The sequence below is a fragment of the Archocentrus centrarchus genome (assembly GCF_007364275.1).
Source record: "Archocentrus centrarchus isolate MPI-CPG fArcCen1 chromosome 18 unlocalized genomic scaffold, fArcCen1 scaffold_23_ctg1, whole genome shotgun sequence".
Lineage (NCBI taxonomy): Eukaryota > Metazoa > Chordata > Actinopteri > Cichliformes > Cichlidae > Archocentrus > Archocentrus centrarchus.
In genome coordinates this window covers 8,325,356-8,613,713 of record NW_022060145.1, presented here as the reverse complement: position 1 = coordinate 8,613,713, position 288,358 = coordinate 8,325,356, and the positions used below count along the sequence as shown (strand labels likewise).

The 288,358-nt window shown below is 40.6% G+C and overlaps 4 protein-coding genes across 4 annotated transcripts; 1 reads left to right on the top strand and 3 right to left on the bottom strand.

Moving 5' to 3' along the window:
* The first annotated feature begins 21,906 nt into the window (after positions 1-21,906).
* Positions 21,907-25,487, top strand: LOC115775045 (uncharacterized). Its single transcript, XM_030722488.1, has 3 exons — positions 21,907-21,975; positions 22,212-22,344; positions 23,653-25,487. Exon 3 carries the CDS (start codon positions 24,303-24,305, stop codon positions 25,485-25,487), a length of 1,185 nt encoding a protein of 394 aa, XP_030578348.1. The 5' UTR covers positions 21,907-21,975; positions 22,212-22,344; positions 23,653-24,302.
* A 1,099-nt stretch (positions 25,488-26,586) lies between these two features.
* Positions 26,587-28,078, bottom strand: LOC115775044 (uncharacterized). The gene is made up of 2 exons (XM_030722487.1): positions 27,635-28,078; positions 26,587-27,408 (listed from the first exon to the last, which is right to left on the bottom strand). Exons 1-2 carry the CDS (start codon positions 28,076-28,078, stop codon positions 27,082-27,084), a joined length of 771 nt encoding a protein of 256 aa, XP_030578347.1. The 3' UTR covers positions 26,587-27,081.
* Positions 28,079-63,289: 35,211 nt separating this feature from the next.
* Positions 63,290-68,287, bottom strand: caap1 (caspase activity and apoptosis inhibitor 1). Its single transcript, XM_030722721.1, has 6 exons — positions 68,099-68,287; positions 67,115-67,306; positions 64,417-64,501; positions 64,270-64,327; positions 64,098-64,165; positions 63,290-63,977 (listed from the first exon to the last, which is right to left on the bottom strand). Exons 1-6 carry the CDS (start codon positions 68,201-68,203, stop codon positions 63,526-63,528), a joined length of 960 nt encoding a protein of 319 aa, XP_030578581.1. The 5' UTR covers positions 68,204-68,287; the 3' UTR covers positions 63,290-63,525.
* A 45,988-nt stretch (positions 68,288-114,275) lies between these two features.
* LOC115775067 (phospholipid-transporting ATPase ABCA1) lies at positions 114,276-287,696 on the bottom strand. The gene is given in 53 exon segments (XM_030722513.1): positions 114,276-114,531; positions 121,357-121,600; positions 133,306-133,398; positions 135,707-135,810; positions 137,246-137,380; positions 138,362-138,503; positions 141,875-141,981; positions 143,333-143,395; positions 151,749-151,869; positions 152,275-152,404; positions 155,980-156,103; positions 162,286-162,430; positions 166,458-166,573; positions 167,698-167,875; positions 174,019-174,188; positions 178,234-178,308; positions 182,890-182,995; positions 184,617-184,711; positions 195,098-195,287; positions 195,876-195,974; positions 201,935-202,062; positions 207,393-207,532; positions 208,055-208,078; positions 208,244-208,351; positions 211,692-211,740; positions 214,192-214,397; positions 216,962-217,037; positions 218,207-218,427; positions 223,916-224,053; positions 224,718-224,857; positions 225,518-225,649; positions 227,217-227,388; positions 227,866-227,982; positions 228,296-228,500; positions 232,265-232,486; positions 236,931-237,153; positions 245,144-245,320; positions 247,626-247,831; positions 250,558-250,752; positions 253,466-253,582; positions 254,277-254,416; positions 266,324-266,345; positions 266,347-266,405; positions 266,408-266,519; positions 266,645-266,724; positions 268,329-268,335; positions 270,685-270,882; positions 271,641-271,759; positions 273,713-273,840; positions 274,611-274,752; positions 274,897-274,990; positions 279,592-279,721; positions 287,568-287,696. Coding segments are annotated over 52 exon segments (6,729 nt in total). The 5' UTR covers positions 279,658-279,721; positions 287,568-287,696; the 3' UTR covers positions 114,276-114,402.
* Between the last annotated feature and the right edge of the window lie 662 nt (positions 287,697-288,358).

Sequence of the window (288,358 nt, the reverse complement as noted above, 5' to 3'; positions counted from 1 at the left end):
ATAGATTTCTAATTAAAAGCTAATTGAGCATAAATCAGGGAATTGTCTCGCATTGGAAACGACCAAAGGTAACCATCGAATTGTTCATATATCTGCACATTTTGCAGGTCGGGCTGTAATAGGAGTTCACTGGCTGCCTGCAGCTGTGACTCACCGCATCCCCGCGTAGATATTTTTCTACAGTGTGACATATGCTATCTGGGGTGTCAGCTGAAATGAGAGGACGGCTGAAATGCAAAGCCATTTCCTGCTTGTTCTATTGTGAGCCTCAGCCATGTTGCTCGCCTATTGTATAGCTTCTTCCAAGTTATCTGTCAGGCCTGGCGAGCACCCTATTATTTTCTGCCATTTGACTGTCCCCTCTGCCACAGTGCAACACTTCTGTCGGGCCATGTGATCAATCTGATTCTTTTGACACCCAGCGAACGGTATCTAGCTATCTGTAATGGCGGTAATGTTTTCTGTCACAAAATGGTCCTGGGAAAAAAGAGAGTGTGGGAGAGGGAGAGAAAGCTATAGTGAGAATAAGAGACTGAGTAAGAGGAAGAGAAGATAACAGAGAAAGGCAGACAACCTTTTGGAGAAATATCATAGTCAAGTCTTTACCTAAAGTCAGAGCCACTTTTTTTTTTTTATTGTTGTTGCTGCGTCTCCCTTATATCTGCAGTCTCTTCTCATGTTTTAAGCCTGTGAGTAAGACAGAAATCCAATCACAGCCTCACTGTGTGTGTGCACAACACAGCAAAACAACATTATTTGAGAAGCTGTTAGTCCAAAGTGCTTTATTCCTATTGATTCTTTGAAAACTTTGAGAAAAGAATCAGCGGAGGCAAACAGAAAGGCATTATAATTCCAGCGCTCCTTCTTACTTGTTGTCTTTCAAGGTGACACTGCGCCCCACTATTACGCTACACATGGCTTCACTGTCACTCCAGACTGACAAAGCTGTAAAGTGCCTCCTTAGCCCGTTGTGCTTTTCAATGTCACGGAGAAAAGCCAGCGCTGAAGTCGACCTCAGTCGTCTCCAGTTTACAGAAACCCAGTGTCAAGTTGGACTGTAAGAACACAAAAGGTGCTAGTGAAAAGCTTAGAGTTTAAAGATGAAAAATCCACACCATGATCACGACTTAAGCCGTCTTCAAACAAGATTACTGTTACCTCGAGATCGAATCATTGCGCATGATCACGACTATGATCTAAATGTGCGAATCCATATTTTGTATTCTGCTTCTTTCCTACACTGGAGTTATGGATACTGTGTTGGCAATTATAAGTGAAAGTTTGGGAAGCATTTGGATGGAAATTCAGGAGGGCTCATGTCACTACACAGTAAAGAGACCTATTCAAACCCATCACAGGAGTGAAAAAGCAAAGAATGACGGGATGGATAACATGCAAAGCGATATTTGGTGAGGAATGTTTTGCTGGCTTCCAACAGAGTCGGTTATTTTGTGACAGCCTATTAATATTAATGTTACGTCTCCAGCTGGCAATGTCAGTAAATGAGTTCAACTGAAGCAGTTTGCTCATCCTATGTGAATGTCTTGGATAAAAAAGTGGGTGAATAATTTCTAAATCACATAAGGACCACTAGTAATACTGGGCTGGGACAGTTTTTAAAAGATAATTTTTGATTCACCTTTTCGGAGTCTATGGATGCTAACTTACCATAATTACCATAATATTGTGTACTCGTAAAATTTGTTTTCACATGGACAGGGGCATACACTCACAGCCACCTCATTAGGTACATCTTTCTAGTACCAGGTTGGACCCCCTTTTGCCTTTAGAAGTGCTTTAATTCCTCATAGTACAGATTCAACAAGGTGCTGAAAACATTCCTCAGAGATTTTGGTCCATGTTGACTTGACAGGATCACACAGCTGCTGCAGATTTGTCAGCTGCACATCTAGTTTCATCTAGTTTCACCACAGCCCAAAGCTGCTCTACTGGACCAGTTTAAAACCAGTTTAAAATGATTTGAGCTTTGTGGCATGGTGTGTTATCTTGCTGGATGCAGCCATCCAAAGATGTGTACACTGTGCTCATAAAGGGATGAACATGGTCAGCAGCAATACTCAGGTAGGCTGTGGTGTTTAAATGATGCTCAGTTGGTACTAAAGGGCCCAAAGTGTGCAAATAAAACATCTGCCCGCACTGCTACACCATCACCAGCCTGAACCTTTGATACAAGGCCGGATGGATCGATGTGCTCAGGTTGTTTACGCCAAATTCTGACCCAGATTCTATGAGTCCATGTGAATTGTAGCTTCCGTTTCTTTTTTTTTTTACCTGACAGGAATGGCACAGTGTGCTGTTTGTGTCCTGCTGTAACCCACCTGCTTCAAGGTTCAGTGTGTTGTGCATTGAGCGATGCTCTTCTGCATACCTCGGTTCTAACAGGTGGTTATTTGACTTATTTTGCTTCCTAACAGCTCAAAGCAGTCTGGCCATTTTCATCTGGGCTTCTGGCATCAACAAGGCATTTTCACTCAGAGAATTGCTGCTAATTGGATATTTTTTTAAACTGGGAACACACTAGGGCAGGGAAACATAGGAGCTATGGAACATAGGAACAGGGATGTAGATGGGAACATGAACCCGACGCAAGTGGACAGAATGAAAACAGCTGGGGAGAATGAGACAAGGCTGAACTAAATCATAAGAGACGACACAAAGGAGGTAAACTAGAAGCAAAGCATAAGAGACAAGACACTGACTAAATAAAACAGGAAACACTGAACATGGAGACACAGAGGGAGAACTAAACTAAAGCACTAGGAACTGAGAACACAATGAAATATGTTTAAAACATGAGTATACAACAAACAATATAAACACAAGGCAAACCAAGAATCTCAGTATAATTAAATTAAAAAAAAAAAAACAACTCAGAGTTCAAAACTCAAAAACACTGGGCAACTAGACCCAGGACCATTACAGTAGAAATGTGGGAAAATCCCAAAAGGTCAGCAGTTTGTGAAATATTCAGAGCAGCCCAGCTGTCACCATCAACCATGGGAAAAAAATGATCACTTCAGTCACTTTTCTTCCTCATTTTGATGCTCAGTTTGAACTTCAGTAGCCCATCTTGTCTAAATGCCTAAATGCATTACATTTCTACCATGCGATTGGCTGATTAGATATTTGCATTAACAAGCAGTTGGACAGGTATACCTAACAAAGTGGCGAGTGTGTGTATGTTTGCTGTGCAGCGCCACGTAATTGATTCAGTGGCTGTCAGGCGTTTATTTCTGTGGAGCCTTCAGTTACAGTTGTAGCTGTAATTAGTTTTTGCTTGTATTGGAAATTCTGTATTCAGCACCTATCACAAAAGCATCAGCTGGAAGAGAAATGAGTCCACAGTAAAGAAGCTAAAGTAATAAATGTTGTAACATACCTGATAATGCCAGTCTACCTCAGCAAAGGACGTGGAACTACCTTGCAAGCTTGCTAGCTCCCTATTACATCACACCAGCTATTGTGTTGTTTCTGTTGCAGTATAGGAATATAAGAACCTGCAGAAATGTATGACAATATTTTTTTTGTTTTGTTTTGTTTTAATTGGAACTTGTCAGTTGGAAACGCCATTATCCTCAGAAGAGAAGCCATCAAGGAATATTATCACCACTGAAAGTTAAAGGAACACAATGTGCTGGTGTATCAAAGTTTTTTTTCGGAGGGGTGGGGACTTATATATGTATATCATGTAAAATGACTGAAACATTACACTTTGACTTCTTTACTTTGTCTGTAGCAGCAGCTCATCTCCGATGCGTTTTAGTGAAATTGAATAAATAGTAAATAAATGTCATATGTCTTGATCTTAATTTAAACAAGATTATTTATTTTTGTTAAACTGTAGCTGTGGACTTTGAGGGGACTTTACCTTCACAATTGAGTGCAGCTGTTGTTGCAGAAGAGGACTGCTACTTCTGTTGTGCGAGCCAGAATTTACAGACTGCAAAACAGGTAAAAAATAGGTGTTTCTGGTAATCACTGTTGTCTGGATAGGGATCAGTCCAACAAGGACTGTCCATTGGTCCATCTTTTCGTTGAATTTGTTGACAATAAAAAATGTATAAAAATAATTCCAAAAGTTACACATGTAACTGTATTGTTACCGCAACTGTGGGTGGTGTCCTCTTGCACCTTTGGTAGCATAACTTTCTACCTATGCACAGAATATGATGGGAAGCAATGGGGATGTAAAACTTTTAAGACCTTTTCAGAGGGACAGGGCTACTGCTACTCTCTTAGCCGCACTAAAATTTTCCACGTAGGTGAATGCAACAGCATTGCAGCCACCAATTTGGTCCCCTTCCATGTTTTTGTTGTTTTCATGCCTCATATTCTGTCATGAACTGTAGTGTGTGGAGAAGGATACAAGTACAGTACACGATAAAATAAAACAACAGCAAGCCATTTATTACATGCTAACAAAATCCACAAAAAACAGAATTTAACTGAAGGACACTCAATAGATCGCATACCTTGCCCACCCCAAGTATTCTATGTGCTGATACTATGCTAGATACTACCCAGTGTTGTCATACTCCATTAGGTTCAGCTATATTTTGGTGTTAGTTGCATGTCACTGGCGTTTTTTCTTACTCTACAGTAGTGAATTATTTTTTGACCCTATAATTTTCAGCATTCTGGATCATTAGATATAGAATCCTCTTTTGATCATGAACAAACTTTGCTATATGACAGAACTTATGGTCATGTAGCACCCTAATTCTTTTGAGAGGATTCTGACTTATCCTCATAAGGATAGATGCAAATATGTGAATATTGTCCCCTATGTCACAATGGCAAAGAATCCAGGATCCAGATCGTGATCTGGCTCATCACCAAAATGTGATTAATTGTTCCTTGTACCAACGCCAATGCCTCCAGAAATTTCACCAAAATCCATTCATCATTTTCTGAGTTATCCTGCTAACAGACAGACACACAGACCAATGTGGCCAAAAACATTACCTCCCTCCACCGATTGGTGGGCGAGGTAATGATGCATAGAGATCATGGAGAAACAGGAAGCAAATAAATAGCACAATGGAGACGACAGACAGAAAACCTGACAAAGAGGGAGACAGGTCTATTTATACACCCTAGGCTGATTAGGGAAGCGGAGACGGTAGGGTAATAAGACACAGATGCAAGCAATCACACACAGATGACGACAATCAGGAAGATCAGGGAGAGACAAACACAACTGAAACTAACACAGGACACCAAAAGAAAACAAACCTTCAAAGTAAAAAGTAACCAAAAGACAAAGACTCGTTTTAACATAAAGGCAGAGACAAACGAACACTGGGTGACAAAGAAATAAAACTGAAGGATGAGACAAAGGAAGGAACATTTAGGGAAACACAGAAAACCAAACACGTAAAAAATAACAAACTCAAAACAGAAACTAAAGCAAACTACTGAAGACCAAGGATTCACAGCTATTACTAGATCACAACTCCATTAAACCTAGACAGGAACCAGAATTCCAAGAATGCAATAAAACTAGAACTCAACATTCTAGCAGAGATGCACTGATCGCAAAGCACTTTATTTTCAGTTGCTTAAGTGAGAGAAGGTCCTGTAACTTAGTGCAGAGTTTTGTTTGTATGTGCTTTCAATTATAGTTCCGACTAAGAAAGTCTGAACTGGCAAAAGTCGATATGGGAAGGTCAGACTTCGAAAAAAATCTGAAATCAGCCAAGAAAATTGCCGTTGGTGCATCTCTGCATACTAAGATAACAACGAAATCAAGAACCAAAACAGGATTGGAAAGAAGAAACTTTTAATAAAGACAACCCTTTAGGCAGGACGAAAAAAATCACTAGGAATCACTTTATTAGAGTATTAAAGTATTCAAATTTCAACCTACCAAATAAGAATCAGCTTCAAACTGGTGATAAAACCTAAACAGAAACCCAAACTCTAATCTATTCTCAAAGAATTCAAAACCTCCAAACAACAAAAACCCTAGGACCAAGACAACTACAGTTACCTCATTTTGGTAGAGTTTGACTTCAGAGCTGTGATGAAATTATTCATTTTGTGGGTCAGACAAATCTCACACAGCAATGTAAACAGAAAGGGCTGGTTGGGAGATGTTCCTGTAAAGTTTGTGTCTGGGCTGATTTTCCTGCAGTCAAAAGGTGGCCATTTGTAACTCTCGATTTCATTCCACTACAAATAATTTCTTTGTATACTCTGACTTAACTATGAATACTATGATGGCAGAGGCACTAAAAAAGCACCAACTGTGAAAAACTACAACAGGTAGACTGCAAGCTCTGCACAGCATCAGCACAGCACCAATCACGTAGGCGCGTTCACTGAAAGACAAGAATATTAACGTGAAACTATCATTTAACTTACATAGAGCTCTGGAATTACATCTGCATAACACATAACTCTATGTGGAAGGAATAGCAAGCGTGTGAGTTTATTGTTTTGTTTACTACAGTGCAGAAAAAGAAATGGCCACCTTGCCCATTGAGGCTATAAGAATTCAATCTGAACAAAGTGTGCAGTCTAAAAAGAAAAGAGATTAATGTTCCAGCATGAGAGGAAATTTCTGGGCTGCATTCAATTTACAGAAGCAAATAAGAAAGCTGAAAATAATCAAGAGACAGAGAAATTTCTGAAATCCAGCTGATAACGATGCACAAACCAAAGCACGTCAATCATTTTAAGATTAATGTGTGTGTGTGTGTGTGTATATATATATATATATATATATATATATATATATATAGTCTAGCAACAGTGACCTCATTCGCACAATGTAATGCTAAAGAGAAATCCAGTAAATGCCTTCCAAAGTTTGTCTTATGTCCCCAAAATTCCACCTCTCTCCCTCTTTCACAATGACAGACGTTAAACATTATATCCAAATTGGATCTGGGAGATGCAAGCGTACTCTGCATCTGCTCTGAGGGACGTATACACTGAGGCGGCTGATCGTTTGAGAAGGCACTGAAAATTGTGCTGTCATGGTAGAAAATGCTGAGAGATTAATATGGGTGCATTTCACTGCCATCATCTCGCTTTCATTATCAAGTAACAAGCGCTGGAGAGAAAAAAAAAAACTGCTTCACTGCTCAACCTGAGATGTGAGTGTGACATTATGTTGACAATTCAGTGTGTGGGTACTGTTCAGACAGATACAGGCATATCAATGCAAGCCATTACTGTCTTTAGTAGATTGGCTTAGCTTTGTGCTGAGGTGTAATTGCGCAGCTGTCTGGCATTAGTCCTGCCGAACAAATTGGTTTGGATAAGACTGCTTTCCAAATGTACCAATAAGGATGCTTTATGATGCACAGTGGTTTGGTTTGCTTTGCTTTTAGCTTGTGACAATGACTATTTTTGCCTTAGCTTGCAAATATTTATCATACTATTGTAAACTGGCAGTTATGAAAAGCTTAATATATTAAAGGTCAGAATGTGTGGGCTGCCTATCAGTCTTGTTTGTCAAGCCGACTGTCAAGTTGAAGAACTGTGGTGGACACAGAGAAGTCTGTCAATATGTATGATGTTGACTTTACATCCAAGTTAGCTCTTACACTGTTTATGCTAATGTCTACTGAAATGTGGAACGCGACAGGGGTAATGTATTTCTGATCATAGCTCTGTTGTGGGGATTCACATGAAGTGCAATTTCAGTTATCTCCTTATAAACATGATCAGGTTACATGATTGGGGGGGTGGCATGTTCCCAGTAAGTGATAATCTTACTGTAGTATATGTTTGGAATCAATATCCCTTTTCTCTCACAACTCCGGACAAGATAGAGAGAATGTGGACTGGGCCTTCACACATGTGGTATGGATGACGGGAGATGGGTTGTGAGTAGTCCACATACTCCACAGACTTTTTATTAGGTAGGTGTCAGGAAAAAATTCATTCAGTATTTCACTGCCACATGCAGCTTCTCCAGGTAATATCTGCTCTCCGTGCATGAAAACTGCCTATATCATAGCTAATGAAAGCTAATCAGGGTGTTAAAAAGCCTTTAATTGCTAAACAAGACATCTGGAATGTGCTGCTTGCATTGTAATAGTGCGACAATGTTGTACAACAACTGTCATATAAATTTATACCTTTTCCCAGTCCTGGCAGCAATGGTGGCAACACTGATTCATTTGAAAATGTATCAAAGACTTTGGTTCAGAGAATAAGCCACATATTACTTAAATGTGTTATGCTCTCAGTCCCCTTTTTGATGTATTTACATTCTGTACTATAAAGCTGTATTTTTTTATTGACAGTTATAAAATCTGACATTCATAACCTTGACTTTAACTGCCTGTTAAAGCACAAAGGATTCATAGGAAAGTTATGTTGCATGTAATTGAGTTGATGTTAACTTTGATAACTGTTAACTCCTTACTTTGTAGTATTCAGTTACTGCCAATATATTTACACAGAACTCCTTATTGCTACTTTTTATCTTTAAAGATAAGCATATGCCAAATGCATTATATATGCAATCAGTGAAAGTTTTAAGCCTAATCTTAAAAATAGAGAGGGTGTCTGTCTCCTGAATCCATGCTGGAAGCTGGTTCCACAGAAGAGGCGCCTGAAAGCTGAAGGCTCTGCGCAAAAGTGCTGTTGTTTTAGAGACCTGATGGACATTGATGATGAGAAATATGACAATTATATTTTCAAAAGTGACACATGAATGTCCAAATGTATGGGCGGCCTTTGAAATTTTAGTCTATATGCATGAAAAAGGACTGACTGGAATTAACAGCGGTGAAAGGCTAAAGCTGTCCATATTGGCATAGTTGTAGCTCAATACAGCCACAGCTCTGGTTAAGACTTACCAGTGCATGGCGTATTAAAAAACAAAGAAAAAGGACACTATGCATAGAGCTCCAAGCCTTTTTTATTTTGTGCGAGGCTGTGTAAACATATCAGTTTTGTAGCAGAAATCGAACATGTTAACATGTGAACAGTCTGTTTTCAACATCTAGGCAAGAAACATCGTAAAGCAATGGGAAAGCCATGCAATAATATGAATTATTTCATATATATATATATATATATATATATATATATATATATATATATATATATATATATATATGCTATATATATGTATGTGAAATTCAGTAAATCATTTTTAACACCTGAGAGCTATTCTATGGTCAGTCCTGTATCTGAGATTGTTTTTTCCAGCAAAAGGAGGAGAATTAGCCACAATCTTCCATTCCAGCTTATTAATCAAAGACCCAGACCAAGTTTTAATTCTTTTGAAAGCCTGACTCTTAGTCTTGTCCACCCTAATTGTGAAATTCAATTCAAAATTATTTGTTATTGTCTATCGTCTACCTGGTCTTTACTCAGAGTTTCTGTCTGATTTCTCAGACTTTTTATCTGATTTAGTGCTCAGTTCAGATAAAATAATTATAGTGGGTGATTTTAACATCCATGTAGATGCTGAAAATGACAGTCTGAACACTGCATTTAATCTATTATTAGATTCAATTGGCTTCTCTCAAAATGTAAAGGAGCCCACCCACTACTTTAATCATACTCTGGATCTTGTCCTAACATATGGCATAGAAACTGAAGACTTAACAGTATTCCCTGAAAGCCCCCTCCTGTCTGATCATTTCTTAGTAACATTTACATTTACTTTAATGGATTACACAGCAGTGGGGAATAAGTTTTATTACAGTAGAAGTCTTTCTGAAAGTGCTGTAACTAAGTTTAAGGATATAATTCCTTCATTATTATGTTCTTCAGTGCCAACACAGTGCAGAGCAGCTACCTAAACTCTGCTCCCAGTGAGGTCGATTATCTCGTCAATAGTTTTACATCCTCACTACGTACAACTTTGGATACTGTGGCTCCTCTGAAAAGGAAAGCTTCAAATCAGAAGTGCCTGACTCAGTGGTATAATTCACAAACGCACAGCTTAAAGCAGATAACCCGAAAGCTGGAGAGGGAATGGCGTCTCACTAATTTAGTAGATCTTCAGTTAGCCTGGAAAAAGAGTTTGTTGCTCTATAAAAAAGCCCTCCGTAAAGCTAGGATATCTTACTATTCATCATTAATTGAAGAAAATAAGAACAACCCCAGGTTTTTTTTTCAGCACTGTAGCCAGGCTGACAAAGAGTCAGAGCTCTGTAGAGCCGAGTATTCCTTTCACGTTAACTAGTAGTGACTTTGTAGATTTCTTTACAAATAAAATTTTAACCATTAGAGAAAGAAATATTCTAAACCATCTCAAAGATTTATCTTCATGTTCGGCTGCTTTCAGCACTGCTGGTATTTGTTCAGACTCTCTCGCTCCAGTTGATCTTTTGGAGTTAACTTCAACAGTTACTTCCTCCAAACCATCAACATGTTATTAGATCCCATTCAAAAAAGTCTTTCCAGTTATTGATGACAATTTCCAACCTTCCTTTTCTCTCAAAGATTCATGAAAGAGTAGTTGTAAAACAGCTACAGTAACTGATCATCTGCAGAGGAACGGTTCTGTGCTAGGACCAATTTTATTTACATTATACATGCTTCCCTTAGGCAGTATTATTAGAAAGTGTTGCATTACATTTTCATTGTTATGCAGATGATACTCAACTTTATCTATCCATGAAGCCAGATGAAACGAAATACAGGAATTTATGTCTTCAAGACATTAAGGCCTGGATGACCTCTAATTTCCTGCTTCTAAATTCAGATAAAACTGAAGTTCTTGTGCTCGGCCCCACAAATCTTAGAACCAGAGACTTACTCTGGATGGCATTACTTTGGCCTCCAGTAAAACTGTGAGAAATCTTGGAGTCATTTTTGACTGGGACACATCCTTCAATGCACATATTACACAAACATGTAGGACTGCTTTTCTGCATTTGTGCAATATTTCTAAAATTAGAAACATCCTGTCTCAGAGTGATGCTGAAAAGCTAATTCATGCATTTATTATTTCTGGGCTGGATTATTGTAATTCATTATTATCAGGCTGTCCTAAAAGCTCCCTGAAAAGCATTCAGCTGATCTAAAATGCTGCAGCTAGAGTACTGACAGGGACTAGAAAGAGAGAGCAGATTTCTCCCATATTGGCTTCTCTTCATTGGCTCCCTGTTAAATCTAGAATAGAATTTAAAATTCTTCTCCTTACATACAAGGTCTTGAATAATCAGGCTGCATCTTATCTCAAAGACGTTGTAGTACCATATCACCCCAATAGAGCACTTCGCTCTCAGACTGCTGGCTTACTTGTGGTTCCTAGGATACTTAAGAGTAGAATGGGAGGCAGAGCCTTCAGCTTTCAGGCGCCTCTTCTGTGGAACCAGCTTCCAGCATGGATTCGGGAGACAGACACCCTCTCTATTTTTAAGATTAGGCTTAAAACTTTCCTTTTTGATCAAGCTTTTTAACCAGAAGCTTGATCAAGTGACCGTGAACCATCCCTTAGTTATGCTGCTATAGGCCTAGGCTGCTGGGGGGTTCCTATGATGCACTGAGTGTTTTTTTCATTCATCTCTTTTTACTCTTTTTATACCCCACCCTGCATTTAATCATTAGTTATTATTAATCTCTGGCTCTCTTCCACAGCATGTCTTTTGTCCTGTCTCTCTCCCCTCAACCCCAACCAGTTGTGGCAGATGACTGCCCCTCCCTGAGCCTGGTTCTGCCCGAGGTTTGTTCCTGTTAAAAGGGAGTTTTTCCTTTCAATTGTCGCCAAATGCTTGCTCATTGGGGGTCGTTTTGACTGTTGGGTTTTCTCTGTAATTATTGTAGGGTTTTTACCTTAAAGCGTTTTGAGGCAACTGTTGTGATTTGGCGCCATATAAATAAAATTGGATTGAATTGAATTTAAGCTCCCAGGGAATAAACCACTTTGATTAAAGTAACAAGGCAATTCTTCCTTCAGTGTTACGACTAGGTCATATTTAGGTCATATCTATCTGCAATAGGCTGGAGACATGCCAAGGGTGTAACCTCCCTCTCACCCTATTACAGCTGGGACAGGCGTCAGCACCCCCCCAAACTGGATAATTGGAAGAGAATGGATGGATGGATGGATGGATGGATGGATGGATGGATGGACGGACCACTAGTGAGTAGCCTATAATTTTCATTCATGCTACTGATAGCCTTTTTTTGTGTGTGTAGCAATATCTTAACTCTGGGCATAAAAAAAAGAAGATTTCAAGACTAAAATTTGTCAGTAGTCAGCATTAATGTGCTCAATAGAAAAATGAGGGGAAAAGATCAAATGGGTTTCTATGATGGCTTCAAGTCAGCAGTCTTTTAACAAATCAAAACATGATTAATCTCTCCCATAAAATCTGTGGAACGGAGCAACGTTCTTATGAATGGACCTTCAAACTCCTCAAGAGATGATTAATCAATGTCTGCTGGAGACAGAATTTCTTTTCTAAGGGAAAAGTGTGACTTTTGTCAGCACTGACTCTAATGAGTTCCCCTGTAGAATTGCAAATTACAATTAAGTTTTTTCTGTTTTTTTTTCTGCCTTTGTACTCATCATCAGCCCATGAGACACATACTGTCAAATACGATTATAAAACACAATATAAACTGTACTTAGTAACCCAGTGTCAGACCTCATATCTCAAAGGAAATACAGAAAGAAAGCCTGGGGGGGGGGGGGGTTTGGGGGGGGGGGGGGGGGGGGATTGGGGGGGTGACTGAAAAAATATATTGTTTGATTACTTAACTGAAACAGTCATAGGTCTTAAAGGTGTTTTGCAATCATTTTTATTTGCAAGGTTCAGATGGGTGAACGAGACCAATTTAAGGATTTTTGCAATACAATTAAATTATCTTTCAGTAAATCTACGCCTACTTACATAGTTTTACAACTAAGCGTTCTAGTTGATGTAGTTTTTATCAAAATGACCATAAAATAAAACCAGCTGTATTATTCTTATACTGTATCAGAAAATATCCTCGATATCTGTGAGTTCTCAGATAAGCTCTTACCCCACTGGACCAGGCAGTCTCAAACCGGTTAGGGGAGCAACGTGAAATGTAAATTCAAAATTTTACTTTCAAAGTAGCTTTGAGCATTAAGGAATAGCAAACCGCTCCTATGAAAGTTTCATTCCAACCCCTTTGACGGTAATCCCTTTCTCATCACTCCTTTGAACGTGTTTGGTGCAGTTAAAAGAGGAACAATCGATAATGAACTGAATCTGGCCACATTAGGGCCCCCATCTGGGATATAAATGTTCTCTTCCTGTGAAAATCCATAACATCATGGGTGAAATGCAATGACAGAGCTAAAGAGAGAATATGTTCTCAATGCACTGGGCTTTTTTTTTTTTTTTTTTTACAAACTGAAAACAATACAGCACTCCCATCCATTTAGGAATCCATTGGCGTCCATCCACTGAGCCCTGCATTGTTCTTCTGTCAGTGTCGTCCACATGTAGAACTGTCTCAGGAAGATGATTGAAATTTAACTGCGTTTTTCCTCAAACTCAAATGCCACAGTATAAATTAACTTAATAACACTACATTATAACACAAAAGGCATGCTCTCCTTTGCAGTGTTCATTTGTGCTCTTCGTCCATTGTTGAATCTGGGCACGTACGCCCTATTCCCTCACCTGTTTCCCACAGGGTCATATTCCACCTCAGTTAATTGAGTAATTAAATATTTTTATATCCATGCTGGCGTGAGTAGGGACAGCCATATAAATACTGTAATAACAGGGCTGACTTTTTGCTATGAAGGTCAAGCTTGTTGCACAGACTTCTGTCTGCCCCTTAAATATTTCATTACTTCAAAATGAAAAATAGCACCCCCAATTCAAACATACCTGCAAGTCATTCAAAGAGGCTTTCAGATGCAGTATTTACAATATAAGCAGGGCAGATCTTATTTTTTTTTGTTTACCTTTTTTCCCCATCATGTCACGATTATCTTATTTGTGTTCCTCTATTATTCTTAGAAACAGAGATGTGATTCACCATCAGCAGTGACTGAAATGACTGGAATCATATTACAGGTATACCTAACCAGTCCACTCTGATTAGGAAAACAGGACACAAGGTAAAAAATTATGCATGCATTGCATGGCAGCAACTAATGATTGTATTCACCGTAGCTGAATCTGCAAATACGTTTTTAATTAAGAAATGGTTTTGTATGGTGAAATATTTTTTTTTTAAAAATGCCAACACAATGTCACCAAGGTGACATCTCCAATTTAGAAAAGAAAATACTGTGTAAAATACTGAGATAATAAGCAAAATATTTAATATGAGAAGTTGCATTTCTGGCTCTTTGGCTGAAAACTACTTGATTAAAATAAATCAGTTATTATGGAATATAAATGGGCTGATGTCTAGAAGCATATCTGCATTTGAATGTGCTACCTGAGCAGAGCAAACCTGCATTCTTGCCACATCTGTGCAAATCAGTACAGTTGGACATCATGTGGACATTATACTGTGGATCTGGCAGGTTAAAGATGAGTGAACGATGCGACTGCATCAGACATTTCCAATCTCACCAGCAACGTCGGCGGGTAAGTGTGTGTGTGTATATATACTTAACATTCTGATGTTGCATGAGAAAAAAGTGAAAGTAGCCACATGATAAATCACAGTATCAAAAATACATGTTTTTAAAGCCAAAACATAAACATTTAATGTAAATTTCTTTTGGTGTTCTGACCAATCAGCAGCTTCACAGGCTGTCCCCCTGAGCCATGTTGCTTGCATAGCTGACAATTTGAAATGAAGAATGCAATATCACTGCAAACATCAACCTGCAAAAAAAAGTCTTTTCTCATCGTCATTGCACACTAGGCTAAACGCGTGGCCCCTCTTCCTTCCTGCAGATAAAAATTCCCCTTTGATTCAGTAAGTAAAAAACAAATTAATTAGTGGACAATTAAAGGCAAGGTCCAATGTCAGACACCGATCCATCCCTTGGCACTGCCGTGCAGCCACTTACAAGCATGCTAAGGTTAACCTAGGATAACATTGATCAGCCTCCCTCTTTGCAGGGTGCCAGGCCCCTGCTGTCCAATCACCATCAAAAAGCTCACCTCTTCGCCATTTGAGCATGCACAGTGAAGACCCTAATGTTAAACATTAATTATTCCACAGACCAGGACTAATTTGACTAATCAGCAATTATGGGACCCAAGGACGCAGTCACTTGAGTGGCAAATGCCAATATCCACTCTGCTGGTGGGGGCAAAGGGAGGGGTGGCTATGGATCAACAAGCCAATATGGAAGAACGGATCCATCATTTTGTCAGCCATTGTCCAGAGGGCGTACTGTGTGTTTTTCCAATGAGGAGCAGCGACAGCACTGGTGGGGAGGGTCAATGAGCTACGCCTCCCTGGTGAATGTGCAGCCATGCTAACAAGTGACTGTTAAAGCTTTTAATTACAAAAAGAGCAGCAGGCAGAGGTGAGGGAGGTGTGTGACACTCTTAGCATCAGCATTACCGCTGTACAAAATGCTGTGGTGTCGGTAATGGTGCTCTAGCAGTGGTCTGAATTTTAATCAATCGTTTGAAAAGGCAAAATGAATCAAAGGCCACATGTAGCCATCATCATATTATAATACTCTTAAAAAACCCCGCTATCAAAGCAGTCCAGACTCATCCGAATGACTGTTATTAAAGACACTGGACCAAAGGGTCTGTGAACTCATCTTCAAACAGATTGTGTACATGTTGAACCCTATTGAATCAAAGTGGAAAAGAAAAACATAAAGTGGCCATATTTCAATGGTGCATAAATTATAACCCTCTTTCCTAAAAATGCACTCAATTCCATTCCAGCTTCCCACGCTATACAAGCGTAGCATTTACAGAGAGCTTTTAACCGATTGCATTATTTAAAAAGCCACCCCAACGCACAAAAGCAATTTGGTAGAATAGCAGCCGTAAAATATAGCTTTCAGTATTCAGTCGTGGGCACAAATGGTTTGTCTTTCATCACCACTTTTTTCCTGTGACTGCTTCTGTCCTCTTGTCAGACACGGCACCCACCGCCCCCACCCTGTTGCAGAGAGCATCATAAACGTTACTGCTGCACTCCAGTACAATTGATCTCCCATCAGGTATACTTGAACCCTCCAACCCCACCCAATTCACAGAGCATTTTCAAGGGCTCTTTTTGAATTCTCTCATTTGATTTTTAGCAGTGCCTTTACAGGAAGCCGTGGATGTACAAAGACACCACAAATGTCCAAACTTTCAAAAGGTCAAAGACAAGAATGCCCTGGGTATTAAAAGGGCTGGAAACAGCATTTCACCATTTCTCTTTTGATTACTGTAAAGAAAAATCCAGATAAACAGGGAAAAGAGATTTCTTTGGGTTCTAGCTCATCTGGTTAAAAGCTGAGAAAAAAAAAGGGGGGGGGGCATGCAGCTAATTAAAATGCTGAGACTGTGTAACCTTCAGAGTTTCTATGTTTAAGCATGGTTTCTTGCTCCACCAGAAAGTGGTAAATTAAATCAGGTCTGAACAGTGACACGCCGTGAGAGACAAGTTCAATATGTATGATTTATCTACTTAGACAAATGAAATCACTGTCAGCTTATTCTTGCGAAAAAGGTTTCGATGTCTCCTCCTTGGGAGCAAATGCAATTTGAATCAAATTTGATTTTGTCAGAAAGTTTTTTTTCCTCCTTCCCCTCATGTCCCATGGGAATGGCTTTAAAGGGTGAACTGGCAGTTTGTTTTCATACTGGATGACACAAAGTGCCCTTCCACTGGTATTATCATAGTACAGTAAAAGAGATGTACTCAGTAACATTAGCCTCATATATATCACACACCAGTATTTATATGAAAACTGCAAGTTAAAATTATTGCCAGTGTTCATATTGAAGTTTTTGGAATTGAATTATTTCCAAGACATATTTACCTTGCTCATCAAGTGCCTTGCACAGTTTCATTACTGCTGTGCATAAGAGAAAATTAGATCACTTTGTCATGGAATATTGATTAATTTAAGATGATATATATATATATATATATATATATATATATATATATATATATATATATATATATATATATATATATATATATATATATCATCTTAAATTAATCAATATTCCATGACAAAGTATATATGTACTGATAAATTAACCAGTTGATGTGGAAAATGGAGGTCAGGGTGGATGGACAGGTCAACAAAACAACTGGACAGAGATTGCTTCCTGCCTGCTGCTGACAGAAAGTGTGTTTATTTTACTTTTTAAAGCTATCTGAATAACTCTGACAGTACGTTAATGTCCAGTCACACTGCAGTAAAAATGGGATGGCGACCTTCTTGTGAGTAGGAAAAATCAGTGGTTGTCCAGTGATTTTGCTGTCTGAGACTGATTGCAAATAGTTGCAGCAACCAACTGTTCACTGGCGCATGCAACACCCTCAGCCTCTGGTGATGGCACAGGGCACCGTGTGGGAGGCCGCCTGTCTTCGAATAAATCACGATCCAACTCGGATTGGTGAAGGTTTGCAATGGGGGACTTGACTCAACTGGTTGCCGATTTGTGTTCTGGTTATTTTCCTATGTAAAAGCAGGGTTGCAGAGCACCTGTATTATTTAGTGGTTAAATTGCCACCCTGCAGCAACTACATCACTATATGTGGCTGGATTTTGAAAGTAAGTAGTTAATGTGACTTTCTGGGATTTAGATGGCAACAGATTTGATGATTTATCACAGTCAGTTGCTATATTATCCCCAACAGATTGCATCTAATTGCCAACTTCATCCCATTCAATTGCAAACTGATAGCAGACTGATTCCATCTTTTTACTGTTTTATTGCCATCTTGATGCACCAAAGTCACTTTGAAGACAGCAAGTAGTTGCAGACCTGGTCGCCTATTTAAAGCAACTATTTCAAAGTCTTGCCACAGTCTTCAACAACTGTTTTTGCCAGTGTGACTGTAGCATAACTGAGCAATTATTATTGCAACCATAATGACAAAGGTCTACAACTAATTGAGCGACCGCCATAGAAGTGTTGCCGTGTCACCCTGTTAGTAGTGCTACTGATTTAACATCCAGATATTTACCCAGTTCTGCATAATCCTTATGTTTAATGGAACCACTTCACTCTATTACCATATGTAAGAGTGCCTGGTAAACTTTGCCTTTTCTGCAATAAGCAAGAGGAGCATATGTTTGAGAAATGCTGACGGTGGAGGTGTTTAAAGCATCCTACGCCTTCTAGTTTCCAAATTATACAACTGTCAAATACTTTGGTTCCAACCAGCCTCTTTCAAGTAGGAAACTTGAAAGCTTCTTGGATGCAGTTGACAATGTGCACGGTGATACAGTTCTGACTGAAGCAAACGGTCTTTGAAATGTGCAATCTTGGGGTGGTTTGTTGATATCTCTCCTGCCATCTCCTATGGATACCGAGCGCTTAAAATTATTTACTGACCTTTTCTTCACATGTTCCATTATATAACCATTTATCCAGCTGCACTGGAGATGCCTAAAAAAAGAAGAGGAGCGCTAACAGATGTAATGACTGAATTTAAGTGCATTTCCCATTTACCTCAGCTTGCCCAGCCTATTTAGGTCCCCGTGGTCTCATCATTTCCTGAATAGCATTCTCAGGGGGCAGCACGACTCTGAATGATAACAATGACAAATGTGCTTATTTTCATTCGGCAATCACATCACCTCCAAATCCATAGTCATTTTCTCCAAAAAGGATATCCACATTAGCTAACTGGGTGATTTATGAACTTGTCCACAAAGCTTTAAACACAGAAACTACAAAGGGGAGGTTGGATAATCTCCATTATATCACTTAGTGGAACTCTTAAGTGAGGTGCCCATGTACTTTTCAAAGCAATGACACACTAGATAATGAGCATTAGGTAAATTACATGCAAAACCTCATCTCCAGAATAACAGCAAAGAAACCCTATCTAAATACAATATCTCTGAGCATTAAACACGTTAATATGTAGTTTGACTGCACTTCTGAATGATAAGTGCAGCCTTTAAAAAATATTTTGGCAAAGGGATGAGAGCTCTGCAATAGCCTTGGTAGTTTCCATTTATGAACTACAAAGCTATTTGAATGCAATCACATGCACAATGCTGGAGAAATAAGCATGTTTTAAACATGAATAGAAGGGAAACATATTCATATTGGAGCTATTGGTTAAATTATTCTTTATGAATGTCCTGTCAGAATTTTAATTTAGCCTTCACCAATGTCAACGAGGTTTTAAAAGGAAAAAAAAAAGATGAAAAAAGTCCGGCAGTAACAGTTTTGATGTAAACAAAGGCAGTTTTAAAATAGCCGAAGACCTCATGAACTCAAACTGTGTTCAAACACAAAGGTTAACAAGTAAGGAAGTGATTACTAGTGAACCACGAGAGAAATGTTACGCATGAGGAGCTTGAACTGATGCAGATGCTGAGAATATTATTCGCCATCATATCAGCGCTCAAAAGACCAGACAAAGTATTGACACATATACAAATGAAGCATAAACCCAATGTCTGAGGCTCAGCAGTGGGGCTAAAAAACCCGGGACTGCGCCATGGTGGATGGTGCCAGGAAAATGCAGCATCTACAGCCACTGTGTGCTCATACAATCCCAGGGTCCAATAAAATCTTACGTTTAGGAGAAAGGGAAAGTTCAAACCAGTTTTTTTTTTTTTAGAGAGAAAACTGTAATGCACCTAAAAGTATAAATGTATTTCATGACTAAGGCATTATTAAATTAATAAATCGCATTAATAAATAGCTATAGTTATACAACTTTCTATTGTCACAGACTTTATAGTTTCAACTGCTTTTTTTTTAACGCATTTCAACTGTTTGACATCCAAACCAAGTATGAGTAAAACACCTTCGGCTCAAATGGCAGTTTCATGTAATGTCAGAGTCAATGACCAAAGTTATTATAGTGACAGTATTTAGGAAGCATCTGATGCCATGAGAGTGGGTTGAAACTGGAATAAATGCAGGCTATAATATTGCTATGTGACAGATATTAAATAGTATAAATAAGCTAACTGTAATCACTTTATACCTCATATGTAGGCCAACCATTGTAAAAAGTTTGTTCTGTAATCCTCATGATCTTACATAGTGTTTCAGATTTTTAATTTCTCTCACATATAAATATAGGCCTCACAAATCCTGAATTTTGTGGTCTCTATCAATCTATGTAACATTTACATTTAAACGAGCCATTAGCCACTTTCACAAAAGCAACCCTGTTATTACTGCCTCATTATTAAAGGGGAGGGTGTGGAAAAACACTAAACCTCTTTTTTTCAGGATATTTGTTTTTGGCTTTTTGGTTTTTGATGTTGTTTCTAATGCAGCGATTTACATTAATGGCTTGAAAAATCAAGTAAATGCTTTAATTGCACTTAATGTTGTTTCAGACATCCAGCACATACAGAGATGTAAAAAAAAAAAACAAACAAAACAGAAATACATTTATGTTTGTTTAATGATGCCAAATTCAATATAACTTGTAAAGCCCGCCGATGCTTTCATGATTCCTGACAAAACAAGAACTGACCACAGTGTATCCAACCGGGTTTTTCCTATTTTTTTTTTGGTTATGTGGCTAATGGCTAATTCCTCATTTATTTTGTTGTTCTACTTGTTCATACTGCAAATTTACTGTTGCTCTATTCCACACACAAAACATCATTTGCATTTCTGTCCATCCTGAAACAGCGAGCTCTTCTCTGTTGCGCTCCCTGGGATTTGGTCCACATTTTCCTCATTAAAAGTTCTTTTGGGGACTTTTTCATTATTCAACTCAATGGCCTAAAGACAGAATTTATTCTATGTACAGATTGCAAGGCACCCTAAAGCAAATGTAGCTGCTTCTCGGTGATAAAGTGGGATTCTTGGGTTAGACTAGGTTCTTCTTTGTGTCCACTTTGTTATCCTATTTTGAGAAGGCTCAGGATGAGAGGGGTATGAAGTTCGGGGATATATATACAGCCAGTCTACCTGTTGGAAGTAGTAAGGTCCAGATCTCACCTGTAAGGACCAGCTGGCTAAACGGAGAACTCTGGACTAAAGATAAGGAAAAGTGTGACCTTAATCCCCTAAATGGAGCTTCTAATGGCCACAGGAAGTCAAAAGAAGGAGTGTGTTAGCCAGTCTCCCCATACCCACTACTCTACTCCCCCAACAATATCATTACACTGTTGTTCCATTTTTCACGAGGCTTTTTTAAAAAGTGTTGATGAAAAAAACAAAAAAATGTTGTTAACAAAACATATTGAGAATGCTCCCAATAATGACCATTAGGGATATAATTGGGGATATAACTTACAGTTGACTGTATTTTTTACAAGTGACAAGAAATGATATCCAGCAGGTCTAAAAGCCTCACTTTTAAAAAGCAACACAAGCTAAGATGGGCATGAGTGAGGAGGGGAATCCTCTGAAAAAACCCTTTTATGATTCTTTCATTGGCAAAAGAGTACACTTCTGTTTTGAGTAACATTTAATACTTTGTCACAGTTTAGTGGCTACCGCTGGAAAATTAAGCTAATTTGGCAGTGCCCAAAAACTGCAGTAGACTGTCATATAAAACACCTGGGCAGAAAAAATTCTTTTAGTCTCTATAGCCTATTTTTTTCCCATCATGACAACGGAACAAGGTACGAAGGAGTATTAGGGCCACATTGAAAAAAAAAATTTAATTGTGCATTTCGAGAATAAAGTCAAAATTTCGAGAATAAAGTCGTAATTTCGAGAAAAAAAGTCAAAATACTATTTCGATAATAAAGTCAAAATTTCGATAATAAAGTCGTAATTTCGAGAAAAAAAGTCAAAATACTATTTCGAGAATAAAGTCAAAATTTCGAGAATAAAGTCGAAATTTCGAGAAAAAAGTCAAAACGTCAAGACGTCGTATTACATCCCACAGGCCATGAAATTAAGTGAGGAAAGTGACCACTACCTGCCAGAGTGTGAACATTAATGAAGAGAGAAGGTAAGTGAAGTGTTCATGTTGTATTGTTGACTGATAGCCACACGCGGTATGTAAATCTTGAGTACAATGCTATTCCTCCGCTCATAATCTCCCACATAAAAAGTGACAAGCAGCCAAAATCTACTGGCCAAGCTAGCTAAAATTGCAAGATGCTATCACAGACGGTACACTTTGTTTTTATTAGTTGTCATCATCTTAAACTAATTGCTTATGTTAACATCCTGTGACTCTTTTAGATCTGTTTAAAGGACCATACTCTGGAAGAGAACCGCTTCTCTGAAACTGACAAAAATGGCAATCACCGTGACAGATTTCCTACGTGATCGGGGGGTTCCAGAAGAAGCACTCACACTAATCGAGGAGCAAAAGGTGCGATGTGACAGAGACACAGACAGGGTAGCCAACTATAACCTGCAAGTGAATCATGGTATTCTCTGAGAATGCAACCGGGGAAAAGTGTATGCTATAATAACTTAAGATGCAGAGGCCCCGCAAATTAGGTCATTTCAATATAACAGCCAGTTTTCATTTGCATTTTTAGGGATTTTATATTCAGGCTTTTCTTCCACTACCACTTGTAAATGCTCCACTGTAAAAAATGTCAATCTATTATTTATGATATGACAATGATATACAACAGAGGTGAATGAAAGACTATACAGATATATCCATACATTGTTGGACTGGGATAGTTTGGTGACTGTTTTTCTTCAATATTGACTTGGTTGCGAAATGATAGAAATAGGACACACCTAGTTAACTACTTACTAGTTTAAATACATCAATCCTTCCATTTTCTGCTTATCTTGTTGCTGTCATTCTTTCAGCTGCTCCCTTGTTCATAACGGGTTGCCACAGCAAATGGAAATACATATTTTATCTTTAAGATTTTTACACCAGATGCCCTCCCTGACACAACTATTCCTGGGATGTTAATATACCATTAATGGATTTAATGCAAGTTATTGCATTTTAATATTTAATTTAGCCATATAAGATGATAGTTTGTGGTTCTAAATTTAGTGGGCTATTTTTGTTGTTTGAATGAATTTGAATGTTTGAACTTTAAATTTAAATTCATTTGAATAATTTTGTTGGTATATTTCTACAAATTACATTTATTTTGAGGGCAGAAAGGTGGTGTGGTGGTTAGAACTGTTGTCTCATAGTGAGACGGTCTGGGTTCGAGTCCACCTTGGCAAACCTTTTTGCGTGGAGTTTGTGTGGGTGTTCTTCAGTTTTCTTTCACAGGCCAAAGACATGCACTTAGTGGGGTTAGGGTTCTATTTAGGATTTTAAATTGCCCATAGGTGTGAATGGTTGTCTCTCTCTCTCTCTCTCTCTCTCTCTCTCTCGCTCTCTCTCTCTCTGTGTTAGCCCTGCTACAGGCTGGCAACCTGTACAGGGTGTACCCTGCCTTCTGCTCTAAGATAAGCTGAAGAAAATGGGTGGATGGACATTTACATTTAATTTACTTATCTCCCAAAGTCACAAATTGCACACAAAGGTTAGGCTACATTCATAACATACAAATCATTTGCTATATAATCAACCATTTAGTATAATGACCTGAGTAAGATGCCATGAGTTTGTTCAAATGAATTTGCAGATTCTTTCCAAAGTTTTCTGCATACATATGACAAATGATCCTTATCGTGGTTTTCCTATTCTTCACAGATCGACAGGGATGTCATCTTGCTTATGGACGATTCAGCTTTGGCTAACTACATTCCCTCATATGGAGACAGAATTGCTCTTTTTAATTTTTGCAAAAATCAGAAACCTGTCTCAAAGCGAAAAATGGGCCTTTTTTAAAAGCTCAGAGAAAAAATGAAACTAAGAAAGGAAACCAAACAAAGTGAAGAGGAGCCTAAAACCTCTAAATCCAACTCTAGACGAAGAGTCATTAGACGGACTGTTGAGATAGGTTGGATACACCAAGACAATACTGAAATCAAACAGGTTAGAGCAAAGCAAGGAGGAGGGACCAGAAAAGTTGTTATGAACATCAGTGGTGGATATAATGACATCCTGAAAGAAGGGAAAAGTCTTTTTTTCCCAAATGGTGTTTCAAGTAAAGGCCATGAATCAGACTTCACATTTGATGTTTGGGATTTTCAGCAAAATTCCTTATCTGGTGACATCTCAATTGGCACAATATATGACACCATCAAACTTCCCATGCTGCGTTTCTACATTGCCACAAAGCAACAATCAGTTGTAGATGTTTCTTCTACTGAATCAGAACACACTGATGTTAATTCTAACTTTGATGGCCAGGATGACATTATTGAATTTTCTGACAGCCAGTCCTTTTCTTCGGCACCATGGTGGCTTCAGAGGTCCATTTTATCTTACCAGAGATATTATCAGATGATGCAGTTGTTCTTCACGACTATGTAACACTGGGAGAAAATCCACATAATATCTCTGACCCAGAAATTACATTTGGCCCAAATCCAGAAGATGATTTTGATAATGCTGACACACTGATTTATCAGCCTGAAACACCTGACCATTCACCTCAAACAAAAATGCTAACCATACACCACGCAAATTGTTTCAATGATATGATTGAAGCATTTTCTGACCCAGACACTCTGACTACACAACTGACAGTGAGGCGACTACTTCCAGATAATTCTGAGGAAGCTGGTAGTGGCTCAGGGGTACTCAGAGATATCTTTAGTGCCTTTTGGCAAGAATTCTATGATCGTTGCACTCTTGGTACATCGGTGAAAGTGCCCTTCATCAGACATGATTTCAAGGCTGACACCTGGAAAGCTATTGGCAGAATTTTCTTGAGAGGATACCAAGATTGCCACTACCTTCCCATCAAGCTTGCATCCCCTTTTGTTGAGGAGATGTTATTTGGAGTAGTGTACAGTGACCTGACAGAAGTCTTTCTTCAGTTTGTAAGCTGCCAGGAGCGAGAGATCCTCAGACAGGCTTTACAGGACTTCTCTTCCATTGAAGCTGATGACCTTCTTGAGGTCCTTGACAACTATGAGTGCAGAAGAAGAGCCTCAGCAGAAAATCTACAATCAATTTTGATTGAAATTTCACACAAAGAACTTGTGCAAAAGCCAATGTTTGTAATTGATTGTTGGAGGGATATTGCAAAACCACAAATCAGTCTGCATTATGAGAAGCTAAGGAAGATGTACGATGACCTTAAACCCACATCTAAAAAGGTGACAAGGCTGTTAAAGTTTCCAGGTGATATGACAGCAAAGCAAAAAGAGGTTGAGCATCATCTCAAAAGGTATATCAGAGAACTCAATGAAGAAAAACTAGGGAAGTTTCTGAGATTCTGCACAGGTTCTGATTTGATTGTGTCAGACAGTGTCACTGTGGAGTTTACAGTAATGTCTGATTTTACAAGACGTCCAATAGGACGAACATGTGGCATGTTCCTACAGCTACCTGATAGCTACGAAAATTTCCCTGACTTTCGTGCTGAATTCAATGAAATTCTTGAAAGCAACATTTGGGTGATGGATATTGTGTAGCATTATTATGTGGCCCCTTAGCCATAATTCTGGCTATGCTGTTGCCAGGCTAATAAGTTTAAAATGGTGAAAAAGATCACAGCCTTAGTTAACCGATAGAAACACCTACAACTGTTTATTTCCTTTTCTTAGGTGTACTTTGTCTTCAAGTCTCATCTGTTCTGTCCGGTTATACTAGTGGCCTATACTGGACTTTTCTGATATCTGTTTTTACAGGGCCACTTCAAGTACATTTCTCACAAGCTGGGTTCTAAGCTATCAGCAACTGCATATCTGTTTTAAAAGGTGCTGAATTGGAAATGACATGTCTTTGTGTGTAGATTTTATTACAAAATTGTAATAAGTGATTCATATAAAATAAATGTAAATAACAGACAGTTAGGACCTTATTGATACTTTTCAAATCTTCACTGACAAAATATTGTTGGATTGAATCTGCACTTGATATGGTAGGTGAGCATCATATTTTATTTAAAGTTATTGTAAAATAAAACCAACATGTGCAGACTCTTGTGAATAGACACGTTTACATCTGTTCTAAGCAGCTACAGCAAGCTAATGTGAATACCAATTACATCCTCCAAGGGATTCCTATGCTTTTCAATTGGCTAATCAATATTTGTGAATGTGCACATGTAAGATTTCCTGTTCATGTGACATTTCCCATTGTTACATCTTCAGGGTTTTATGTTGCTTAGTATGTTCATAATTTAGACAATGTATTTTTTCTTCATATAGTCACTGAACTGCATTGAACTGCTGCTGCAAAAATGTATTTCAGTTTTGTGCTTTAGGATATGGTTTCCCAAGTACACACAGGACAACTGTGATGAAGCCACAAGTTTTACATGATTGATCTGTAACTGCACAAATCATATTAATTCTGGGAGTATGCCATGCTATTTTTTTTAATTTTTTTTGTCATTTTAAAGTAATGGAAATTGTTATTTCTTTTTATGTTATCTTAATTTTCTTTACAAATGCACCAAAGAATGTTCATAATTTGATGTTTTTAAAAGTGCACCAGTTTCATTTCTGTATGATCTGTTTAACAATCAGTTAAGTTAATAATCAAGACTTAATAGCTAGTTGATAGCACAAAAAGTTAGTGAAATAAAGAGTTTTCTATTTAAAGATTTTGTGTCTAGTGACTGGCACCTGAGTAATTTTGCAGGAAATTAAGTGCACATTGCATCCTCTACAATACAATCTTTTAATACTCCAGCATGTTGTGCCATTGTTACAGACAATATTCTTGTAGACTGTTATGGTAACCTTCATGTTGAGTCAGTCCTTGACAGTTTAACACAAATTAAATTGAAGAATAAAAGCATAATTAACCCACCACAAATTATTTCAGCCTTCATATATACATCGCTCCTTCACAGCAAACACTGATTAAGGTAGTCAGAGGGGAAAAAAGGAATACTTTCATTGTGAAAATAAAGTTTTACAAGTAGGCCCATGTTATGGGTAGAAATAGCTTTTATACTCTGTTAAATTGTCCACATTTAGAGGACTTCATGGTTTCAGTACCAGGCTTCTGAAATCTGACAGCTCACACCAATTAACGTCCTTAGAGGACTATCCTGCCTTAAATATTTAGCAGTATTTCATTTCTTAGTAACAAGTACAATTCAGCAGCAGAAAATGCATCTCTTGGAGCATCCCATCCTTTTTCCTGCATTAGAAGACAGCAGAGATCAAATACAGTTTCATCACAGGGGTACTGGCTTTTGGGGGTGCACTCCTCCTTACATAGGGCCAGCTCCTCCAAATCAATAGTCTTAAGACAGTCTTCAGCGCCATGCATCTCTGGAAGTGTGTACATCAAAACAGGACGGCCTCCAGTCACCCCGTGACCCGCCTTTGGCCTTATTTTGTGGGAATTCCAGGTTGTCACGACTTCATTAAGTTCGTCCTGAATAAAAAGATAACGAAAACATCATACTGAAGCTTTTAATTTTTCTGTTGCTGCTGTTGCGCGCATAGTCCTAATAAAAATAGTCAGGTGTGCGAATTTTTTGAGAATTATGCGCTCCAATACCAAATATTAATATTCCAAATATGCTCTAATTAAAACAATGCTGACTTTATGATGGAAGATGTGGATAACGAAAGCAAGGGTAATGAGCTCGGAAACGTACCTGAACAAGGTTTAGGAAGCAGAACTGAATTAAGCTTTTATCCAAAAAATCACCGGAGAAATGCCCATCATCTTGGAGAGTTTGGAAAAGATTGATCCAAAACTGTGCACTTTGTTTTCTCAAGATTCCCCACCAAAACTCAATACGCTGGTTTGCGGTGCTGCGCCCATAGACAAAACTTCGGTCTCTTGCAAAACTGTCAGTGTGGTTCCTTCGCAAAAAGACAAGCATGTTTTCAACATGTCCATTTTCTGTCCCCCTGTCAGCGCGCAGACGCTCCGGACATCCTCCCAAGCGCGCAATAGATGTGATGAAGTAATCAGCAATCACCTTTGGGTCGTTGTTTGTTCTGTAGGCTTCCATCCACACAACATAGCGACTAAAACCATCAATGCAGCCATTGATGCCAATGCCATAGGGCTTCAGTTTATCGTACGAATCCATGTGCCACAGAGGATTTGGGCCTTTATTACGGTAATGCCTGCGTCTCAGACGGCGCGCCCGCCTGAGCTCCACACCTTCAGGATCAAACAACTTGATCAGCTGCCTTATTGTGTCTTGTGATGCAACATACCCCCTCTGTAATGCACGAAGGTGTAACCACCGATATCCTTGCATCTGTCCGTTGCCAGCTATTTCATTTTGCACAAATCCGGACAATTCTTCCAAATCTGTGTGATTTTTCCTTCTGACTAGACACAGATTTCTGCACCATCTCTTCAACGTCCTTATACTTATAACTACACCGTGTTTATGCGCTAAAAGAGAAAGAATTTCCTTATTACTAAAACCGATTTTGAAATATAGTTTCACTAACTCATCCACGCAAGGCATACTGGAGAGGGTATAGCAGACGTCGCGTGGCAGCTGTTTGACTTGACACGACTTTATTCTCGAAATTTCGACTTTATTCTCGAAATAGTATTTTGACTTTTTTCTCGAAATTAGGACTTTATTCTCGAAATTTTGACTTTATTCTCGAAATAGTATTTTGACTTTTTTTCTCGAAATTACGACTTTATTCTTGAAATTTTGACTTTATTCTCGAAATGCACATTTTAATTTTTTTTTTCAATGTGGCCCTAATACTCCGTCGTATCAAGGAGAGGTTATTTTTACTCACCAGTTTTATTGCATTAAGGCTAAATTTTATTAGAGTTAGGGGTCTGGCTGCTTTGACTGACAAGTGGATGCTGACACTGGCAGATTTGAAGCCATGTTTGAAGCAGTTTGGTACAGTTTTGGTAGAATTAGCCACAATTTGTTGCACATTTAATTGTATAGAGAAGAAGTCTTTGCTCTAGTTTTTTTTTTTTTTAGTGAAATTATCTTATTAATGTTACTAAGAATGTATCTGCGTCTATGCAATGCACTGATATAGTCAATGCCTGCAGCGAGCATTGGCTAATAACTTGGCACTCCACTTGTCGTCCAAATATTGTCACTTTTGGCTTAAAAAAAAAAAAAAAACATGGCAGCTGCCAAAATGCTTAAATCTAGGAATTAAAATGGGACTTCAGAAACCCGATTTCAGATGACATCACTGTGGATAAGTCAAATGATAGTTTTTTAGTATCTTTAAGACAAATAACATACATGTGTTTTTGCTAAAGCCTCTTATAAAATACTCTCTTGCTTTTCTTGCCCTGTTGGACTATGAAGAGTGTAGATGGAAGAAAGTGTTGACACATCATCTTCTCGGGGGTCACTAGTGTTGCAACAAGGACCATAACTGGATTCCACCTATAGACACTGCTAATTGTGTTTTAATGAGGATCACCCACCGGTTAAGCCCAAGTCAATGCAATGCCTTAATGGTCTTTAGCTGTAAATGACTATTTTACACAGTGCTCCCTGATCTAATAGTTTCAGTAGGATGGCATGGTAAATGTCTTCCACAATGGTCAAATGTTTGATTTATTTATTTATTTTTAATTACGGATGTTTTCTGATCTTAACATTCTGTTAAGTTTTACGTTTATGGACATTTTCAAAAGAAAGATGTGTTAAATTTTGGTAAGCAATGTGAGGGGGAACAGTGGCCACAAGAAATGCTGCAGAACTATAATAGCACAACAATACTAGACATTTTATTTCCAACAAAATAGAAATATATGTTATCATCATTGCGGGGGTTTTGTGTCAAGAAACCATAAATATAAGCATTTTTATATGTTGACCCTGAGCTTTCTGTTTTTGTGTAAGCCCAGTTCATAGCCACTGGTTCTCATTTTCCAAGCGTTTCACCATGGCACCACTGGAGAGAAAGTTTGTATAAACTGGTCTTATGTGAGAAATGGGGAGGTCTGTCTTACACTGACCACACACCAAAGGACAACTGGTTTGACAAAACAACAGTAAATACTGTAGCACTTGGAATAATTCAACCAAAAATGGGAAATAGTATTTTTCCTTTTTGCATTTGAATAGTTTTTAGATGTCCAAGAAACATCATTAATTCCAAAGAAAAATCACTGGCTGTTTTCCTACCCATACAGATTGCCAATCAAGATTTACACTATTTGTACAAAAGTACTGGGCCATCTGCACATCACACCTACAGGAGCTGCTTGGCCATGGAAACCCATGCCATGAAGCTCCCAGCACACAGTGTTTGTACTGATGTTAATGCCAGAGGAAGTTTGGAACTTACACTACTACTATGAGCCTCAAGACTCGGTGACCCTGCTCGGTAACTTTACGGGGTCAGCGACTTCATAGCTGAGCTGCTGTGGTTCCTAAACACTTGCACTGCAATACTACTTACAGCTAATCGTGGGGTATCTCGGAGAGAAGAAGACAAAATTTCACAAATTAACTTGTTGCAGTGTTGGCATCCTGTTACAGTACAGTACAGTTACAGCAAATCACGTGAGCTCTCTAGAACGACCCATTCTTTCACAAATGTTTGTAAAGGCAGAGTGCGTGGCTAGGTGCTTGATTTTATACACCTGTGGTGGACAGTGGTGGACAGTAACGAAGTACAGATACTTCGTTACTGTACTTAACTAGATTTTTCAGGTATCGGTACTTTACTTGAGTATTTATTTTTCTGACAACTTTTTACTTTTACTTACTACATTTTTACACAAGTATCTGTACTTTCTACTTCTTACATTTTCAAAACAAGCTCGTTACTTTAGGTTTAATGCGTCTGAGAAACATTTGCATTTCCAGTCAGTGCCGGAGCCGGATTGTAAGTGTTTTTTCTTGGAAGTCGCAACAACAGGGTGGGAGGGAGGGAACAGACACTCCACACGGTAGAGGGAGAGGCTCCTGCAATGCTCGCTCGGAGACCGGAAAGAGCTAGAGGAAGTTGCGCTTTACATAGAGGCTGCACGCTGGAACAGTGAGGAAAATAAATGACAGAAAACGTAGAGGATTGTCTGCAGTTTGTCACACAGTGTGTCTACTAGCTAAAAGAACAGCTGCTGTATTTTAAGGGACAGCAAAGAATGACCAATAACTTCACTCAGATGGAGAAAGATGTAAAAATGTCCTCCAAGGAGCTACTTTTACTTTCTTACTTTGAGTAGATTTCAGAGCCTGTACTTATTTACTTTTACTTGAGTACAGAAGTTGAACCAGTACTTCAACTTTTACCAGAGTAGTTTTTAACACAAGTACTTGTACTTCTACTTAAGTACAGAATGTCTGTACTTTGGCCACCACTGCTTGTGGCAATGGGACTGAAAACACCTGAATTCAAAGATTAAGATTAATGATTACTTTTGTCCATATAATGTATCTTACACCCCTCTGTGGTGCATTGCCTTAAACTACAAAAATCCACTTTGAACAAAGTACACAAGATACACATAAGGAGCCCACAGTGCAGCTGTCATTGCACGTCAGCAGAAAGTTTGGGTATGAAAACACAGAAACTGTGAATCTCTGAAAAGTCCAACTTTAAAACAGCCTTTAAACTGCTCAGGGAAAAAAATAAAGAATTCCTTTAAGGCTGTTGCCTAATGTGTGCAATGGCTTATTTGTAGATAATTAAAGTTACTTGACAACAATTAAGAACAATTAAATCTGTAATGGGCAGGTAGTGAATAATCTGCCTGCTGTGGTACCCTGAAATCTCCATTCAGTACTCAGTCCATAATTACGATTTACATCAGATTAATAATTGCAATAAGCTTGCAGTGCATGGAAGGCTGAATGTTGAATGCTGAACTAAGGTGATACTTCATTATCTATTCATTAGTCATCAGTTAGCATTACAGTATAATTAATACACTGTTTGTGCCTGACAGGCAGTATTATGAGAAAATATCACACCAGTTCAACATTTCTCTAGGCCTTTGCTCCCCGGATTCAGCAAACTGTGAAACATTTGAGGACTTGCAAACAAGTATGACATTTTCACCCTGAGGGACGGCTTACATTAAATATTAGCACTGACAGGTGTAGATTTCTCATGCCAACAAATCATCTGGGGAAGTATTCTCCTACATTCTTAGGAGTAAAGGCTGTAGCCAAGATGTCTGCTTTAGTTGTGTACAAGTCACCAGACGAGACACAATCAATTCTTCCAAAAAAACAACAAAAAAAAAAGATCCCAGAAAGATTCATGATTACTTGGAAATCATGACCAAAATGACTGCAGTAAATGGAGTATTAGTCAACAGGCAAAAAAGAAGGTGCCAGTGACCTTTCCAAATGCAAAATTAATGTTTATTTAGTTTGTACAGGTCAACAGGGATGAAAGAAAATCAACATTTAAGTTGTGAATCTGTAGAAATTCAGGGCCCATTAAAAACAGGACCACACAAATCAAATGCCCATTAGCACAAAATGACCATGATTCTAAGAAGGGCTTTGGAAATGTTTATCACTACAACACTGAAAAAACTAAATCTGTAAAAAAAAAAAATTTAATTAAATTAAAAAAAAATACAGTATAATGTCCCATTTTAAAATGAAGGAACATTTTCACATTTTTAATGAACTTTTTTCCGTATTTTTTACCCACACATTGAATTTTACTATTTATCATTTTATGGAAATTCCCATAAACTTCTGTTTAAAAAAAAAAAAGAGAGAAAGAAAAGAAAAAAAGATTAATGTACTGGGAAAAAAAATGCCAGGACAATTTCTGTTTATTTTTTCTTTACAGTGTAACAAATATTACATCATTATTCATTCTTAATGACAAAGCTTTATCATTTTGGCCACTACATATTTGTTTTGGATCTCTGCTCTAATTAGTTTGCTTCTCTGCTCTATTGTTAATCTGTCGCTTTTTATTACCGCCTATCTTTAACGTACATAAAGCGGTGCCAGAGGCATGTCAATATTGCAGCTAATTCATTGGCTGCTAGCAGTTGTTGAAAAAAAAAAATGGATTACCTCACACGCTGGTCAAATTTTTATATTGCTGGGAAGAAAATAGGTGGAGCAGATAGAGGAAATTGAAGGTCTTTTGATAGGCAGGAGATGGTTGAGGCCATACTGCGCAGAAGCTGATGCGAAAAACAAAATAGGTACGTCAAAATAAGCATGACATGTAAGGTTAGTGATAATATTGTTTCACACCACAATGTTCTTTTGCCAATTTCACTGCAGTAATTTCAGGAGGCAGAATAAGTTAAACAATTAAATTCATCCTGTCTTCAAAAAAGTAATTTCCTTAGAGAGCAGTATGAATTTTGGGAGGTCAAGGCATCAACTCGTCTGCAGGTTCCCAGCTGCCTCGGGGAAACGCACACGTGATCTTCAAAGTCCACTGAACAATGCATCCACTGTTGGAGACATTTAAAAAAACATTTTAAAACTATTTATTCATGATAAAAATGTTAATAGGGTTTTTTTTTTAAAGTAAATTATTGCCTTGTTTTAAAGGGTGTTTGGTACATTTTAGACATTAGTCTGCATTTGCTGCATCAGAACAACTGGTATATCAAATATTTGAAAGGCAGAAAAATAAGCTTCTCTGTCTTTTTTTTCCCATAAAGGCTAAAAATTAAATTTAGAGCAAACAGGAAGATTATAAGTTTTTGAAAAGCATTTTAAAGGCACCGCTAATATATGTAAATCAATGCTCCCCTGCTCCTTTGTGTATCAGAAAGGACAGGCTGTGTGGCTACAAAGTTAAGAGCAGGCATCATTATGAACTGCTACACTGCCCCCTGTTGGCAATGCACAGATGTGCACAATAAGATTGTGAATAAAAGAAAGCCAGTAATTTTATATGACATGTCTTCACAACTGAATGTCGCCATGACCTTGAACTGCTAATGTCCCTGTGGAAAATAGGATTATGTCAAGTCAAAAGAAAAAGAGAGGTGTTAAGCCACATTGCTGCAGCACTACAATGCACCACGTACCATTATCCAGGCCTTTATCATGTCAGCATCCATTGCATCTCAATTTTAAGTCAGCTGTTGATTAAGAGGCTACCAGGACCTCACTTAAAATCATCAAGACCAATTTTCTGGTTTTGCTGTTTTGGTATAATTACAGGATCGCTGAAAGTATGCAATTTCAAATTAATTTTGTAGTACTGCGAAAAAAAAAAAAAAGCTTACTGTCCAAGTAAAGTGGATAAATCAAACCAATAGCCTTGAAACGCTCCTGGTCAGTCACAATGGGAGATGGAGGAAGGGATGTTAGGAGTGAAAGCCCACACATTGGAAAATGAACTGCTGTCTTTCAGACCAAAATCCCACATGATGGGGAAGCAGTGAAGTGGCACTGCACTGTGACAGCGCCTTGTTAGTGACTTTAGCTTAAGAACTACTACTGCATTGGCTCCTTCTGAGAATGGAGAGTGCTGGGAAAATGAATAAAAAGAGAAATAGGGTGGGGTAGCAGAGAAAGTAGTTGTACTGGGGGGTGGTGGGGGTGAAGGAAGAGTGTGAAAAGAGAGATACATGCATGGCCATGGATCACCGGTCCTCTCTAGTTCAAGGAAAGTTCATCGGAACTCTTGCTCGAATTCATGTCATCTGTTTAGCTGTTCATTGGTCCCTCGGGCACATCTCTCTGCCTTTACAGTCTGTTCAACTTGACAAAAGGGCAGGAGGCTTATCAAATCTCCAGCAGCCAGGAACAGGTTCCCAGCCAAATTACACATTTCAAATGAAATTCACAATACCAATTATGCATCTCTCCCAGTATGGACAAAGCAGTTTCAGATTCTCACTGGCAAATATAGGCACATGACGGTTTGGATCTTCTGAAGGAAAAACAACCAATAATTTGGCAGACAGTAATAGTAGTCTAATTACAAACAGTGCCTGTGACAGTGAGTGAGTCGGCATGCAGAAGGGTATGAAAAATTACTCCTTCTGTCTTTGTCCAGATGACTGAAAAGCAATGGGAATAAATAGGAGAGTCATATGTAATTGCTGCAACAAATGCCAAAGTGGCAAATGGCTGTTGTCAAATGGAGACAGCTTTATGCATGTAAACAGGGGAATTAAGCAGGGGACAGCTTACAAGCTTGACTCCACTGTGAAAAGGTGTCAAGCTGCAAGAAAAAGTTTGTGAACCCTTTGAGTTTCTGCAGTGATTACTCTTAAATTAGGTAGGGAGCTTCATCTTTGTCATAATTATACTATCTATCTATCTATCTATCTATCTATCTATCTATCTATCTATCTATCTATCTAGCTAGCTAGCTAGCTTCCTTTAACCCCTGAATTGCACTGCTGTCTGGGGCCGATTGCAGGTAATTGCAGAGACCACTTTAAGTCATGAGGCCATTTCACAGGTCATCTGGCGACCTGTCTCAGTCAACTTGGACTGACTGGCAAAGGTTTGCAATTAATCGTAATGCAATGTGTGGATGCAGACAGATTACCATCATGCTGTAATGAGTCAGAATCAAAGCAACTTGTCTGCTCCATCAAATAATGAAACACACAAATCTGAGTTACTAAGGTTTGTGGCAGGCAATTTACTGTAAATTGCGCTGAATTTAATACAAAAAAAGCACATCTTATTCTGCGCCTGTATATGTGTGATAGTTGCTGTTAGGAGTGTTGATTTATTTGAAATGATAGGGGAGACGATTGTGTAATTGGCATAATTGGAAAGAAGTAATATTACCCTACAGTAGATTGCTTTGATGTTGGATTTTTCTGCTTTCCTGCAGAGCGTCATCTTCAACGCATCACCCTTTTTTTCTTTTCCCTTTCTTTTTATTAACCCACATCCTCAGATCTCCATATATATGGGAAAGGAGGCATCTTGTTCCATTTACTGAGATCAGCAACAGACTTTTGGAGAACTTGATCGCAAGTTCACTGCACACAGTCACAATAACTTTGGTCGCACTGCGATCTACAACTACTGCTTTCTCTAGTGGGACAGACTCAACATGTTAGCTCAGGTGAGACTGACATTAAGAGCCCCTGAAATTACACATTGTTAAACACTGATTCAAGGCCTCACTGTTATTCTTGATGCTTAGGTGCTCTGAAGGGTAGGATTAAGGGAAGTGTGGTTCAGTTGTCGGTATAAAGAGTATATGGATCCCCTCTACTGATGACAACTCAATGACTGTGCTTTTAATGTTAAAGTGGAATTAGATAATGTTACTGTAAGTGCATAAGACAAGGAAAATGAGAGGTATTATCTGCTAAATGTTAAATAAACAAACATTTGTTGTACTGTAGGTCACAAGCTTCAAAAAACATCTAAGTACAGAAGATTTTACAGCATAACTTACATTGGATGACCATGCTGGCACACTAAACAGGAGGTATGACCCTAAATTCCCTGTGAATGTATTTAAACCTGCCTCCTCTGATAGCACAGTCATACCCACAAGCAGACCTCTTCTTGCTTGCCAGAAATACTAACTAATGTTTTTGCATAACTAGCACCAACTGGTTGTCTTTCTCTCCCCAGAATAATCTCTACTGAGCTCTAATTAGTCCACTTCTAAAAAAAAAAAAAAAAATCAGTACCAGCAATTCAGTAAATATAACAAGATACAAGCTGAAAAAAAAATGAGTGATGTAAGCCAGTAGAGGAAGACAGGAAATAAGCCAGCACTCCAATCACACTGGAATAATCCTTTATGGGAATTTCTGGAGCGCAGAGTGCAGTGCAGATTTCCGCCTCCTTCATCACTCAAATAACTGGAGGTTTTCCTTCCTGAGGGATGCTTCAAACTTCCCACTACATACACAGTTCAGTGCTTGTATGACATTACAAGGAAGAATGAAGCTGCTCTGAAGGCAAAAGGTGGCCTTATTTCTTACTGAGGAAATAATATTCGTGCAGCATATTGCCTCATGTTTCCATTACCCCCCCCCCCCCCCCCCACACACACACACACACCTGCTGTATTTCAATATCTCAGTATGATATCCTCATGCATCTGGGGCTGAGTGAAACTACAAAAACAAACAGAGCTGATCTGTTATTCCAGTGCTGAAGAAGTGTGACTGTTAAAGGCAAATTACATTTCTATCTTGTCGATAGCACGGTGCGGCAAAGCCTCGAGTCTCTCAAGACGTACACTGGCACAGTGTACAGCACTCGGACGCAGACACACACACACACACGCACGCACACAAACACACAAACAGCCATTAAATATACCTCGTAGTTGAGACAAATGAAAAAGGAAGGCTCTTAAAATTAGAATCCGCGTTTGTTTTCCTATTCTGCTTAAAGCATGCTTCAATGTGATTAAAACAACAGTGACTGCAAAAAAGCCCGGGATAATAAACCGAGAGGTTGTGTGCATGTATCATAATGCTTCATTTAGGCACTAATTCAAATTGAAACACAATATAGGCTCATAACAGTGACATGATTTGCTCATGCTTATTTTCAGCAGTGGCTTTGCTTCGAGCTGAGAAGCTCTTAATTTGAGGGGCTGGTTTACATATTGGAAATATAAAAATGCTATTTTGTTATTAGCAAATGCCAAACATGAAGAAATGTGAAAATGCTTCCTTTCCACGCATGATTAAAAAGGTATTAATATTTCTCCGTTAGTTATGTTATCACATCTGGGAAAACATAATCAAAGTTAGATTTACTTGTAGCTTACACTGAGGAACTTGAAAATTACATTTTAGACTGCAGTTTATGTTCTTATTTTGCTTTTTAAGCACTGGCATGTAGTTCATAACTTTCTAACCATGCTACCCTAAAAAGCTAAACTTGGGATTGTCTTTAACAGGACATTTGTGTGGACAAAGAAATCCTTCATATTACTATTTAAGTTTAGTCACTACCAGCAGTCTGCCAAAATATTCTGAAGGTCTACTTTTAAGCTTTTTTTTTTCACCTGTAATTAGTCGAAGTTTCACACTTACTCACATGATGACGCCTGAGTAAACAATATTTACTGATGAAGTGTGTGAACAGTAATTAATTTCACATTAGCTGAAGGTAGTCTGCCTCCAAATGGGGCCTGAGATACAGTCTGTCACTTCAAACCACTGGTAAAAACATTTCAGATGTAACACAATGCAAGGCCAAATTTAAGCAGCTTCCAATAAAATTAGCTCCACTGTAATAATTTGGATTTCAAGATTAAAAATGTAAAAAAAAAAAAAAAAAAAAAAGGGCAAGCATCTGCAGCAGTTGAATAGTCCACAAGGTTACTTTCAGTGTCTTCTCCTAATCAGTTTTCCTTGACCCTGACAGAAAGCACCACAAGGTCAAAGAAAGCTGCGGGTCATATAGAAGAGAACAACTGGTGAAAAGCTGGATTTAAAAAAAAAAAAATCAAAACAAAATACTTGTTACATTGAGTTGCTTATCTTAGTGTACTTATCTTATATTTGCTTTCCTTTACAAAGACCATGTAGCATAACTCCTGTCTTTATATTGGACTTTCTGTGCCATAAGTAGAAATAGTTACTGATAATCCTGAAGTCTGGCAATACAGCAACTTTAGAACTGAGGCCATAAATCGTGCAACTAAAGTAAATTTTAAATTGACTTTGATCATTTTTATATAGCTCATATTTTACAATCCTAATTCCAAAAAAAGGTACACAGTGTAAAATGTAAATAAAAACACAATGTAATGATTTGCAAAACACATATTTTATTCCCCACAGAGCATGGAAAACATGTTAAATGTTTAAATTGAGACATTTAATTCTTCCTTGTATAATAATAATAATATTATCAATAATATCTCATGTTGAATTTAATGGCAGAATCATGCATAATCATATATAAAATACAATTCAATCCAATTTTATTTATATAGCACCTAATCACAACAACAGATGCCTCAAGGTGCTTTATATTGTAAGGTAAAGACCCTACAATAATGCAGAGAAAACCCCAACCCCCTGTGAGCAAGCACTCGGTGACAGTGGGAAGGAAAAACTCCCTTTTAACAGGAAGAAACCTCCAGCAGAACCAGGCTCAGGGAGGGGCAGCCATCTGTGAGGGGAGGGGGACGGGACAAAGACTAATACTGTCAAAAGATTCTGAGAATCTGGAAAAATCTCTGTGCAGAAGGGACAAGGCAGAAAATTGGTTTTGGATGCCTGTGATCTTCAAGCCCTCACTGCATTAAAAACAGGCACGTTACTGAAAGCACTGCATGGGCTCAGGAACACTTCAAAAATCACTGTCTGTGAGCACAGTTCACCGTGCCATCCACACATGCAGGTTGAAGCTCATCGTGCAAAGAAATCACGTGTGAACATGATCCAGAAATGCTGACGTCTTCTCTGATCCAAAACTCGTTTAAAATAGACTGAAGCAAAGTGGAAAACCGTTCTGTGGTCAGATGAATCGCAATTCAAAATTCTTTTTGGAAAACATGGGCGGCACGTCCTCTAGACTAAAGAGGAGAGGGACTATCCAGCTTGTATCCAGCTTGTTATTAGCACTCAGTTCAAAAGCCGGCCTCTCTGATGGTATGGGGGGTGCATTAAGTGCCTATGGAATTGACAGCTTGCACATCTGGAAGGGCACCAGATGTGAAAACATTTGGAGCATCATGAAATTAAAAATATGGTAAACAAGACCCAGGATTGCTGAGCAGCTAGAATCCTCTATCAGACACCAATGGGACAACATTCCTCTCCCAAAAAGTCCAGCAGCTGGTCACCTCAGTTCCCAGATGTTTATGGACTGTTGTTAAAAGAAAAGGGGACACTGCACAGTGGTAAAAATGGCCGTGTCTCAGCTTAAACATTCAATCTCTTTTCTATGTCCTATGCCGAATAAACAATGGCTTTATGAGATTTGCAAATCGTTGAATTTTGTTTACATTTGACAACTGTTATGGCCCAAGTCATAATTTTGTGTATTTTATTCGCTCCTCCTTTCCTGAGGGTGGTGCTGTTCATTTTCTGTGTTTTTGATTATGTAAGCTCCAGGCAGCAGCCAACCACTGGTTGGAGACTGAAGGTGCTGTCCATAGATTGCGACCTGTTGAGACCGGCTGGGCCCTGTCTACTTCCTGTTTCCAACCAGATTGTGATGTGTGTATAGTGTTTAGTGTTGTGTAGTGTAGCCAGATGAAGCCTCACAAAGCTTTTCTGTCCAACTGGTTAAAATTGACTTTATTCATTTTATATTGGGAAACAATATAATATTTTTTCCACTGTGCTTGAACTTAGGCGGATTCTCTTTTTGGAAATAACCTTCCCGGCTTTGGAGAAAACCCTTTCATGTGATACTGAGGAAGCAGGGTGCACAAGTGTCTTACAGCAAACCTGTATAGGCTTGGATACATGCACCTCTGCCTCGATGATACCCACGGATAAGGTGTTGTTGTACCCCAGCTGTCATAGCAGAATAAGCTGTTTGGCATTAGCAGAGAAGATTTGGCAAGTTTTTCATGGGCACATCCCACATACTCCACTCTGCTGCTCAACCCACAAATGCATTTTCCTTACAAATGTGGCTCCATTTAAGGGGAAATAAACAGGCTTTTAGAAAAATACAAGATAATCTATTGTTGACTGATTTTCAGCATTCATTTTAGGTAATATTTTTTTAAGCTGTTACAGCATTTTGTAACCAAACCTCTGCAAAGCCTCCAATGCAGGACAGAAGTTTGGAGACTCTAATCTTAATAGCTTGTTGTTCATTGGAGCCAATAACTGTTGATATGCTTGATAATGCCTGATAAGATTAAACACTGGGTATGTCTGCTGATTTTAGTCCCTGACTCATATTGTGTAATTATTCTGAAATATTAACTGTTTAACCCTCTCTTATGTTGTGCTGTTTAATCCCCTTTAAACAGAGTGTCTTTGTTTACATTGTGTAGGTGTTACTGGAACACTAATGCCTATAAATGCACCTTCCATATATTAAATATGTGTATTTATTCTGAGTGAAGTGACTGGTGAGCATAGATGTTTCCCTGTAAATGGGGGTGGGGGGGGGTGGGGGGTGGGGGGTGCAAGTAAATGAAAATCCAAGTTACTGCTAAACACCCTTTGAACATTAAAAGCATTTTCAAACAAAACAGCATGTAAAGCACAGGTGAACAAAAAAAATCATCATATATTCACCAAGCCGCACTGTAAATACACATTACAAAAAACGTTATCAGCAACTGCATTAGGCACTACAAAAATGCCAGGCAGCCAACACCCCAGCTTGCTTGCTATTCTGTTTGGGTTGCCACATGCCTCCTTTTATTGCCCAATTCATGGCAGCCCATAAAAGCCATTATGGAGCAGTTTAAAGTGACATGTGATGTGAACAAGAAGCAGCGATGCCATTATCACCATCTAGGGGCAAGCTGGGGTGCCAAGTCCAGCTGGTGCCCACAGCCCCCCCCAGCAGTGCCCCCATGGCGACTGAGCATCCACAGAGTAAGACAAGGGTCTCTCAGCAGTCCTGGAATACCATTTGAACATCATCAGGATTTAATGAGGTAACAGTGCATTGTATCAAAAGCTAGTAGGGGGTCGACCGCTGCCTTCCACTCTCCTCTCATTAAAACACTTTTAATGGGCTCTGAGGAGGTCCAACCTTCTGTAACTGGCTTAACGCTTGTTCAGGTTGTCAAGGAAAATTATTTTTGTTTAAGGATGAACTTGCCATTCAGCGCTGAAATATTGATTTAAGAAAACTTCAAGGGAATTGCTGGCTGGCGCTGTGTAATGGCACAGTGTCTATGGAGCGGATGGCTTTCAGAGACTCAAAGACATCACAAAGAAAGCAGACTCGACTTTAAATTTAGTGACTTTGACGTTAGGTGAGAAGTAACACTAGAAATGGTTGGAAAGAATGTACTGATAATTACCGATTGACACCCCGTCATCGGTACTCGGGAAAGTTACACATGCAACACGTAGAGAAGTTTTAACAAAAAACAAACGATTGTCACAAAACTGAATTCTGTTAGAGACATTGTGACTTTAGTAGGCAGGGCTTTGCTGGCAAACCTCATTTTCTTACACTAGCAGCATGTTTAGTAAACAGATCAATACAATTTTAATCTATAATATACAACCGTATGCCCCAGAGGCAGCTTTTCATGTTTGTGTTCATTATGTGCTCTCCACTTCTCAAGTTCACGCCTCAAAAGCGAGCCTCGAGCCAGCCGAGACAAATATTCTCCATTCAATGTGACAGTTTGTGGAAATCAAGCAGGCGCAGGCATCAGAACTCCGGCTGCAGTGATTTCTAAAGAACGACTAATTGCATCATTAGACGCGTTAAAATGGCTTTGCATTTCTGAAAAGGGCAACCTATAGAACAAAATGTAATGTGCAAGCTTGTGTGTCATACTAATGTGACAATGGAAGAGATAGCTCTTTAAATTAAAGACTGGGCCAACTAATATGTTAATTAGTATGACAGTAATTGTGTATTTACTCAGTAAATGGGTGCAGATGCTTAAACAGAGATAATAGGCCAATATGTTTTTGAGGTGGTGTGATTAACATAAAATTAGCTTTTTATCCCCCCCCATTAAGGTATGGTCGCTATGGTCATTATCAAGCTTTATAGCATGGCCGTGGCAGTGATTCAATTCGTGAAGTTCAATATTAGAGCAAGAAATTAAAGAGTGGGAATGAAAACCTCACTAATCCCCTTAACTCAGGTGTATCACGGTCGCAGCACCAAAGGACACCTTGTGCATCTCTGAGAGGAGATTGGCTTTAAAATAACAACGCCCCGAGAATGAGAACAGACTGGACATACAGATGGGCACAAATAGTACATACATACAGTACACTTCTACCGTTACTCTCTTCTAAAGGTAGCATGTGCAATGTGGTGTCGCATTGTTCCTCTGATCTGCACTTGATAGAAGGAAGAAATGTAAAGAAAGTGCAATGCTCAGAGAAACTGCAAAACACCCAAGAGCTACATTTCAGACTCTGCAGGCCTCGGTCAGCATGTTAAATATTAAATGAATGAATGAATGAATGAATGAATGAAGTTTTATTGCCATGTGGATGAACAAGTTCACACATTGGAAATTGCAGTTACAGAACACCATCCAAATACACAAACACAACACACATAGGGGGATATGTGTCCTTGGGTCATGCAGCCGTTTCTTACGGCGCTACCTTTGGCAGGAGGAGAAAACAACACATCATGGGGAAGTTAGGTTAAAAAAAAAAGTCATCTGGTACAGTGCTCAAAAAGAGCACTATACCAGGGTCCAAAAAAACCACCTTAGCAAAGCATTTGCACATGTAAAGCAAGGACAGCGGCGGTAGGTGAGGTCAGGGCAGGAGGGGATGCAGAAGGAGACGAGAGGTGGGGGCATTGTGGAGCCAGATGCCAGGTTCCAGCCAAAACAGTTTGCTGATAGTGGTGGAATTTCATCAGCGGCCGTGATACACCAGACCCAGCTTCACAAATCACAACGCGGAGTGGGGGGGAGAGCAGCCGCACACAGTGCCCTGGAGAGAGATATGGTTGCCAACCCAAGGCCGGCAGGGGAGCCGGATTCCTGATAACAGAAGTTGTTTTGGAACAGGCTGCTTGTTTTTCCAACAGCCTTCAGTCTTACTGGGAAACCATTCAAAAATCCAATATTCCAAATTAGTTGATTGCCGTCCTCACTGTGCAGAACCGAACTATATCTCCTGATCTAACCCCTCTCGCCTGCGAGCTCGCTAATCTTGCGGCTCAGGTCCACCAGGCTTTGAGTCTGAGTTTGTACGGCTCTGCTCAGCCCTTCCACCTGGATCGGCAGCCTCTGCAGATGTCGAACCGCCGTCCAGATTTTCTTAATTTGCCAGTAAAGCAGGTATCCACCGAGCCCAAACAGAGAAGATACTGCTACCAAAAAGCCGAATATGTAGGCGTCTTCCACGTCTTCCACTCCAAGGGCCGAGAAGCACACAGGTCTCCACGAGCTCCAAGAGTCGATGACGTATCCAACCGGGTCTGTTCCACTCGGACACGCAGGCTCCCCTGTCCCGGATCTCATAGTGGAAAAAATTCGATCAATGATGGAGAATGCCCAGTTTGCCAGATCCATGGTTCAATCTTGTTCTTATTCGGACAGTGTGTAAAAAGACGCTCTCACAGCAAGCAGCAAGCGGAGAGATGGGGAGGGCAGGGAGAGAGAGATAGTGCGACCGTCTCCGACAAGAGCAGGAAGAAAAGAAAAGTTCATGACAGCATAATTCAAAAAAGACTAAAGAAGTGTGGCTTGTTTGGAAGGGTTGCCAGGAACAAGCCTCTGTGCTTTGGACAGACGAGACCAAAGTGGAAATGTTTGGCCATAATGCATGGCACCGCATTCAGCACGGTGATGGAGGGGTGATGATTTAGGCTTGTTTTGCAGCCACAGGACCCGGGCACCTTGCAGTCACTGAGTTGATCGTGAACTCCTTTGTATACCAAAGTATTATAAATTCGAATATAAGGCCATCTGTCTGACAGCTAAAGCTCCTAAACTCCTCTGCAATGATGTGATAGATTAATGAATCACCCGCTTTGGATGTTATCTGTCTATTAAATGGCTGTTATTAGGAGTTATCACTCTGATAAGTATGTTCAGACCGGCCCTCCTGCATCCACTAGCTGTTATCAACAATTAGATGGGTGGATCGGTGCTGAGTCGCTGCTGAGAGGGTCTACAATGAATCCAGATCCACTTCACACTGGGACAGGGTTTCGTGCTTGGCAGGTAACTACCAAAATATGTGGTTTTAGCCAGTTTAAACATTATTTTGTCATTAACAGAAACAGCCGTTGTAAAGAATAAGTGTTCAAACGTGAGTATTTTTATGCTAGTGTAGCCTGGAAATTGTTTGTTACTGCTGTTGTTACTTTAAGTGGTGAAGCGGGTGGATTACTTCAAGTTACGACTGCTAAAGTTGCTTCTACAAGCTGTTGAATCATGGGGTGCAGTTAGTTTTGCACAGGTCTGCATAGTGTCATGTGAAAAATTTCTTTTTCACGGTTGTATTTTGCTGCAGACAAGGGGAAATGCGTTATTTAAAGGGTTAATTACTGTTGTGTTTGTAAGCTTCTAAATGAATTGCTTTATGCTTACCATTCGACCCCTGGATGCAACGATTTGTGCTACCATTTCAATTTTTGTCACTCTAAAATGTCCAAGAGGATGACTGCCATACGGTGATTACGGTGACAGTAAAGGACACTTGAACCACTGCACTGTGCACTGAGAGTTTTCAGTGCATGCTGACATTCAAAGAGCCTTGTCAAAAAAAGTCAGAAACAAAGTTTCTTTAAATAAATGCACATTTATCATGTGTTGTGCTCAGTGAAATTGAGAGGCAAACCTGAAATCCCTGAATGATTTTCGCACAGAAGCACTTTCTTTGATGCGAGGGGAAGCTATAACTCTTCAAAACAGCAGTTATCCCTGGCAATCTATAAACATACATCATCCGGTAACAACACATTCATCACAGAAGGGTAAGAAAAAGAGCTGAGGAAGGGAAGGTTTGCGTAATACCTCTGATTAAATCTCTGGAAAGTGGCACAAAAGTTACATTCTCAAGCAAAATCATTTGTTCTTGGCAAATTAGTGTGGGCAGGTGCTATTATTCTCGCATGAACTCTTTGGCTTTGGGAAAGAAATTCATCTTTTCAGAAACAGGAGAGAGCAAATCACTGTGAAGTTATTCAATCACTACCTAGTGATTCAAGTGAAATTACCTTTTCGCTTTGCACGCACCTACGAAGGCTTCAGTGTGGATGGCATTTAGAACAATGATAGTGACTGTCAAAAAGAAGCCGTCCTGGTTCACAGCACCCAGGGCCTGAAGGGGGAAAAAAAAAAAAAAAAAATTACTGGACTCACTGTAACTGCACAATTTCACTTTGAAGCTTCATTTACCCCTCAGATGAATCACTTATTGCTCCCATTGCAAAGGCAAAATACCATTGCCTAAGCTTCTTCCTTTAAACTTGTCAAATTTCCTCTAACAACACCTCAGTGTGTTTAACTGACCCTTGCTTGCAAAACCACGACTGAATGCTGCTGCAATATGAATAAATAAGCAAACATACGCTCATCTTGTGCCACCTCACACGGCGTACAGTTCTGAACTCAATTTCACGCTCCACTGCCTTCTCAGACAATTTAGACAGGCTGATGCCAACAGCAGAAAGTGAAGAGACAATGCATTTATTTATCGACTTTTTGGCAGAAGGGGGGATTTGTCAGGCTGCTCGTGAGTGTCAGAGGAGCCAGCGGACGTCTGTGTGTGTGTGCATGTGTGCGCACGCGACCGTGTTCCTATATATATGACACACTGGAGGGGAGCAAGAAATGTGATTCAGCCCCAGAAAGACACAGAAAGAGCATATGAGAGCGCGGGAGAGAGGAAGGGCGAGACAACAGGCACATCCAGGGGAATTGTTTTCTTAGTCACTCATCCAGTGTTTGTCCCAGCACTCCTGCAATGTGTGTGAGAACGACAGAAAATGTTTCGTGTGCGCAGAGACGTTGACTCCATGGTGAGAAAGCTGAAAAATTAAAATGTCTTAAGTGGACACAACTAGAAGAGCTGTCATAATTACTCATGTGTTTCTTATGTATCTGATGTAGTAGTATATATGATAGTAAAAAAGTCTACACTGCACACAGGGATCCTTTAGAGTCATTGCTGAAGAAGCAAAATGACTAAATAAATAACATTTTATGACCCTTTTCATTGTTTGTAAAAGCTATATTTGTGTATCCGGATCAAATACCGATCAAATGTTAATAGACAAATAGTGAGATGCTTCTTACTGCAACAAATGAGGATGATGTGTGTTTTTTCAGCTGACATATGAATAAAAATATCCATTATATGAAATTTCCCATGTTAAATTCAAGTAGCCTGCAAATCCAGAATCTAGATGGGATCCAGATGGTGTTCAGTTTCGCACTACCTCTTAGCCCTCCGCAACTGTGTATGAAATATCAGATGGACCTGACAGACTTTGAAGGATATATTTGGTGGTTGCAGGTTTCCCAGCGGCCCCTTCATGGTTCCCATTGGCCTGTGGGATTTCAAGGTACTTATAGCTGTCCCCAATGTCGGCAATGTTGCCTTCTGGTAGTGCAATCCCCTCAGTTCTGATTACTTTTCCTCTCTTAGTTACCATCTGACTACACTGCTCCAGTTCGAATGACATTCCGATGTCATTGCGGTAACGCTTTCTTTTAAGGCCCGCCCTTAGGCCGTAACTATTCTGTAAGTAAATTTTAGTTATGTGGAATTCCGCCATAATTATTTTTAATTCCGCTGTAATTATTTTTAATTCCGCTGTAATTATTTTTAATTCCGCCGTAATTATTTTTAATTCCGCCGTAGTAAAAATAATTACGGCGGAATTCCACATATTCCAAATTTACTTACAGGATAGTTACGGCCTAAGGGCAGGCCTTAAAAGAAAGCGTTACCATCATTGCTGTAGATCCTACTGGTATGGATCAGTGAACCAATATCTCGTTCACTCCTGGCACACAGCTTGATGTCATCCATGTAGAGGAGGTGGCTGATGTTTGCTCCATTCTGTAGTCGGCATCCGTAGCCAGTCTTGTTGATGATATGGCTGAGGGGATTCAGGCCTATGCAGAACAGCAGTGAGGACAGGGCATCTCCTTGGTAAATCCCGCACTTGATGGTGACTTGTGCAATTGGCTTGAAGTTGGCCTCTAGTGTTGTTCTCCACATACCCATTGAGTTCTTGATGAAGGCTCTTAGGGTCCTGTTGATCTTGTACAGTTTTAGGCATTCCAGGATCCATGTGTGCGGCATTGATCATAGGCTTTCTTGTAGTCAATCCAGGCAGTGCACAGGTTGGTCAGTCTGGTCTTACAGTCTTGAGTGACTGCTCTATCTACCAGTAGCTGGTGTTTTGCTCCCCTGGTCTCTCTGATTATTCCTTTCTGGGCGCCGCTCATGTATTGAGCCATGTGCCTGCTCATCTTAGCTGCTATGATGCCTAACAGGAGTTTCCATGTTGTACTGAGGCAGGTTATGGGCCGGCAGTTGGATAGGACTGATCCCTTATGGGGATCCTTGGGAGAGGGCCTAAGAAAGATTCTTTTATTTTTTGTTTTACCTTGACTCAATTATGGCAAAAAATTAGGTGATCTGGGGGTCACTGGCCATTTGTTTGTCACTGGCCATTTTTCGTCCTAATTCGGTATGAATGTTAACAGACAAATATACCCCAAAAAATGCCCCATTCCCAATCCTGATCACAGCATTAAGTGATGTCACAAAGTTCAAATTGACATGGACCTGAGGTGTCAGGTTTTAACTGAAAGCCAGTGTATAACAGGCATAACATGTGAAAGATGTGAGCATTTATCTTCTGATTTTGGAAACGTAGGATTGAGTGTCTTATTAGTGGCCTGGGATAATTAACTCTTACTAATACCTTTCTCCATATTCTGATGTCATCTCAATGTCATACTGACCACATAAATATTTCTTAATGCGCATCTAGTGTCACTGCCGGGGCAATCTGCTGAAACAACTTGATTCAAACATTGTCGCTACAGTATGCTAGCTAACTACAGCACCCGGACTAGTACACAGAAACACTGGAAATCACTTTTTGGCACAACACTGGCAAATGTTTGGCAAAAAACTTGGTAACTGTTTTAATATTGACTGAGAAAAAGCTTGATTTGGGTGTCTGCTATCTGCTGTATTTTACTTGTGTAAGCACAAGTCACATTTAAAAGAAGTGCTTAAAACCGCTCCCATCTTTGAGGAAATACAGGCTTCATAAGTGCTGATTGCACGGAGAATGCCGAGCACCCACGTTCAATTTACGCTGATTTGATATAAGAACTTAAAGTTTAGCGCTCAACCGGATCGATTAAAGTGACTGTGGTTGGTTATTTCGCTGTCAGTCCCCTGCTCCAAATCCCAACCACCAATCAGAGCATCACCATAGATGAACCTGGTCAGTGAGGTTATTTTCAGCCCTGTGGCAACATAAAACACATCTAAGGTCCACAATGGGGTAATAATGCTGAATAGTGTGGCTTGAATGAGCTGTCACAAGAATGTTCAATGAAATCGGAACCAGGATGTAATCGTGGACAAATTCATCAGGAGGACACCTGCAATGAGACACATTGCCCTCATGAAGAAAGGTGAGTGATAACATATCCAACTTTTAATAGGTTATTTAACTTTGTGGGCCTGTGTGTTGCTTGGCTGAATTAACTGCGTGGACCTCTGTGTGTGTAACTTCTTTTTCCTGTTAATGCAACCTGTAGTAGCATCTCAGACACGGGGCTGTTGGATTTGTGCTGTCCTGTGCACTCGATATGATTTATGCTAGCCTTTTTTTTTTTTTACAAAAAATCTGCTGGCATTTAATACTGCTTTCACATAACGTGTTGTTTCATCAGTTACATTTTTCATGTCGATCATATCTGTTGGCTTCTGAAAATGACTGGAGTGGTCCACTGGGTGGGTGGGGTGACATAAAAAGAGCAGCAACTGGCAGAAACATAAATCATCCTATCAACCTATGCTAGGCTTATTTTAATAATCATAGCAGGTGTTATACTGACTTGAGGTCAAGATAGTGAGTTTTTTTTTAGTTTTTTTATTTTAGCATGAGAGCTGGGACACCACACTAGAAATGTTAAATGCCTACAACAGCCCCTTGGCTAAAGTACTCAGAAATACAACATTCTTTAAATCTGAATCAGTGCAAGGCTAAGCTTTCTCTCAGTTTGTTGGAGTTACCCAGTTTGCATCTACATTTTTTGCAGTTCAGTTTCTATTGAATGTAGTAAAGTTAGCCTTCACTTTAAAACATCTGGCCCCGTCAGTCGTGACTGGAGAGCATACAGTGTAATCACAAAAATAACTGCTCGACGGGGTCAGCTTCATCAGTATTATGGGGCGGTTAGGAGTTTCAAAATGTCAACTATGCATAAATACTTAAAGCAGCACCTTTTGTCCAGGCACTTTCAATGCTTCAATTTGACAAGTCGGGAATTGGTACCAATTTAATACAGGTTCTTAATAGCTGTCCCTACTAGGGGCTAAAGATATGGTATCATAAAATCATGGCCTCCGCTACTTTAAGTTTCACCATGCAAAACACTACCTGTTGCAAATTAAACAAAATTTTTAATGCTAAATTGCCCTTTAGTGCTAATATTCCCACATGTGGTATAAAGTTTTTATCAAAACAAAAAAAGAAAAACTGCATTGCCTTTTTGCCTCATCTTGTCAGAGTTTATTTGTAGAGTCTAGAAGAAAGCAGCACAGGCTTCTCTTAAAACAGATCAGTGGCACGCACTTTGCAAAATGACGTCAAGAACAAAACCTCTAAGCTGGCAGGAGAAAAATAGAGTGCCTTACTAAAGAAGAATTTCTGCCCGGAAATTATTCAAAGCACAGCCGTGTGTAAAATATCCAAGTGCTCCCCAAGTAGAACTGTGGGTTCAGGTCCACTGAGCAGTTTCTTATCACAAAGACTTTTGGTAATTGACTCAGACATATCAAATAAACTTTGTACAAAAATTCACAAGTAAGCAGGTATGACATTCTAATAGGCTTCTTCATTAAGCCTTCCGGCAGGGGGTAATGTGTTTGAAATTAATGTGACATTTTCAACTCCAAAGAGTTTCAGTCTTCAGTTATTTCTGCACATCTAATAATCGCTGTGAATGTAATTTATGCGCAGTTGTGATCTAATACAAAGCCGTGTTTCCTAAGCTGCTGGAATCTGACATCTAACACTGAACAACACACACATGCATGTCCGCATCAGTGCTTGGAAGAGAGCAGCGGAGTGCCGGTGGGGCATTAACAGGTATCTGATTCAAGCAGAGGTTTTTCAATACAAGAGGAGCCACCGGGTCAAATAATCTGCGGTTGCCTCTTTGTGAAACTACTGTGTGAGGAATTATGCGTGATATTTCCAATTAGCTTGAGGATTTCCAGCTATTCACTACAAGCAAGTGCAAGATTTTCTCCAGCATGTTAGTTTGAATAAAAAAAACCAAAAAACCAAAAAAAAAAACAGATGCCGAGGCAGAAGCTGTCACATTTTTCGGATAAGTGGAAGAAAATGGATGGAACAGAGTTGTGAAAAAGTATTTCTCCCCCTTTTGATTTCTTAGGGGTTTTTTTGCACACTGATCACACTTGCATGTTTGAAATCATCAAATATAGACAAAGACAACCCAGGTAAATACAAGATCTAGTTTTTAAATTGATTAAAAATGATGATTTCACTTATTAAGAGAAAAAAAATCAAACCTACCGGGCCCTGTGTGAAAATATAATTGCCCCCTAAACCTAAAACCTGGTTGTGCCCCCCTTGGCAGCAGGAACTGCGTTCGGCGTTCAGTCAAGCAACTAGGCCGAAACCTTCATATTGTTTTGTTATTTTAGTCTTTCAAAGGATTTGCTTGTGTGTTTCAGATCATTATAATGCTGCATAACCCAAGTGCTCTTGAGCTTTCAAGGCACGAACTGATGGGTGGCCATCCTCCTTCAGGATTTTCTGGTAGAGCAGAATTTATGTTTCCATCAATTAGGCGTCCAGGTCCTGAAGCAGCAAAGCAGCCCCAGACCATCACACTACCACCACCATGTTGGTCCTTTTTATGAAATGCTGTGTTAGATTTATGCCAGATGTAACAGGACTCAAACCTTCTAAAAAAAGTTCAGCTTTTCAGCTTCTCGTCAGTTCTCAGAATATTTTCCCCAAAGTCTTGGGGTTCATCAAGATATTCTTTTGGCAAATGTGAGAAGAGCCATTGTGTTCTTTTTCGTCAGCAGTGGTTTTCTCCTTGGAACTCTCCCATGGGTGCCATTTTTGTCCAGTCTCTTTCTTATTGTTGAATCATGAGCTTAGCTGAGGCGAGCGAGACCTGCAGTTCTTTAGATGTTGTTCGGGGTTCTTCTGTTACCTCCTGGATGAGTTGTCGATGCGCTCTTGGAGTGATTTTGGTAGGCCAGCCACTCCTGGGAAGGTTCACCACTGTTCCAAGTTTTCTCCATTTATGGAAAATGGCTCTCACCGTGGTTCACTGGTGTCCCAAAGCATTAGAAATGGCTTTGTAAACTTTCTCCAAACTCATAGATGCCAATTACGTTTTTTACAGAATGGAAGGGCCTGCATGAAGTCCTGATCTCAACCCTACTGAACACCTGTGGGCTCAGCTTGGGTGTGCTGTTTATGCCAGAGTGACCAACACAACCACACTGGCTGATTTTTGACAACTGTTGGTAGAAGAATGGGATGCCATCCCACAGCAGTGTGTGACCAAGCTGGTGACCTGCATGAGGAGGATGTGCCAGGCTGCTGTGACTGTGTATGGTTCTTCCACATGCTACTGAGGCCCCCCGTTTGTTAAATGAATAAGATGTTAAATTGCCAACGTGTTTGTTTCTTCAGACTTCAATCATCCAATCCAATAAATGAAACCAAACAAGATTCAATAGCAGAATAAGCTGTTTGGCATTGGCAGAGAAGATTTGGTAAGTTTGTCATGGGTGCAACCCACATACTCCACCCTGCTGCTCAACCCACAAATGTATTTTCCTTACAAATGTAGCACCATTTAACAAGAAATAAACAGGCTTTCCAACATTATAAGATTCATTGCCAAGAAGCATTGTTACAACAAATAAATAACCAACCAAACACAAATTTCCTTACTTTTTGTGTTCTTATATATGTTGCTACAAGTTTGAAAACTGTACTTTTGGAAATCTTAAATTAAAGCACTGTTCTATCTGTGTCTACTTTGTTCTTGAACAGTTACTTAAACTGTCTGTCCAAGTGCGATACATGAAATTACAAAAATCATAGCAATGAATATAGAACATATCGTAGTGTGGTGTAAAAAAAACAAAAAAACACCACAAGTGAGCAAAAGACTTTGCAAAAGAAGATGAACATTGTCTCTTTTCTCTGCAAAATGAAGGGGTTAGTCTTCCCCAGTTGAGTTTTATCCAACACTCTGCTCTATTATCATCATTTCCCAGTAAGCAGAAGCTCCCCAGATACTCCCCAGAGAGCGGCATTGAGCTGTACTAGTGCCTTTGCCATGTTACCATGGAAACATTTCCGTGGCATAGCCCATTACAGAAACAGTCACTTACACATCACTTCAGAAAAGCTTTCGGGGGAAGATTTCAACCCCAGCAGAAAACAAAACAAAAAAAAACAAAAAAACACTGCGAATGTCTTTTTGCTCAAAGTTTAAACCTGAATTGTACATTATCTGTGCAAGAGTATGTGGCACACTGTGTTATAGAGCTTTATTTTGCTCTGCGCAGCACTGAATGCTGATAGTTTTTCCACGAAAAAGGAATCGCGTGGCTGGGGAAAGGGGTTTTGGGAGGGAGCAAATGCAGCTGGCCACAACTCCAAAGAAAATTCTCCCAGGCATCCGGAAATGTTAAAAACAATTACACTGCGCCCGGCTTTTAATACAGAATGAGACTGCACCACATAATAAAATGTACTGCTGTAATTATCTCTAAACTGCTGACTCATTTCATCAAGCATAAATTGAAAATAAGAAACAGCCCCCCTAGCAGCCCCTTGCCTCAGCGTCTGTGTCCTCCATCACCTAAATGAGGACTTTGATGAGGTTAAGTAAAACAGTAGCCCCTGCCCGATTGTTCCACATATTCAGTTGTGGGGAGCCAATTTTCTGGAGGCCTGCTTGTTTTTGATTAAGTCATGTTTTATTATGCCATCTCTGCACTCGTGTAATGAGTCTGGTGTAAGGATGATAAAGCTTTGATGAAACCTCCATGGCCGTTATGACTGCCCTGCTATCCAAAAAAAAAAAAAAAAAAGAAAGAAAGAAAGAAAAAAGCCTTTGGTGAATGCTGAGTCTAACGCTCAGCGGCAGGATGCTGTTTGTTTACCTTGAGGGAGCAGGGGAAACACAGATAGGGTGGGCATCTTTCTGGCTCCAGCTCTAAATACCAAACCTACTCACACCAAACATGTACTGCATCACAGCTCGCATGTCTTAAGCCCCAGTCATCACTCATATCCAGAACACTGATTGCTCTTTTATGACATGTCATTATATCTGTGACTAATGAGTCACCTAGGAGGAGGTTGAGGTGAGGCTATCAATATTGAGGAGCGCGATAATAGCTGGACCTTTGCTGTGAATATAGGATGACTCATGATGGATCTTTTGGCTTTAAAATGTTGATTTTTGAAGTGACTCATCACTTCCGTTATGACCTTTAATTGCACAAAGTAGTAGTCAATTCATCTTTGCAGGAAAAATAGCGTAAAAGCTCTATTGCGAAGTCTTGAGGGTCTGTGCTTGCCCGCTCCTGATTAGTTTGGGTCGGACCAGATTAAACTGATTGGCAAAGGCTGATTAATGTTAGAATCGCTTCAAACTCACCTTGATTAATTCCAGAGAAATCATTATTAGTGCGCTGAAGTATTTAACTTCTGACAAATAAATCGTTAATTTTCCGAGCTCAAAACAAGGGACACATCGCAAATTCATTTGACAGTGACATTTTTGCTTATCAACAGCGCACCGAATGGTTGTTTTCATATTTGTTATAAATACGTTTGCCAACATCATTTCATTATTTCCTGAGGGTATTGTGAAGTCAACGTGCCGCTTCAGGCAGGCTGTGTGGGTCCAGAGGAGCTGGAGCTGGTCCAGGAGCTTTGGGTAAGCAGGTAAACAGCCACCGCTCTTCCTCCTCCCAGCAAGTCAACGTCGTTTACCAATCGACCCAGTAACACCTGCTCCTGATGAGGTACGTACCAGGAATGACATTTTAACATCTGTCACTGAATCCCTGATTGAATCTGTGCTTGCTTTAGCATTACAGGGATGATGAACTCACTTTCAAAGGCACAACTTGAGATTCATTAACTAAGGCAAGCACCATGGCCATGGCAATGAAGGGCACACTGATTGTATGGTAACTATTACACCACAGTCACAGCCAAATGTTGGAAATTGAAGGGCTGGATTGAACGAAAGCTTTAGTGGGACTTGGTTGTCTGTGATATGCTTGCACGAAAACATATGTGCAGGAATATTAATGCTATTGTATGCTGTTGCTGTTGGATTTGATCTGTTATATGTATTTTGTATCATGTGTTGTGATGCTGCATGTGTCTTGTGGTGTGTATATATATATATATATATATATTATATATATATATATATATATATATATATATATATATATTATATGCTCTCCTTTTAAGCCAACTTTGTTATGATTGGCTGCATCTTGTAAACAGAAGGTTTGCACAGCAGGTGGGTGGGGTTGCTGTGCATGAAATGACCATATTGGGCATGTCCCCCTTCACTGACGTCACACAGATCCAAGAATAGAAAAAGCTAATTCTGGAGCTTTTTTGTGCACAGAAAACAAAAACCTCATTATTTTGAAATGTTGGTCATCTATGACAGAACATATGAAACATATAAATTCTCTTACTGTTCTGGAAAGAAAGGGAAAAGATTAAAGATTTGATGAGGATGTGGCTAAAACTTGATTTATGGGAATTCATTTGATTCAAAGGTGACAGAGATGCAACTGCATGCAATACTCTACACAGCATGTGGCCCATGAGTGAAAAGCTATGCGTAGGTTGAATGCTAATTGGTTGAAACCTTGTCCTGAACAGGAAATGGGAATGAAAAAAATGCAGAAGCATGAAAATAAAGACCAAAGTAGCCTGAAGAGAAGACGCACCGACAGTGGCTGCAGTGGACAGTTCTTACTGTTTTTAACCCTCAGTGTTACTCCAGCACAAGTCATCACTTCTGACTTCACGGCACTGGCAAAACTGCTAACCAACAACAGCACAAGCATAACCAACCCCTCTATGTAGCATCTACACAGTATGCTAGGAGGTAGAATGGGTCATTCACTCATCGAAAGGTCGGTGGTTTGAGTGTCCTTGGGCAAGATACTGAACCACAATTGCGCCCAGGATCTGCAGATGGGTGAATGTGGCTTGTGAAATACTTTGAGTGGTCGAAAAAGACTAAAAAGAACTGCACTATGAAAGTTAATTTACCATTTTGATGTGCATCTGGCCTATAGCTTTACCCAAGAGAACCACTCACTGCCATATGGTTAAAATTCACCATAAGGCTGCTGAACAAAAGCACAGAACATGATGGAAACCCTGATGGAAAGACAGACTCACCAAGCAATATACTCCTCTCTTGACATTCCTTTTGACAATTACTTATGTAATACAATTGCTTGCCAGCTGGTGGTGGGAAGCAATTTGACAGTTTTATCACAACGTTGACAAAAGTAATTTACTTGGCTCTGTCCTGTGCTGCTTCTGTGGGAGATAAATCATCCAAATATAAATAAATAAAATTGCACCCCACCAGGATTTGACAGTTCACTGTCTTCCAACCCCGGCACAAATGGCGCAGTCGTCACCTAGCATCATAAAAAAGTGTGAGTTACCAGGGCTGTGCTGTGATCCATCATCTGTCCGGGGGACACTTTGGTGGTCCACTGCTGTTCACAGGACAGCTGAGACCATAACCATGCAGCTGCTTAAATCTCAGCATCACAGAGAGTGTGATTACTTTAAGGAAACTGGATACAGAAGAGTGTTAGTGTGTTTGCACATCTCCGGGTCTTTGAAGACCTTTAAATTTTTTGCCACAGTAAGTTAGGATCAGTGCGCGGCAGTTTCTTAATAATATATGTTGGAAGGACTAGCACGCAGGATTTTGACAACTTCATCCCAGCAAGACTGTACTCACAAAAGATCCTGGCTAACACCCAGAAGATGTGATAATGCAACAATGTTAAAGGCAGTACACTGGTGGGGAAAAAATGTTGCTTTTATAAAGTGCCTTTCACTGGATACTATTTAGATTGAAATTACTCTAATTGCAGAATTGCCAGGGTTTTTTTGACAAGGATCTATTATAAAGATACAATAAATTCAATAATATAACCTTCGATAACGATTAACCGTACAGACTGATATGGCAGCGTATAATTTTTTTACATTCCTTTGTCAAAGTTGAACATTTGCAAATGATTACGGCAACAATTATTTTCAGTGGCTGTGATGGCACACATTTTTCCCCACAAAATCTATTCTCTCTTAATAGTAATTGTGCTCAAATGAGCGTCAGGGTGTTTGGAGTTATCGATGCAGAAAGAGAAATTTTGTCGCTGCACGTCGGGTGCGAACGCCGTTAATTCTCAAATGAGTGCTAAATCTACTACGGATAAGGCATGCAGCCTGCATACACAATTCAGCGGGAATCATTTATGTTTGCTGATTGAAGACTAACCGTAGTTTACAAGAGCATTTAAAACCCACACACTTACAAAGTCACTAAACTGGCCCCGTCAAAGAAGTGAAATGTTAACTTGAGTCCATCAACCGCAATATTTCTGCGAGAGGGGACGGATACCCCGAGGACTGAGCTTGTTGGTCGTGTCGCGGCTGCTGTCGCAGTGGGGCTTGGCTTTGATGTAATATTGCGATATTTCATTTGATTATGCTGATTCGATTGTGCGAGGTCATCCATCCTGCCTGATGTCTCTCAATATCCTTCAAAAGCATTTTGCTTTATTGGCTTGCTGGTCTACCCGGCAGAATTTCAATGGTTGTTTGATGGTATTAATGCACCATTTGAATGCAGACTCCAGAGTTGGGGGGGGGGGGGGGACCCATGTGGAGAAAGCATGCATGGAATCTGAAAGTCAGATGTCAGAGGAGTCAGTGAAGGAGAAACATTTTCTCCAAATGCAGATGCAACACTGGAGCGGAATATCAAATGTTCAAATCTCTTTCCGGGATTTTGGAGTGTGACTAAAAAAGGGAGCTCTTTTTTTCCCAAATAGTGCCAAACTCACAATAACCCACTTCACTTTTTTTTTTCAAAGAAAGAAAGAAAAAGGTTCTGCCAAGCTTATATTTCTTTGAGAAAAAGCCAAGTGTTTATGCACACAAACAAAGTGAATAGTGAACAGATGTGCAGCACACCTGTGATCAAACAACTTCTTTTCCATTCATTGACAGCGGATACAAAAAGGATCAGAAGGAGGCACTTTTCCAGGGCCGATTTCACTCTGGAGTATAACCATTCAAATTACATAAATCTGGAAATCTCAAAGCCCGACAATGAACAGAGCTTCGTGAAAGATTGCATTGCATACACAAAGTCAAAGACAGTACACACTGTCAGTTCTAGGCACCAAGTCATATAAGGACATCATCATTTTTTTTTCCTGATAGTCCTTAGCAGAACTTAAAATGAGGTAAATACACATGATATATATTACACTGAGTAATTATTTATTTCTCAAAAACTAAGCTAAAATATTGAAGCAGTGTGTGAAAACCTAAGTACACTCTATGATTCAGTAGCTTGCAGAACCACCGAACAGAAATAACTCTAAGCAATCACTTCCAGTGCAACTTTATCAGCCTCTCATATTGTTGAGAAATGTCTTCTTTACAAAGTTGCTTCAGTTCACTGAGGTGTTGATGCACAGCTCTCTTAGAGTCCCACCACAGCATTTTAATGAGGTTGAGGTCCGAACTTTGGCCCAGTGCAGCACCTTCTACTTCTTCTTTTCATTTTCAGACGTTCTGTTGTTTTCCTGCTGTGCTCAGGATCATTGTCCTGTTGCAGTACCCAGTTTTAGCCAAGCTTTAGCTGTCAGACAGATGATCTTACATTGACTCTAGAATACTTTGGTATCCAGAGGGGTTTGTGGTCAACTCAATGACTGCAAAGTGTCCAGTTGCTGTGGCTGCAAAACGAGCCCAAGCATTTGTGCTGATGTGCTGCTTTTGGTTGTCTCCATACATGGTGCTGTGCATTATGGCCTCTTCACTCTTGTCTGTCCAAAGGACATTTTTCCATAGTACTGTCTCTATTAAGTGTACATTTTTAACTGCATCTGTACTTTAACTGTATCTGATTAGAAGTTTCACACATATCTCCTCTGCTTTAAGGAAAAAAAAAAATGTTTTGTCTGCAACTTGAAGAAAATGAAATGTGTCCGATGAGTCATTGCTTGGGGAAATCAATTCATTTAGTTTACAGAGGTGCTAAGTTATTTATTGCCTGTCAGCATGAGCTGTTAGTTCAATTTAATTTCTAGCTGTAGAAAAGCGCAGACACGGTACAGAGGAAATTTGAAGAGAATTATTTTATTTATGCAAACAGGATGCACCCCTAAAAAAAAAAAAAAAATGACATCAACATTTTTCAGTCCAAGCCCCCCCCCCCCCCCCCCCCCCCCCCAGGCACACCATATTTCCCTGTGGTACCACAGTAACATCTACAGTTTTATATTGGCCTGACAGGTTGCATTAAGCAACATACTCATCCTTTGACTGCTACGTTTTAAACAATTCCCGGCGGCCAATAAAGATATATGAGAGTATAAAAATTAAGAGGAATATTGCAAATGAAGACAGAAAAATTCTAATAATGAAAAGAAACCAGAGAAGTTCATCAAACGAAACAAGAGGTAGGACTGAGTTTTTTTTTTTGTTTTTTTGACTAGCCAGCAGCAGTGACAGTGAATGTTTCAAGGGTGCACAAACAAAACTGTTAGCTTAAAAAAAATAAAGGCAGCTTTGCTGCAGAGTCTTACCACGGTTTTTTTTTGTTTTGTTTTTTTTTTTTTTAAAAACTATGATGCCAAAAGAAAGCCTGTGCCTGTAAGTCTGCAGTGGAAAATTTTTAAAACTCTACACAGTGTGGAGCCTTCAGTTTTAGCCTATTTTACAGCAGCTGCACCTAAAACCAACCTGTCCTTGCCAGGATACTGTGATTAGCAGGTACATGCAACTCCAAGTTTTTATCTTGCAGGCACATCCTAGTATCTCACACCATTAATATGAAGGTTCTCAGCACTACATTTCCCACAAATGCAGCAAAAACACTGTGGATAGCCTGCTTTAATAGCTGCAACTCACCCGAAACCTTTAAGACAAAATGAAAATTCGCTCAGACTCACCAAAATTGGGCAACAGAAGAATAATGGCACCAAAACCACAAATTCCTTTGACACTGTAAACCAGGTCAAAGGAAATTGGTCAAAATTGGTCACAGCTTCATTCTTCTTCTATGTTTCTTTGAGCAGGTTCCTCCATGTTCACAATTTTTAGGCTACTGGACACTTAATTAGATACACTTGTTCCGTTCAGCTGCTCATTAACTCAAATATCTAATCAACCAATCACATGGCAGCAACTCAATGCATTTAGGCACATAGACATGGTCAAGGTGACCTGCTGAAGTGCAAACCGAGCATCAGAATGGGAAAGAAAGATTTAAGTGACTTTGAACGTGACGTGGTTGGTGCCAAAAAGAAAGAAAATATCCAGTGAGCGGCAGTTTTCTGTGTGAGAATGTCTTGTTGATGCCAGAGGTCAGAGGAGAAAGGCCAGACTGCTTTAAGCTAATAGGAAGGCGACAGTAACTCAAATAACCACCCGTTACAACCAAAGTATGCAGAAGAGCATCATTCTGATAGCAGCAGAAGACCACTTATGTCAGCGATGAACAGGAAACTGAGGCTCCAGTTCACACAGACACACCAAAACTGGACAACAGAGGACTGGAAAAACATTGCCTACATTTCTGTCCAGCATTCAGATGGCAGCGTCAGAATTTGGGGTTAACAAAATGAAACCATGCATCCATCCTGACGTGTATCAACAGTTCACCCTGGTTGTGGTGTAATGGTGTGGGGGATATTTTTTCTTGACACACTTTGGCTTACTAAGTACCAACTGAGCATTGCTTAAATGACACAGCCTTTCTGAGTATTGCTGCTGACCATGTCCATCCCTTTATGACCGCAGTGCACTTCTGATGGCTGCTTCCAGCAGGATAACACACCATGTCACAAAGCTCACACCATCTCAAACCGGTTTCATGAATATCACAATGAATTCAGAGTAAATGGCCCCCTCAGTCAACAGATCTCAATCTGATGGAGCATCTTTGGAATGTGGTGGAATGGGAATGGCGCTATCACGTCAGTATGGACCAAAATCTGTATGTTTCCAGCACCTTGTTGAAGCTGTGCTGTGAAAAATTAAAGCAGTTCTGAAGTGAAAAGTTGCTCCAACCCAGTACTAGCAAGGTGTACCTAATAAAGTGACCATTTTCCAGCTTATTAAACCTCGCTGCAGTTTTCACACTGTAAAGACAGCCAGTAGGATAAACTGGATTCATTGGTGGGCTGTTTCTGGACTCCCTTCTTTGGCACCCCTGATCTGAATGCTTGTGCAGCCACTGAGCCTCTCACACCTGAGGCTGGGGCTTATCCATTTATTAATTAATACTGAAGCCAGTAGTGAGATCCCGATTCCTAAAGTTGCTGAACATCCCTCCCCTAGGCTGCACATTTCTTTTGTTATTTGACATTTCCAGCATTGTGCGCTCAGATTACTTCCCTTCATCCTTGTGCATTTTCTGCTTCTTTTGGTGTTTGCAGCAAAGTCCTCTCCATGTTTGCATTTCCACTACTGTGTGTGTGTGTGTTTTGGCCACTGGACCCGTAACCATGTCTTAACTCCCCAAATGTGGCGCCCTTTAAAAGGAGCGCGTACAGACGACAAAGTGAAAATTTGCCACAATAAAATTCTCTCACTTTAGGGAGTCTGAGAGAATTTGATTTTGCAGTACAGCAGCAGAAGAGTGATAATGTCTTTGAGAGAAAGAAACCAGCATTTCTTGACCACTGAGAAGTTTTCTTTTTTTTTCTTTTTTCTAAGCAAACTTGCTACATCATATAAAACAAATTATTTAGCAAAGTCTTCCAGGACATCTGGCACATAAAATACATTAGCTCTATTGGTTCTCCTGATCTAGACTCTCTAACATCTTTGAGGAGACACCAACTCAGCTCTGAGACCGCTCTAAATGAATCTGAGGTTTGAGGATCAACGATGATTGACTGAATCATCAGTGAGCATCGCTACCCAGAATCTTGGTCCAAACAACGAAGCAAATGAGAGATGCGGCGGGCTCGACGCTTTCCACGTGACCTTGAGTTTGACTTTGATAATAGCGCCATTGGCGGAGCCATCGTGCTTCAATATTTTAACACGGTTCATTAGGTTCATTCGAATTCAGAAAGCAGTCCTTCAACAAAACGGTATCATCTCACCTCCATCAATCCATTTTCCAGCCTACTCATTTTTGAGGTCTGCTTAAAAAGCCATTTAATCGCACACACCAAATCGTAATTGGCATTCTAATAACAGTAAATGACGCTGACAAATACTCACCAATCATAGACACTACAAGCACTTTACAATCTTTGTATTCCCCCCCTTTTTTTTTTAAAAAAAAAACTAAAGTGGACATTTTCCTCTTCACATCATCAGTGAGCACGAAGATACCTGCACATAAATGCAGAGAATGACACGTTTAACCCTCCCACCCTCACCTCTTCCATGAAACAACCCTTTTAAATGCAAATACCCTGGAGGCAACGGGCTTCTTATCGCGCATTTCATTGTCTCCTTCGGGGTAGTGGGGTAGAGAGCTGTTTTTCCTCTTCATCTGCAGATAATTGTGCACACACGCATGCATGCAGCAACCATACAGTTTATACTGGAGCAAAGCAGCTTTAGAATAAATGTATACAGCAAAGAAACTGCTCTGTTAAGACTAAAAGATGCTATTAATTCCAGCAAATAGACAAAGTACAAGACGCAGAATTTAATTTAAAGTTATTGTGGTGGGGAAACTGGCAGGTGCTTTATTTTGATGTATAGGAGTGGGCAGCTGTCTAATCATATCACAGATTAATTTCATTTCTGAGCCGATGGGTACTTTATGACCACATGAAGGCTTTTTGGTTCCTTATCAAGCAGCTATCCGGTTAAAAAGCGAGCAAAGTATAGCACGATTTTGTATTCCTATGCGTGCTTTCAGCGTAACGAGTCAAACAGGTGTTCAGTGAAGAAAAGCTTCAGGTGTCTACATGACAATACAGCACCGCGACCACCTGCTCATCTGCCTTGCAAATTTTTGTCTACATGTGAGGTAACGCACTTTTCTGATCCTCTCACATCCTCTAAGACTGACTACAGGACAGCTGCATTTCTAAGTGACCTCATTATTAAGAAGACCTGACTCTGACTGTGCCCGAGACCATTTTGACTGTAATGTGAGCCGATAAATATACCCTTGCTGTCCTCTCACATGTCAGAGATAGCCCTGTACTTTGACAGAGTAACACTGCCATCTAGTGCTCAACGGGAGAAACACACTTGGAAAAGCGATTTCCATCCCATGCATGCCTGCAGATTGTTTAATGCAAAAATTAAACACAATGTAAAATCATTCCAATGTGGAGCAAAAACACATTACAGTTTGAGCTGTACACTCTTCAAACAAGATGGCAATAATGCTCACAAGACGTGAAACTCTGTTATTTAACCACAGACGAGAGTTCGTTGGTAAACGGAGCTGTTTTAAGAGCATAAACCATTTAACAAAAACGTGAAATAAAAACACACTACGAGTTTGTTAATACAGAAGCCTTTTTCCCATTACTTGCTTTCATTAGAGCTTTTATGGCCCTTGCTCTCATTTCCAACTCGAGTAGCTCCAGTTGCTGAATCGATGGCTTACAAACTGCCGGGGAACCGCTCGAAACCGGTCCGGCGCCATCTGCAGACTGCAGCGGTGCGGTCTGTTCTTTAGCTGAGTCTTTGCTGGAAGCGGAGGAGAAAGCCAAGATCTCACTCACGCTTTTGTCTATGTCGCTCTGAATGTCTTTCTTCGGCTCCGGATTTGCCGGCTCAGGGTCTGCAGCCGGGTCAGAGCACTGCTCACCACCGTCTCCCTCTTTCACCGCCACATCTGCAGCTTTAACAGTCTGCTCCTCTTTGGGCCCCTCTATGTCGCTGTCATAAGTGTCTGCATTTATGCTGAGGACGTCGCTCTCCTCACCAGAGCCGCCACCCTCTGCAAAGAACATTACAGTCATTTAAAATGTAAAAGCTCCTTTTAGAGCCTCCTTCTGTCTTTGAAGTCTTTGACTGAATGCCTCAGGGATGTTCTTTGCAGTCATTACATATTAATCACCTTGCTTTGGGTCTTCACTTTTTGCTGTTTCCTTCAGGCATGATGTAGAGTCTACGTTACTGTCTTGCCTTGGCGGGGGAAAAAAATAAACACGTGAAATAAGAACATAATCACAATGTGCTTTTTTTCTCTGAAACTGTGCTCATAGAAAGTTAGTAACCATTTCACTCACTGGCTTTCCAGAGACTCCTCAGAGTTTTCATTGCCATTTCCAGTTGTCACCTCATCCCCTTGACACAACCAACACATTTAAGTGAAATAAAATATTTTGCATAAAGTTGCAAAATGATTTATTAAAAAAAAAAAAAAAAAGTCTTACCTGCTAAGATCTGAATAAGATTTTTCTCTGAGATGGACTCCAGCTGCTCCCAACACAGCGTTTTGATTTCCTCTAAACTGCATTCCTGTGAACAATAACGTGTTTAAAAGGCATCTTTAATAGCCTACCAGGCCTATGGCCTTAGCCCCCCCATCTATATGAGAACTATCCATCCATCCTCTTCCGCTTATCCTTTTCAGGGTCGTGGGGGGGCTGCAGCCTATCCCAGCTGTCATAAAGCGAGAGGCAGGGTACACCCTGTACAGTTCGCCAGCCTGTTGCATTGCTAACACAGAGAGATGGACAACTATTCACCTCTTTTTATTTTAAATTTCTGTAAGCCTTCAGAGGTAACACTGATTAAAAATGAAAATCAAAACCAACAATTAAAACCGCAAGCGGTGATATCGGGCCCTCGCACTCCGCGCGCGTCGACCTGTGGCGCTCGTCGACCCGTGCCGCACTCGGAGGTTTTGTGATCGTGATGGGTCTCTAGAAAGTTGAATTCTTTTATAGGAAAAGGTATCTTTTGCTCTCGGCATAGACGCAATGGAATATTTGGGGGTGTGGTCACGGCTCCAGCATGCAAAATAGGGCATGGGTCTGATTGACTTTTTTGATGGGCTGTTTGTCTAGATGATGTGGAGCCAATTTGGTCTCACTGGGTGAAATGCCCTAGGAGGAGTTCATTCAAATAGCAGGCCTGAAAATGGCAAAAATTGACACGTTCAATTGAAGATGCTGGACTTCCTGTAGGGTTTGGAGTATGGCTCCAAGAGACTTTTTTGTATGTCTTAGGATGTTACATGAGTGTGCAAAATTTCAGAGCTGTAGATAAAATGTAACTCAGGGGCTAGCTAAAAAACATGGTATATTATGATATTTAAAGCTGCCAGTAGGGGGCGCTCTAACGTTTATGGACTTTATGCATATCAATGTGTTCAGGGCAGGAGGCTTATCAAATTGATGAGGATTTTGTAAGGAATGGTGAAAGATATTTCATGTATTTCAGAGCAAAACTAATTCTGTGGACGGTCATACAAATTTTCATTTGCTTCTGTAGGGGGCGCTATTGCGCCTACAGTCTTGAATCTGTAGTTATGGATTCAGCCTGGGTGTGTACATGAGTGATTAAATTTTCAGCCTGATCAGACAAAGCATGTGCGAACAAGTGCACAAACAATTTTGGTGGTGAGGGAGAAAAACAAAGGCCAAATTTAATGGCCTGGTGTGACAAGGCCGTTTAATATTTTGTAAAGATTTCCACAATATTTGATGGGCTACTTGTGTAGATGATCTGGAGCCAATTTGGTGTCAGTGGGTGAAATGCCCTAGGACGAGTTCGTTCAAATAGCAGGCGTGGAAATCGCAAAAATTGACACCTTCAATTGAAGATGGCCGACTTCCTGTAGGGTTTGGGGTATGGGTCCAAGAGACTTTTTTGTACGTCTTAGTATGTTACATGAGCCTGTACATTTTCATACATGTAGATAAAACGTAGCTCCGGGGCTACTCAAAAAACATGCTATTTTAAGATATTCCGAGCTGCCACTAGGCGGCGCTCTAACGTTTATGGACTTTATGCATATGAATGTGTTCAGGGCAGCATGCTTATCACACCACTGAAGTTTGAGCCAGATTGGGCAAGTTGGCTTAGAGTTACAGCCATTTTTGTGTTCATGGCGAATCATCGAACTTTGCCGTCCCATAAGGGTCACGCCCTTTTGTCAAAAAGTCACAGTTTTGAAAACACAGTAAGTCCAACTTCTTAAGGCTTTCCAGGTGAAATTTGAGATGGTTCTGCTAAACCACCTTGGAGCGGGACCTCCAAGTGTAAAATATGACATTTCCTGTTCCCACTAGGTGGCGCTGCGACTGATATTAAATATTGTCATATGTATGTGTTCAGGGGGGCACCCTCATCCTACTGGAGAAGTTTGATGCACATTGGATCATGTAGGTATGAATGAGAGGCAATCAAAATTTCATGGCGAATGATCAAAGTTCAAAGGGGCATAAGGACCCCTCCCCCTTGGCAAAAACTCACCATTTTCAAGATTTAGATTCCCCTGGGGGTGTAGGTTAGACAAACCAAATATGAAGATGATAACGTCTAAAACCTCTGAGTTATTAGAAAAAGTGTGAGGGCTGCAAATCGCCAAATTTGCATAATTAATTCAAAATGGCGGACTTCCTGTTGGGTTTAGGGCATGGCTCCCAGAGGATTTTTTGTGCGCCTGGACATGATATACATGTGTATGAAGTTTCATTCATGTACGTGAAACACAGCGGTGGGGCTCCAGTTTAGGGGGCGCTAGCGAGCCATTTGGGCGCGCCCTTGCCCGAGCCCATTAAAATACTTAAATTTTCACCAGGTGTGACGCATGTGCAAAGTTTCATGAGTTTTTGAATATGATAAAGCCCCCAAAAAGCCAATTCATTTGCCTGAATAATAAAAAAAAAAAAAAAAAAAAAAAAAAAAATAATAATAATAAATAATAAACGAAGCAATTACAATAGGGCCTTCGCACAGTTCGTGCTCGGGCCCTAAATATGCAATGCAGGTGACCCATTCAGTCCATCAAACTCTGCTCCACAGACTTCATATAAACGACAAGTGTAGCTCCTGTGATCAGAGTCATAATTAGATGTTGAGTTTTCAGATAACTGACACTGAAACCAAACTCGAACAAATCACCTTGAGCTCATCAGGAAGCATCTTCCGTAGCTTCTTCTCCCCAAGCACGTGGAAGCACTGCTCCAGCATCTCCCGCTTGTCACCAACGTAGGCCGTGATGGGCTGGAAGGTCAGGCTGAGGTCCAGTCCTCCTTCCTCAATGTCACTACCAATCTTGTCAAGCTCAGGATCAGCGAGTTCATCCTTGTAGTCCTTTAAACGGGGATGAAAAGCATGCAGCTGCATTCATGTGCGCCAAATATGATCTAAAGGTATTTCTCCATGATTTAAAAAACTAATAATTTGTGACTAATAATAATAATAATAATTAATAATTTTGTTTTCAGTCTCTTATGTTTTTTGTTTTTTTTTACTTAAAAAGAGAAAATACACTCAGCACCAAGAATGCTTAACAAATAATAAAAAACTGAAACCAGGAACATAAAAAACTGTTTACATAAAAACTGAGCATTATAATTCAGCCAAGGCCAAGTTTTTCTACCGTGTAGTGGGCTACATTCATTTTGTTGGACCTGAGTAACTGAAGGAAAAAAAAATGTTAATTACGCTAAAAACATTTTAAAATGCACAAATTAGACCCCCCTTTTTTTTTAAAAAATAAAAATTATATTTACACATTATAATGAATAACGAGAGTAAACAGTTAAATGTCTCCGACTTAAAAACAATAAAACATTATTAATAACCCCCGAATAACGAAACGCATTCAGCAGCGCAGTGCTCCTTTAATATTAAACTGAAGTTGTTGTAATGCTGCAAATGAAATGTTAATAACAAAAACACAATAACCAAATGGACACTCGAGAGTCACAAAACAGCAAATCCGCGTCAACAGCGACCTTTCCAAGCATCTAAAGCTAATAAGTGATTTTTAAAACCAAGCTTAGACTCCATGCCGGACTAATTTACCCTACATTTACCCTAAACTCATCCCGGGACTCCTGAGGACCGGAGGTTAGCGCGGCAGCAGCTCCGCAGTCTCACCTCCAGACTGGACCCCGCACTCCTGCGTTTACCGCTGTCGTGCCGCTCTTCAGACTGAGAGTGCTTCCTTTTCTTTTCCCCGGTGCTTGATTTCTTTTTGAACATTTTAAAACTACTTAAATCAGTCCTCCAACCTCGTTGCTTAAAACTGCGGGAGCACCTGAAGCTAAAGAGCCTGTGAAATACGTCATAAACAAGCGACAACTTCTTCTTTTTTTGGTGACAGGTCGGCTCAACTGTTACATTATCGCCACCTAAGGGACAGGAGTGGTTCCAACCATAGACATATTTATTTACAGGCATATATGTCCATGGTTCCAACTCGTTGGTCTCACCCACTTGGGTTTTACAGGAAGTGATGCCATTTAACTCAGAGTGGTTTCCTTGCCATGCGCTTGAGAATTGATTTGAAAAGTGGAATAGGGTGCTTTGAAAATTTACTGCACTCCTCAAACACACAGTACTGGGAGAAAGTCTCGAGCCACCCCTCATTTCTTCATATTTTGCTTGGAAAATGGGAGATTAAAACTTGCAAACACGCATATGTTGAAAGTCAATATTTGATATGAACATCTTTATTCCTCAACACAGCCTGAACTCTCTGAGGCAGCTTTCTTCTCATTTCTTTAAGCAGTCTTCAGGAATAGTTCTCCAGGCTTCTTGAAGGACATTCAAAGCTCTTCTTTGGATGTTGGCTGCCTTTTGTTCTGTTCTCTGTCAAGATGATTCCACACTGCTTCAGTAATGTTGAGGTCCAGGCTCTGGGGAGGCCAATCCATGACTGATAGAGTTCCACTGTGTGTTTTTCTATCCAGGTATGCTATTACTGCACTGACAGTATGTTAGAGACAAGACTTTTGCACAGTGCTGCAGGTTCCAATTCTGGCCCAAACTAAAGAAACACATACAGAACTAAAAATCAAAATTAGCTCTTAGTACGCTGTCTTTGTACTAGTTTCAATGAAATTCAAGGTTTCAGTGTTTTGAAAGTGATTCTGTTTACTTTTATGCAGCATCCTGAGTTTTGGGGAAATCAAGTTTATCATCCTTTCCTACTGCTCAATCACGAAATGATCGCTGTAACATTATTGTGTAAATAATTAGCAGGTTCAGTCCATCAGTTTCTAGCAGCTTTTCCTCCGGGCACGGCAACAAAGCCTGTTGGCTCGCTGCTACGCCACATCCAACGTCTTTTCTGTGACCTCTCAAACTGCTGATGGACGTGCACATACATTTAAACTGTATCCCGTCATCATTTTACACTTCAAAGCTTGCTCGGATTCCCAGTGACAGTCAAATCACACGTCCTCTTCCTATATCTCACCCAGTCGTGCCATCTCTCGTTCTCCATCTGCTTCACCGTGTCATCAAACGCTGCATATCGGATTCATTACGGCAAAGCCTTCAAACCCGCTGCCTCCACCCATCTATGTCTTTGAAGTGTTCGAGCACGATCATCACTGGTAATGTAGCTACTTCTGTTTTTGCAGAGGTAGCATAATCATGATAGATTATTGCAGAAAGCCTCCACTAACAATAATCAGAAACAAAGGGACATATTTGAAGTTCTGCTCACAGAAACGTGCAGCAAATTCTATTTAACGAAGGCTGAATTAGGCAGCCTGCATGCACATGCTGCTTAATATCATTTACTGAACCCCCTTCACTTCGCTTAAAGAATATGCTCACATTAGCTTCTGTCTGGAGCAAAATTACATTAACTTTAGCCAATAAACAACTCTGCTGGTCTTTCCAGCATGCCCCCCCCCCCCCCCCCCCCCCCTTATTTCCATCCAGGTAGCCAAGCATTTCATTTGGCCGGCCTGCAACACAAGTTTCAAGGTGGTGACGACACAAGCAAGCTGTAAATCACTCTAATTGGCTTCCCGCCTCTGCCTGAAATAAGGCGGGAGCCAATACCGTGGCTGCCCGGCGCTCTGCGGCGACAGCTGTCTCCACATAATGCAGGTTGTTATCCTGATGCCATCCACCGAATTATGCAGTGGATGCAGTGGGAGGTGCGCATCGATCACAATCACGTCACAGTGTGTTTTCTTTGCAACATCTGCTCCCATGTGTCTGGATATCACCTCATTAAAAGGGCAACGATGGAGCTGGCACTGTGCAGGGGGGCACTGCTTTTGGGGAGCCATGAAAAGGATTGGGGGAAAAAAAAAAACAACAACTCTGACGACTACAGCCAAAGCGCGTCCATCAAAAATGATGTGGCTTTATGATGGTCCTAACTCCGTCTTCAGAGGAGCAAGAGGAAGACGAATACGCATTCAAGGCTCTGCTGTCTAATGAGGAATTTCAGCTAATTGAGATGTACGGGCATTAGTTGAAAGCTTTTTGCTCTTTCTCATATGGTTTGGCTACATGATAAATCATAGAAATAAAGAAGCATTCTTCAGTCATTGGAAGAAGCAAGATTAAAAAGCTTTGAGAGCTGAGAAAGTTCCATATCAGTGGAAAGAAAAGCAAAAAAAAAAAACCAAGAACACTGAATGGGAAACTAAATGGAAACTACTGCACATCGTAGCAGGGAAATCTGGCCTACCTTGTTCTCAGACAGTTTAAATAATTTTACAGCATAGCTCACATGCATAACGCTCTTTGCCAGCACTTGAACAGCAGTACAATTAGTCACATGTGGTTAAGTTTACACGTGCACGATAATGCTGCTTTTGCCTAACGGAAGCAAGAACAGGTTTAGGAACAATTTCATTGTCTTTTCGATGGCTCGAACATTGCGATGTCTGCAAACAAGCCTTTCAAAGCAGTTATTATCCTCAAATTTAAAAAAGTGTCTTCGTTTAACTTGGAGCTTATTTGTCGGCTTATTAATTTCACTACATCAGGAGTATGAACACCTTCCTCGAAGCCACGTACGAGCAAACACACAACCCTCCAATCAACACCTGCCATCGACAAGTCAACACTTATTGACAGTGGGATTATTTTTAGCGAAGAATAACAACTTCCCTGCCAACTGTGATACATGGTCCAACTGTGCGTTTCTACCCAATCCAACTGACACGTACCAGAGACTGAGACAGAGCTTTAGATAAAGCTGTGCTTTGTGTTTTTGCCAAATGTTCTCCAAACGGGAAAGAATGCAGTTTGATCGCTGTACGGTCAGAAGAGTTTGTTTAGTACAGGTGTGTGGTTTTATTTGGGACTATAAGGGATGAGGTAAATGCCAAGCCCAAGAAGGGCTGCAGGATCTGGTGTCTTCCCTATAAGCTAAAGTCATTACCAGAGCCAAACACACAGTAATAAAGTCACTATGATCAAAAAAAATAAAGCCAAACAGAACTGAACTGCTGCTGCTGCATGGTTCAGGAGGCAGAGGAGAAGCCAGCCGGCTTCCTGCCCTCTCTTTATTGGTTTTCAGTCCATCAGCCTAGACCAGCTACACCTTAGGGGAGAGCACAAAACACAGTGAGTCACGACTCCGTATCTAAGAGTCGTTGGAGTCGACTGAGAGGCTATTGACACTGACCCACCCTGATATTGTGTCGCTGGTCCAAAGATCTCACTAAAGAGATAACGGCCTAAAAGTGAAGGCGTGATGGCGAGGGCGGTAATCTGCTGAATGAAGAGTCACAACAGCTCTGCAGCCAGACGGCCATGACGGCACTATCTTATTTTACCCTGGTTTAAATCAGGCTCCGGTAAGAATGGGTGATGCTTACACTCACCAGCCACCTTATTAGGTACACCTGTTCAGCTGTTCATTAAAAATATCTGGCAGCAAACGCACACTCACATGGCAGCAGCTCAGTGCATTTAGGCTCGTAGACGTGGTCGAGACGACCCGCTGAAGTTCAAGCATCAGAATGGGGGAAGAAAGGTGATGCAAGTGACTTTGAAGGTGGCGTGGTTGTTGGTGTCACACAGGCCGGTCTGAGTGTTTCAGAAACTGATGATCTGCTGGGAGTTTCCCCACACAGCCATCTCTGCCGTTACAGAGAATGGTCCCAAAAATGGAACTATACTATCACAAATTCACTTTAAATATTGCTCTTTGCTTGCATTCATGGGGGACGATGTACTACAATGTAACTATTGTGTAAAGATAAACTTGAAGATTACATTAGGAGCCTGTGGCACGCACTGACTAAATATTTACATTCAGCAGCTTTGGGAAACGAGCTATAGCAGCACATAAACCAGTGAATAATGGCTCTAAAGAACTAATCACTTTATGTTTGGCTCTGGATCAGACTACAACAGCTCTCCTGCCTCCCTCATTTGGCATGTTGTTAACTCAAATATCAATTGTTCACACTTAAGCAGCAGTCTTTTTCCTCGGTGCTGCAAGGCAGCTTGTTAGAGGACAGCAAAAACAAACCGCCATGCACACAGTTGTCGCCTTGAGTAATGAAAGCCAGCGATGTCTATAAAAATCTATTCATTGCCTCTCATTGACATCTAGGGGCAGTGTAGCTCATCAAGAACAGCAGTCGCTGCGGAGTGAAGTTGATTTGAATTACGGGCAAAATAGGAAATGAGAATCACTCTTACAGTGTTGCCTTTTGGCATGTATGAGTCAGTGTAGACTGTAACGGAGACCTCTTAAATATTCATGAGCCTGCTGAGGTTTGAATTAGTCATGTTGAAGTGCAACAAGTTTACAGCCTTGCTGAAGAAAGACAAATACCATAAGTAGAAGCTTAAAAGAGATGATCATGATTAACATGATGTGAGAAAAGATTGCCTGGAGAGGTTGTAGGACTGTGAGGACTGTGAAACCAAGGACACCACACGCTGATTGCCTAATGAACTGTGACTGACAAGTCATTATCCAGTGAGCGCATCCTGGAAAATCCTCCTTGCTTATGAAGTTACAAAAGGCAATTAAGTCTCAGGAAAGTGTTTCCCCGAGGTCATGGAGTGAGGGAATTGAGGACCTTTGTCCCCCCCATGGACTTCTGTCCATCCGGAAGACTCCAGAGGAGTCGCCGCCTGCTGGCCATTAAAAAGAATGCAGTTTAAAGGTTCTTGGGAGTTGTTTCAACACTTCAGAGCCAGAAGCTCTTTTATACTGTCTGCATTCTTAATGAAAGTCTAAACAAATATTATGTAAGCTGGCAAAACACACACATGGTCCACTTACTCAATTAATCAGGATAGTTCACGCAGGTCACGTGGCCGTCATCGGGCACGTTGCACCTCCTGGACTTCGTGGCTGTGCTTAAAAGGTTGCGGGAACCAAGTGAAACTGTTAAAAGACTAAGAATGAAAAAAGGAAGTGGACCTGGGGTGGACACAGTCAGCCATCTGTTGTATTTAGATGTATACTCCTTAGGGTTTTAATAACATCAGTCCCCCTTTTTAATATAACTATGTTGGCAAATAAGTCCAGATTTCTATGTTGGGTTCTGAGCAGATTCACCGGAGACAATGATGCCTGGCAGGGTCAGAATTGCAGGGTTAATGCAAGAGATGACTTTATTAAATAAAGCGAATGTCAATGTGTTCATAACAAGCAACACAATAATAATGAGAAGAAGTTAGTTTCAGCTGCCTCCTTGTTCACAGGGGGGCACCACAACAGGTGGCGTCGCATGTTTGATTTGGCAGAGACACCAGCTGCCCTTCCTGACACAACGATAAAGGGGTTGAGAGGGTGATGAGTTGCAGCCAACAATGACTGCAGGCCCACCTTGCAGTCAGAGAGTCTGCCATGAGCTCTTCTGTATACCAAAGTATTCTAGATTCATTCTCTAGAAGGCCACCAGTCCAACAGCTAAAGCTCTGCCAAAAGTGGGTCATGAAACAGGGCAGCGATCCCAGGCACAGCAGCAAATCAAGCGAATCAAGGTGTTGCAACGGCCCAGTCACAGCCCAGACCTCGAACTGATTGAAATGCAGTTGGATGCCCACAAACCTCAATGAACTGCAGTAATTCTGTAAAGAAAAGCGGGCCACAATCTTTTACAATGACACAATGACTTCAAGTTATTGCTGCTAACAGTGGTTTTTAAAAGCTTTTGAATTTAGACACTGCTTCTGCATTTTGGCTTACTTTTTGTTAAATAATGACCCGGTGTGATATCTCATGTGTTATTTCTCTGCTGATTTTACCTCATTTTAAGCATTTATAATGTCGTGATATGTAAAGCCTTATAATTGACAGGGGCTGTGCTTTCTTTTTGCCATGACTGCATTTCCATCAAAATTAGCTTGCCAGAACCTATAACACACTAACTTAACTGGGGATGATTTTTATTAAGTTTTTTTTTCTCCTGAGAACTGGAGTCAATTTACACTTCACTCCTCCAGACAAATAGTCAAGAGAATATCATCTTAAATCTACACTGCACCCAAGGAAAATAATTTTTTTTTTTTTTTTTTAAAAAGAGGCTTTTTTTCACAGCCAGTGTGCATTTCATATAAACCAGTCAAGTGATGTCTGTCATACTCATATTTCAGCTGTCACCGCAGTAGTTTTTTCTGCTGGGATAAGCCTCCCGCTACTTATGCTACGTATAAGCCTCGAAATTGTTTAGTAAATAACAACATGAAAAGTGCATTTCTTCACAGGACAGGCGGGGAGATAACGCAATGGATGAGGGATGAAAACGACACTGACATGTCTCATCTTCACGCGCTCATGTGGGAGCAGCTTAGGAATAAGCAACATGTGAGGGAGTGTGTGGGAAAAAGGGGCTGAGGAGATATCGGGAACTCATCCCATCTGCACTCCTGCTGAGAAAGAGCAATGAACTTTGAAGTTTCTTTGGAGCGCAACCAGCAGCTCACTTGCAAAGTTCCCAAGAGCTGTGCGTTCGAGTTAGAGTGAGTGAACAAGCAGGCGCAGATAGCCTGTCGGGTTTAGCGGGGTGAGATGAGGACCGGGCGCAGGGTGGGATTTGGCCTTCCTCTCTCCTTTGATTCAGTAATTGAGGGCTAAGACTGGGAGGGAAACTGACAGCCTTTTGGCCCTCGAGGGCCGACCCCTAGCCTCCCAGAATCCTCGGGCACTCGTTCATTCCCAGATCACTCAGCATAGGTTCAGCACATACATTTCTTATTTAATACAGAACAGAAACAGAGAGGTGAGGCAATTGGTATCTGCCGTTGTCTCAGACAATCCCTACCAGCTTACCAGGAACAAGGCTGGCTGTAGAAATAGGAGGCTGTAGGACAGAAACATTCATTAAAAGTAAATGGTGTGCCTTTTAATCTTAGCAGTTCTACAAAGCGTGCCGTGATGGGCTTCTCATTCACCCAGTTACGCAGCAATGGCAAGGACACTGCGGCATGTGGAGGAGCCAAGAATCGAACTGCTGAAAATTGTAGACAAAATGACCTCAGTGTTAGCAAGATGACATTTTACCATGATATTATTTATTACAACTGCAAAATTTTGTAGCAATCGAACACATATTGAGACGTTTTTAGTCAGGAGAAAAGTGACTGGCCAACCACACGACTATGTTTCAGGTGGATCCAGCTTTCACTAAGAGAGAGGGGTCCACACAGGTGCTTTATTTACAAAAGACAAAGCAGGAAGCAGTAAATCAGTAGTGTGGTTTATGCTTGGATGGGTGAGCAGAGGGTGTGTGTCCATTAGCCCAGGAGTCTGTGTGCCATGTGGAGGAGAAGAGAGAGAGAAGTGACCAGGTCCTTGTATACTCTAGGCCACAGGCTTCATGCCCCCACCCCCAGCAAGACAGAGTCTCCAAGGCAGACTCTGACCAGCTGATTGCAACCAGTCATTCCTTCAGTCATTAAGACTCACAAAATGTGTTTACTACAAGAGTTAGGGTCAGGCTTAGTTACCATTTACAGCCATTCAAATGCTCGGTAACTCTCATCTGAGCAACTTCATACCTAAAAAGCATATTTAAGAGAATGGAAGCTGGAAACACCACAAGATGGTGAAAAAAAAAACATATAGCATATGGAGAGCTCAGCTCTAGACAGGACATCAGTGATTACATTCTCTGAAGCTTTTAGATGACAGCTGTCCAGATGTTAAGGATATAAAAACAATCACCATCTCATCAAGTGCTGATTTGGGTTCTGTAAAGAATACAAAAAAGTGAGAGCACTGTGGTCAGTATATACTACAAGAGGACTCCCACTACTGCCAAAATTCACTACAAAGTGTTTCAGCGTCCAAATTAAAGTGATTGCCTCTTTCTCCACAATGCAATAGTTCAAGTGGCATGAATGAAACTCGCAGGAGAAGTAGCTTACTGGCACGCACAATACCAACCGCATCCCAGTTGTATCAATACTCTTCCAGCACCCACGTTGCTAGCGTCTACTTTCAGCTGGAAAGGATCTCCCAGATGGGGAGCAGCAAGCGCTGGAGCAGAGGAAAGAAGACCCTTGACACCCTCAAAGGCTTTGTGACAGCAATCTGACCAGTGAAACTTGATCTTTGGACCTAACAGTTCAGTCAAAAGGGGAGAAACATGCACAAAACCTACGATAAATAATGCCCTGCTACTCGAAGAAATCCTAGTAATCAAGTTCTTTCTCATCAGTAGCCTTCACTTTGGCTCTTACGGGATGCACCTGCCCCTTTCTGACCACCTTACCTAAGTAAGTCACCATGGCTTTAGCAGTCTTACACTTGGTCAGGTTCACAGTAGGGTTTGCCCAGACCAGAAGCTCAAACAAAGTTTGGATGCATTTAAGATTAAGCTGTCAGGTGCCACTATATATCACTACATCATCTAAATACACAAGCACACCTATCCAATCCAGAAACCACTCGATTCATTAGGTGCCAGCGGGAGCATTTCTCAACCCGAAACGGCATCACTCTGTGTGGATACCAACCAGACGGTGTCACGGCTCCATTTTCACACGTGAACTCTGAAGTTCTTACATATTGTTCTTAAAGGAGAAGATGTCTTCAGATGTTCTCACTACTAGAACAAATCTTTTTGGTTTAGGCACGGGCAGTAACCTGTAGGAGGCAGAACACATGATGAACATTTGTTAGCTGGGAATTCACTGGATTGCTACATGCACTGTTCTCCCACTGGCTTTGTTGTATATCAACATGTGTGCTGCAGCGCATATGTTAAAAGAGTTCAACAGCTCGGCATAGCATTTTATTATCAAAGCAAACAGCTATATTACTATGACAACATTACATAATTTCATAGAGCATAAATTTTAACTCTTTGTCAGACTTGGACATATTTATGACTTATTTCAGAAGATTTCATTTCTATAGTGCACCATTTGTGTGGCTTAGAATAGCGAACAAACAATACTTTTCTCTTTTTTTCCAACAGTGAAGCTCACAGAGTGAAACTATACAATATGAAATGCTCTCAGTGTGCCACGAGTAATAGCACAACATTCATGGCCTACATCTGTTAAAAGCCCCACACACTCATAGTCATTCTACACATTCAGTGGAAGGCAAAAATGGAAAGAAGTTTAATAAATCATAAGGTAGCTTTGAAGGGACCGGTCTTTGCAACAACCTCTAAGCATGACTGACAGCAGCCAAGCCTGACATATTAGCACCATTTCCAACTGTCAGAAAGATATTTACAGTCACATAATCCCTGGGCTTATCCATGACTAATTTCTCTCTCGCCCTTTATCTCCTAAAGACTCTGAGAGGGAATTGAAATCAGGTCAGATAAAAATATATAGAAATATAATATAAAAATATATACTCAAGGTGCATACTTTTTTTTTTTTTAAAGCAGTTGCAAACAATTAGAAATCGCAGCACGCAGCACAAACCTCTTATCAGTATGTCCACTGAGGGAACGGCTGCCACGGGCTGATGCTCGCTGTTATTTCCATAGATGGCGCTGTTTCATCGCAGAGGAGGGAGAAAGGCTCTTTGCTGCCCAGAAACAATGATGCAGCAGCAGCAGCAGCAGCAGACCTCAGTTCAACATGAGTATGATGTCATGCTGTCACAAGCATCGACCCGAAATCCAGCAGTCCAAGATGCACGCTGTTTAAACGAATTTAAAATGGACGAAAATGCAATGTGTGCTGGATTCATTTTTTTTGAGCAAAATTATTCAATTATATAGTTTTTTTTTGTTGTTGTTGTTGTTGTTATTTTCCCCCCACTTGGGGATGCTTTTGTGTTAGTATTGTTGATGTAGTGCATATACATTTATAAGAAATCATTTCTTGTACCTATCAGAACAGCTTTGTGAGCATGAGAGAACAATTATTATGATCCCCCAAGGTTCAGCAGACTGAAGGAGTGGGAGTGACTAGTCAGGAGCCTGAAAAGTGTCTGGACATAAATGCCTTTTGTGAGCCTCAAGTGCATATTAAAGCCCCTTTGTGCTGAATATTAACTCCATCATATTGTTCTCAATTTAATTTTGATTGGGCAGGATGGCTGTAGAACAATTTTAATAATGATGTAATTAATTTATTGTATGTATTGACTGTCTGTGATTGAGTCTGATTGAGTGAGAGCTTGACGCAAATGGGGAACCTCAGGGAGGACTGCTGCACTGCTCAAATCAAAGAGGATTTTAGCTGATTGTGCAGCATGATTGTGACTAAAATGTTTAGTAGCCTCACTAACTGGGAACAGCCAGCTTGTTATCAAATTAATAGATATTGGTAAAAAAAAAAAAAAAAAAAAATCAGCATTTTATGCCATTCACGTTGTGCTGTTAGACTCAGCCCAGCAGATGAGTGACCTAACCCAGAGTCCTTCTAGCCTGCTTAGAGCTCCTGTGGCCACCAGAAGGCCCCCAAGGGCCCTTGAAATGTCCCACAAGAGAGGGAGAATAAAACCCATGAGAGTGAACTGCATGAAGAGGTATCTTTCTTCTCCAAATTGTATGTCAGCAAATAACAGTAGCTGAAGTTGCAAGATTCAGAAACCTAAAGGGGTGGGGGGGGGTTAAGAATTTGAAAGCAAACAGTGTCTTTCTGCAGCCGTCCATCTCTGTTCTAAACCCCCACCACCACCACACACGAGCACATACAGCTGCTTCTTGCAACACACAGTAAAAGTGGGTCGATGTTGCCATTCAGCCCCACGGGGATTAAACCCAGCTTTCCCAGGTGAAAACCCCTTGGTCTAACCTGATGCACTACTATTCACCATATAGACTGTAACATTTTTTTTATCAAACTACTCATTTGGTCTGGTCTGAAGAGTACAGACCTGGTCTTTTGGGACCTGATGAAGTCCCCTGCCTGAAAACAGGGTTCAGAGGAGACGCAGGAGTCTCATTAACACTCAGTGCGAGGGTAAAACATAATAAAAAAGTATGAGCAAATGTTATGGCAGGTTAATTATAATTAGTATAGGTGTGAGTGAAGTAGTTAGCACTGTTGCCTCACAGCAAGAGGGCTCCTGGTTTGATGCTGCTGCCATCTGGGATCTTTTCTGTGAGGAGTTTGCTTATCTTCGCCGTGCCCGCATGTCGGTTCTCTCCGGGTTCTTTCCTCAGTTTAAAGGCATGATTGTTGAGTTAGTGACTCTAAATTGACCACAGATGTGAATGTGAGCCTCTCCGTGTTAGCCCAGACTGGCGACCTGTCCAGGGCGTACCACACCTCCAGCTCCCTTACAACCCAGCACTGGATAAGCAGTTAAGAAGATGGTTGGACAGAATGAGTATAGTTCCTACAAAGGCTAATGTGCACAAAAAAAACAATGCATGGAGATGTTTATAACTTTGTTTATCAAATAGAGGAAAAGATAATCATCTGAGAAGGTAAAATAAGTTGACAGAGGCTCACCTTCAGGATCAAGGTATCCTTCTTTTGGAGATGACAGCAGCAGGAAGCTCTGTTTCATCTCTGGGAACTTTAAGTTTTAGAAATGTGAAGGAGTTTGCACACTGAGCAAGAATTAACAGGATATGGAAAGGTTATAAATGCAAACACACGCACACACATTGTACTGCAGTATCAAATAGGTACTGTAGGACCTGGGAATTTTCTTGCATATGGTTTGCAGTACTGCGCTGTCACTCAGCTTCCCTTCAGCTCTTTGATTGGAGGAACAAAAAAAGCCTCCAGTGAGCAGACTGATGACTGATTATGCATGACAATAATGTTTCAAAAGCATCACGCCTACTAAATATGACAAAGCAACGCACTGGGTGTGGGCTGCTGCAACCCCCAAACTACTTTCAACAATACATCATTGACGCTTTAACTACTGATGTTCTCCTGTCACTAGTCCACTGTGTACCCTCATCATCCATCACCAGTTCCTACCTGTCTCCTCTCTTTTTTCCCTCACACCTGTACTCTTTACAAATGAGCTCCCAGGATGCAGTCTGTCTGTTCCACCGATTTCAGCCACTGTATACTATTCTTTAAGAGTTCCCTCGGACAAAGCAGCTCTATATCTGAGCCCAGTGGACAGATCGATAGCTGGAAAGGACATAAAATACTGATCATGAATCTGCGTTGTTGGTAAAATGAAAGGCTTAACAAAGGGCAATTGGCTTCTGCTGGTCTTGAAACACCCCATATTCATTTCATTCATATTGCCCTACAACATTTTCCCAGCAGGATTGCAGATTAGACATTTGCACATCCATCTGAGGAAAAACAGGTATTGACAAACAGCCAGATGAAAATTCGCATGCCGGGAGATCAAAAGGGTAAAAAGTAAAGGTTATTAAGACTGTATGTATGTAAGATGTAACCTTTTGTTTTTGAGCCAGTCATACTTTGGATTGACTAGACTGACCAATCTGGAGATCTAGGAGGCTGACGCTGAGGTGTGAAAATGTTCCCTGGCACGGACCCTGGCACTGTGGTGTTTGAATGCATGTTTTTTTTCACACACAAAATGGTAATGGTTCCCAAAATTGAGGGTATATGCTCATATAGTAGATAGTGAGTTCAGGGTTAGAGAGAGAGAAAAAAAAAAAACAGATTTTCATAAAGAAAAGATGGCTGAGCTATTTCTAGTAATTCAGGCCCATAATAATATAGTGTCTGCACTGAAGTGCTAGATTTAATGACAGAGCTAATAAAATATAGTGTGGTTACAACAGATAATATGTTTAATTTTACTGAGTGGTAGAAGAAGAAAATGATAACGTCTCACACATCCTTTGTATATAGTAGGCAGTGGATCAATCCACTGTGATGTACACGGGGGGCGGGTTTGCCAGTGGTTGCACTGACACAACTTCAGGGGGCCAACATCGTACCCTCGTGTCTTTTGTTCCAGAGTTTGATGTTGCATTTCTGTACGCTGATGAAAAACAACACATTCAACACTTTCACACAATGTCCTGTCCTTGTCCTGTGTGGTTCTGCTGGTCGTTTCTTCCTGTTATAAGAGAGTTTTTTCTTCCCACTGTTGTCAAGTGCTTGCTCATGGAGGGTTGTGTTAGTGTCGGGGTTTCTTTCTAATATTGTAGGGTCTTTACCTTACAATATAAAGTGCCTTGAGGCGATTGTTACTGAATTGAGTGAAAATCAGAGCTATAGCAACTGTTTAAATCGACATGCACTTCAAAAGTAAAACTAGATGTCACTTCTCTATAGAAACTTTAAGTAGCCAATGTGCTACCGTGATACCTTTTTGGTTTGGTAATTTTTGACAGTGCCTCGTAAAGTCAGTACCTCTAATCAACAGCCGGCTCCTCTCTGAATCATCTTTGGTTCATTTGACTCTGCAAATGAGTCTGATTTCAGCTCACACTGCGGAAAATAACTACAATACTTCTCCAAAGCATCAAAATGCTGGATGATGGATTAACAATTACAGACATTAGGTCTGCTTTAAGAAACAAACTCACTCGACTTGACAGAATTTGACAGCTTCACGAGTTATTTTTTTGCTTGGGATTAAAAATCAATGCACAGCCTCGTTATGTTTTTCAGCGTCATCCAAAAGTGAATTAAATTGATCGACGCAGATACGTATCAACAAAATGTAGTTTTAGAGTTTCCAAAGGCAGCGTTTTCTTGCAGCTGCTTGATTTAGTTAACCCCAGCTGATCTTAAGTCTTTGTTTTTACATTTCAGCTCACTCTGTATCTACAGCAAGGGTTATGAATTTGTTCCTGCATCTCATGCAATAGGAAGGGGCCTCTTCACAGACAGAGCCAGACTGATGGGGGGCTTATTCTCATTTGCTTATGCATGACCGCTGTGTAGAATTACACCATTACAACTTGTATACTGTATTGGCATTTTTATAAGTGGTGTTATTCTTGGTGGTGTGGGAGGGCCAGACTCTAGTCTCTAGTGCCAGTGGCCACGCAATGGGAGGGTTGGGGAGTCTCACAGCATATACAAAAACATGTGAATCCAAAGAGAGATGTAAAATCTGTAACTTGAGCCCTCATTGTTTGGGACTACAAGTCTGAACAAAAGAAAAGCGAGCTACAGCACAATTTTTTTTTAGTGTTTTACCAGATGTGCTGGTTTGCAGGTGCATTACATTTGATAAAGAATCCATTTATCTGAATCACCTTGGCAGTGAAAACGGCAGCCTGTGTCTGACCAGTTTTTAATTCAGGTCACAAAAAAGCCAATATAAGTCATTAACTACTGTACTCTATATTACCACCAGCTTAGCAGCTGGGTGTGGCATCACCCCCTTGACACAGTGGATCAGGGCTTTGATGGAGCAACCTGACCTATAGCCCCGTGTCCTACACTGCTTGGCACGACCTGCTCATTAGCAGGTTCAAGGGTCCAAACCTGCCATCTGTCCCCGAGCTAAGGTTCAGAGGGGCCCCCACTGTGCCCCATTGCACTCTCGTAGCCCTCCCAGCAGAGATGCCAAGCAGCAGAAGGTGACATTCCAACTTTCTGCCTCTCTCTCTCTCTCTCTCTCCCTTCGAGTCAACTTCAGGTAAGGTTTATTCTAAGAAAGCTTGGATCCAAGTGAGGCGCCACTCTGCCAACAATAACTACAAAAAGAGGTGGGGAGAGTATTGTGCGTTTGTTTACAATGTGAAAACGCAGCGGGGGAGAGTGTCTGTGTGAGAGTCTCAATTCAGCTGCATCTGGCTTTGAACGTCTCCCCGTGCGCTTGTGTGCATACTCACACTCCCTGCAAACATTTGCTTATACCCACTGGCAGTCTGACGAGAATGGGCAGAAATAAACCGACCCCCCCCCCCCCCCCCCCTTCCTCTGGAAGACATTTTTTTTAAGTGGAGGGGCACTGATACTTGATAGAGATGTGCAATGACAATGTTCACTCCTCTCCTTTAAAAGTCACATCGGTACAAAGAAGGGGGAGCAGTATGGAAGGAGGAGGATCAAGAGTGAGGGATGGGAGACAGTGCTGCATCTCTCATGTCAGTGCCTGAAGTCTGACTAGTGCCGACGCTCACTGTCACCCAGACTGAAATTAGGATGAGCTTTGACAGCTATAAATCAGGGTCGAGGCAACCGCGACTGATTATAAATGAATTCCACCATTTAATCTCTTTCAATCTCTATTCTTTGCAGGTGCATCTTTTATCCACTGGTCTTAAACCGAAAAGAGATTTAATGAAGAATGCAGGTGTCATTATGATGATGCTCATATTAAACATGGTCATAGCTGAAATATGGAGATCAGGGTGTGTAATCCCTGTGAATCAAAAGCTCAGGCTTCATACTGCTTTAAATGCACTATTACACAGTTTTTTTTCTACTCTTGGGTTTGTGTGATGTCAATGTGAGCACAGAAGCCCCGCCCACCTGCTGGTCAAACCTTCTGGTTATGAGGAGCAGCCAATCACAATAAAGCTAGCTTAAAGGAAGTGCTAAGGGTGCTAAAATACTTCAGTTCAGACAAATGATAAATACAAATGATGTTGAACTGTGAATCATGCAAAGCTAGGAGATTCCAAGATTAAATATAGATATAAATACAGAGCTGGAAAAGAGTGTAATCGGTTCCCTTTAAGAGAAGGTAAACAGCAACAGGATTTTGATTTACTGCCCTGATATTTGCAGGGTACAGCCCTGCATGACTGTGAAATCATAGATGCATAGATGTACCAACACATAACCCACCATCGTTAAAAAAGAAAAAAAAAATGTTTTGCAAAAAGATGTTTTGCAGCTTCAAGAGTTTTAATCTTCACAGAGAAAGGAAAATGCATCTCTTTTGATCTCACTGATTTGTTTTTAAGTTGAAAAATAGAATCAAAATTGTATTATTTGTTTCTAAAGCCCTCCATGGTTTTGTATAAATTACATTATATCACATATTTGCCATATTCTGCCTCCAGGTCACTCAGTTCATCAACTTGACACATCCTCTCAGCCCCCTGACTTTATCTTGAAACCAAAGGTGAGCAGCCATGCTCTGTCACATGCTATAGAATAATCTCCCATCCCACATAAAATCATGCCCCACCCCACAACTGACCATATCCAATCAATTTTGTAAACATATTTTTCTTTGGTTTTAGTTCAGTCTCTTGGCTACTGTACTCAACAAATATGACTTCAGTCCTTGTGACGCCGCAGTCTTACTTCTGACCTGAACCACTAGGGGCCAGTAACAGAACATCTGATCAAGATGTGTGCAGCGTTTCGACAATGTCAGTATGTACCTTGACACTGCTCACAGTTGGACAGTTCAACAGAAACATGCTATTTCCAAAGTGATTTACTGGGATACACAAAAGCACCCTGACAGCAAGGACTGTTTTGTTCATGGGTAATAAGTATAATTCATTCTCCAATTCGGTTCATAATCTCATAATAAAAAAATCATAGTGTCTGCCTTAATATTTATGATATACTGTGCTGTGGGGGTAAAAACAGCCTTCCTCTCAGGTTTCCCAGCTAGGCCTGATGATATGAAGGGATTATTGCAGCGAGGATGGAAGAGAAGAAATAAACCGCAGCATTAATGTTGTGTTGCAAATGACTTCACCTTTGATGCCTCTCCGGTGAGCATTCAACACAGCCACCTCTTTGTCTCTCTCTCTCTCTCTCTCCTGTTTTTTTTTTCTCTGGTGACAAACTCCAGCCTATATGTGAAGTTTCTATAGCAACCCTGTTGCCAGCCAGCATGATTTCATCAGTTAATTTCCCCATAGGCTGTCTGACAAAGTGAGAAAAACAAAAAAGACTTTGGGCATCAGGTTGGCTTTGCGGGGGTGAGGTCTGCTTCTCAAGCTCCACTTCTGCTCAGTGTTTAATTTGCTAAATGACTGTCACTGCTGAACTGTAACCATTGGGAACCAATCAGAGTGCGAGATAACTGTTTTCGATCAGCTTAATGACCTCAAATTCAGAGCGCTGACACTCGCTGTCACCGGCCGGCGTTCCTTTTTTTTTGTGTTTACTTTTAAATATCACAGCAGTGAAAGCAATCGCAGCAAGGATGGAAAATGTGTGTTGAGACTCCTGAAGGCAGCGATGCCCCATCCGTCACCTCTTCCCGGGAAGCGCACAGAGAGAGTGCTGCGAACAGTCAACAGGAAAAGCCAGGTGTTTGAGTGCACAGGACAGAGCACAACCTGCCTTGTTAATGTCTCCCTGACAGTGGGAGATGCCTAATGTGGGTGGAACACTCACAGCCTCGGCTTTGATGGGCATTCAAGGGGGCCGCTCACACGGCTGGAAATCCGGCAGCTTTTAGGCTCTCACTGTGGCCCTAGAGGTCTTTGGAAATGTCAATCATGTGCCCTTGGACCCACCTGCTGGGACCAGGGCTTTGCTTCACCTAGCCCTGCAATTCTCTTGCAATCAAAAGACTTCAGTGGCCCACTTCATCGAGTTGGCAATACGAGCTGCCTTGAAACTCTTCTTCAAGTAACCATAATTTAGAGAACCTTGAACACTGGCCTACTTGATGAAGTCACCAACCCAGCAAAATTATAGTTAAAAAAAAAGTTAACTTTCAAGAGTACTATGTGCTAATTCTTCTACCTATTGAAGGAAAAGTTCAGTCTGTGGGGAAATATGCAAATTGCTTTCATGCAGAGCGTGAAATAAGCAGATTGATAAACCTCATATCTTTCTGTTAATAAGATGCTGCAGCGATGTAATAAATAGCTTATCATAAAGACTATGAGCAGGTGAAAACATTAAATATGGCTCTTTGTATGCCAGCATTCTATAATGTTATATATCAGCTTTGTTTAACTGTTTGCTTACAAACCCCCACAAGTTGCACTTTTGTGGGTGGCCGTGTGTTGGACTTATTCTGGGCCGTGAGCAGCGAGCTCCTGCCATCATCACCTGGTCACCGCTTTCAGTAGAAACAATACTAGTCAGCAGTAAAATGAAATTTCTTCACCTTTTTAAAGAACCAGTACAGAGGTGTCCCCTATTTCTAGCCTTGCTAAGCTAAGCTAACTGTGGCTGTCACTGCACATAAAAGCAAAATTCCTTTCCAGAAATAAGCTGATTGCTACAACTACACAAGAAGATACAGCAATGGAACAGTTAGCTTAGCATGAAGACTGGAAATAGCAGGAAACAGACTGATGTCTGCCAGCGTTCGCTAGCTCGGTCACTCATAGTTGTTTCATCCTTAAAAGCTACAAACTGTAGTTTAATGGGGGCCTGCATGTTGGACTACTTCTGGACCATGAGCAGCAACTTTCTGGTGGCCAACTATTCTTATCCACGCTTTTCTACATAACTAACAATAGTGAGCGATAAACTGAGATTTCCAGTTGTCGTTTTGCATCATTTTCATCATTAAGTCAATTTTCTGTTATACTTTGAACACAATCAGGCAACCACTCTTTATGTCAACATAAGCTAACTCTTTAATAGAAATAAAATATTATGAAACTATTAGGTGAATACAGGAAACTATTGTTCAAAGCTTGCATCCAAACTTGTTTAAGCCTTTTAAATTTTCTTTTGGATGTTAATTTTTTAGAAAAGCTATTTTACTCAGCTTCTCACAGGAGACTGGCCAGACTGCTTCAAGCTGATAGGCAGGCAACAGTAACTCAAATAACCTTTGTTACAATCAGGGCATGCAGAAGCTGAAGTGTATGGGCTATAGAAGCAGAAGACCACACCAGGTCACACTCCTGTCAGCAAAGGAAACTGAGGCTACGATTCACACGTGTGCACCAAAACTGGCTAACGGAAGATTGGAAAAACGTTGCCTGCTCTGATGAGTCTCAGTTTCTGCTATAACATTCACATGGTTCTGCATCAGGATTTGGGGTAAACAACATGAAAGCATGGATCCATCCTGCCTTGTATCAATGGCTCAGTTTGTTGGTGGTGTAATGATGTGAAGGATATTTTCTTGGCACACTTTGGGCCCTTTAGCACCAACTGAGCATCATTTAAACACCACAGCCTACCTGTTGTTTCTGACCATGTACGCCCCTGTAAGGTCATCTTCTGAAGGCTGCTTCCAGCAGGATAACACACCATGTCACAAACCTCAAATCATCTCAAACTGGGTTCTTGAACATGATAATGAGCTCCCTGTGCTCAAATGGCCTCCACATTCACCAGATCTCAAGCCAGTAGAGCACCTTTGGGATGTATTGGAATGAGAAATTCCCATCATGGATGTCCAGCCAACAAATCTGCAGCACCTGTGTGATGCTATCATGTCAATATGAACCAAAAAAATCTTGGAGGAATGTTTCCAGCATCTTGTTGAATGTGTGCCACAAAGAATTAAGGCAGCTCTGAAAGAAAAAGGGGGTCCAACCACAGACACTCACTAAAGTGTCTGGTGAGTGTCTGTGATAAAATGATCACTGAGATATTCCAGATTGATGAATTAGAAATCCTTGTGGTGACAAATGTGTTACAGTGAAGCTCTGACACTGAAGCAAAAAGGCTACAGTTAAGCAAAACACATTTTTAAGGGCTTTTAAACAAAATTGCTTTCAATGTGTCCTCGCATATGTAACCATAGTCAGGCTGAAATGTATTTCTATTTTCCTCACTGTTAATAGAATACTGCATTTGAAACCACCTTGGAAATTATTACAATATTTTTAAGGTACTGAGCAAAAAAAAAGCCCTCATACACCCACACACATTTAAAAGAAAATGCTTTTAAAGCCTCTCTCATAAACTAAACTTACAAACATTGTAATACTTGGGAAAAGTGGCTGCCAGGTTGAAATGGTCTAGTAATCCAAATCCAAATGCAGACCAATATTTGCTGTGTTATTGATTTTGCCCTGCTCTTTATTTTTATGAGCTTTCCAATTTTCCTGTAAGTTGACAAGAAGAAACATTTATTTGGTTGCGTATAATCACTGAAGCAGCTATTTGTTTCCCCACATATAACCTAAAGTAATCTGATTTATTACATCTCAGTCATTTTATCTATGGCTGCAAACACCAGTCTGGCACTTGTCATAGCAGATACGACCTAATAAGTTCAGGTAAGAGCAGCCAGACGCTCAGGTAGATATTGATTTGCAGTTCTAATAAACAGCTGCATGTTTGTCCAAAAGTTACTGCTTGGCACACTGAAAGCTGGAAATACAAGGATCCAGTATTAGAAATAAAACTTTGAGAAATGAATGTTTAACCAGGGGCATGTTCTGTAAGTAATACAAAAAAAATGTTTGTCAGGTCCTGCCCGAGGAATCTGGACGAGCCAGCGAGAGCTCGCGCAAGTGAAATGTGAACTTTTAGCTGACATTAACAAAGTTTGTTTTTCAAAAGTTTGATTCATTAGAGACCCCCCCACCACCACCTTTCTCCAAGCATGATCAATTATACTAAAAAAACTCATTTTTAGAGCAACCAACTTTTTCCACAAAAAACTGAGTAGGAAACTTCAGCGATGCCACACAGTCTCACTTTCTATCCCTTTATTTGGGCGATGATAATTTAGCCTCCTTGTGAGCTGCTGCTGGCATTTTTGTCCTTGAGTCCTTGAGTCAGAGGAGAAACAGCTGCCATGGTGGAAAATTACTTGTGAAAAATTAGGAGCATGGATTTGAAGAACAAGAAAAAGCCCTTATACACAATGATGTTATTTTATCCCAGAAAAGGGAAACAAGAAGAAAATGTTTTTCTATGAAACGCGTGAAAGAGACTGAGAAGTCAAATAATGCTGCTGTACCAAGATTCAGCACTGAGGTTGTGGGTTGATCTATTTATGCTGTCCACCTATTTATTAATGTAAGAACCCTTTATGATGCACTAGCTGCTGTCAGAAACACCAATTAGTAAAAGCTGTACCTCATAAAGAGGTTAAGATTGCCATTCGTCTTCTAGGTTGGAACTGTTTCCAAAGTCCAATAAAAGTCTGCTGTATTTTAAGGTATGTGCCTTCACATTTCAAAGTCCTCTCTCCTTTGCCTGCAAAGGGCCTAATATAATCATATCGAGCTGTGACAGCACTTCAAACCAAGCAGAACAGACTAGACTAAAATGGCATCAATAATATTGCAGGGGGAGAAAAAAAAATGGGAGCAGAAAAGCTTCTTAAACTTTTACATAAAAAAAAAAAAATCCAAACAATTCAATCAACAGTCTCATTCAGATGGGTCGGTCACGCCAGGTAAAAGCTTTGACATTGTCAGCAGCTCATCAGAAGAGAACCGGTGCGGCCGTGACACCGTCATCTCCGTCTTTTCGATTGCGCACAGACCTGCCACTCAGCGCGCCCGCCACCTGTCAATCACTCATTTCACCCACATATTAATGACCCTCATTATGGAGCATGACCATATGGCACGACGCTCTGTGTGTGTGTGTGTGTGTGTGTGTGTGTGTGTGTGTGTGTGTGTGTGTGTGTGTGTGTGTGTGTGTGTGTGTGTGGAAGCGCGCTTGCCGGCATTGCCGCGTCTGCTCCGCCGCCCTGAAAGCAGATTGCACCGGGGGAGGGGGGGTGAGGCCAAGTTCTTGGTCACCTCCCTTAGAATCTCATTGCTGTGTTTACGTTGACAGAGGAAATATGGCTGTGCAACTGGGGGGGCAACCATAATGGAGTCTTTGCATCTGCTTCAGAATGTCATCCAAGTTGTCCCCTTCTGTCCAGCAACAGCAGGAGAGTGAGCAGCGTGTGCGTGAGAGAGAGGCTGCAGAAGACCAACTGGAAGCTTCTGAGTGATACTGAGGGTGTAAGTCAATGTAAAGCTGGCACTCTTTGAATATTAAAGGTGTACCTCTTCATGAATGTTATTTCTGGTTGGCTCTGCCATCAGAAAATAAACCCACTGAAGGTAAGGATCAAAACCACAGCATGGATAATGATTTGGAGATGGGTCAGCGACGTAGAGATCTATATATCTTTTGGGTATATCTGCAATTACCAAAACTAACTGCTTTGTAGTGTAACTCACTGTCAAAGAGCCCAATAATAATAATAAAGGTTTTCCTGGGAAATAACTCAAATAAGCTTTTGTAAAACAAACCTCCAGACATGTCCACAGCAGCCCTAATTACAGGAGTAGATAAATGATTCAGAAAACATGGCTATTTGTGTTCTTGCAGGAGAGTACGATGAGCAGATTAATACCACTCTCGTGCCTGTGTGATCAGTATGAAGCAGTAGCCAGTGGGCGATAGCTAGGCTATATCCAAAGTTAGAAAAAAAATGTGTCTACACGTACCTATGAGGCAGTGTAATTAACAGGATGTGTTTCCTTTGTGGTTTTCAGGGTGTCACATAGTTTGCAGACTCTCAACTGGTTGCCTGCTAACCAAATGTGACAAAATTGAGGAAGTCACTGGAGACGACAGTCTTTAAGCTAAGCTCCACTAATTGTCTCCGGGCTCCAGTTCAGCACCTGCTGCAGAAACACGGGTGTGGTATCAGTCCACTCGTCTAATTCAAGAAAGCGATTCAACATAAACGTTCCCTCAAACCCAAAAGCACTTTGGATTCTGGCCATCAGAGCAAGATTCCTATTGCAGTTCAGACAATGGAGGCTGAATGATGTCAGGCACAGCTAAACTTCTATATTATGTTGTAACTTTTATGTCTCTGACATTTTATGTCAGTCTGTAGCAAATAGAGCTGGAGTAGCCACCATGTTTGTGCTATCACTGAATAACCTCTAAGCATATGCTGCTGTAATTCAAATGGCCTGAGAGGGAACAAAACCCCGGCACCTCCTCTGGGCTCTGTTTGCAGGCTTTGGGAAATGTAGTCTATGAAGAGACACTTTTTAGATCTTTTCAGTTCAGAAGTGTCAAAGTCTGTTAAAACAGCAAGAGACAGTCTACTGGGTTCATGATAGTGGCTTTCAAATGAGAAAGTGGGGTTCGGATCCATTGTGAACCAAAAAATCAGCATTGGCTTATCATTAGAGAGAGTGGATGTGGACCTTGAGTATGCCTGAGTGTGCGCGTGTGCAGGGAAAGTGTCAAAAAGAGAAAATCCACAGCTTGCACAGTGCGAGGCTCCACTTTTACCTTTTTATTACACCGCAAAAGATGTGATGTTTCGAGGACACCTGCTCTTTGTGAGAGTAAACAGTTTTCCCCGGGGTTGTGAAGCCCTGCTGGAGGCGTGTCTACTTAAGGTTCCAGCTGGCTCCCTGGTTGGCACACCTGCTTCTCGCCACCAATCGCTCACCTGCAGTATTTAAGGACCCGCTCATCCACCCACTCTATCCTGGCAGGTCATTACAGAAGTGGTAGCATTTCGAGGTTGAGGTTCCTTGCTTTGCGGTTAGTTGCCAGTACTTACCTGCAGTTTTGCCGGCCTTGCCTGGCTTCACACCACCTCAGCCTTGACCAACAGCTCTTAGATAGGTAGATACCTTCTTGTCCAGTCTTAGAGTTTATTAAAAATCCCTGCACAGAGCCTTTGCTGTATGCATTTTGCACTTTTGCGTGCGCCAATTCTTGTTGAACTCATGACCCGTAGTTGCATATTCTGCCACTTTTTCTTTTCTAGAGTCCCATCTAATTGCAGCTTTAAGTGGCACAAGCGTGAAAGGACCACATAGAGTATCTAATCAGTATTTCTGGACAATGACAGCAATTATGAGGAACATAATTTTTTGGGGGGGGCTAATAACTGCAGGCTTTTGAAAAAGCACAGAAAAAATGATTTCCTGGTAATGTTTTGCTTTTCAGTGAATTTCTGCTTCCTTGAATAATCATGGTATAAAATGGAAAGCGCTCTAATGAAGCAGGATTCAGGCCCACTGCGGCCTCACATAATGACTCCATTGGTAAGGCTGCTCGCTCTCAAGGAGCTTTTGCTTTGCCATACCTATTTTTCATCTCTGTGTCTTGTAATGACCCCCATCTGTCTCCTTTTATCCATCTAATGCTGCTTTCTCATGGTGATTTGTGCAAACTGTTGCTCATTTTTCACTGAAATCTTTTTTAAAAAGTACTTATTTTAACTGCATTTTCTGATGATTATTTTAAATAGTTTTTTTTATGAGACAGTCTATTTGTTCCCCGATTGCACTATTTCTAATGAGACTCATATTCATGCATCTTCAAAGGCATTTTAAAATGAAAGAAATATGAGAAATTAACATTTACATCAGACAAAGCTTATTTGAACCACCTAATGAGGAATCAGGTTATGATTACTGTTGACTTGCACCTCGTGATGCCACCAGAGTGTTTTATTTATAGACCACAGCATGAATGTTACACATTTCTCCTCTCTGTCTCTCTTCAGTTGGCCCTGTCCTCAGAGACAACTCCGTGCAGAGGAGCATCGCCTCCTCTTCTCTACTGTCAATGTATTCCAGTGATGTGGGATGCCAAGTGGGCTGGAGCACAGCAATCAAAGCTGGTAGAAACACAAACAGCCAGCTGCAAAGCCGTTACCAAACAAACGCACCCGCTGCAAACCTCTCTCTTTCCCTCAGAGCCGAGAGCCATTGTGCGCAGTTACAGGTGATCCATTTGACAAGCAAAGTGGTTTGATTAACTGTCTAACGAGCGAGGTTAAGATAAGAACATGCACAGGTTGCAACACTCAGCGAATGAGTCTAAAAATGTGGACGGGGTTGATAACAAATTACAGGACTCCGAGAAGCAATTATCAGTGATAATTTGAGAAAAGCAATTTGTCGATGTTGCTGCTTTGCTTCATTTTTTTTTTGTGTGTGTGTGTGTGTGTGTGTGTGTGTGTGGGCCCAGCAGAAGAAATTGTTAAGCGTTTTGGTTGCAAAAATCAACACACCAGAATGAGAGAGTCGAGGTCTTCTATAGAGACTTCAGCTCATAGTCCTGTAAGAGGCACCGTACACAAAAACATGAAACATAAACACAATGACAAGACACAAAATTGAAGATGTTTTGACAGTGCTTCATTTCACCCAAGAAAGCATGAAAGGTGATGCCATCAAACTCCATCACAATCAGGTGGCAGAGAGAGCATTTACTGCTTCATTATTGTTGGATCGAAAGCATTTTCTTTACTTCTGCTCCTGGAAAGCTGAAAAAGAAACTGAAAACACACATCAGTTAATTTTCTTTTACCTACAGGCATGTACGAAACCTCTATAAATAAATCAGTCACTCAAGCGCAAGGCGTCGAGAACAAAAACATTATGCTTGTCACTCCAGTTGATGCTGGGATTTGGGGCACGGAGCTGAAGTCAGTCACTTGGGCGTCTTTTTCTCGGGCCTCCTGTTTCATCGCAGGCTTCAGATGCAGTATGACGACTCGAGGCGGCGAAGAGATTAGACGTCCTGAATCCTAAAAAGCCCACACTTGCCCAGAGTTGCTGACTTGTGGGCTCTGCAGTAGGGTTAGAGCAGGCCTTTGCCAAAATTCATCTAGTCTTCAGATTCTCTCATGCGAGTATTTGGTGTGGGCTCTGTGTGGACTTCCACTGAGTCTGCTAGACTGTAGTCTGTACTAGTGAGATTTCTCACAGTTCACTGGTCTGCTGATATGATCATAAAGGACATCAGGTGATAAAGCCTTGTTCTTGCCTTTGAAATAAGGTCTGTTAACAAGGTCTTCAAGCCCTGCTGATAATGGCAGGAACCTAATAACATCCATCTGGTGCTGAACTCTCAAGATGACAATCAAAATGTCTGGGAAGTTGCTATTAATTCATTTTGACAGCTCTGGATTACAATTTCATTATAATTTGCTTTCTTTCCTTTGAATTGTGTATAACCTCTTGAAGGCTCGCTTATGGCCAGAGCAGCGAATCCTGAACAGAAATTCGTGGAAAACTCTGAATGATCCCATCCATGCCTCCAAAGAGCCAGCCAGCAGCACGAATGGAAAACAATCTTGTTGTTGCACTGATGCCACTGATAATTAGTTTTAATTGTTTGCTGGCAGGGAAATCTTCTCATCATAGTACACTTGAAGATCAGTGGGCTTGTGTTTGTTTTTGTTTTTTTCTTGGATTATAGCTCCGCCCACCTCCTGTTCAAATCTGCAAAGTGCAGCCAATCAGAAGAAAGTTGGTTTAAAGGTAGTGGATGAACATAGGGGGCTTGTATCCGCTAAACAAGGATTATTTTGCCCTGTGAGTTATGCAAAGTGACTCAACTGAGAGTAAAATTATGTAACTGGAAATGAGCATGGGAGGTGGGCTCTTTTTGAAATCTAACGGCTCTCTTCTCAGTCATTTGCGGGCTTCCTTGTGTTGTCCTGAAATAACTGCTCGGAGGTGTTTAAATAGAGAGCTGGCTTGTTTCTAGAAGGACTTGTTATGGGTTTGTTTAGCCACCTCAACTGAGCAGCCGTGCAAACTTCAGACAGTCTGCTGGGCTCAGTCAGCACGTCTGAAGTTTGGACTTTAGAATTCAGCGCTAGAACCACCACGGTACAGAAATCCCGAAGAGCACATAGCAGCAAGTCGAAATGTGCTCTTTGAGTCAAGCTGTTAAGCTCCTGCTGATCGATCGGCCTTGCCTTTTACCCGCACTGTACACTTACAGACCGACAGATATGGACCTACATGCAAGCAAACATGCCAGAATGATGCAGCAATATATGGAACTGTACCAAGACCACACATTAGGATATAGTGGCTGTATTTACTTATTTCCTCTCTACTTCTGTAACTGCACAAACTGCTTGTGTCACATACTTACTTCCCCTTTCCTGTTTCAGTGAAGGACAAGAAATGTGTTGGCTAGAAGGGCATGAACGAGTTACTACTTCAAAAAAAAAAAAAAAAAGAGCAGTGAGAAATACAGACTGAAGTACAGAGCAATAATTTCTGTTCAGCAAACTACACTTGAATGTTTTGCTCTTTTTCTATTAAGATATTAGAGCTGCCTTCTTTCAGATGTTGCCTTTGGTGATCTCATAAGAAAGCCAGGATTATTTGCCCTGCTGCTGCAGCATTTTGAAGGTCAGCCATTTTGCACGTCCTTACCAGTTTTTCCCTGATGCAGCAAAGTATAGTGATGGTAAACATATGTATCTCTTTCTTTTTTAGCCGACTGCGCTTATCAGTGGGAGTGCAGCGTGCTGATACTGTGAGTTTCCAAGCTGTGGCACCCCATTCGGATCTGCCTTTAAACAGTTGGCCCTCTGTCTCGCCTACTTTGTATTCCAATGACGGTAAGGTCAAACCTCATTTGATGTAAGAGGGGGCGAGAAAATGTATTGGAGAAAAAGAAACCTTTTTGCTTGTGGAAAATTTGGGAGTTTGTGTAGCCGTGGGCCTCGGCAACAGGCTGTCTCTGGAAGAGACTCGAGACCAAAGGGATGGCTGGGTGGCTCTTCAAGTGCGGCCCTGAATTGCTCCATCAAAATAAAGACCTGGGTGAGTCATCCTGTGCTCAGTCAAGCTTTGCTGATCAGTATGCACCCACAGGCAGATGTGTGTGGTGCATTAATAAGTTCTTTCCCTGCTTTCTTCTTAACTACCTCTGCACTGAATAGCAATTCACTTTAAAATCAAACTTTTTTTTTTTTCTTCTTATGCGGTTCTGCCTAGGGTGTCAGCACCACCAAGAATTGTTCTGTTTAAATAAACACAGATCACAGCCTTCAAATAATCAGTTTTTTTTTCCTTGCTGTTTATTTTACTATAGATGTTCATGTTTCCATATCCATCTACTGTTTGATAACAGTGCCATAGCTACAGAATCAAGCATCTGCTTGTGCTCCCAGAACAAGCCCGGGTGTAGCTGCTGGGTCATAAAACCCTGTCAGAGTGAATAATGAGGCGGTCTCCCAGGCCGAGTCTGTGCCAGACCAGGTAGGTGACGTGCTGAGGGCAAAGCATGCTGGGAGCCGTGCGGTTCTGCCGACAGCCCGGGCAGCACTTTGTCATCTGCTGAAGTTGGCTCGTGTGCACACTGAAGGGTTCGAGCTGTCAGCGAATCGGGGGAAGCCGAACCTCTTCGTGATGTCGGATAAACACTGGGAGTGGCGAAGTAGCATGCCCGGCTGCAAAACAGATTGGAAAGCGCTAGGAGGCATTAGGAGGAGAGAAAGAGGGAGAAGAGAAACAGAAGGGCATGAGAGAGTCTGGGCCGTGAACTCTCCTTCGGTTTGCTTTCCCCACTGTTTTACTCCCCCTTCCTTTCCTCCAGCAACCTTGTTGGAAAAAGCTGAGCCTCTTCACCAGCCCATTAGACAGTGAGGTTTTGAAGTGGCAAGAGGCAGTGAGAGCCTGCTCGTTAGTTCGCCTCTATTGTCAACGAGAACACTGTTGCCTTTTCAAGCAAGTGCATCACTTTTCCGACAAGGTTACAAACAAAGTCACGACCGCTGTTGAGACTTCAAGGCCCTCCTTAATGGACAAGACAACACAATAAAACAAACCAAACAAGATGACGGAGGAGGAAACTGAGAGCAAGAACAGACAGAAATATATCAAAAACTATTCATTCTCAAAATAGTACTCACATTTACACACATGCCTCATTGAAAGGGAATAACTAATTTAAAAAAAAAAAAAAAAAAAAAAAACATGATTTGTTTTGACTCATCCAACAGCCTAACCCTCCAACCTTTTGGGCCTCACAGGCTATAGAAACTCTCTTTAATTTGTTGCTGAGTCCTGGTTCAATTCAAGAACCTTCAACCCCTCACACTGCTCCCCCAAAAAAGTGAACTAAATGAAGACAATTCAAACTGGGCATCTATAAAACATGCTTACACTGTTTACCGCATGGGGGTCTGCCCGGCCCTGGGAGCTGAAGGAAGGCCTCAGTGAGGACTGCTGCAACCAGTCCTCACTGAGGCCTTCCCCAAACCACACCCTCAGATCCGTGCTTGTCAAATCCAATAGAGGATGTGGTCCCTGCTAGTGAAATGCATGTGTGTGAAAAATTAAGTACACCCTTTCTGCTTCTATATGAATTGAGAGGGTAAGTAGCAGCCAGGTGCTGCTAACCAATTGTACTTGATTAAGTGATCATCAGCAGCGTTGGCAATTTGGTGGTCTGGAGCATACAGGTGCGTGTTAACACAGTACCGCAGTCTTCTCAGGAGCGGACATCACCCCAAGGTCATACCATGCAATGCTCAGAGAAACCCAAGAGCTACAGCCCATCTCAGACTCTACGGGCCTCAGTTAGTATGTTAAATTTTAAAGTTCCTGACAGAATAATTAGAACAAGACTGAACACGTATGGCTTGTTTGGATGGGCTTCCAGCAGAAAGCCTCTTCTGTCAAAAAAAACAAAAAAACATGGCAGCATGGCTTAGGTTTGCAAAATTGCATCTGACCAAACCACAAGGCTTCTGGAACAATATCCTTTTGATGCGACTAAAGTGGAGATGTTTGGCTTTAATGCACAGCACTACATTTGGTGAAAACCAAACATATGATATCAGCAAAAGCACCACAGTGGTGATGATTAGGTCTTGTTTTGCAGCTACAGGACCTGGGCACCTTGCAGTCATCGAGTCAGCCATGAGCTCCTCTGCCTACCAAAGTATTCTAGAGTCAAATGTGAAGCTATCTGTCTGACAGCTAAAGCTTGGCCCTGACTGGGTCACGCAACAGGACAGTGATCACTAACAAAGCTACAACAGAATGGCTGAAAAAGTAAAGAATCAAAGTGTGGCAGTGGCCCAGTCAAAGTTCAGACTTCAATCCAACTGAAATACTGTGTCGTGACCTTAAGAGAGCTGTAAATGAAACCTGAATGAACTGAAGCAGTGTTGTAAAAAAAAAAGAGTGAACCAAAATTCTTCCACAATGATGTGAGACGGTGATAAAGTCATACAGAAAATGATTATTTCAAGTTATTGCTGCTAACGGTGCTTCTACGAGCTACTAAATCATGAGGTGTACATTTCCACAGGACTGCAGAGTCCTGTGGAAATGTTCTGTGACTGCACATTTAGAATCAGCCTCAAGATTAAAACCGCTGACAGGTGAACATTGATTATGTCTTTACAATGCAAGGGTCTCCTGAGAAACCTCAGGTCCTGGCGTATGGATGTTAGTTAGACCTGCACCACCCACATAAACACTGTTGCAGTCCAAGCACACACCCCAGTAGCAATAGTACTCTCTGAAAGCCCCCACCAGCAGGACATTGCACCCTGCTGCACTGCTGAAGCTATGGCTCAAGGACACAACAGCCCAAAGTCACGGGATGACCAGGACAAGTGGAGTCCACAGAGGACTACACGGACCCACTGCCTACAACCAAACACTGGATGACACAGGATACTCTTATTATATCCTATGTCCATGCCATAACAGGTTAGAGCTTTTTTTGGCACAAACATGGGCTGCGTGATAAGAGAGAGGTGGTTTCATTGTTGTGGCTAATCTTTTCATGTATACCTGAATTATGTGAGCATCCTACTAACGATCTAACAAATCTCTGTACGTCTGTCCACCTGTTCTTTACCTGTCTCAGCAACTGTTCTTCTAATCTACTTCAGACTTGCCAAGTGTACTGCTGGAGATTCCAGTTTGAGGTTGTTTGGATATGTTTCTTATCATCTGGCTTATAGTTGTTTTCACAGCTTCCAGCTGCAGAAAAATGCCAATTGTTGTTACAAAATAGCCTGGGTTACATTCTCTCTGAATGGGCACTGCACGAGTTTTTCCAATTTAAGCGCTTAACCCTTAAAAGGCCACGCCAAGAAGAAAGAAAAAAAAAACAACAACAATGGAAAATGTTTTTCTTTGTATTTTTTTTATTCATTGGAGGAAACAAAAACAATACTCTTTATTTATTCATTTTTTTCAAACAACCCCATAGTTTTTTAAGGCCTCTACCAAAAGATTGGGATTGCCCTTTTCAGAATACATAACCAGATTAATGAAAATCAAATAAAATTCTTGGACTGTCTTAAATCTTCTCTGCAAAAGCCATAATCCTTCCTCATATGTGTGTTAGCGCAACTGAACCACCTGCAACAGCAGGTTTTTGGGCATTAGATTCCCTTTATTTATATATTGGCGGTACTTTGCAAAGTAATGGTGGTGTACATTCAAGTCGAGGAACATATTGTAATTCTGGGATTTATACCTTTACAGACCCTTTGGACTGAGGTTGCACCATTCCAGTCTGTCACGCTTGAAGAGGCAGATGTCTACGTGTGCTAACACATTTGGTACTGGTTGTGAGGGTCTTGGGATGTATCGCTGCTTGTGAAAAGTATCACTGAGAGGATGACGATGATCCTCAGTCAGCTTTAGATGCTGGCATGTCGACTTGCTTCACATTGTGGGCCACTGCAATCAAACCCTTTTCAAAGATACTGGTTCTTGTTCAGTAGGGCACAGTCTCACTTACAGACAATCCATTCAGGGTAAGCTGCCATCGCCTTGACCTGACTGGAGTCTTGTACATGTGTACCAGCATGCCAAAAAGATCAGTACCTCTTACACGTTGACTGAAAGCACGAATGAGTGATGGGCAAAATACATCTATCTTTGAGTGGACCTCTTTCCTCCACTGTTTGACAGTCGAAAGACGCACAATCCCACAGGTATCAGATGGCACAGCCTTGCCCCATGAAAAGTTTTAGAGTCCATCTGTTGTTTGTTAAACAGATACACGATACACTGTTACACTGCTTATGTCTAATATATGCCAGTTAGTAGAATTACCATAATCATAATACAGCTGCATATTTTTTTCCTAGATATTTCATGTATTTTCAGTCTTTTGAAAGATCTCATATTTTTTTTTTCCTCAAGTATAAGATCAGTAACCCTTATATGTCGACTGTAGGCATGAATGAGTGATGAGCAGAACACATCTATCTTTGCATGGAAAGAAAGAAAAACCCAAAATGACAAACCATACACTGTTACAAAGCTTGTAATATGTCAGCATACAAATAGATGCCAGTTAGTAGAATTACCCATTATGGTAATACATCTGCATATTTTTTCTACACGTTTAGCATATTTAAAACTTTTTTTTTTTTTAAAGAGCTCATTTTTTCCCCTTAAGTAAATGATATAAGATCAAATACGATGTTAATAACAATAAATATTAATTAGTTTATCTCATCAAAATTATAAATAGATCATCTTAGCATATTAACATCTAAGCCCTAGATGACAATTCAACCATTTGGTTTTAGATGGCAAATATCTAAAGCTTATAATGATACTTACAAGATTATTATAAAATTATTTTAGCATTAATTTCATTTAATACAGTTAAATATATAAATGCCAACAAATGATAAGAAGGACTTTTCTTTTCTTTGTAAATAAGCATTTTCACTAGGCACCAGCTTCAGGTCACAACTTTACAATAAAGGGATGAATCAACTTTTTGGTAGAGCATGTTTTTAGAAAATTGACTTGTGTTTAGTTTTGCTTGTTAGTTAGAGTCGGCTCACCTATTCTCCCCAGCTGTCTCCACTCCCCCTAATTACCTTATGTGTGTGTATTTAAGCCCTCGTTTTTGTTTTTTTCTCAGTTCTTTGTCAAGTCCTCCCTCCTGGTTGTGTGCTCCCTTGCACTGTATTTTAGCCTCTGAATTTTGTATTCCTGGCTTTAGTTCTGCTTTGTTATATTTTGGTTGTTTGGAATAATGTTCAGCATTAAAGTTACCTTTAAGTCGAAAACCCGTCTCCTGCTTCCTGCATGTGTCCACGCTCGGCCTGCCACACAGCCGGTCCACATTTCTAGCATTCTTTTGTTTTTGCTAACTTCCTGTGAGGGAACCAACTGAAAGTGGCTTCCACGTAATGACAGATCAACATCAGTGGATTTTTTTGCGAATGACAGATTGACAGCAAGTGGTAGAGCTGGCTCAATCAGGTTAAGTTCATTTCAGAGCCTCTTTCAGAGCGATTTAAGGACTCAAAATGTGTTTTATCAAATCACCAAAACATTAAAGGGTTAAAAGTTACATTATCTTAGAAAGCACAGCATAGCCAACGAACAGATGGTTAGCATACTGTGTTGAGATCCATTTTAATTTCATTAAAAAAAAAAAGTTTCCTCAATATGTCTAGAGTTGTTCCAAATTGGTAGTAAATAAGCATAATTTTTGTCAGCAAGCAGGTGGGTTTTCATGTGAAACAGACTGGAAAATGCAGCCATTTTGCCTCACAAAATGTCACATAACATGCTCAGTGTTTGATGAGTAACAGAAAAAGCTTTCACCATCAGCTACTCTTGGGTAAATGGAATATAGCATGTGACGGCAACAAGTTTTTATTATCTAAGTAAAACAGCCTTGACATCCACTCCTTCTTACACTGTATGCGTGGTGCATTTAATGTCGGCCTGAAGTGAAACTTGCAGGTAAAAAGCCGTAAAATCCATTGCTGAAATATATTTGTCGGGTGTTCGTTGTTGCAAAAGAGAAATTAATTTATGTATCACATCTGATTGTTTGTCCTTACAGTGTCTGTGGATGATTAATTTTTCATTGATATAATTGTGGAAGTGTATAATCCAATCAGCCTCCCTCTACCTTGAAAAACATAATTTGTATAAACTAAGCAAGTCCAAAGGACACATGATGTAATGAATTGTGAAGGAAAGGACTTCTTCACTGATTGCAAAGGTGACTTAAAGAAAGCTAAATTATTAAAATGGCCATAATCAGTCAGTGCATCTGACACTCTGAACCCCACCCACCACCTTCAATAAACACGAGCAGCAGCGTGAGCGCAGTGGCCGGACAGGAAAAAGAATAGCTGGAAGGCGGTGAGAAATGTCTCTGACTTTACAGCCGTGTAGTAGCATTCATCGCTGCAGGAGATCCTAAATGAACACCAATCAAAAAAGAATAGAGGCCCACAGAGTGAGCTCGAACCCTCATCATCCCCCAGCAGGAAGCCCCAGAGAGGTGTGTGGCTGTTAAAAAAAAAAAAGAGTGAAAGAAAAAAGGCATATGGTGTAGGCTGAATAGCCCTTAGACTAAAAGTGCCACAATTTCTGCAGCATTCCTGCCTTGTTAAAGATTCGATTAAACTGAATCCTCATCATCATCATCATCACAGCCCCCCTGGACCTCAGCATGAGCCGCCACAAGGGTCACTCAGCTACACATAGACACCGAACAAAGTTCTAAACTTGCTCAGAATAGTCAAAAGCAGCGCTGCTTGCAAAAAAAATGCTGAATACTCTGTCAGTGTAACTACTACACTTCAGAGGGGAATACAGAGATTAACGACATAACCCTAACTTAATAAATCCCAGAAATATCCATGACTAACTCTCAGCTGTAACAGCTACTATAAAGAATAATCAGGGATAAATCATTTAGAAGCTAAACTGTATCTAAAAAAAAAAAAAATACACCAGGACAAGATGATATTTTTCACGCTCTAAAATGAAGCAGCTGACAAGATGGAGAGTTTGTATAGAAGTGGAAGAGGAGAGAAGAAGCTTTTACACAATGAAGCACAAGAAAAGGTGACACTTTGCACCAACTGCAGACAGAAACAACCTCTGCTGGGGTCTATTGTATGAAGAATAAACAGCCACCAGTCTGGACAAAGAAATACAATGGCTGCTGCAGAGGCTTGAGCCCAAGAAACACTTAACTCCAGTTTTCTCTTTTCTTGCCGTGGGATTCTGAAACTTGCTTCCACAGCCTTCACAAACACGGAGCCTTGGATGTGGTACATGTGAGGCGTTCATTCATCTCTGTTTCTATCAAGTTCAAGTGGTATTTAAAACATTAATAGATGCGTTCAGCAGCCATGACAGTGTGACACTCTGTCAGAAGATACAACACAAGACCCTGAAGCTGCTAAATCAAATTCAACCATTACAATTGTGTTATAAACACCAAATACTTTCTCTACACATCCAAATGTCTTCTCTGCAAAAAAAAAAAAAAAAAAACAACCAAAAAACAGTTGCTTTCACTATGCTGTACCTCAGCTTATCAGTAGTTGTCCTTCTTATCAAGACTTTTCATTTACGGTGCAGAGAAAATAAATGATGGCAGAACGATTGAATGTTTGACTTGGATTGCCGGCTGAATTTGCAACACTGCTGGCAGGCAACAAAAGGCTTTTTTTTTTTTTTTTTCAGTCTTTCTGCAAATGTCAAGTTTGGAAAACAGACTCCAGTCTACCGTAGTAGTGCATAAATGAGTGGGCCAGTTGTGCCCTTGCTGAAAAGCTATTTACTCTGGCATTGTGTATCCACAAAGTTCTGCATTCAGATACATTTTTTTGGATAGCTAAGTGTACCTTGGCAGTATACAGTATAAGCTGATTACTAAGAATCACATTATGTTAGAAAAGGCATATTTTTAGTGATATTACTGCAACTGTGTGATATTTGATATTTTTGTCAGGACCACTGTAGTTAAAAGAAGATTGCCATTTCCATCTGTGGTATTTATATTTGGCAGTATGACTATGTTCTGGGTGCAGGAGCAGGAACTCGACACAGAACAGAGCAGGCGTCGGTGACAACACGTGACAGCAATTTAGTCAGTGAAAAGTGTAAAAGGAGGAGCTGTGGTGGAGGTGGGTTGCAAAGCCACTTGCAGATGCGCAGCAGCAGGAAGGCTTATCAACTTAAATAGCTGAGTCCAAATATTGTTAGCATCTTGGCTGTTGCCGTGTTGGATTTTTGAAGCCAGACGTTACCTTTTAAGGGCGAAAGCGTTATCAGGTAAGTCAAGTCAAGTCAAGTTTATTTATAAAGCACATTTAAAACAACGACGTTGACCAAAGTGCTGTACAAGATCTGTAACCCCAAGGACTATACTAAATAAAAATAAAAATATATAAATAAATAAATAAAATAATAAAATAAAAGTAAATAAATAAAAACATTAAGAACAATAAATAACATAAGAAAATTAAAAATTAAAACGTTTAAAACAAGTACCATAAAATACCATAAAACAATCGTCTAAAAGGAGGTAGCACTGCAGCCAAATGCCAAGGAAAAGAAATGTGTTTTTAATAGAGATTTAAATGTGTGTATCGTCTGAGCTGTGTGGTTATTGAGAGGTAGATCGTTCCATAGCTTTGGTGCTGCTGCTGCAAAAGCTCGATCACCTCTCTGTTTTAGTCTAGTTTTAGGCCTCTGTAAGAGCAGCTGGTTCGATGACCTCAGAGCTCTTACAGGGGTGTGACAGTGAAGCAGCTCAGACAGATACAAAGGTGCCAGTCCGTTTAAGGCTTTAAAAGTAAGCAATAAAATCTTAAAATCGATTCTAAAACGGACAGGGAGCCAGTGAAGGGATGACAGGACTGGGGTAATGTGTTCATGCTTTTTTAAACCGGTTAAAAGACGAGCTGCCGCATTCTGGACTACCTGCAGGCGGCGCACAGATGATTGATCTATGCCAAAGTACAGAGAATTACAGTAGTCCAGGCGGGAAGTAATAAAAGCATGAATAACTTTTTCCAGGTCCTGCTGTGGGAGATAAGGTTTTACCTTGGCTAGCAAGCTGCACTTGTAAGCTGTACGGGTGCAACATGGAGACACATGTATCAGCTAATTATGTCTAACAACTAATTAAAAACTATCTAACTTTCTTTAATCATAACACGAGAGTCTGTCAGGAGTGACTCACTTTTGGAGTGAGACTCAAGTAACCCCTAGAGGAGCTGCAATTTTTCCCAGTCCTGTGTTGGTTTCATTTTTCAGCCCCCTGACCGGTGAGGTCTGTCTTAGTTGCAAAAAATAATTTATACTTTTAGGGTGCAATGGCTGTGGGCAATTATATCAAATTCATTTGTACAAATAACATTCAATCAGTAAAATGAAGCACCTTTTAAATCAAATTCCCTGTGATTTTTTTTTTTCTCACCCTGATATCCACTAAATATCAGACAAAAATCTGAATCTGGGGTGCATCCTCTGCATGAGGAAGTCTAGATATACTTTCCAACAAAGTTTTAAAAAAATGCACGAATAAGAAAACATCAAACAAATACTTGGAATAAGTTCAAAGTAAGAAGAAATATCAACTCAAAAGCCACAATAAAGGCTTAAAAGGGCAACTTCTGGTTGCAGTTTCAAATGTCAGCTTTTTGCTTTCATGTACAGAGCTTCAGGCAACACATTGTTGTTGCCACAGGCTGTTATTTTTTAATTCAGTTAAAGAAAAAAAAAATCTTAGTGTAGCCTTCAAAGATTCTCCATCTGGATCCTATTTTAAAGGAGGTGGTGAGCGGCCTAGTGTATTTATCAGGAAAAAAGATCAGCAAGGTTAATATTAAAATCCACATGTCAGTTGTAAAAACCTCAATCGGCTACAGCATGAGGCATGCTTAAACATTATCATCCCACTACTGGCACTGTGGAGACATTTCAATGATTGAATTTAAGAGAAATTATATCAGATTTACAAGGTACTAGAGGTATGCGAGATGCTTTTCATAATTTACATTGTTTCAGGAGAGAGTTTAGCACTCATATGCTGCAAAAATGATCATTACGCACTAGTTTTGAGTGAGAAATTACAAGATCTCATTACATATGTTAAAATACTTACAGTGTTAATAGCTGAGTTCCAAAAGCACACTGTGCATTGTGTTACCTTCTTGTTCCAGGAAATGATGGTTATTTCATGTAGGAAACTGACAAAACCCTGAAAAAGAGTTGCAACAGTGTATTACTTCATTCACACAACAGTGCAAACTCTAACAGAAAGAGACATGAGGGGCTCTGGTCCAAACTGACTGAGAAGACAAGTACAGATTTCCTAGTTTGAGGGGAAAAAAATACAGGTTCTTAGCTTGCAGCATCATTACATTTTAATCACAAAATGTCACTTTTTTCCCAAGCAACAACCTCCAAAAACTGCAGTTCCTGGAATGGCCACTTGAGGCAGACTCTAAAATTAGGTCAGTTCTCGCAGACCACCATGCATGAATGCCCAACTTAACACTGGACTTGACGACCGCATTTTGCCATCATTCCCTTTTGGACATAAAACATGGTTTGGAATTTTGTGCTTCAGTTTTGGTGAGTGAAATTATAGGATTTTATTATTCTGTTAATTACCACAAAAGCAGGTGTCTGGCTCCATGCATTGCAACCGTGCAGTTTATAGTTGCAGCAAGCTAACCAAGCCAGGTAGCATTAGCTGATAACCCAACATTCTGCCCTCTCGTCCAAAAAAAATGTCAGTTCCATAAAAAAATCTGCATGGTGGCAGCAAAAAAAGCTAGCACCTTGAAAAAGTGGAGTCAGGAAGCCAATGGCTGATGTTATGATGGGTCATCATTTATATACAGTCTTTCTACACACTCCCATTGTCAGCAGCAGCTCCTGGATGTTGATCTTCTTGATGAAAATATTTCACTCTTTCCAGTCTTCTTTTGTTCATCTTTATCTTTTCCTTTTATTGGCCACAATCAGATAAGGCCTGCAACATTTAAGGGTATTGATGCATTGGTCTGAATGCACAGACACACACCATCCTTCTCATCATGACTGATTTTAAGTTATAAAACCTCCAAATGTTTACATTGTTTATGCTTTTACAGTTAGGTAGTAGCTGGTGAAGTTCAGTTCAGGTTCACTATGAACCAAACAGGTAAAGTTTGGAGAAACCAAAAAAAAAACCATCACTGAGACAGATTCATAAAGTGAGAAGCACAAAAATAGCTCATATTTTTATTAAGTATTCTAGACAAAAAAAAAAGTCCTCTGAAGCAGTTTCACTGAAAAAAAAAAAAGATGAACAAAGATATTGTACCAATTTCTAGCTACTCTATGCAGCCTATAAAAGGTACCCTGAAGCAAGAACAGCAAACTCAGAGTACAGAGGATGATTACAGTCTGAAAGAATGGCAGGGACTTTTATAAAGCTCGCCTGTCGAGCAGATCATTGAATCTCCTCTAACTCCTGTAATCTTCCCATTCCAACTGACAATGCTTTTTATTGTAATCTCTGCCATCACCGAGATTGGCCGAATGCTCGGTGATGGCAGAGAGTATTTTGTGTACATTATGGCTGATAAAGACCTGCTATCAGGATAATAAGAGGTTGTTTACAAACTTATCTTTTAAAGTTAAGCACTTTTTCCAAACTAATTTGTTGACAAAAGACATACTGGACAAGCCTGAGTCCTAAAACACTACATTTCCATTAAATTCCATTAAGTTTGAATTGATAATTGCTTGTATTACCTGGATGTTTTTCCATTCATCATTTCATACCAAATAATAATGCACAAACTACCATAAAGTGAATGTTTTCTTTTAAAAAAAAATGTGTGGTCACATCAGAGGACAGATAAAATGTAACTCTAAATTTTGCATCAACACACGGACACCTCCATGTTTCTGATCCATGGCAAACATGCCGAAGCCCATCTGGCTCAATTTACTCTGGTTTCAGTTAACTGAGAATAAGTGGCCAACATTCATCAGGCTTCTGTTGTCCTGTAGTTTTGTCTCGCTCCGAGAGCAGTGGGTATCTACTTGGATTTCTTCGGTACGGCTTGACTTTGTCCTTTGGCATGGTAGAAGCACATACCCAACTGTTTTTCACTGAAATATGGCTCAAATGACAAGCTGTGAATGGCATTGTGCAGTTGGATGGCTGTCTTTTACTGGCTTTGGAGGCATTGTTATTAAGTCTAGTTTCTTTACACAATTTTACATTACAACATCGAAAATCCAGCACCCTGAGACTGCACGCTAAGTGGAAGGAAGGAGGCTGAGAACTAGTGAGTGTCAAAACCACTATCCTAGATGAAACAACAAAGATCAGTGAGTTTATCAGGAAGATGGCCACAAATGATCATGTGCTTAGTGAGTACCTCAGGCAGCAGAAACCTGAGAAAGAAGAGGAGCAAGAACAGGAACCATTATGGAAAGACAGGCCTCTGCACGGCATGTACCACCACCAGATAGAATAAGTGGCTGTTATCGAAAAATCCTACCAATGGCTGGACAAAGCTGGACTGACAGACAGCACAGAGGCACTAATCATGGCAGCACAGGAACAAGCTCTGAACACAAGAGCGATAGAGGCTGGGATCTACCACACAAGGCAAGACACCAGGTGGAGGCTGTGCAGAGATGTACGTAACAGGAGGGTGCAAGATACTAACAGGCAGAGCATACATGGAACGCCATAACCAAGTGGCTGGCATAGTATACAGGAACATCTGTACCGAGTATGACCTGGAAGATGAAAATGGGATAGTTGAGAATAACAGAGCTAAGATCCTGTGGGACTTCCAGATACAGACAGACAAACTGGTGATGGCTAACCAACCGGACATCGAGGTGGTGGACAATCAGCGGAAGAAAGCTGTAGTGATAGACGTCGCAATACCAAGTGATGGGAACATCAAGAAGAAAGAACACAAGAAGCTCGATAAATACCAAGGGCTCAGAGAAGAGCTAGAAAGGATGTGGAAGGGTTACAGTAATCTAAACACTTGGGGCAGTGACTCCCAAACCGGGAGAATGGCTCCAGCAGGTGCCAGGAATGATATCCGAGATCTCTGTCCAGAAGAGTGCAGTCCTGCAAACAGTTAAGATACTGCGCAGGACCCTCAAGCTCCCAGGCCTCTGGTACAGGACCCGAGCTTGGAGGACACACACACACACACATATATATATATATAAAAATAATAAAGTGTGGTTGTAAAGAAACCTTTGAGAAAATTATCCTACCTGTCACTCAATTTATCAGTTTCAAGTCTTATTGAATACAACTGGGAGGAGGTCCTGGGGTAGACCCAGGACATATGCTGGAGAGACTGCACCCCTCGGTTGGCTTGGGAAGACCAGAAGAGTTGGAGGAGGTGGATGGGGAGAGGGTGGTCTGGGCATCTCTGCTTAGACTGCTGACCCTCCACCCATATGGATGTGGAACAAAATGCATGGATCAATGGCAATAAAGATGAAATGTGACAAGTAATCTTAGATAAGACTCACCTCTATGAAGTTCCAACGGGAGTAACCACGTACAGCAGTGTGTCTCAAAAGTAATTGCAAACATGAACACAGTATACAAAATTTAATAAAAGTGTTTGCCTGCTTCAGATCTCTAAATGCATGTATAAGAGCTACTGGGACTAAATTAAAGTCAGTAAAAATAAAAGAAATAATCATGAATCAATTGACTCAATCTTAATCCACCACTAAGATGATCTTGAAGTTGATATTGCATCCACACTATACACTAAAAAGAATTCAGGAGCAGACTCTTTTTAAGCCACTCAATAAAACAAATACATTCGCATTCGAGCTACAAAACAGAAAATATCAAATTTATCTTTATAAATTGGACAGAAAATTAGAGACAATGTGGGATTTATTATTATTTATTGGGAAAGTTGTTGAAGACACTTCACTTAGGAGGACCATCAGGACTTTTCCCAACCAGAAGCCGTGGGTGGATAAATCTGTCCGCGACGCCCTGAGGTCCCGCACCGTTGCCTACAACTCCGGCCTCGCCTCTGGGAACATGGAGGACTACAAGGTTGCATCATACAACGTCCGCAGAGTGGTGAAAGAGGCAAAACATCGCTACGGCCGCAGACTGGAACAGCAACTACAACAGTCTGACCCCAGGGGACTGTGGCAGGGACTACGCACCATCACGGACTACAAAGCACCACACACACACCCGGTGAGTGCCGACGCTTCTCTGGCTGATGAACTCAACATCTTCTTTGCGCGCTGTGAGTCGGGAAGCCGACAGCCCGCTGCGCTCCCGGCCGGAGGGGCGGAGACACTCACTGTGACGGAGCGCGACGTGAGGAGGGCGTTTAGACGTGTAAACACCAGGAAAGCGGCTGGACCAGACGGTATTAGTGGACGTGTCCTTAAGCCCTGCGCTGACCAGCTGGCACCTGTGTTTACACTGATATTCAACCTCTCACTGAAACTGTGTGTGATTCCCACCTGCTTTAAAAAGTCCATCATAGTCCCTGTCCCAAAGAAACCACACCCCAGCAGCCCCAATGACTTCAGGCCCATAGCACTCACCTCTGTGGTGATGAAGTGTTTTGAGAGACTCATCAAGACATTCATCACCTCCTCACTGCCCACCACCCTCGACCCACTACAGTTTGCATACCGGCCAGACAGATCCACAGACGACGCCATATCCTTCCTCCTCCACAAGACCCTTTCACACATAGACACTGGTAAGGGGAACTATGTGAGAGTGCTGTTTGTAGATTACAGCTCAGCATTCAACACCATAGTTCCCTCCAGGCTGGTCTCTAAGCTGCTGGACCTGGGCCTGGGCCCATCCCTGTGCAGGTGGGTTCACAGCTTCCTGACCAGCAGACCACAGGTGGTACGAGTGGGTCACCTCACCTCATCCTCCCTCACCCTCAACACTGGATCCCCCCAAGGCTGTGTGCTCAGCCCTCTGCTGTACTCACTGTACACCCATGACTGCGAGGCCACGTCAGAGTCCAACGTCATCATCAAGTTTGCTGACGACACTGCTGTTGTGGGACTAATCTCTCACAATGAGGAGACAGCCTACAGGAGAGAGGTCTCCCGCCTGGAGAACTGGTGCCAGGAGAACCACCTCCTGCTCAACGTCAGCAAAACGAAGGAACTGATCGTGGACTTCAGCAGGAAGCAGCAGAGGGACTACCATCCACTTGTCATCAGTGGTGCTGAGGTGGAAAGAGTGGACACCTTCAAATACCTGGGAGTGACCATCTCACAGGACCTGTCCTGGACTCATCACATAAACATCACTGTGAAGAAGGCCAGACAGCGTCTCTACCTCCTCAGGCGGCTGAGAGACTTCAAGCTCCCACTCAAGGGGCTCAGGAACTTTTACACCTGCACCATCGAGAGCATCATGCGTGGGAGCATCACCACCTGGATGGGAAACTGCACCAAGCAGGACTTCATGGCCCTAAAAAGGGTGGTTCGTTCAGCTGAACGGACCATCAGAACCACCCTCCCCAACCTGAAGGACATTTACACCAAGCAGTGCAGGCTGAGGGCCATGAAGATCCTAAAACAGCCCAGCCACCCCGGACACTCTCTCTTCTCCCTGCTCCCATCAGGCCGGCGTTACCGCTGCCTGAGGGCTAAGACTGATAGTTTGAAGAAGAGTTTTTACCCACAAGCCATCCGTCTGCTCAACTCTGAGCCCTAACTGGACCATTATTGCACAATGTAAATATTATAATTTATAAAAGTGTGTATAGTGTATAGTATATAGAGTATAGTGTATAGTGTGAATTACTTTTTTTTTAATTTTTATTCTTCTTATTTATATGTGTGTGTATATATGGTTGCAGGTACAAAATACATTTCACTGTGCATTGTACTGTGTATAACTGTGCATGTGACAAATAAACACTATCTTAATCTTAATCTTAATCTTAAAACAATGCCAAAAGAGATTAGTTTGTGGGGTGGGGGTGGGGGGGGGTTGTCTGGAGAGGGGTATGAAAAATGTTTTGCACACAAATGTGACATCTTAATAAATAATGGGGAGACATTCTGTCTCAAAAATGAAAACTACGTATTTGTGATAGTGAAATGAAACTGAGAGAACAGTTGGTTTAACTTCAGGTACACTAGCTTTAAATTGACTTGGAAAAAAGTACAATAAACAAACAGAAAAGCCCACAAAGAGTCTGTGTGATAGTTTGACAGCAAAATAAATTCATTCGCAGGAATCTGGCAGACGAAATGTCTGTTCGCCCTTGAGAAGGAGCCGCTCCACTAAATGTGAAATAAAAAGTCTTAGCCAGTGTGGTGCAGTTTGAATCCTGGGATCCCGTGGACTCGGCCGATGTTACGAATGTATGAGAGACCAGACAAAATATGAGCCTGCAGCTGGCAGCTTCACTCAAAGTGAAAGGCACGACATAGTGAAAGGAAGGACGCAACAATAAGACAGCGTGCAGGAAGTTAAACTAGAGAGACTTTCAAACTGGAACTCAGTGACTCATTGGACAAATACAGCAGTGAACAAACACTAAGTCAAAGGCGCATTACAGTTTGTGCAAATGTTTAATCACTTGTCTTGGCATGGAGCAATATTCAGTGCAAACAGGATTCATTATTCTTCGCAACGCGCATGATAGTAATGTGAGGACTTAGCAAAGCATACAAATTATGGCAGGCTCTGAAAGTAAACAAGAATGCCTGTGAGGAGTGAAGTGTGGACTTATTTACATCCTGAACACAAAAGCATGATGTAATCCGAGCATGAGCCGCACAAGACGCTGACATAACCTTTTGATGTTGCACAGTACATACAGTAAAAGGTACAAAACAAAAAAGAATGTTGCGAAATATCACTCTCTGTATAAGCATGTGAATATTGCACATAACTCCTCTATTTGCAAAAAAAAAAAGAATGATTGCACAGAAGTCTAGAAATAGACAAGTCGAACATGACCCTGTCCGTCACCTGAACTCAGTAAAGAGTTTGTGTTGCTAGTTTGACAGTTATTTTGTAAACTTTGGTCCCATTCAAAAATGACAATTAAGGAATAGAAACTATAATGCAGAGCAGGTTTTCCTTGTACTATAAAAGTATGCAGCGTCCTACAATAGATTTCTTAGTCAGATTCACCCATGGCTTAGCACATCTGGTTTAAAAAAAAAATATCAAGCTGGACAAAATGAAAGGATGAACTTTCAAACCATCTTTTACATACAGGCTATTGTATGTGTTGTACTTGTACAACTCCTGCTATTTATGCTGCAGAGCAGAAGCTCCAACAACGCAGGTTCAAGGATGTCATGAAGAAAAAAAAAAAAACATTTCTTTTTTGCACAGAAGTTTGCAGCAAAAAGAGTAACCAAGCATTATTTCCATGGCAACAATAAAAGTACAGCTGGTCACAGATTTCAACCAACTCAAGAAGCTCGCAGACTCAGTTGGCTGATCAGTGTAATGTAAAGTATCAACAGAAAACAGGCTTATGTGTGATTATGAAAGCATCTTCAAAGGCATACCTGCTTATCTAGAAGGTGCGCTGTGCCGATAGCAGCGTGTCACAGCAGATTATGAAAAGAAAAAGTGATGAATACAGCAGAAGCATCTTACAAGGTAAGGCATTAAAAACTAATAAAATATAAATATGTTTTTGCTCATACATTCATTAGCGAGTTAGGTGATGAGTGCCTATAATGCAGCAAGAGAAAAGCCTGTAAGCTTTGGTTGGTGCACACATTCAGTATGTCACCTTTCAGTGTGCAGCCCAGCATGTTTGACAGCCACTGCTGCAACCTCAGCGCTTGTTATTGAACGCCATCTACAGATAATTATAGGCTCATTCACATATACAAAACCAATACATCTGGCAGAGTTGTTATTAATCACTGGAGTGCCTATCAGCAGCTAAAATGCCAGGCTGAAAGCTAGCTCTTGTTTAACATCTTTTGAGTTGACACAACTTCGTTAGAATCAATAGCAAATGTAAACAAATGATAGGAGTCTAAAATATCAGTCAATCTGAAGGTCAAGCCTGAGGTAGTGCTGTGCAATTTGTGATGTTAGGGGAAGATCTGGCAGAGACAAGGAGGTGTGATGGTATGATTTACAATATACGTGCAAACAAAAACTGAACTGGTGTTATTTCAGTTGTTTAACCTTTCTGAAATACAGCATTTCCTCCACATGCGCCAACAATGAGTAAATCTCCTCTTATTAAGTTGTTTTTGTCAGGCTTTGCTCTTGAAGTTGTTTTTTTTTTTTGTCAAATGGAAAGCAATAAAAAAATAAATAAATCAGTTTATTATAAATGCAAATTGACTGACTTGGTGAAGAATTTAGAAACTCAAGCTGAATATATTCCAGTGCAGTAACCTACGTTTCTTGTGTCAAAGCAAGAAGTTCTAGAAATTTACTACAAACTCTGCAGTAGCGTTCCACTGTAACCACTTATTTATGGTGTCCACATGAAAGGAAGGTAACAAAATCAGACATTTATAAATTAGTTAGAAAAAAAAAAACCTGGCCCAGACAGTTATGGAAAAAAACATAAATAATTGCAGAAACTGTGGGCAGTGAAGATTTTGCAAACACAGTGATAAATCTGAAAGGCAGGCTTATGCTTTAGTAATTAAACCCAAGTTCAGTTAGCAACCCATTTTTGTTGCCAGTGCAAATGATGCTCAAACATTTTAAAGTGAAGTGCGGCTCTTCTTCTATGGGCTTTACACTCTTTTTGCTTCTTGGGAGGTCTTCACATACTCCAACGGCAGCTCATCTGAAATGTCCACTGGGTTGCTGTAGGCCTCAGAGTCCTCTTCGCCATGCTGCTGCATTGCAAAATTCACAAATACCTGGAATATCAATGAGGACAAGAAAGTACTTAAAAGCAAAGGCAAGATAATAAACTTCTGCTGAAGGGCCAGTGGACACTTCGCGCTCGTGCTCTCCCGCTCTCCCCACCCTCTCCCTTTAAAACAAACAGAAATAGTGCTACAGACAACGGGGTGCATGAGAATGAGCTGCCAGACAAGGGCTATGAAGCATCAAGTAAGCGCCTCGGCTCACACAGTGAATGTCAGTTTGACATCTTTGACCAGCAGAGAAAGAGAATAAAACAATCATTCTTCTCTCTGTGATGCCCATTTAATGTCAGATGGAATCAATCCTATGGCGTTCATAAAAAGCTGTGTGTATTTCATTGTGCTGTAAACATCACAAGCGAGCAGGCTTTTTAGTCTCTTAGCATCAGCGGTAAAGCTACACAAAAACTGCCTCAGACAGAAAAAAAAAAAAAAAAGAAAAGGCAACAAACCGAATCATATAAAATGATAAGAGCATTGCTTTTTCATTAAACCATTTTCATTGGCTGTGTGAATATAAAAGGACACGTGAATTACTAGATTGCACTTAAAATCTAAATGGAAAATAAATAAATTGTCCTCTAAGCCAATTCCATCAGAAACTACTCAGAGGCCCTATCAATTAAACCCTTCTTCATAGATACACACTCGCTAAATCAAAAGGCAAATAAGCACATGCAAAAGGGCATGGATGAATAGAAATAAACATTGGTAGCCTATTCTTCTGGGCTTAAAAACAATCCTCTTTTGTTTTATTGAAGCTCAGACGGGTAATAAAGATCTCTCCAGTCAGCCTTTGAAGCTTCTGTTTTTAATTAAGCAGTGAATATAATCTGAAACCTTATAATTTAATGGTAATGAAGTCTTTATTAGCATTAGCAAATTCCATTTTTTTGAACAAAGGACATACATTTGCCAATTACTGTGATATATTTACTTTGTCATTACAGAGAACATGTCTTCAGCGGTGACAATATGGATGGGAGGCTTTCCTGCCGCTAAAGTAATGGCCTCATTTTATGTGCTGTGTACATCTAAAGAGAGAGTCTGACATTTGAGAAATACAGCAGTTTGCTTTCCTCTCAATAGTTAGATGAGAATATTGATACCAGTAGTTATTCCCGCATTCAGTGCTGAACTAAGGCTAGCAGGTAATTAGTCTAGCTCAGCAGGAACTGGAGCCCAGCTCTCCCTATACTAGAAATTAAAAAAAAAAAAAAAAAAACACCTAACAGCATTTTTAAATCTTGTGTCGAGTACACAGACAGAGAAATAATTACAACTCCTCCAGAATGCAGAAATGGTTGCTTTAATGTTTCTGCTTGGATTACACAAACAGGAGAGTGGGCAGATCTGTGCAGGCTCCCTTTCCATGCATGTCTGCTGTCTATGCTAAGCTAGGCTAATTGCATACTGAACCTAGCTCCATACTTAACACACAAACATAGCTCATGTAACTCTCTGTTGGCAAATTTCCAATATATGGCACCGTGCAAAAGTCTTGAGCCACCCCCCATTTCCTTATATTGCTATATAATGAAAATATTTTAAAATTGTATGTTTTTAAAATTGATTTTTGATCCACCAGTGTGGATCAAATCAAGGAAAATGGTGTTTGCAAGGAATCCATCCATCCATCCATCCATCCATCCCTTTATCTTTCTATCTATCTCACACATGCAAAGTTTTCTATCCCTGCATGCACAGACTAGTTTGCAATAAGCAGTTTTTTTTTTATGTTTTGTGTTCCAAGTGCTAATTAATGCAGAGTTAATATTGATAATTATCTGTGGTAGTTATGAGGATTTGTTACGATATAGCATTGAGGAGTGTTTCAATGGTTATGCATGGTTATATAATAAAACCCAGCAGCTCCTGAATGTTCTTGCTATTTTCAATTCCAAATAAATATATTTGGCTGTTATATTTTCATCTCTTAGGTTAAACAGGGCATGATATTGTGTGATAGTAGAAGTTTTTTCTCCAAAAGCAAGTGTTGTAAAAAAAAACAAAAAAAAACAAACAACAAAAACAAATATACTCTCCCTCCCCTCTGAAATGTTAATCGGACTATCGAGACATTGTAGGTAGAGCTGTCGTTCAAACAGTCATTTATTATGAGGGAATTCTGGGCCTAGTTCAAAATTGACCCGGATCATACTGTGAATTTGTGAAACATGAACAATATGTAAAGGTTACTCCGGTTAGAGGCTAAATTTCTCACTTGGCAGTGAGCACTGACATGTGCTGCTCTTTCACTATGCTGCACAGGGTTGAATTTAAGAGCCAGATAACTCTGATTCAAGCTGATAAACTTCCTAACATAAAGTTTGGAGTCTTCCAAATTACAATCTTCTCCTGTCGTCCTCATGTTTTTACCATTTATCCTGTCTCATATTGTATTTACAAAACAATAACTTGCTCATTCCTCAAACAATAAAACACTTGAACTGTAATTTTTACTGAAACTATGTAACTATGTGGATAAAATTTCCTTAAAGAGAGACTGCTAAGTGTAAGCTCATTGAGCAAGTAATGTCCTAACATCAGCAGTGAGTATCAAGGTCACTGTTGTCAAGGCATTTTATGAGTAGAAAATGAATAAGAGGATAAGAATGACAACAAATGCACCCTCCGCCCACCTCTCTTGGCCTCTGACTCATTGGTTTGATGTGCTGAGGCATGCACAGCATTTCATATTCATAGTCAAGGCTGTGCAACAGAATTGCTAAGCACTATTTGTCTTTAACTTTCTGTAAAACTGAGTGTGGGAGCTTTAATGGTGCAGCCTTTTTGACTGAGACAAGCATGGTAAATTCCTTTGGTGCGCTGCGGTGTGATTATTTCGTAATGTTCACTTTCTGCATTTAGCCAACCATCCATTCATGACCTGAATGTCATGCACCGGTGCTGCTGAGTGGCATTTTCTTAATAACAGATGGATACAGGCATTAATTGCATTAAAGGGGTTCACTGGGGTGTTTATTTGGTACCCACTGAGGCAGAACCCAGGAGGGGAAGGACGCGAATCACCCAATTAACCTCTGCTATATATCAAAGAAGCCCTTGCAGAATGTAAACTGGTTATTTTTACATACATTACATGTCATTAAAATGTTCATGCTTATCTCCTGATCCTAAACAAAACCTGGCAGAGGTTTTGGAGGAGGAAGACTTTACTTGGGTGAACAAACCAATATTTAGACTTTTTTATTCATAAAAAGCATTTCTTAATAATCATAGCAAAGTTGCACCAACGAGCACAACTTCCAAGCCCCTGAACATTTTTAGGTGTGAGTAATGGTTCAGTCACAGTAGAGTAAAAATAGGTTGGCAACCACTTTGTGGCTAGGAAAAATCAGTGGCTACCCAATGATTGCATTGAATTTTTTCACTTTTGGTGACAGATTGCAAATAGTTGCAGAGACTAACCAGTCACCCAGAGATTGAGCGTGCAACCCGGTTAACCTCTGGGTGACCGCTTTCAATCACAGGGCAATTACACGGGTCGCCTGGTGGGAGGCGCAACCTGTCTCCAGACATCTGATTGCCATCTGATTTATAAATGAAGACAGCTTTCCAACACTGTCTGAACCAGCCTGTGCCGATGAGCCCAACTCATCTACGAAGTGTCTCATTGCAACAGGGGACCTGGCTCAACTGGGTACCAACTACTGGCATTCTGGTTATATTCCTGTATAAAAGCAAGGCTGCTGAGTGCCTATGTCATTTTGCAGTTAAATCGCCATCTTGCAGCAACTACGTCACAATTTGTGGAGAAATTTCTGAATTTCTATGAGGTTCTGGCTGGACTCTGAATGTATGTAGTTAATGTGAATTTCTGTGTATGTAGACAGCAACAGATTTGTGATTTTCACTCATTTATCACAGTTAATCATCATAGTACTGCAAACAGATTAAATGTAATTACCAATTTGATCTCATTCAATTGCTGAAACTGACAGCAGGCTGACTCAGTCTTATTGCAATTTTAATGGGCCAAATTTACTCTGATGGTAACCGACTGTGAGCAGTCGCAGACCCGGTCCCTGTCTTCAAAGCAACCATTTCATGGGCAACTAGATCGCAAGCTGCACAGCGTTGCTATAATTTTGTTCGTGCTGCAATCTTCAACCACTGTTTTCTCTAGTGTGACTGTAACGTTATTAAGAATAAGCCGAGTATTATAAGACGCAGTGCAGTGCAACACTTAGATTATAATCTCACACAAATGTGTTGGCTATTTTAATGGATAGGTAGCCAAAAAGGATGAAGTTGCCCCAAATCCATTATTCTTCAGGTTTGTTTTTGGTCTGTGCTAACACCTGATTGGCATATCCTCCTGTTTAACTGCCATATGCTTTGCTGTGTTCACAGCTAACTTAGCCTCTGCATATTTGGTGCAACTTGAAGAGTGGTGAGAAAGCAAGGTTATTCTACTTAACTAAAAACTTAACTTAAAACCAGGAGGGCAAAACATTTATGTTGACTGAAAAGCACTGTAAAGCAACTGAAACACTAAAGTATACTTAAAAATCTAGCTTAAAAACCTCAAAATATACAAGAAATATATAAATATTTTTAGTCTGTCAGTTTGTTAACAAGCAAGCTGGAACTTCTACATGACTGTGAAGTTAACTGCTAATAAATATGGATAAAAATTAAACAAAACCCTCAAAGAGGTGACCTCAGCAGTTGAAGTTCATAATCAACTCACGCTTACATATTGGATGATCTATAGATCGAAAAGGTCGGGTGCTTTGTTAGTGTTAGTGCCAGAAAGCCACAAATATTTCTTATTTCCGCAGAAGCTGCTTCTACAAGACCATTGTGAAAGTCACATTTTCCTTTAAATCCCTGCCCTGCACTGTCCTGGCCATCAGCATTAGCGCCTGAGCTCAAGGCCGTGTGGATCAATATTAATTGTAGTGCAAGTTGGGTGTTATACTGTAGGTCAAGGCTCCTCTCTATAAATCACCAGCTGAAAGGTGACTGTCTAGGTCCCTACAGGTTCTCCAGCTCTCCCCTTCTCTGTGTTTTAATACTGTGACCTCCTGGTCCAAGAATGATTTATTTACTGCCTCTGATCTGGCAAATATTGACCAGCGCACAATGTGGGGCAAGCAGACACAAATGTTAAAACAGATGTTATGCAAGGTTCACCAGTGATCTGTGAAGCTCTGTTAAAAATACTTTAGGGAAAAAAAAATCTGAATGTAGACCAAGTTGAAGCATTTAGTTTTTCTTAAAATCTGACTCTCACAGCAATAGTCTAATTGCTCCCTAAAGGGCAGATTTTACTTAAATAATTCTGCAAAAGACTGATTTATCTTGAATTATGGGTAATCTACAAGTCAATCACCTGAGCAGTGTCTTTTATAAGACATAATTTGATTTTAAATCCAGCCGTGGCATTGTACAAATGAATGAACACACAATTCACCATGTCTGTGTCAATTTTTTTGTTTCTCTTTTTGAGGCTCTCTTTCACCCATCACGGAGTGGAAAGATGACCTTTCTGGACCCCTCAGAGGTTACCCTCACCTCCCACATGGTCATCTGCTGCTGAGCTAATGGTGGGTTTGCAAGACCAGACACACACGTACTCGCCGCTCACTGCCTGATTGCATTAGGTCCCTGGGGCTGCTTGGAAAACACAAGGTGAATCCAGTCTACAACACACAGGGCTCGGTTTATCTCACCAATCAGTAAGCTCAGCTAGTGCACTCTGGCTGGAATAAAAAAAAAAAAAAAGATACTGGCTGCACAAGTTTTATATAATCAGTCCAGATTTGGGATCAATACTGGCAGCTGGCGGCTGAACACATCTCAGCCATCCAAACTCAGTGCACTCCTCATTGGTCTGTCTGACAGCCTAAATGGCAGAAAACAATGTGTAGACAATGATAGATCTTTAAATCTTATCCACTACTGAGCAGACTTGCACTAAAAGCGAGCACCTAAAATGGTCAGTGCACTGATTGATGAGCTAGTGAGCCATTAAAGGGAGCTGCTACTCCACAGAATTACAGTAGGCCTGTACAATTACACAAAATTTTGCTGGTAAACTGGTTTTGAATGTACTGGCCTCCACCACCTACTGTAGTAGAAGGCATACTAAGCTGTTATTATATATGATATAACATGGGCAGATTTTTTTTCCCCTTAGTTAAGAAAGCTCCCTTCACAACATCTAATCAAGTCAAGGAAACTTGACTCGAGGCAGGCATTTCATTGCCAAAATCTACAATCAACAAGGTGCAAACCACTGGTTACACTCAAGGTCAGATCAGACTTTGCCAGAAAACATCGAGCGGCTGCACAGTTCCGTAATTCAAATGGATAATAATGACCCACAGCATACTGCAGAAGTAACCCAAGAGTTTCTCAATGCAGATAACTGGAATATGCTTCAATGGCCAAGACAATCATCTGATCTCGGTCCAACCGAGCATGCTTTTTAGTTACTGAAGACCAAACTGAAGGCAGCAAAGGCAGAGCAGACCATATCAAGGGAGAAAACACAGTATTTGGTTTCTAGACTTCAGGTAGGCATTGACTGCAAAAGATTTTCATTCACGTATTAACAACAATTCTTATATTTTAAATTCTATTAGCTTTTTCAATTACTTTTGATCCTCTGAAAATGGGGGACTATTATAATGTATAAATAAAACAAAGATAATTTGTGATCATTTAATTTGATTTACAATCCAGACAAAATGACAATGTGCTAGTGCGCAAAAAACTAACTGGCCCTAATTGAACACATAAAAGAAAAAAATCTTTTTTTTTTTTTTTCTTTTTTGCAGTCACCTGATCCAAAGTTGTCTGGGACACCGAGTAGTCCTCCACACACAGGCTCTGCTGATGGCTGGTAAACTGGCTGAAGATATTGGCCAAAGCTCCCTGTGCATATGGGAGCTGATACTGCAGTGTGTTGTGATGCTTCTCTTTGAGAACACTGCCGGGAAAGGTCTGCTGGACAAAGTCCTCGACTGGCTTCAGTGCAGGAGCGGAGCCACCCACCCTCACAATCACCGTGTAGCCATCACCAAATCTAAAAGAGAGGTCATTATTACACATTTAGTGCCAGAAAAAAAAGAACTGCAAACAAGCATTTGAGTGCCAAATAATGATCTCTTCTCTCCTGTGGTGATGCGGTAGCGTGTCAGATAGCAGGGATGTGTACTAGAACAAACAGACGTGCCAGGAAACAGAAGGAATATAAAACTTAATTGCGCTCGTTTTTCCCCAGCCATTTCGGGCTTACTGGATTTGGAGGAGCAGGTGAGTCAGACTCGGCTAAGAGCAGAGGCAACTTCAACAAGTATGCTCATAGCTGATGGAAAGAATTTTATTGTCCAAATGAGAATGACGTCTCTACCTAATATAAAAGAAAGCGTTCATTTGAATGAAGTCAAAAAGCCCAGAAGGATTAGACAGAAGTGCTTTTAGACAAGGGTGGATAATAGTTCATGGTTGACAAAGTGGTGCCATGGAGAGCCATGACATAATAAAACTTCCATTTTTTTAACTAAACAAATGATGGTTACTGTAATGTAAAAATGGTTTCTTATAGTGCTGAATCCACAGAGTATTATCACCCACAAGTTAACCTGAGCTCTGCAGAGTCTTTTTGCATCTTTTTGCTAATTGATTTGATTTGATTGCCTGTAACATCACTCTTTTGGTTCAGTTTCACTCCTCTCATCAACCTTGCATCAAATGAAAAGTGGAAATTGGGTTTTCAGCCAGGAAGCTGTGACGCATTACCAACCCAGCATCAAACAGAACCAGAGTGTCACGATCTGGAGTGCAGACTTGAGCATTTAGCGGCTAAAGAGACAGCTATTCCCCGCAGGAGTTGCTGCAGAATGAAAGGGAGGTAAAGGAGATTCATTATACTTCTGATGACTCAGAAGTATCTTCTGGGTGTCTGAATAGCCAGTGAACTATTTGCAAACAATTATGGATATGGCCTTAATGAGCTTGTTTGTTTTCCTGCCCTAAAATGGCAGTGCATGAAAAATGAATAATTAAATGCTGCTTCTAATAATCTGAACATACAAAGTTTGTCTAAAGAATGTTTTTAAAAAAAACCCACACACACACACTAAAATAACACATCATACAGGAGAGAGTACATTATAAAATGCACGCTCCACTGAACAGCCCCCATACAATTTTGAAAATGTGTCAGAATGTAACACTGCTACCAACGATATCCTGGACATAAAATGTTGGCACAAATGAAAATGGGTCATAGCTAAGCTCTAAAGTTAATTAGCATTCTACATCTTTCAGAATGTGTGCTATGTGTGGTGAGCACCAAATAAAACTCTGTGCCTTGTTATTCTGTCGTTAGCACTCTTATGACCCATTGTTTTCTGCCTAATTAATTCCCTAATGTTGGATTTACTCATGGAAACGTCCATTGCGGCTAGTGCGGAGCTACATGCAACGAGAGTCAGAGGCTCCCTTAGTGGCAATTAGAGATATGGTGAATAAACTACAGGCCTACATGTTCCCAAAGGGAGCGAGAGAGGAAGTGAAGCTCTGTGCTAGTTCTGAGAAGTACAATGAACACACCCGATGGGTAGCAGTGCACCTTTAGCTAAATAATGAGCCACAGTGCAGGACTCGCGTTATTTTGCATGAAATTGTTTATGCCAGCTCTTATTTAACACTCGTTTCCATTAGGAATGCATAAGGGTTTCTTTTAAAAGTGGATCTTATCCAAGCAAGGACTTAGTTAATCCACATATTGTAATGCTATGGAGCATGCTAGCATGTTGTCCATCTACAAAAAAAAAAAAAAACAGCTTCCATTCAACCAACCAACAGGGAGGATCTGAGAACTGTGCCTGTGCTGTGATCTCCTCAGGGGCTGCACACCAGGGGTGATCAAAAACATCCCCATGTATCTCAAAAACATTATGTAGTGCACATCATGTGGATAGTACAGTGGGTGGCTTGCAAGTATCAGTGTGTTATTGCTTGGACAACCCTTTGACCATTGAAGATTTTTACTCCACACTGAATTAATCCCTGCTATGAAATACTCTTCTTTTGCTAAGCATCTGTTTGGTTGTTTCCAATACGAAAGGTTCACACAAAACTGGCTGTTTAATTGATTAACAGTTTTTAATAGTTAGTCATGTGAAAACTCAAGTGTATTTATCTTGGCCAAGTGCTAAGCCCAAAGACTAACTGCGGATCTGCCGCCAAAAGATCCAGTTAAAAATGAGTATGTTTTCATCCCAAATTGGCTTTCTGCAAGCTACAGAGGAATCATGCGCTGTGTTGCGAGTCCTCTGGGTGCTTAAATTATTTGTAGCTTCTAATGTGAAACAAATGTTTTTCCTCACAATTCCTAAGTAACAATAACATAATGTCACCATGTTCTACTCCTCTAGAGTGTGCATGATCATGCTGGACAGAATTACAATCCTGCTATTATGGGATTAGTTTAGTAATAATCCCCACCCCCCAACCCCTGTATATTCTGGTCTTTGCAACCTTCACAAATTGGGAAAAATGGAATTATGGGCTGTAGAATAATGGAAAAAGAATACATGTTCAAACAATGCAAAGCCATAATTCTATAGGTCAAACTTCAGCATGGCTCTGTGTTTCACCAAGAGTGAAGCTATAGTACATTACAACTTGGCTCATCTTCATAAACAAATGCCTGCATATGCATATATTTGCAAAGATTCTTGGTAGCTGAAGTTTTTTAGTGTCCATTTGCAGTCCAAGTACTATGGCCCAATCATGTTTGACCAGGCTTTGGTTGCATGGTACTACTCTTAAAGAAAGCACACATTTCCCATTAAGAATAGCCCAGAACCATTCCCTATCATTTAAACCCGCATAATTTTTGATCATTTTTATAAGATGCAACAGACTACAGTCTGTAATCAGACACCACTACCTCAACATCACAGCCATCACTACATATGAAGCTTAACTCATCATACAGTCAAGTCTATGATGATAATCCATGCATGTTTATTACAGCTGCCAGCTCAGGAAATATTCCTTTTCCAGGGGTTGGTAAGCTCAGACAAGATGCAAAAACATTTTTTTTTTTTTTTTTGCAAAAATCCAATGGGCCAAGGAAGCATTATGGTGAATGGTTTCAGTGAGTTTGGGGGTAAATGTGAGTAATGAAATGACTGAGATAAAAGGGCTTATCAATTAGCCTCCCCTCATTCACTCTCCTGTTTTTTCTTTCCTTTATTGCAGGAGCAACACAGAAGCTACAGGCAGTACTTCAGGGGAAAAATGAAAACTTTCTTTCAAATCCATCAGTAATACTCTATTTCTGTATTCCCATCAAAAAAAGTTATTCAATCTCTGATACACTGTCTGTCTTAGGTCTCCTCAATTACACTCTGCCTGCACTGGGGAAAGGTAAGCTCAGCTATCAATAAACAGAGCTTGCACTGCTTGGCATGGTCATAACAATAGCACCGCATGTGTGAAACAATAATTAACTTTAAACTGGTGATTTAAAAACTAAAAGCAAGATCTGTGCTACTTGGGGTTGAATATAGCTTGCGAGAAAATAATGAAGGGATTATATTTACAGTCATGACTGCACCACTTTGTCACAGCTAATCCTTTCATAATATTTTACATTAGAGATATGATACAGCAGCACAACACAGCATGGCAGAGCCGCTGTAAACGTCTGCGGTGCAGCTCTCTCTTCTTCATTTTCATTATTCTGCCTCAATCCTCTCCTTCGCCCTGGTCCGCTGGAAAGTCGTTCTTCCATGTAATTTAAAACAAACAACAGCCAGACACAGATAAGGGCATGACAGGCAGAAAATAATTTGGCTGCCTTACTTCATCTGAGGGAGTCTAGAAAGGTCACCCTCACCACTGCCAAACCTTGTATTTGCGTCCACGGGAGGTGGTGGCGGGGTGGGGTGGGGGGTGTAGGGCAAGAGGTCATGGTATGGCTTGGGTGGTCTGATGCTTTGATCAGGCAGGAAGTCATCCAAAAAAGTTTTTTAGTTCCTGTAGGGGAAGCTAATAGAGCTCTAGGCAGAGGCACCATCACCAATGTAAGGACAGAGACAGATGGATGGATAATCTCTGTCCGGTGACTAAACTGCAATTTAGGGAGGCATTAAAAATAGATGTGGCAAGAAATATTGAATATAAATGACAATTTAAGTCTCCCTTAGTGGTTTTCTTTGTCAAAAACAAAACAAATAATAGAAAAGAAAATCAGCATAATGTGAATGCATCACCTTTCCAAAGCATGTATCAAACATGCATTTTTTTATGTCCATGTTTGGGTGCTAATATTTTTTCCCTGTGTTTTGCTTGCATATTCTATCAACAGTCAATTTGCAAAGTTTAGTTTAATGTCTGTGGATGTGTATCCTTGCTTGTGTGCTAACGGAGCACATGATGACACTGCAATATCCTGATGATTAAAATTAAGAGCCGAAAGGGAGCTTGTGTTGGCTCCGTATATGCATGGAAAAGAGAAACTAGGATTTTTAGTGCAAGTAATTGTAGATGGACTCGAAAGTGAGCCATAAATAAGAACACAACTGGATCTGTCATACGATACTTGGTAGTATATATATTTACTTAAATTAGCTTTAAATTAAACAAGGTATGAAAGAGTTCAAACTGTCATATATAGTCATGATAAAAAAGTACACCCTCTGCCAATTCTAAGATGTTATCCATCCATCCATCCATCCATCCATCCATCCATCCATCCATCCATCCATCCATCCATCCATCCATCTTCTTCCACTGATCCAGAGGAGAGAGGTCTGGGTCAGAAGAAACCCAGACCTCTCTCTCCTCTGCCCCGGGGCCTCATCCCAGTAGGACATGCCTGGAATACCTCACCCAGGAGGTGCCCAGGAGGCATCCTAGTCAGATGCCCAAACCACCTCAACTGGCTCCTTTCATTGTGGAGGAGAAGTGGCTATACTTTGAGCTGCTTTCAAATGACTGCACTCCTCACTATATCTCTAATAGAGAGGCCAGCCACCCTTTGGATGAAGCTCATTTTCACCACTTGTAACCACAATCTCGTTTTTTCAGTCACTACCCAAAGACCGTGACCATAGGTGAGGGTAGGGATGTAGATCGACCAGTAAACTGACAGCTTCACTTTTACACTCAGCTCTCTCTTCACAACGATGGACCGGTGTAGTGTCTGCATCACCGCCCCAGTCCATCTGTCAATCTCCCACTTCCCTCTTCCCTCATTCGTGAACAAGACCCTGAGATTCTTAAAACTCCTCCAAGTGGGGCAGCAACTCATCCCTGACACAGAGTACTCACTCCAGCCTTTTCCAGCTGAGGACCATGGCCTGGAGATGAGATTCTGAGGTCACCAAGGTGGAAGCCTTCCTTCACTTGGCTATGCCTAGAAATTCTGTCCATAAAAATTATGAACAAAACTATTTGGACATAATAAAGAAAAGAAGTATCTGGTCCTTATCGGGTCTTATAATTAAGCAAATATAAGCTCAGATGAACAACAACACATGACATATTACGCTGTGTCATTATTTAACAAAAACTAAGCCAATAACCAGTACACCCATTGATTCAATAGCTTGTAGATCCACCTTTGGCAGCAATAATTTGAAGTAATGGTTTTCTGTATGACTTATCGGTCTCTCACATCATTGTGGAGGAATTCTGTCCCGCTCTTCTTTACAGTATTGTTTCAGTTCATTGAGGTTTGCGGGTCTGTACTTTGGGCCATTGCAGCACCTTGATTTGGTTCTTTTTCAGACATTCAGTTGTAGATTTGCTGCTGTGTTTGGGATCATTGTCCTGTTGCATGACTGAATTACAGCTCTAGCTGTTGGACATGGGCAGCAACAGTTGTTTCTCTAAGATCATTACTGATGTCTTTCCTCGTTGGCACTGTGTTAATGCACACCTGAAACCAGCAAACAGCTAAAACATATTTTATAGAGGCGCTCACACTCGCTGATAATCAGTTAATCAAGTGCATTTGATTGTCAGCACCTAGCTGCTACTTTCTCTCTTAATTCCTATGAAAGTGGTAAGGGTGTACTTAGTTTTTCACCCTCTGCTTCTAAATTCTGTCTTGTTTTTGTTAAATAAATGTGGTTGTTGCTCATCTGAGGTTGTATTTACTTTACATTTAAGACCTGCTAATAACCAGATTTTTTTTTTTTTTTTTAATGTCCTGATATGTAAAAGCTTAAAAATTTAAAGAGGGACTTTTACAAAGGTGTATGCTCATAACGGCTCCAAAAGTTTCAGATAATGATGGGCTTATGTCCAAGTAATCTCTATGAGCTAAAAACTGTGATGTCATAGACAACAGCGCACAGGAGTGCCACCTACCTGCGGCTTAAACTAGTTTGTGAGGGGCAGCCAATCAAAAGTAAGTTGGCTTAAAAGGAACTACGCGGCCAAGGTAAGGCCCAGGATAAGAGTCTGTGAATAAAATATGGAACGGGAATTGAACATAAAACCTTTAGTGTTACTTTATTATTTTATTTTTTACCTGTCTGGTTAAGATGTATTTACAGGGAGTTGGCATGGGCCCATATGAAAGCCTGTAAGTTATGACTACTGCATTTTTAATAATACATAAAAACATGGACCCTGTAAGCAGAAATTAAACTGATAAAAGTATCACTTGTACAACAATCTAATTTCCACAGAAAATGTGGAATTCATCACTTTTGGTTACTTGCTATCAATTCACAATTAGTGTTGTTTATTCAGAATGAATACATATGTGCACGACACATACTGCACCCCATCTGTGACCGTCAGTGTTCTAAATTACACCTGCATTGGTGATGCACTGTACACCATAAAGAGAATTATTTTGTCATTCATCTCAGCGGGTGACATGCACTTAAAAGCCGTAAACTACTTAGTTAATGGCACACCTGCAGAGCTGACGCAGAGTGAGTGGGAAGCGAGTTTATTGGACCACTCTCAACGTCAACTTGAGGGAGGATTGATCCAAACTTTTCTACACCACTCTTGTAAAAACTCTTCAGCGCCCAGAGCACATTACCTTAATGCATTTAAGGCACTTTACATCCTACTTTTATATTGTGACGTGCTTTAAGCAAGGAGAAAATAAGACTCAAGGCTGTGAGGTATACTTACTGCAGCTACTCTATGAAGAGGGATATGAATGATATCAATCAGTGAGAAATCCTGCAAAGGCTAGTGGGTGTCCTTCCTAACTGACAAGATTATAGGGGAGCTTTGAAGCTGCTTTTTATTGGTTCCTCCACTTCATTTGGGTTTACTTAACACCTGGGAGCCTTCATACTAGCATGCTGCTAGACTGAAGCCCTATTTACAGCCTCTTGTGCATTTTATACTTATTTATTTCTCCCCTTCCCTGTCAGCCTTTCATAAATTTCTAGGAGTGTGATTGATTTGAGGGGCTCAATTCCAGGGCAGGTAAAAAAGGGATGTTTTTAACAGCTACGGTGGAAGATAATGAAGCGGCCACTAGAAATGGCTGCCCTATTTCTCAGAAACGCACCGCCCCACCGAATCTTCAGCTCCTCGCACACACTGACCACCTCTCCAGTGGTCTAAATGTGCTATTTTGGCTCGTTTGGGGCTCGACTAATACACAGAGGCGGGGTTGTTAAAGCACCAGAAGGACATCTATGTGATAAATATACGGTCACCGTTGAACTAAAGGGGGCAGTACTAACAAGGACTTGGATGACTGGGCTTAAAGCCTTGCCACCTTAGTAGAGAGTCAGGAATAAATAAGAGTAATAGGGTGAGAGGTTTTTGAAGGAGAAGAGTCGTCAGAGGACGTGATGGGTGGGAGTGAGAGTTGAGAACGTGGTAGGGTGAGCATGTATTACATATGAGCAACAGGGGGTCAAAATGTGAGGGCTGCCCCTGTGGAGAGATTCTGCACTCTTCTTGGGGGTTTGTGATGAAAAAGAGATGGAAAAATGTGAGGGGGTGGGGGGAAGAAGCCCCCCCCCAGGTGGACAGGTCAGCCGCTCATGCAGTGCGACAGAGGTATGCAGCACCTGCCTCTATTGCAGTGTTCCCACCCCCCTCTACTCCAACCCCTGCTGGTCTGATACGAGTCTTCCCATCTACAGACTGGCAGCTGCTTGTGCATTTCTGAAAATCAGCCCCTTTCATTTCCCCCTTATAGGCAGAATGTGGAGGCATGTACAAAATACTGGCTATTCAGGGTTTCAGGGGTGAGAAAAAGAGACTGGGTGTGTGTTGGGGGGGCAACATGACAGCACAAACATGTGGCAGGATAGTGACGAGAAAAGAAAACAGAGAAGACATTCCTTAATTGCCTTTTCAGTCATTAACAGAGTCCCACACCTCATGAAACATTAATTACAGCAAGCGCAGCGGAGATAGGGATGCTTAATTAGAAATTATTCACTGCGTGGCGAGAACTGAGCGATAGCATTTCAGCGGCATGTAAATTGTCCATGTGAGATCTAAAATAAAAGCGCGGCAAAAAAAAAAGTAGACGTCACGCTTATCTGGCTTCTTCTCGCTTGCTTCTCTTGTGAAGTGAGATCCCCTTTTACCTGATAGCACGTGGAGTGAAGTGTGACATGTGTTAACCCTCTGTCCTCCTCCCTTGTTTGTCGCTCCATTCCCTCACCAACCTCTCCCATTCTCCAGTGGCACTTACCCATCCTATACTTCCTGTGTGGTTCATACATTATTTACACCACCCTGCCCGTGCCCCTACCGAGAGGATGCAATTGACACACAGGATCAACAAACATCTGGGAGGGCCTGATTAGTACATTGCTCTCCCTCTCTGGTTCTTTGCCTCTTGACTCTCCCCCAATTTTTAAATATATATATCACCATCTACAATCAACCCATTCTCTCCCCAGCTGTTTTGTATGACATTAACACACTTGATAGGAAATACCCTTGACACTGTTGCCCCCTCCTTGCTCCTCCAGGCTTTTCTGCTAATCCCCCTGCACAACTTGAAAAATGGTCTGCTCCACCCCTCATCCCAGGTGTATTGATCTTTCCCTGCACCCAGAAATTGCCACAACATATTCCTGTCATGAATGAAGTGTGTGTGTGTGTGTCTGTGTGTGTGTCTGTGTGTAACATCCTTCCTGTTACAAGCTTGCACAAAGGAGTGGTAATAATGTCACAACACTGTACCTAAGGTAATGGATTGGACTCGCTGTTACATGCAGGGCTTGGAGCATACGTGCTGGACTTGGAAAATGTCAGATGAATATCAGAGAGTAGACCTGAGTGCTAAGAGTTAACAGTGGGGGGACATCTATGATGGAGAGATGTAAGAAAACCCATTAAAAGCCACGAAGAATATCAATGGCCATTCATGCTGTGAATAAGCAGCGAAGTGATTGAAGCAGAATTTATGGGTAAGAAGAGAAACAAATGTGAATTTGAGATAATGGGGAAAGACTTGGAACACAAACTCCATCTCCACAAAGGTGACATGTGGGCGGTGAATGTTTTCGTGTGAAAGCAACACAGTCTAGACAAAATGGAAAAAAAAAAAATCAATCTATCACTTAGCCTGTTGACTGAATATATGATTTTTGAGGTTAGGGCCTTCACAGTTATTGTAGTTAACAAACATAATGATCATAGAATTTAAATCTATATATACTAACAAGCCACTTTTTAAAGTACACCTACACTTTTTCAGCACCACTTTGGACCCCGTTTTGCCTTCAGAGCTGTCTTCATTCTTTGTGGCACAGACTCAACAAGGTGCTGGAAACATTCCTCAGAGATTTTGGTCCAAACTGACACGACAGCATCACACAGTTGCTGCAGATTTACTGGTACATTCACGATGTGGATCTCCCGCTCCACCACATCCCAAAGGCGCTCTATTGGATTGAGATGTGGTGACTGTTGAGGCCATAGAGTGAACTCATTGTCATGTTCAAAAAACCAATTTGAGATGATCTGAGCTTTGTGACATGGGGTGTTATCCTGCTGGAAGCAGCCATAAGAAGATTGGTACATTGTGGTCGTAAAGGGATGGACATGATCAGCAATATACACAGGTATGTTTAAATGATGCTCATTTGGTACTAAGGAGCCCTAAGTTGGTACTAAAGGGCCAAAGAAAATATCCCCCACGCTGTTACACCACCAGCAACTTGAACCACTACTACAGCAACACGATGCTTTCATGTAGTTCATGCCAAATCCGAATGTTACAGCAGAAATTGAGACTCATCAGATCGGAAGATGTTTCTCCAATCTTCTGTTGTCCAATTTTAAAATTTGGAGCAAGTCTCTTCTCCATACTTTGGTTACAGCAAGTGGTTATTTAAGTTACTGCTGCCTTCCTATCAGCTCGAAGCAGTCTGGCCATTCTCCTCTGACCTCTGGTATAAACAAGGCATTTTCCCCCAGAGAACTGCCGCTCACTGGATATTTTCTCTTTTCAGACCGTTCTCTGTAAACCCTGGAGATGGCTGTGTGGGAAAAATCCCAGTAGAGCAGCAGTTTCTGAAATACTCAGACGAGCCCGTCTGGCACCAACAACCATGCCACGTTCAAAGTCACTTAAATCAATTTTCTTCCTCATTCTGATGCTCTGCTTGAAGTGGCTGGTGAGTGTATATATATATAGAGAGAGAGAAAATCTGAAAAAAAAACATTACATGAAGGTTTTACATGAATGAGAAGAGAAAGATGCCAAGAAATATTGGCAAGTGAGTCTGCAACCATAACTGTATTGGTATGGGACTGTTTACAATATTAACATCCATCCATCCATCAAGTCTCTTCCACTTATCCTGTTCAGGGTTGTGGGGGAAGCCTGTCCCCGCTGTCATAGGGTAAGAGTGAGGGTACACCCTGTACAGGTCGCTAGCCTGTCACAGGGCTAACACAGAGAGAAAGACAACCAGTCACACTCATTGTCACACCTACGGACAATTTTTAACCTAACCCCCAACATATGCTTATTTTACCATGATATCACTTTTTCACTGTTAAATGTAACATTGTAAACAAAACAAATAGGAACACATTACAGTTGCAAGTTAGGGCCGTCACTTCACATTTATAATGGTTAAAAATGGTTAATAATGGTTAAAAACATAATGGTATTACTGCAATATCTGGAAATTAGCAACAAATCTCTCAGTCAAATTCATCCATAACTTTGTTTACTGTGAGTTTTGTTTTTGGGCAAAATTATGATGCATGAAGATAGCGAGAGAGAGTCTGTAGCCATAACTGTACAAAAGCGTACAGCAATTGAAATTACACAATTATTTTTGATATTATCATACACCATATGCATTACTGACATGTTAATCAAGGCTAAACTTTTCAATAGCATTGTTATCATCAATACAGTGAGCCCTGTGAACCAGCAGCATCAGTCTAACATTTTTAGCATTGCAACATGAGAGTGAATTCACCTTCTGACAAACTGTGTTCATTTTTGTGTCTCTCCTGCTGAGCCCCTCTTAATGAAACACCACAAGACTTACACGCAAGGATTTTTTTTTTCTTCCTTGAAAACTTAAATCTACTTCTATATTATTTTTACTATCAATATACACAGTCTTATGTTATTTATATATACAGCATAAATAACAGAGCGCCTCACTGGGAGAGAGGGATTTCTTTCATCTCAATTCAAGTTACTTCAAAGATTTTTTTTTTTTCTTCTTCTCTTACTTTCTTTTAGTGGCAAAAAAATAAAATAAAATAATAATAATTAAAAAAAAACACCCTTACCTGCTCTTCAGATGCTGGATGCTCCCAAGGCACTTGAAGCGACCATTTACCATGATGGCCATGCGGGTGCATAATGCTTCACACTCCTCCATACTTTTGAAAGAAAGAGAGGAAACTTGTGAAGTAGCAAAAATTCCAGATGCTTGAATCCTTTTAGACAACAGCAGCGTAAAAAGACAATTCCTTGTGGCACTTCAAAACCTGCTCAATTCAAGATTAGACCTCTGATTTCCTGCTTCTAAATTCAGATGATGTGCTCAGCCCCACAAATCTTAGAAACATGGTGTCAAACCAGAGACTTACTCTGGATGGCGTTACTTTGGCCTCCAGTAACACCGTGAGGAATCTTGGAGTCATTTTTTTGACCAGGACACGTCCTTCAATGCACATATTAAACAAATATGTAGGACTGCTTTTTTGCATTTGCGCAATATTTGTAAAATTAGAAACATCCTTTCTCAGAGTGATGCTGAAACGCTAATTCATGCATTTATTACTTCTAGGCTGGACTATTGTAATTCATTATTATCAGGCTGTCCTAAAAGCTCCCTGAAAAGCCTTCAGCTGATCCAAAATGCTGCAGCTAGAGTACTGACAGGGACTAGAACGAGAAAGCAGATTTCTCCCATATTGGCTTCTCTTCATTGGCTCCCTGTTAAATCTAGAATAGAATTTAAAATACTTCTCCTCACATACAAGGTCTTGAATAATCAGGCCCTATCTTATCTCAAAGACGTTGTAGTACCATATCACCCCAATAGAGCACTTTGCTCTCAGACTGCTGGCTTACTTGTGGTTCCTAGGATACTTAAGAGCAGAATGGGAGGCAGAGCCTTCAGCTTTCAGGCGCCTCTTCTGTGGAACCAGCTTCCAGCATGGATTCAGGAGACAGACACCCTCTCTATTTTTAAGATTAGGCTTAAAACTTTCCTTTTTGATCAAGCTTATAGTTAGCGCTGGATCAGGTGACCCTGAACCATCCCTTAGTTATGCTGCTATAGGTCTAGGCTGCTGGGGGGGTTCACATAATGCACTGAGTGTTTCTTTTTATTCACCTCTTTTTACTCTGTTTATACTCCACTCTGTATTTAATCTTTAGTCATTATTAATCTCTGTCTCTCTTCCACAGCATGTCTTTTGTCCTGTCTCTCTCCCCTCAGCCCCAACCAGCTGTGGCAGATGACTGCCCCTCCCTGAGCCTGGTTCTGCCCGAGGTTTGTTCCTCTTAAAAGGGAGTTTTTCCTTCCTACTGTCACCAAATGCTTGCTCATTGGGGGTCATTTTGACTGTCGGGTTTTCTCTGTAATCATTGTAGGGTCTTTACCTACAATACAAAGCACCTTGAGGTGACTGTTTGTTGTGATTTGGTGCTGTGTGAATAAAACTGAATTGAATTGAATAGATCTTTTTATACTAGGAGGAATGAAATGATTTTAGACTGTACTAACTCACACTGTGACTCGTTTATTTGCTTTGACTTACAGTTAAAAAGTTGAGCATCTAAAGTGGAGAGCAAATTTGGTAATTAGAGGGAGAGGAAGGGCCCATCTGTAGCTCTCACCATCTAATTTTTTTCTCGCTCAGTGTTGCGAGGGAGCACGAGTCATTTGTATCTGAGGCAAAACCTGTGATGCCTTTCTGAGGAATGGCGCAATTAGGATTATGACTTTGTAAAACCTGGTGAGTGCGCCACTTAACAAAACAAAACCACCTGGTCATGACATGGGCGAATGAATGCAGCTCAGCCAGTGTGTCTGGGACAACAAATGCCTTTTATTTCTCGGCAAAAGGAGCACATGTAATAAGAATCATTTATTCCACAGGCACTGCCTGCCAGGCTCACATACGACTCAGTTTGGTAAATGGTCAAATAAACAGGCAGCAAATTGTTAAATGTTCCATATCGACTCGGCCCATCGGCTTTTGGGTTTCACAGAAAAATGTGGCATTTCATTTTTTCAACTTTGCTAAAAACCATATCCAAAACTGGTGACCAGGGCTACAGAAGAAATACTTAGTAAACTTAACTTTGCTCCGGGAAGTCTTGGATAATGAAAAGACTCCAGCACTGATATTGACAGTTTCTCTTTTCACAGAGGTAAAAAAAAAAAAGAAAAGCGGCAGTCAGTCAATATGCCCTCACGCTTCATGAAAGCTTTATAGCAGCCAGTGTGTTTCTGGCAGCCGATATTAACTGCCACACAGGAAACAATACCTTTCAACTAAAGTGTGGCTCCAATCAATTATAATTACAATATTTATAGCTTGCATTCATTTGCGGACTATTTGGTTGCTGTGCTTTCCCTGGTGAAGAGTCAAAATATTTTGACTTTATTTTAGTGCGAATCCATCACAGGAAAAAAAAAAAAAAAAAAAAATCAATAGATGAGTGTTGTTGCACCTGTGTGATGTGAGAATGACTGAGCGTCCCTCTTTGATGACGCTCAGGATGCAGTCCCACAGGAAGCGCCGGGCTTTGGGGTCCATCCCGGTGGTTGGCTCATCCTGCAACAAATAAAGCTTTTCATTCAGTTCGGCCCCAGCGCATCTTTTAAGAATGAGCTGTCAAGCAGCGCATGAGAACACATCAGTTGTGGATGTGTGTGATTTCTGCATAGGAATTTAGATAAAAGGAAAAACCCATGGATTTTCTTTTAGGCTCTAGTATAACAAAGCTTTTTCCAATCATCATCAAAACATCACAAGAGGGAATATTTTTAGAGCAACAGCATTCCACCCGTCCAGTAAAGTCCAATCTGGGCCAAAGGCTGCTGAAGCTGCCGAGCTCCAAAGAGAGATATATAACGACTCGCAGGGATATCCTACACTACAAAGGGAAATTCTGACCAGACTCATATTCACATAAGGGGAACATATACTGAAGCACGCTCCAGTATAGCACACCACACACTCACACATCTCAGTGACTTGCTGTTTCTTTTTCCTCAGGGCTTGTCTGTCCATGCCCGATTAGAGATTGACAGTACTCAGTCCACAGGCTGGCTTCCTTCCGTGCCTGGTTCTCCCTCGCTAGCAGAATCCTACAAATCCCATGGGGTATTTCCATCACCATGCCCAATGTGTCCCCGTGCAAACTCTATGTGGCGCTGCCTCAAGGCTGCCTGGACTCCCTGGGCTAGCACACAATGCTGAAATTGACACAGGAACTGACAACACAGGGTGCCGCTGCCTTGGAATGAAGGCTAGCCTGGCTCAAGGGTTAGCATAGTGCAGCTTGATAGCTTACAAATTGAGGCAGAAATGGCTGGAAAGATTCCTCCTTTACATGTAATTTAATATGGATGAGTCATTACTTAAATAAAATTATTATTAGAGGCATAATCCAATGAACTGCTGCAAATGAAACAAAGTAATGTGTTAATTACAGCTGACAAGCAGCAAATTAAACAGGAATGATGTTGAATAGTTCCAAGACATTTTGGGGAAACAGGCATTAAAATATAGATTTTCTATTTTATTTTGCTATATAAGCTCACGGGACCTCACATTAGGGAGCAGCAGTATCTCAGCTTTATCAGACCATGCGATATGCTGGCTGAGTTGAGGAAACTTTGCAAAAATCATAATGAAAGGTTTTAATTAAGTGAAGTCCGTTTGATGCTCCGAGTGTGAATTAAGGCCATTGAAGTTTGTCCCTCATAATGCCACGGCACGACTTCCTAATACACATTAATTGAAAACATGCGATGCAGCACATTCTGGGTCATCCCTTCATTATTCTTCCACGGGTGAGAAAATGTATTGAAAATGTGTTCAATCCCATTTTCCTGTCATGTTCACACCACTGTGTGTGCGATTATAAAGAAGAAAACAGCTAATCTGCTGTGCTCCAAACTTCTGTACATCATCAGTATTGATTTCGAGTGATACAGCATCATATTTTCACCACGTACTCAATATCAATAAAGCTGCATCTCACCAGAAAAATCACTGGAGGACAACCGATCAGGGCTATCGCTGTAGAAAGTTTGCGCTTGTTCCCACCGCTGTACGTTCCTGCTGGCTTGTTTGAATAATTGACCAGCCCCAACTTCTGGATCCCCCACTCGGCCACCTTTTGAGAAGAGAAAACAGAACAGCCATTATGGTGTCGAGAGGAGTGTTCGCATGAGCCACATCACCGAACTCGTGATACCATGATGGATGATATTTTGACTAGTATATGTGAGCTGTGTGGGTTTCAAGGACAAGGCGTGACAGCTGGCGTCACCGTGAGACCTTAATAGCAGGCTGCTGAGGTACTTTACTGTTTTCAACAACAGCTCATCAAACGCAAGCAATCAGGAGCGTCGCCAAAGCGCTGAATGTAGGCGTTATAATAAATGCAGGCTGCAGGACCTCCGATGCATTTCTTTCATACACGTGGATGCATTTCTTTACTGGTTATGAAAACAAGGCACATGGGCTTAGTTTGGATGGAGATATGCCACAAAACAAAACAAAAAAAAAATGTAATGAGCTGCAGCAAAGTTAAGAGTTTTGTTAGCTGCATAGAACTGTGTCCCTTTGCACTGCAGCTAAGACATCAAAGCCCTGGCACCAGGTCTGAGGCCTATGGTCACCAGCAGCCTTTTCCTCTTTTGATCTTAGTGCTGGAGAAGTGGGCAGTGCGAGGAGTGCAGAAAGGCCGCCTAGGGCGGGCCACACCACTGGGCATTGTGAATAATGCAGAGCCATAACCCACAGCTGCTCCTTTTCTTCTACTGGCCATTTTTCATTATGTATGCCTTCTCCCATTGAGGTTATCTATCACTTTGACATGTACTTCACTTTGTCCTACATGCATTCTGGATGCACACTGCTTGATGCAGTAAACAAATAAACTAACAAACATACAAAAAAAATAAATAAATAATCAATTAGCAAACAAATATGTTATGGAGTCGAGGAACACTGCTTCATCTTTTTTTTTTTTTGACAGTGCTGTTTTGATAGCTTCCTAGCTAGTCTGCACTGGGTACTGGCCATGTTCCAGATGTGGTACTGCACACCATTAGGCCGGGAGTGAAACAGTGACTTTAATTAAAAAGCTTACCATGGTGACCTCTTTTGCCAGTACCCCTCGTAGCCGAGCGTAAAATTCCAGATGCTCTCGTCCAGTCAGCAGTTCATTGAGAGCATCAAACTGGGGGCAATAGCCCATGTTCTGGTGAACAGCCCTCATTTCAGCTCGTATGCTGGGAAAGAGACACATTAGTTTTTTGAAAATGGATGACATTAATGTTTCAGATAAAATATCTAAAGACTGTATTATATGCCTTTGCAAGATAAAGAGCAGGACATCAAATACATAATGACAAAAGCTATTAGGCAAATAGCAAATAGCAGTTGTATTTTAGAGAAGGTGATTGAAACTGACATAAAAAGTAAAGTCATCAGATATTCACAATAACTCAACAGGGCCACTGTGGACTAAAAATTTCATGACTCTAATAATATAAAAGTTCATGACAATCGTGGGTAATAGTTTTTTTAGATTATTTAAGCACAACCCATCACAGTCCTCATATCTAAGTCTGTTAATGCTTGGATGGTTTTTGCACACCAGACTTAACCTTTCATAATGGCATTAAAGTTTACTGACCTCAAACCAGAAGCATCCATAAAACAGGCCCAAAGCTCACCATCACCCTCATGAATTTTTTTACCAAGAATATTTGAGAGCAACTGCCACGCTATGAGCTAAACAGCTGCTAAGAGCTAACCACTGTTTGGGTGTCTGTCGATTATGACAAATAACTAAAGTTCATTAAAGTTGTTGGTGATGAATAAAAGAAGAATCTAATAAATGTTGGTGTCGGGGCCATAAGCACCTTGTTGCAAATGAGATACAGCCAGATTCCTCGGATAAATCTAAGGTTGTTGGGACTTAGTGCACTGATTTCCACTACATTTGATTTTGTGCCAAATTTGTTTCAGTCTTTTTTTCCCCCCAATTAGGAAAATATTATTCACAAAATGAATAACATTAATTTTTGCTTTTCTGCTTTATCTAGCATGGATTTGGGGCCCAATTTTGACAGTATTTTCAATCACAAATAAGGCCAGGAGTTATGTGAGGACACACATGGAATTTAGCAGCTTTTGGCCACTAAGGAGAAGTGAAATAAGTAAAAAAAAAAAATGCTTTGGAATTACAAATCCAATTCTGATGGCAGTTGGCATCCTGTAAAATATAAATAAAAACAGACTTGCAAAATCTCACAAACCATATTTTATTCACAATAGAGCCCATGAAATATTTAAACTAAGAAAATGTACAATTTTAAGAAAAATATTAATTTAATGCCAACAACACATCTCAGAAAAGTTGGGACGGGGCAACAAAAGGCAAAAAGAAACAGCTGGAGGAAGATTTTGCAGCCAATCAGGTTAACTTGAAGCAGGTCAGTAACATGATCAGGTATAAAAAAGACCATCTTAGAGAAGCAGAGTTTCTCCAAAGTAAAGCTGAGCAGAGGACAACCAGTCTGCCAAAAAACAGCATCTACAAACTGTGTAACAATTTCAAAATAATGTTCCTCTATGTAAAATTGTGAAGACTTTCATCATCTACAGTACATACAGTTCTCACGCCATGTTATGGAAAACACTGCATGCACTCAGGAACACTGTGCCATCCACAAATGCAGGTTAAAGATCTATCGTGCCATATGTGAACAGGAGAGGTACCACCCAGCTTGTCATCAGCACTCAGTTCACAAGCCTGCATCTCTCATGGTATAGAGGTGCATTAGTGCCTATAGAATTGGCATCTTGCACGTCTAGAAAGGCACCATCAGTGCAGAAAGGTATATACATATGCTCCCATCTGGAAAGCATCTTTTTCAAGGAAGGTCTTGCATATTACAGCAAGACGATGCTAAACCGCATATTACAGCTATTATATTACAACCGCATGGCTTCGTAGCAGAAGAGTCCAGGTGCTGAGCTGGCCTGCCTGCATTCCACACCTTTCACCAGCTGAAAACATCTGGCACATCATGAAGCAAAAAATAGGACAAAGTAGACCCAGGACTGCTGAGCCACTCGAATCCTCTATCAGATAAGAATGGGACAACAGTCTTCTCCCAAAAGTCTAGCAGCTGTTCTCCTCAGTTCCCAGATGTTTGCAGACTGTTGTTAAAAGAAGAAGGGAGGGTGCACAGTAGTAAACACGGCCCTGTCTCAACTTTTTTGAGATTTGTTGCTGCCATCAAATCCAAAATGAGCTAATATTTTTCTTAAAATTGTATACCCTGCCTCTCGCCCTCTGACAGCTGGGATAGGATCCAGAATGGATGGATGGATGGTACGTTTTCTCAATTTAAACATTTGACACACTTTCTATTGTGAACCTCTTTAGCTTAGCATAAAGACTGAAAGCTCTAAACTCTGGCTGGCCTTTAAGGACTGAGGATTCAAACAGGTGTTAACAGCACAAATAGGTCCACATAAATGTGATGATTTGCAGTAGCAGCTCTGTGGTAATGTAATCCACTTCTTTCTTGGTCTTTACCAACAACAGCAAGCCAATGAGCCACCTGCTGTGATTACCCTGCTATCTTTTCACTTACAGTAAAAGCGTGCTGAATGGAAGGTATTGCTATCTTTTTATGGGCCCACATTTACAGATAAGAGGGACAACTGCCACGAGAGCATAAACTCCCATTTAAGAGATGCTACCCTTTCTCTGTCTGCTACTAATCATTCTTCTTGCCAATGCTCAGAAAGTGCAATGAGCTGAAAACAGCAGAGTGGGTGTAGTCACATCTGTTTTTCCTTTCTTTTTAGTTTTTGTTCCTCCTAACGGTCTCAGATTTTTCTTTGATCTCTTTTACCGTACAGTAATCAACATAAGCACTACGGCGTATGGCAAAGCTCTGTTCAACTCTTCTTTTTTGTTCAACACAAAGTCAATTAAAAGGTGTTCAAATGAACAACTATAGCAACCGCGGCAAAGTACAACCAGCCGCCGCTCAACCGCACTCTACCATGCGTGGATGCGCTGCCTCAGAGACGCACGCCAAGGCGACGGGACACAGTTGTTTGTTCCTAAAAATAAGGAAGAGCAAACTTTCTTTCTCTCAAGCGCTCGAGTGTCAAGGTACTTTTCTGGCATGTACAAAGATTTCTTATGACTGATTTTGTAAGGCTGAGACAAAAAAACAGAGCAGGGTACAGGGCAAGGCTATGAAAAGGAATGAAATATGTGTAAGCTGTGCAAGAGGTAGGGAGGGGTGAAAAAAAAGGAGGGAGCTGAGTCTTCAGCATTTCTGAGAATATTGGAGCAAGGAGAGAAAAGCAAAGCTGAAGAAGAGGCAGAGACAGCCGAATGTATAACTGATAGTGAAATTATCTAGCTGAGAAAAACAAAGACTGAGGGTATCGGAAATGGAAAAATAGAAAGCAGTATAACAGAGAATGAGCGTAGCTGAGAAACAGGATGCGAGCTATAAAAAAAAAAAGAAAAAAAAAGATGCTACAGCTCGATCCCCATCTGAGCAGCCTTCTTGGGTGGCTAATTATGATGAGTTACTTGGTGCACTAGTGGGAGTTAGGGCCTCACCTGTATCCATTTAGGAAGGCCTCTCCACTGGAGACTGGGATGTCTCCTGTCAGCATCTTGAACGTGGTGGTTTTCCCGGCTCCGTTGATTCCCAGCAAGCCAAAACACTGGTGGAGACGATGAGCAGGTGTCCGTTAGGAAAACAGTGTTTTGTAGTCTCATTAGAAAACAGACAGGAGAAAACTGCACAGGAATTTTCAGCATGCAAGGTTTCTTTAAATGACACTTAATACGTTTAACGAAGACTGTGCAAATATTCGTGTACTGCATATAACTGAAACCACAGTTTATATTGCATGCTCGACTGGTTCAATAATTTAGCAAAACAACAAACTGATATATTCTGAACACAAACAAAACAACAGACAGTAAATCAACACGGCAGACACACAGGAACAAGTGCTGGAAAAAAAAACTAAAAAAAAACACCAGTCCCAAAAGCATTTCTTCCTCACTCTGTAAATTGCTACAACAAACACCACCCTCTCTCTCTATTTTTTTCCTGATGCTGCTGATTTTACTTCCCTCTAGAGAGCGCATGTGGCAGGAAGTTGTCCCCGCAGAGCCCCGCGGTCACGTGACCCACCTTAGGTGCTCTGGCTCGGACATAAATATTTGATTTCTGTCATTCATTGATCCCTGCTTGTTTGTGACCTGTGCTTGTGAATGCATAGAGAGCTAAGCTTGATGTAAATAATGCATGGAAATGCAGTGTGTGATCAGCAGAGCCCCGTGAATCACAATATTCCACTGGCATTTACATTGGGCTTTGAGTCAACATTGGAAGGGAGGATAGGATACTAGCAGAGAGCCCACCGAGCACGAAAGCCTGTCAGCGTTTGAGATTATGTTTAAATCAAGCTTCTAGCAGTACAGTGTGTGTGACAGTGAGTGTGTCTAACATCCAACATGATATAATGAGTTTTACACAGATAAGTTGTCTGGTTCCCTCTGTGGCATTGGTCTGTTTGGTTTCCCTCTGCCAAACCACAAGTGCAGAGAGCTAAACATCAGTGGGTCCACATGCTGTTGCTCCACAATGTCCATTTCTCGTGTGCTTATGCCTTTAGTAGAGACATGCTTAGCTGTAGTATAACTACATAAACAAGCCTGATAAGGAGATTACTGTTCCTTCTAATGTCTTCTCTAAGAAGTGTGTGGAAGATATTTGGATTTGACTCAGAAAAGACTGAGCCACACACTCTCAAACGTCCAAGAAATACAGCCACATACGCTGTCAGTGCAAGCCAGAGAATGGCCCTATTTATTGCCCCTTGCTCTCACATGTCAGTATCGTCAGGCAGTTCATATCATTCATATTTCATTTTCAGCAGAAACAGAATTTTTGCAACATAATCAAATGTAAAAAATAAATAAAAAAGTCCCATAATATGGACAAGAGTAAACTGACAATCTACTTGAAAAGGTGCTTGTGTGATACAGCAGCGTCTGGCTCACCTCTGCAGCAGGAACGCCCACACATAGCCTGTCCACAGCAGGGGTGCTCTTCCGAGGGTATACCTGCAGGGAGCAGACAATAAAATGAATCAACCAACCAGCGAGAGGAAAGAGAGAGAAAGAAGGAGAGAAGGCGGGAGGCGAGGGAGGGGGGGAAGCAGACAGTGAGAAAGATAGCAGAGAGGATGGCATGAGAAAATATGGAGCGATAGGCCAGAGCAGCAGGGAGGAAGTGAGATGGAAGAAGCAGGTGGGAAAAAAAAAAGGAGGAGGAAATGAGAGAGAGAGAGAGCGAGAACATGAAGGAAACAAATTTTAACAAGAAGGGATAATTTGCAACATTTAGAGTGAGCCAGATGGGAAAAGCTATTAAAAAAAAAAGTTAGACACTTGCACAGGGGGGAGAAGGAGAGGACATAAAAATGAATATTTGTGACTGCAGTGACAGTATTCATGAGCAAATCTGTCTCGACTTTGAGTACCACTTTAGCAACCTCAATAACCATCAACACACTCTTACAAGAAGACCAGCATTTTATGCATGGGCACCACATTCAGCCACATTCACTGGCCTGAAAATACAGTGTGATGACCTTGGTGAAAAGGCACACCATCTTTTCTGTAAAAGAAGTCTTAAACACAGTTTAATAAGACTGCTCAGCACAAATTGTCAATTAAATGAAAGATCTGAGAATCATTTATGGGAAATTCCTATTTGTATTAAGCAGCGCTTTGGTTGACTCCTAACTATAATTTTAACTTCTAAATTTACATTTAACTCAAACAGCAACCTCCTGCATTGAAAAATTAAACTGATGTGAAAGTGCAGAAAACTGCAGTTCTTCAAATGGCCACTTGAGGCTGGTTCCAAAAGTAAGTCCGGAAGGCAAATGAGAAGTTAGAAAACAAACAAACAAAACAGCTTTACAGCACCTTTACAAAAAAAAAAAAAAATTACAAAAAACTGTTTTGGTCTCTGTAGAAAATTTGCTGATTCATAACAATTGTAAAGGCATTTGTTCTCAAACTTTCAAAACCTGAAAAAGAAAAATCACACAGACCACAAAATATATTTTAATCAATAATTAACATTACAAAAGAATAAAAGATTTTTTTTTGTGAAGTAAATTCAGAAAAATAGCATCAGCAAATCATTGTTTGACTATTTTGTCTACCTAAAACATCTTTAACCTGGTTTCATGCTTTCTTTTTGCGAACATACGGTTATATAGTAACCTGGGTTCTCTGAGTAGAGAGACTATCTCTCCGAGCCTATCCTCCTTTGCAGGCACGTTTTACGGCCGAAACCTAAGTTTGAAAATAAAATTAAATGACTAGCGGTCATACGTGAAAGTACGTGTGAATTACATGTTTGGTTCTCCGGCAAATCTTGAAGAAATGCATAAATACGTATTTTCTCAGATTTCAGAAAAGTCTATGAGGACTAAAATGCATTAGATGCCACAAGAAAAACTTAAACATTAAATAAACAGACTGGTTCTAACATAGCACTTTTCTACTGTACTTCAGCACTCAAAGTGCTTTATATAACATGCTTCATTCACACCCATTCATACAAGCACTTCAGTATTTTACACAAGGATACTTTGGCTTGCCGACTGGAACAGCCAAGGACTGAGCCAACAACCTTCAGATCAGTACAGGACCGCTCTACCTCCTGAGCTTCAAGTCAAGTCTTATCTGAGAATCTCAGAATAAAGAAACTTCTACTTCAAATGATAAGGTTTTGTTAAAACATAAACAAAAAAGATGAGCATTCAACAAAATTAGGCATTTATTGATGCTCGTCTGCATTTGAGACTACGTATGGGTTTTGTAGGCTTTCAAAGTGACTCAAAATCAGTGTGGCTTTGCTCTTATGTGAAAAGACAAGACAAGGCCTTTGTTGTTGCCTGGAGAATGTGACAGTTTAAGATATGTAGCATTCAAAATGAAGGTCAGACCCGTGCCTTTTTGAGTTATAAAAGAGTGGCTTTTTGGTTTCACGAAAACTGTTTATGTTCCTGTTTGGGAGTACCAGACATTTATGAGTGGCAATACATTTTGTGGCAACACATTTTTGTTAGTATGAATGTTACATTTCCTGGACTTTTAAAACTTTATACCTGAAGTAAATGTAAATTTAGATCTGCCGCTTTAAGTCTGACAAACAATGACATTACATTTATTACACAGTTGGCACATCAAAAGCATCTGATAAAAGCAGGAGCTGCACAGATCCATCATTCTTTCAGTACCATCTGGCAGCTGCACTCAGTATTTATCAATCTGGATTACACATACTACCTTTCAGTGAGAGTTTTAGGTGCTAAAGCTACATCAAAGCAAGAGATACATGTATGGAGGAAGGCAATTAAAGGATAATTCCCCTCTGGCTCGAGTACCACTGCAGCTGTCATGATAAGAGGACCGACATCTAATCAGATGAGACAGCTTTGAAAATAGGATGTCGGCACCTAAAAGGCTAAAATACAGATTTAACATCTTAAGCCTTGAGTTTTAAATGGTGCATTTCTGGCTAAACTACGGCTGTAAAAACTAAAACTATGTAAAAAACCATGTATGTAAAAATGCTGGCTCTAAATTCACAGATTCACGTGATGAAATTACCAACTTTAAAGCAAAGATTGAATAAAAAACATGTATACAGCCTGATACAAAAACTGTTTTTGTCCCTATAGTTAATTACCAATGAAAAGCCAATAAATCACTTAAAAAACTTGTCATAATCACTCAAAATTGAACTGGTTTTAGAATGATGAACAGATGAAACTGTACTTAAATATTTTGGTAGAAAAAAAAAGCCTCTCTGTAAGTGTCAAACCAAGAGCTCTTGGAGTCTCATTTGAACAACTTAAATGCCCTTAGTACACATTATCACATTAGCACACTTGTAGTATGCCAAGGTGTCACTGATCACTCATTCTCCTTATTCCAAACAGCTGTCACAAGGTTCTTTGAAACTTTCCCTGTCATCTCAGTGAGTGACTGGAAGGTTAAACTGACAGCGCTGGGCCTGGAAAATGCTCACAGACGGACACACTTCCATTACAGTCTCCATCGATTATGGCGTCGACGCTAATGCAGCAGCTAAGTGGAGGCTACCAGGTGGGGCGCATAGCAAAACATTCCTGTTTAGTACAGCAGGATAAGGAAAGGGAGGAGCAGGAATCTGACAGATGATTGATGGCCTGTCGATCGCTTCAGAGGCATGCTCAGATTTATGACAGGGCCCAGCCTGTGGCGCATGGCCGCCAAAGCCATGCGCTCATTGATCATTTTATTATCTACACCCCCAATGGATGGGGCACAGCTGTGGAGGGAGTCAATGAGGGCACTGCAGGAAGAATCCTGATGCCTTCTGCCAATGCTCCACTGTTTTTGTGTGGTGATGGGCCACTGTGTCTCATCTTACAGACATACTGTCAACTCCAAAGGTGTACATGAGCAAAAACTGAACTACTTGTCAACAGCAGATTATTTCAATCAAACCAAATGAATACTTAAGTACTTTTTGAAAGCTGTATTTGCAATGTAACAGACTCCTGTGCTATAACAGTGTTTTTACAAGTACATTTAAAGAAGTTAGCTCTGCAAACTTTTAGCTGAATAACTAGCATTCCTACAACCCTCCCCAACTATTTTGCCTTTCAAGATGATTTGTAATACATTACCCATCCAACTGTTTTGTTCAGTAATTACCCTAGGGAGTGTGGCACACAACTGTGTGCATGAGCAACGAGTGAGAGATTAAGTATGGTGAGAATGAGCCGACCGAGGGAGTAAAGGAGCAAAGAGAGGTGGTAAGAAGCAAAAGGCTGTTAGATCGTCCAGCTGTCAGCAGTGGAGCTGCAAAGCAGGCTGCTGTGGTGACACTTCCTGCTGCCACACTGCCCGCAGGGAGGGAACATCTGCCGGTGGCTGAGACGTTAATTTCGGCGGTGTTGAGGCTCCCGCCGCCACAGTATGCTCAACTTCACACGCTGTGAGGAGGGAAGGGCCAGAGCTGTATAGGAGCACAGACCTTTACACCTCTAAAAATGTAATCTTGTTTGGTTCTCATGCCCACTTATGATATTTGTGATAGCGCACAGCTGCAGGCTACCAACTTGTCTTTCCCATTTGCCCTGTAAAAGAAATAATGCCGGAACTCGTCCCACCCACACATGTCCACATGTACAGATGAATTAAACTACAGGGATTGGACAATGAAACTGAAACACCTGGTTTTAGACCACATTAAAAAGGGCCTCCTTTTGCGGCAAATACAGTGTCAATTCGTCTTGGGAATGACATATACAAGTCCTGCACAGTGGTCAGAGGGATTTTAAGCCATTCTTCTTGCAGGATAGTGGCCAGGTCACGACGTGATGCTGGTGGAGGAAAACGTTTCCTGACTCGCTCCTCCAAAACACCCCAAAGTGGCTCAATAATATTTAGATCTGGTGACTGTGCAGGACATGGGAGATGTTCAACTTCACTTTCATGTTCATCAAACCAATCTTTCACCAGTCTTGCTGTGTGTATTGGTGCATTGTCATCCTGATACACGGCACTGCCTTCAGGATATAATGTTTGAACCATTGGATGCACATGTCCTCCAGAATGGTTCGGTAGTCCTTGGCAGTGACGCGCCCATCTAGCACAAGTATTGGGCCAAGGGAATGCCATGATATGGCAGCCCAAACCATCACTGATCCACCCCCATGCTTCACTCTGGGCATGCAACAGTCTGGGTGGTACGCTTCTCTGGGACTTCTCCACACCGTAACTCTCCCGGATGTGGGGAAAACAGTAAAGGTGGACTCATCAGAGAACAATACATGTTTCACATTGTCCACAGCCCAAGATTTGCGCTCCTTGCACCATTGAAACCGACGTTTGGCATTGGCACGAGTGACCAAAGGTTTGGCTATAGCAGCCCGGCTGTGTATATTGACCCTGTGGAGCTCCCGACGGACAGTTTTGGTGGAAACTGGAGAGTTAAGGTGCACATTTAATTCTGCCGTGATTTGGGCAGCCGTGGTTTTATGTTTTTTGGATACAATCCGGGTTAGCACCCGAACATCCCTTTCAGACAGCTTCCTCTTGCATCCACAGTTAATCCTGTTGGATGTGGTTCGTCCTTCTTGGTGGTATGCTGACATTACCCTGGATACCGTGGCTCTTGATACATCACAAAGACTTGCTGTCTTGGTCACAGATGCGCCAGCAAGACGTGCACCAACAATTTGTCCTCTTGTGAACTCTGGCATGTCACCCATAATGTTGTGTGCATTGCAATATTTTGAGCAAAACTGTGCTCTTACCCTGCTAATTGGACCTTCGTACTCTGCTCTTACTGGTGCAATGTGCAATTAATGAAGACTGGCCACCAGGCTGGTCCAATTTAGCCATGAAACCTCTCACATTAAAATGACAGGTGTTTCAGTTTCATTGTCCAATCCCTGTAAATTCTTCATTGATTATTAAAAAAAAAAATCAAAGGATACAATTTCAGTTGCTAAAAAGATACAGAAATATATGTGTATGTAAGTCTTGTAAAAAGGATTCCAATGCTACAGTAAAATTGTTTTGATGTTGTGTAGGTGGACTGCACAATTTACTGCATGTAAATATGTAAAATTTACATGTTGTATAGCTTAAATCCTGAAATAAGATGCTGTGCACATGCAGAGGGCAGTGTGAAGATTTGGAGTACATGAAAAGGCGAGAGGTCACAGGACAAAGGTCACTATCCTGATGGCCTGAGGGTGAAAGCTTTTCTGTTCTCTGTTCTACTTATGGCTACATGTGCTTATAAATGTTTAACCCTCATCCGACATATTTAACATAAACTGGACTGCTGACTGGGGTTCCTGGAGACCCCAAGAATAAATTACTGTATGTAGCAAATATAACTGCTAAATGGGAAGAACAGCAAAACATATTTCTTCTCAAAGCGTTATATGTAAATAATGTACTCTAAAGAAAACAATCGTTTATTATTTTTACAAAGTTACAGTTAATTCACATATGTTGAAAAATGAAAATCTACACTTTCCTTTAATAAAACTTGTAGCTTTTTATCTCAAGTACAATCTACATTAGTACTTATTTATTCTTTCACTCTGGTATCACTTTGTTTTTGTCATGGTTGGCTGTGTGGCTGGAGCGGGTAGACCCCAAAACGCAGGACTCAGGAGAGGGTGAACTTAAAGTGATTTATTGGGGATATAACGGAATACAAAAATAAACCTACACTGGGAGAAGCTAAACCAAAACCTGAGGAGGAGCAGGGAGACACACAGCGAGGGAACACTGAAGACGACGCGACAAGGAACAGATGAACACTGAGGGCTTAAATACACAGCAGGGAGCAACAGGTGAAGCCAATGAAACTAATAACAGGGGAAGCAAACTAGACACAAAGCACAGGGAACACAAGACTGTCAAAATAATACAGGAAGTGACTAACCAAGGTGCACGCAGACTACATACGGGGAACTGGCACACAGACACGGGGCAGAGTCACTAGTCACAACGCTAGGAATAACTCAACATGAAAACACAGGAGGTCAGGGTCAAGACATCATGACAAAACAGACAAGAGCATGGAGCAGGGGAGACAGAGACAAAGGGAACAAGAACATCAAAACACACTGGGAATTAAACACTCAGGGAAAATAAACTAAAAACACAAAACGCTGGGCAGAAGGCCCAGGACCATGACAGTTTTCAGTCATTTCTAGTAAACATTATTTGTCCTGTATTTATAAAACCAATCAGGGTCACTTTTACCCCAATATAAAATAACTGAAATAAACACAAAACCAGCCACCCCAGAGATGTAATGTCTCCAGCATGTCCTGGGTCTGCCCCGGGGACCAGGAAGCATCCTGGTCAGATGCCTGAAATATCTCATCTGGCTCCTTTTGATGTGGAAGAGTACTGGCTCTACTCTGAGTCCATCCTGAATGGCCGCTCCTCTAAGGCTGAGCCCATAAACCCTTAAGAGGACACTCATTTCCACCACTAGTATTCATGATCTCATTATCCAGAGCTCACAGCCATAGGTGAGGAACGCAGCTCGATCGGTATATCAACAAATTCACTTTCATTGTTAGCTCTGTCTTCCCCACAACAGGCCAGTGCAACGTCTGGAGTGGGAGACTGACAGACAGAATGGTGTGGTCTTGGCAGTGATGCCCTCTCCCCTCACTCATGAACAACCCCCAAGATAATTAAACTTCTCTACTTGGGGCAGCAAATCATTCTTGACCCTAGAGCGGCCACTCCACCCCTTTTCCAACTAAGAACCATGGTCTCAGATTTGGAGGTGCCAATTCTCATCCCAGCTGCTTCACCCTTGGCTGCAAACAGCCCCAGTGCAAGCTGCTGGGCGTTATGGTTCTGTTGACTTCATTGAACAGAACCATATCATCTGCAAAAAGCAGAGACTAGACCAGCAAACTCACCATCCTCCACCCCTTGGCTGTGCCTAGAAATTCTATCCACAAATATTCTGTGTAGAATCGGTGACAAAGGACAGTCCTGGTGGAGTATGACACCCAACATGAACAAGCCTGACTTGAGCAAACTGTCACTGTGGTTGTACAGGGACTGGAAACAACTCAAAACAATGAAGCCTAAACACACACTACAGACACTTACAGCACACAATCTGGCATGCTGGCTGTTATAGGAGGAACAAACACTTATCTTATCTTATCTTCCTGTCTTTGATTCAAGAGTACCACCTTTTTGCAGTAGATCTTCTAGCTGAGCATTGGACAGTCACATCAGCAGGTGGAGTTGTCCTCACTCCCAGGAGGGTCACTGCTGCTCAGATTGGGGCTTGTACAGTAATGTAGCAGTATCAGCTCTCCTTTTATGCGTAGCATGACGAGGGCATACCACAGCTATCTCAGGTACAGGAGATCCAGCTACATCTCCAATGTTCTCATAATTTTGAGCTTGGGAAGTCCCCCATCCATATAACAAAGGCAGCACTGGCATCTGAATCTTTCTTCTTTATAATGACTGACAGAGTGCCCCTACCACCCTTAATACTGTGTGATACTTTATTTTAGGCCCCATGGCAAATATCAGGTGACTAAATACATAGTAAATAGTTTGAGTTACAAGTAGTTCAATTTAATTAAATAATCTAATACACTGAACTACTTAGTCAGGAGTTCCCTGGGACAAAAAAAAAAAGAACTAATCGAAGCACTGATCAAACAAAAATGGAAAACACCTTTGGGGGTCTACATAGACCCCAGTTGGTAGGATGAGGGTTAAATATAAGTACATGTTTCAGAAAAAGACCAAAATAAATCAAGCACAAATAAGAAAATGATGGAAATGACTGGAAAAAAAACCTAAAAATGTATAATGCACCAAAGTAACATACCTTAGTGAGGTCACAGATTCTCAGAAGGTCACTCTGGGCTTTGCCTTCATACACCCGCACTCGTTCCCTGGCAACATCAATATCCTCTTCCTCTGCAGGCAGTGACTTTCCTGAAATAAGTCTAGCAGAGAGAGTCAAACACAGTTGGCATAATACCCTTCATTAAAATTAACATGAACTCGTGTGACAAATTATCTTGGTCAAAGTTTAAGCTCAATGAAACAATCTCTGCAATTTTCATAAATAGCTGAAGCCCCGGGCATTAGTTTCTATGGCAACCTCACTTTTAGAGTGCTAAACACTACAAGAAAAAAGAAAAAAGGAAAAAAAGAAAAAAAAAGGCAGCGATAATTAGTTAGAATTCGCCAAAACACATTTTCAGTGCAACAGATGTTTCATATGAAATCAATACACAGCATATTACTAATTCAAACAGCTGAGAATAGGAGATAATTTGTTTATCTGACTGAATAAAAGGTTTGATGAAGAAAAACCTTTTTTAAAAAAAAAAGTTTCCTATAGTCACCTTGGTTTGCAAAAGAATTTATACTGGATGAGGAGTGTTATGGCAAACATGACAATTCCCTGGATGGACATGGCGCAAAGGTTCTTTCCCACCATTTCCCAGCTCAGCGGGTCCTTGAAACGGTCTTCCCCTGATAAGGAAATTAGCAAATACACACAAGACAAAGCAGGTAATTACTGTACATAGATTATTTCCACCTTTCATGTCGCAGTAACTTCCAGCCTGTAACAACAAGCCCAGAGGATGAGTTAGAAACACTGTCAAAACAAAAAGAAATTGCCAGATTGTGTTTTCTTTCATGGACACACAAATATATCTTTGTCAGACATTAGTGGAAAGTTGGATTTTGTCAGCACTTTGAAGTGTTTCTGAGACACATTCATTGGTGAAAGCCAGCAGTTTAAAAAGCCACTTAGCCTTTGAATGAAAAAAGAAAAATGCTGTCACCTATGGCATGAGAAGAAATTGCTGCCATCCTGTACTTTTCATGTTGAAGCCTTTTTTTGGCTAATGAACATGTAAGTAAACCGGTGACAGCCCACCACTCTAACCATTATCATATCCACGCTCTCTCCCTTTCCTCTTCCCCTCAGCTTCTACAGCCCTTGAGCCCAGGGAGGGGGGTGGCAAGAAAAAACGAAAGCGCTTTCAGTCTCATTCTCGGGTAAATAGCCCCTTTCCACACTAGCCCTTTTAAGTTGTGATTGCTTTTCTCTTCCTTCTCTCCACCGCCGCCACAAATGATTCCTCAAACCACTATTTCCTGCTCCATCTCTTCACAGATAAGACCCCTTTTCCTCTTGCATGTGCCTCTCTGCTTCTTGATGACCCCCTCAATACCGGCTCCACCTCCACAAGCACCATCCCGCTTTTTTTTTTTTTTCTCCCTCCTGTCTAAATTTAACTCATGCAGAGAGTGCAGCTGTAGTGGACATTAGGGAGTTATGTTTTTGGTCAAATTTTTGTTTTTTTCAAGGAGAACCAGCATTTGGAATGAAACAGCACAGTAGCGATGACGAAACATGTGGTCTGAGTGTTATTTAAAGGTTGAGTACAGGATAAAGTGCCACATTAAACCTCCATCATGGATTTTTTTTGGTTTTTAGATCAGCTGAGACACACATTTCCAACAATGTTTTTTTTTTTTTTTTTTTTTAATGGCATTCTGATAATTTGGAGGCTCCAGTAATGTGCTAACAAAAACAGCAATGTGCCAGTGTAAGTAACATAGCACCAGAGCGGTGCAAGACTACAAAAAAATAAGCAAACAATAATGGGTGAATATGCTCCAAAATCTGGTTATGCAAATGCTTTGTTTCAAAGATACACATAATGTTGGATATTTATTGTGGGTATTTTCAGGCAGTGCACAGTCCAATTGTGTTTGTTTTCGTTTACTAAAAGACAACACCGACGTTCGCGAGTAAAATGGAAGAAATCAGTGGCACGACTTGCTCTAAATATTTTAAGAGGCACAAAATATAGGCGAGCAGAATGGAAATTTCTACAAGCAGCGTGCTGTGATAAATTAGGTGCTGTAGCTGACTACTGAGTGAGGGGAAACTGCGTCTGGTAAAATCAGTAGCACTTTCAGGCACAGAGTGAGATAACCATGTTTTAAAGGTTTTTTTTCAAAGCATACCAGTGCTCATTTTTGTTAATCCACTTTACACGCTGAGCTCCTTTTCTCTGGTCTCTTTCACTCACCATGCATTGCCTTGTATATGTCGCTGTTTTATGCCATTAACTTGTATCTTTTCTGTTCTGTACTTCGGGCTTTTTCCCTCTCTGAACTCACTCTCCTTCACCTTTCTGCAGATATGTTCTGCCTGTTTCTGATCTGCGGTTATTGGCCCCACCATCCTGTCCAGTGTTTATTGTCTGTTGTTACTCACACACTCATCATTTTTCACTCTGCTCTCCTCTCACCCCAACATATGGCGGTAAGACAGCTGCCCCCATTTGAGACTGGTTCAGATTTTATCCTGCTAAAAAGGAATGTCTGCCAAGTGTTTCCTTAAGAGGAGACTGTTGGGGTTTTTTTCCCTCTAAAATACTGTAAGGTATCAGCCTTACTATGCAAAGTACCCTCATCCAGTTAGGTCCAAATAAACCCAACTGGACGTCATCTAAGGGTACTTTCATTTTGCCTCCGTACAGCACCACAGTGGATTTAAAATCAAACAAGATGTGACTTTCAGACTTTCAGCATTAACTGTTCAAGAATTACATTTTTATGCATAACCCCCCATTTTCAAGGGGATTTTATATATATATATATATATATATATATATATATATATATATATATATATATATATATATATATATATATATATATATATATAATTGAACAAATGAACATAATTTGAAATATTAGGATTGTTTTTAATATTTGGATTAAAATCCTAAGTCTTAAAACCCACGAATATCACCAAATGTTGTGTTTCCTCCCTTTGAGATGCTGCTAAGCTGTTTTACTGTTGCTGCGTTTTTGCGGGTCTCTACCTTCAGTTTGGTGTTCAGTAACAGAAAAGTGTGCTCTGTTGGGTTGAGATCCAGTGAATGACTTTTTTACTGAATAAACTCCCATTTCTTTGCCTTCAGAATCCCTTGGGTTGGTTTTGCAGCATGCTTTGAGTCATTATCCAATTGCAGTGTGACGCACCATCTGATCACTTTTGCAGCATTTGGCTGAGTGTGAGCAGGGAGTGTACGCTTCAGCCTATGCACTGCCTCATGTTTGGCAGATGATATAGTATGCTACGGATCATGATGTGCTCTTTTCCTTCTCCATACTTTACTCTTCCCATCATCCTGGTACAAATTTGTGTTTTAATTCATCCAATGGTTTTTATTTATTCATTTATTATTTTTACAGAGCTGGTTCAAAGGTCATTCAGATGTTTTCTGGCAAAGTCTAATGTCCCTCTTACTCTTGAGTGTAATCAGCTGGTTTGCACCTTGTTGTAAACTCTCTGTATTTCCATTCATGAAGGCATGTCTTGATTATAGACTTTGATGATGACACACCTACATCCTCAAGAGTGTTCTCGACTTGGTTAGATGTTGTGAAGTTATTTTTCTATAACCATGCAAAGACCATCCACTTTCATCTGTGGTCTTTCAGGCCTTTTGGTGTTGCTGAGCTGGCCATTGCATTCAGTCTTTTTAAGAATGCACCAGATTGTCAATTTGGCCCTTCCTAGAGTTTTTTCTGTCTCTCTGACAGGTTTATTTGGATTTTCTGGCCTAATGATGGCCTCCCTCACTGGTACCAATGTCTGTTTGGACCTTGTATTGAGAGTTCCAGTGAAAATCTACCAAACACAAGTTCAACGCTTGGACTCAACTCCAGTTTTTTGTTTTTTTTATCTGCTTCATTTGTCGTGAAGTAGTGAGGGAACAGGCCTCACCTGCCCATGAAACTAGTTGTCAGTCAAATGTCCATTTACATCTGAGCATCTGAAAATCAGGGACTTTAAAAAAAATGACTTTAATTCCTAAATAGTTAATGCAATACTTACAAACCACATAAATTAAAGCTGAAAGTTTACACTTCAATCACACCTTCACAGACCCACCGTGGTGGTGTACAGAGGCAAAACTGCAAAAAGATGTGATTGTGAAACAGTTGAATGTAAAGATGGGTGTTTTTTCTAGCCTTTCTGTATTCCATGCTGTGTCCATGTAGTGTCCTCTCACCAAAATTGCTGAAGAGTGTGGCCATTGCCTGGTTCTTGGCCATGTCAATTAGCCCCCTGCCCAGACAGAAATGTGGGAATATCAGCAGCACCTGCTTCACTATGTTGTTGATGTGGGTGATATTCTGTTGAGGAAAATGCACACAGACACACAAGATAGACATTAGTGGCATGCGGAAGTTCTGGATATTTAAACGCTGACTGGGAATTACATAGCTACAAGCTCAATATGTCGACAATCCAGGCTTGAATCGGCAGAGCCAGAGCGAGAGGTTTGGAAGATAGCGCGCAGCTCCCTGAAGCAAGTGCAGATAATTAACAAACATGCTGCACTGTACTTGCGTGCTGAGCACGCGGCTCCAAATAGCACGCCGAGGGAGCGCAGAGCATCAAGGTTCATCTACCTTCTTGATGCTGGAATTTAGGAGACGTTAGGGAACATACTGTGCGATCTGCGGGGAGGCACACATACAGTACAGTTCAGTATGTGCAAACAAAAACAGATGAATTGACACTCAGGCAAGCAGATGTTCATCCTTAAAATCATAACTAAGGCTAGAAGGAACACCCAGAGACCTAAGAGTCACAGGTGGAAAAAAAAAAACCCCAAAACACAGGCGCTCTGTCTTCTTCTGGTTCTTCTGATAAAGTACACAACAGCAACAACGACATCAACAAAAAGGCAGAAACACAAAGCCAAAGCATATTGTTTCAGTGTTTCACAAGGCATAGGCAGAAATAAAAAGTCTTATCTTGACAGGGTATTTCCTTGCTACAACTTCTCTTCCTTTCTAAAATTGTACAGTCCCTTTCTCCCCCATTCGACCTGCCTGTAGTTAGAATCTAGTGACAGCCTAATAAAGCACAAAAGCAACATTTAATTAAATTAAGACACAGTGGACGAGGCTGTAACAAACTGGCACAAATAAGGAAGGAAGCGAAGGAGGAAAGGGGGGCAAAATAGGAGAAAGCAGAGCAAAAGGACAAAATATTACTGTGGTTTTGTGGCTTCAAAACCAAGTTCATGCATTATGCATTGTGCTCCATTGCTGCATAGTCTTCAAAGCTCTTGCATACATGGATAGAGACTACAAATTCATCATTTCTGTTTTTGGACAAGCCTGCGAGATTAGGTGGGGTGGTGGCAAAGGTGCAATTTGTTAAAGCTGTGTGCAAGATTTCCAAATGATGGCCATTATTGTCACAGAATTTATTCATGGATGCGTGTAACTGCTGTGTGAAATTAGTTTCAGTGACTAAGCTTTCAATTGGCAGTTACAATGAGAGCATGAGGCCTTATGAGTCTGCCAGGCCTAATAAAAAGCCAGATTTAAAGATATTTCAGTCTGCAATTTTACTGGATGTCAGCTTATTTTGTAATTGCAAGAAAAACATGACACTACTTAAATAAGACAACATACTTTTTCAGATATTAACAGGTTCGGAGGTAGGACCGTGACAGAGAGGGAAAAACAGACAAAGAAAAAAGTGTTTAAAGTAAAACCATTGGCAAGACCGTTTTTTTTTTTTTTTATTTAAAGGAGGTGTGTTCTAGCTTAACGAATGGAAACAGTGAAGGGGGCGGTTAGCCGGAGCACATTAAGAATACATATCCTCTTGCTTTAGTACCTTACTGGAGTCCTCAAGCTAGCCCCTTCCTGTCTTCATCCTAAGCTAACCACATGCTGGTTCCATATTCAGCAGACAGATGAATTACTGATCTTATCTCGCTTTTGCACTCTTGCTTTCCCTGCTTCTCTTATCCCACATGATCACTGGAGCCATGAACAAATCTGATCACAAAGGGGACAGAGATACTACTGTATAGTAGCTCCAAACATAGCTAAAGATGTACAGTCAGGCTAAAAACAAAGTACACCCTCTATCAGTTCTATCAGGGCTTTAAAAATAATCCGGTCTTTAGCAGATCTTAAAATTAGGTAAATACAACCTCAAATGAACTATAAAACATGAAATATTACACTGTCATTATTTATTTAACAAAAACTAAGCCAAGATCCAGAAGCAGTATGTGAGAAACTAAGCATACTCTTGCTGCTACCATAGGAATTAAGAGGGCAAGTAACAGCCAGGTGCTGCTAATCAAACACACTTGATTAATTGATCATCTCTATAAAAGCAGAAGTTCTGGCAGTTTGCGGCTCTGGTGTCCAAGAAGGAAAGATATCAGCAATGATCTTAGAGAAGTAAATGCTGCTGCTCATCAATTTCAGAAGGGTTATAAGGTCATTTCCAAAGAATCTGAAGTCTATCTGAAGTCATCTACAGTGTGAGAGATTATTCAGAAGTGTAAAAAAAGATAGTTGCCACTCTTCCCAGGAGTGTACATCCCAGCAAATTCACCCCAAGGTCAGACTGTGCAATGCTCAGAGAAACTGCAAAAAACCCCAAGACCTACATCTCATCATGTTGAATGTTAAAGTTCATGACGGTACAGTTAGAAAAAGACTGAACAAGTATGGCTTGTTAGGAAGGGTTGCCAGGAAAAGCCTCTTCCCTCTGTAACAATTAGACAACACAGCTTAGGGTTTACAAAGTTGCATCAGAGCAAATCACAAGACTTGTGGCTCAATGTCCTTTGACCAAACAAGTCCAAAATGGACATGTTGGGCCATAATGCACAGATCCATGTTTGGAAAAAGCCAAACACAGCATGTCAGCACAAACACCTCACACCTACTGTCAAGCACGGTGGTGAAGCAGTCATGATTTGAGCAGGACCTGGGCACCCTGCAGTCATAGAGCGGACCATGAACTAATCTGTATACCAAAGTACTGTAGAGTCAAATGTGAGGCCATCTGTGAGACAGCTAAAGATTGGCTTAAACTGGGTCATACAACTGGGCAGTGATCCCAAAGCAAAGCAGCAACTCTACAACAGAATGACTGAAAAAGAAAAGAATCGAGGTGCTGCGATGGCCCAGTCAAAGTGCATTTTATCCTGATATCTAAAACCTTAGAATTGATAGAGGGTGTATTTTTCTTTTTGCCATGACTGTACGGTGATACTTTGTAGGAAAGGTCCTAGTCATCAGCCTCGTCTTTGACAAACTAACATTTAAACAGCAAATGGAATGCCCTTCAAAAATTTTGAGAAGAACACAATCTAACTTAGACACAAGAAAACATACACTTAAAGCTCATGATCTGATTTGGGCCTGTGCATAGTTTAATATATGGTTTTTGTTTTGTTTTGCATCACTGGCCTAGTTCTCTCGGGCAGATCTAAGACCATGATGAAAAGGTCTCATTGATCAGGATGTCAAAGCAAACCTTCAGATGTCTTTAGATGTCCAGCAGTAATTAATCATTTCTTTTATCTACATCTATACATTTTCTTGAGGACCAGAGGGTACGAAGAACTGCAATAGCAATGCATAGTTGATGCATTTTGGTGCAATTTGGTGCAACGTGTTATAGGTAATATCTGTAGCTTATAATAATCTCTTTTTCTCTTGTTTTGTTAGTATTTTTTCAGTAACCAATTATTTGATTAACTTTACCAACAGTAGATGGAAAAGAGGACATTTTTTCTTGCAACAAAAAACAAAACGAAACACATTTTTATCCCCCAGGATGTTCGCAATGTATGTAACCGCTCAAATACAAGCATCTAGGGATTTACTAAAGGCACCTCTATTCTTTACATTCAACAGTGAACCTATACAGAGATAAGAAAGTCAAATAAATAAACAACAGCGATGACCTTGGCTGAAAGCAGCCCATCTGTCTGGCAGAGGAATGCAAAAAGCAGCGAGACCTAATTTGAGATCAATACATGAAATAACATATCTTCTCCTGACTGGGTGTTCATCAAGGAGATCTAAGAGGTTCTTTGTCGTGGATGATGAAACACTAGACAATTTTCCCCCTTGCGTTTGTGCTAGATGCCCATAAATCATTTTCAAATGGTTTTAAAGGTGGTATTGTCTGCACTGTGCTTATCTGACCCATATCCCTACACATGCTTATTCCCACAGCGTGGCTTCATTCATAACGCTGGGAATCACAATGAAAGGAGACAAACAGGATGTATGGCTCAAACAGTTGGGGGAAGATATTTTCAAGAGATGATATTCATGTGTTTTTGAGTTACTGTAGTTCCTGTGGAATGCTGGGAGTTTTTGTTATGAGGAATCGACTACATTAAACCGCTGCCTTTTTTAAACACTGTGTCAGTAAATTCTTCTGGACTTGAAACAATGTACTCCAATTACATTACATGAGGTAAGTGGTACCTGGCTACACTACCACACCTACACATTTATCCTGGAAAATCTATCTCTGCCTGCGGTTATCTCTTAGTGGCACGTGGTGGAAGTATTGACTCAGACAGTGCTTCAAGCGTACAAGGCAGGCTGGGATTGATGCAATCCACGGGGAGTTGGACAGTCCTGAGGGGAAGAAAATCTCCCATTGGTCTCAAGACAAAACTAGGGCACCAAGTCTATAACACTGCAGCTCTGCTTTCCCACTCTTCTACTTTTTTTTTTTTTTCCCATTTTTTTCCCCTGGAAAAATGATGCTATGCCCAAAAGGGATCTAGATTCACCCTGTGCTTGAAAAACAGAAAACAGACCGAAGCCAGAAGCTTTACTTTTGAGCGACACTGTTTAACTAATGCCGCCGCTGAGGAGTCTGAAAGTGATGAGACGAAGCTTTGAAATCGTAGAAGCTGCAAAAGGAGAAGACTGGATTGAGCTGTCATGTGCAGGATCTGCCGTTTCTGGTGAACTGGAGCACGTCGGGGCACTGTCATATCTGCGTTAGCTAGTTTGTGAAGAGTCTGTTCCGAGGAGATATCAGCTCTGAACAGAGGAGAGATGGAAACTTGGAGGGCTGTAATGCGCGCTGATTGATGCTGGACCCATCAGACTCTCTTATCAGCGGCAAAATCGAGCCAGATTAGCAGAATTATCTCGGACCCCTGTCCCTGTCAAGTCTCAGAGAAACACTATCGCTGTTCCTAATGCCTCGAACAAGAGGAGTGGGCCGTAAATCCGTCCCTTTACACTGCCTGTGGGCAACATGCTGTCCATTAAATTATCAACAACGGCGCCCTTTATGAGTAATACGCTCCGCTAACACTGTATCAATAAATAAAGAGAATGCAGTCACAACAAAATGGCAACAATGACTTTCTTGGAGGAGAGACGCGCCGAGTGAAAAATACAAATTGATAATGAATGTTGGTGATAATGAAATCACAATGCAAATGAGGCTGCCTCATTAGGAGACAGGAAACATCCCATGCCATCACGGACCGGCGCCAGAGGAAACATCAAGTCACAGGCGGGCGTGTCGGAGGGGGCAGACCGTGCAGAGTCTTTGAGACAACATTACGCCGCGTCTGAAGTGCCGGATCGGGGATGTGGGAGACATTCTTATGAAGCATCAGATGTATGTGCAGCTTGTCAGAGTATTGCGCTGTTGCGTCTGTTGACAAGGAATGACTGATCAGCACGAGGCTAAAAATATGAGGTGAAAAGAGAAAGAAAGAGTGGGTGATGCATGGGAATCATGCAAATTACAATTAAGGCTACAAATCCGTTTAGACGTATTGAGTTCAGAGAAGGATATCAGAAAAGTGGGGAAATGGTAAATAACCCATTACTCCTGCCAATAAGCAACTGAGGTTCTGCTATTCAGAGTCCTGACTGTTACACAAATTGTATATTCAGATATTTTTTTGGAAGAAATTTTATTTAAATTCTAATAACAGTACAATGACTGACAGCATCTCACACTCTCTCTCTCTCTCTCTCTCTCTCTCTCTCTCTCTCTCCAAACCAAGCTCTCGATTTCTTATTTAGCTCGTTTTTGGTGTCTTTGTCTTTTGATTCCACTGAGACTGGAGCAGCTCGCAGTTAAAATGAACACTTGCTGAAAGATGGATGAGGAAAGTTCTCTGAAGACCCAATTCTCAGCAAATGATTTAACATTAAAAAGAATAGGGAAAATAATTCCTTTGAAAAATCCTTGAGAGGATAAAGGAAATATATTAAAAGTTATACCAGGTGGGCACACACCCCACCCACACGCGTGAGGAAGCCTTTGCTTCGAAAAACACAGGGCGTTTATCTGTGATTCAAGTCAATTAGCCGTCCGCTGCTATAGCTCCCGCATAAATATCATTTTTATGCAGCCAGGGGAGCCTGAAAGTCTGTGCTGGCTGTTTCACAGGAAGTGTGTCGCCTGTCGTGTCAAGAATGTGCATGTGTGTCTCTTTTCCAGCCACTCTGTGTGTGTGTGTGTGCATGCGCGCTTGGGTGAGGATGGCACTTACCTCATCATTGAAGAGCTCCATGATAAAGGTGGCCACGCTGCTGTTAATCCCAATGAAGAGGTTGATGCAGGTCAGCGCCACGTAAGCTGTGCTGGGCACGCTGAAGATGAAGGAGAACGGGTACATCATAGGCGTGATAGACCAGCTAAAAAAAGAGCAAAACAATGTTACAAAGACAAGCAGAGGGGGAAACAAGAATCCCCAGGCCTCATTTAAGTGAAAATATAGAAGTTTAAATTACAAAGGTGATCTCCACTGTGATCCATACTCATTAAACTCTCCATGAGGGTAATCGTATAATGGCAAATATCATGTTAGACGTTACTGAATCCTTGCTATTTTCAATTCATGAATGCACATTACCAGGTCAGCCGTACCATTTCATGGCACCACCAGCCTTTTCTGATCATTTGCATTTTCAGTAAGTGACCCATAAAAGCACTGCAAACTAAATGCCGCCTACACTTAGCAGTCAGCAGTTCAAGTTCAGTATCAGCAGCAGATCAAGTGAGGCAGTGGTGTCGTGGCGCTGTGGTGCCGTGGTGCCAACCCCTCCGATACAGACCTTCAAATGTAATTTGAAAGTAACACATTTTATCTCATTACATTTAGTCAAGTGCTAGAGTTCCAGTATGACCTACTTCAGAGGTGTGTGTGTACTTTCTAATTTAGTTCTTTTGTAGATTAAGAATCTTTGTAAAAAGGCTGTAGCCTTGCTCTGAAAGGCACATTGGTTCAGACCTGTGTCCTGTGAAGTTATATAGTGAATCTCTTAATATATGCCATATACACGTGCAGTGGTACACCTCTTAATTGAAGTAGTACAGTTATTGAAGTAGCAGAAAAATATTGAGAACAAAATGTGTAAATTACATTTGTGATGCACTGGACTACAGAATTTGAGGTATCAAATAAAGATTAATGACTTAAAGGTCAGTCCTTGAGTTTCAATACTGCTTGACCATAAACTCATCAGGAGAGTGTTTACTGAGGTCATAGGTCAAAGGAATCAAAGTGTCATTGTCCAACTCCAAATTATTTTGCCACTAGAGAAATCACCCCCTGCTGGCCATTAGAAATGAATGAAGTCTAATGCTACAGTCACACTAGGGAAAAAAGATGTTGGCGGTCACAGCACAACCAAAATTATTGCCGCTGTGTGCAATGAACTTTGAAATGGTTGCTTTGAACACAAAGACCAAGTCTACAGCCGCTCGCAGTTATTTGCATACCTTCACCAATCTGTCTGAGAGTGACTGCAGTCAGTCTGAGTCAGACTGCAACAGTTTGGAGCCTAATCGGTGTTGGGTGCTCAACTTCTGGGTGACCAGTTGATCAATCTCTTGTCTCTGGTCACCGCATTGTTATGATCTAGGATCGTGTGTTGTGTGTTTTCTGTTTAGGCCCTCCCACTGAAGTGTGAGTGGGTGTGTCCGGCTTCTCTCCTCCCTTTTGTGTGTGTGTGTGTGTGTGTGTGTGTGTGTGTGTGTGTGTGTGTGTGTGTGTGTGTGTGTGTGTGTGTGTGTGTGTGTGTGTGTGTGTGTTGCTGCAACAGGTGGAGCCTGCGGATTGGCAGGAGGTGCCTGCCAACTGGATAATTGGATGGAAAGCTGCCTCAAATGCTCCAGCTGACAGCCACCTCACCCCTCTCCTTTGCCTCCTCCAGGCCCAACAACAGTCAGCACTTTGCCTGTGATTCCAGTGTGCTCATCTGTGTGTGCTAGTCTCGAACGTGGTGCTAGTTCGTAAGTGGTGTACATAGTTTTGTAAATAGTAACCTGTGATAGATATCCACTGTAAATATTGAGCACTGAGGGACACTCAGCACCGTTTTGTTTCTTGTTTTGGCACTGCTCACCTCCGAGGCTAATAAACCACTGCATAAAACATACCACAATAGTGTTGCTGACTTTTCTTGGGCGTGGTTGGAGTGGGGGAGTAGCGCTCCAAGTTATGCCCCGTTTTCCCCTAGACATTGGGACGTAACAGCATCTACTTGCAATCTGTCTCTGGCAGCAAAAAAATTCACTGCATTCACTGGGCAACCACAGATTTTTCCTAGTAACTTGGTGCTTGCCGTCCTATATTTGCTCTAGCGTGACTGAGACATAAGCTACTTTCTAATTCACGTCACGTTTTTGGTATATCCATCTTTCATCAGTCTGTGGTCATTACTTCTTTTTGACTCTGTCATGGCTAAATGTGAAGGTTACTCCTCAGTAACATACTGAGTTTCTAGTTTGTTGTGGAACTTAATAATCTGATTACCAGACTAGTGTAACATCTGCTTACATTAACTCTTTCCCCCCTTGGATGCTTACTAGTCGTAACCTAGTTTCTTTCTTATGAACTGAGTGGTTTCTGTCATATTTCAGGCCTGCTTCCAGAACAAAATGACTGGGTGTGCGTCAAAAGTTAGAGAGGGTGATCTCTGCCTTTACAGCTATTCTAATGGTCGTCAAACCAGGTGCCAAACTCGTCATTAAGGGTAGAGGAGAGGTCATCAAATGTCGTCTTCATGGGGGAAGAGTTAATAGCTCAAATGAACATGCTGCTTAAGGTAGTCCAAATAGCATGGAAGTGAGCCAATACTTCTTAACTGTTGACATTGTGTTAGGGCTGATATAATCAATATAATTTCAAGAGAGATATTACTTTCAAAGCTCTCTTGCAGCATGGAGAGGACACTGTGCTGGTTCAACAATGACTAACTTGAACTTTGAAAGTAAATTTGAATCAAATGTTGAAATTGCATGAGTGACGCAGTCTGTTGATTTATGGATTTTTACCTCACAGAAAACAGGGGTTGCTGGTTTACTTCGTGTAACTTTTGTGTGACTACATTTTTATCACTCTGGTTCTGATTGGACAAAATTAACAAAAAAGTCCCACGATAACACAAACTAACTAACCAGTCGAGCAGCAGGCAAACAGCTCTTTGTGTTTCCCAAGGTTAAACTGCTGATTTTGTTCTTTGAGTGTGGTGGGTGAAAATGTTCTAAACAGAGAGCACAGACCTGTGAGGATTTCTTAGGTGCTTAAAATGCATTTTTTGATGACTCCATCCACAGCTGAGCAAGACTAGTTTCAGTGATAATTGATGTACCTACAGTACCTACCTCCCCACCTCAGACACTTTACCCATAAAAATGGCCGCTACTGTAATTATCAGAAAGATATGATCAACCATAAGTAAAGCTTAGCTCTAAAATACACTATAAAGATACATTTCGGCCAGCATCAGGTTATTTAACCCTAACTGATGCAGTGAGTAGCTTCTCATTTCTTAAACAACTATGTCAGGATGAAGTGATGCATCCATCATGATTGGTGCCTCTACCGCCCAAGCCTGTGGAGGCAGAGTTATGATCTCGGGTTGCTTCAGTTGGTCTGGGTTCAGCAACATGATATACTCAAAAAGCTGATACACTGAGTGACCGTGTTTTTCCATCAATGGAGTTTTTTCATCCTGATGGCACGGACATATTTTAAGATGACAATGTCAAACTTCATCAGATTCAAATTGTGAAAGAGAGGTTCAGTAAAAATAATACATCATTTTCACACATAGACCGGCCACCACAGTGGAGACCACACCTGAGCCCCTTTGAGAATTTTAACCCTTTTACCCCTTTGAAGAAAATTTAGCGCAGCATTCTGATTCTCCATTCATAAAAAACAAGATCTTAAAAATGTATGTAACAATTTTGTCAACCAAGAACTTACATTACAGCCAAGGCTTGCACTAGCATGACAGTTGTTTGCTACCAATACCTGAAGCATCCAAAATGATTCAAAAAGTTCATCAGTGGATATTATAAAGCATGCTCATGTCCTCCTGTCCCACAAATCTTGGCATGCCAGTATCCCAAGAGCCAGTCACAGTCTTTTACACAAAATTTACATAAGAATTATGATATATTATGATATATATGTTTGGCATTTTGAATTTCAATATTTGATTAAATATGTAAGTGTAAAGGGACTCCATTCAGTGCCCAACAACAAATACAAAATAAATAGTAAACTATACGGTACATGTGATGGTGTTGAACAATATGGAGAAAACAACTTCCATCCATCTATCCATCCATCCATCCATCCAACAACTTAAACTACTTAAAATGATTTTATGAATGAATCTTGGAAGTGTATTTTTTAAAATGACTTACCCATAAAAAATAAGCAAGAGAACCAAAGCTGGTAGGTTAGGAGGGGAAACATAGGCTTGTTGTTGGAAGGCGAGGAAGATCACAATCACAATGAAGCAGGGGATGATGTAGTTACACTGTAAAAACAGACATACGAGCAGAAATGGAGTACAGGCAGGATTACAAAGTCCCTCTTTGGGGTGGTTATGACTCCATTAAAGCGTTTTGACAATTTTTTTTTTTTCATTTTTTCACACCAACTGAAAGGCTGTGTAATTATAAAATGTGTAGATGACTTTTTAATTAGCACTCGAATATATCCGCCTTTAGTTTTCCAATTAATTCAGTGAATAACAGAGCCATCTGATTCTCATGTGTTTGAAGCAAATGGTTGCTTGGTGACACACTGAATTGAATACATGTGCAATAGCGCTATAAAACTTTGATCTGAGACTAATATTTAGTTAATGGTTGTTTAAATCCATTCAATTTCAAAGCAAACTAGACAGGATGCTTTTACTGTTTACTGATGTTTTATTTCCCCCTACAGAAGTAAACAAACATAACTGATGATGCTATTATTATATAATCACACTTTGGATTAATATTCCCCTGGTGAATAAATGAAATAATACAAATAATAGACATATAATGTATCAAGTTACAATGATACATGTTTATTTACGGTTACAGAAAAAGTTTAGACTGAAATATTAAGGAGCTTTCAGCCTGGATTCACTGTAATATCCTTATTGTTGATAGAGCATGCATGGTAATGCAGAGAGCTTCGGGCTAGAATCATTAGACCGGCTCCTTAGGTACGTTTGTCTTCCACCCAGACAGCATTTATCCACTATAATGATGAGTGTCCTGATGCAATTTCTTTACCAAAGGTACCTGATGAAATGTTTACTTCCATTATGCCTCAGGGAAACTGCTGGTAAGCCTGTTGAGCATAACCAGCAGGGGCAGCTGCTGTCGATAATTACGCCTCAGCCAATAACTGTTTCTCAGGTGAAGCGTTTCCCAGTAGCCAGCAGTGTCAAAGCTACATTGTCAATTACAGTGGATGGATATTTTTACATTTAGCCTTAGGTGGGCAAAACAACAAAAAAAAAGGTCCAGAATAGTATATTACAAGACTAGTGTAAAATAAAGCAGGTGAAAACTGCTTGGGGGAATCACATTATAATGCCTATTATACAGTATTTACCTAGCTTTAATGGGTCAGATGCAGCAGTCAGATAAAGCTGGTACTTACCATGTCCCAGGCAAAATTGGCCAACCAGTAGACAGCTGGGTTTACTCCACTGACAAATTGCAGATGCTTGGCTTTGTTCACCCTCTCTTGGATTAGGAAGAGGACGAAGCTGGCAGGGATGAAGGACATGGCAAAGATAACGCAGATGGACACCACAACGTCAGTGGAGGTTGTGGCCCTGTGATTGAAGAGGACACAGCATAGAGGAAGTTGACTGGCGAGCTATTAGGGTCAGGTCAGAAAGAAAGTTTAACAGAGCGGTGAATATTAAACTTTGTACATGAAACTATATATATGGACTTTTTGAGGCGATGTAGCCTGTGCTGTCTCTGAAAATAACCAGAACACACAAATAAAATTATTATTACTTACGTTCAGTAAGCTATCTGATATTGTAGACTGTATATAAAAGATTCATTTTAAAACCTTTCATTTTAAACCGTTGAGCCAAGCACTTTGGCTGTCACCATCTTGGTGTTTTGAAACAGAGCGAGGATCTGTCTGAGAAAATGAGGGACACAACTGAGGCCTGCCCCAAAGCATACCCTGCTGTAGGGTCATAACATCCGGTTGTATTACATGAGACTTGAAACAAGCGACTGAGACCATAAACTCATGAGCAAAGCGATTACTGAGGTCAAAGAAGTCAAAGGGCCATTTCGCTAGAGATATCACCCCCTGCTGGCCATTAGAAAGAACAAAGGTTTAATGCTACAGTCACACAAGGGAAAACCAAGTTTGGAGGCAACAGCACAATCAAAATTATTGCCGCTGTGTGCAATGAACTTGCAATTTTAATTGCCTTTGAAGTGGTTGCTACAACCGCTACAGTGGCTTGCAGTCAGCTGCCATCTTCAAAGCGACTTTGATGATGGCAGTAATTTGCAAACCTTCACCAATCTGCCTGAGAGTGATCGCAGTCAGTCTGAGTCAGACTGCGATAGTCTGGAGACAGTTTAATCAGTGTTGCACAATGAACCTCTGGGTGACCAGTTAAGTCACCGCATCTACTTGGAATCTGTCTCTGACAGCAAAAAAATTGAATGCACTCACTGGGCACAACCTCCGATTTTTCCTAGTCACTGAGAGGCTGTCGTCCTATTTTTGCTCTAGTGTGACTGAGCCATAAGGTACTTTCTAATTCACTTCATGGTTTTGGAGCGTCTGTCTTTTATCAGTCTGTGGTCCCTACTAGGTTTCAATGATACAAATTAAGTCCCCGGGGCCTTTAAGGTGCTTTGGACAAAATCATGAAATACAGAACTTAAGTTCATGAACCTTCAGTTTTCAGTTTCCAATAAAAAAATGATTAAAGTTCTTCTGGGGTATTCACTGCATTTTAATGTACTTCTTTAAGGCATATGGGCTCACTTGGTTTTCTCTTTTATTGGGAACATGGCTACATACCACAGCATTTACTGCCTCTAACAACATTCACAAGGCCATCGCCACTATAACCTCAATGACAATAAAGAACAGACATGGAAGACTCTTCACTGTCCTGTGGGCAAGTTTTTGTCCATTTTTTTTGTATGTGTAAAAAAACAATTTTAAGAGATTCTGTTAGAAGTAAACAGGTTTGCTGTTGTTCCTCACCGTTATCAGGAAATGAGCCAGATGACACTTGCAACTTTTGGCTCATTTCCTGTAATTAAGACATAATCACACTTAACACTAGGCAACGATGCATTTAAACTAATTTGGCTACACCTGCAAAAATAAGTCAGATAACTAATGTTTCCGGCGTGTTCTTGTTAGTATCGATGTCTAAATTAGCCAAGCTTTACAGCACTGACTGATTGCTGTTTGTACCTGATTAGAAAAAAAAAAAGACCTTTTAAATGTCACTGGCCTTCTGAAACCATGATAGGATTGGAGCTCCTTTTTGTCTCCTTCAAGCTTTTTCAACAGGTTAAAAAAGCAACAAGAACAACAAAAAAAAAAAAAAACAGGGGCACATTCTAAAATCTTGTACAGATTTTTCATCTACAACCATTTTTATGTCAGACATAAATCGCTCCTTCCTCCTTCAAAATGCTGTCCTTCATTTCACTGTTGTGTATCTTTATTTATGCCACGCTACCTTGGGAAATGTCCTTTACTGTGTCTGCTCAATTAGCATAGGATAAAATTGAGATCTGTTCCTCTGACCCCCACCCCACCCACATGAATTCCTCACCCTTGGCTCGTGATAATCTTTCACGAGTCTTCCTGCTGCTTAATTAGCATATTAAATAAGTTACCCTGCGTGGCTACATGTCCATATTTATCATCGCCAACCAGGCGCAATTGAAACACGTAAATATGAAACCATTAACGGCAGCGTGTGCCAGCCCACATTTCTGCAAGTTTTCAAGGGCTGTGTGCTCTGTTTGGGTGGGGAAGTAATGTAGGGGACAAAGCTGTGAATGATCCCACCCTGAATGCTTGAAGGTGGTTAATTGCTGTGAAAAGAGGACAAGCAATCTGCTAATTAACTACTAATGGAAGAGCAAGAAAAATGTGCAGTGGGAGTAAAGCTTTATAGTTTGTGTTGCTTTCCTTAAGTTTTTTATTATTATTTATTTAGTGCAGCTGCTTAAAATTGTTACACTGAAAGGACACTAAACGTATGAGATAACAAATTGGATGAACAACATCTGGGTCATTATTTCTATTATAAAACTATATGTAGGTAGAGAACTCCCGTGATATTCGTAGGGCAAATTGCAATTCATCTGAAAGCTGTGTGATGTGTACATTATCAATGGGATATTTTTGTAAAGCAGCAAGAACAGAAACTGTCTTAATTCGTGGATTGCAAATAAATTACACATCAAATTCAAAAGAGCACCAAGATGAGACATTTTTGTCACTTGCCAAATTGATATTCCCCAGCAATTAAGAAGCAATGCATATCTCTCAGTAATGAAACGGTGCCAAAGCTGACATTTCGGGAGGCTCCATTTCTGAGCCGATCCAAGATAAAGCACAGAGACCTCGCAGGGATGAAGTGGTAATTTCTGTGGGTGCAAGCATCGACTTTCTTTCCACCTGCACGGCCCTTCACAATTTTGTGGCTTATGACATCAGTCCCATTGAAACAGGCTGTGAAGTACACTAGAGGGGTGTGTCACTTCAGATTAGCTGCTGTGGTGAAATACTGGTGTCCAAAAGCGAGCTAGTAATTATTATTGAAATTAAAGGTTTAAACATTGTCTCTCCATAACATTATGGAAGTGTGTGTGTGTGTGTGTGTGTGTGTGTGGGGGGGGGGGGGGGGGGGGGGGGTGACTGTCTGTGCCTTTCTCAGCTCTCTGTAATTAACACCACTTGTCGTGATCCTGGGCTGTTCTGTGCTTTTTTGTAATTTGATATTCTGTTGTATTTCCCAGTTTGGTTCTTAGTTCGGATTCCTTGTGTATTAGTGATTGTGGCAGGACGGCACAGTGGCGTGGTGGTTAGCACCGCTGCCTCACAGCTAGAAGGTCCTAGGTTTGAATCCACCTTGGCCGTGGTCTCTCTGTGTGGAGTTTGCATGTTCTCCCCATGACTGCATGGGTTTTCTCCGGTTTCCTCCCACAGCCTGAAGATATGCAGTTACTGGGGTTGGTGATGCTAACTTGCCTATAGGTGTGAATGGCTGTCTGTCTCTCTGTGTTAGCCCTGCAACAGACTGGCAACCTGTACAGGGTGTACCCTGCCTCTCACCCTATGTTGGCTGGGATAGGCTCCAACCCACCCCCCCATGACCCTGAAGTGGATGGATGGATGTGCAGGTGTTTTGTACTACTGTGTCTCTTGTTTATGCTCTGTCCTTGTGTCAAGTTTGTGTGTCTCAGTCCTGGTCTCTGGGTTTTATTACTTCCTGTTTTATTTTGGTGTGCCTTTGGTCCTTGTGCAGTGTGTTTAGTTTTGCTTCCTGTTTCCCTCCCAGCTGTTTCCTGTTGTCTCGTTCCCTGTGTGTGTATATATTGCCTCAGTTTCCCTTTGCTCTTTGTCGTGTTGTTGTTCCTCTCCTGGTGTTGTCTGTTTATTCCTCGTTTCACCCTGACGATTCCATGTTTTGGATTTTTGTCTTGTTCTTTTCCAGGATGGATTTTTGCACTTTGTTTTTGAACTCTTCTATAAAGTCATTTGTAGTTTACGCCTGGCTACAGAGTCCTGATTACAGTGGAATACGTGATCACACAAACAGCTGGGGAAGGTTCTCTTAAAAAGAAAATCAGAATTTATCAACTATCAATATTTTGTAGCGGAGAATAAATTAACATTTTACTGCAGTCAAAGGTGGAAAGTAAAAAAGTACAGATACTTTGTTACTGTACTTCAGTAGAATTTTCAAGAATCTGTACTTATTTTTCAACTTTTTACTTTTATTCCTCACATTTTTCACTGTGTGCTGTTGGCATACTGCTGCTATAGGCTTTGCATGCTGTCAGTTCCTGAGATTTTTTCACAGAAAAAAAAAAACACAGATTGGTAAGTGGAGAGCTTTTTTTGTTCAAAACAATAAACTAGACTAGGCTGAGGTGTTCAGTTTTTTGGGGTTTGCAAATGTGAGAAAAAACCTTCACGTTACACACTGCCATTTGATCCATGATCATAAAATATACATTTTGATAAGTGGAGCTTCAAATTGTGCTTAGTCAGGCGCTCAGAAGCTACGGCCCTTTCCCCTCCTACAATGTCCACTCTTATTCAACAATGAAGGAGTGTCCGAGGTACTCTGGAAATCGTAGTTCATAAATTGCAGCCGTCACACCCTGCACAGAGCAAAAGAGGCTCATCCTGAATCTACAGGATATCGTAATTATCCCTAACCCCAGCGCAGTTATCCTCTCTAACTCAGGGCTGTCGTCAGCACCTGATCACTCCATAAATACCTGACTGAGGGAGAGAGCTGGAGCAGTAGGGGGAAGCGGAATGAAAATGCAGTTACTGATTTGTATGTTTGCTGCCAGGAGTTGTGATCATAGCACTGTATGATAATTTGCTGCAGAGGGACATATTTACAGTAAATGCACTGCTCACATTAAGGACTGCAAACAGACAAAACTGAAGATTACAGCAAGTGATGATGCTAAGGAACACACACCAGCTCAAAGTCAGTAAACCATGAACACAACACAAAGCTGTATACAGAGAGCAATTATATCTGAATGCTATGAGCCAATATCTTACGATTTAGCACATCGTTAATCTCTGACTCTCGTGGAAAGCTGCCCTAAGATAAAGCATGAGAAAAAATGGTATACGCTCATGAGGAACTCCCATGGGCCTCCAAATCTATGCACACTCTCTAAGAGATCCCTCATTATCTGTCTGTCTGTTCTCTGCCTTCTACTTTATTGTCGCCCACTCATCTGCTCTCCCTTAGTCTGTGCTGTTTTTCTTTCCCCTCACTTCATTTCTCTGTCCCTCTCTCACTTTGCGTTATCTGTCACGGTTCCCCGGTCACCATCAGTCTCTCTCTCCTGCATTTCATAATGCATTGTCGGAAAATTAAAAATCGGTTCTTCCAAACAAGAGAAAATGAATCGTAGTAGCTGTATGCTGTGAAAGGCTGGGGAGAAAACTGGAGGCAAGGTTTTTTTTTTTTTTTGCGTCACACAGCGTACTGTTGTTAGTGTTTTGTGCAGGGTGGTTGTGTTGCATTACTTTCCACAGGGTAAAAACACACTGAGTCAGACGACGAGTCAGGCTCACATCCGCATCTGAAGGTAATTTAGAGTCACTACTTTACTTAATGTGCATGTTTTTCTTGGACTGTGGGGAAAAAAACACAAGCACCCAAAAAAAGCCTCTGCCGGCACAAACACCACACAGTTCAGCTGGTTCATGTGCAGAATATTTTATTCTATACCATCCATCCTCTGCAGGGTCACCGGGGGGGTTGGAGCCTATGCCAGCTATTATAGGGCAAGAGGCAGGGTATGCCCTTATACAGGTTGCCAGCCTGTTGCAGGGCTAACACATAGAGACAGACAACCATTCACACTCACAGTCACACCTATGGACAATTTAGAATCACCAATTAACCTAACCCCACTAACTGCATGTCTTTGGACTGTGGGAGGAAACCCACGCAAACACAGGGAGAGCATGCAAACTCCACACAGAAAGGCCCCAGAAGATTCGAACCCAGACCTTCTTGCTGTCTGGTTGCTAACCACCATGCCACCATGCTGCCCCACTCACTATACCACAAATAGATCATATTTTATATTTCAGAAGCTCTGTTCCTGTTCTGTCTTTCTGATCTGGACCGCTAAGGTATAAGCCCTTCCCTAAGTGTTAAAGGCAGCCCTTTCACCCCTTTTGTTTTGCAGGACGACTCACATGGCCGCATCGGAGAGCTGCTCTTTGGTGAGGTTGAGGGGGTGATTGGAAATGGAGATGCCATACTGGCACGGATCCTTTCCTGCTGGCAGATTTCCTCTCAGGATGCCGTTGTTGGCCACGCTGAGGAAGGACACCATGCCATGCCACGCCTGGTTGTAGAACCACACCTGCAGTGGAACAGACAATCTATTGGTACTGAGAACAGCATGTAGAGGGTTTGCATTTGCTTGCCATGTCTCCTAGCAACTACATCAGGTAATGTCACGGAAGACTCATGGACAAATAAAACAGGCAGCTTATGAATAGAAAGACATCTGTAAAAGAACACGGCCAGGCAAAGATTAAATTCTAATATGCAAAACTGTTTTTTTTTCTCTTTTTAATTGTGGAATAGGTCAGTGGTGAAGGATTGTGCCCTCCTACTTCTGCGGTGAATTTCTTTTGAAAACTGAGAAATTAACTACCGAATAAGGTAGTGAATAAAGGATCAGGGCAGAATGTGTTTGCTGGGTGTGTTTTAGCAGCTGCATCAGGCTCATAAAAGCAGTGTGGCACCAACAAACCTACCAGAAAGCACGCACAGTATGAACACATTTGTACAACAGTAGAAAGGGCAAAATATCACCATCGTAAAGAGTTGCCGGTGCCATTTACAGATGTATTACTAGCCGGATCTCATTTGCAGGGTGGCAATTAATGGTGTTTATCAAAGCTGCTGATGTGGCTCATTTATGCACAAGGTGAACTTCAGATGTGGAGCTTGACACAGCAGGTTATGGCATTAGTGAGCAAGAACGTGTACGGTTACTGTTACCAACAAGTACAAACATTGGTTAAAAAGACAAAAAAAAAAAAAAACCAGCTTTTTAGGTTTTGCAAACAGCAAGTGACGAAAAATGGAACACTAAGGTACGAGAGTCTCTGGGCTGACAAACCTGGGACTTCTGTCATGACCCCCACTGCAATCTTTTAGTACAGAGAGTACAGTACTGTAGAAAAGTCTCAAGGCACCCTTCATTTCTTTATATTTTACTAGAAAAATGGGAAATAGGTGCAGAGACTTACTGAAACATGTACGAATATACATGCATATAACAGTTTGTACAGTTCTAACAAGCCTGAAAGTCAATATTTGGTCGAACCACCTTTATTTTTTCACACAGTCTGAACTCTCTTAGTCAAGCTTTTAGTCAACCAGTGGAGGCCACTGTGTGTTTTTCTAACCAGGTATGCTTTTACTGCATTGGCAGTGTGTTTGGGATCATTGTCATGCTGAAAAATGAAGCTGTTGCCAATCAAATGCTTTGCTGATGGTATCTAAATCTGATGGCACTTTTCAGCGTTCATAATTCCATCATTTTTGATAAGACCTCCACACTGCTGGCTGAAGTGCAGCCTCAAACCATGACAGAGCCTCCACTGTGTTATACAGATGGTACAGTGGCTGTAGACACTTGCTACTCTATCAGACCTGCAGCCACTGATTTTTTTAGTCCAGTTCTTCTGTAGTTTGGTACAGTATACCTCGGCCTGTTCTCACTGTTTCCCTTCCTTAAGAATGGCTTCTTAAAAGCCGCCCTTCCAGGGTCAGCAAAAAATACATGTGGCTCAACTGAACAACAGATGCATCTCTCAGGTCCTGTGTCAGGTCTTTGCTGATTTTTTTTCCCTACTTATTAAGGACAGGACTTCCAGATACTGTTCATCTGCTGTAAATAGTTTTAAGGCCTGACACTTCTTCTTTTGTTGTCCTTAAATATTTCAAGGACACACTGCATATGCCAAGATATGCCGTTTCCAGCTAATATGTCTTTGGGAATCACCTTCTTGCGAGGGTCTGGGCAGGCAGGAGCTGGTTTTCTGTTTTCCCTTCTTTCATGGGCAGGTGTACCTCTGAGTGGAGCTGCGGTTTGCCTCGCACAGCTGTGACTGATCTCCTTCTTCTGGGCGGTGTATTTAAGGGGCAGCCGGGGTGGTAGTTGTTCGCCAGATTGTTATTGCAGCCTTAGTGGTAACGTGTTTGGTCTCACGAGTTTCCAATTTTTTTCACAAGAAGAAGTAATCCTGTTTTCCCGCTGTCTCCTCGTTAACCTTGCTTCCTTTGAATTCATGAAACCCTTGCTTGGACTCTGAAGAACTGCACCTGTGAGACTCGAGCTCCCTGGTAAAACTCAGCTGGCTCTCCCATTTCACCTGCCTGCACAGCTCTCCGCCGCCATCAGTCTTTCTCAGCCTGCTCGCCTCTGGTAAACAGGCTCTTCCCTCTCGTAACAGTGTGACAAGTAAATTTCCGTCATTATTCCATTCCTCCTTGAATTCGTTACCTATCTGGTTTTATTTCTAACCTTTGGTTTCCTCTTCCTACAGATCATCTTCGCCTTGTTGTTCCAGTTACACCCTTCTCACTGCTCATTCAGTAACATGAGTCTGCATTTTGGGTCTACTTTTTTTGGCTCCTTTTGATACTTGTTGGTGCAAAAATATTATTTTATGCCTGTCAAACTGTTTTAGCTTTGGCATTTTTTGTAGACTCAACTAAAAAAATGGGGACAAATTATGTGTTTTTGTGACAGGCTGCTAGAAAGATACAATTTAAAATTTGTTCTTTGCTTGTCTGGTTCATCCTTGAGTTAGGCACCTTTTTTATGCTTGAATCGGTCAGTCTTAAGTGGCGGAATACACAAAGAAGCATTCCTCTTAAAATGGTCAGGTACAAGGAAAATGAGTGCAAAAGCAGTCAATGTCCAAATAAAAACTTTGAAAGGCCTTCAGAAAGCTAGGAGAATTATTGCTCAAGATCACTTAAAATTTTTTTGAAAAAATACTAGGAAGACCAGCTCCTTGGAAGCAAAATAAAAAGAAAGGGTGGCTCAAGACTTTTGCACAGTACTGAAAGTATCTAAAACTGAACAGTTATTGCTCAGTTGTCGATACTGCTGCGGCCAGTGCATCAAAAGACCAAAAGAGACCTTGTGTACAACTGGGGGATGCAACCAGCATTAAGCAATTAAGCACAATGATGAAAATGTGTTGGCACTTCAGCTCTATGTGCAGCATACATGCACAGTGAGAAGTATAGTACATCATTGCTTCCGATGCACATACCCATAGCTGTTTCCTATTCTGTATTTTTGCACACAGTCTTTTTTTTTTTTTACTGTAAGTGATTCCCTGAGTTGGAAGCTGCTTGTAGAAGAAAAAGAATGGATGAAAGAGATACGGAGTGAGAGGGAGAGCTCCCCGTTGATAGTGCAGCGCTAATTAAGAGTGGATGGTGTTTGAGTGTCATGTGGAGAAATCGGAATGCGGGCACGCACACGCACACACACACACACACACACACACACACACACACACACACGCACGCACACGTACGTCTTTCTGTCTGCTTGTTGCTCTGTTTTTCTTTCTTCTTCTTGTACTGTATCTCACAAGAGGAGATCGACAAAAATGGATATTATTGGATATTATTTTCTGTTTTGTTTTGGGTTTTTTTTCATCCAGCAGTTTCTGAAAGGTCTACAGCTAAAATACCATTTGATGTATTCAAGATAACAGATAGTAAAAAAAAAAAGCCTAAGCTTGTCTGCTAAATACATGAGGGTGATAGAGTGAAAAATATGTAAGATATGATGGCAAGCCACATTTCCACTTCTGAAACTACTTTAAGCATCAAAGTGCTCTGGGGGAGAAGCAAATTTCTTCTCTCAGAATGAGAAATACAAGTGTGAGACATTTTTATAGGACAGCTTCAACAGTATTTCAACGTTAAACACAAATGTACTCAACTTGAAGAGTGTACTTACTTACTATAAGATTTCTTGTTTTATTCATTACAGAATGAAAAAGAGAAACAAATTCATTTATTGCTGCTTGGAAAGCTCAAATTTGAATTAGCAGTTTGTTTTTTTTCATTTAGCAGAACAAATGGCTTTAGCATATCGAGTTGCCCTTTGTTTTGTATTTACTGCAACAAGTGAGAATAATTTTTTAGTAAGAGACTAAATCACCAGGACGTAGCTGCTAAACTATTTATACCAATTTCTGCTTTTGATATAAATTCAAAAGCAGAAGCTGATGGCCTCATATTTGGGCATTCACTGCCTCTGTAGCCTGTTTCCCTACCGTACAAGACTAATTCCACCTCAGGAATCATTAAACTTTTATCTCATTCCATGTAATGTAACCCAGCCCAGAAATTCACAGTAATACCTTCACGTTGTTCCGGGTTCCCAGCTTCTTGAGCAGTCTCTCAGTCCTCTGGAAAGTCTGATCAGTCACATTATCCTAATGAAGAGGAAAACAAGAAATAAAAATGAGTTGGGAGACTTAATTGGATACACTTGGAAAACCACCACTGCTCTTTGAAATGCAAAACAAGAGAGAGAGAGAGAGACACACACAAGAATTAAGATTTCCAGGGAGCACTAGGGTGTGCTGAACCACTTATTTTGCTCAGACTTGGAGGTGGGGGGGGGTCCCTGTTATTCTAGCTATTATTTATTTTATTTAAATTTTTTGGACATTGTTTCTTTTTATTAAATTGTGTGAAATAATTAAAACTGCGAGAGGAGGGACAGAACGTGACACCAAGATTGACAGTTAGCAGAAACGACCTAATCGGCCAGTCGGTTTTAAGCAACGTGACTCGGGGGGTGGGAGAGGGTTTATTCACAGGCACAAATAAAATACAAGCAAAGAAATTATTTTCAGAGAGTGTCAGCTGGGTTTTGTGGTGAGGTGATGAAAATGGGAGAGAAAAAGGCAGCCCGGACAGGTTGCATTAAAATCTCCTCTACTGCACTCATGTCTCATGTGAAATGAGCCTTGGGATGAGGGCTCAAGATGACAGGCATGCGATTCCCAAAGTGTCGCGCTGATACCATGCTGTTCGGCCCGGCTATAAGACTACTGAGCACATTACATGTGTGATATAAATGCAAATGGACCTCCTGTTGGACTTCTGCCTTCATCAGAGGGGCTATGGCAGAGGAGAAGGGGGGGTGAATGTGGCATGGAGAGAGGAGAGATTTACGGAGGTAAAGTGCAGGTGACAGCTGGAGAAAGAGAGGTGGGGGAGTGAGGAAAAATAAGAGGAGAAAAATCAAGAAAGACATCCCAAGAATGCAGGAGGGTGCTCAGGTGCAAGTGCCTGTCTGCAGTGAAACAGAGAGAGCGGAACGACAAGGACAAAAAAAGATTTCTCCAGCCCCTCAACTCAGACGGTTACCTGAGGACAGACTGAGAAGATCATAACGCGCCTCCGTTCTCCACTCATCCAGTCGTTTAGCACATTGTGGTTTGCTTCAAAAACATCTGGGAACATCTGTGTGGACTGCACCTTTTTTTTTTTTTGGCCCTGCCATAGAGCCAGTGTGCTTTTTTTAAGCACAACGAAATGTTTATGCATCATTTCAGCAATGCAGTCTGAAAAAAACCCCCAAAACAAACTGCTCCCATCTATGCTGACAGAAGTATTTGTGTTAAATAACATGCCCCTCTGGTTCAGCTCATTACTTATTCATACACAAGGCAGAGAACAAGACTGCTGCTCTTGTCCGTGATGCGTCCTCCAGCGAGAGCGAGGGAACCTTTGCCGTATTTTCTGTTTTTACTTCACTCGGGTTTGAGTTGTGCCAAGCGGCTCCAATAGGCAGCCGTCCTGAGGATTAGCTGTCGCTGAAACAGGATGCCAGCAGCTGCCTGAGTCTAATCCTTGACAAACTCTTCCCCGCTCAAGGACAATGACAAGGCTGGTTTGGCCAGAGGACCCGTCGGTGCAATGGCTCACGACACAGCAATAAAGCCACTCGAGTGTGTGGCGACTTTTTTTGGCTGGTGTTCCAAAGTGGCCTGCATAGTTCAGCGGTCAAATGGTCTGTGTGGCAGGGTGTTAATATGTGCCTGTGTGTGTGTGTGTGTGTGTTCGAGAACCTGCCAGGGAGAAGTTTATAGTTTATTAAATTAAGGGCTTGTTCTTCTGAATAATTTAAATAATAAAAATGGGTTACACAAGCATTTCAGGGAGCTGCGTATCATTAACACCATCTACATGAAACAGTGGCTCCTCTGAGATGCTTTTTTTGGGGGGCTTAATTATACAATTTCCAGCGCGCAGCCTTTCTTGTTCTTTCCATTCCCACCACCTCCTGCTTCTCAGAACTCTATTTCTACCTGCTAGACATAGAAAATGCAATGAAACAGAAATTTCAAAGCCCACTTCCCAGTTGGTGCAGGTGGCCAGGAGTGCAAAAACACGTTACTTCCAGTTAAGAGTTTCACATCTCAGTGCCTGCAGAGCAGCAGCAGAAGAGAACCAGACATTTCCCAAGGACAGTGTAGCACTTTAATAACAAGGAATGCAGAGCTGGGACAGCTAATGCTCGGCCGTTAGAGTTACATCATCGCTGCTGCACAAATTAAAGTCACATTAGTGTCGAGGTTCTGCGAGACAGAGAGGAGAACCTCGGTAGGGATGAGACCGGAGACGCCCGAGGGCAAAGCAGTGTGCTGATCTCAATGTAGTTTGAACGTCCAAAATTTAAAATGTTAACGAGAGACTCTGTGTTTGCAAGAGTAAGGCTGAGAGAGGGAGATAGAGGGAGAAACAAGAGGAGGTGACAAGTGAGTTGGCATGAATTTTAAGAAACACTAGACATGAGTCAGAGTTTGAATATTGATGCATGAACTGAACTGACCAAAGTGAAGAAGTTAAAGAACACCAAAAACAAACAAAAAAAAGCCTGAAACAGAATAATTTGTATTAATAAGAAGGTTAAATAATAAGATATGTGAGTGGATTTTCAGGATTGTGTGATGTTGTGCGCGAGATTTCTCGATTTATTCAAAGCGGCACTCAGACAATAGTAGCTTGTTGCCATGGACACTCAACAAAATGGATCTGAAGAAATTAAACCTCCTCTTTCCTTTGAATTCAGTCTCTTCTCTCAATTGTTCGAGAATTCAGCGGAGTCCAAAAGTCCACCACAAGTGACATCACCGGTATCCAAGAGACAAAGCTGTCTGAACAAAGAGCTCAATGCTCCAATTTGGAGCGGCACAGTCAAAATCAAACTGGCAAGCTGCAGCCTCGACAGGAGAAAAGCAGCCTCTTCACTCACAGCACTGGTCTAGGTGTTTAGCGTTTGGGTCGTAACACAATGCCGATGATGAATTGCGGTTTTTTTATGTGTAATTTCTACAGATGAATGAGCATCAAAGCAATAACTGCACAAAGACAGCAGTGGGGTTTTTACTATACATTAAAAAAGATCCAAGTTAAAACTGGAAGTGGTGAGCGGGAGTAGTTTTGAAGCTTTTTAGTCATAAACAATCCTACTGGACACATTAAAAATGTATCCCGATTATGACACGAGATCAAAGAGCATAACTCAGAAGCATGTGTCGTAAATTCAGTGGCAACTGGTTTTTTTTACTGTACGCTAAAGTAGTAAGACATATTTTGAATCAAGTTAGACTCAACTAAAATGAATATGTTCTTTATTAGATAGTAAATAAACACACTCAAGCCCTAACTGCACTTAAATTAAGCTCTAATCAAGGAATATAGTGCTGTATTATACAACAGTATGCTCATTTTAAATAGTAAGATATTGTAAATATATTATATAGAGAGCCGGTTGTTGCTTATTAGAAGAAAACTGTACTGTGAATTGAAGTCACCCCACAATTGGTCACATGGTTGCAATCTCACACGTCCTTCATAGCCTATAGTTGCTGTGTGGAAGTCCTGAGGCTGAGTAGCTTCAGGTGTTGGATGGTGACATGACATGTCTTAACCTGTACTGGAGTCGAATAAAAAAATTTCACAGGAATCTAAAAAACATCCAGACGGGCAGAGACACGGCGACCCAGCCTGGTTCAGTTTACAATACTGCTTTATTTGTCAAGTATACATTTTGCATCCAGTATCATCTATCTGTGGTTATTCAACCACAATTTATGTGTGAGGTGTTTAAGTAAAATCTGACTGTGTTTTTTATGGTCTAATAAAGAGTCAAGAAGTAAAAAAGTAATAATTTTGTGCAGTTGTCTCATTTGATACAAAGTAGGCCACAGCTTGTTGCATCTTATTAGTGGACTAATACATAAAGTGTGGTAGTATGTAATGCATCTAATATTTGGAAGGCTAATCTGGGGCAGCATGGTGGAGTGGTGGTTAGCAGTGTTGCCTCACAGCTAGAAGGTCTGGGTTCGATTCCACCTTGGCCCGGACCTTTCTGTGTGGAGCTTGCATGTTCTCACCGTGCTAAAGACATGCAGTTATTGGGGTTAAGTTAATTGGTGATTCTAAATTGCCCATAGGTGTGAATGTCTGTGATAGGTTGGTGACCTGTACAGGGTGTACCCTGCCTCTCACCCTATGACAGCTGGGATAGGCTGCAACCCTGCTGCAACCCTGACAAGGATAGAAGAGGACGGCTGGCAAAAAATTCAGTCTAACTCAAAGTAGCACACTTGTATGTCTTCAATGTGCTTAAAAGGGTAAACAAATATTTTAAAAAATTCAAATATTTTAAAATGTAACTAAAATTAGTATTAATTTTGAATCACCCTTTGTTAGTGTGTACAGAAAGAAAATTGAATCCTTTCCAAAGACATTTCAGTGCTGATCTGAGGGAGGTTCTTTATTTCCAAGTTTTATATGCATGCGGAGCAGGAAGAAAAAAAAAAAACCTAATTCCAAGGCTCCATGTGTCTTTGTAGATGCCCATGGGCTATTTTCCGAGCGTACAACTTCTGGCCTTGCACTACATTGTACAACTTCTCTACATCATAAAAAAGAATTCATATAATCCTGTGGTATCAACAAGTTTGACTTTGTGAATGCCAATATTTATTACATACCTGAACTGAACCGAATAGGCCTTTTAGATCTCTGAATGCAGCCGTGATTGCTGCCTCCGTCAGACGAACTTGGGAGTTGATTGCTCCGACAGAGATCCCTCCGTACCTGCAGTGTCAGGAAAATAATCAGAAAGGTTTAAGTGGATATAGGAGCGCACGTTTAACGCCACCCCCAATGCCAACGCACACTTTAAATCCATCTGCTTTCGTGCTTGCACGAATAAACAAATCAGCTGAAATACAAACTCATGTACAGTTATCATGGTAATCACACATGAAGTAGTTCAAACCCATATAGGAAATTCTCTCTCCTCCACACACTGCAATTACTACATGAGGTTTTCACTATGAGCTTTCACAACATTATTTCTGTCTGGCTTTTTTAGGTCTTCGTTATATCAGGGGCATAGGAGAAATGTGAAACACTATTATTACTCTGCTCGTGTCACAAGTTATTGCCTAAGAAACATTCATTAAACACACAGGCTTAATATAGTCCAATAAAACAGATGACCTGTGTCGCTGTTTTATAACATTTATAATATTTTGGTATTAATGCCTTTATTTGAGAGCAGCAGTGCTGATAGACAGGAAGTGAGGGGAAGGGGGAGGGGAGGAAGCCTGGAGGGTGCACTCAGCCAGGAGTGAAATCGGGGACGATTCGGCTACTCAGTTTGCACCCTAACTATTAGGCTACAGAGGCGCCCCAGAAAATGACTACATGAAATTACTTTTAAGTGAAACCTTTTCGAGGTCAGCTTGTGATATAATATTGTGATGTGAGACCTGCATCCGTGGCGCTCTCTCAAAGTCGTCCCGATGCTGCTTCATTTACTGATAAACGTCTGTATACTAGCTCGCAAATTAGCATTTTAGATGCCGTATTAAATCATTCCGAAACGCTCCGAGCGCCATTCACAATCTATCTGCTACAGATTCAAGTCTTTGAATTTTCTTGAAATTAGATGAGTTTTTCAAAGTTCACCTCAAGTCCACATGATAAGGATTGGTATCAATTACAATGTGGAATCTGGAAATGGCTTCCTATCGCCACCTTTCAAAGGCAGACCACTTAGAAGGTCTGACAATTTAGTGGACAAACAACACACTCTGTCAAGCTATTTTTCTCCACTCTGAAGGAAGAGCTTTTTTATCCACTTTCCAAATTGCAGATGAAACTAATGCTTCAATTTATAGCATTTTATAGGCCCTCTGCATGTTGACGGTTTCAAAAAAACCCTCATGATTACACCCCTGGGCACACAAACAAATATGCACTGGTACATTTGCTCTGCATAGTTATATAAATGCAACACATATACAGCATAAGCATATACCACACAGTGGAAATATGTACATGTCCAAAATGTTCTGGATGTTCTGGATGGAACATGCACAGGGCTGCACAAACACATCAACCTAATGTTTACAATGAATCATTCCTCTCACTGACAGTTTGTGCTTAATGGTTTCACGCGCTGAAATGACAGGTTAAGGGAAGTGTATCAAAGAGCGGCCCAGCAGGATTTGTCAAAACACGATAACTGCGTAATGAGGAGAGATGGAAACGACAGCACGGTGTGCAGGAGTTTGTCCTTTCATTCATATTCTACTAAAAATAGACACACCAACATCACAACAGCAGCGTGAACAGACAAAATGAAAAGAAATGAGCAAAGCCGCTCGTCTCAAGTGCCACCAGTTACACACGCACTGATATGCATTACCTGGTTTTACCGGACTTCTCAAAAGTCTTGACCAAGAAGTCCGTCATATTCCGTCCGGTTAAATTCAGCAAAGTGTCTGTTGTGTTCTGTATCCTCTGTTAAAAAAGAGAAGAAAAAAAAAACAAAACAAAAGTGAAGTGAAGTTGAAGTGAAGAATTTGTGAAATACAGATAAACTATTGTTTTTGCCATTTGTGTCAAAATAGTGTTTTTTGGACCACTTGGGGGCACCATAAACAAAACATACTGAGATTTATCACCTCATAAATTCATAAAGTTGCTACTGGGAAGGTTTAGCAAACAGATGTATTAATAGATGTGCTTCTGGCCACCTGATGAATACTACTACAGCATTCACTCTCCTTTTAACCCTGCCTATAAGAAGCTACTTGCTGATTTGTTGCTGTTTCTGCTGGACAGCTGGGTTGATCGGAGGGGCTTTATTTTCACTAAAGGCAACTGCCTCCTGCTGCTAAAAATGAGATTCATCAGAGCAATGCGTTAACGCTGCAGACCATAAAAGCAAAACAATGAGCTGAAAATGCCCCACGGAACTGTTCGGTAATAATCATCCGCGGGTTCGTCAGCAGCCGTGACACTTCGTGCATAATATTCAGTCAGGTGATCCATTGTTAATATAAAAAGTATTGCTTAGAGCAGCGTTGAGTTTAAGATGCAGAAAACCTTTCCCAAACACACTGTAGTTTTAATAATGCAAGGATAACCTAAAGGCTTGTGTTTGTTGATCCAGGACTCATGCAAAACAGGGGCAGTGGCTTTTATTTTATTTACTGTATGAAAGGATATAAAAGCGCTTTGCTTTGCCTGTGTGTTGTGGGGCATCTTGACCCGGCAGGCCAACCGCAGACAGACTTCGGCTGATACAACTGCTAAGCCGCCCATCACAACTCATCCAGCCAATGCAAAAATCAACAAAACCAGAGAGTAAGAGCATTTTGCAGGTGGTATCTATCCACTCCACTGTGGAGCACGTTCCCCCAACTCTTATCATAATAGTCAATTAAGCCTAGCTATGGGAAGCCTGGCTGAAATCTACACCCCTGCCAAAGCTGGGGAAGCTGTTTCTAATGTCAAAGGACCCTAATTAGATACCCTTCTGTGGATAAATGGATACATTCAAACAACCAATTAAGAGAGGGTGCGACACATTGCTATGAATACACTCCACCTTGTGCAGAGTGATATACACACACAGACACACACAACAACCCCAAGCTGCTTTAGCCCTGCTTATTTAAAGAGCTAACACTATGCTAATTAGTAGAGTGATCCTTGATAAAGTGCAATTGAGACCCCTGGACTGAAATGCAATTTACCAACGCCACCCCCACCAGTTACACCAGCTATCTGTCCTTGTGTACAAATAGCTTGATGTGTGAGCTTTGGGTAAATGTAGTATGTACCTGCATGTGTCCGTTATCTCTCTGTGGATTATGCCCATTCTTTCTCACTTGTATGATATGCCAGATTGCTTTAAAGGGGTCTGTGTCCAGGTATCAGTAAACTGTTTTTATATTATCTTCAATTTTACTGATCATGCTAAAAATCACTATTCTGCAGGTTTGATAGTGCATAGCTTTCTCGATCATGGGCTTCAGAAGTAGCGGTAAAATGAAGAGAAAGTTGAGGTAAAACAGGGAGGAGAAGATCTGAAGAGAGATTAAAGAAACTGTGGAAAAACAAATAGGAAAGCAAAGGAGGAGAATCGCATGGATGATAGAAAGCTGAATTCAAAATTGGAGGAGAGTGCATAGGAGAAAGAAAAGGAGGAGGAGAACTCAAATTGCAAGGCAAAAAAAACAAGCAGAAGGAGAACGTCGAGGAAGACGAGGACCCATCTGGCTTATGAATCAGAGATAAGGGGGAGGAACGGCACAGCAACCTTGGTTTATCTCTGAACAAACATGCATCCCTTTCGAAAAGCCACAGGAACTGAGAAACAAACAAAACCAAAAATAAGAGGTTTACACTCCACTGTGTGTACAATGAGTTTATACCCGGGCATACAGTCGGCATGGGTCTAATTATTTTGGCCCTCGTCCATATTCCCCATCAAAAAGACTGAAATGGGAACATTATGTGATTGTGTAATACCTATGTCTGCATCTCTTGTTCATTACCTGGAAACAGCTTCAGTCTGTTTGGCATTCTGAACAGCATCACTTCTCCAGCTTGATAGCTAGGTAAGCAAGAAGGGGTGAGGGAAATGTAAACTAAGGAGTAATCAAATCTGTTGAATGAGCTGGCATACTCGAGCACTGGAGAGATAAGAGACCGTGCTGTGTTCATATTAATCTTGCCACTGGTTACATCGTGCTGTTCCTCAAAGATGAGTTTTATCTAGTGTGCACAAAGAAAAGCAATCTTGGGGGAAGGATCTTCCTTCCTTAAACATGTCAAAATCCTACAGTCACCAGTTTTGCTCCTGAATTCCGTTAAAGGTGAGAAGGACAGAGTGACTCATGCCATGATTTCACAATACTTCAAGCGCTACAAGACAACTGCGCAAAAATCTTGAGCGACTTCTCATTTTTAGAAATATTTTGCTGAAATGTGTGCAAACATACATGGAAGTACAGTATATGAAGCAAAAACAGAGTTTGTACAATTCTAACAAGCTTGAAAGTCAATATTGGGTATGAACACCTTTATTCTTCAACACAGCCTGAAACCTCTTCTAATTTCTTTTGCTCTTCAGGAATAGTTTTCCAGGCTTCCTGAAGCAAATTCAAAGCTCTTCTTTGGATATTGGCTTCCTTTTGTTCTGTTCTCTGTCAAGATGATCCCACACTGCTTCAATAATATAGACGTCCGAGCTCTGGGGAGGCCAATTCATGACTGATAGTGTTCCACCGTGTCTTTTTCCATCCAGGTATGCTTTTACTGCACCGGTAGTGTGTTTGGGATCATTGTCATGCTGAAAATTGAAGTAGCTGAAAATCAAACAGTTTCCAGATTTTTTTTTCCATGGTTCAAAGTCAGTTCTGATGAGAGTCAGCAAACGATAGATGGATCAACTGAACAACAGATGAATCTCTCAGGTCCTGTGTCAGGTCTTTGCTGGAGTTTTTCCATAATTATTAACGACATTACTTTAAGATACTGTTCATCCGCTGTAGATGGTTTTTTAGGCCTGGCACTTCTTGTATCTTCCACTTCTCCAATTTCCTCACATATTTCAAGGACACTCTGCACACCATGTTTTCGGCTAATAGCTCTTTGGGAATCACCTTGTTGGTGCAAAACTACTATTTTATGCCTGTCAAACTGTGTTAGCTTTGGCATTTTTTTGTAGTTTCAACTAAAGAAATGGGAACAAATGGCATGTTTTTGTGACACGCTCCTAGTAACAAAGTGCCTAAAGATACAATTTAAAATTGATTCTGGTACACCAATGGTCAGGTACATGTAATGAGGCTGGCTAAAGACTTTTACACAGAAAGTAAACTTAAACCTAAACTTTGAACAGAGTGCAAAGGGAAGCAATATGATATATATATATTGCTGGATCAATATATGCACAAGCATATGCTTCTGCATGTGTGAGCTCCTTCAGCTCATTATAACATGACATGTTGGTAATCGCTGGTGTCCAGTTGTATACTTTTGTGTACCTGTGTCACAGTACACATTTTGGGCAATGCTTTTCAGTTCGGTGCACGATTCATTCATTGTTCACTGTGCTGCATGATTATGTCCAATATGATCACATCAGTTTAAACTGAGCTGAACAGGAGCATTAGATAATAGCTAATGGTCCTGGGTTAGAAACATGCGCGTACTAACCACAAGAAAAAGCCCCTTGAGAAAGATTGAGCTGCAAGCATACACGCCCAGTGACAGAATTTCATCTAAAATCCCTTTTCTTCTGTTTAGCTGCAACAAAGGGACTTCCTCACCCTCCATTTGCCTCACTTCACAAGTCAATGACCTTTCTGCTTTTGCTTTCGAGCTCCTCTTGCTTTCTGCTGAGAAGGAGGCTGCGGACAGGTCATTTTACACCAAAATGAATCTGCGCGAGTTGGGAGCCAAAGTGACAAATCTGCAGTGGTTCAGCAGAGAAAGGATGTGCCAGTATGCTTTGTTCACCATTGGCTGAGGATGGACTGGTGGGGTTTAGCGCTGATCAGCACTTACTGTAACTGGATTTATTACTTTAACAGCTGTTGTCAGAGAGAACACGCGCCCTCATATGTAAGGTTTATGGATTCAATATTGTTACATTACATTATAAATTCACTTCAACAAACACTTAAAGGCATTGTTAAAGCAAATTCTCAGACCAAGAAGCAAAGGTAGACAATACTAGTTGTATTTCCCATGCAGAACGATCTCTTTTTTGTCTCCACCCAAATGATAAACCAATGCCCAACTTCAGTAGGCTGATAGATGAGACCAAGGAGAGTAATTTGCAAACAAGCTGTAGTTAGGCCGGTCTCCAAATGATAAAGACATCAATCTTGATACATTGAAAGTGGCGGCGTTATCAATTCCTTCGCACGCATGACTGCCTATTCATCTATGAAGGTTAAATATCAGCAGTGAATGAGAGTCAATACCTTAGAATTGATAGAGGGCTTACTGTTGCCTGCCATTACCATGGAAACAATGATTTCACACTGCCTCCTGTGGTGCCGTGTCCATGCTTTTTTTTTTTTTTTTTCTCTTTTGTATTTTCTGTAGTTTCTCAAGGGCATATTCGGAGGTTCGGCAGGATGAAAGACAAAAAAGAAAACTACTGTGAAGCCGGTACACTTTGTCATGATTTATTCAGCATGAGAGGCTTTGCGGTCAAAGGGAATACATCCTTACAATGTGTTCGGCTTCCGTGGGTGGTCTATGCCTCGGACATGCGTCAGTTTAGAGCAACCTACGATTGTCTATAGGTAAACGTTAAATTGATGATATGAAATTCACAGCATATTCAATTAATTATATCTGTGATGGCATTATAACTCATCATAAGCAGCGATACTCCGTGTGAAAAATGATACCTGTACTGTATACCACTGTGGATGGTAACATCAATAGTGGGATCATGGCCTTATGTACTACACTATATACCAAACAGTAAACCCTATGTTTTGGCTCACTGGTAGACTCACAGTTAACAGCAGGGAGGCTTCAAAGGTTGGAGAACGAAGTGTTGAGGGCTAGAGGTCACAGTTCTATACTTAAAGTATACAAGAGAAGTGGATAAGCACCTGTGCAGGTTCAACAGTGGAATATCTGCTCTTACAAAACTAACAGTTTACTATGTTAGTATTTATATCAGAACAAGTTTTGTTTTCCTGCAATTCAAATATTTTAATTTTTAAATCATTTGTGTGCCTAGTTTTACCTTAAATCACAGAATCAACTCTTAGCATGGCAGATCCCAGAGTCGTGTAAATTTCTGGGAGGACTTTTTTTCCCCGACTGCTTTCTCATGAGTGCGTGGTGTTGCTGTACCTTTTTTTTTTTTTGACATTCCATTGAATTTAAGTCAGAAGACTTAGCGTGTCCTAGGTTTCGAAGTTTATGGATTTTGAACTCTTGTTCACTGTTAAATGTTCTGTCTTCGGCTTTTAATTTATTGTTTCCTTTTTGATCTTCATGCATATCCTTATTAGTCTGAGTCTTTAGTTTATTCTGTGTCTCTCCCCCATGTTAAGTTTAGTTTTGTGTCTGAGTTTCCCTGTTTTTAGCCATGGTTACTCACTTCCTGTTCTATCTAACTTTGTTCTGTTTCTGTTTTAATATATATTACACTGGTTACCATTCAAACCTAATCTAAGAAATGACTGCATGAAAAAACAAGGAGGTGGCAATAATTGGTTGGAGGAAATGCAGTCTCTAATGAAGTTTTATTGAGTAGGAGCTCCTTTTTTTAGGGAACGAGGCTGATGAATGCCATGTCCCCACAGTTTTGCACTCAGGCAGTTATCATCACACACTGATCTCTGTGATTCTTCCATTTCATTGTGCTAGGCCTGGCCAGGTGAAAGCACGGGGGCCACAGCATCGCACTAATTTATCTCAGTTTCATCTGGCCGAAGAATGTGTTCCCAATACTAATCAGACTGCTGTTTGTGATCTTTAGCAAAGTTAAATCATGTTGAAGCTCAAGCAGAGATTGTTTTTTTTTTTGTCCTGTCTATATATATATGCAATGTCCTTCACACTGTGTGAACTCACAAAGTAATTTCACTTTCCCCAGAATGCCCCTATGCCAAGTGTGAGGCACTTGCTTGTATGTTTTTTTAGGATGTCCTTGGTGTCAATTTAGTATGGCCACCGTGGCTCTGACTATGGTTTGTTCTACAACTCTTGATTTTTCATGCTTGTGAAGTCTCACGGTCAAATTTTTTTTTTACCTCCTCTAGCAATTTCTTTTCCATGACGCAGCCAGCAAAGAGAAGGTTCTTGTTTTACAGCTATAGTCATATAATTAGGACATCTGGAAATCACAGGTGTACTCAACTTTGTGTCATTTGTGCCACCGGTGGTGCTTCTGTGCTAGAAGCGTGCACACCAAAATGTAATGGGTTCTTCCTCTTACCATTGTCCAATTCCTCACCAATTTAGTCTTTCCCCCTTCTGCTCTATTCTCAAGCTAAATTTAAAATAATTTTACCCATAGTGGCAGATTGTTACACAATAAAACCTTAAAGTCCTCAAGGTTGTTTCCATGCACAAATCTAAGTCCATTTACAGGTGCTGGATTGGAACAAAAAAGATGTTATAAATAAATGAGGAATGATGCAAGTGAATTTAACAAGATGCAAGCAAGAACTGGCATTCACAAATGGTCTTTTTACTGTGGCTAAGTGTACTAAAACTACCAGCCACTTACAGTATGACATGATAAAGCAGAAATCCAGTTAAGCAGCAAAGCAGGAGCAATTCACAAAATGAGAGGGAAAAAAAATAATCAGGTATAGAAGTGTGTGTGTGTTTGGGGGGGACTAGAGTTGTTTGAAAATTGAGAACCGTGTGGAGAAGAGGAAAAGAGTAAGATAAAAAAAATTAGAGTTGGAAAGAAAGACATTGATGGCCTAGCAGGCTATTGGGAAGATACAAAGACACGAATAACACTTTAACAAATGGGGGACTCCTGACAGTGCTGTCATAAGCTAAGACTGAACATCAGGGATGGGAAAAGGTTACAGAAAGGGCACTCGTCTTGTTTTAGTGTCTCAACAATCATCCTTTAACATGATCCGTGGACAGGTGCTCCTTTTAAATAGCCCTGGAGAGCCGTGTCATAGAAAGGAGCACACTGCAAGACTCACAAGTTCAACAAAGAACTACAGATCAATCCAGCGTGTGCAAGTGTGCTGACTGCGTACTGTCGTACTGCATATAGGGAAAGTGTAAGGAATAAGGGGTGGAATAAATGAGTGCCAAATGAGCCCAGCAGTTTCAGAGAGTGTCATTTAACGTCCTGCTTGTTGGAGGTTATCGACTTTGCAGTCCCTTTTTTGAACCACTGTCTTTTAGCACTTCCAAAATGACGTCTCCAAATCCATCAAAGATTAAAGATGGAAATGCCACAGCAGTTATGAAACTAAATAATTTCATTTCATGTGCCTTGATCAGTATCTTCATTTTTCTCTTCACTGAACCAAGGATACAAGGACTAAATGTAACATCTTTGAAAAACTGATATAATAATTCTTGTTTAAAACTTAAACCACAGACATAAAGAAGCCGACACCTTGAGGAAACTTATTTCGATTCTCCCAAAGATAATAAAGTCTCTGAATACCTTTAATAAGTGTATTCAGAGAAATGCCTTTTGTGTGTTGCTGTAGTGGATCATGAAATTATTAGTTTGAATTGAACTAATAAATAGTCTATGTCCCTACATAGTCTTGTTGATAAATCTTATGTAAACACATACCCTATCTTAATACACTTATGATCATACGGTAACATTATCCAGTGGTAACTAAAGTACTGTGCAAAAGTCTTGTGCCGCTCCTTATTTCTTTATGTTTTGCTTCCAAGCAGCCAGACTTTCTAATAATGTTTTAAAGGGGTTTTGAGCAACTGTTCTCCAGCTTTTTGAAGGTCTTTCAAAGTTTTTCTTTGGGCATTGGCTGCTTTTTCACTCATTTTCAGTCCAGTCCTTGAGCCTAACCATTTTCAGAGGTATGTAACCCTGTCCTATGAATTGTTCAAGCTTAAAAAGTTGAATCTATGAAAAATGCCAAAGATAATAGTTACACAGGAATAAAATGGTATTTTTGCACAAGAAAGATGATTCCCGAAGAGTGGCCCTAAAAAAAAATAGGAAATGGGACAGGTGGAGCATGAAAAAAAGTGGTGGGCCTAAAAAAACTATCTACAGTGATGAATAGTATAAGAAACAGAAATAGTATCGGAGAAGGATTTCTAAGACTGATTCAGATATTTAAAAAAATCTGGTACATTTGTCAATATTCTTTTTCTATTTCAGACACACAAATCATAAATAGATTTCCCTAACGCTGTAATGTGCCATTATTTGTGAGTCCTAAGTACAAAGATGATATAACAATGCAGTTTAAAATGAATGTTGAGAGTTCAGGCTGTGTAGAAAAATAAAGGTGCCCATACCAAATATTGACTTTCAAGTTTGTGTTGCTGCATTTACTGTTTGCATATTTCTATAAATCCCTGCACCTGTTTCCCATTTTTTTAACAAAATACAGATAAATAAGGAGTGGACTGTATTTGGTGGACATAGTTGGTAGATGGTCCATTAAATGTCAGAAAATAAGAAAAACAGCGTGCAGAAACTAGCTAGCTACGTAGCTACTCGGTAAATGTGCAGCTATTTGTGAGATATGTAAGAGATGAGATGTTGGTAGATCCTGCAGTCACGAAGAAGTTTTGATCAACCGTTGATATCAAAACAATATTTCATAATTGTATAGTGACGATCGGATGTCATGACCGACCTTCCAACTTCCAGGGGAAAACCAGGACTCACTAGGCTGCACACTTTTCTAGCTATTACCCAATTTCCCAAAAACATGTCTCAAACGTAACACGACTGTCATTGTCACAGGGCTAACGTAAGCTCTGCAACACTGATAACACTGCTGATAATGATAATAACATTTAAGCTATCAGCCTTGCAGGACTAATCAGCACACACCTCTATGTCTAGAAATAATGATCATAATGTAAAACTATGAATTAGCTTCTGTAAAAGTAATATTTCAGAGCCAAATCTCAGGCATTAGGCATCAGGGCTCCCCTGCTCGTTTCCAGGGTAAACTACTACAAACAAATTCTCAACTGTCGTAAGTCTCCAAGAGAAAGAAAATATTGGCAGATTTAGACGGGGTTAGCTATGAGCCATTCAAATTCTAATCTCTTAAAATGCAGGCACATGCCACAAAGCCTGAGCAAACAGACAAAGCCATCTCTAATAAAATGACACTGGAGTGCAGTGACAGCTTCTCCAGCCATTCTCACTCAAGCTTAGATTTCTCATTATCATTGGGAGACAGCAGTGCAAATCATTTAGCTCCAAATGAGACACCACTTTCGCTCTGTGCCGTGATTGGTTCAGTCAGCAGGTGGTGGCTGGCAGGCAGAGATGTGGGGTCTCTAACTTGCCAATCGATCCCAGCCCGGATCAAACCCCTCCAGGTCAGTCCATGCAACATTTGCCCCAGCTGCATACTACAATGTATAGTGTTAAAGTAATGGTCCATAGAGGATTGCTATTGACTTGTGGAGGATGAGACATGTAAAGCTCCCAGGACTTGTGGTTTGAGCAGAAAAGGTGAGGTCCTTTGCAAATTCTATTCTGGAACTGCATGCTATGAAATGTCCTAAGGGACTCTACAAGGTGGAAAGTTGGGATATATCTGAAAGGACACACTATGGGTATATTTAAAGAGAATTTTAACAGGTATGTGGAACAAGCTGAATCACTCGCAATGGCCAATTCGGTATATTTTCAGTGGAATCAATTTTGGCCCCATTTTCATGCATGCTCGCTAGTTCACAAAAGGGAGGCAGCACAAAAGGCTGATTTACATTTTGCAATGCAATGCAAATTCCTTGTTAGTAAGTACCTTTACGTTCTCAAATCAAAATGATGCTGACTGGGACTTTCAGACTGCAAGCCAAAAGCTTCCATGATAAGCATTTTTATTGTACTGTTGTGTCACTGATTTATTTTTATTTTTTTTACATTTAGACCACTCCACTCTCTTCCTGCAGTTTATCCCTCCATGACACACATTCAGTAAATGTATGCATTTCACTTAAAAAAAAAAAAAAAAAAAGCTGCACATCCAGGCAGGAACAGTGGCCCCTGAATAGGCAGCGGTTCAATGTCTCGCTCAACAGACCTCAGACAGATACTGACACATTCACTGTTGCACATGATCAATCTTATAAATCCATAAATTCCTATACAGGCTGATCCACCAACTATACCGCCAAGAGACACAAGTTCTGGAGTCAGAGACTAACCTGTGGTGGAGGGAGACCGCCCGCACCAGGCGGACAGTCAGGTAACATCATTGTCCGTTTAGGAGTGCTGCACTCGCAGTCAGGGGAGGGGTTAGACATGCTCCAGTTTCCATTCAGAAAGATGTCAGTGACTGACTGATCCACTGAGGGAGTGAACCAATCATCCTTCCTGGAGGAACAAGGTAAATTCCTGCAGGAAAACAATGACATAAACATGAACATTTCATTGGAAACCACTGATTCCTGCCACTTACATCCATCACTGTTTCCCTTATTTCCTCTTTTCTTAAACACTGGTATAACTGTTGTGTGGGAAAACTTAAATAATATTCATATTTTTAAGACTACTGGGGAAAAAATAAAACTCAATTAAAAGATTATAGTTTGTGTGTTAATAATACAAGCATAATAGTCCACTTGGAGCAGCTGTGGTAAACCATCTCATAGGTTTAAACAGGTATTTATTATTCAACTTATCCCGATCAAGACTGTGGAGAAAGCTTGTTATTTATTGATCAAATTTGTTCTTACAGATTGGTTTTCAAAATCCTGCAGAGCTCTGGGTTTGCTTTTATTTATTTATTTATTTATTTTTTACATCTAGCTCAATGCCTGCTGCTGGATTTGTTGAAACGAGGCTCATACACACATGTACAACAACTCGCCAAACATGCACAGCTTGCATAGATTCAGACTTTGTCAGTGTCATTTGGTTTTGATGTTTGGCTGGATTCTTTTGGTATGTGATTTGTGACTCTTGTATGCTCAGCGTACTTACGGTATAGGGTTTCCATTCATGCAGCGTGTCCCAAAGCCAGGGTTGTTCACCAAGCTTTCCACCACCTGGGACACCTCCGTGTTTCCCGGTCCATCGTTGCTGGAAAATTCAGAATATAATAATGAAAAATTCATCATTAAATATTTCAGTTTAATCTCTCACAGAAGGTCCACATATCACTTTAATCCATGAGCGCCAGCCAGTCTGTCACAATGTCAATAAAACAGACAAACAAGTATTAAGAGGCATTATGAAAGAGAATGAACTTGGACAATGGCCTGCTGTGGCAGAACTGTGGTAAAATTTAGAAATGTTAAAGACTGATTTAATGTCTTCTTTAGGCCAAACTGTGAACAAATTCTCTGCATAAGGAAACACATTCAAAAATGAGCACCGAGGTAAAAAGAGATTCTTCGCTATAATTTAAGGAGATTTTAAATCTAAACTTCTTTCTTTTAAAAGTGCAAAAGTCTTGAGCCACCCCAAGACTGAGAAAAAAGAAAATGGGTGCAATGATTTATTGAAACATGTACAAACATAGATGGAAATACAGTATAGAAGACAAAAACAGAGTTTGTACAATTCTAATGAGTTTCATGACTTTCAGATACTGCTCATTTGTAGAGAGTTGGAGACAGATACTGTAGATAGTTTTTGTTTATTTTAGTTCTTTTCTCCAACACTTGTCCAATTCTTCCCAAATTTTTACAGCTAGACTGCACATCATGCTGTGACATGCCTAGTTTTTCAGCTAATAGCTCTTTGGGAACATACTATTTTATATCTGTCAACCCATGTTAGCACTGGCATTTTTCATAGATTCAACTAAAGAAATGGGACCTAATGATGTGTTTTTGCAACAGGCTGCTAGAAATAAAGTGTTTAAAGATACAATTTATAACCAGTTCTTTGGCACCTTTTTTATAATTGAATGAGTCATAGGTCTACACTACAAAAATGTAGTGATTGATCAGTCACCGGTAAGTTTAAAACAATACACTTGCAGTGAAAGTGTTCATGCACCATTTATAACCACCACGAGTAACTGTTGAGATCCATGCATCCTTTTTCTGACGCTTATCCAGTCCAGGGTATGGGGGCAGCAGTCCAAGCAGTTATGCCTTCCTGGCCACTTCCCCCAGCTCGTCTGGGGACACACAAAGGCATTCCTAGGCCAGCTGAGAGACATAATCTTCCCAGTATGTCCTGGGTCTTGGGGTCTCCTCCTAGTAGGACATGCCTGAAAAACTTCACTTGGGAAGTGTCCAGAACGCATCCTAATCAGATGCCCAAACCACCTCAACTGGCCTCTGGAGGAGTAGCAGCTCTACTCTGAGACCACTCTATAATTGGCAGTCCAATCCCTGGTTGTGGGTTCTCAAGGTATTTGTTGTTAAATGAGCATCTTCCCACTTCCACCGACTAAAGAGCAGGGAGTAGGCGGACTTGCAAAAGCATCTTCTTCACTATCATCATTAGACACTTTCCATCATTGTGTTGCCAAAACTGACCCGCAGCGAGGCCCAGGCATCTGGGATTAACTTTTTTGTTTTATTTTGCTTTTTAGGCATAAGCTACAACCATTAGTTAATTGCACTGCGCTACTGTAATATTTTTCTGGATATACAAAGAATACCCAGGTGGATTTAGTAGAACGACAAAGCTAGGCCTTAACAATGGAGTAACGTGTAGAGTTGGCAAAAATAACAGTAGGACCTCTTTAAGGACTTTTAAAGTGTCTTAAATACACATTTACTAATAAGAGATCTTTTTTTTAAGAAATCACAGACTCCCTGTAGAAAAAAAATGAAGACATTTGTTACTAACGTGCACAGTATCATTAGATGTGGTGTAAAGAGATGTAGAGTTTATTAACATTACACTATGTCATTATGTTTCAGGGAAGGTACTGAAATCACTTCAGGGAGCAACAGATGTATTGAGCCAGAATTATAATCCTAGTTAGTCAGTGTGATAATACTGTCGTTCTACCAAACCAACTAACATGACTGCTATAAATCTCTGAAATCTGTCATTATGTTAAGAATGAAACCTCACAACCAGTTCCATATTGGAGTGACCATTAATCTTAAGCAAATCTTTACACTCAAGAATTCCTGAGAATAAATGAAACATGTAACCTCGCAGATTAGATGTGGTGAAACATTCAATAGCAATGCTCAATGTCATTGGAGCTAGCATAATTGAGAATGAGAGAAAAATCTTTGAGTTTATCAACTCTGTTCTTCGGCCAGAGAGCCAAAACTTCTTTGACATGACTTATTTAAAGGTTATTGACTGTAAAGGGATGTGCTCTGTAGCTCGAGTCCAGTGTAGGCACATACCGATACGAGCCCGATCAAGATTCTGTGTACAGAATCCTCAGCCTTTCTTTATTATCCGAGTGTCCTGTACATATCTAAGCCCTGTCTCAGTTAAACAGTCTTCACATTGCAATTCTATTCTCATTACTAACCACACACACTCTGCCCTTTATCTTAAGGGTACTGTGGGAGTTAAAACACAGTGCTTCATAGAGACCACAGCGATGGCTTTCTGCCAGCACTGGCCACAGCCCAGCCAACCATTTGGATTAATACAGTGTTCATTGTCTCATTTAGCGGCGTCTCAGTGAAGGTCACACGGTCATTTTCTTGGCCACCAGTGAGTGCAATTGAAGTGGTCTGATTGTAAAAATGGATTATGTGCAGCCATCTGTTTTGCTATTAACAATGGCTGGGTTATCATGTTATTAAAGATAATAAAAGTATTGGACAGTTGTAAAATGAAGACTTGCACATAAACACAGAAACACTGGAACTAATGAATAGTTTATCTAGTCAAAATGGCACATCGTAGAAAAACTGAAGATAAAGTCAAATGAAGGCCACGTGATGAGAGAAGCAAGCCGCTGGTCAATGGAGCAAATACATAGACAGACAGACAGACAGACAGACAGACAGACAGACAGACAGACAGACAGACAGACAGATAGACAGATAGATAGATAGATAGATAGATAGATAGATAGATAGATAGATAGATAGATAGATAGATAGATAGATAGATAGATAGATAGATAGATAGATAGATAGATAGATAGATAGATAGATAGATAGACAATTAATCCCACAGGGGAAAATATTATGTTACAGCAGCAGGAAAATAGTACAATCTACAAGCGAGAGTGGAAGTGCCACAGGCACAGAGTGCAAAGCTGTACATATACAACAGTGAAAAAAACAAAATAAATAAAATACATAAATGTAGATAAAGAAGAGGTTGTATTGTCAATTAACCTAATTACTTGTGTGTTTGGTGTTCTTTTTTTTTAACCATACACAACCTTTTCTTCTGTTACCCAAACAGTTCATTTCTAGCCACAAATTCAAAATGAGCAAATATTTTTTAAAAACAAACAAAAAGAAAAACAACAAAATCACTGCAAAATTGAGTCATCGCATTATGTTTTTATTTTACACAGCATCCTGACTCTTTTGGGTTTCAGCACTGTGGAAAGAGACTTGGATGAATTAGCACCCCGGACAGCGAGTGAAACCAAGACTGAAGCTGTATGTTTCAGGACCATGGAGAGAGACCGCAATGCAATTAAATGTTTCAGCAAAGGAAAAATAAATAACTAAATAAATGTTTGTTCAGTTTTACAAACTTTCATGTAAGAGTGCTCACTGTATGTTTTTTTTTTTTTTTTAAGATTTTAAATGTTGCATTAATGGCTCCAAGTGTGGTGACAAGTTTTAGGGCTGTCAGTAACTACGGCTTCAGTTTTAACTTCTAAGAAGAAACTGGTGCAAAAATGCAGTGGTTAGCAGTGTCTCCTCACAGTCCACAGGCTGGGGCCTTTCTGTGTGGAGTAGTGGTGGTTCTAAATTGCCTGTATGTGTGAATGTGAGTGCGAATGGTTATCTGTCTCTCTGTGTTAGTCCTGTGACAGGGTGCCCCCCCCCCCCCCCCCCCCCGCCCCCCCGATGACCCTGAATTAGATAAGCTGTTCAGAAAAAGGGTGGATGGATAGATGAAGGTTTTAAGAAAAAAATTAATAGCACTATGTCCTTAAACTGCATACATATTAAGTATGTCCAGAATGTGATGCCAAAACTGTGCTCTAAAGAAAGACGTGAGAATCCCAGACAGCAACGCAAAGCACAAAATGTGTTTTGGCTGAGTAAATTGATGCAGGAGGGTAAAACAAGTTATATCAACTGAATCTACAGGAAGTGATTTGTAATTACATGAAGTGTTATGAAATCAACTATAAAATTCAGCTGCAAAAGAGCATTAAAATGTTTCATTTAGCAGAAATGGAAATAAAACAGAACCAAATCTAAAGTTTATGATCTGAGTCCTGTACTAGAATGCAGGGTTTATATTAGATCACATCAAATGAAAGCACACTGTGCTTTTCCATTCTGACCAAGAGTTGTGTCTCTATCCTGAATGAGCCGGTTTCTCATGAGGCTACACTTATTACTTATTATGTCTCGATAGCCTCTGAGCAAATTTCTACAAAGTGCTTCCAAGGGAAATGAAATACCTGTAGAGCGAATAAGCAACAGCATCTCTTTGTCACATGAACAAATATGAATTCCGATTAGTTTGTTGGCCTTGACAGACGCTGCAAATATTGGTTAAATTGTTACAGCATTCTGGGTGTTACAGTGAAAGGCTCATGTTACATTAATTTTGACTTTACTGGTGTGAACATGGAGGTATTTAACTATAAAATCATACTGCAGTGATGCTCCCGGATCATTATCATCTTTCAGACTCGTGGCCTAAATTTTAATAAAGAAAAGTTGTGAAGTGCAGAGAGTAATAACAAAAGGCAAAAAAAACCCCCCAACAAAACAGGTAAAGTAAAGTAAATCCAAAGGCAGCCTTTACTTTTCACTTCACAGAGGAGGTAAACCCCGTTCTCCTGTGTGAAAGCTACTTGTTTAGACCCGTTGATGAATCACAGCCTACTCCCTTTGTGTATTAGTTCTTATAATACCTCACCTGACTTCCAAAAGCAAATCTGGAAGTATTTTCCATTTGGCTTCATTTTATTTTCCCCCTAAATCGCAAAGCTATGATATCGCTGCCACATGATGGTGGGCGGCTGTGGCTCAGGAGTCAGAATGGGTCATCTGTCCCGAGTTGGCCGAGTTAGTCAAGGTGCTGGAGCATAAGCACAATATGAATGTGTATGCGTGATTGGGTGAACGGGGCCTGTAATGAAATGTGCTTTGAGTGCTCAATTAGAGCAGAAGCGCTATACAAATACCAGTCCATTTACACAATTCAGTTATAATGGATGCTGTAGTAACAACACCAACACACCAATATCAGATGGAGTGACTTACAGTGGCACACATCAGCGTGTGCCACGTTTCTTCTGAAGTGCTTTCCACTGTGCTTTCCCATTCTGACCAAGAGTTGTGTTTCTATCCAGAATGAGCCAGTTTCTCATGAGGCTACACTTATTACTTATTAGGTCTCGATATCCACTAAAGCTGGGCCTTGTCACAAGCTATGCCACTCATTTGCAATGATAACGAGCTGCAGCCAAGGACGGATGTTGTCCAGAGTGATGGCCTCAGCGAGATAATCACTCACAAATAAAACAGCGAGCCCTGGTATGTAACATTTTTGTGCTTTGATTTCCTATATCTGAAGTTTAACTTTCCTACAGAGTTGCAGTCTCTTGTTTATCTACTCAGCAATGCTTGCTATTACAACTACCCACTGCTCCTTTAAATTATTCAGACACCATCTGCCTCTGATAACACTAAAGATCATTTGTTAGAAGATTCTTCGCAGTAAAAATCATGTTGATTCTGTTTCACAAAATGGCAATAACCTTATTGATGTTACTCCTGTATGACATCATTCAGCAACAGTATGTATTAAACTTAAAAGAAGAATCAATAAATCACAGGTTGTTGTTAACACTCAAATCTAAATTAAAATCTGGGGTGAACTCAATTAAAATGCCATTATAACTGATTTCTGAGCAAAGCCACTGATCATTACATGCTACAATTTAATGCAGTTACCTATAAAAGGTGGTTTGAGGTAGGCCATACATCCAGGGTTGCAGCTCCAGCCTTGGATACTCGGTGAATGGTGGGACGATGAGGGAGAAGATCAGAGACAGGCACACAAAAACAGCAGGCAAGACCACCTAGGAGGATGGTGACAAATTTAAAGTCAGAAATTCCTACTTTTCTTTAACAGTTTCTGCTCTGCCCAAGACGTTTATCTCACATCTGAAGCTCTTTTGAAGTAAAATGTTACAGAAATCAATTAAAAACAGATTTCAATAAAGTCTAGGGAAATAATTGCAGCAGATAAAAAAAAGAAAGAAGAAATTTTTTAAAAAAATGAAACTTTGCAAAGTTTCTTGTGCAAAATCAGAAACAGAAATCCTTCACATTTTTAGCCTTGAAGTTTCATTTAATCATGGAGATACTGCACAGCGCACAGATGCAGGAGAATATGGTTCATTTTTAGCCGTGGAAGCAAGCTGCATTCATTTTATCACTGATATAATGTTACAATACACAGTGAGGGATAACATCAGAGATGGATTCTTTTAAATAAGTGCAAAAAAAATCATTATTGTGCAGTTGTTTTAGGATCTCTGCACGAGTGACACAGGTGCATGTTTACACGTGCGAGCATCCCGGTGCTCAAACGGTCAACGAGAGATCAATTTCACCGCTACGCCTCCCCGAGCCCCCTTCCTGTTATTACAGCCTGCCCGGTGCGGTCCAACTGATGCAATCAACAATAGCGCAGGAGCGGTGCATTAATGTGTGCACATTAATATGCTCCCCGCCAACTTGTTTGGGCACTTCTCCATGCTTTATGAGTTTGATTAAACACTTCCAACACTGCCACCATCATCTGGCCACTCAGATATAATTAGTTTCTCGCAATTCTCGTGTCTTTTGTGTGTTTAAAAAGAAAAAAAATAAAAGAGAAAAACAGATGCTGCCACCCTACTGACACCCCCACCCCCCACCCCACCCCAAATCCTCTTTTCTTCATCATGTAATTCGCTTTTCATTATATTGTTAGAGCTGACAAAAAGGTCTGTGAGAAAAAAAAAAATGCAAGATATCTTTACCATTTAATCATTCATAGGTCGGGGTGCACTCGACGGCAAAGGGGAGGTTTGCACACACTTGATTAATTGCGGGGCATGCAATTTGCAAGGCCAATTCAAGATGCTACAATTGAAATCCTGAATTTACTACATGGAGCTTTGGCCATGGAAATGTGCTTGGAGGAAAGATAAAGAGCAGCAATGAGACTGAAAAGCTTAATGGCAGAAAGAAAAGAAGAACTGTTCTTGCTCTCTCGCTCTCTCTCTCTCTCTCGCTACAGTAATTGCAGGTGACAGCTAGCACTTCTCCCATTGAGAGAAATCAGCAAAAAAACAGGGAGAAGTCATTATGCTCACAAAGCCAAAGCACTCACATGAACAATGCATGAGTTTATCGCATTCTCAAGTTTTGAGGGGATTTAAAGTAGAGGATGGGATTATATGTGAAATGGGTAAAAACACAACATGATTAAGATGCGTTGGGTTTTTTTTTTTTTTGTTTGTTTTTTTTTGCCAGTAAAGTTAAAAAGCCTCATTACAAATAGGCTTCTCCAAAACAGCCATTCGTGTCAATCCAATTTTATTGGTGAATAATAAATTGAATGCTGGAAGTTGCATTAAAGTGGATAATAGCTGCACATTGAATCTTTTTTCTGATGTCTTAAAGGGGGATTTTCCTTGTTTTCCATCACATACACTGACTTTATTAGGTACACCTTGCTAGTTGGACCCCTTTTGCCTTCAGAACTGCCCTATTTCTTCTTGGCATAGATCCAACAAGGTACTGGAAGCATTCCTCAAATGGCACCCGGCTTGGTCTTCTGCTGATGTAGCCCATCTGCTTCAAAAGTCAGAGATGCTTTTCTGCATACCCTGGTTGTAACTAGTAGTTATTTGAGTTACTGTTCAGCTTGAATCAGTCTAGTCATTCTCCTTTGACCTCTGAATTCAACAAGGCATTTTCACCCAGAGAAGAGGCTAATTTCTCTTTTTTTCTCTGAGAGCCCTAGAGGCGGTTGTGTGGGAAAATCCCAGCAGATCAGCAGTTTCTAAAATACTGAGAGTAGCCCGTCTGGCACCAACAACTATGCTATTTTCAAACTTAAATCACCTTTCTTCCCCATTCTGATGCTCAGTTTGAACTTCAGGTCATTTTAGCCATGTCTACGAGTCTAAATGCACTGAGTTGCAGCCACGTGGCTTTGTATTAATGTTGCATTGACAGGCAACTGAAGAGGTGTACGTAATAAAACCAATGAGTCTAAAATGCTACAGTGGTGGATGTTCATATTAAAATGGTCAGTGTATTTACATTTAATCCCTGCAGACCAAAACATCAGACTGCTCTAAATGTGCAGTTTCAGACTTTTTTTTTCTACCCTTGCGTTTATGTCAGTAAGAGAAGATATCCTTACTATCACCATCACACAGAAACCACACTTACCTGCTCTTCAAGCCTTCTGTTTGCAAGGACCAGCCAATCAGATGAACATTATATCAAGGGTAGTACTACTTTACAGTACGATTTTGAACTGTTAGTCATGTAAAGTCCTAGTGAAGTCCAATAATAGAATTATGGCATTAGAAATGAGCATAATAACCCCCCCCCCTCCAATTACATATATATATATAACAGCTATAAAATCTATCGTTATCGCCAGTAAAAGTTAATGTTCACAACTATAAATAAGAAGACTACATATACTTAAACAGAACAAATGAATACTTTATGAAACATTTTGTGGTTAGTACTTAAATGGGGAGTTGCAGTTAGTTCAGACCAGGGTTATTATAGTTAACGAAAACGAACGAAATAACGAAAACTGAAATTGAAAAAACATTGTCGTTAACTGAAATAAATAAAAACTATAATTAAAAGGAAAAAACGATAACTAATTAAAACTGAATTGTGAGTTTACAAAACTAACTAAAACTAACTGAAATAATCGATAAACTTACTTTCATTTACTTGTTTTTTTTGGGTTTTTTTTTAAGCCTTGTGGATTGATATGAAATCATTGTTTCCGCCCTCCGAGTTTACGCTGGGAGCGCCACAGGACAGCTGTGTGAGTGCGCATGTGCGTGCGCTCACCGCGCTGGTCCGCAAAGTTATGGCTGCGGTCTGCCGAGTCCCGTATGGAGGTTCTTTGAGTACAAACACCTGCACACGACCACAAGGTAATTAACACACACAATCCAGCTACACAAGCATAAATGCGGACATGAGGTCGGCAACTTCTGTAGGTTGTGTACAGAGGCCACAAAGACCCTGCAGGTTTAATTAGCAGCATCTAACCAAGCTAGCTCCAAAACAGAAGCAGCTTCAGGTGGTGAGAACATCAGGATGCAGATGGATTTGAGCTTTGACTCCTTCAAACAGTTTGTTTTTGTTTAACACCACATGTAGGCGTTATTAATCTGCTGCACTGATGCTGAAGTTTATTGTGGAGTTTATTGTAGAATTTATTGAGTTTGGGAGTTCATGTTTTTCTTTGTTTCTCCCTGATTATGCTCATGTGTGTCCTTAATATTACACAAATTTAGCATGTCTTGTGAACAGTTGGTTGTTGACTATATTTCTTTAATTTTGTCAAGTTTTCATTACACAATAGTCACTTTTGCGCCTTGAATCTTGCACCTGATTAGGTATGAAAATACTAAAACTAATACTGAAACTAACTAAAACTAAGCATGAAACCAAAAATAAAAACTAATAAAAACGAGCAAAACCACTCTGAAAACTAATTAAAACTAACTGAATTAGAGAAAAAAAGTAAAAACTAACTAAAACTAAACTATAATGTAAAATCCAAAACTATTATAACCCTGGTTCAGACTGAGCTCCAGAAGCCTTCAAGTCCTCCACCACAACATAACCAATAACTGCCTCTCCCTGATTCTGACATTGCCAAGACTCACCCGTCCCCAACTTCCAGCCCCATAAATCACTCCTTTTGTGTTTCTCACCGTAATCTCTTTTATATTCCCCTAACCATTTGTATTGGAGGAGATTACCTCACTACACAATCATATCTGCTGACAATGGGAGCTGTTGACATGACAGGGCAGGGGAGGGGAGAAAGAAACCCTTTAACCAAATGAATAAAGAGGAAGAGCCGGGAGGTGTGCCCTTGCAGACAATGTGCACTCTTGTACATCCACATTCACACACTTATCCTTCTATCCTGCTCTGCGTCCCCACTAAAGAGGGACGTCCGAGATTGACAGTGACTAATGGGGACTGGTACTGCAGCAAATTACAAGAAGAACCCATACCTCACAAAGGTGAAACATTGTTCTCTCTTCCTCTCTTTCCTTCTCTCTCACAAAGGAAAGGATGAGTTGCACTCCTAGTTTTCAGTTATGATTAGTTCGACACAACGGCAGCTGTCACATATGATGCAACTGCATGATATCTACATATACACTATACATGTAGATGGGGAGTGCGCGTGTGTGTGTGGGCGCACACACAAGCACACTTTAAGTCAGAACACACTTTTTAGAAGTTGAGGAAATAATCACTGAAGTACCTGGAAAATTGCTGCTTACTGAAATTGGTTTTGACTTGTTTAAATTATGTCTGTTTATTGGTTTTGACTTCTGAAATTATGTTTATGAGGAACAAAATAATATAGACATACACTTAATAAGCTAACAGCAGTCTGTCATCTCTGTAATTGTTATGCAATCACATTTAATACATAGCTAATGAAAACACATGATTAGCACATAGTGAAATGAAGGAAAAACAAATCATGAGTGTCACTTTGGCTTTCTGGTGCCAATCAGTGTGATCAGGTGAAACTGATGGTGCTCACTGAAGCCAGCTGAAAGCAGCACAACACTTTTTGTCAACACGCCCTACATACAAATGGATTGACGGCTTCCTGCCTCAACTGGGCGCACTGTCCTTTGCAAAGGTGGAAAGGTCAAGCTGAAAAATCCCTGGTCTCAGATATTGACATTTTTCTGATTACAGAAATTGACTGATTGAATCTAAAGATTAAAATCTCCCCCACAGCAGCAATCGTACCCTGACTTTTGTCCCCTCGGGTGTGCTTTGGTATAATGCGTGCGGCGGGAGATAAAGATGATCATCGGACGTGCACTTTACTGACATGATGCTACATCATCCTGGACGCCGCCCTTCACATTTTTCAACACTTACATTCTGCCGTCAGTGTCGATTTCTTTCCCAACATTTTAAATTCCACAACTATTGACTCCATCAAGATGGATGACTTTTCCATCCAGATTTTAAATTAGCTCACTCAATCATATATGCCATTAACTGATTTTGAAAGCTAACATGTATTTTGCGCAATCCTACCTTGATCCTCCCATGCAACCCTACTAGTATAACCCTTCAATCCATCAAGATGACAGACTGAGGCCATTACCTGGGCAATGAGTCCTTTGCGGCTCCTTCGGGCGTGGTGGAAGCGCTTAATAAAGAGTGCCAGGAACTGCTGTCTGATCAGCTTCCATCCGGTGATGACCGCGGATCCCCTCCCACTGACACTGGGGTTCTTCCTTATGTCTGGAGTAGACGTTAACCTTCAGCATTATTTATCATTTATGCATATGTAAAAGATCTGCTGAGCATGCTTTTCAGCACCACTAATGGGCTGATCAAATATAACTTAAGTGTTAAACTGGCCAGCTGCACTAGCTCATTCCTCAAAGTGGCAACGATTTTTTTTTTTATTTAATAAATCTTGGCCTGACTCAAGAAGAAAATAGTGGTAAAGAAAGGCTTAGGACACAGGATTCACTGGGATTAAAAAAAAAAAAAAAGTTCTAACTAAAATCCAGTTTCATGATGAAAGGGAAAAAAAGTTAAGGGGTCACAGACACGTGAGATAATGTGCAGTGAAAGGGAAGACAAAGCTCTTGTTTGTGCCCCTCTTTTCAAAATGGCCACTGAGGTGAAACAGTCAAATTAACTCAATTAATTTAATAACTGGGGAACAAAAGGTGTAAGAAAAAAATGAAAAAAAAACATCCATTTGGTGGTAGAAAAATAAAGATGGAGCCAGCGAGGACAAAATAAAGTACCTACCTTCAACTTTACTCGTGAACTTTTCTAGACGAGAAACAAAAAAAAAGACCAATATTTAAGCAGGAAGTACAGTTCACAATTTACTGAGTTTGTACTTGAAATAAAACCCTCAAATATTAAATATTACCAATCCAACTATGTTTGTATTCATTAGAAAAATAATCCCGTGAATGATTTGGAAGGACTTGCCCCTCAGTTGAGTGATTTGTTCTGTTCTGGAGTGGACGCTGGCAATGCTGTTCCTCTTGGATTCGCGGGAGCTTCTTTTGCTGTCTCTCACAAACAGCTCCTTTGTTGCTGTGGGAATACAAATAAGATATGTTGTTTTGGCCTGACCCAATTTAGGGTTATAAATAACAATAAGAATAGCAACCTGCCCTGCAAGACGCCACATTATTCCCTGTAAAAGCACAAACCCAGGTGTTTCGGGAACATGAGGAAATCTGATTTTGAGATTAAGCTGATAAGTGAGGTTGCTTGGCGATGGCTGCAAATAAAAATTGTCAAAATGGGAATGGGAGATTTATCCATTGAGGTCAATCAGTGACACATGGAAGCAGGCTGGAAAGCACGGTGTCATTTCATTTCAGTCCTTCTCCTCTACGCAGGGCAGATAAACCCAAATACAGGAAAAAGAACTTCTGCAGTACCCGTCGAATGTCTGAGTCATCTTTGCAAGCACTGCTATAAAAATGACTCATTGCCTTAGAAGCCAGCAAACGTGCACAGTTCACTGTCATTAATGCAGTTGTGCTGATTTCTGAGACCTTTAAACACAGTAATTAAATACTGTTTTAGGCTTCTTTGTTGGTTTTAGTTCATTTTAATTAATGCATCTAAAGGATGGATAAAAATCAAATGGCCTTTTTGGAGCCAGGGACTGCTTTAAATGCCAGGTTCTGACTGGCAAACTGCTTTTACAGCTACCTAAATGGGTCTGCTTAATTCAACCAAATGCAGCATTATTAAGCAGAATCACTGTTAAAAGTTGACCGCACTACAGAAAGGACTTGTGTGTCAACCAGCTTCTGCATCTGTATACGTATATAGCTTCAAATCACAAAAAACAGTCATCTCAAGGCGCTTTATATTGTAAAGTAAAGACCCTACAATAATACAGAGAAAACCCCAACAATCAAAACGACCCCCTATGAGCAAGCATTTGGCGACAGTGGGAAGGAAAAACTCCCTTTGAACAGGAAGACCCAGGAGGCTCAGGGAAGGGCAGCCATCTGCTGCGACCGACTGGGGTTGAGAGGAGGGAGACAGGACAAAAGACACACCACGGAAGAGAGCCAGAGATTAATTATAACCGATGATTAAATGCAGCTTTATATTTGGTGTTTTTTCTTTTCTTTTCTTTTTTCTTTTCTTTTTTTTTTTTTTTTTTTGCTATGTAAAATTGTTTCTTTAAAAGATATTAAAAGCTTCAAGTGGAATTAGTCGACAGAAGTGTTTACTTAATGCATCTTAGTTTATACTATTCAGGGGCTGTTCTAAGGAGTTTTCCTCTCAAGGCATGTAATACGGACTAGGGTTTAATCCCGGGATCCGGGATTCCCGGGAAATGCGATCAGAACCATTTCCCGTTTCCCGGGAAACGTTAGACGGGAAACCGGGAAAAAAGTCGCGCGCGTCGATTTGACTTTCAGAAAGAAAAGAAAGCTTCAGAATGTTAAATTTAAGGAAATATTGAGAGAAGGGTTCGTTTAATGCGAAAAGCATTACTCTTCATTTCAGGCACGTTCAGCCTCCGTTTAAGGCTTCAGCCTTCATCTCAAGCGTTTTAATAGAGGTATTACACAGTTGTGCTTTTTTCCTCTTTAATTTGTTGAAATCGTAGGCAATGTGTTTACCCTAAGGTATTTTGTATTATATAATTTTATATTATATATTGTTATATTGCATTATATAGCCTATAAAATATGCCTGCCCTGAACAATAAAGAAATATCTGTTTAACTTCGAGTGTTTCTTTTCCTCATTTGCAGCCGCTTACTAACAATCATGAATTAGGATACGGGCCTAATGTGTGAAGAAATTATCATGAAATAGATTGCTTTAACATATTTCGCTTTTAAAATGGAGTTGAGTAAAATGTATATTTTTTAGGCTATAAGGATTGGCCAGTTTTTCAATAGACGATTCACAGCGAACCTACTTAAACCCTCAGACACGGTGTTATAAATTTGTTGTTGCCAGAATGGCAATGACCAAGTCGTACTGCATTACTCAAGGCCCTGTGTTATGTCATATTATAGTGTAGTACCGTAGTTAACTTTTCAATGACTATTACAGCGTTCCACTGGTGGAGATATAGCGCAACAGATGTCGCCACGACAGCGCAGGTGGCTGAGCCTTTATCAATGCTGTGGAGATGAACCGTATTGTTTTGCACCAGCAGTTGTAAAATAGCTTGGTATAATTCCATGTACAATGGAGGAATATTCGAATTATATTTGTTAAGGGAGTGTTGAGGAACGATACAACACCGCATAGCTCGAGCACTCAAATGCCGAGATGTAGGTTTTATTGCGTTAATCAAGCCGACGTTGCCCCCTACTGGGCATAACAGGACATAGCTGGAAAGCTACCTCTACAATATCACAATAGGTTAAGGCCGACACAGGCTACAGAAGGCCTAATTAAAATAAAAAAATAAATAAACTTTTTTCCCGGGATTCCCGGGAAATGGCTCGTCATTTCCCGGGATTTGATTCATGTCACTTTCGGGAAAAATATTAAACCCTAATACGGACACTCTGTTACACGATGCTGGTGTAAATGATGCCCTTGGGTGCTGGGGCCTTGATGCACCGGCTGCAACAATGCTGCACTCCAAGAAATAATGGTCCTCTTTTAAAATCCACATTTGGAGTTAGGAGATTTGTTGGTGAGTCACAGGAGATCAAGGGTTATGTCGTACCATGGCTTCATTTTCACCTGCTGATCAATTTCATTTTCACTCGCTTTTTTACTCTTGCTTTCGCTCTCGATCCTTTGTAAGCATCCATACGTGACAAGGTGGGAGTAAGCTCCGACTCACTATTGCCACAATCTAGTGTGTCACCAAAGAACACGCTGTGGGTGTCTGTGAGACGCCAACGGTATTTGATGTATTTGGGACCGAGAACAAGGTGGTCGTCCACATGTGAGCTGTACCAAAAATTAAACATAGCATCACTTCAGGCAATCTGTTGGCAAATCTCATATGAGGCATGCTATTTAAGTTGGGCCTGCATAGAGTGCAGAGCTGCTGCAAGCTGCTGCAATCTGTTTAACAACCCATGCAGCTCCCCTATTTCATGCTATTCATGCCATTTCTGACAAAACGATGTCATAGGCAGCGTATAAGACACATATTCTGCTCTTTAAGGGACTGTTGAAGCTCTCCCTGCCTTTAGACTTTCTACATATGCATGCAGAAGGGAGGAGAGGCCCCAGCACAAAACCATTCTACTAAAAATATATTAGTACATATGGAAAAAAAACAATCCCATTTTGACTCAAGCGGTCCCGACAGAAGTGTATTTTCAAATGATTGACTGTATATTTGATAGAATGTTGTACGCATTAATATTTATTATCTTTTACTTTTGTTTGTGGATGGATTAAGCTATGTCATATTGCCATCTTACGTGGTGTATCTGCATCCACGCCGGTATCTTCTGCCACTTTAAGAAATATCTGCAAAAACAAAACAAACATATTACACACATTATTGATCCATACACATTATAAACAGAAAATCAAGATAAATGCACAGTAATGACACTGCAGTTGTTGAGCATCAACTAAGCAACTATGTAGCTATTTTTTCTATTTGTTTTCTAATAAGTACCTCAAAATATGCTTAGCAAATGTTCACTGATGTTCCAGTTACCCCTGTCAGGTTTCTCTTAATCAGATCTATGTTGCGCACCCAGAGATCGCAACCTGTTTTTGAACACCTGCCAAGTGGAGTTTCTGAGAGAAGCACATGCCTTGACTTTATTAATTCAGACTATGTGCCAAAATAAAATAAAATAAAGTCTCCCTATTTGTGAACACTTTCAGGTGTACGTGTTAAGCAGTGTTTCATCATTTGACCTCTCAAAAGGCCCACTGCTGGGAGACTGAATGTTATTTGATGTGCTGGAATTATTTTATTCAAGAAACATGAAATACAAGCTCTGACATGCTAAAACACTATGGAAGCCACACTATATTATTTTACTAATGTCAATGATGCTTCTGCTTCATCGGTTCCTGTTTATTTTTCATACATAATGAATCACCGCGTATTTCGACTGAAGTGTATTTGGACTTCAAAAGAAAAAATGGATGGATGAAATAACCATGGTGTGGTTGAACTGCAGGAATTCAAAAGGAATTATTCACTTTGCCTGCAGGCCATGAGTGTTTAATGCATGTCTGCGTTACATGAAGAGCATTAAGAAAGTGTCACTCAGCTTTATGATCTAAGACCAGTCTGCATGGCAAACATACTGCTTGAGTCATTTGTTTGTGGGTAAGTGCTTTGGGGGAACATTTATTTTTTTAAAAATCTTAAATATGAGGTTTACATATTAGTTGAGAGGAAGTAAAAACGTCCTGCAACAGCAAGTAAAATTATACTTTTTGAATCTTTTTTTCTCCCTTAAAAGTCAAAACTCTTATTTTCTGATCTGAAAATAAGGAAGCAAGCTGAAATATATAAACTGTATGCAAAGTTTGGTGAGCAAATTTTACAAAACTAATGCAGTGCTACAGTGTTGGTCTGATTGTAACATATTGAACATGTTCACCCAAAATTCATCATTCATGAAGAATGTGTTTGCGCTAGAATTAGATATGGCTTTTATCAGCATCGTCTTAGCAGAAGAAAAAAGAAATCAATGCTGGGAGCTGAAGAAAATAGTGGATTCTAGACCCCACAGCTCAGGTTATTGGATAAATTGCACTTTTCTAGCACAGCGTTTACTTGTTTTGGGTGAGATTTACAAAATCTCTGCAAATGTTTGTTTTTTTAACAGTCCTTAAGAAGCATAAAAAGACAATCCTGTGCAAAACCACCACCCCTCATTTCTTCGTGTTTTGCCTGCAATAATTCTCCAGGTTTTCTGAAGGTCTTTCAAAGTTTTTCTTTGGACATTGGCTGCTTTTTCCACTCATTTTCAGTGCAGTCCTCGTACCTGACCATTTTCAACTCTGACCTATGGATCATTCAAGCATAAACAAGGCACCAAACTCTAGGTGCTGGGGATCTTGTCATGGTGTCTACACAAAACAGAAAGTTTAGCAACAATTTTAACTTGTATCTTTAGACACTTAGTAGAAATGGTCTCAGTGGAAGGGTGGCTGACAAGAAGCCATTCTTAAGGAAGGGATCTGTCAGGGTTTGGGGCTGCATTTCAGCCAGTGGTGTTGGAGATCTTGTCAAAATTTATGGAATTACGCCGTCACATTTTGATCCACCATGACAAGTGGTTAAAAATACAATGTGATATTACATGGTGTGTCTAATTGTGCGTCTGATTGTCAGCAGGCTCATTTTTCAGCATGACAATGAGCCCAAAAACCCTGCCAAAGCAGTAAAAGCATACCTGGGTAGAAAAACACTGTCAGACATGGATCGGCCTCCCCAGAGCCCAGACCTCAACATTACTGAACCAATGTGGGATCATCCTGACAGAGAGCAGTACAAAAAGGCAGAAACATCCAAAGAAGAGCTTTGAATGTCCTTCAAGAAGCCCGGAGAACTATTCCTGAAGACTGCTTAAAGAAATAAGAAGAAAGCTGCCTCAGAGAGTTCAGACTGTGCTGAAGAATAAAGGTGGTCATACTGTATATACTGTATTTACGTATATGTATGTTTGACGTGTTTCAATAAATCGCTGCAGCTATTTCCCATTTCCTAGCAAAATATAAAGAAGGGGTAGTGCAAGACTTTTGCACAGTATTTTATTTTTATAAACCCATCATATTTCTTGATTTATATGACATCAATAAGGAGATTTTGAATAGTAGGTGAAACAATATAATGTTAAGTGAATTTAAACTAATTATCAATGAAAAAGAAAGGGAACAATAAATGCAACTTGTGTCTCTATGTGTGCTGGTATATGCACAAAGCTGTCAGTCCCATGTTTAGTTTACCTCCTCCAGCGTGGTGTCAGAGATGCCATAGCTGGTCAGGCCAAGGTCAGCCATGGCTAAGTCGAGCTCTCGGAAGAGCGCGGCAAAAGTCCCATCTTTGGCTCCTCCATAGGGCAGGATGAAGGTGATCTCCTGACCAATGCTTTCCAAGAAGACCGCCCCAGGAACGTGGCATCGCACAAGCTGACCCAGTGCTGTCAAATTTGCTGGATGAAAAGCCACAAAATGATGACAAAACAAATTCTAAAGACAGGCAAAGAGCTGAAGCTGAACAGTCGTCACAGTTGGCTGCAACGAAATATAATATTTAAATGACGGCATCTTTCAAACTCAGTGTTCGCATACAGTACTGTGATACCAGAGGAACTTCACCGATCAAATCCTTTAAAAACCGCTGTGCAACACACTGCAATCACAACATACCTGATGAGGTGACATTTAAAACCACTGTAACAGATCAGTGGACATACTTCCCCTGTCTCATCCATTCTGAAGCTGTGTCTAGAGTGAGAATCTATGCAGACAGTGTTGCAGAATGCACCACATCCATTATTGATCCAAAGCCTCTCATATATAATTACTGCAGCTCAACAACCACTAGTGCTTTATGAAGAAGTAAATGGCTCTGCTTCACACGCCAGTCTAAAATATTTGCATGGGTCGCTCTATTTGCCACTGAGTATCAACGCAGAGAAATGTGCTGTCACATGATTACATTTTATGAGACTTTCTATTTTATATCAAATGTCTTAAATCCTTTTGAAGGAAGGAGCAGGTTTGATTCTGATTTTATTTCCATGCATAATAACCTGGAGACTACTCCGGAGTTTTCTTCTGATCATGACTTGCATGAGCACCTCTGTTTACATGATCAAGGCCAAGAATGATCAAAACAAATCAAATAACCAGCATAAGATTTAGTTCTGCATTATCAGCTCTATTTCTGCTGTTTCTCCACATTTCTATATTTAATATAGTTGCAAAAAATGCAAAATTTGGGTGGAGAATTTATTAGAATAAAATAAATGAGATTATATCGTGTATAAAACATGAGATTAGAGATCAGATGTAGATCTGTGCTCTCTCAGAGTGATTTACTTTGACTTTGTTATCAGAGATTTTCGTTTGCTTCACAAAATAAAGCAAAGTATTTTTCCCTCCTCAACTACTTTAAAGAAGAGAGCAGCAGAAATCCATGAATATTGAAAACTAGAGAAAATCAACCATACGTGAAGAAGAGGAGGTTAGACCAAAGCTCTATGAATTAGCTCATAAAAATGTTAAATAAAAATAGAAAATAACATCACATTTTAATTTGCCCATTCTCCCCTTCAGTGTCATCTTCTCTCTACCAATTTCAGTGCTGCTGCTTTAATAGATAAGTCCCACTCTGTTGCACTCGTGTGTATGCGACCCTTCAACTTGATTTGTATTTTGGGGAAAGATGCCAAATTATAGGGAGGCAAATGTGGTGAGCAGGCTGGGCAGTGAGCAATGATTGTGCGGGTAAAGCCAAAATGCCTGGACACAATGATGACACCAGGACACGCAAAACATTCAGGTCATTTTCACCAAATGAGATGCCTGACAGGCCTCAGGACAGTCTGACACGGCGGGATGAATTCCACGCACGCAACCCTGCGAATGCAAACGCATGACCTGATGCATCACCTCTCTGCCGACTCTTCTGCTGACTCTCAGTTAGGTCAGATGAATTTGACACCCAAGTAGATTTTTCCTCTCTTCTTAAGTTTAAGGTCCACGGTACAGTAGTAGATCCAACTGGTTAGAACGTGACTTCCAGGGAGTGAGGAGAATGGCTAAAAATCAATTTTGAGTTGTGAAACCTTTTAATCGCGCCGTGTACATTAAAAACGGACTCTTAAACCCGCAATAACTGAAGTAAAAATGGATTGAAGAGCTGAACACTGAGGTGAAACAGGCAACAACATTATATGAGGCTGCGAGCACGGTAGGAGATATTTCTTTAATTCGCTAAAATTGGTGGCCTCTCTTAACATGCTTAACATTATCATATGGTGATTTGATCTCTCTAAAACAGTGAAAACCAGATTAAAGCTGCAGAACGACGTTTAGTCTCTAGAAAATGTTATCTTCAATTTGAAGAAGCAGCCCCGCCGCCACTGAAGGCTCAAGCTCAACACTTTAAGTGAACACCACCCATGTCTGGGGGAGTGAATAATGTGCCACTGGGTGTTGACAATCAGCACTGCTGTGGAGTTCAGCTAACAAGATGCACAACTCACTACCACTGTAAGAGATCAAGATCAGTGTTAAATCACCAGGAATTTGTCATACCTTGTAAGATGTTTTAGTCAAAATACACTTCGGCAGTTCAAAGATTTCTAGGCTCTCTTATCCTAAAAATCCTACTTTTCCCAAATGAATTCATCACTCTCCTGCGCACTCTAGCAGCACTTAGAACATCTCAAAACCCATCTCAAAAGAGCTACTTTAATGTTGTATCTGTTAGTTTGGTAATTAAAAGATAAAAAAAAGAAAAATGCAAATCAATTGATTTTTAAGCACACTCGGATTAGGATGTTTCCTGGTCGTCTGCCAGACAGTTTAGAAAGGATGACGCGGCACGCCATTTAAACATAAATGTAAATTTTCATTGCAAATTTAAATGTAGCGCTCGTTCAAATGTGTGTTTTAAAAATGTATAAAAACTATATAATAATTTCCATACGACATTATTTCACAAGGTAATAGTCATAATACATGACAGACAGCAGATAGTCGGTACCTGATGGATCAGAGTTGTTCCAGCTTTGGCTGCCAATTCCTTCATCTGGGCTGCTGCTCAAAGGACAGTCTGCCTCCTGTTAATCAGAATTGGATTAGAAAGGCCTTATCTTGCCTTACCTCTTAGAATGATGAACAGTGCCTCCTTGACAACTCCTGTCTTACATTAATCAAATAACAGGCATCCACAAGTTTCTATGTAATTGCTCTAAATAAAGCTGCATGCATGCGTCAACAGATAACGCTGTCAGCCTGTAACGGAATATGAAGACGCAATCTTTCAGCCTAAGACACGCACACAAATGAAAATGACATTTTAATATGAAAAAAAGGTTAAACATTTTTATCTCTTTATGAAGTTTAATCACGAGGAAATGCAATCAGGGCAATTAAACTTAATCCAGTTTTTTTTTTTTTTTGCAATTAAAGGTGTGTAATTGCAGACTCTTCCAATTAATTACATAAATGACATTCGGGCGAAGGGGCCACTGCTCTACTTTGCCCACAAAGGTGTTTCCATGTTTATTTATTTCTCTTAAACAAATGACTTCGGTCACCTCAAAGACTCAGCAGACAAATGGTAATCGCTCCAGCCCTGCTGGCATCAGTGCATCTTGTTCATTTGCTCCAATTGATTAAAACTAAGTGTGCGAGGCACCATTGGCGAGCAAAAGCGAGAATCACCCCTCTCCCTGGCGACAATTAGTATCATCCAGCATGTAGGAGTTTGCCAATTCTCATGCTGGGGCAGACTAAATACAGATCATTACAGGGGGAGGGTGGTAAAAAAGAGAACGAGAGCACTCGGGAAAGTCAGAGGAAGCAATGGTCAATAACACATCAGAAAGAGGTTACTGTTGTGTCAAAGGGATTGCTGCTGAGCTTTTTTGGGGAATTAACATTAAAAAAAAGGATCCCCTTCCTGTAACAGCAGATCTATGTTACACGATAATCAGATCCCTAAACATCTAAGATCTCAAAAATCTGAAGAGCTCTCAAAGGCCTTCAAAAAAAGGTTGTGGATGAGTTTGCCAGGAGCGTTATTTGAAAGTTATTTGGAATGAATCATTCCTTTCTAAGGGCAATCACCGCAAGTGACAGATTTCAAACAACTGCCAGTTTGTCCAGAATACCTGTCCACTGTGTGAACAGGTAATAGCGATTATCAATCAAACCACCGCTGAAAAAAACAAAAAAACACACATTCACTAAAAACATTAAGTTTGAAGACATAAAGCGCACTCACTGTCTTTCCCTCTTTGGTCTGACAGATGATGCCGTTACGCTGAGCCGTCATCTTTTCAGTCCCATCTCTGACCAGCGTGAGGTAGTAACCGCTGCCAAAGCATTTCTTCAGAAAGAGGGAAGAGCCGCAGCAGCGCATCTTGCCGTGGGAGATGATGGCAATGCGATCTCCTAAGATGTCTGCCTCATCCATGTGGTGCGTGGACAAAATGATGGTGCGGCCTGAAGAGGGGACAGAAAGGGAGTCGGTTAATGTCGCCTGAATGGGCTGAACAAAAATCACATTTGCATTGGAAATGCAGAGATGGTAAATTTCTTTAAAAAAAAAAAAAAAAAAAAAAAAAAACTTTTTTCTGCCTGGACCTTGTTCGTATTAACAGTTGTCATTATTAAGCGTTAAGCCGCACAAGAAAGGATACCACGGCTCAAAACTGTTCAAATCAAGCCAACATCACAATCTGTCCCTGCGTGGTAGTCACTTATCTCCGGATTGTTGATCCCACTGTTTTTTACTCATGCTTATCCGCATGGCAACAAAGCAAACTCCAGAGGAGTGTGTGGGCGTGAATCTGGGACAAAATTAAAATGATGATAAAGGCCACCCTAAGCCTACTTTCGAGCGTTTCTATGAGACCACATTTTATTCCAGCTCTCCCTTTTGTTCTGCGAGTCCTTTGATTCAAGAGGCATCAAACTGAGCCCAATTGCAATGACAACCAAAGCATTCATTGCAAGATTATTCACAGGTGCTCTAATCCTTTCATATCATGCTGTATCAGATAACACATATTAATTATCACGTACCCCAGTAATCACAAAAAAAAAAGGCTAGATGTGTAATGAAGTCACAGCATGGTCATGTCTCTGCAGTCTGTGTGAAAGCAGTATCACAGAGTACAGGGTAACTTTTGATCCTGACATGTTTTAAAGCAAAAAAAAAAACATTTAACCTGACACGTTTATTATTATGAAAGAAACCAAAAGACTCAATAAATGGCAATTAACAGTAGATTTGTTGCAATGCTAATGGAAAAGCATCACAGATGCCAAAACCACTACATTTGTTGGTGGGTCAGTCAAAATTGTTTCGCAGGGCTAAATAATTTTACAGCCTATTGCTTGCTGTGACATTCATTGTCAGAGAATAATTTCTACTATTTGTTGTAATTGCACAGCTTTTTCTGTAGCACCTACAGTTTTCACTGTGTTCAGTTACAGTCTATTACCAGGGGGCTAGCTCACAACAGTCATCTCAACGTTATTTCTACTGTAAGGTTAAGACCCTACTGAATAATAGAGAGAAACCCCAACTTGACAACATTGAGAAGGAAGGGGTGCCCGGGTGGCTCAGGGGTGGAGCAGGCGACCACATGCATATGCTGCTTTACGGTGCAGGCAGTGCGAGTTCGAGTCCCGGCTTGTCCCCGATTTGCCCGCATATCCTTCCCCCCTTTCCTGTCTCTCTATACTGCCAATAAAGCCACTGTGGCCAAAAAAAAAATGGGAACAGGAAGTGGCTAAACCAGGATCAGGGAAGGGCAGCCACGCACCTTGATCGAATGGGAGGTGATGGCAACGAGAAGACAAAACAGAGAAGTTCAGAGAGACAATAAACAGGACAAATCTCAAACTATGAGAGCAGGTGCACAAATGTTAAAGGTGTGCAACAGTCACTTATAACTGCATGGTGAGTGAAAGAGGGAACTAGTAGAGAAGTGCATAATGCATCATGGGATAGCAGCATAACTAAGGGATGGTTCAGGCTCACCTTATCCAGCCTAACTATTAGCCTTATCAAAAGGAAAGCCCAGTCTCTATAATATTAGAGGAGGTTTCTGTCTCCTGAACCTCAACTGTGAGCTGGTTTCACAGACAAGGGGCCGGACAGCTCAAGGCTCCGCCTCCTCCACTCTATTTTGGGGAACTCCAGTAAGCCGTCACTCCGAGAACTGAGAGCTCTACGAGTGCTCTATGTTACTATGAAGTCTTTAAAATATGGTGGCACCGGATCATTTAGCCTTTTGCATGTGATGAGCTGGGTGTTATACTCAACTTTAGATTTAACAAAAAGCAAATGAAGAGAAGCCATTATGGGAGAAACATCTAGCATATAGTATGTCACTTCTTTTTGTTGGGTGTTTACTGCGAAAGGTCAGGTGCTCTGCTGAGCAAGGCTGCTTTGACACTGAGCTTGTTAAATCTGTGTATCTGTATCCTGTGCAGGTCACACCATCCCAGAACCAAGGACACACTCAAGAGGTCATCAACCGCAGCCCAAGGTGGGCATTTTGCTGGGCCAACTATTTCCGCTCTGTACCCCACCTCTTCCTCCCCCACTGCCCACTTTGTGCACTGCCACCAGCTGAGAAGCTAAATCCATCCCTCCTCGGTTAAGTATTGCTGCTTTATCATATGCCAAGCAAGTCTGGATCTCTCTCTCTATAAACTCCAGCAAAATGCCCAAGTTGAATGAAAGCCCACAACCCAGTCAATTTAACATATGCAGGAAGAAAGCTAAGCTTATGAAGGGGGAGGGCTGAGGAGATTTGAGGTTTAGTTTGACTGCGCCAGCTCATTTTGTTTGGGATGCTCAAACTTTCAGATGATTTTCCTGGGGATTTGTTGTGGTTTATAAGAGAAGGGGGGAAAAAAAATCAAAAAGCACTGCATCATCTATGAGTTGGGGGAAAAATAAATGTGTTTGGACTGCAGATGGCCCACATAGGTATTCTGATTTATAGTGTGTTGTGGTGCATTACAGCGCAAAGTGATATATCAAATGGAGCTGGGTGTGTTCAGGTAAATTGCTAGTACTCGCACTGCGTACAGCAAAGGGAAGCTGGAAATCTGGGTTCTTTTATTTAGCTTCCTTCCCTCTAAATCAAGTTGATAGAAATGGATTTCACAGTGGTTGGGAAAGGCTGGACAGATATTATGTGCATCTGCAGTAAGATGAATTACTGGACAAAACTGTATTAACGGTTGTTTGTGGCAATCAATTCAGCTAAATAAATTTTGAAATTACCTTCACGCCATTTACAGCCTGTCCAGGGAGTTATAATAACCAGATGGCGCTGTGTTCACTGTAAAACGGTTTAAAATTACACCTGAAAGCAATGCGCTTTGCTCAAAGACTAACAGTGCAGTCACTGTAAGGAGCTTGAACCACGAGGACAACCAGCATGGCATACAAAAAAAAAAAGTCTCCAGTGATTCATTTTTATGCTACGTGTACTGCATTACTAGCTTCAGTGTGTATTCCTGTTAAAAATACAGTATAGTGTACAGTACAAAAACGAACACCACTGCATTCAGAGTCAGCAGCTTGAGTTTTGGCAGTTAATGCACCGGCAGACTGACTGGTAATTTTTTAAATAGTTATTCATTATTTATTCTCATGTTAACTGCGTGCTGTTTTTCTCCCATGCCTTGTCAAAATCTATACATCAGTTACTTTCTCCTATTGCAGAAGTGTGAATGTTTTCAAACATTTTTATAGCACCGCGCTTCTCACAGTTCGTGGTGTCAGGGAAGGATTTAAGGTAATGCTGCGATGTACTGCGTGTGGCATAAATCTATTGTCTTAATTTACTACATCTACATGGCTGCTGATATCAACTAGTGAAAAAAGATGTCAAGATGAGAAATCCTTAGAGAATATATTCAGTGGCCACTATATTAGGTACACCTTGCTAGTACTGAGTTGGACCCCTTTCTGTTTTAATTCTTCATGCATAGATTCAAAAAGCTGCTGAAAACACTCCTCAGAGATTTTGGTCCATACTGACATGACAGATTACACAGTTGCTGCAGGTTTGTCAGCTGCACATCTGTTCCACCACATCCCAAAGGTGCTCTGTTAGACTGAGATCTGGTGACTGTGGAGCCCATTTGAGTACAGTCAACTCATTGCCATGTTCAAGAAGCCACTTTGAGATGGTTTGAGCTTAATGACATTGTGTGTGATCCTGCTGGCAGCAGCCATCAGAAGATGGGTACACTGTGGTCAAAAAGGGGTGGACGTGGTCAGCAACAATACTCAGGTAGGCTGTGGCATTGAAACAAAGCTCATTTGGTACAAAGGGGCCAAAGTGTGTTAAGAAAACATCCCACACACCATTACACCACCACCAGCAGCCTGAATCGCTGATACAAGGTAGGATGGATCCATGCTTTCATGTTGCTTTACACCAAATTGTGACCCTACTGTCCGTATTTCGAGGAAAAATCAAGACTAATCTTCTTTTGTCCACATTTGGTGAGCCTGTGCAAACAAGCTGACAGGAGTGGCAGCTGGTGTGCTCTTCTGCTACTGTAGCTCATCTGCCTCGAGGTTTGGAAATGCTCCTCTGCAGGCCTTGGTTGTAACAAGTGGTTATTTGAGTTACTGTTGCCTTGACCTCTGGCATGAGCAAGGCATTTTCACTCAGAGAACCGCCACTGGAGCCTAATCGCAGCTGTCAAAGGGCTAACACAAAATGTATAATATCCATTATATTAATATCATCCTCAAGGCCCATTTTACAACATAATGACTGGGGTAATTTAATAGTAATCAACTTCCCGTAATGGCTAATAATTAAAAATTCATAATTTGCTAATTTTTGCTTTAAATCGTCACCTTTTGCAGTAATTTTCAAATGAAATATGACAGAAGGGACATTAAAACCCACCTTAAATGCACAAATCAACCAGCATGTAATTTTAGCTTTTTGATGAATATCCAGTACTCAACTTAAACATGCACTGAGGGTTTAATTTAAGCTACAGGAGCACGCACACCATGTTAGTGTTCCTTTGCATCTTGAGTAGTTTTAACAGTTTCAGCTGCCACCAACCAAATAAGCCCCAAGTGAATTTAATAAGAAAAAAAACAACACCCACTTGGAGCATCGTGGTCAACCTGTCTGTGTGACAAAAGCTTCACACTTAATTAGCTATAAAGAAGCGCGGTATTAAGTCCAGTGTCAGCCTAAAGCTTTTTCACACAAATAGACCGCCTGTAGCCTTTTTTGTTGCTTAATGACAAACCTTAGTAACACTGCGGTGCAAATAAGAGCAGAGAGACACAAAACATGACTCACTCAAGCAGCCTGGATGTGGGGGGTTCTCATTATAACGGAGTTATCTCAGAGCTCCCAATTGGAGTGAAGACTTGATTAGAGAGAGAGAGAAAAGCTAATGACATAGAGAGGGCGGAATGTCGCTCAATGCACATTAAACATTTAGACATCTGTTGAGAGAATATGTTACTATAATGTCCGTGTCCTGCTTACAGCCACCAGCAACCACAAAGTATATTAAGGACAGAGAGTGACAAGCTGACTGATTTGGCAGACAATTATGGACTCTGTTAAATAGCCATGTCAATTAAAGCTTCTTCTTGGATTTACTTGTCTTCACTCGCATTCCAATCTGTTTAAGTACAATTCACAATTTCTCTGCACCCGTGATTGAGTGTCACCGACAGCGAGGCTAAAAAAGAATTACATTGCAGGGAACCGGCCGCTTCATTACCTTAACAGCTCTCATCCTGGATACATTTAAGCCTTGTCAGTTTAAAGTTTACTTTGAGCTGGGCTCAGTTTTGGAAAGTTTCTCGGTTTGAGACAGATCAAACATGTGCTCTGTGCATTCCAGTCAATTCTACAAACATAAGGGGGCTTCAAAGCCTTTAGTGGAGCCTTGGTTCTTACCACTGATCTCATACCTTGTTTGTACTTTAACAGCAGCTCCCAGATACCCCTGCGGGCATAGGGGTCCACTCCTGCCGTAGGTTCATCTAAAATGACGATTTTTGAGCCCCCGACAAATGCTATGGCCACCGACAGCTTTCTCTGCATGCCACCTGAAAGACAGAACAGCTTAAAAACACATCACGGCTTGAAATCGTGTACCCACATACAGCAAAGGAACGCACAAACTGGTGTGAAAGACATTCAGCCTGTGAGCCATTGCAAATCCTACACAACCATCTGTCAAAATAAAGTTTTAGATGCAAAATGGGTACAATATTGAAGAATGATTACAGAATATACTGAAATCTATCTTCCCATCTTTTAACATATTGCCATGAAATGATTGATGGCAGAGAAGTAGATACAGCAGCCTAGCATTATTGCAGTCTGTACTCTCTTAGCAAGCTCTTCAAAATGCATCCACTGTAGTGCTAATGTAGTGGAAATGTCAGCATAGATCAACCTTGAAAGTCATATTTCAGTGATTTTGCTCACAAGCAATCCATGACTGGGGACAATTTATCAAGTAGGACTTGCTCATGACCCCCAGACAATGAATTACAACCTGTGACACACAGGTACAGTGAATGTGTGGTAGAGGAGCAATAAATCCTGAATAGACAGGATAAGCTATACGTAATATTCCTTCCCAGGGGAAATGACTGCACGGAGGACACATCAAAAGCTAAATTGACATGTGTCTGCAATGCCAATCAGACCTTTTCAGGCACACAAATCCCAAATCTGTCGACACACGTGTACACACAGACACACCTGACAGGTTCTTAGCAAGCTCTTTCCGTTTATGTGGCAAACCAACATCCTTAATTATCTGGTCCATCTCAGTTTTAACCTCTTTGCGACTGCGTCCTTTCAGCCGGGCATAGAAGTAAATGTGTTCTTCCACTGTCAGCCTGCAGAGGTGGAAATGACATCATCAGCTGGCACACGATAATGCTCTTTTGAGCCATACTTAGCTATTAATGTATTTTTCGAGGCACCGTCCTAATCAAACGTCTGTGAAGTAAAACAAAGTCTCAGATAATAAAGTCTTACATACATCAATATTTCGTGACTGCTTTACAGGTGAGGCCATGATACGTCGTGATGCCTACACCTCTGTGTTTGCATGAATATTTTAACCCTACTTAATATAGATGCTTTCACTATCTGGAATTAATATTAATGAAAGTAATTTGCAGGTGCTCAGCCATAATTATGATGTAAGACTTGTGTCTCGTTTCACGTAATCAGTTTGTGGAGAGAGAGAGAAGTAAAGGATGAATCAAAAGTGAAACAGAAGAACGGAATAATGGTCGGGAATTATGTCATTAGGAGACTTTTTCATGAACCGATTAAAGTGAGGTCATTTCAATTTTAAAAGACAAAAAAAAAAAAAAAAATGTGGTGTTGATGGGAAACACAAGGCACGATTGAGCCCTCGTTCCCAGTATACATGTATGATTGATCTGCGGTGTAGTAAGCTCACTTTCTCATTTCCATTCATTTGAAACATGATTAACCAGTGGCCACTTGGCAACATGGATGGACCACTCTCTGCTGAAGTCACTCACTCATTGAATAATACATTATGCTGCGGACACATTCCCAAGTACTTCCGGATACAGTCCATGTCAGCGCGAATGTCGTAACCATTGATGAGGGCCGTCCCTGACGTAGGTGGGAACAGTCCTGTCAGAATTGACCTGCAGAAAAAAAAAAATTTATAAATAAAGAACTCAACAAATGACAGTAATTATTGTTGCTAATACATTCTTTGCTTAATAGCAAACATATTTATAGAGCTTCCAGTAAATGAAAATTCGGGTTTTCTGTGGGAAATACAGAGCTGTACAGGAAAAATAAAAGTAGCCAACGTGATGTCGTCCATTGGTTTGGCTTTTGGGATAAGCGATCATATCTGAGCAAGACAGTAGAGTGCTACATAATCAGCTAATGCCAGCAAGCATGGTTAGGAAGGTGTATCCGTAGACTGTCACATACTGCCTGGAGAGGCTGTTAGCTTGAAGCATCTCACTATAAAACACAAAATCCCTCTGTCAGTGGTGTGTTCATTAGAGAGACCTGGGGTGACACATGCTTAGTAATTACGTATTTATTACTTATTATTTTGCTGATTATTTGCATTATTATATATCAAGCTACCAAGTAACAATTATAATTAAATTCAATAACAGCAGCAATATTAAAGAGACACACACATCAATGAATAAGTAATTAAGATACAATAACATTAGCTATATGATTTTGAATGCTTCATTCCACATAATGAGTATATTTACTTTAGGTGCTTTAAATATATTTTGAATATACAACCTGTGCACTGTTAAGCTACTTAAGAAGAATAAAAAATAAATAAAAATCTGCAATAGGACACAGGGCTGCACACGAGCATGAAAATTGTGTTTTCTGAACCAGTTTTCTACACTCATTTTATTTCTGATGAAATATTCTGATTGCCTCTGCGTGTCATTTTGTTTCTATCACAATAATATCTCATTTGTATACACACGGACAGAGAGATGAAGTTTTCACATATCGCAGACAGATTCTATATTCCACCTTTTGGATATTTGTCATTACTCAGTATGTCCTATTTATTTAAGATCATTCCAGAAAGGATAACACTAGTACAAATATGAACTGCTGAAAAAAAGTACTGCATCAGACTATTTAACATAAACAGAAATGCAGAAATATGAGATCAGAAATAAAATGTATGCACAGCTTGGAAATGCTTGCTTGGTGTATTTGGACCCAAACCTAACTGTACTGTAATACCACATCTCACTAACAGACACCGTGCTCTGCAAATGCTTCGACACAGAGCTTAAGAGTGTGACAGAGTCCTTCCACTGTCCTTTCTCTTATTGTGCTCTGTTGTGTTTCGTTGCAGTCGCTCTGCACGGATGTCCTCCCTCCAGCCCTTAGTCTTGCATCACTTGCTCTCTCTGTCGCTCATACTTTCTGGCCGGCTGGGTTTCATTTATTTCCTGTCATCCTAAACCCCTTCCAACCTTTTCGCTATTTTTTAAGCAGCAATTAGATAGCTCCCACTATCAACACAGCAGCTGAGCCTCTGTGATAAATGTCCTCTCAGAAGATGCCACTCTTTGAAAACAGTGACCACTTAAATAATGGAGCTGGAGTACAGTTGGCATTGTGTACAATATAGATCAGCTGAACCCTGTGAAGTTAACTGAACACTCAGCCAAGTTGTAAAACATGGGAGAGACAGATAATTGAGCTCACATTGTGGTTGTTTTTCCAGCTCCATTGTGGCCAAGAAATGATGTGATCTGGTTCTCGTAGAAGTCCACGCTCAGTCCATCCACGGCGAGCTTCTTCCCAGTCTTGTAGATTTTGACAAGATTGCGGACTGAGACACCTGCTTTCATGTTAGGTGGAGGTTTCTCCAGATATTCTTCAGAAAGAAATGCAAACCATTATAAACACACAACATATAAACAGAAAAAAGAAGCAGGTTAAATGCAATCCCTCATATAAACAAATGTATTTGAAAGATACATTAAATCGGTAGCATTTACACATGCTGGAAAAAAAAAACATTTAAGTGATTTAATTTGTAAAAACATCAAATTTAAACTTATGTTGAACTTATCATTCATATAGTTAGCCAGGAAAAAGCTAATGACCTTTATTGTTAATTGGAAATGTTTGTTTTGTTTAATAGCAAATTCCTTTCTTAAGACTCACTTTTTCCACCTAAAAGTGTCAAAACTCTGTCATACGAATAAGGTGTTAATGTTTGTTTGAGACTCCAATTAACCAGTACAGGAGCCAGCTCGTGAGAATGTCACAAACACTGCACATAAAAACTTGCCGGGTAACACACATTCACACACCAAAGGTGAGATATGAAGATCAGCTCGCAGTTTACCGTCATGTATATTGGAGTCTGCAAGCAAATCAGGCTTATCATCAGTCACGGATGCTGCTCCACGCCAATAAGATGTGGTGAAGGGGAAGCACCATGGCTTAGGGATTCCATATTGACCTGGGATCAATTTCAGAGCACATTATTCACATTTTAATATTGGCCTGGCGTAAGGGAATATGCTACGTTACAACATAGGTTTCCTCCTGACAGCCTGGCTGAATCCTGTGCTCTTTTAATTATAGTCTCAGAGAAAAGTATAAAGACTAGCCTGCTGGATATTAAAATGGCTAGATGTTAAACATAGCAGCATCCTTCCACACACACACACACATGAAAAAGCATCACCAAAATCATTCAACAAAATTTAAACGTAGTCTACTGGTATTGTTTTTTTGTGATGAATCTGCTCTAAAATAATTAAATAAACTACCTGGAAAGACATTTTCAATGTACCAGGTGAGCACCCAGTATATAAGAGCATCAACAACCATCATGATGATGGATATGATGAAGGTGTAGCGTTCCCCATCTTCTGGACTCTTGCCGATGTTGTGCCACTGAATGCCAATGCCTTGCTCCTCATATTTAGAAAAGGTCTCACAGCCGTATCCAAATGCCACACATGACAGTAAACTCTGGATGAAATGTACGCAAGAAAAAAAAATATTAATAGTTTAGAAAATAAGCATACAGTATTTGCTTTTCTGCAGACTCTCATATGTCTGTATACTAAATTCTACAAACAAAAACTGAAGCTAGCTGCTGGCTAGAACTGTGTAAAGACCGAAAGAGGGCGAATTATCCAGCCTTGCAAGCTACATACCTTCAGCTACAATGAACTCTCAGCCAAACACAAATATTGATATTACATACATTCAGCAAATTGATCAAAAATGACTATGAGACACCTTCAGGCACGTTTCCAGTGTGAGGGACCAAGAAGCAATCCCTGTGTCCCTGATGGTATTACAAGGAATTCTGAAGTATTTCCTATTCAAAAAACTGCTTTAAATAAATTCCGTATTTAAAGGAATTTATAAATTCCTTATAAGTAAAAGCAGCAATACTGCACTAAGAGAACAAAAGTATTAGCATAAACGTTTAATATTACTACTACTAATACTACCTAAAGTATTATATAAGTATGTGGCCCATTTCATAAAAATATACTATACATCAGTGTGAATCTGGAGCTAATCTGAATTACTTTCCAATAGAATAACTTAATCTGTAATAATATACTTGGTTCTAGCCAGCGGTTGATCGCCCCTGTTGAGGTGCTGTCATGCAGGGATGAGAGTTTCAGCAGTTAGCTACTGGAATGGATCGCTATCACAACAGTTAGCTAGCGACACGGCCATTAGCATTACCAAGCAGTTGTTCTCCAGATATGAGGGAGTAATAGTGGAAAGTAATATAAGACAGAATATTGCATCAAAAGTGCATTTCAGTACAAGACTTGAGTAAATGTACTTAAAACTAAATTCCACCAAATCAATAACCATTATTAAGGTACAGTATTCTCACTGTACTCTAGCCCAGTGGTGAAGGGAAACCCAGACAAAGGACTCATATAAAAGTCTGGTAATCTGGTAACATGTAGAACTTACCAGTAAACTTGAAACAGGGGGAAATATCCAGACATGTGCTGTTCGGTTACATGTCTTACCTTTGTCAGCCTATCTTAGGACTTTTACATAACATGGACACTAAAATGGGTCTGCTGCGAAAAAAGATTTGTTGGATCTGTCCTACAGTAGGAAACTGCAAATGATGCTTTGCCCATAAGACATCATCTGCCATGGCCTCTCACTCTGCATTGCCATGTTGCCTGCCAGCTGTTTGATCACGCCTCATTTGCTCGGAGCATTTATACTCCGGCAGAAGTGTTTGCCGAAGCTTTAGAGGCAAATCATCATGGAGACGATAAACCTGATGTTACACTACCAGACAGGCGATCTGAAAAGCTCTGCAGTGATGCCAAACCACTAGTCTGGCTGCGACCGCTGCTGGGCAGCTTCCTGTGATGTCCTCCGCTCACCATCCGCCCATCAGTCAGTAGATGAGGGCTGACAGAAGGGCTAGTGGGCACCCATCCTTGACCTCTGTATGAATGGCTGACAAAATGACAGGCACCACTCCTTTGGCTTTGAGAAAAGGGCATGAGTTGGGAGGCAGACAAAAGAAGCCCCTTCTATTGAACACATGTCAAACTACAGATTCAGCCATCATTCAGCCGGCTGCAGACAAAAAACATTGTTACAAGCTAGAGTAATCAAGGTTCTCGCTCTTTCTAAGAAGTCTTTTTCCAAAACACCTTCCACAAGTACAGCTGCAACGGCACACAGCAGACACAGATGCACTTCCTTTAAAAACCGCACAAGCACAATACATGAAAATGACTGCCTACAAAGTCTGTCCACCTGCAAAGTGTTGGAAAGTGAATGAATTGGATATCAGCAGGACATTCTGGTAGCTGGTTAAGGCACACAGCACACAGCTGGGTGGTTTTGTTGCATGACATTTCTCTTTCTACCCATTTCCTGTCTGCCTCTATACTGCCGGCTATATAACAAATGCAAAACCAAGCCTGTTCCCACCTTAACTGATAATAAAAATAACTTATAGTGGCAGTCCTAAAGGAGGCTACATGCAATACTTAACACTACACTGAATATCAGAAAAGTCACATTACTGCAAAAGCTGCCAGATGTTGTAGATCTGGCATCACAGATGAATTCACAGATTTCCCCCACAGGAGAAAACTGAGAGGTCTGAAATTAGTTTAGGGAAGTTAAAAGATTTTGCCGGGACAGAATGATTAATTGAAAAGCATCTGTGGATTTTTACAATATAAAAGAAATCTGGGCCCTGTCTTGTTTCTACCTCATTAAAAACTGGAATAAGAGAATGGTCAAAGTACAGTAGACTGCACCATGTATTATAGTGGCCCTCTTCTTGATACACTGCCTCTGGCTCTCCTTTGGCACACAGCTCCAATCAAAAACTCTTCATATAAATTCAGGTGATCTTTTGAAATTCGATTACGATTAAGGACTTCATTATCAAGGACAACGCAGGGGAGAATTTGTATGCCCTTGCACGAGGTAGTTTCATCCAACCTGGGAGAAAGAGAGAAACTGCACATGCACACACACATCTCTGATAAAGTGTGAGGATGAACTGGATAGTGGTTTGGTCAGAGGAACATTGCTCATGCTAATTAGAGGGCTAGAGGGCTATCCATCTAGTTGGAGCAGGGGAGAAAAATCTCAGCGCCAGGGGAGAACCAAGCAACGGCACTTTGTGTAGAGATTAAATAAGGTTTGCTGTGCTTTATATGTAAAATACCTACCTAGCCTGCACACACTTTGTAAAAAGGAAACTGGAGGAAAAGTTTTCTGTTAAAAAAAAATAAAAGAAACTACTTCGTTTTAAAGGACCTACTCAAAGACAGGCTGGAACCGCTCGTTGCCGAAAAACAAGGTGAGCAAACAGTGTCTGAAGATAAAAGCAGAGGTGACTTCTATCAGGTGCCAGCCTAAGATATTATTGATTGCCACAATGTCAAAAATTGATAACTACCACACACACAAGAGCGGCCACCCACAGCTGATTCTGCATTGCTCGAACTAACAAAAGAAACCGCGGCCTGATTAAAAATTCTGTGAAGATGCACTTGCACACGCTGCAGCGAAGATTCGAGATATTGTGTGCCTTTGTCTGCAAAAGACAGCTCGAGGACAAATGATACCAGCGCTACCATAAAGGTCACGCAGAAAGGCTACACTGAAAGTTGAGCAATGGTACACAATTTATCTTTATCCCTTTGAGGATGGGAGAAAAATCAACAACTTCCTCAGTGTGTGTCTGTCTACTCTCTTCTTTTAGGTAAATGTTTCATGTTTCTGTCACTTCAGCATGAACACTTTTTCTTTTTTTCTTAAAGAAATCATCAGTATTGTGCAAAACATGTCAGCCTCAACAAACAAGTCACTGTCACATTATGGATATTAAATGCAATTTTGTAGTAATTTTAATGTCACTGGACCCCTTAATTCATCTTGAAGGCTCACACCTTATTATCAGGAGACGTGTGCAGACTATAACAAAAAAAAAGAAAAAAGAAAAGAAAAAGAAAAGCTAAGACAGATATTGGCACTTGAAGTGAATTCACTTCCTTTCAAAACAAGCGGCACCAATAAAATCAAAGTTATTCCTTCTCAGATTTAAAAGGCATAAGAAAGCGATAAAGAACAAACAGCTCTGACTGGCACGGTGTGATTACAGCGGCAAGAAAACACAACCCAGGAATACAACTCAGAGTGCAAGTCGGCCCTCATGTGTGATAACAACAGGGGAAGATATTAAAAACCATGTCAGCTAAAGACGGTCTTACCACAGCGACCTTGACCCCGAAACCCATTACGTCCCTCCAGGCGTAGCAGAGGACGTGCGGCAGGTAGAGGACAAAGTAGATGAGGCCACCGCACGCTGCTGCTAAGTTGGCCTTAGAGAAGAAGATGCTAATGAAGAAGCACTGACTGATGGTGGCCAGGCAGAACACCAGCAGGAAGACGAAGATCACAGAGGGGTCGCTGTATTGGAGGATTTTGCCGTACTGTGTCAAAAGAATTGAGTTAGGGTTGGGGGTGGGGGTGGGGAATAAGAGAAAAGTAAACATGTAATTTAATGTGAAAAAACAAACAAAAGGTTTCTCGAGGTCCAGGAGATTATCGTGCAGAGTCAAGCAAGCAGGAAGAATCAGAGAATGCAGTTTATTATGGCTGATCTTTTAAGCACAACAGGCAGAGTAAAAGGGTCAAAACAGATAATGCTCTGGTATGTTTTTCTAATAGACTTATAATATGTAACATCATCTGAAAATCCCTAAATATGTCACTCTTTTACTCCGCCGCTGTGAAGGAGGATCCTTCCCTAATTTTAGAGAGCTCCTCGTAGACGAAGCAGTCTCCCACAATACACAACGATGCTGATGTCTTCACCAAATTTAATTCAAAGAGCCACTCAAACTCTTGGGATAATGGTGCTATTGTAAGAGATGCAATTATGATTAAAATCTTCACAGAGGACAGTGTTTGAGGGAGTTGCATGACTGTTCATTATAGAACTTCTGCATTTAGACGTGCCAAATGAACTCTCGAGTACAACTGTGTTTGCATCACAGTAAAATCATCTTCTTTCAGTTCTTAGGTTTCACTTCAGATTAACATCTCCATTATTTTTAAACTCCAGCTTTATGAGTTCACAGCGAGCAAAGCTCTCCAAAAGTAGTGCCGGATCCTCCTTGAATCATTGTTTAATCATCATGGAATCACCTTGAGTATTAGAGTAAGGAGGAGGGTGCTGACAGCCAGCAGCAGCACACTGGACACTGCCCAGCTCAGCCAATAGATGCCACTTCTCAAGCCCATGATCCTCACTGTCTCCTTAAGCCTTGCCTCTTTCTCTGCGACAATACCCTTAATGATCATGGCGACAGAGTAGATCCAGGCTAAAGTCATGTATAAGGGGAACTGGCTTCTCAGTGAACGGAGGAACCTGAAAGGCAGAGGAGCCAGCCCAGACAAGACAATGACCCCAGATCAATTTTGCATTACCGTTAGAGTGTTACAGTGATTAGAAAAAAAAGCATTCATTTGTTGATAAGCCTTTGCACATATATTCTATATTGCTCTGTTTTCATTTTCTTAAATCTGCCTACTTCATGGCTAAATCTTAATATGCTCATTAGGCAGATAGAGTGGGGGGTCCTGATGGGTTCAGGTCTGGATCATCTTGAAATGATATACAAGCTATGTTTTGCACTTTTTTTTTCTTTTTTTTTTTTGCATTTCAGATATCTATATAATACAATAAATTTCTTTAGTCATCAATTTTCCTTTCATGATATCTACTAATCATCCAAATATTTTAATATTTTGCTTATTCTGTGTAAGTAAAATGGGCTTTGTCAGTGTGACAAATGCAGTTCTAAATGAGGAAAAGATGATCTAGTCACTGTGCAAGTCAAATTCTAAGAAGTGACTGTTATGGAAAGGTCAGTACTGGAAAATGATTTGTTGTGAGGCGTGTGGAAGGGCGCGGTCATGGAAGGGTCAGTGACAAAAATGTCACGCAAGTATTCGCACATTTATTCTTTGAAGCTTGGATTGAATGTGCTGCTTCTCGTGTTGTGTGTTCCTTGAAGATTTCCATCACAGGCTCTTGTTGCAGCCTCTTGGTTCTCATTTTCCTTTTCCAGTGAAGAGGTCGCTCATGGACTTTTGCCAGACACGACTCAATTAGATGAAGATGGGAAACTGGATGGCTTTTTTGGCTTGTTGGGTGGAATTTTTTTTTTCTTAGTTAAATTAATATCACTTATTCAGTTGGGGGCAGTGGTAAACAACAATGCTGACAATACCACAGACTGTACACTATAAAAGATCAATGCAGGCTCCAGATTTGAAAAGTGAACCCAATGTAGAAATGCAGCCGAGGAGGGGGTGCCTCCTCTGGTTTCAAAAAATTAAAATAATAATAATAATAAAAGCTGATTGTGTAGGTCTATGAGAAAATCCTATTTATTTGATTTATGACCTTAGTAAACCCTTTCCTAATTCCTTTTTATGGTGACTTTTAAGTCTTATATAACACAGCACCATCACCTTATAAACTCTGGTGTTATTTGGGATAAACCAGAGGACAAAGCTGGTTATGACACCTTGTGATTGAATGTTTCGGTTACACAGATCAGTCAGACCCTTTGGATCCCAAGCTGTTCAGTTTGTGTGTTTGTTGTGTTAATCATTACTGCTACTTTATCATATAAAAGCTCTATTTTTTTAAATTTTATTTATTGTAGCATATTATATTTTAATACAGGTTTTGCATTTAGATTGCTCATCTGCAAGGCAGCTATGATGGAGCAAAACTAAAAGTACTCAAGTGCAAGTGCTTCAAAACACTTTTAACTGAATCACGTAATAAAAGTTTAAAATAAAATAAGAGTAATGTTTCACCACTGACATGATAATGAATTACATGCCTGAGTGATTAATTAGATGTCAGTAGCTGTTCCAACTGTGAAGGTGGTCTTTGACATTGTCATTTGCATTTGTTTGTTTTTTTGGGTTTTTTTTCCAGCTCTTGTGCACAACAAATTAATCCAATTTTAATAACCAAGTGCAAACACACCAAAACATTCGAAAGGTGATTTCACACTGTCAAAAAACAAGGATACGGTGCTACTGATTCGCACCGATCGGTGTTAGCTTTTGTATCGAAAATCTCCTCAAATAAACAGATTCAGCTGATTTCAGATGGGAGCCAAGTGTGCAAATACAGCCATCTGGATACCACGCAGTAAACGCATTACCTCCTCCATAATGAAAGAGGAAACAAGTGTAAAATGACAGAGGACTCAGGTGCAGATGACAAAACCGGTTGTTGTCACACCTAATCCAGATACAGCCTTATGATAATTACCATTTGATTTGCTATTATTATTAATGTGCTGAAAATGGCTGTGAAATTATCATTTAGAATGGGCCTGTGATCTGAATACACATCCTGCTTGCAGTCGCTCCTCCAAGGCACTCAACTAACTCAATTTATTGTTATTAATGTTTACAAATTGTTGATGGCTTGCAAACACATTAGGCTGATGGGAAATTACATTTCACCCAGCTGTTCAAATATCACTTTTTATTTACCAGCCACATTTTCCAATTAAACTGCAAAAAATTGATTAGGCCAATCTTCTATAACCATCCTTTTTTATTTCATTAACTACGCCTACAAAACAAGGGGTTGTTGAACCACACGCTCTATCTAAAGAAGACCGACCATAGTGCTGCTGCACTGGGCGTCACCAAAGGCACGAGCGATCTCCTTTTTATAACACTGATTTGTTCCTGTTTTCTAATTGATTTTTTTAAGCCGTGGATAGCAACCAGTGAGCCTACCAAGAGATCAATAACCATAAAGTAAAACTAAAATTTTTATTTCCAGGATTTAGACATGTGAACAACTGCTATTAGCATTTCTATACCCTCTTTCTGGGAAGAATAGCAATTTTTTTTTTTCAATGATGTTACCTCTACCCGATAATTAAACTTACAGTACATTATAGATCAGGAGCTCAGCAATGCAGATCCACACTATTGGCTGTTTTCATTTTATTGACCCAGCACACATTATGCATGTATTGGATGGCTGGGAGAGTATTAGACACAGTAACTGTAAATACTTCTTTCAAATTCTGTCTGAGGAATACAACTTTGTTTAGTAAGCACAGCAGGTTGGATATTGCTCTTATTCATTCTAATCTGTCTTAGCTGTCCAGCTACTGCAAAGAATAATTTGGCCCACACTGGGGTGTTTGTTTGTTTGTTTTTATCCATCAGGTATTTGTCAAACCTACTCTTCCCCCCTTTAAAGTTATTACTAAGCAAATGAGATTAAATGTCATGTTAAATTAGTGTACAATGTTCCAGTGGCAAAACATAATTACTTTTCGCTATAATCGAGTAAATATACATTTTTTTGTAGGCTACCACATGATTAAAATTCACTTCTCAGATTAAAAGCAGCCCACGATTACGTCTTGAATTTACAGGAAATGCAGCTAAATACAATTGGTGTGATTTTGTTGCATGCTGACTTAATTAGCAAAAGAGGGCTAATTTGAAGAATCATCTATCGAGATTTGATTCTATGCATGGTAATTGGTTCTGATTAACAACAGCGAGATTACCAAAACACAAAGCATAAACAATTCTCTGACTTAAACATCCTGTGACAGCATACGGTGAGTTTGCTGGATGTTTATTTTCTCTTGATCTGATTCAGCAGTCTGTTTTTGAGTGGAATTTGGAGTGATGTCATACATACAGCCCCAATTCCAAAAGAAAACATTGGGACTACGTGTAACATATAAGTAAAAACAGAATGCATCGATTTGTGTTATTCACACTAAAGGACAGAAAACATTTCACACAGCCTTAAATTGCATGCTTTGTGTTTTGATGCTTTTGATTGAACGGCTCCTTTCTACTGACCTTAACCATGACACTAATGAGTGCACAGGGAACTGTTAGCAGAACAATGTTCTCCGTGAACCTTGAAAACCAAAGAGCACTGTTTTGCACACCAACGGCACGCAGCACTTCCTTGAGCCGGAGTTCCTTCTCCAGCACCAAACCTTTGATGATCATGGACACACTGTGCATGAAGGCGAGTATCAGGAACATGGGGAGAATGCTTCCAATACTCTGAATGAAGCTGGTTATGGGGGGAGAACAATCAAAAGGAAAAACATCAGAACCTCATGCGCACATGGGGTGTAGGTTAAACCCAAACTGCAATAGCAAATGTATTTAATAAAAATAGTGCAGTGGACATTCTTCAGACTATTCTGAAATTCCGTATACCAAATGATATCCAAATGCTTTTTACATGATGCACACGTTCACTTGTTTTTTTTTTTCTTTTTACTTCTGTTGCACTGACTCAATCCCCCCGAGGTGTTATCATTTTAACGCTGAGCTAACCTTTTGTAAACTCTGTGCATCAGCTCAGTTGGGCATTTAGTGCTTCACCTCGTGCCAGAGATGATGTATGATTTGATGCTGTTACAACACAATAAGGGGATATTAAACTGGCTCTATAATGCCACCAAAATGCCATGTCAATATCCTCCCCACTGCCAATATAATAAAGTGCTTCCTTTGCTTTATTAGACAGTGAAGGAGAGATATCAAATGCCGTCTGACAAAGTATAAACTCTACATACCACTTATGTTTGCATTCCATAAATATTGAGGATATAATGCAAGCAAAGCACTGCTGAGTGCAGATAAATAGATGAAGCACGAAGTGAATGTGCTGTATTTGGTGGAACAGAGCTGCTTCCAGTGTTTACATTAGAATAAATATCTCCTGTAAGTCCTGACAAGTTATTTTTAAGTTATTGAATCCCTGCCAAGTTTGAACTGTTCCCTCAAACAAGTACTTCACTTAATTGCTGGTTAGCTCTGCATACGCGCTTTGTTCAAGAGGTAATTTTGCATGTTATTTCTGTCTTATTTTCAGTTGTCAAACAGCTGCTAATTATTTTATTAAAACTCTATTTCTTACACTTGTTCTTTTAAAAAAAAAAATCTTGCTGATTCCCTTTTAATATATAATATTTGACAAAGATGCATGAACGTCGAGAGAGACGCGCTTGTTTCTGAGGACACTCGCGTGCCCTCGTGGGACGGATCGCTTTTCAAACGAGGTCTCGAACGCTGCAGGAAAGGATTGGTTGACACTGAGTTTCGAGAGGCTCAGACACCAGAGCAACTAAATCCAAAATCCCATATAAGATTACATAAATAAAATCTCTTCTTTGAACCCAAAAATTCCACTTGAAGAGATCACAGAATCAATACGCTGAGCAAATTGATACATTAGCACCTTTTCTAGGGAGGTAAGCAGCCTCGAGTAGCAAGTGCATCAAGCTGAATACTAATTCAGGTATTATCTGCTCCTGATTCTACCCTAACATCTCTGTAACAGCTGACAGTCGGTGCGAGTTAACTCCTTCTGCGACTTCTCACACCGGAGGGAAAGACAATCAGACATGCACACCGTGTCTGACACTGACAACCTTGCCACCAGATGCTTTTGAATTATACATTTGCTGATCGATCAAACTTGCTTAAGTAATAGAACTCCAGGCAGGTCTGTGTTACGGGGCTCCCATTACATTGGCAGGCTGACCTAAATTTAGGAAAGCTAGAAGACTGATTTCTCAGTAAATCGAGAGATAGTGGAGCACAGCTTCCCCAGAGGTTAGCAAACTATGGTAAAAAAAAATAAAAATAGGCTCCTGTCTCAATTTCAGCAAAGATATACTGCTATATTCATTGGCTGGCAACATCTGAGCAATTCATTGAAGAAAACAGGCTTTCATTTCTAAATATGGATTACTTTTTTTTTGTTATTTTTATAAAAAAAAAAAATACCTTTTTAGTTCTGGCACAAGGAGAATGTAAATTCATGCTGCTTTTCATTTTTAACAAGAGCACATCCAAAAAAGCAGAACTGCATTACTAATTTATGCATTACACTTACAAAACGTACAGTTTAAAAGAATCTGCTTCTTTCAGAGAAAAACTAAAGTTTAAAAAAAAGGATGAGAACAGCTGATTTCATAATTTTTTTGCTAATAAATATTTATTTTACAAAAAAGAAAGGAAGAAACAAAAACTTGTGGTAAGTCCTGGTCTGCTCTCAAATTAAATTAATAAATCAGTCAACCAATTGACTGCTGTTCTAGAGGTAACATTAACTTATTATGTCTGGTTTGCTGTGTAATGTAGAGTATGCTACAGAGTTAAGAGTCCTGATGAAGTATAAACATTATCCCGGTAACACTGTTGTGCTCAAAGCTGAACCGCTGCCCCGGACTCAGCCTGAATGCTGGAGGAGATGTTCTTTATTTGCCATTCTGTGTTTAGCTGTAATCATTTTTCTCTCACAGCCACCCGCGAAAGATAACACCGCCACCTTGATGTTTCAATGTACGGACGGCAGCACCCAGGCGATGAGTTTTCCCGATAGAACCAAGAGGCCAATACTCATCTGATCTCACCAAAGAATCTTTTTTGCTCATGTTCTCAGAGACCTTTCATTGTTGGCACACTCGAAGCGGGTCGTCATATGTCCTTGCCTCAAGAGTGCTTTCCAACTAGCCACTCTGCCATAGAGGGCAGGTCTGCCATCTCTGCAGAGGACTTCTGAAGCACTATTAGAGAGAGCGCTGGCCTTCATGACCGAGGCCCTTCTTGCTTGCTTACTCACTTTGAAACCATCCAGACTCCACCTAGAGTTAGCCATTTGGCCAAACTTCTTTCAGTTCACAATTACCGAACCCACTGTCCTCCTGGGAACACTACAGGATTTAGAAATGGTTTCATATTCTTTCCCTGACCTATCCCTTGCAACAGTTTCATCAGACAGCTCTACAGAGAGTTCCTTGAAGTTCACGGCAGCGGGATGATTGAGTGTGAATCACAGGATGACATATCCAAAGGTCTGTGCCTTTTTAAAATCTGTTCAGTCAACAACAGGTGTGGAGTCACAGCAAAGTATCGGAAAACTTTAAATGTACGTTTTAGCTTCTGATTTTAATAATTTTGCACATTTTCTAAACACATAGTTTCCCGTGATTGGAGAGGGGTTCGCACAGTTTCAAAAGCCTCTATATTTGTAGGAATGCATGATTTGTAGCATTCATTCCCACTTAGGAATGAAATAAAATGTAATCTTTTGGGGGTGGTTCAAACTAATTGCTTCTTCTATTCATGATGATTTTTCTAAAAGACTGTCAACAAACATGTTTGAAAGCTACAATTTGATTGCCCCGAGTGCTGATTTGTTTGGATGGATGCTTTTAATATAAGAAAATAAAGAACGGCATGGAGTGGGGTTTTACATCGTTCATAGGGTCAAAATATTTTTATTCATTTTCTTTTCTCTTTTTTTTTTTAGAATTACAGTGCAAAAGTCTTGAGCCACCCCTCATTTCTTTATATTTTTTCTAGGTGCATGGATTTATTGAAACATATCCAAACATGGAAATACAATATATAAGGAAAAACAGTTGGTACAATTCTAATAAGCTTGAAAGTATTTGGTGTGACCACCTTTATTCTTCAGCACAGCCTGAACTCTCTGAGGCAGCTTTCTTCTAATTTCTTTAAGCAGTCTTCAGGAAGAGTTTTCCAGGCTTCTTGAAAGACATTCAAAGCTCTTCTTTGGATGTTTCTGCCTTTTGTTCTGCTCTCTGTCAACACGATCCCACACTGCTTCAATGATATTGAGGTCCAGGCTCTGTGGAGGCCAATCCATGACTGATAGTGTTTTTCTACCAGCTGCATCTCTCAGGTGCTGTGTTTCACGTCTTTGCTGGATTTTTTCATGTTTCTTAAGGACATGACTTTCTGATACTCTTCAGCTGCTGTAGCTGTGTTTTTAGGCCCGATACTTCTTCTTTTTCCTTGACTTGTCCAGTTTCCTCAGATTTTTAAATACACAATGCCGAAATATGCCAGGTTTTCAGCTAATAGGTCTTTGGCAATCAACTTGTTGGTACAAAAATAGTATTTTAACATCCATCCATCCATCCATCCATTCGCTTCCGCTCATCCTGTTCAGGGTCGCGGGGGGGCTGGAGCCTATCCCAGCTGTCATAGGGCGAGAGGCGGGGTACACCCTGAACAGGTCGCCAGCCTGTTGCAGGGCGTATTTTAACATTCTACTGAAAATTGTCAGTACAAGGACTGGACTGAAAATGAGTGAAAAAGCAGCCAATGTCCAAAGAGAAACTTTGCCACAGGACGTTTGGCTCCTTGGAAGCAAAACTTTTGCTCAGCAGTGAAGTAGTAGTAGCTACATACACACAGTGATTCACACATAGTATGCTTCTTGTAGAAGAAAACAAAACAAATGTCAAAAGTGATTTTTCATTTGCATTACAAAATGAAAACACTTGAACTGCTTGGGCACTACGCAGCATCCCTCTATGGGCCTTGATCTGATATTAGTCCCACAGAGCTAAATGTATAAACAAACTCATTAAGCAAATCTTTTATAGTGAACTTGGGTATAGTATTAATCATTGTGTCAAGCGCTACACACTGTACGGAGTATTTGCAAATATTGAAATTCCTCAGTATCCTGCTGTCAGATTTATTGTTTTATTTTTTTACTCGAGGCCAAATCAATATACATGCCTTCTGTTCCCCATCCCCTCTAAACAGGGAGAAATATTTTTGTTTTTTTGGAAAGCTGAAATTGCACTATCCAGTATTAAAAGCCCTTTTTTTTTTTTTTTCAGCCATGGTGACAAAAGGCTTTTTCAGCGTACAGAGAGTCATGCTGGGAATATTTTCTGATGTCATTAATACAGCTTGTCGCCGCACAGCACAGAAACACTATGAACATGAAACAAAACATCAATTGCAGATTTTTGCTTGTTATATGCTTCAGATGTTCTAATTATGCTCCGCTTTTTCAGGCACTCTCAGTAGTAACGGTACACACATTGGGTTAATTAGCTACTGAAGATGGACAAAAGCATATTCCCCAGCACATCCTTGAGCTGAACATTTGGCACGTTCAATGCCGGCCACTAGTATCTAACATCAAAACCATGTGAATGTGAAAGACCTATTGATGGGGAGCACAGCCTCAGGATCCAAACAAGGCATGCCTCTGATTCAGGAGCGTGCAATGGCTTAGAGGCCACTGATAAAGGGCCTGTTTATGTGCTATCAGAGCCCGCAGGGGTCAGGCTTTATCCCGCACTGTCACTGCAGCCCTGTACACACAGTGTGAATATGAAGACAGTGGGAGCTAATACAGTTTAGTTATCTCAATTTCAAAATGCCAACAGGGTCAGCTGTGGTTGAAGGAGTCCAGATTGCTCGTAGTTCATTGTGCGTGCTGCTGCCAAAAGGTACGAGGAGGAAATGAGGAACACAAAAAGGAAATTATTTCTAAGGCTGGTTTGATGATGAGGGCTGGGGTCAGTGCAGATAATGCTGGCTTCTTAGCTGAAGTTTATCAGTGGAGTAAGAAAAATTGTTTATGTGAGATTAAAAGCAGACCTACAAAGATAAGAAGAAAGTGACGATAAGGTCTCACACTAACAGGGTCATAGGCAACAGCTTCCTGGGCTGGTGTCAAAATACTTCCTGTTTCGTTAATATCATAACACATACTCAAATTTCAATATGTGACTGAAATAATAGAAAAAAAAAACCCTCAAATGTCAAGAATAAAAAAGATAAAAACAAAAAAAAATACTAAACTAAATACTAAAATTTATTTTAAAGTGTAACATATATATATATATATGCCTTTGTTTTTCCTATTGTTAAATTGTATCCATTCATACACTGCGTCTTATACCTTCCAGGTGGAGAATATTACATTCTGAATGGGACACACTGTATCTAAAGACTCAAGTTTTTTTAAATGACGCTTTAAAATCAGACACTTCCTTGCAGATGTGAGAAATGACAACCCCGGGCCATAAGCATCTAAATGCACAGCGTGCTTTCCTTCTTCCTGCCTGGTAAGACACAGTTCAAGATGAAAACAATTACCAGCAAAAGTTACTCCCCATCATGCTTCTCCACATCTGAGCGCATCTGCCTTTGTGTGATTTCACTCTCAATTATTTATAAAAGAAAAAGCAGTTTTCAAGTGTTAATAATTCATAGAAATGCCCAAATGTCTCTGCAGAGGAAAGAGTAAATGGTGGAGTGACTGAGTGGTACTGCAGTGGTTTGTGGCTCCTTTTTATCATCTGTAATTATTAATCCTTTGTTTCAGGAAGATGGGCACTGAAGCGAAGAGGCTAGTGTGTACGAATAAGCTGTACCTTGACTGTCTAATTTAAGATTGCTATCACAACAAAAAGATGACCAAAAGGAAACTGTGGCTCTGAATCTGTGCACGAATAGCAAATATAAAAAAAAAAAAAAAAAAAAACCTGCTGTTGGCTTTTGGTTGTTGCTGTACTGCTAAAAAGTAGTATAGTGGGAAAATCTCAGTCGTCTTCCATCTGCAGGTTTTGTATTCTATAAGCAGTGGTTCTCAGTGTGGGCTTCACTTAAAGAGCTACCAGGCTTCAAAAAAGAAAAAAAATGGCACTGGCTTGGTTTCCTCAACAAAAAGCTTACTTAGCTTACTTAGTCTTCTTCGTCCCTTTTGGGACATAAGGCCTCTCTCAACAAAAAGACAATGGGGTTATACGACGGTATTTTGGGCTATGGCAGAAATATATATATATATATATATATATATATATATATATATATATATATATATATATATATATATATATATAACCAGCCCCCTTCAGACTTCAGAAGTATTTATGCCACGTATTTATGCATTATGTTGCAGAACAAATGTGAAATTTATGCTAACCATGCAGCTAACCATAAACACATCCAAAAAGTCCACTGCCTTTGAGACGAGGGAACTATGAGTGCAAACATGCTAACTCAGTCTGGGTTTTAGGACTCATGCAGCTCTCTATAGAGGTGATGCAGTAGTATGGATAATTTAAAGATGACAATACACCTTTTAGATAAACATTTCCACTGGAGTTAGTAGTTTAACTTAAATTAGGGGACGTTAGGCCTATGTCCCCTAATGCATTTTGGACAACATTACTCAAAGCGTGCATTTCAACAAAAGCATACTTGCAGATATTTACAGCTCACATACGGGAATAACATGTTCCCCCGTTACCCCCAGAAGGTTGATTCACTGAAAATGTTGTGCTATCCAAACCACATGATGTTTTAAAATTAGAGCCCTAATTTCTGTAAATGCGTTTTCCCGTGGGCTGAGAATATTTTGCGCCTGTTGAAAGTGAGGGTATTGTGTTGCTGGACTTAAATCTCACTGGTAATTATCTTTTCTCTTGATGGCATCACTGGGTTTTTCCTTTATTAATGGGGATCATAATGTTTTGTGAATATGAGATTTTTCCCAGACTCGGAGGAAATCATGCCTGTAGAAGATTTAGTGTGATACCACATCATTTGTGTCCCCCAGGTGGATGATCAAACAAGATGGGAAGCCAGCGCTATCAATAAAAACATCAAGAACGCGGAGGGAAGGCTGCTATCAATTGTTGCGTGCAATGGAACTATGTTGGACGTGTGGTACTCTATGCTCACTTTGCTGAAAAGGAAGTACAAGAAAAGGAAGGCATTCAAAGTGGTTGCTTAAATAATTCAGCATCCACCAACTATTCAGGAATTTCCTGTGGTTTGACTAAAATCAATAGTTTGGGCTCTCTCTTTTCCTCTCACTAGCTTCATGCATTTCCTCCCTCTTGCAGAGAATCAATTCATCACTAAATTCACTCTTAGATTTTAGATTTTCATTATTTACTTTTAACAATGACAGGGTGCTCCCCATCTTAGTACCTACGTCTGTGATCGGTGAGAGTGCGGGACACTAGCAGAAGGAAAGCGCATAAAATAAATAGCAAGTTACACAAGTAAGAGTAAACAGCTTTCCAAGGGGGAATCTGAAAGGGGCTTAGAGACTGAGGAGACCAGAACTAAATTGTGTGGTGGCAGCAAGTGGCAACTCCCCAGAGTGAGCAAAAGTTTATTGCTGTATTTCTCCTTCCTCTTCTTCTATCCACAAAACTGACAGTAAAAAAAAAAAAAAAAAAAGAAGCTTTTGTACTCACGCGTCATCCACAAAGCAAGGATATGGCATTTGCTGGGCAAAAACACCCAGTGGTTGGGTTGTTGATGTCTGTATCCGTATAATGCCATGGTCCATCATATCCTGCAGGTAGGCGAAGCCTCCCCATATATAGCGCAGGTCGTTAAAGGAGTTGTCTCTGGCTCCAGGAGACCATGACCTTATTAAAAGAAGACAGACCATGATGTTTCTTAGCAAAGGGCAAGTAAACTACAACCAAAATGGTCAGAAATACTACTGGAGTATAATAAGTTATTTTAGAGGTCATATAGAGCAACTGTAAACTTTATAAGACCAGGAAAAAAAAAAGGCCTGATTCTCTGACAGGACAAGCATGCACATTATTTATTTTTTTTTTATATCTAGACTTACTCCTGACAGTTTGGAAAATATTCTCAGCTTTCTGCCATTGAGTCTAAGGAGAAGATATACAGGCCCTTCTTACATAAGCTTTCTAACGCATCAGTTCAAGAAAAACAAGGTATAATTAATAACGCTAATTATGGCTCTGTTCTGTTTAGATGGTCGGGGCCCTGGTATGGTGTATGCTGGCTCACTGCAAATGCAGTGAAACACTAAAGAGAACTGGAACATAATTAATTTGCTCAGTTGCACCTGTGCTTACCCTGCTATGATGGGTCATAATGTCTGCTGCAGACCGCCTATCACAGCTTTATAGCTTCAAATGAGAGCTAGGTTAGCATACAGATTTGACATGGGGAAAAGGAGCTATAAAAATAAAGTTGGACTCTTTAAAAAGAGTTATTAATGATGACAGTTTAGCACTTAGCTTAAAGATGAACGCAGAAGAAAACGGGTCTTTAGTTCTGTCCAAAGGTAAGAAAAAAAAGCCTCTGAGACTTTTGGACAGCTCTGGTCTAACTACTTCCTGTCTGTTCCCTGTTGCTAAGCTAATCAGCAAATATTCTGACTTTGAATAACTGTCGGTCAGCGCCTTTTCTCGACTTCTTGTCTTGTTTGAAAAACAGTTCCAAACTGAAAGCTGCGCCAGTATTAGAGATGCAAGTTCACAGGTGGAAGTAATTGTCGAATGCTGCTAAGACATCTTTGATAGAGTTTTTAGCAAAAAGAAGTTTGTGTGCAAGAACAGTATATATCATCATTTTATCAATTGGAACAAACTAAAGTAATTATTCTGAGGTCTTTGCAGAGGTCTCAAACACAGGTTTATAAAAATAACTTTGGGGGCAGAGGGGTTATTGTTGGGAGATTTACTTCCAGATAAAGGTAAATGGCTAGAAAGTACAACCAAAGTTGTAAAAAAAAAAGATATTTCTAGTCTTGTCACAACCATGGAAATCAAAGTAGTTTTCCATCAGATGATGTTGTATTAAAATAACCAAGACTTATGCATTTAATTTCTTTATTGCAACAGCATTATCAATACTTCTTGGTTTGGAAGAGTCTAACTCTAGCACCTCTAGTTAGAATTGAGAGGTGTGCTATGATGCCAGATCAGTTGGAAGTGATATGTTTTTACACATTCTTTTATTTACAGATTGTTTTCAGTGAAATAGATTTTCTGCTGGGGGAATATGTTTTATATGTACAAGTTCTTAAGCTGCACCATACTAACATCATGAATGAAACTCATCTATAAAGTTACAGCAGTGCCAACTATGCATTGCATTGTCACTGGAATTTGCATGTATTCGGTCTGATGTGATGGAACAAATATGTTTTTATTCTTCATTCAAGTATAGATTCAAGCTGCTAAAACTTGCAGCTACACAGGACGCACACCAAGAATACCTGTTCAATCAATAAACTTTATTTCATTCTGATCTGCCAACAAACTAAAGCGATTTCCAAGTCTCTTTTATTAGGCTGTAGCAAATCCCAAGATTAATGATTTTACAGCATTAATCTCTTGTCTCACCTGCAAAAGTGTTGTATTTTATGTTCTTTATAGATTTTATCACTATTTTTATCATCATCATCTGATAACATCTCCGATTGGAGCAGGTAGCACTCACAGGGATCGTTTTGTGTGGAACAAGAGTCACATGGCACATGAAACACCCCTTAATAATCCCAGTTTAGGAGACAAAGTTGATAACACTTTTGTGACATCTGTTATCTCCGACTGGGATTTTAGGTTTTGTCAAGCCAGCTAACATAAAGAAAGCCCGGATTTTTTGAACCTTCTTCATAGTATACCCCTCTGTACTGCACGTGGAAACAGCGGCAACAACTCTGCGTCATACTGGAACAACTTTTTGACCCAACAGATAATGTGTTATAATGTTTGCTGGGTAACTGTCTCCTGGCCTCGTGGCCTCAGATTTACCATGTATAGCATCAAGTTCATTACTCTAGCTATTGGCAAGGAAACAAATAAACATATATCCACAACATCAATCAAATGTGCAACATAAGAAATGGCATAAAGGAAAAATAAGAGAAGGTTATAGTTATTTGTATTCAACAGAGAGGTTACATACCTTGTTTTTACTCTCCTGGTACGCTCGACTTCATCAATGTCCATGCGGATCTTGTACTTGACATAAGGAGGCGGGAGGCTGGAGTTCGGCTGGAGGTTTTCAAAGACAATGCCAGCCCAGAAAGTACCGTTTCTTAGAAGATCCAGCGCTCTGTTCACCAGGTGGCCTTCAGTTGGTGCTGCCTCAAACTTATTCAGATCTAAACACTGTCAGCAAACACAGAGCCATCACACAAATGTCATACTTTTCTATAATCCCATTATATTTACAGCAAACCGTTCTGTTTTTGTATTCTTTCAGTGTCCGCAAAAGACAGGCGGGATCTCACTGGGAGAAAGGCAGATGGATATTTAGCAGAGAAAGTATCATTCAGCTATTGACTAAACAACACAGAATGCAGTTCCAAATTATCTGGAGATGCCAGGGGGTGGGAAATGTTTTGGGCTTCAGTAGAGACAAGCAAATGAGATACACCCTTGCTAGCATTCCCCTGCTCTGTAGCCTTGTCCCCCTGTTTCACGAGACGATAATGAGCTAGCCATCCTGGGAGGCAGTCACACCTGACAGCTGTCCACACATCTCAGTGCTGCAATAGTTTTATCATTTCTCCCCTCAGGAATCCTGTATAGTATATCCAGCTATGGTAGGAAACAAATATCACAAACAACACCATTTGTTCGGCACATACTGGAGGATATTAGAGCAGAGAAGAGCTACATGAGCCCAAAGTTTGGACAAGTGCTAAATGAAATATAGGGACAAGCTGTGCAAGCTGTAGCTAATCCTGGTTAACAGAGGCCTCAAGCGAGCCACCACATCATTTGAGCAAATATAGATGGTAAAAAGCATCTTTATTTAAATCTATTTGTAGGAACGATGTTTTTCTTAGAGATATATTTAGTGAACCTGATTCTTCTGCATTTACATTTATCCTTTGGAGCCTTTCCAATCTGTGTTTAATCAGCTATTTGCGCCGTTACAAATCAACTTTATCTGCTCATGTTAATGAGACTTCACAAGTTATAACAGCTCATATAGTCGCGTCATCCTCAAGTGCCCTTAATGTTTAAATAAGATTAGTGCAGCACAACATTCTCGGTAAGCACCAGAGCAATTTCATCTCAAGCTCGTGATTAAGTTCTATCCCCAGAGTTATGAAAATGTTGCAATGACAACGTTCACTGCTGTCGCCATGAAAAATTTCATAATGACCTTCTATGCTATTTATAGGCCCATTTCTATTGTTTTCACTTTTTATAAATCTCACCACTGTTGAATTAAACAGGTTTATGAAAGAGATGACATACAGTCTGAGGCTCTAATTTGCCTCTGTGCTATTAAAAAATAAATAAAAAGATGCAGCCTGACTCTTCAGCGTTAATGCCGGTGGTGGCAACATGGAGAGCCATGCCAATTAGAAAATGAGCACAAATTGTTGGGCTTTAATCTTTGGAAAGTAATTGGCTCACACCAAGAATCATTTCAAGGATACAAATGACTCATTTGTGAGCACACATTTTCAAGGTGTCTAACTCTTCTATGTCTTGCACATTTGAAACTTGTTAGCCTGTATGCTAAAGCAACCAGTTTGTGCTAATAAAGGATTGTAGTTGGCATTGCATTGTCTTACTAACCTTATAGCTATGCCACGTGTTTGCAATGGCAGTACTGAAAATCATTTCCCTAAACATGTCCAGACAAGAGATCACTGCAGTGATAAGTGCTCCTGATCCATTCTGAGCAATGCAGTTTCCATTAGGGCAGTGAATAGATTGCATTACAATGGAATTTTATTGTCCGTGTATGGCTAATCCCGAGGGCCTAAGCTGTCATTTTACCTGCAGTTGGATTGATATTATGTGTGTATATGGGAGGGCAGGTGTGGGTGAGGGTAGGCATATATTTGATCATGTAGTTTTTGAACTGTGGCACAATCAATATACAGTATGAGCATTAATGCTGCGTGTGTTCCAGCTGGATGATGCTATTTCAGATTCACTAGCCCATAGCAATACTTTTTTATGACTACCAGGGAAGGGATGCTGCAGTAGATCTTGGTGTGCATTTGACAATTCCTTAAGTCAAGGATGTCAAGGCTCTTCAGGTTTAATGAACAAAAGAGGCCTGCTCTCTAAAGACTCAAAAGTTGAGTGTGAGAGTAAGACTTTTAAAAAAGGAAAAAAAAAACATGACTGCTATCTGGATTTTGGCTTGAACACTAGCAGAGCATGGAACAAGAGAAGAGCTCAGAAACAAAAAAGACACTGTGCTAAACATGAGCACATTATGCCTTAGATGCAAAGCACCCAGCTCACATACTGCAGCACTCCTGCTAGTCTGCCAGAGTTGTGTGACAGTTGTGAGCAGAAAGATACAAGAGCAAGTTAAAGCAAAGCAGAAATGATGTGAGCGATACAAGATTCACTAAATCTCTGTCTCAAGTCTGTAAATAGAGAGGGAACTGTTTATAATTTACGACAGTAAAATTACCACTAATTCAATAAAAGAAACCATCTGATAGACAAGATGTTGTTGCCAAGGGTTAGGGTGGGTAAAGTTAGCTCATTTGGATCGTGCTTTTAGCAAAACCGAGAAAAGAATGCTCATTCTTACTTTACCAAAAGACAATTTTGCTTGGGTATTTCAAAGGTCATGAGGCACTTGTTTTCAGTAGAAACTCCAGCCAAAGAAATCACATGGGTAATAGGTAAGGAAAAAAATAACAGAGGGAAAGGCGAAGAAAGAACACAGGTGGAAAGGTGAAAAAATAGGTAGTAAGAATCATGTTTACAAAAACTTAAATGGCAGAAGAACAGCCCACTCTTAGAACATCTTTCACTTTACTGAAGAGGTCGCAAAACTCTGTGGAAGCCAGGTTTATGAGGCGTTTCGCATTTGCAAAAAAAAAAGCACCAGCAAATAAATCACATACACCCAGGAAAGTGGAGAGAAGCTTCAGGATTTCAGTGGTGGAGTTGTAGACATTCCGCCAGTTGTACGGTGGCATTCCGGGTGGACGATTTTCCAGAGGCCCGTTGTACAGGAAGTTGGCCAGCTGCTCCATCCACTTTCTGCCATCGGGACGCTCATTGAGGGCAGCAGCAAACACGGGATTCGCCAGCAGAGCCTGATTTTGAAAGCAAGAAGATGGGTTCATTTATACTTACAATGGCCACCTGTTAGAGGCTTTAAATTAATGTGGTATGAACCTAAATAAATATTTATGAGGACCGAAAGGCTTTAAAAAAGGAAGGATGAAAAAGCATGGTTCTTGGGGGGGGGGGGGGGGGGGGGGGGGGGGGGGGGGGGGGGGGGGGGGTGGGGGGGGGGGGGGGGGGGGGGGGGGGGGGGGGGGGGGGGGGGGGGGGGGGGGGGGGCTTTTGCTCTTTGGCTGGAGCTTACATTCATTTTTCTGCAGAATTAATTAACCACATTAAGATAGATGGCAGTGTTGTACTTGCAGCTCCGAGATGCACATCAACTATTCTCCTCTATGGCCAAGAAGTGCTCCTTTACAGCACAGAGTGTGGATGTGCACAAATACGGCAGCATATGCACATTTGCATGCTACAGATACGTTAGGACCCACAGAGAGAACAAATGCAAATCAAATCTCCTCCCTCTAAACACACAAACACGGCCGCATATGCACAATAAAGCGAGAATGGCGCAGGTCCTCCTCTTCAATCCCCTCTGCTAACATGATAAGGAACATGTATGTGACTCACATTCAGCTCACGTCACAGATCAAGCTGCACTTTCCATAATCATACAACAAATTAATAAAGTATGTTGAGAAGGGGGACAAATTTAACTTTGCTGCAGTGGCCCACTTACATACAGCACATATATGAATATGTATGTGGTTTTGTTTGGAGAAATAACCATTTCTGAGCTTCTTAAACAAAAATCCTTTGAGAACAAGGCTATTTCACTCCCATCTATTGATTTACATGTGTTGCTCTCAAGTTACCACAACCATTCCCCTCCCTCCCTCTCACACAGTATTCCTACACTTTCCAGTTGCTATAAATTAAGAAACGAGTAATAATCTGATACTGTTCCCGTAATGACAGCTTTACATCAAACTAAAATGAACTTAAAACCCACAAAGAAATCAAGTCCTTCATTTGTAAGTGCAGCCCATCTAATGCAGCTAAATGTGGCTAACATTTTAAAGCGGACTCCTGACTTTTGGTCAGCAAAGGGCGCTGCATGTCAATGGAGCACTGGGGCCTCCACAGTGTGAAATTCTGAGTTAAAGATTCAGATATATTCTGCCCACTGTGCTCAGTGGCATTTCAGTGTCAACAGTTTTGATGATATTCTGCTTAACCTAAGGACAAATTGTCAAATTAAGTAATCTCTACGCTGCATGTGACCTTTTAAAGAAAAAAAAAAAATCAGTGCATCTATCATTGTGGGTGAAGCATTAAGGACACGATCCATCAAAATCGTCTTGTGAAAAAAGAAATTCAGAGCCGTTCTGAAAGAGCAATAAGAGAGTTACGCTGGCAAATTGACCGTAACTTTTTAAGCGGTTCGGTAGTTCACCTCTTCATCCGGCTACTGCCGCACGCGGTTAAATGTGCAGCCCAATGCTTAATGTTCAGTGGCATTTAAGCCACACAGATATGCCGTTTTAACCTTGTGGTCATGTGGTAAAGTGAAGAATTGAACTGTGTTTACCTTTAAAATACTGGGTCCCCAGTGAGAAGCTAATCCATATATTTGCAAATAGATGACAGGTTACATGCTGTAGTTAAGATAGTGGAGTGTGGGAAGGGTAATGTCCAGGATGTGACAGCAAGTCGCACTCCTACAGTTTACAGGATTTAGTCAGAGGTACAGTCTTCGAGATTTTCTGTTCTGCTGCTGAAGAAGGAGCTGCTGTAAATACACGCACCATCAAACAGCACTTGTTCCAGCTGTAACTACAGGTGTCACTGAACCAGCCAGGACCGTAATCCTACAGAATATAACGATGTAAAGGCAAAAAGCATTCCCAAACGCTCTTTATTTTGAAGCCATCTTCGAGCATATTCACAGCGTGTCCTTTTATTCCTTTACACCCTAAATCATCCAACTCAGATGTAGCTGTGGTGGTGATGGTAATTGGTCCATCAAAGTGAAACGTGTCTGTGACCTTGAATGACCTCTGAAGATGACAAACCTCTGAAGCCACCAGCTTTGGAACAAGAGGTGGACAGAGGGAGAGAGAGAGGGAGCTGGGTGGGGAGAAATGAAGACAAAGGAGGATTGCTGGTCCATTTGTGTAAAGGTTAGGGCTAGGGTAATGAATACCCTAGCTATATGGAGCTCCAATGTCTGCTTCCCTCCAGCTGCCTATAAGCTCATTTGGAGTGACACTGGAGTAATGTCAGTGTCAAGGAAATACGGCGAGAGGCAAAGAGAGGGAGAAGAGGAAAGGAAGGAAGAGATAGAAGTGGTGGCAAAGAGTGCATGTCCTTTACTTCTATAGATAATCCTTTCTGCTAGGATGGAAAATTATCCTGCACTTATCCATAATTACTTTCCTCTCTATGTCTCCATATCTAACAGAAGGTGTGACAAAGCGATGTACACAGCATGTATATTCTCACATGCAATCGATTTAAGGCTCATTATTTAATATTTAAAAGAAAATACTGCAGCAATTGTTAAAGACGCTACTGTATGTTTTGTGCTTTATGTAGCGCCGCTGCAAAACGTAAGTGCACGTAAATGCACAAGACTGTATATTAAATGTTTGCAATTTGACGGCAGGTTTTTAAAATATCATTTTAAGAATAATATATATTTGTCTGGAACTTTTTTTTTTATAAAAATGAGAGTCTCACCCGTATTGTATTGACTTGAGAGCTATTTTGTAGGAAATCCCAAACACGGGGCCCAAGTTCGTCCCAAGAGTCAGCAAGTTCTCTTAATATGGCCAAGGTGTTGAAGGTGCTATTCGCCTGAAACACAAAAACAATAATGTATCATTTTACACATTTATCTCACCTTCTCCTCGCTGAAAGTCTGGCTGAGCCAATACAAACATGAAAGTAGTCCACAACTGCACTTTCAGTTAATCTCCGTAGGAACTCATCACACTGTAACCACTGCCACCCCCCATTGTGTTGAATGTAAATGGGGTTATTTACCCCTGAACACTGACTTGTAAACAGCCCGACTGTGTCGGGAGTGAAGAGGGCCTCCTGCGCCAACACCGGCCGCTCGCTGTGAAGTCGGCAGGTTTTGCTCATGCTCATTATGTACTTTCAATGCAAAATTCGCACAGCATGTCTGCTGTTGTTTTGGATGCAGCTATCAAAATGATGCAAATCTCTGGCAGAAATGTCATGTCATGGAAAACAATATATATTTATTGCGGTGCATGAACAAGCCTTCTGATTAGATGCTTTATTTTCTTTTTTACACTAATGTGTGACATCCTGTTTTTTTTCCCACAGGCACACTGGAGGCGTCTTCTACCTGCAATCAGCCTGATCCCATTTGGAAGTAAATAAATGTATAAAAATATATATATAGTGGCTTTAAGTTTTCATTGCAAATGTAACTTAACACTGGCCAGAGCAAGAGCTTCTTTTCAAGTTCACAAAAAGTCAGTATACATATAGAAACCTTTCATTTCCCCTCCAGACCTACTTCTTTCACCAGGAGACGAGCAGCAGGTGTATCAGGTGCGTAGAGGACTTTCCCTTGCAATAATGGCTTGAAGGTGCTCCAAATGTAGCGCAGACCAGGTGTGCTCTCCAGGGTGTCGACAAGAGTCTGACAAAAAGCATCTACGGAAGAGAGGAGGTGAGGAGAGAAGACAGGGAAAGTCATGGCAAGACTACGAAAACAACTCTAAATCTCATACTCCTCTGTGGATACTGGATGCACTTTCATGGGACTAGAGGAAAGCGGAGAAACAAGTTGTTTGATCTGTGCAAAAATCATAGAAATTGAAGTACCCAAGAAGCAAACATGATAAATATTGTACATGAGGTTGAAATTCATATGTGGCTACCAAACAGACCTCTCAATGCTTGTTCTCAGCATAGTTTGAGCAAATATGAACATAGCAAAGGTTTCAGAAAATCTTCTTGACTTCTCCATTTATTGTATTTCTAAAGCAAAGCATTTACTTCATATAGCAATAATAGTTTTATTAAACATTTATATAGTTTTGCACAACTGTTGAAAAAGCAAATGCTGAGAAAAAACCACTTTCAAAAGTGGAATTTTGAGAATCATATACAATCATTTGCACCAATGCAAAAGAGGAGATTGCATTGATTTAAAAACACACAGTATGAAAGAATGCTAACATCAGTACATTGCGGTACTCTGTGTGCCAAGTGAATGCATTTGCACCATACAGACAGTACTGATGCAATCACTGGACTTCACAACAGGACTGATTTTTAACAACTCCTTATTGTAGAGGCTTGATTAAAGCTGGGCTAGCTAAAATGCTTTTACTGCCTCTAAACAAGAAATCCATTCTATACTTTCTGTAATTGTAATTCTAGACCACCTCACCTCTTCTACGCTCTGTTGTCATGCACATTTCTGGCCTTTCCAACCACATCAAAAGAGCAGAGGAAGGTATGATCGTGAAAAGGCCACAGAAACAACAACGGCGTAGTGGTGAAATTTGGTAAACAGAGAATGTGACCTAGGAGAACAGGACTGGAACCTAGTAGGAATCCAAGAGTTAGCATCATAGACTGCAAAGTCTAATTTTAAAACTGGTTCATCTTAAACAAGTATGAGGTGACTTTTATGCACTATACACCTCAACGCTAGATGACTCCATTCTGTAACGTTATGTGGTCTGCCACTTTGTGGATGAGTTGCTGTGGTTCTTCAACACTTCCACTTTGCAGTAATAACACTTAGAAATATCTAGAAGGGAAGAAAGATTACAAACAGCAACAGTGGCATCCTATTACACTACCACACTCAAACTGAGCTCTTCAGAGCGACCCAATACCGTCCATACAGCTATGTACATGCTTGTCCGGTTGGCCAGTATTTAGAACACAGACAAGTGGGCAGTGACATCACTCATTGCTTACTGAAGTCACTGAAGCCTCCCACTGAACATTTTGGTCATCAACATCTTGGTATTTTGAAAGTGGACGTGACAAACGTGAATCTGATTAAGAAACAGGGGGACGCTGCACGCTAATCATGGTAGCAACCTCTCAATCACAAGACATAGCATAGCTTTGTCATCATTTTTGACTGTATGGGGGACCATAATTTACAAAATGAAATGCATGCAGTATTCACACGGCTCTGGAAAACTGACACTATGAACCCATCATGAACGTGATCACCGAGGTAAAAGATCAGGGCTGTTTTCTCGTAGACTTCTAAGCGATCTGACTTCCTTTTGTAACCAGAATCGCCGCCTCGGCCTCCGTTAGAAAGAAGGTTTTTAGATCAGGAAGACCAGGATGTCTAGGGGCGACAGCAGGACAGTTATTTACATTCATATGCTTCTTTCTTTTTGCTTGACCATTTCACTGACTCAGTCCTGACAAGAAGGTTTAAATGAGTCTTAACAATGTTTGCTGACCTCACCTCACAGGATTTTACAACCACTTTGACCCGAAAGATCTCGCTTGAGTTTCCACAATATAAGAGCAATATTTGAGCATATTGTTGGAGAGGCAAGCAATTACCAGTTTTAACGGAGTCCTGTGGACCGACAATGACGTCTGAACAGAGTTCAGGCGACTGTTTTGCTTCTTTCTATAACATCACTCATAAGCAAACCTTTGTGAAGGTTTATCCTTGCTTTGGTTTTACTTCTGTGTTTTTACTGCACCTTTGTTTTGTTTTATCTTACTTTACATCTATATAAAGTCAACTCAACGGCACACTCTATCAATATTCAACCAAAAGAGCTGAAATACAAGGCAATAAAACACAACGCGAGCAATTATTAACACGCTCGACAGAAGCGTTAAGTTCAAATAAAATGTTTCCCCTTATTGTTTGTTTGCTTTCTAATGATTTCTGTTAAAACAGGACTGCTGCTGCTTTTAGAGATGTTAGCAAGAATATTACACGGAAATGCCCCTGAAACCTTGAAGTTATTGATATTGATTTAATGACTGCAACATATTTATAAGAGAAAGAAACATCAATTATAATTTAAAATCACAAAAAGGAAGGGGAAAAAAAAAACACAGACCTGACTGCATCAGAAAAAAGCTTCTAGAGGAAAAAAAAGTCAATATGCTCAGCAGCAGTAGGATCATTACTTATTTAACTTATCTGCCAACATGAATATTGCCAGGTTCGTAGAAGTCTTGAATAAGTTACACGAGGACCCGCGGTGCAAGCAGTAGAACCTGCAGGGGTTAGACAGCTTGTTTTTAGGCTGCGTCTGGTTTGTTCTGACTGAAAACGTGTTATTCTTGGAGTATGGCACTCCACCAAATGACTAAAATCACTTTAGTGTGTCATCTGCCAGTCAATACAGCTTTCTGCCTCTGTTGCTAACTGTGCCTTTTGTCCCGACACCTGTCATTACATCAGTGCTTTTTTTCAGTCCTCTCTCATTTTTCCTTGTCAAACTGCAGCCACCACCGCCTTTCTCTCCTCTCATCTTACTGGGGCAACTACTCCCCCCCCATCGGGGAGATTTTACCGGCCATTTTTCGGCGCAATTAAATGTTAGCCTTTCTGCCTGCTGGCCGTCTTTGCCAGGTGCTCCTGGGAGGGTCAGTGTGCTGAGAGCTAATGGCCACCCCTTAGTCTGGGTCTGACCAGCTGTTCCTGCTGCACAGTGCATGCACAGATGCCACCCCGTGCAATCATGACACTCGAAAGACAGGACATATGTGTGGCACATAGCTCAGTAGCTCTGTTCAATAGACTGTTAGATGTCTCCGGGTAAAAAAAAAAAAAAAGTGACTACAAATTGGAAGATTTTCTGCATTTAAGAAAAAAATATGCAGTTCAGTACTTGTAAGATGAAAAAGGGCTCGCAGTGGATTTTCCAAAGAAGGAGACACCACTGTCATCTGCAGATAACAGCCGAACAGACTGATACAGAGACTCACGGGGGGCTGAAAAAGAGAGCAGAGAAGCCTGATCATCCCGGAGCGCAGCTAAAATCACACGAGGCATTTCTGTCCAGTACAAAATAACGTCAGCAGGTTTTGAATGTATTGTTAATGGGTGTTTTCATTAAAACAAACACACACACACACAACAAAAAAAGAATGCATTGCCAATGTGTCTAAATTTAATTGGTAGCAGCTGTGAAGCTTCCAGTGTTTTAATACTATAGTTTATAGAATCAGAGAGTATGCAAGGTGTTGCAACATGTGCTGCCACTGTTACTGAAGTGTCATCTGTAGGTTTATATACATGGTATATATATAATGGAGTAGACCAGCTATAAGCTGTTGTTAGTGAATGACTACCAGTAGTAGTGCCTTTTTCTGGTGAATGCTTGTTTCACAAGCTAAGGCAGGATAGTGCATGTGCTCATCAAGATGGTGTTGGCTGGAATGCAGACATAAAAAAAGTGCAAAGCTTAAAATGGAGTGGTACTTATATAGCCCTTTTCTATTGTTTGAGCACTCAAAGCACTTTTAACTGCATGTCTCATTCACCCACACATATACAGTGTTTTATTCTTATGACTTTCTCCCTATAATGCACACACTCGATAGGCAGCACTTGAAACACCAACTTTGATAACAATTAGCTGCTCTGCTATACACAAGACCCTGACCCAGAATCAGTACCAGGTTCTCCACAAACATGAGTGCGAGACTGGGTGGAGCCGTCCCCTGGTCCAGTCCCAAATGGCTCCCCATCCCCTTCCACAGTTGATTAATCAAGCTTAAAATAACTTTTTGTTCATCAAATGGCCAAAAGTAATACACAGACTTCTATTAAGTAAAGCAACAAAGTCTCTTTGCCTAACGAGGACCTCATGTGCAAAATAAACCCCAAAAAAGACAGCCTGAAAAATGCAGACCACAGAAACTAAGATTTGAAACTGCAGCAGCAATACACCTGCTATCTCTGACATATCGCTCATAACTTATTTAACAATGCAAGCGCACTTTAGAATTTCAATATTTCTCCTGTTTTATTTTTTTCTGTCTTTATCACACCAAGTGTCTCATGTCATGCATGACAGACAGGAGACACTGGATGGATGGCCATGTGAGAATACAAATGTCTGATGAAGTCTAACAATCAGACATTAGGCAGTTATTAAATGACAGCTCTCTAGTACAAAGCCCTGCTCTTCTGATCCCTCATTTGAGAATAATACAGGTAACAGCCTGCTGATTCACAGAGAGGGAGGGAGTAGGTTGCCTGCCTCCTGCATCCTCTTGTAAGTCAAATTTAATATTTCCAGAAGTGGGAATGCGGACAGTCGGAATGGGAAAAAACAGTGGACTGCGTATGATAAAATATAGAGGTGGAAAGGGTCGGGCGTTTCTGCTGCTCTTACAGTTCATGTGCTGTGATTTGATTAAGCAAATGTGCCCCCCCCCCACCCCCCCCCCCCTTCAAACTCAGCGGCTCTCATTTTGTGTCCCAACCTCCTCGTAACCACCCGCTTGGGCTGCTGCATAGCTGCTCTAACAACCTGAAAGGAAATATTATTTCTGTCACAAATGAAAAATGGGTCATTTTAAAAGGGGCAAAGGGCAACAATGTCAGGAAACCACCTTTAAAGCGGCAGAGGCCTTTCACTGGATGCAATGTGGTGAAGTAATAATCCAGCTGTGAGTCACTCAAACCTGCTTCAATCATTCAGCCATGCAGACTTTCTATATAGCCCAGTACAGCAATATCTGCATCCCTATGCCCAGCACTAATATTCACGGTTTCCTCACAGAGTGCCTCCAACATGCAGAATATATTTAAATCTACATCTCTGGACACCTTATTCATAAATATAAACATAAATATATCTGATTGTGAAATTGGTCGTAGCATGATATGAGCGCAGACAGCTCCACTCAACAATAAGACATGATTAGAGAAGGCAGTGGCAATGCATATAGCTCTTTGTCTAGTGTGATATATCAGATAGATATATCAGCTGGATATTATGTGCGCTACAGGAGCATCAGATTACATAGGTGAGGTATTCTCCAGGGCTGTGTGCTCCTTTTGACAATAGAACTTTGCTTTATTACAGAACAGCAGTCTGAAAGAACAAGAAAATCTGTTCTTTACACCAGCTTTAGCCACAGTCAAATAATTGCTTGGAGCCTCAAGTCAACCCCTCAACTTACCTGGCAAATTTAATCAATTTGAGTTGCACCCTGGAGATGGGCTCAATTCCGCACAACAGTGAGACAGCACAACACGAACACTAGTGCTACACACACTCGCACACACACCACACCAAACACAGTCTTGCACATGCTGTTAGATTATCTCCTGAGTCTGCATTACTCATATTTTATGCATTTCATGAAATGAGAACCCGAGGCAGACAAGCACACGCGTACTCGGGATAGAGATGCATACAGGTACGGCGCACACATACACCAAATATGTCAGTCATAAGTGAACTACCCCCTGCCGTCAATAAAGCAGCAACTTATTTCTTACAAGCAGTACAAACAGTGCACTGTTGCTGCATTTCAACAGAGACCCAAATAAGCTTGAATAAATCTTATTGAAGTCACTCTCTCATAAAAGACATAAGGAGGCCTCTTTGACTTTCAGTAGTGCAAGGAGAGCCACTCTCTGTCACGATAGATCTGTATTTTCTCTTCACTGGCTACAATAAAACAGATGCGGTTAAAACTCGGAATAAAGGGTGCCAATTATTCAAAGAGATGATAAAATACTCAGAGGACAATAAGTGCAAGCCTCGAGACAATTAGTAAATGTTATGAGAAATGTCAGATAAAATCCCCACAGTAAGACAATGACAGGACTATTCTGATAAATCAAAAGGAGACGGACCTGTTGAAAAATAACTGTTATTGGTGCAAAATACTCACTTTTAAAGACTATGATCAAATTTAACTTTGTTCAACCTCTGATTTTGCTACACATTTTGTCTCAGTTGTTGCCCTTTATCGGGCAATAACTATTTTTGATAATTTCCACACAACTTATATATGACGCTCATCCTGTGTGCTTTTCTTTTTTTTTTTTAACCACTTACGGCCAAGGAACCAACTGTGGTAACTCAGCTGACCTTGATTTTATACATGAAAATGAAACATTTTGAAAATGTCACAAAAGTAATTAAGTCCTGTTATGTCCTCCACTCTGAGTTGAGATTTTGAATTTCAAAGTGCCCAATAAAAGGTTAAAGTGGCCAACCAATTACTGTTTGCAGAGTAGAGGGACGACCTGTGATAACTTCCAATTTGATCATTTAAAAAAACATCTGACAGATTTCTCTACATAATGTTTAGCTGTAAGTATATAATTTCTAGAGCCCACCTTTTACTTCATCCATCCATTCTCCATTTAGGGTCACATGGGGGTGGAGCCTATCCCACCTATCATAGTGCGAGAGGTAGGGTACACCCTGTACAGGTTGCCAGACTATAACAGGGCTAACACAGAGAGACAGACAACCATTCACACTCACATTCACGCCTATGGGTAATTTAGCATTCTAAATTAAACCAGTTAACCTAACCTCACTAACTGCATGTCTTTGGACTGTATATTACTCCAATTTTAGAAATGGAAACAACTTTCAGTTCCAACAGTTACCTCACCGACTGTTCTTCACAAAGCCTCAGAAGTCACTGTCAACAATTAATTGAGGAGGGAACCTTACAGAGCCATTAACGAAACCTCAGTGCTGGCCTTTATTGTTGCTATTTCGCTATTCCTTTGAGTGTACTTTTACACTTACAAAGGACTTGTAATTGGCCATTATGCAGACACACTGCATATTCCAGATTCATTTAGCTGTACATATCCAACACAAGAAATACCTCAGCAAATGCAAAACAGCCATTAGCATGCTAACAGAAGATGTTACTGCTTACTGTGTAAGGAAGATCCAATGTTTTTGCTAATTTGCACTGACACTAGCATGCAATTCCACTTAACAGTGTAACTTTTTCCCAGGGAATAGAGGCTTCTATTAAAATCTAATTTTGTGCAGTTTTCTCCAAAGAAAAGACATTTAATGAAAACAGCACTGCATGTTCTATAATGAGCGTGCCACTGCAAGATGTTACACTAAAGAGCTAGTTCTCAAGGATTTATGCAAGAAACATAGTTTGTGATTTATTAAAGCTACCAGCACCTAGCAGGTGTTTGTTTGTTTGTTTGTTTGTTTGTTTGTTTGTTTTGTGGGGGTACATAATCAGTATCATGTAAAACATCAGGAGTATCACATAATGTTGACCATACAATTGAATTAAATGTAGTGAAATATATGAATTATGCACTAAAACTTAATTGCTTGTTGTTGTTCATACACTGAACTATTTTACGCTTCTATTATATATATATAATATAGATATATATATATATTATATATATAATATATATATATATATATATATATATATATATATATATATCTGTGTGTGTGTTATGTATCCCTCTTAAAACATATTTTAAACAAATTATTAAATTAATATTTATTTTAATAAATCATAGATAGATAGATAACTAAAATGTTATGCTTAAAACAGTGTAACTGATGTGATTCTACTCTTTCATTATCTTTCATATTCTTTCAGCAATTAACACATTCATACCTTACATACATTCATATACGTATATACAAACATGCTTAACATATTTATTAGACCACCTGTTGTAAGAACATGACAAAAACCCCAAATATTTCTCTCAAAAAAATTGATTAAAAATAACTAAATTCACATTTTCATACCATATTTGACCTCTGAGAAGTCAGAAATTAACCAAGAACAACATTCAACCACTAAAACTTTTCTTTTCAGGAATGCAAGTAAATAACTTTAAGTTGGCATCTTAATTAAAAAATAATAATGTGCTTTACTAATTTTTTCTGCCTTTTTGTAAAATGTGGAAATGTGAACCACAAGGATAAAATCTAATATTTTAGCAGTGAAAATATCATTTCGATTAAAGAGCTTGATAATTACCAATACCATTAATTTAGGGCAGCTGGGGCAGAACCCTTACACTTAGTGGTGGCCTAAAAATCTGTTAAGGACTCTATACAATCATGCATTTATACATACATTAATCTACACCTATACTTATATGGATTCTCTCACACACACATACAGAAATTGTTATATTTGTAGAATTAGACCAAAACTTTTAGAACTGTGGAACTTGTATGCAGTTAAAACATGTTTATCCCCATGTGGTTAAGGCTACCATCCTTTAAATGAATAAAATAGAATCAGGTGCACTTAAGCAGGTGTAAATGATTAAAAAAAAAGAGTCTGTGAGTCTTAAAGGATCCACCCATAATCAAGATCAGACACATGGTCTGGCCAGGTCTTCTTGAAAACATCCAGGTGTTAGGCTATCTACAATGCCCATGTTCCTGCTGTGGGGTGACATGCATGAAAAAAACAACACAAAAAAAAACAGAAAGATTTTCTTTATGAATGTAGACATTTTCAGACTGTTGCCAGGTAGTCTATGACAGTTCAATAACTTTAATCTACTGGCTAATCTGAGAATGCTGTATACACGCAGGGTAAACTAAATGGCAAACTGCCACCCTCTTTCCACAGTTAATGAGAAGGTACATGAGCCAAGTAGCAAAAATATGGCCTACTTGGAAGACAAGAAAAACAAGACGACAACGTGGTAACGAACTACACTGTGATACGCTGCTTTGACAACCTCCAGACATTCATTACTTTACTATGTGGCTGGAACCTACCCCGGCTGTCACAGAGAGACAGACAATTTTCACTTACATCCACACCTATGGCCAGTTTAGAATAACTAATTAACCTGAGATGCATCATTTTTGGAATGTGGAGGAAGCCGGACCACCGGAAGGAACCCGCACAGGCACAAGGAGAAAAATGCAACAACATAGAAACTCCAGTTTTTTAAAAACCAGTCAGTGAACCCAGATTGAAAATTTGACCATGCAAATAAAAAATAATACAAATTAACATGATGGCTGCTGCCATCTCAGGGCATGAACTCATTTGGGATGGATGGTCCCTGCAGTCTCACACACACACACACACACACACACACACCCCCCACACACACAGCATGTGGACTGGAGCTAACAAGAGACAGATGAAGTGAAATAATGTTAATGGAGCTGGCAACAACACACTATGTTACGGTAAGTGCAGAAAAAGCTTCCAAACAAGTGCTACACTGAACATAACAACAGCAAACGTGAACAGGCGAGAAAGACAGAGAGAGAGCGTCATCATCGTCAGAGCTTTTCAGATGAGTTTGTGGTTAAATTAAAACCTGCGTCAAACATACAATAAAGCTGCTGGGGTAGCTGGAGATTTTAAATACTTCCAAACTGCTGTCGGTTTGCTTTTAGCTTCCTCCGTGCTATGTTAGCTCTAGAATGTGCTGTGTGTAAACAATAAACGTACTGAATTGAATGGATCGGTCTATAGAGCAGCTTCTTGTCAACAATATCCGATCCGGGTTTTCAATTAAGGATCCGGTATTCAATCAAATTAAGGGATCGGTGCACCCTTAGTGTGTGATGGTATGGGGGTGCATGTAGCACGGAAACTTGTATTCATAATGAACAGCACATACAAGTTTGGGAAGCAACATGTGCTACCATCCAGCTAATGTCTTTGGAAAGGCCTTGCTTATTTCAGCAAAACAATGCCAAACCACATTCTGCACATATTAATCTGAACTGGCCTGCACACAGTACTCTACCTGGGACCCACTGAAAACATAAAGTATATTATGAAAGAATAAATTTGACAAAGGATAACCTATTTATGAAAAAAAACAAAAAACAAAATGATGCAAGACAGTGACAAATATTTTCCCTGTCCCAGTTTTTGCTGGGACATATTTCTGGCATCAGTTTCAAAGTAAGAATATATTTCTCAGTTTCCACACTTGCTATTTGTGATTTTCCATACATGCAGTGTTTCAATGATTTGATTCTGTTTCATTCACATTTTACAGAGCAACCCTCTTCTTTTTTTTTTTTAAAGAGAATTTTAAATCAAGACAACTTCAGACCACACATTCACCTGCTAAAGCACACTGAAGGTGGGTGAGTTGCAGATTTTTAAAGCTGAGTGAATATACCACACTTTCTTCCAAGGTGGCTACTTGGAGTCAATCCTTCATAAGGCCCACACTGCTGCAAAGTACACAGCTCTGGCTGTCAAGGCAACTGTAAACCATGTTACCATGTTGATACATACTCCGTATGTATGAGGTACGGGAAACAATGGCATCCTGAGGATTGCACTGTTGGTGCTGAAAACCTCTACAAATTTCTACGTTTCAAATAAATAACCAATAATGCAACAATCCATTGCTTTAGATGTTGATTGGACGGTACTGAAAAAACTGAGCTGGCTGTAAGTAAGTGGGTCCAAGTAAAATTGGGGATGGCAACTTTTTATTTGTCAATATATGCTCCTCATCCAGCTTGAACTTGGCTGTTCTTCAGCTGAAAACTACTTTAACTTCAACTACACACTCAGACAAGTGCAGTGAATCCAACACAGCACAGGAGAATTTGAGCACAAATGCTGACAATATGGCTGCCATGCTTGTCTTCCCTTTCTAAATATTACAATAAATAAATAAATAACAAACCAGCTCAGAACTCCAAAAAGTGTTAGTGACACCATCTGTCCTCTGTGGGAAGTTAAGACTGCCATATGTCATTTTTTAAGATGTCATATAATTTGTGCCTGTGCCAAAAGCGCCACCCAGGCAACAGCATAAGCTTCCACTTGGGAGAAGCTGGTCTGGATTTTCCTTTCCATTAAGAAAACATCATTATGTCAGGGTAGGGAGGTGCACAGCTTCTAATGGACTGAGAAAGCTGGTCTGATTTGCCATGGCTGTGACCAGCCCCTGACATACATTTCCTAATCATACCCGGTATTCAGCTCTGACGCCAACTGTGCCACAGGTGCCTGTTCCTGGATCTGCACAATTGGTCACATCCTGTGCACAGCTGACTGCACTGTGCATCATGCACCACTAATTCAAAAATTTTTTATCACCTGCACAGAAATTTCCAATGACAGGAAATACTGGGGCTTGCCCTTCAGTCTACCTGTACTGTGTAAGTGCAGTGCAGTTATTTACATTATATCAACCATGCTCCCTAACATTAAAAAAGAAGCCTACTGTGCCTTGGTTGACTGATGAATGTGTATTGCACATTTAAGGCAAGAGTAGGTCCACAACTTCCCCCATAAGATGCTTAAAATACTGAAAACTTATTTGATTGGTCAGAAATGTCATCCTCTGCTGCACATACTGATCAAGCTGAATTCTCAGCCCTGTCTCATTTCTAAATGCTGCACAGTTGTGCAGTATGTCCGTGGCAGCAAATTACAACAAATCATTACTGTGTCCTGTGGACACTGCACATTATGCACCACTGCCTCTTGAATTTTCTCCATTTACCAGCTACCATGACTACCTATCGTGCTGTCGAGCTAAAATGCCAGACAAATGATTAAGGACAAAAGTCCTGTGTGACAGCTTTGCTTTTTTAAGGAGCTTGCTGCAGCACTTACCTGAACTGTTGCCTGTAATGGAAAATTGACTTCTTGTTAGCCATCTGTCTGGGTGAGTGTAAACTGAGGGTCATATTGGTGAATTGAAGTCGCTCTGCTTTCCGCACAGAAACATATTGATACTGCCAATTATGTCCTCTTGGAAATCCAATGAACTAGCAGCCTTAAAGGCCATGGAGTTCTGCAACCTGACCACCTGGATACATCAAAGTAAGGAGAAATTATTTTTAACAACAACAACAAAAAAAAAAAAACACAAGTCTCATTGTCACAGGTTGTAAGTATGGAATTTTCTCACATGTACGTGATACCAGCACTAACCTCCTCAATCAATGGTAATGCATTTGCTGCGGTTGTTCCCATCAGTGTCGTCGTGTCTGCTGCATTCAAAGCTGATGAAGCTAAAAGAGGACCGAGCACAACAATAAATATAATATATGCCGGGAATAACGAATGAGGACTACCATAGGTTTAGAAGTCCTCCCTTGTCCAAACTATACATACAGTAGGCATGAACTGCATAGCCAGATGCTGCAGTGAAACTGCATGACTTCTAAAGCAACCTTTCTAATTCAAGTTTCATTATAATGGGAACATACACTATTTCTTATATTTTGACATGTAAATTGAATCCAAACATCACCACCCCTAGCAGAGCTAATAAAGTTCCATTAAAATGACAAGTGTTACTGTGTGTTTCAGTGACATTATGAAGGTGCCCAGTACGAGTCTAATTAGAAGAATTAAATGGCATGCCCTTTTCAAACACTGTCATTTTCATGCATCAAGTGTCAAGAAGGCTGCAAAGCTATAAAAAAGTAACACTGCAGTTGAGTTTCTAAAAGAGAAAAAAAAAAAAAACCCAGAAGCCCTTTGAAGCGCAACCTACTGATCGATTCTCGAGTGTTTTCACCGAGGATCACTTTTACTGTTAGTGACTGAGTGGAGGACGAGGCACTAAGACGAGATAGGGTGAGAAAGCAGAGGAGTCTGAGACTACTTTTTGGCAAAAGCAGCAGAAAATCTCCTGTCAGTGATGGACAGAGTGAGAGATTACAGCAGTGTCACATTAAGGTGAGCCATAGCAACAAAACAAAAAAACAGGTTTGTCAAGCTCTCTTTGTTACTGAAGACTCCCATGATAATGTGTTTTTGTTTTAGCAGCCTGTGAGTTGATATGAGAATGGCATTCGGCAAAGGCTCCTCCCCACCCCAACCACACCCCACACACACACACCAGTGACCCTGAATCAGGGTAAGAAAATGGATGGATGGATTGATGATGCTCCATCCAACCATCCATCACAGCAACCATACATATTCCAAATGATACAAAACAAAGACAAAATCACTCTGACATTTCAGCGACCCCTGTTGAGCTATGCATTTCATGATAAATGTTTTTCATTTACTGCACATTGTGTCCCGATATTATTTCCAAAATTTCAAACTCACCTTGTAAAAAGAAACATCTAAATTACCCTCGGGCAACCACTACCTCGGTGATAAACTCTGACTTCTTCACTGTCCTTGTGTTGGTGTTGTTATCGCAATCAGTCAGCAACGTCGAGCCTTAAGTGCGAAGGCCTGATGTTCTTTTCCATCCATCTGCTTGAGGCGCTCAAGAGCTTTTGCAGCGTATCTTGTCTGGCCCTTCTTTTTCTCTGTGTCTGAAAATGCCTGCGGGCTTAAATTGTTCAAATGCTTTCTCCTATGAACTTCCTGCCTTATCGCTTATTTATTGGATTTGCTGTCCCATATACAGTATTTTCTCTCAAAGATAAAGTCAAAGAAAAGTGCACACTTTCATCACCTCAAAAAGGGAACAGAAAGATTTAATAGAATTCAAGAAAACATGGTTTCAAATAAGTTCCCATCTGATCGCATAGGTTCTAATAAAATTGCTGGAAAACAATTTTCAAAGCTGGTAGCGCAACATTTTAAACTATAGAACACATAAATGGTAATTAACGAAGACGTAATCCTCACATAATGAGGAACGTACTGGGTAACTGTTTAGTTACTCAGTGAGTTCAGTAAGTTACTGCGATGCGTCGCTTTGCTTAAATGTGCATAAGGAATGACTAGTTGCTGGTTTGTCCTATTCAGTTAATCAGAAACAACTTCAAAGAATGTAGGCGTATGATCGATTTATGGCTAAAGCTAAAATAATCATTACCTAATGAGTCACTAATCTACTAGCTCGTTCTCTAACAGATAATTAAATATTAGCTACTATAGACTTAGGAGTTATTAGGGAAGTGCTTATGAACGACACATTACTGTAATTACTAGGTTGTTCCTAATTTGTTCCGCCCTTGTTCTTTTGTAACTATTAAATATTACATGCACCAATTTTACCAACTATCTCTGATTCAAAATGTAAGGCATAAAACAACATTTGGCATTGAAGGAATTATTAGCGAGATTTACATTTCTTCATCTGTCAAAGTCTCAGAATGAGACAATCCTAACATTTAACTTTTAAATTAACCCAGCCGGCTGACACAGAATATGTTTGTCTTTATTGCAGTTTCACAGTAATTATAAACTGAAATAAGACATACAGGAAGAACATCCATAAATATTATCTTGTGCCTCAGTGTTTGCTTTTATTTTTGGGTCTCAATTTAGGGTGAGTACCAAGCACAACTCCCACACAGAAAATGCCAAAAAAAAAAAAAAGACGACTCGCCGGGGAATTTCTGGCAAACAAAAACTACTTGTGCTTAATTGGCGTTCCGTTTTTGCTTAGGCATGAACTTCACATTATCACAGCATGTGTAAATATCTAACGTTATATAAGACTTTGCAGGATCTAACTATTTAACTTGCATGCTTACATAAATTACAGGACTTTATATTCATTTTATTTTACTGCAGCTGCAACTGACCTTTGGTATGAATGAATGTTTGGCTCTAGTCTCTCCATATCCCACTGGGTGGGCATTAGAAAGAAAGAAAGAGCTTTATTTGTTGCATACACGCAGTAAAATTCAGTCTCTGCATTTAACCCATCACACATGGAGTATGTCGTGCGCACACAGCACAATGTGGAGCAGTGAGCAGCCAGAGGGCGCCTGGGAGCAACCTGGTGGGGTAAGGGCCTTGCTCAGGGACCCACAGTGATGCCAGCCCATGGATTCAAACCAGGGTCCTCTCAGTGATGAACCCTCTTCTTCTCCCATAGGCCACCACTCCCACCTTTTATTTCACAAAAACTTAAATGTAAACTGCTAGTTATCTGCCATCACAACATCTGGACCTATTAATAGGAGAAAAATTATAAAAAATGTAATTAAAAGCTAGAAAAAATAAATTAATAGCTAGACCAATCAACAGCCATGACTTATGCAGGGGCAGCTAACAGCTCTGAGGAAACTATGACTAAACAGGTGCTGGTATTAGGAAACTAAGGCAACTTTTGATTGCTGATAGAGGTTGCTGACTGTCGCTGGGTGAAATTGGTTGGAAAGAGGTTTTCACACTGAAAGCTACTTATAATTGCTTCACTAGAAGATTGCTGTGGTGGCCCGTAGTCTGCGTGGAAGATACCAACTTGTTTGAAACACCCACCAACTACTCACCCAGCGTGTGAAATTACAACAAAAACCGGAAACTGAGACAGATCACCTACAAAGTAAAAGCCGTGCCTGATGCAAAATACAGGTGACTGTAGCAACCTGATAGCAACCAAAGCAATTGCATGGAGGTTTTTGGTGCAGCACCATATACCTCTTTGCTACCAGTTGAATTCCAGCAACCACTTGCCAACCAGTCAGCGAATACATTCCCCTAGCAAACATGTGGTTGTCAGGTATCTTGGCAGAACACGTTCCATCTGAGTTCTGACTTTTTTTAAAGGACAGCTATTCTGAGAATGAAAGGCTATGATATTCTCCAGCTGATGTGGTGCATCAAAAAATATTTTGCGCTTATTTAAGAAATGTAAAGTATTTTTAATAATGCAGGATCAGAAGTGTATTAAGATTTCGCTGCATAAAGAGTGAGGACACAGAGGTTAAAACACATCGTCCCAAATTATGTTTCAACTGCACCGGCAGTGGCTGACACATTACAGAAGCTTCATTTTAAATTTTTAATACCCCCTTCATTAGACCAGACAGCATAATTTGTAAGAATGCTAGATGTAGGTGACCTTGCAATAGAGGAATTAGGGCTTTTTAAATGTAGACACTGGCTCGTGCTATTACTGCCCAATCAGCGTAAACACTTTTCCAACAATGCACGATCCCTTCAGTTGTTATTAATTGGGTCCAACTTACCACTCAAAAACTTCTTCAAGTTCAGAAATTTTTAAAAAAAAGTTGTGAGATCTGTGGGGGGAACGGAAAGCTCACCTCAGAAAGCGCTTTCCTTGCATCCAGGTTTTGCAGGAGCACTTGCTGGGTGTTAATCAGCTGCTGTGGAGTCAGGGAGCAGCTGACATTCTGAAAAGCCTTCTTTTCAGCTTGGCTTCTAAATTGGACATACTCATCCAGATCTGTCCCCTCACACAGGATGCTCCTCAGGCTGCCTGGCCTCGGGATGCCCATCATCTGAAAAATAAACAACAGCCTTGGTAGAAGTTGGCAAACAGGAGAACTTTGCATCTGACCATATTTTATTTAATTATGTGTTGTATCCTTTGGGTTGCTGTGCAAGCAGATGGTATGCTAAATTACTTTCAGAATAGGATCTGAAATACCGCTTTGATTTTAAGTGTGTTTTTTGCATCACCGCATATGTAGACAAAGACTTAACTGCTGTGCATAGGCACAAGCACCACAGTGACAAAAGCAAAAAGTGACAGACACAACACCCCCCCACACAGAAATGCATATTCGCAGATAATTGTTTTCCTATCAGGCAGTATACAGATGGGATGCATAGGCAGAAAACAGAGAATGGCATGTAAACTAGGATCTTTATCTTCCTGGGCACGTTGTGTAAGTTGCTACCAGAGCCCACTGCAGCCATCTTATTTGATAATACTTGACACACTGTCAAGTATTTATTTACAGACAAGACACTCATTACTCTGATTGTAATCTATTTCATTCAGAATTATCTAAGGCAGCCGGCTTCAAATGACTTTTTGTCAGGCAAAAACTAGAGAATGCTTTGATTGTGGCAGACAAAGGAGTCGCAGGGGCCGTCCATTTCACTCTGATCTTTCGTCGCAGCACATTTAGTCTTCTGAACATTTAAATTCCTCTATTTACACACACAAAATAGGTGGGACATCTTGTTCCAAATTAGTTGGGATTCTTAACATGCTACCACCATGCTAGTAGGAGCAGGAAGTGATACTTACCGGATTGATCTGAATCCGGGCATTCATGAGGCCTTCGAGCACAGCTGGTGGCACCGACAGATTTTGTTTCAGATGTGCGGAGAAGGTTTCATTGTCTCTTAGAACACTCCTTAGGATGACTGGTTGAGTTTAAGCATAAAAGTGGAGAAGCATTACTTTTCAAAGCAGGATTTCGATTGGCTCATTTTTAACACGGGCCTTATTTTGATAGTTTGGCTATGAATCCTCCTCACTCACCATCTGCACTGCAGATATTCTGCAGCCAACAGGCAGTATGTCTCTGCCTCCATTCTGTGTTTGGTTTCTATATTACTCTAAACAAATGTGAATGCATGCAGAAATCTGTGTGCTGAATGTGCCATTTGCCCTAATGGGCACCAATGCCAAACACGAAGGAGAGCCAAACCTAACAGCGTAGCAGCCCTTTCACCACAGAAGGTCAGTCCGCACAAAAGCACTAGAGGATTCATTCTGTTGAAAGGACAAGGTTAAAGCTCAAGTCTGTGTCTTCAAAATCACTGCAGTGCATCTGGTGAGCAAAATGTTTTACTACAACATTAAATCCATAAAAATAAGGGGGAAAAAAAATCATGTGTATTTTATGTGTGCAGGTTTCAGAACAAACTGGGATGCGAGAATGAAGAATCTGATTCGGTTTTGCTTTGCCTGTTGCTTTGAGTGGCATTACAGCCTGATAAATTTCAGTTTAAATGAGATGACAGTTGCAATTAAATCCTTCACTGGCACAAGTAGGGTGTGAACACTTGAGTTGCATGAGTGTGTGAGGGGAGACAATTTGTTGCTAAACATGTACCAGATTGTTAACCAGCCATTTCCTCCTGATTAGCAGCCAACAGATAGCATTTAAAACAGGAAGTTTCTGAACCAGTCCTCGCTCCACACCGACAGTCACCATAGCAGGGATCCCGCTGCACAATCCCCTGCTATTCAGCGTGTACTTTCTGCTTGCTGGGCCTCCAACATTTGCGGCTGACACGAAGGGGGTTACAAAATGTAATTAAATGATCACTTTCGTATTTGTACTACGGGCAAGTCACTCAATTATCTGGATGGGGGAGGAAAGGGAGGACTTGACTTGTGCCAGGCTATTCGAGGTACAATTAGGATAAATGTTTGGTGAAAATAACTGGAAACAATTACACACTTTGATACACTGCAGTAACCTTATACAAGGCCTCGCGATTCCTGCTGAGCACATATTATTATGCTCCTCATCACTACAGGGGCATCAGGAGGGATTGACAGGGTTAGATTACGAGGAAGCAGAACATGCTCTGCACTCTTCCTGAACACTGCTGCCTTTCTGATTGAGGAGACCACCGGAGTCTTTTTAATCAACCCGTGATAAAAAAAACAAAACAAAAAGAGGACAACACAATCACCTTTGCTAGCTTAGTGTTTTGATAGTACTCCATTCCCCATTCTTGTTAGTGACCTTTTTGTGCTCCTGCCTCAGACAGCGAGTGCCATTAATTACGCCCAGGCTTAGATCTCTGATGGATTTAATCTTGTATATTACAAGCCAGCGACCCCAAAATGCAAATGGCCCACGAGCCGTTTGTTGAACAGCAGAACCCCCTCCACCCCCACCCCTTTGCCTTTTTGCAAATTAGGTGCTGTATGAAAATCTGAATATCATCAGGCTAAATGAGCCTAATGCAAAGCAGCAACTTATCAAGACAAACGATCTGTCAGTCTGCATGGCAAATTGCATCATAAATAATCACACGCCATTGTTTTTGAGGGATAAAGGGGAATAACAAATCCTCCAACTTGTCATCCACATGAAGGGGATACTTTCCTTGATGGAGAGTACTTAACAAAGGCAAAGCAGAGTGATTGTTGCCAATGCTGATTATTTATTATATCAATTATGTTTTGAAATATTAGTCAGTACCATCAAAACTTTTGTGCAAAAATACACCCTTTGACCTTGTTGCTCTTCACCAGTTTCTGTGATATGTTTTGATAATGACCTCAAAATAAGTTTGCGATATAGCTCATCAAGATTTTGATAATCAAATAACCGTTAGCAGTACCACTGAACTTACCATTAGGACGGTTAGACTGTGACAGAACTGAAGCCCACTGGTCAACATTATGTGCTAGCAGCTGTGCCCTGCTGAGAATAGATTTGTCCACCAGGGAAGTCTGCAGCTCCATCAACAACCCAGAAATTCTGGTGTATCAGAAAGACAAGAAAAAAACAAAACAAACATTTTCTCAAAATGTTCTAAAATATATGATCATAACCAAAACACTGTGTTTGTGAGGTGGAAATAAGGCCTATAAGTAAAAAAAAACTTCTCGTTCATGTCCATATAGCTTCCAGCACAGCTGTTATTTCTAGATCACTCCCACTTCTGACCGCTTACACTGCGTATAATGCAGTTTCACCATGGTCTTCAAACTTGTGCAGTGAGCAAATTATTGCTTGCAAAAGCCAGGTATTCAGCTACGACCAATCAGTTTTCCGTGTTTTTTCAGCGGACATCAACAGTTTCAAGGGCCAAAGCTGGCACATCACGCGAAGAGACGTGAAGCATGTGCATCACTTTTTCAACATTCACTGGGTTGCGCCTTGTGAAATCGTCCCTCAGGGTGACACAGTAAACCTGGATTTCCCCAGTAACATGCTGAGGTCACGTGCTGGCACAAAGCACACCTCACCCCCCCTCCCCTATTCACAAGAAAATCAAGTTTGATACACTGGAAGAGATTCAGTGCTAACCACAGTAAAGCGCAGGGGGACATAACGAGATATCTACGGAGTGATCCAATGATCTAAAAATAGCTGCGGTGCTGAAAACAGTTCAGAGGTGATGCTGAACAGGAGATCAGCCAAATCAGATGAGGCATCTGAATTTTAGAGGCCCGCTCCCAGAAATTCTTAATCATAGCCCACTTATAAATTCCTAAAAGACAGAAAAAGAGCATCCCAGTACATACATGGACTTGTCAAAGTTATTGGCTTGGCCTGGTGTCTCTCCTGGAGTTGGATAAGGCAAACAGGGATTTTCAATGGTGCACACCATACCCTGAATCCAGGGCAGTATGCCAGCTGATGGCATGGCTTTATTTGGGTAGTGACCTAAAGGATTAGAGATGAACACTTAATCATCTAACCATCTTTGTTCTTGCTCCAAATATTGATATATGTAAAATGTTGACAAGTTATGAGTTGTTAACTGACTCACACAACAAAATTTAGCATTACAGCTGGGCTTGTACTTACACTGGCCTTTGTAAATTGGCTGGGTAGTGGTCCGCACCCACACCAGTATGAAGAAGAGAAACAGAGGCCACAGGACTTCAATGACCAGCTGCACCTGCACAAAGGACGAGGCATTTGAATAATTTGCTTTGGAAGCCAGCGTGCTTCAACCCACAAGTATAGTATAAGCAAATCTTACCAACAATATGAGGGAATTGTGTGCACTGGTTATTAAAGGCAATCACAAAATTTTGAACTATGGACATAAACACTCCACAGTCAGCAGGCAAATGTTGGTGGTGTTCCGTTTGCAAAAAAACCAGGTATATTAATTCAAACTTTAAGGCTGCCAAGTTGTTTGCAAAATTCAAATAATGACTCAAATACATACATTTCTACTGGTAATATAATTTTTGCAAGCACATTAACATAAATTTTGAGTTGCAGTCAAGAAACTGTTAATGATAGACAGAAAATACCTTCATGCTCTGTACAGGTGCAGACTTTTCATGTCCCAGTATATTTTCAGTGTAGATACTAAGCACAAGATGGAGAGAGCAGTCTCTGCTTGTGACTCCCCGAGCTGAAGCTATCACTCACTCCTTATCATCGGCTTGCCACGCTCAATCCTCTCCTGGATGAAGAATGTCAACCACTTCCTTACTTTAATACAACCACTTTATGCCTGCTAGCAGGAAAGTGCCCATGTGACATGACAGCTTTCATTTTAACTAATATAAGGAAATACACCAATCATCCACCACATTAAAACCATCAGGACCTCATGAGCTCTGATGTTTGCATGCAATACTGTAGGCACTATCAGAAGTGGACAGGGGCACGCCATAGCCACCTTATAGCTACCTTTAAGGTTTTTAGCCATTTCTAGTTACAGCAGCTGCACCACGCAACCTTTGCTCCCCACAAGTTTACTCGTTGTTCACTGGACCATGTTTGGTGTGCACTAACCAGAGAAGCAAAGAGCTGTTTTAGTGTTTTACAGATCATCCAACACAGTCAGAGTAACTCAGGTCCTCACGCTTGCCTGTTTCTGCTTCCAACACATCAACTTCAAGAACGAGACTACTCACTTGTTACCTAATATAGCCCACCCTTTCATAGGTGGCACAGGAACAAGATAATTAGTGTCATTCACTTCACTTGTCAGCAGTTTTAATATTGTGGCTGATCAGTAGATAGTCTTTTTTTATTATAGTTATTACAGATTCAAGCTTCCACCTTTACCAATCTCACCTACACACTAATTCTCACAGTGCTGTCATGTGGAAGTTTCTTTATGCATCAAGTCAAGGCAGCATGAAGTGTATCAAAGGCAACTCATGGCTGCAGCGTTTTCAGCAGCGTTAGAAACATTACCACAAATAATTATACAGGATATAGAAAACGTGAGCTGTTACAGTACTTACAGCTCGTTCTTCCTTTGACTTGTCAGTGCCAACCTTCTCTCAGCTAAGGTTTGCACGGCCCTTGTTACCAATCCCACTCCCAAATTTCATCCACTGAGCCTGCACCACTAACTTCAGTCTGCCTGCACAACAATAGATCGGCTAGAAAGCCTCAGTCAGCAAACCCCCCTATTACCGTCTTCGTAAAAATGTTCAGAATTTGTATTTGACAACACAGCCAAACAATAAGTGAAGACATTCATTACTGTCTTCATAATTAAAGAGCAGACCAGGTAAAGGTGAAGAAAATGCAACAATATATACTGCCTGCTACATCGTGGCACCACGGAGACCTCATAAGTGAGGCTGAGCACACTTCATTTAGTTCGCTTGGCATTCAGTGATGTAGTGAATCCTTAGTTGTGGAATTTGTCAATAATAAAACTGCAGAAAATCGCACTGCATATGCTTCAAAGAAACTAGATAGCATTTTAAATGTAGTCCTTTAATTCCTTCTAGTCTGCGTGTCAGTGAGGATGAAGTTCTGCTGAGAGGGTGAATTATCATAATGTATTCCAAGGAAAGGCATGGAGAGGGAACACAGATCATGGGGGACTTTCTCAATGTCTGGCTCCCCAGGCATTTGCCATTGGACACTAGAGTCTTTGTGAATAGATAATCTTCTCCTATGAAATTATGTGGAATACTGGACCATAAAATCAGTTTCATGCCTGTTTATAAATCTTAAAATGCTTGGTGAGGCATTCATATAATTGGTCATTAACCTCCACAAGCCCTCCAGAAGCACCATTGTCCTTGCTAACTCCCACTGGTTTTGTCTAATAACAATATTTCATGTTGACATTGGCCAAATATCCTACATCCCATGCACAAAACCACTACTGTCCCCTTGCATATTATTGGGAGGAAAACACTGAATATGTCTCCCTGTTACAAAAGGAAACCACAGTGTTCTGTCTGCTGGTTGGTAAAATTAACAAGGGAGTAATGTTCCCCAGAAATAAAGTTGTAAAACTGCAAATGACTTTGCCTTGAGTTATTCCAAAAAGCGTGAACTTTGATGAAATGTCTGAAGATGTCTTTTGTTCTACTCAGGTAACAGGCACACTGCGACGCTCGAACCCCTAACAAAACAAGTGGGCGGATGCGACTGAAAGGGTATAAATCAAACGCACTGCAGCTTTCTACAGCAGCAATATCTGCCTCTAATAAGGCTTACAAGAATCCTTGACAACCAGTCGAGACCCCTGGAATGCTGTTGCAACCCATGGGTAACTGTTATCTTCCTGCAGCATGTGAACTCCTGGCCAGTGTGGGTGATACGGCAGGCAATTATGTCCACCCATGCGTGGGCTGGTTTGTCTGTGACCGGAGCAAGGGACAATTGTTTGGAAAAGTTTTCTGAATCAGATACATCTATCTGGCTTGAATTCATATAAAATCGATTCTAAAATTGTTATTTATAAGCTTTATTTTTTACTAAATTAGAAATGCTGCTAGAAAAGGGTGCACAAGGGTTCAAGAAGAAAATTCCAGTGCTCACTTCTGCAAACTCTTGAAATGGATAAAATGTCTTAAAATGCTAAAAGCATCAGAAGTGTGGCACAGGAGTCCCAGGTTCAGTTAAAGCATACAAGGGTTAAAAGAGTTTCAAGGAGCGTAATGGTAAGGTCAGGTGAAAACGCAGCAGAATGCTAGTAATTTTCAATGTAGGTCGATGAAAGGAAGCTACACAACATTTGCTGGTTGACTTTTTACAGCACTGCAATGACTCAATGAAACATCAAACACTCAACTAATCGCAGCCTTCCATGTTCATAGAAACGCACACACAAGGCCTTCATTAGAGTCCCACCAGTATACAGTTTTTAAGAACGATACCAATACTGATATTTGGTAATGCAAAAACCAGATAACTTCAGTATATCAGCCAATATCTTTTTTCTTTCAGACACATGAAACATAAACAGAACTCCTAACATCTGTTCATGTTGTTGATTATTTACTTGTTTAAGCTCTGCCCTATTCTGCTCATCTCAGCTGGTTCCTGTGGTTGTGGCATTGAACACTTTTGTCATTTTTATTTATCATCCACCATAAATGCCAATACGGATAGCTCAGCAAATATTGTAGCTAGCACTGGCCGATAGCATTGGCAAAATTGGTCAGGAACTGTGACAATTAGAGATGTACCGATTAACCAGGTAGGGATCATAATCGACCGATTTTCAGCGATCACGACCGAGACTGGTAACTGGATTACAACCCAGTCGGTTTCACGCTTGTGGAGCAACAAACTAACATGTCATTAGTGGGGAAGCTCTGTACTGTGAGGCAAAGCAGCCTCGGTATAAGCAAATAAGATTTTGTATTGAAGAAAAGTTGATTTCTCTTTGTATCTGCTGCCCAATTACAGTTCTTAGAAGAAAATCCATACCGGCAGGTCGCACTTAGAGAAACATCAGAAAGTGGCCGAGAAAAACCGCACTCGCAGGTCGCTGTTATCATAACAGTGGCTCGTAACGTTAACATAAGAACTAAAAGCAGGTGAAAATCAGATGAGGTGTAACTGCTGAAAACATCAGTTAAGAGTGCTCATAACAGGACAACACATTAGAAAAAACCTAACAGCTTAAAGTGAGCAGTGAAAGTGTGAGTGGGAAGAATGAAATCTGTTGTAATGTCAGCTGAACTGTAGTCAGTCATAGTTTCATTCTGTACTGAAGCATGGACTTCAGGAGAAGGAGAATATGGCTTTTTTACTTAAAATGAAACGAATAACCTCTGATTGTGTGGTCTGGTTTTTGTAAACTGTGCCGACGCTCCTTATGAATAACAGTTAAGTGGTCAGGCACCATGGTAAGAGGATGGAAAGAAAATCTGCCCTTCAAACAAAGCGTTTAACATTTGTCACTCCCTATCCATTTCCACTGGGCCAAAGACTGGCTTTGTTAGATGTAAAATCCAGCCAATGTGACATAACATGCACAGGCGATGGATCACCAAAAATTGAAGGTGGACACTCTGAATTGGTCGGCATTAAGGTAAGATTGTTCTTGTTCTCTAAGGGAGAGTTAAAGGCGGCTTACTTCTATAGTAGACAATTTTCCTAGTAAATCCCTCCTATTACCTTTCCCTCCCATGAATAACTTAGTCGCCCTTGATAACACAAACCTGGGACCACCATCCTCATTTTCTCTCCATTGCTGACCAATTTTAGCAGATATACGTTGATTTGCGGGTTTGGGGGGGGGGGGGGGGGGGGGGGTGTTAGTGCACAGAAGTGTACCTTTTTTCTCTTCCGTAGAGTGAAGTTCTTCCACAGGAGCAGAGTGAACTGCGTCAGGAGACCCATTATGGCTTATCCTGGCAATATCCTGCCAAAGCGTCGCTATGGCAACTGGCCCACTTAATAAACCCTGGAGGGAATAAAAGGCAGAGTTTGGTTTTAATACAGAGGAGCATGCATCTTGGGGGAGTGCCACTAATCATTCACTTCCCCAGGCCTTGGGGCTTACGGTTGCAGCACCTGTTCTAAGAATTATTATCACCTACACTCAGCAGATCTCAGGACGAGGCTGAGCTCACGCAGGTTACGCAGTTTGGGTCTTACAGTCAAAGAGTTTTTTATTAAGGACCGTGTGGTTGTTTTATTATACACTTCATATTAACAAACTGGATCAAAGCAAGCATCTCTTTTTTTTTTTTTGCCTTTAAAGGGACAATGTAAACTATAGTCTCTGCCTCATTGACTACACCGTTACAAATTCTCTGTCCATTAATCAGTCTCTTTAGTGACCAGAGAACAATAAAGTCAGGGAAAAAAAATACATGGACAACTTTTCATATGAACCAAAGACTACCATAAAACATTTATTACATATTTTACTATCTACTCAACCCTGATTACACAGATAATAAACAAATAGGTCTGCTGTGTCATTTTTACACTGCTACATCAAGTATGACCTTTATTAAAAACTCCACAGCTGACAGTCCTCCCACTGACTGCGGTTAATTTATTTGCTTGCTGCGAGATTCCAACTCAGTCTTACGAGCACGCTGGTCCAAGTTGCCATTAGTTCCACGTACTCAGCGAAAAGGCACGTGCTTGGGTTCGACATATACCTACAGTACAGATTCCTGTGCACAGCCACTAACCTGCACTTCTGCATCAATTTGCAGTGCTGCTGACCGCTGAGAATCACAGTTTTCATGCAAGCAATTAATGTAAAAATGGTCCGTTTTATTACACATATAACGGTAACAGTTGGGCACACCCGCACTCTGACACGTTGGTTGTTTTAACATAAATATTATAATATATTAAAAGACAATGCTGGAGGACACATACATCATTTTTGTATAATGTGATAACTTTAATGATGAACTCGTACATTATGCTTAAATTATTTATAAACAATAAATGGAATAAACATGGAACAACATGTGAACAAATATGAAAAAAGAAACACTTACCTGTATATTTTTGGTAATAATATATTAATAATTTATGCAAACATACAGCAATACTCATACACTTACAGTGTCATAATCACAAAAAGTAAGGGCCCAGAGTGAGGCAGACGGACGAAGAAAAGATGGACTGAAGAAAAATTTGCTGCATAATGCTAGCATGGGAAAAGAAAAGGAAACTGATGGCATGAACATAGAGCACAGGAGATGAAAAAACAAAACAACTAAAGAACCAGGAAGTGATGCAGCAGCATATCTGGTTCACCATCACAGTTCCCGGGTTACTGCCTGTAAAACGACAAATGTGACATTGACCTTGAGCACAATTTGGGCGAAGATCTATCGTGCAGATCATTGCGTGTAAGTAAAACCTGACAGAAGTAGCGATTCTGTGCCTCGCCGTGGCAGAAGATCATCAGCCTCTCAGCTAGATGAGCTTACAGAACAATGGATGCTGATGCCTCAAATGACATCTTCAAAACACGCCACTGAACCTTCCAGTATTTGCTAATGAAAACACACACACAGTTCTGTACGCTGTTTGGTATGTGTTGCGTGTTCACACGTGATTAGAAGGAATTGATTATATTTATTACCCGTGGTATGTTACCATCTGTGCTGAAAACATGTTGCGGAGCACTTTATCTCATGTTCTGTGAACACATTTAAGACCAGAGTATGTGCACTAGGTGAGGAAGGCAGGGATTTGGATGGGCTTTTTAGCCCAAGGGTAGTCCTGACAAATGTGCCACCTTTTAACGCTCCATTTCCTCTTTCTGCAAACGTTCCATCTCCTCCATGTGTGTTTACATTATTTAATGCTACTTCATGGATGTTTTATTTACTGTCATGGGAAAATTGATGCTCCTCCACTTCCAAATGCCCAAATAAGTGCTCTAATGGGCAAAAGAATGGGAGTGCCCAAGGCCATTCAGTGATCTGTTACTGAATATTGGTGAGATGGCAACAGAGGAAGTTTAAGTTTAAGTGAATCATGCCAGTGAATCATGCCTGCTGATGTCAAACTATCCATATGTATTACAATCAGACACACAGTCCTTTTTCTTGTATTTAGTGTACTAGTCAGTATTTGCTTGAGCCTTCAGTCCATGGTTCATGTGTATTTTTAAGGAGATAGTTATGGACCTGTACAAGCAGCTGATAATCTGGGTCATGACACAGAGGCCTAGTGCATGCATGAGCACTTGACTGCATCAAATGTTCGTGTAATTGAGTATGGGCTTGTAACACGCGGGAGAAAAACAGCTTGGTACCACCTCCACTCTGAAATCATGTCAGGCATGAAGGGTAAACAACATCTCTCAGAATATACTTGTGCCATATGTCAAAAATCTGTGTGTGTGTGTGTGTGTGTGTGTGTGTGTGTGTGTGTGTGTGTGTGTGGTGTGTGTGTGTGTGTGTGTGTGTGTGTGTGTGTGTGTGTGAATTGTGTCAGTATCAAGAAAAGAAGAAAGAAAAAAAAGGAAGAAAGAGAAAGCGAGAGCGATTTGTCTGTAAAAATGGCGTGTGTGGGTGAGTGTTGTAGAAAAGCCCAGCTCAAGGACTCTCTCCGATCCCACATCTAAAGAACAGATAACAAGTAACAAGAGAGGGTACGATTGTGATTTGCATTGCAGCCGCAGTGTTACAAAACACAGTGAACACAGTTCTCCGGAGAACAAAACCATACAGAGTGAAGTGTTTTCCAGATCATCATTTTAATCTACGACTGGGAGCACAAAGAATAATTCAAATGAGTTCTTTCTCGGCACTTCATTTTTTTATTTTTTTTTTTCTGGTCCTCACAAGACTGTGGCCGTCGGGCGCTGGCATCAGCTTTTCACGGTATCATTAGCTCCGAAGAAAGCCCCAAGAAAAAAGCAAGGAAACAGTGAAAGGGAAAGACTGTAGTGCTGGGGGGGGTGGGGGCATATTGAGAGGATATAAGTGCTGATGCATGCCTGGCATTTGGGGAATAGGGACAGCAAAGTGCATTATTTCAGTCTCTAGGATGATGGAAAGAGAAAACAGATATTTGTCATAGAGCATGAGAGCAGAGGACAGCAGCAAATGACTGCAACATCAGTTACAAGGGGGGTCGCCATAGCCTTCTGAAGGGTATAATGGTCCCTGCGCTCCTTTGTCCAATTTGTCTTTTTATCTCTAAGAATCTCAGTCATAAGCACCGTACAACTTTGCTACAGCAGGAAATCACACAGCGGGCCGCGAGAAGGCAGGTCTGAGCAAAAGCCTGTAGTATGTGTATTAATTGCAGCTGCTATACTGACAAGCCCGTCGCCTCACTCACGCTCCTTTACTTCATTAGACAGTAATACACTAATCACTAGTGTTCAAAGAGAGAGATTTATCAAGGTAACAGGGGTACGCGTAATTAAAGCTTATGAAAGGTATGCAAGAGGATCCTTAAAAGCGACACCTGCAATTTTTGGATCAAATTTGAACACAGAAGAAAAACTCTTAGTTCATTATGAATCATATGCAAATCACGAGCACTGAAAGGCATAGTAAATAACAGTTGTGTGATACAAAATATTGGGGGTGGGGAAAAAATATTGATATGAAAATATGCTGTATCAGTTCCTGTTGCAGTTATCGATACACTTGTGACTTTATTAAATTGTGCAGGCATGCACCGTTTTGATTTGCCAGTGTCACGGCATTATGACTCCACGTGATGCCGCCTATCAAAGAACCGGAGACTACAAGGCAAGTGGCGTTCGCAGGGAAAACAGAGCAACGACAACCAAGGGTTTCCTGGCAGGGGAGCCGACAACTGAAAGCAAACCACCACCTTATGTAGTGGCAGCAGATGAGGTGATCAGGAACAGGTGAGCTCATTACTTCCAGGTATGTGGAGCAAAAGGGCAGGAACCCAGGATGAGTCCTGCCCCTGAAACAGGTCAACTCAACACAAACACAGACAGAGGAGAGAGAGAGCAAAAGGGAAGAGAAGATAGAAAATGGTGACCCGGCACAGGAGGACTGAGGGACCATGACACATATGCCGAGTAACTCCGTGTTTCTCTGTATAGATGCCATTGAAAACTATTTTCATCCCCAATAAACATTTCCTTTATGAACGACGCTGCACTCGAGGACTTTTACTCCAACCTCCAAAAAATGACTGAAAAGTTTCATTCTACCTGGTTGCTCCTTCACAGAAGACTGCAGGTTGAATTTGTGGTGGTTACAGTGGACTCTGACCCAGTTTCATGGTAAAAGACAGCATTAAAATGCCCACAGAAACTTTTCAGACCAGTCCATAATCCACTTCTCCTTGGTCCATTCATATCCTCAGAATGCTTCACAACCTTTCTCTCCCCCCCCTCTCTAAACGCTGCTAAATGCAGAGCTTCCATTCGTTGCATTGTGAGTTTGTGAGTCACAAAAACCCTGAACTCTCAAGCTGCATGCTATTCTGGTTTTGGCCAATTTAGCCCAAGGTTGATGATCTCACTATTCTTCAGCACAAAACAAAACACCTTCATCAGCCCTCCCCAGATCAATGCACTTTATCAAACTCTATGCAGACTTTGGAGGTTGTAGTTTGTATTGCTGCTCAGCTGGACTGACGAGCGTGTCTACCACCCCGTTTATATCACCCGTCTCTCTAATGCAATACAGTTTAACAGTTAACAGCGTCTTGCAAGTACATCCTGCAAAATCGAATTAACGCCTCTATAAAACTGTTTAAAACATTATAACCTTCGCAAAGGCTGGAATCATTTCAAGGTGGCTGTTTTACCTTCTGAAGGACTATTATGTCAGACTGCATTAGATTTGGCTAGGGTGTATAAATGTATACAGCTTTCCTTTTCCAAATCAACCCGACATATTAACTGTACCTGCAATGCTACGGCCTGATTTTTACTGTTTTAGTCCTGCCTGCTGGAATAACTCTGGAATATTTCCACTAATAATTATACTACTACTAATTGTAAAGCGTCTTTGAGTACCTTGAAAAGCGCTATATAAGTCTAATATATTATTATTATTATTATTATTATTATTATTATTATTATTATTATTATTAATAATGACATCATGCAATCATGCGGCTGCAAGGATGAAGACACATCTGTTAACCTTATAAACCAGCACTGCAATACTGTAGCACACAAGAACCTCAAAGTGTTGAATCTGCTATTTCTCTTTGCATTACTTTATACCCCCCACCACCACCACCACCACCACCACCGCCTCCATTTGCTCTCCCTCGGGCAAGTCTCCCGCCTGTCCCTGTGCCAGCTCTGCCAAGCTGACAGGAAAAGAGAGTTAACTGACCCAAACATGGATCTTAATTTTCTTTTAGAGCCACACACAGAATTCTCAGCAATGTAAGCAGAGAGCCCTCATGGACTATAAACCTTGGCATTAGAGGAGGTTCTTGACCCTGCTGCCCACAGTCATACACAGCAACAAGCTTCTGAAAACTGCAGCACGGTCGGTCTGATGATGCTTACACACAGCACAGCATTAGTTGTTAGAAATAATCTAAAAGATTTGACAGATGTAAATGAAAAGCCATCGAGAACATCAAGGACACGCCAGTTTTACAACAGTATGGTTATTAATAAACTAAACATTCCTCTCGCTACAGTGTTAACAGCATTATGTAGGAGAAAAAAGTACTACAACACACCGATCTGTTTACTCGCTGGACTGACATTTACGCATTGTCCTGAAACTGTTCAATTATTTGCTTTACTGTCCACTTTGTCAGGTTCTAACTGCTTGTTATAACACATATAACTGATCAGCCAATCACGGTGCAGGAACTCAGTGTATTTAGGCGTGAAGATGTGGTGAAGTTCAAACTGAGCACAATTATGAGAAGGAAAGGTGACTGAAGTGAAGATGAACATGACATGGTGGGTCTGGGTACGTGAGAAACTGTGGATCTACTGGGACTGCCCCACACAACCATCTCTGGGGTTTAGAGAGGACGGTCTGAAAAAGAGAAGATATCCAGTGAGCAGCAGCACTCTGGGTGAAAATGCCTTGTTAGTGGCAGAGGAGAAGGACCGGACTGCTTCTAGCTGATGAGAAGGCAAGAGTAACTCAAATAACCATGCGTTCCAACTTAGGCATGCAGAAGAGCATCTCTGGATGCACAACACGTTGAACCTCAGAAGACCACACCTTAAACTGAGGCTACAGTTCACACAGACTTACCAAAAATTGGACAATAGAAGATTGGAAAAACATCGCCTGATCTCGGGAGCCTCCTTCCTCCTTCGGTTCAGATGTTAGGGTCAGAGGCTGTCAACATGAAAGCCTTGTATCAACGGTTCAGGCTGCTGCTAGTGTAACAGTGTGTGGGGGGGGTATTTTATTGGCAAATTTTGGGCCCCTTAGAACCAACTGAGCATCGTTTAAACTCCTGAGTATTTTTATTGGCCTTTATGACAATGGAAGCACCCATCTCCTGATGGCTGATTCCAGCAGGATAACAGACCACGTCACAAAGCTCAGATTATCTCAAACTGGTTTCCCGAACGTGATCTCAAGCCAGTAGAGCACCTTTGGGATGTGGTGAAATGGGAGATTTGCATCATGTATGCTGACAAATCTGCAGCAACAGTGTGAGACTATCATGTCAGTATGGACCAAAATCTCAGAGGAATGTTAATTAGAATCAAGAATCACGTACAGCAGCTCTGATCCAGCAGGGTGTACCTAACAAAGTGACTGGCGAGTGTCTAACATAGATACCTGAAAGCGAAATGAAATCACTAATCAGAGGTCTTGCTGGTGGCAACAGCTGGTTTGCAATTCTAAAAGCTTTCTTTCAGCTACTTTTTCTGAAGGTTTTTTTTTTTTTTAAATAAAGTTTACTTATAAATAAATAATAAAGTTTACTTACAATAAAAAAGTGATACTGTTCTTTCACATATTTAACCCGCATCTGAGTTTTGCACCATTTACTCCCTTTATTCAGGGAAACCTTAAGCTGTCAAACTAATAATAAGTCGTAATGCTATTACTGATATTAAGGCAGTCATTACATGTAATTAGTTGTAGAGAAGTCATATTTCCAAGCTCTCATAACTGTGCTACTCGAATCAACGCGTCAGTCACTTTCAGGCCCTGATTACACATTCATTAGAAATACATTAAACTTATCAATTAAAAAAAAAAAAAATCGCTGCCACTTAAGACATGTACAAAGGTACACGCCGTGTGGTACTGCCTCTGCTCAGCTCATAGATGTAAAAGCAGCCCTGGCACTGAGTAAATCATTAGCGTGGCAGTAATATTGCTCAGCATGGGTTAAAGTTCACTTTCCTTCCCTTCTGACTCAGCTGTTAGAGTATGAGCACTTCTGAGTTCCTTGACATTGCGCCAAACACTAAACAGCAAATATGTGATGTTCTTTGGTTATGTAAAACAAATAAACAAGCAAAAATATGTTTTAAAAAAGCATAAAGTGTAATCCTTTATATTCTCCTCGGCCCTCTTTATTGACATTTTAAACGTAGCCAGCCTTGAGGCGCGTTTATTAAATGTTTTCGAGTAAGATAAGCGCTTCTCTGAGCGCTGCTTTACCCGCTGCAGACAAGGCAGGAGGAGGCATGGAGGAGAGGAGAGGCATGCCCAGACCTCAGCCCGGGGTAGCCTCGGGAGTAGAGAGCTACAAAAATAACACCGCAAGGAAGACAGCATGACGGGAGGGCTTGGATACGAAACATGTGTCCTGTTAGAGGAAAACAAATTCACTCTCACTCAAAAACAAAAAAAGAAAAAAATAAGAAAGAAAAAACCTACCTCAAAGCTGTTTTGGTTTTCACCCATCAGCACATCTTGGGGCTTAAAGATGGATTAAGAGCAGTTTTAACTGCCAGCCCTTATGACTGACTCAAAAAGGCTTTTACAGCCTCTCGTCCTCCCCCTCATTCCCTGCCTGTCTCTCACTGTCGCTATCCTCTTTTACCTGGAGTCATAAAGTATGCAAATGACCTCTGCCGAGCCTGTCTTAGCGACTGTATCCACAGCCAGGAAGCGCACAGGTGGTGTACATTACACAGCGTGCTCCCTTAAGCTCAGGCCCGCAGCAGAGCGCATATGTCTGCGTCTTGTAGTCCTGTCGGAGACACCCGAAGAGGGTGAGCAGGAGCGCTGCCCTACATTTCACCGGCCTTGTTCTTCTTTTTTTTTTTTTTTTGGCCGTTCACGGGCCCGTGCGCGTTTGTCTCGTGGGGTGCCTCACAGCAAACTTTCAAATGTGGTCACCTGTTGACTTAGCACAAATTATTCATGATCTAATTAGTCCGACATATTCATCTTTATTTTAATAAGTCGAGCTGCGGTGAGAGCGGTTTGAGACCAGATGGGATCGCGGGGAGAACATTTATTTACTGAGACGGAGCCAGAGCGAAAGCGTTGATGATGTGGTTGATGATCAACTGAATGCGTCGCATGGGATGCGCCGACTGTAGGGTTTTACAGCAACTATATAATTAGGTAACAAGGAGACTAAGAGTTTATTATTCTAGGTGATAAAGAATAATGCCAAAGGTGCACTGAGAGGATATAAATATGGAGATGAGATGGGTGTT

Excerpts from the sequence above, each read along its gene's own strand:
- LOC115775045 (XM_030722488.1), top strand. The coding sequence starts at position 24,303 with ATGGTGGCTTCAGAGGTCCATTTTATCTTACCAGAGATATTATCAGAT.
- caap1 (XM_030722721.1), bottom strand. The coding sequence starts at position 68,203 with ATGTTCAAAAAGAAATCAAGCACCGGGGAAAAGAAAAGGAAGCACTCT. Across the intron at positions 64,328-64,416 it reads TCTTATTCAGATCTTAGCAG|GGGATGAGGTGACAACTGGA; the intron begins GTAAGACTTTTT and ends GGTTGTGTCAAG. Across the intron at positions 64,166-64,269 it reads GAGGAGTCTCTGGAAAGCCA|GCAAGACAGTAACGTAGACT; the intron begins GTGAGTGAAATG and ends TCCCCCGCCAAG.
- LOC115775044 (XM_030722487.1), bottom strand. The coding sequence starts at position 28,078 with ATGGATTCGTACGATAAACTGAAGCCCTATGGCATTGGCATCAATGGC. Across the intron at positions 27,409-27,634 it reads GCTTCCTAAACCTTGTTCAG|GACGAACTTAATGAAGTCGT; the intron begins GTACGTTTCCGA and ends CTTTTTATTCAG.